Here is a 221,130-nt window from a genome sequence, read left to right as displayed (position 1 = left end):
TGTTTTAATACCATGAAATGCATTTTTCATAATTCTCTGCAGTGCACATATTTTTATCTGACTTTATTTGCAGGAAATTCAAATAGAGGTACAAGTATATGTACAAGTTCAAAATCTCAACCTTTCTATTATTTCTGTTCTTTATATATATATATATATATATATATATATATATATATATATATATATATATAGCATATCCAGTGTAATTAAAGTATGTGATATTTTTCAAATCACATTCTTTCAGAATTTGATAACTTTGCAAATTAGATGTAAATTAAGCAAAGTCACGGCACTATGTCTATTGACATTTAAGCAAATTTACATACTACAGTGACACATTGACGTATGCTGTCATAGTCATCATTCAAAAACATTTCAATAGCATCCTTACACTGAAATCTGTCCAGCGTTAGGAAACAAAAAACATTAAGCACTAGTTTATTTTGATGGAAGGACATCCAAAATGACGTCATTTGAGTTCGATGTCATTTCTATTAAAAAAAAAAAGCGCGCCACATATTCTTACATCATTTGTATATCTAGTAATGGTGGACTGGAATTAAAATTACATACACAGTTTACAAAAACATGTATTAAGCTCGAGATTATCTGATAAAGATATTATTACCCTCGTGTGTTTCGGTATCGTCAATATCATATACATGTATTAGGAATAAAAATAATGTATATTATTCTCGCATAATACAATTTTTATTTCTAATATAAGATACTGATGATACCGAAAAACACTAGTAATAACATATATACATACATATATATATATATATATATATATCACTTTCTACATTATAACCAACAGTTTAAACTAAGGTGTATTTTATGACATTTTTATCAACTGATTACCAAATGACTGATCTAGTCATTAAACTTATTAATCCCAAATCCTGTATAAAAAACTCTTTAATTCCTCACTTTTTTTAGCGCTTATTTTAACAAGTTGTTATGCTTCCTGCTTTATTGTAAGTATCACATTTTCTTAAATGTTGTAATAGATATCATGTTTTCTGAAACGTTTTATTAGACTTATTACCCTTTAATATCTTCAATCTTTGTTTTAATTAAAAATTATATATCTTGTTTATTTCACTGTTACTGGTACTAAAACTGGTTGCATACATGATTTATCCATCTTGTTTTAACATGTTAAATGGTGCTTAGAATGATATCAATGGTCTTGTTTTTGTTAAGATTTGTAGCATGCGTTAAATACTGTTTTCGTCGGTTAATATTACTGTTTTCATTAGTTAATGTTACATCTATGGTGTGAAGGATGAAATACTTTGTGTTTAATATTTGCAGTCATTTTGAATGCAGACTCGTGAAATAGAAGTTTTTTTTGCCCCCAAATGTTAACCCATCATCTGTTTGTTATATGTATAGTGTCAGAGTAATGCGCGTTTCCCGCATGTGTTGATTTATTGTGCTTGTTTTGTTGTATGTATATTTGTGCACAATAATCAAAGTTCACCCATGTGGTCTATAAATCTGGTCAAGTATGTTCATATTGTTGGGTTTTTTGTGTTTATTTTACAAAGTTCAGAAAGCTTATGCTTATGACCTTTTTTCTAAATGTTTACATCGAAAATTGCCATGGGTGAAACCCACCAAAAGCAATTTTTCACCTTTAAAAAAAAAAAAAAGTGATTGTATGTAGACATATTTCAAATGTTATACATTGGCTGATATTGTACACCAGAGGCCTAATTCACTAAACTCTTGTAACTTTGTGATCTTGCAGGGCATTGCTAAAAGACTTGCAAAGAGGATACTTTGTTGTCTAACAGAGCCTAAGAGAGCTTTGTGAATTAGGCCCCTGGGCCCCTTTCCACGAAGCGATCTTAGCCCCAAGATTACCGTAAGCACATAGCTACCCTATGCACTTAAGTTGATCTTAGGGCTAAGATTACCTTAGGTACATAGCTACCCTATGCACTTAAGTAGATCTTAGCCCCAAGATTACCGTAAGCACATAGCTACCCTATGCACTTAAGTTGATCTTAGGGCTAAGATTACCTTAGGTACATAGCTACCCTATGCATTTAAGTTGATCTTAGCCCCAAGATTACCGTAAGCACATAGCTACCCTATGCACTTAAGTTGATCTTAGGGCTAAGATTACCTTAGGTACATAGCTACCCTATGCACTTAAGTTGATCTTAGCCCCAAGATTACCGTAAGCACATAGCTACCCTATGCACTTAAGTTGATCTTAGGGCTAAGATTACCGTAGGTACATAGCTACCCTATGCACTTAAGTAGATCTTAGGGCTAAGATTACCTTAGGTACATAGCTACCCTATGCACTTAAGTTGATCTTAGGGCTAAGATCGCTTCGTGGAACGGGGCCCAGGTGTATAAATTTATATCTCAATGATTCGTTAAGTTAAAGTCCTGGACATCTTATATCACAGGAAGTAGGATATAGTCAAGTGTTAGTGCAATACTGTAGAACTTTATGGATTTTGGGTTGTCCCCTTACCCATCTCCAGTGCCCCATGACTGGTATCAAATATAGTTTGATGTGTTATGTCCCTTCTCTGGGAAGGTGTGAAAAATCTTTTACGGCTTTATTAGTATGAGTAGCTTATGTGGTGGTAGTAGCTTCCTCTCTAAAGATGAAATCATCTGGGTATTTCTTTTGATTAAAGGGTCAAAGTAATCCTTTAATTTTTAAGATTTAAAGAGACGGACCCTAGTTTTTAAACACTACAACATATTTTTTTTTTACTATTAAAGCCATTTATGATCACTGAAATAAAACACTACTTGTATTTTATTCTTTAGATCATCCATTTCTGTAGAACCGAAGTGTTTCTGGTCATCCTGGCGTTTCTAATGCCAAAAAATGCATTTTTTATATTTTTAAAAACGCATGTGCGTCTGAAAAGTAGCAGTTATTGATTAGAGTTCGTCTATTTTTAAGGATATTTCCTGTTTTAACATCACAGACTCTTCTTTCTCTGTACTGTAACTTTATCTAAATGAGTTACAGGTTTGTAAATTAATTAAACTTTTTTTTTTATGGGCTAAAACTAGGGTCTGTACCTTTAAAAGTATTTTTCAGATTCAATTTTCATCTCTAGTTGAGACATCAAATAGCATATAAAGTTTATTTCTGTTTACCACCACCACCATAACACAATTAATTTTATTAATCATCGGCCAATATCAAACATTTGTTAATTCTAGCCAGTGCACCACGACTCAGGACTGATATATCAAAGGACGTGGTATGTACTACCCTGTGTGGGATTGTGCATATAAAAGAACCCGTGCTGCCAATTGAAAAGAGTAGCCCAAGAAGTGGCGACAGTGGGTTTTTTCTCTCAATATCTGTGGGCCTTAACCATATAACCATAAATAAAATGTGTTGAGTGTGTCGTTAAATAAAACATTTCCTTCCTTCCTTGATAATTCTGACATAGTGTTAAGAGACCGGCCTAGGTGGCGTCGTGGTTAGGCCATCAGTCTACAGGCTGGTAGGTACCGAGTTCGGATCCCAGTCGAGGCATGGGTTTTTTCATCCAGATACAGACTCCAAACCCTGAGCGAGTGCTCCGCAAGGCTTAATGGGTAGGTGTAAACCACTTGCACCGACCAGTGATCCATAACTGGTTCAACAAAGGCCATGGTTTGTGCTATCCTGTCTGTGGGAAGCGCAAATAAAAGATCCCTTGCTGCCGGTCATAAAAAGAGTACCAATGTGGTGACAGCGGGTTTCCTCTAAAAAATAGTGTCAGAATGACCATATGTTTGACGTCCAATAGCCGATGATAAGATAAAAAAAATCAATGTGCTCTAGTGGCGTCGTTAAATAAAACAAACTTTTAGTGTTGAGGAAATCGGTTTTATTTTTTCAGCAAGGGATCTTCTAAATATTTTTTGTCCACAGACAGGTCAACCGTTGATATACAAGTTGTGGGGCACCAATTGGGATGGCGAAAAAAAACCCCCAAAAAGAATGGGTCCACCAATAGGGTTTGATCCTATGACCCTACGACCCAAGAATCTTGGGCAAGCACAGATTAAGCTAGATTCCATCCGAATGACAGTTGATGCACCATCGGTTTGGGATCAATTCCCGCCAGTGGGCCCACAGGGCTATTTCTCGCTCCACGACTGGTATATCAAAGGACGTGGTATGTACTACCCTGTGTGGGATGGTGCATATAAAAGAACCCTTGCTGCCAATTGAAAAAGAGTAGCCCAAGAAGTGGCGACAGCGGGTTTCCTCTCAATATCTCTGTGACTGGGCTCAGTGGCGTAGTGGTTAAGCCATCGGTCTACAGGCTGGTAGGTACTGGGGTTCGGATCCCAGTTGAGGCATGGGATTTTTTAATCCAGATACCTGACTCCAAACCCTGAGTGAGTGCTCCGCAAGGCTCAATGGGTAGGTGTAAACCACTTGCACCGACCAGTGATCCATAACTGGTTCAACAAAGGCCATGGTTTGTGCTATCCTGCCTGTGGGAAGTGCAAATAAAAGATCCCTTTCTGCTAATCGGAAAGAGTAGCCCATGTAGTGGCGACAGCAGTTTCCTCTAAAAATCTGTGCGGTCCTCAACCATGTCTGACGCCATATAACCGTAAATAAAATGTGTCCAGTGCGTTGTTAAATAAAACATTTCTGTCTTTCAACATCTGTGTGGTCCATAACCACATAATCGTAAATAAAATGTGTTGAGTGCATCATTAAATAAAACATTTCCTTCCTTGCAAACAACAGTTGGGGGGGGGGGGGGGATTTAGCTCAGTGCTTGCATTGCAGGATCGAACCACCTCGGAGTACCCATTCAGCTGACTGGGTTTCTTCCTGTTCCAACCAGTGCACCATAACTGGATAAAGGCTATGTTCTTTCCTGTCTGTGGGAAAGTGCATATAAAAGATCCATTGCTGCAATAAGAAAAATGTAGCGGGTTTCCTCTGATAACCACGAGTCAGAATTACCAAATGTTTGACATCCAATAGCCGATGATTAATCAATGTGCTCCAGTGGTGTCATTAAACAACAATTGGACACCAAACAACAGGACTGTATTTGAACCGTGTTGAAATATCATTGAAAACTTGGGACATTTCTTGTTCCAGCCAGTGAACCATGACTGGTATATCAAAGGCCATGGTATGTGCTAACTTGTCTGTGAGAAGGGGCATATAAAGAGCTGTTGCTATCAGTGGAAAAATGTAGCCAGTTTCCTCTCTAAAGACTAAATGTTTGACATTTAATAGCTGAAGATAAATATCTCAGTGTGCTCTAGTAGTGTCGTTAAAACAATTTTCCTCCTTTTTAACTTTGCAGCCATTGTGACATCCGTCTGAATTTTCACTCACATTTGGCGAGTGGATTTTCTGCAATGGTAGCTAGAGTTCTGTTTCACTTGGGACCGGCCTCGGTGGCAGGCCATCGGGCTACAGGCTGGTAGGTACTGGGTTCAGATCCCAGTCGAAGCATGGGATTTTTAATCCAGATACCGACTCCAAACCCTGAGAAAGTGCTCCGCAAGGCTCAGTGGGTAGATGTAAACCACTTGCACCGACACCAGTGATCTTAACTGGTTCAACAAAGGCCATGGTTTGTGCTATCCTGCCTGTGGCAAGCGCAAATAAAAGATCTCTTGCTGCTAATTAGAGGAGTAGCCCATGTAGTGGCGACAGCGGGTTTCCTCTCAAAATCTGTGTGGTCCTTAACCATATGTCATAACCATAAATAAAATGCCGAGTGCGTTGTTAAATAAAACACTTCTTTCTTTCTTCGTTTCACTTGGATTGATGAAAAACAAGTATTTCTTGTACATGATGGACTAAACCCCAACCCACCAACCCCAGAAAAGAAAAAAAAACCCAACAGAACACACAAAAGCTTAATTTGCACACGGATGTTTATTCAAACATGACATGTCAGCAAAAAGCTGAACCAAATATGCGTAAAACTAATGGTTTCCATTTGTCACAACAAGTCCCACCCTCCCACTGGACAACACTCCCTCTATCTAGCCTAAGATTTCCCACCCCAACCCCAAAACTTGTCTTTATATTTTAACTTAAAAACCCCCACCCCAGCATTAAAGCAATAAAAAGAAAATAAAACCACAAAACGATGACCCTTCTCTCAATTTAAGTAAGATGTTTGCAGTCCACTGTTTTACCATAATGTCTGTAGAATCGGAATTTGTGGGTCAGCATTCAATGTGTCCATTTCACCACACACCCCACCCCAAACCACCCTATCTCCCTTAAAAACCTGCTGCCCAATATTGAATTGATTCATAACATGTATGAACACGTATGTACAATAATGGATTAATCTGTACAGCTGATGTTTCGTTACATACACAAAGCAGGACAATTTTATGCTCAAGAATTGAACAACGGTTAGAATACATACACATATAAGCACTTCCATTCTGCACATCATACACATACACACTGCCACTTATTATTCAATTATTATACGCCCTGAATGTATAGTGAAGCTACAAGCCGATGTTTGAGGAAAATATCATCATTAGTTTACATTTAACCAGAAAACTCAACTCCTAGTTTATGGATGCAACTTGCCATCCGTCCAAATGACCATCTTATTTATACATGTATTATGTATAGCAAATCTAATAAGGGTTGAGATTTAGCTGAATTCTTTCTTCTTTATTTAATAATAGCGATGGAGGCAACTTTATCACCCATATGATCAATCATCTACCAAATGACTTGTCACATTTATTGAAGCTACAGGAATTTGAAGATAGAAATTTAATATTATGACAAATCTGGAAGTACTCCTTTGAAATGTTACCACAATACTAAACCAATATTGTGCAACTAAGCCACTCCTCTCTAACATTACGTCCTCTGGTAGTCTCAGTAAATTTATTCACACTATTGGAATTTCTTCCATTAACCTTTCTGAAATGGGGGTCAAATATATTGACCAGCGGTAAAAATAGTTTTTTTTCACATTAATATTATCATGTATAACTTTGGATTTTAGATCTATTTCTACCTTCATAATAGATTTTGTCATGTTAATGATTGCTCTAGTCACTACCATTTAAGATAAATATCGGTGATTTTGTCATGTTAATGATTGCTCTAGTCACTGCCATTTAAGATCATTATCGGTATCAGTTGCTAATTTTCAGCAGCACAGATTACTTGCCCATCTTCAGTCAGCTAATATCGGGTCCGTGGTTAATTACCTGACATCATGAACCTAGCTTCAGTTACTCAATTCTAGTTACACAGCATTTCAGCTGCCTTGTTCCGATCAATGTTAACGGCTGCCTTTTTCAATTACGTCAAATGTCTATTAACTTTATTTTAAAATGAAGTTTAATTCTAAAATCGCACTTTAACTCTGGCCCTAACGGACCAAAAAGAAATTTTAAATAAATTTTTTAATCAAACCTTATAAAATATAATTCTAAAATCAGATTAGATCAAAAAGAAATTTAACAACATTTTTATCAATGCTTATAAAACAGTACAACCATATAGATGACCTCTTAGATGTTATAAACGAGTTGAATTTCGTTCTGTATAGTACAACCCTATAGATGGCCTCTTAGATGTTATTATCGAGTTGAATTTCGTTCTGTGCTCACAAACTAACATACAAACCATAACTCTTTCAGCAAGTACACCCTCACTCCACTCTACCCCATTCTCAAAAATTCACGCAAAAATCATGACGACTGTCAATTTCGAAGATCCTTAAAGAATAGAGCAGCACTATTTTCCTAAAGCAAATGATAGCTTCGGTCTTGCATTTTTTTTGTTGAGGATGATTTCTTGTTCTTTCTTTACACGCTTTCTCTCGTCATCCTCTAATCGCTGCTTTGCCTCTAATATTTTTCGCTGTTCTTCGACTAATTTTAATTGTTCTTCAGCCTGTAAAGAATAAAAAAACAAAAAAATTAAGTATCAATTAAAACTAGTGGATTTACCACTTAGTTTGGCAATGGGAGCTAAATGCCAAAATTTAATACTGATGTAAGCATAAAATCAATGGCAACATTTAATAAAAATGTATTTATTTCAGAGAGATGTTGATTTCACTAGTGTGTACATCCACAATATGTACAATACAATACATCAAGGTTTTCCTTTAACATGTGTATGTATGTTACATAGACACACATAAATTTCAATTTTCGGGTAGTAAAGGTATTAACATGTTTTCAACAACATTCAGAGGTACAACAGGCCTGATACAATGATTAAAATAGGCATGGTTTCTGTCATAAATAGATTGTTAATTGCACATAACAAGCAAATTTAATTAATCATTATGTACAATGTTTAATATGAATATGAACCACATTCTTTTCCATGTTTTTAAAATAACAAGCCAGCATCTTTCTCAGTATGGCTCTATGGCATTGAAAAAAGAAAGAAATGTTTTATTTAACGACGCACTCAACACATTTTAATTACGGTTGTATGGCGTCAGACATATGGTTAAGGACCACACAGATATTGAGAGAGGAAACCCGCTGTCGCCACTTCATGGGCTATTCTTTCCGATTAGCAGCAAGGGATCTTTTATATGCACCATCCCACAGACAGGATAGCACATACCACGGCCTTTGATATACCAGTCATGGTGCACTGGCTGTTGACAAGAAATAGCCCAATGGGCCCATCAACGGGGATTGATCCCAGACCAACCGCGAATCGAGCGAGTGCTGTACCACTGAGCTACGTCCTGCCCCCTCTATGGCATTGAATGCAACCACAGTCAACAGGGGGTATGGGTGGCCTAGCCAAGCAAGAAAATGGGTTACGTTCAGGGTTAGGGTTAAGAAAATCACACAGTAATGATAAGAGTAATTAATTTTGTCAAAAGGTTAAAAAAAAACAATCTGTAAAATATTTTGTGTATTGTGCCATACCCATGTTTTACCCTCTGGCAGAAAACCTGCTGCAGCTGAAAACTCCCATGCATGGACACAACAGAATGACAAGTAAAATCATAAAATGACAAGTAAAAGGGAGATTACTTTAACTGTACTCAGATAAATTAAATATTTGTCAGTGAAACCAGACCTCGAAGAATTGAAAATTTGCGTAAACCATTTATGGCTTATGCAGAAAACAATTCAGGTTACCCATTCCTTTTTCGGGTTAACCTGTCATGAACAATAAATTACATCCTAAATTTAATGCACAAATAAACAAGAGTACCGATGAGGTACATGATACACCCATCAGGAGTTTGATGGAAAACCATAATATTATCTATATTAATGAATATTGCAAACTGACTGGGGTGTGTTCTGTATTTTGATTGGTTAATTACATTCTTTTTCTGGGATCAAATAGACAATAACACCCGGAAAGCTAATGATGTCATTAGAAAGTGACGTCATGAGCAATTGGAACAGGCGAAGTTGACGATTCAAGGGTCTACAGTTAGATTGTAGCCAGGTATTTTTTTCAAGAAATGCCAAATATACAGATAGTTCTGTAGAAAAACGATTCAATTACATTTGCGGGATCAAATAGACAATAACACCCACAAATCTAAAAACTCCATATGGTTATCTCCTAACGTTACAGGTATGATGCAATTCTAATTGTGTGAAATTTTTGCAATGGGATGGATGAACAGTTTGTTTTGGACCAACCACCATCCCAAGTTGTTCCTACACGTGGTTTGATGGTCCTATATGCATCTGTATGCAAGATGTGATCTAGACACGGATTTACTGTTATGTGCAGTAGACCGTGAAAAGTAGGTCACAGTGACCTAGTTATAGTATGCGACACACCGCCATCCCAAAATTGCTGCAAACTCGGGAATGTTCCTTTAAAATTTCTGCATTTTTCTTCGTAACCCACGTTCACCTCTACATACAAAAATGGATCAGCCATAAACCACTTACTAATTTTCTTTGAGCTTCCTCAATTTTTCTATTGTTTTCCTCCATTATTTTTTGGAGTGCCTCATGTTTTATCCGTTCTTCCTCCTATAAAAAATACAAAAAAGCGCAGTTAGTAACGTGATAAGAATTGTTAAGACTTAGCATCCTATGTCTGAGGAACACATGCCACAAAACAAACGGGAAGACAACGAAAAAAATGTGCATTAATTCTGTCCCTGCTTCCCAAGCCGTATTTTGCAATGACAATATCAGAACATATACAAGTTATTTTAATAAATATATTGTGGTGATGCAATGCTCAAATAACACATTTAACTAGACAAAAAATGAAACAGGTAGTACTAATCATCGTCTACTATAAAAACATCAACTTCAACTGATTTGAAGTTTTGGCATTATTTCTGTTAATAACGCTTAACAGATCTCATGATTTGTAAACCTGCGTGAAGAAAAATATGTAAAGATATATATATATACATATGCGCACACATAAATAAAACATTACCTGTTGAGGTAAAAGAAATGAGGTTAACAAAAGAAATGCAAATGTACATTTCACAACCTAATAAGCACATATATACATGTATGCACAATAGCTTATTTACCTTTAAAAAATCTACATACCAAACTCATCGGTCAACTGAGTAATCTTGGCAGCACATTCAAACGAGGATCGCCTTCTTCCGTCTCCGGTTTTAGCACATGCCATCATTGATATATATATATTTAGATTTTGTTTTGGTTCAAAAACATTTAAATCAAAAACCAAAATCAAGGATGCTTTCAATTCCAGCTATATCAAGTTTTTGATAACCTGCTCACCAAAGCTGAAATAATCATTTTCCACACTCGCCCAAGGATAAGACAAAATAACATTTAAAAAAATAAAATCTCTACAAGAAATATTTTGTGTGGGTTTTTTTTGTGTTAACATATATACTTGCATTTATCCCGACTAGCAAAATCTTGAATCTGCAATACTCACATGGCTACCTACAAAACTTAGGAAGAAACATAGCCACTGGTTAGGAAAATCTTCCACTTTTTAAAATACTTAAATTCTTTCACTCTTCTGAAAAGCAAGCGTTTGTTATGGCAAATAGTATCTGGGTTTTTAGTGTAGTTTTTTTTCTCCCTTGATGTCGATCACCCGAAGGCCAGGCACCAATCTAGAATAAGATGAAACGACCTGTTTTCATCATTTCTCTATTTACATGCCAAATATTTTTGGGTTTTAATTGTTGTCATCTACAAATCTTTATAAAAGCTTTACTTAATTATCTAACCTAAATTAGTGCCTGGTTTTGTGTTTTTGTATTTTGATATTTTTTTTTAGAAAGGAGTATTGCATGTTGAACATGGTTTACTTTCATTTTTTAGAAACAAATTTTGTTTACAATGGTTCATTGGAAGGAAAAAATTAACTACTTCCAAACTTAAAAAAATAATAAACACTTGATATCAAATTGATACCATGCTACCTCTATTGTTACCAACAATAAGTATAAACAGAATACATATGCTTTATTTTAATATGCAGCTAAACATCATCAAATCATGAAATTATTGAATACAACACATGGTAAAAACTGTTATTGCTTACACCCGTTTGCCAAGGTACGATATTAAGCTTACAGCCTGTTATGCTGAAGGCCCAATATATTTACAAAAAAAAACCAAAAAACCCAAAACAAAACACCTTGGTCTCACAAATAACATTTTGTCCCTCAGTTGTTTGGAATTGCTGTATCTATACCTCACAACGGTAATAAATTCTATTATTTAACCATAGCAATTTCACAATAACCAGATACACCAACATGAACTGAATAGGTGACCTGTAGGCATTCCTAAGAGGCCAAATTAACAGTAAAATGGAGGAATTTTGTAAGCAACGTTACTTTAAAAAAAGAGAGCAAAAAACCCAGCAACTGGTTAAAACTTTAAAGTGAAAAAAAAAATATATATATATATTTTTTTTACAGGTTAGCCAACATTCAATTTGTTAGCTTTTGTAAATCCAATGAAGCTTAATAGCGTCAAAAATTGTATACATCAATACTCCTTTCTTATGAACTCTACAAATGTTAAATGTTAAAAATCAATGGGGCACTTCTGGCATAGCACTTATTTTTAACAAAGTAAATAAAACTGCATCACATACTCTGAAATGTTTTTTTTCGTTTCTTGGTTTAATATCTCTATTGAAAACCACAGTGACTATTAAAAAGATTTAGGTCCACATATTTCTAAATTTGTAATGTTTTTTTGTTGCTTAAAAAAAAAAACATTTAAGAATTATACTAACAAATTTTGTCGCAAATCAGTGTGATTTCCAATATCCAATACATACTGGATTAAAAATCTTTTTAAAAATTATCATTACAAAATGTTCAGATTTCAAGCATTTGATAATTATGGGCCTAGTTCTACAAAAAAAAAAAAAAATTGTTTATTTAAAATGTAAAAGGCTGAGGAAAAATGCCACGATATTTAAGTGTTTGTTTTACATTAAAATGTTTAATGACTAACTTCAGCTACGTATTCGAGCCCAACACGATCAGCACACCAAAAGTACCCCAGTGAAATCATTGAAGTTTTCAATACCTCCTTCAGTTTCTGCGCCTCCAGTTCCGCCTCGCGTTGTTTTTCTAGTTCCTGTAACATCTGCTTCTCCATTATGCGTTTGGCCTCTTCGACGCGACGCAAGACTTCAGCTTCGATCTCATCTTTTCGTTTCTCAAGTTCTTCTTCTACTCGCTTTGCTACCAATTCTTCCACCCTTCGTGCAACTTCCTCCTCAATAAGCTTCTCTTCTAATTCTTTTTGTTTCCTAAAATATATATAGATATATAAATTACCTCATACTGAATGGATATATGCAGTGTTTTGAAGTGAAGTGTAATATCTTTCAAAAGGATGATAACAGCAGAAACTTAAATTACACAATGTCTAACGTAGGACTATTTCGGCACATGGTCAAGAAATAGAGAGTAAACTCCCTGTTGACACAGACAGATTACTCCTACCAAAAATATATACTGAAAAATTACCTCATGCTGAATGGATATATGCAGTGTAACATCTTTTAGCATGATGTTAATCAGGGCTTCTATATTACAGTAGCCTCACTCTCATTGCTAGTGATATTCAATGTTGGGCTAGTAAATAACTACTATTTCCATGCCCGACAGCTAGTGAATTTTTTTTCTCTCAAATGTTGCAGTTAAGTCTGTTTTGTAAATATAAATATTTTGACCCCACCCCAACCCCCAATGTTAGTGTTTTTAGAAGCCCTGAGTTACGAGACATGGTAAATGGTAAAAAAAGAGGAAATCTAGAGGGGTCTCAGAAATTCTTAAAATCCTAGTTAAAAATCTGTGCCATGTGACACATTTTGGAGGAAAGGACGATTAAAATGCGAGGAAACGCAATGTTCCATGAGAGGAAAACTGCTGATCCGAGGAGAATTCCCACCCCTGGACACTACTTGAGAAGGTCCATACAGTGCAATCGATCCTGCAACTCGTCGCACCCCATGCGCGTGCTCTGCCATTGAACAGAAAACTTTACTTGGATGTAACTTTTACACAGCAATGTTGGTCTTACAAGAAACTTGAAAAACTACAAGCACTTCTGAATCTAGTTTACATCCTGATGATGACAAAATCTTTAAGAATCCCAGTCTTTGTCATGAGAAAAATCAAGGCGAGCTGAACATCACATTCTTCTGAAAGGTGTGGTGCTACTAAACATTTGACTGCAAGGTGATCAATATGTCACTCTCCTAAAACTTTTCAGGGCAGTGTGGTGAGGTGTGGGAGCGATTACTCGTCTTTCCTGTTAAAAATTAAATCCTATTCCTTACGCAATCTAAATTAAAAAATAGAAATGCACTCACTGAAGTCTCTGCCTCTCTAACTCTGCTTTCTTTTCTTCTTCTTCTCTTCTTTTTGCCCTGATTATTAAATCCTCATCACTGCTAGAACTGCTTGATGAATACGATCTTTTCCTACAAAAATTAAAACAACCCCAGATGTGGAGGATATTTACCGGTCTAATATACGAAAAAAGAATCAATTGCCTAATAGGAATGTCATAAAAAAAGTACCTTTGAGCACACAATTATTTTATATCATACATGCAATACATTAACTAGTCACTTGCTACTATTAGCACTGTTCACTCACCATTTTTTTTTAAATTTGGACCACTGTAAATGTCATAATGAACATTATAAGCCATTTCCTCAGAATAATTTGAAAAACAGCTTAAGGCTAAGCCACACAATATGAGTGTCTGGAACGAGAATAGCCGATTGTGACAAACATTACAATTTCATCAGTTGCTGAAATATCATATCATGTGGTTTCGCTATCATAAACACTTAAAAGAAGTCTAAGGTGCCCTTTTCAATAATTTTCCTGGTTAAAGAAGTAGGTACTCAGGGTTGCAGAAATGGAATATATTTCTCTAGCCAGCCAGACTAGTACCAACTAAAACTTACTAGCCAGTCAGAATTTGTACTAGTCCACCAGAACTTGCTTGACAAATCATTTCATTCATATAGATTTACAAAATTCAAGTGACATCCCACAAGTATTTAACAGACGAATCTATTCATAACTGACAACATAATTTGAATGTAAAGAATCCATTTCTAAGTAGCATTGACCTTCGACCGACTCTGTTTCCTGACTGTCGTGCATACGCAGTTGATTATTTGGAACTCTAAAGTTCTGTATTGTCTATGCTGTACATGTATTACGTATTTCGGCATTATTCACAACAGTTTGTTTGAATGGTTTTAAATTCTGGTATGGCCGATGCTCTGTCGCGGATTCGATGGAAAATTAGTCAGTCAGAAAAAAACCAGATCGATTTGTTGTTGCATTTTTTAATTCGTCTGTCAGAAGTAGGGGAGTACTTTCTGCACCCCTGGTACAGACAGGTTTCTTGTAGTATGTGTATTACTATTAGTGGTTAATATGTGAAATATTTGTTATCAGCGAACTCAAAAATGATCAATGTAAAGGTATTTAAAGGGACATACTCTAGTTTCAACCTGTGAAAATCAACACTAAGTTTAGTTAATCTACAAACCTATAACACATTTGGATAAAGTTACAATAGAGTGAAACATGAGTCTGTGACTTTGAAATGGTGAAATACCCTCTAAAAATAGACTCCATAAGTGTTACTTCTCAGACGCACGTGTGTTTTTAAAAATATGACAAATGCATTTTGTGATATTAAAAACACCAGGATGACCAATTACACTTCGAATGTACGGAATTGATAATCTAAACAATAAAATCTAAGTAAAGTATGATTTAAGTTATCAAAAACGGTTATAAGTGAAAAATATGCGTTAGTGTTTAAAAACTAGGGTATGTCCCTTTAAAGTCAAACAGAAGACTGTTATTGTATTAGAAAGCACAAATCTTTGACTACCGTTAAGTAGGCACAGACTGCGTTAAGTAGGCACAGACTGCGCAGTTTTCATATACAGTTTTCCTAGGGACAATATTTGAAAATCTTGGTTCATATTAATTCCACTTAACTTCTTAAGTAATTGATTGTTTGATTACACAAATTTATATTTGCATAGTCGATAGTGAATAAAATTCGGATCATGAAGTTTGTAACTTTTAATTTCAGATTAACTGAAAACAAGTTGGTGTGAATTTAATTTTGCCCAGTAAAAACATATCTAGATATTTCGGTGCGCAAAGGACAACACTATTACTGAATCACTTTATCGCCAATTATCGAAAACCGTATTATTTTACTTCCTGGTATTTTGTAATGTCTGTGCATGTTCGTCCGTTGACACGACAACAACTTCTTATTAACCTTCCGGGTACTGCAGGCGAGATATCTCACCCGACGTCAGGTCAGTCGACATACTGTACACTGTATACAGTGCATTCCCCAATTCATATTTCCCGCCGTTTTGCACACGGCACTCACTGGAAACGGAAATATAATAAAAGAAAAAAGATTTTTTTTCAAAATGGTGGCTTTTGTTTTGATTTTTTCAATTGAAAATACCTTGAAATTTTGAGTTCAAAAAGTGGTTATCGGCACGTCACCTTCACAGCTAATTTGATAATAAATTTGATCGTTTTACCAACAACGAAAATTACCAAATACTGCAATATGAATCGTAGTTCAGGTTTAAAAAAAATTCTGGTCAGAAAACCACCGTTATCGGGAATAATGGACATAAATACTGGACAGCTGGCCACAAATGCCCGTAAGTAAAGGAACTTTTCCGATTTTTTGCCTAATTTTAATCACCATTAGCTGATCTAAAAATAATAAAAATTACAAAAACACCCCACGAAAATAATACTTACCGATTAATATATGAACTTTATAAAACATTTAAGTGAATATATGTGAGTCAAAATTATAAACTTGTACCCACTCGACGTGGTTTTTGTTAAAAATTAATCCAGTAGTCTAAAGGATTATTGTTATATACTGAATTTATTTTTTTAAATAACATTTTATGCTAAATTTGCCATACATCAAATTGATCAATAAGAATAATAATGAACATTAAAATGTAATAAAAATTTATAATATATATTTTGTATTATGGGTAAATCATAATTAGCTCACACACACGCACACACAGACACACAGAGATACACACAGAGACATACACACATAGACACACACAGACAGACACAGACAGACACAGACACAGACACACACACACACACAATCTAATAATATATATTTATTTTTATTAACAGTATTAGGCATTTTGTCCTGGCACCTGGACGAGTAGCTACCTTTAGAACATGATTTAGCAAAATGCTCTCATCTGGGGGTCGGGGCACCCACCCACTTCTTATTGTAGCTAACTGTATGTAGTTAGCAAAACAATCTAATAATATATATATCTATATATTTATTTTTATTTTTATAAACAGTATTAGGCATTTTGTCCTGGCACCCAGATGAGTAGCTACCTTTAGAACTTGATTTAGCAAAATGCTCTCATCTGGGGGTCGGGGCACCCGCCCACTTCTTATTGTAGCTAACTGTATGTAGTTAGGAAAACAATCTAATAATATATATATATACTACTCAAAAGAATTTAAGGGTCAAAAATGTATAACCAAATAAGTTTCAGAGTGTATTAGATTGATGATGTAAACTACACAAAAACATTTTATTTATTGTTCCATATTTACAAAAAACCACAAATAAACATCACTGTATACAAGAAAGTCACATGACATGCTGTCAAAGTTGAAGGTTGTCAAACGTGGATTTTACACATTAGAACATTCGTTTAATAGTGTGTGAATCCACCCCTGGCGCGAATACACTCGACACATCGTTGCCTCATGCTGTTGATCAGACATCTGAAGAACTCTTGGGGAATGGCCTGCCACTCTGCCATAAGAAGTTGACCCAGATCATGAAGGTTGGCCGGAAGGGCATGGTTATCCCGAACTCTCCCGCCTAATTCGTCCCAGGCATACTCTATTGGGGCCAAGTCAGGCGAATATGCTGGCCAATCCATCCTGGCGATACCTTGTTGTCTGAGAAAGTCCGTTACCACCCTGGCGTGGTGGGGTCTGGCATTGTCATCCTGCAGAACTGCCCCGCCGCCAATCTGCTGAAGGCCTGGGAGAACCAACCTCATTCAGATAGCGGATTCCATTCAGATTGCCATCCACCACATAGAGGGGGGTCCTGTGGTGGATAGAGATGCCGCCCCACACCATGACGCTGCCACCACCAAACCGGTGACGTTGTCTAACGTTAACGTCAGCGAAGCGCTCCCCAGGACGTCTGTAGACACGAACCCGAACAGAATTCGTTGCTTGGTACCGTTGCCACAGTCGGCCAACAACACTCTGACTGACACCAAGTCTCAGAGCAACATTTCTTTGCGTAGTGCCATCCTGAAGCCAAGCAATAGCCCTTCCTCGATCTTCGATAGTCAGTTGAAGTCGTACCATTGTCGAATTTGGAGTGTGCACCGTACACAAACGCAAGCTCCAATTATATGGAAATTCAGCATTGGGAACATGGAATACACGTGCAAAGCGTGCAAATGAAGCGCTTTGTGAAAAAGCAAGTTAGGGGAACTTAGCAGACCTTTCGCTTTCGCCCTAATTTACGTGCAAATGTAAGCATGTTTTCGCCATTAGAACTAGTCGACAAGTGTCAATGACAGTGGATTTTAATTCATTTATGGGTCGCTTAGACCCAATTTCGTCAAAATGGAACAATACCATGCGTGACATTATGGTCTAGCTAATATAATTGACATTCAGAAAATAATGTCGAAAATATTGTCTGACCCTTAAATTCTTTTGAGTAGTATATATATATTTTATTTTTATTTTTATAAACAGTATTAGGCATTTTGTCCTGGCACCCGGATGAGTAGCTACCTTTAGAACTTGATTTAGCAAAATGCTCTCATCTGGGGGTCGGGGCACCCATCAGGTAGGTAGAGTGGTTGTGTGAATGTGTAATGTATGTATTGTCTCGACAGGTTACTGGTGTTGAGGTCATCTGGCAGTGTCTTCTTTGCCCACCCGACGTCACAGAGCAGTATGTTTTTACTATTTTAGTATTTATTCTTTCTACTACACATTATTCTAAGTTACTACGTAGATTGGAAGAGAGGAAGGTCAGGACTTTAGCCCTGACCATTGCACTTCCTAACTGTAAATATTAGTACTCTTCCACTATATTTGAACTATTTATTATATGCTTTAAATGCCCCTCTTAACGTTTCTTTTATTATTATTAAAATTACAGCTTAAACATTGTAGTGGGCATGCCTGAACCTCTGAACCTTGATAAAGTTTGTTTTATTTCGGTAAAAAAAAAATAAAAAAAATTATTAATTAGGTAATAACTTACACTATGAATTAACAGAAAACTGTACCAAAAGGCTCTATGTTGAATGAACTACCTTCCCTGAAAATTTCATTAGAATCTACCCAATTTTTAAAAAGTTATGACAGTTTGTGTTCAAAGTGAACCGTGATAAAGTTTGTTTTATTTTGGTAAAAAAAATAATTAAAATTATTAATTAGGTAATAACTTAAACTATGAATTAATCGAATACTGCACCAAAAGGCTCTGTGTTTAATGAACTACCTTCCCTGAAAGTTTCAGTAGAATCTATCTAAAATAAAAAAAAATATGACACTTTCTGTATTAAAAGTTACCGGTAATTAATCGAAACGGTCACAACTTTTCTTTTGTTTTAGTAGTAAAACAAAGCCAAAAAATGGGCGTGGCACCACATCTTGAAAAATTCGTAACTTTTTTAATATTGAACCTAGAACAAAAATTAAAACTGCATTTTAAAGCATTTCCTGGGCTCTGTAGAATGACAATTGATTTATCTCTATCTTTGTAGGTTAAATTTTTTTGTCACGTACTTAGTTTTTGATAATGCTTTTAAAATGTTATTTTCTTACCACCTGGTGCAATTCTTGATGACATGTGAGTATGTACTTAACTTTTTATACATTTTATTTCTAAATTGAACACGGTAAACACTAAATTGATAGCCTGACATGACTGAGGGAAAGAGGGATTTTTTGATGGGGCTTATATAGAAAAGAGGGGCATGGTCTTTTGGGGGGAATAACAAGTAAAGAAGAAAGAAATTTTTAGAAAGAAATTTTTGTTAACCTTCCTTTCTTCTGTTTATGTTCTTACCTTCCTTTCTTCTGTTAACCATCCTTTCTACTTTGTAACGTTCAATGTATTCACACATTAATTTAATTAAGTACTATTTTTTAAGTTACACTTACCTTCGTGGGGATTCGAACTCTTGATGACAGCTTGTCTGACCTCTGCGTAACCGACTGAGCTATTGAGGAAGTTAGTGAAAGCGGTCAATATATTGATGTCAATCGTGGAACACACATTTACGGAATGAGCCGAAAGTCACCGAAATAATCCGATTGAAATAAACGAATGAAGTAGGTTATCTACATGCACACTAAATGTTTTTAAAATCATTGTCGTGTGAATTACGGGTGTGTGCAATCAGTGCATGCATCATGCATGGCATGAAAAGTATGAAGCACGGTTTTGCGTAGGAATATAAAGTGAATAAAAGGACACACATTTATTGTTTCCACATCATTCCTTTTATAATGGCGGGAAAACGTAAAGCTTTAGAGACAGAAACTGATAGTAAAAAAAAACGTGGAAAAATAAGAAAATTTTATTTTCATTTGTTATTTCAAAAAATGGACACAGTTCCAAAATTCAATTACTTTTTGTCAGGACTATAATTCATTACCAAAATGTGTCAAGTGTCCAACTTGTGGTGATGAACTATCAAAATTATTTGAAATTAAACGAAAAACAACCAAAAGAATAGATTTTCGGTTCCAATGTAACAAAACTGTATGTAGAAAAGGCAAAAATCAAGTGCAGTTAAGAAGCGACACTTGGTTTGCTGGGTCTAAGATATCTTTTTGTAAAAGTATCTTGTTGACTTACCGCCACGCCATCGAGGAGACGTCGATTTCATCCACTAACGACAGCGACGACGACCTCGAAAGAGACTGTCAGTGACAATTACACCTATTGTCGCGAGGTCTGTTCGTATATAGTGGAACAGGAATCGAGTCGTCAAATCAGTGGTGTCGGCAAAGTAGTGGAAATAGATGAGGCCAAGTTTGGGAAAAGCAAATACAACAAAGGCCGTTTAGTGGAAGGACAGTGGGTTTTGGGTGGGATTTGTCGAGAAACCCGCCAGGTGTTTTTGGTTTGTGTAGACAAGCACGACGTCCCGACTTTGGTAAAACTCATTGAAACTTATGTAGCTCCCGGTACCCACATCGTTACCGATTGCTGGAAGGCTTACAACAAGCTCGAGGAGAGTCTACAAAACTACACTCATGCGACCGTCAACCACTTGCAGAATTTCGTAGGTATGTATAATGGAAATGTATAAGCATTTGCATTGTTTAATAGTAACCATAACAGTACCAGTACCCCCGGCCCGTAATCATATCCCTGACCTTAACCCTAACCCTTTCCCTAACCCTATTTGTAATCCTAAAATTGTTAAAAATAAAAAATAATAATTAAATGAATGATCATTGTTTGTAGATCCTCAGTCACCAACTTAATTGAGAACACCTGGTGGTGTATCAAACGCCAACTACCTAGAACCCACACAAGACGGACTTCTTTCGACCTGCACCTCACAGAATACATGTATCGGTGTTTGCGGAGGAAAGAAGAAAACCTCTTTGAGACGTTTCTGGGCGACATAGGTCGTCTATACCCTTGTTAAGGTGAGTGTTTTGGATAATAGTGTAGTATTCCAAAATGGCCGCTGGTAAGGACTAACGGTATTCACTTATTGTACATTCCTCATATTTCATGATATATGTAAGTACATGATAGTATTATTTTTGTGCACTATATTGAGGTAAAGTATTGTTTTGGTTCAGACAGTTTAAAAATAATATAATCAACTGTTTCATTGTGTTAAATTGCACTGGGGAAAATACGGTACTCTTGCCAGACTAAAAGTTATGCAATTCTTTAACGGGCCCTTCGGTCCTTGACATTTGTTCTACCAATATTTCCGAACGTAGTTTAAAGATATAAAGATTTTTCAACAATATTCAATGTACATAGGATCAAGTAATGTTCTTTATAACAGTATCTAGCCGGGTTTTGTTTACCTGGTGGACCGTTTACGATCTCGAGATCTGGAACGTACTCGACTGTTCGACGTAGTTGAGCGTCTTGTTCGTGAATTCGAACGAGATCTTGTGCGTGATCTACGTTTCTTGTGCTTTACGCGATGTCTTGTCCGTGTAGGAGACCTACTTCTTGATCTACCCATATTTTTAAAGAATATTTATCACGTTACTATGCACAATTCGTAAAATAAAAAACAGAAAACCAAATCTAACATGGCGATCTGCAAATGATTGACTGTTTCTTCCTGGAGTGTTACGCTTAATTTATGTGGGGTTTTTAAAGTATGACTACAGAGCCAGTGGTAGAATATCTCGTTGTGGGTTGGACTATACCAATTCAAATCCCATAGGCGACCATGTTAACGTTTGTGTTTAAAAACACTATATGCAATATATCAACCAAACTGTGACCCATAAATATCAGTACTACAACCCCTACCTCAAAGTATTAACTGCAGAAAATGGTACCTTTCATGGCTCATTTTCGGTATAACCAGATGTTTCTGCAACACCCCTAGTTTCGCACAAAATTTTAGTACTTTTTTTTTACAGGTACCCCATACATGTTCCAAGCACAAGGCTACTTGACACGGTGGTACTACATCAAATAAAATTGCATACATTTTTAGCCCAGATGAAACTAATTTTTTTTACAACCAACACACTCACATTTATAACCAATCACAGGACTTGTGGTGTTAACTTCTCTATACCTCGAACTTCGACCCAGCCGGAAATTAATTGGTATAGTGCAACCTGTGACATGTCAGTGTTGTAATCCTATTCGGAACGCCAAGGCCGATTACGGACTTTTTGTAGAATCAGCCAGAAAGTTCCGAGTGGTAACATCTAGCAGCATAGGCTACATTTCCTTCTATTCCGTAATTTTTACAGAATAAATGGTATTGAGGGGAGGGTGTGTGTGGGTTTATAGCTTGATGGTAGATTGCTTATCACTGATAATATCAGGGCTGCGTTCAGTCAAACCGAGCGAAAAAACGTCCGCTAGACTGGTTTTGTTAGCTTCACGGTAAACCATATGGCCACGTTGGGAACCAGTCAAATAGTTTGCGAACGTTAGCTGAACGTTTGCTGGCTGAACCTCAGATTCCCCCCCATTCCAAGCAGTACTTCACGACGAATGCCAGACAACTCGGCCCACACCGAGACCACTCGACCCAGAGTTCTGAGACAACCCGGCCCACCGCGAGACAAACTCGGCCGGAGTCCAGACACAACTTGTTGGACAAGTGTTGTTTTTTAAATTAAAGTATTCTCACTGAAATAAAAGAATGTGTTTTTGTTAGTATTGAATTAGTCCCACCTTGACCTAAACGTCCCGAAACGATTTTGAGACAGGTAGGGCCTATTTATACACAGATGGTGACGGGTCCACTTCTAGATTCCTGTCGTTCTGTGGATAGCTCTACGCTCCTCTTGCACCATGACTTTTATCTTTTGCTGGACGTTTTATTTCTATGTTCTTTTGGTGATTGGTGTTTTATTTCGTTATTATAACTATTTATGTATATGTGTTCTGTTGGTTTTTTACGTATATATGTGTGTTTAATGTAATAAATGTGAGAATTTGGCAAATGATGTTTTTTGTGTTATTTCTATAGTACAATAAATCTAGAAACCCATCCGACACTACGATATGCGCGTACGACATGCACAATTGTCATTCTTAATGGTGACCATATAGTTAGCGGTATCTATCAGTATAATGCATTATTATTACTATAGTACAATACTACGTCATGGCCAACTATCATACTATCACACGGGGCCGAGTTGTCTCGGACACGGGGCCGAGTTGTCTGGTCCCCCTTCACGACTGGCATATCAAAGGCCTTGTGTGTGCTGTCCAGTCTATGAAGAAGTATCGTCAACGTCCCTAACTGCGTTATGCTTGCAACTCCATTCAGTTTGTTTACTCATGAATGGATAACGCAATCAACATCCGATTTGTTGTCGTCTGCTAGTCGTGCATTTGTGAACGTTTTCTTCACAGTTCAGGAACATTTTCATTACTAATAAAGTTCAGACAAGTAATTTTATAAACACAAATCATTACAAACCCCATAAAATCATTAATTTTACTGTCATTTTTTTAAATTATTCCTTAAAATAACCCATATCAGGTCCACATAACTTGTAGAAATTGACTTAAAATGGAGGAAGATGATTAACATTCGGTGCGTGTCACTAGATCTCACACATGCCATATCAACAAGGACAAATCATTTCTTTTTTATGATTTTTAAGCCCCCTGTTAGAATTTGTTTTCAATGATTATATTCGATCTTCAAAATGTATGCTACATCTGTGTGCCTCTACTGTAGTGTATAGTATTCATAATTGATTCATAACAATTGTAACTAATTTTGAGTGTATAAATTCTGTTAATTAAGAATCAATTCATTAAAAAAATATATTTTACAAACTATTCACTGGTATGAACGTAATGCCTATCAGTATTGACATCAAGTGTTAGCGATGTGTGTTGGTAAAACGTGGACCGGACCAGAATGCTTGACAAACTGAATATTTCCTTTAAAAAACAAAATTGAACAACGTGTTCGTCAACTGTGCATATTTAAGAAACATATTTTTCATGTAGTGTCCTTAAAAATGGAAAATGACGAACCGCACATGCGCGGTACGATACGTTTAGAAAACGCATGCGTCTGAACGCAGTTAGAAACGTTGCACTCTTTCCTGTTTACTGGAGGGTGTTTCACGTTTGTTTACTAAAATGGATTTATTTTATGTCCACATTGTTGATTTTTAACGTTAATTGATTGCAATTTATTTTGTTTCACATACCTTAGCTGAAAAATGTAAAATAGTATTTCCGTAAATATCGTATGCATGTTTTTGTTGTTATGTGAACGCAGTTTGAGATGTCGATGATACACGTTAAAAAGGGCTTGTGCAGAAAATTATGCTGTGGAATGTCTAGACTTTGTTCAGCGAATTAAGTTTCTTGTGGTGTGGTGATGGTGGTGGTGGTGGGGTGTTCAGGTCATGTTACCCCAGTAAATCTGTTTTAAAAAAAAGTTTGCTTTAAAGTTGGGACCTATTAGAAGTGGGGGGGGGGGGGGGGGTGAGACGGGACATAGCCCAGTGGTAAGGCACTTGTTCAATGCGCGGTCGGTGTGGGATCGATCCCAGTCACAGACATACCCATGCATACTTGCCTGAAAAGAATGCTTGCTGCTTTTTAGTAGGACTTGCCTGTGCATGGTAGCAAGTTTCGCTTGTCTGGACCAAGTGACAAAACGTTTCTATATGCTAAGACACCTAAATAGCTGTAGTTTAAAATATGCTAAGGAAGAAGAAGAAATGTTTTATTTAATGACACACTCAACACATAATATTTACGGTTGTATGGCGTCAGACATATGGTTATGGACTACACAGATATTGAGAGGAAACCTGCTGTCGCCACTTCATAGACTGCTCTTTTTGATTAGCAGCAAGGGATCTTTTATATGTACCATCCTACAGATGGGGTAGTACATACCACAGCCTTTGATATATCAGTCGTGGTGCACTGGCGGGAACGAAAAATAGCCCAATGGGCCCACTGACTGGGATCGATCCCACACCGACCACGCATTGAACAATCGCCTTACCACTGGGCTATGTCCCGTCTCCCCCCCCCCCCCCCCCCCCCCCAAAATGTGCTAAGGAGTCGTTATTAAACAAATATTAATTTCCACTGTTTTCTTTTCGCCAGGATCTATATCGGTCGAATTTGGCGAGAGGCAGAGCTAGCCCTGAGAGGGCTCACTTGAGGTGCTTACATCTAGTAGGATCAAACCATCTCGGTGGACTCATTCACTGATTGGGTTTTGCAGTATGACTAGTATATGAAAGGGCATGGTGTGTGCTGTCCAGACCTATCCCCAGGATATGTTTAAAACGTTTACATTTTCAGTGCCAGCTTGGTTGTCTATAACAATTAGTAATCAGCTGTTGTTAAATGAAAGGGTGCTGAGGGCCCTGCACCTAATGAGATATGAAGGACATGTTTCACCTGTTAGAAGTGTGAATACCTGTGTACTGTAAAGTGTACCGAGGGCCCTGCACCTAATGAGGTATGAAGGACATATTTCACCTATTAGAAGTGTGAATACCTGTGTACTGTAAAGGGTGCCGAGGGCCCTGCACCTAATGAGGTATGAAGGACATGTTTCACCTGTTAGAAGTGTGAATACCTGTGTACTGTAAAGGGTGCCGAGGGCCCTGCACCTAATGAGGTATGAAGGACATGTTTCACCTGTTAGAAGTGTGAATACCTGTGTACTGTAAAGGGTGCTAAGGGCCCTGCACCTAATGAGGTATGAAGGACATGTTTCACCTGTTAGAAGTGTGAATACCTGTGTACTGTAAAGGGTGCTAAGGGCCCTGCACCTAATGAGGTATGAAGGACATGTTTCACCTATTAGAAGTGTGAATACCTGTGTACAGTAAAGGGTACCGAGGGCCCTGCACCTAATTAGGTATGAAGGACATGTTTCACCTGTTAGAAGTGTGAATACCTGTGTACTGTAAAGGGTGCCGAGGGCCCTGCACCTAATGAGGTATGAAGGACATGTTTCACCTGTTAAAAGTGTGAATACCTGTGTACAGTAAAGGGTACCGAGGGCCCTGCACCTAATTAGGTATGAAGGACATGTTTCACCTGTTAGAAGTGTGAATACCTGTGTACTGTAAAGGGTGCTAAGGGCCCTGCACCTAATGAGGTATGAAGGACATGTTTCACCTATTAGAAGTGTGAATACCTGTGTACTGTAAAGTTTTAAAAGTTGTTACAGCCGACAGTTGATTGTCATATATAGCCAATTAAATCATAGAGGCAATTGATTTAAGGCCCTTACAGAATACCCCCTACGCTATGTGGCTCTGGGAAATCCCCTGTTGTCTGTGGGAAAGTGCTGCTAATGGAAAAAGGTAGCATGTTTTCTCGGAGACTATGTGTCAACAATTACCAGATATTTTACATCCAATAGCCTATGATTAACAAAACAAATTTTAAAACTGGATCATGATGTTAATTGTCCTTAGTAAACCTGTCGTTTTTACCATTCCAACCAACTGTACTATGACTGGTGTATTAAAAGCTATGGTATGTGTTATCTTGTTACTGTTCAGCAGGATGGGTAGGATTTAGCTCAGTTGGTAGAGCACTTGCCTGAGGTTCTTCGGTCAAAGGATCAATTCTCCAATTGTTTTTTTCCCCCATCCCAATCAATGATACATGACTGGTATATCAAAGGTCATGGTAGGTGCTGTTCTGTCAGATGGAAGTGCACATACAAGATACCTTGCTGCTAATGGAAAAATACATGGTTTTTTTAAGACTCATAATTACCAAATGTTTGACATCCAATTGCCAATGATTAATTAATTAATGTTATCTACTGATGTCATAAAGCAAAACCAACTTTAACTGTTCATTAGTAGTAGCCCATATGATGACAACACGTTTCCTCTATCAGTATGTAGACCAAGTGTCGAATAACCATGTTAGACAGAAAACAATTGCCATTTAAAATTGTGCTGTGTTATTCAACAAATATTCCTTTCTTTATAGAGGCAGGACGTAGCCCAGTGGTAAAGCGTTCGCTTGATGCGCGGTCGGTCTAGGATCGATCCCTGTCAGTGGACCCATTGGGCTATTTCTTGTTCCAGCCAGTGCTCCACAACTGGTGTAACAAAGACCGTTGTATGTACTATCCTGTCTGTGGGATGGTGCATATAAAAGATCCCTTGCTGCTAATCGAAAAGAGTAGCCCATGATGTGGCAACAGCGGGTTCCTCTCTCAGTACCTGTGTGGTCCTTGACCATATGTCCCGACACCATATAACTGTAAATAAAATGTGTTGAGTGCATCGTTAAATAAAATATGTCCTTCCTTTCTTTATAGCTTCAGATTAAACCAGCATTCTGAGTACTGCTGAAAGCAATGTCTCCTACTCGGCCCCACTACATTGTTGTATCTCCTAAGTTCAAGGGCCATAATTCTCTGAAAAACAGGTACCACCATGAATGTTAAACTAGATTCATGACAGTACAAGATAAAGCTATAAACTGAATATCTTGTGGCATTGCAGAAGTAAAAAAAAGTCTGGAAAACTGTATATGGGACAGAGACAAAACATTAGTCCCCTCTGGTTGAACTGGTGAGGGACTAACAATGTGCTGAGGTGTTGATGAACACAGGTTTAGTGTGTAAAATTGAATTGTTTGACCCACAAAACATATATTTAGACATCAAAATCATCTTCATACAAGCAGAAGCTGAAAAACGTTAATTCAGCGATGTCAATCAGTGACGCGGAATGATGTTAGTATCATAGCCATAATCATTGCAAGTTTGCAGGTACTATAGCAACTATGGTTACACCCGAAGTGTGCTATAACAGTTTTCCCATGTATTATTATAGCCTATATGCCATAGAGTGTGAAAATACAATATTTATGTTACAGTTTATTGTAGACCATGTATAGTTGATCATGCTTTAGATTTGGAGTATGTTCATCTGTTCCATGATCATAGAGCTTGGTGCATGTACAGACATTTCCTTTCAGTTTCCTCGCTGATACTGATGCATAGCTTCTGTACTCTGACTTCAGTGGACTTGGTTTGAGTTTGGAGTTTTCCTTCTCCTAGGAGAGTTTCCTTACTAGGATTCTGAGCCTCTCCAGCCTGGTTTTGATTTTAGAGTTTGCTTCTCCTAGACAGTTGTCTTTCTTGACTCATGTCCTCTGTCCGGTCCATATTAGTCTAGTCTCTACCCTTTGACTAGTCCAGCTTGGGTGACCCTACCAGGAGCTGATGCTCCCGCTGGCATAGATCTCCGAGTCATTGAGACATGCAAGCTACCTCATCACATCAAGGAATGGACCATGAGATAGATGTGGGTAATAAATAGAAAATATTACATGAGTGGTCATTAAATACCATTTACTAGTATCTTACAAGTTGTTTTAAAGTGTATCCAACGAGTGAAAGAGAGTTTGATGTTTTTAAACAAGTTGTAAGATAAATGGTATCTAATGGACACTAATGTATTATTCTATTTCATACATATTCTAAAGAAAACAGGTTTTAAGCAAATTTTAACATCTTTTTTGACTAAAAGTTATTTACAGCCCTAGCTAACTTATGTGTCACAGACAAATGATTGTTAGGTTAACAATATGTCACAGTGTAATTGATTTTGATTGTGCTGTTTTGTCATTGTATGTATAACATTGGTGACCAGGGCCCCGTTCCACGAAGCCATCTTAGCCCTAAGATCACCGTAACTGCATACCTAACATATACACTTAAGGTAATCTTAACGCTAAGATCGCTTTGTGGAACGGGGTGCTGGTCATCACCTAGGAGCAGCCAGTCGTATGTCTTGAAATTGTTCAATACACATATATATGTATGTGTTTTCAAAAATAAGGAGTGATGTTTTCACCAATGGGTGTGTAAAAAATGTATAAATTATGACTATAAAATGATCCATGCAAGGAAGATGGTGCTTTCTCAGGACATTGACTATTTCTGCATTATATTTCTTGGTGTAAGTAGTTTTCACAAAACCAAATAAAAACCACAAACTTAAAATCATTAGAGGTTTGTAAATATTTTATAAAATTCAAAATGATGTACATTATATGGAAACGGTACATAAACTGTAACATACAATGCTTTGAAGCAACAACAAATAAATAAATAAATAAATAAATAAATAACTTGTTTAATAATTGTCAAGACTTATCTATTGTACATGGGAACAATGAAATATTTACAATGAAGAATGCTATTCTAGAAGAATTAGTTTCATAGAACACATTAATATTTAACTGTAACAATGTTATGGTACTTCAAAATTTTAATGCCATACATTCTTATGGAACGGTTCAAGCTGGAACGTAAGAAGTGGTCACATGCTTAAATATTATGAAGAAAATTAACTAATAAATAAAAAAATAAAAATTCATTGGACGGAATGTGGAAACCAAGAATAACATTGGAAAGTCAATCTTTAAGTTTAAATAAAAAATATAACATATTGATACGTTATTTGTAAATTTTGGCAACTAGTACAATAGATTATGTTTTTTTTATTACAAATAATATTAATACTGAACCATAATCAACATTATCCAATACTATTTCAACAGTCAAAATATAATTAATCCATGAAAGAATATTAGTTTTGGTATTTGCAACATGGTGACAAACAAAAACAACAATCATTCACACAATATATTCATAATTTATCTTCATATTTTGTTTTCACATTTTGTTTAGTTTTTTTTGTTTTCAATACATTGTTCAATGGAATTCCATTAAGACAGTCACTGACTGAATAATACATCAAACATTGTTTGTTTTTTTAATTAAAAAACCCCCACACAGAAATATGAGAAACTATTCTCATCTTGGCATTTGCAACTTAGTCACAAAAATACATTCACTCACACACACATCTTCATTTTCTTTTTTTCTTTTTAAAAAAAAGTATTTTATTTAGTTGTAAATTTTTTTTTTTTTTTAATATACAAGTCCATCAAGTTGGCCACTGACTTCTTTTATCAAATATAAGATTTTGCACCAACACAAAAAAGCACAGACAAAAATCACAACGTGTTGAACTGGTGGATATGACCACCACACACTGCTACACAAGGACGCTGAGTGTGTTCAGTAGTCCAGACTCATCAAGAGCGCCGTGCCTCGTTTACACCAGTGGTCGGGACTCTTGTCTCCAGTCTTGAGCTCCACGGCGACCACAAACGACTGTCTCCCGCTCGTACCCGCACGGTTCGGGTAGTAGTACACCGGACACGAGTATATTCCTGTGAGAACAAAAAATACGGAAAAGTCAATAAGAGGATTGTTTGTTTGTTTGTTTGTTTGTTTTGTTTAACACCACCACTAAAGCACATTGATTTATTAATCTTCGGCTATTGGATGTCAAACATTTGGTAATTTTTACATATAGTCTTGAGATGAAACCCACTACATTTTTCCATTAGTAGCAAGGGATCTGTTATATGTACCATCCCACAGACAGGATGGCACATACCACAGCCTTTGGTATACCAGTCGTGGTGCAATGGCTGGAAGAAGGAAGGAAGGAAATGTTTTATTTAACGACACACTCAACACATTTTATTTATGGTTATATGACGTCAGACATATGGTTAAGGACCACACAGATATATATAGAGAGGAAACCCGCTGTTGCCACTTCATGGACTACTCTTTTAGATTAGCACCATCCCACAGACAGGATAGTATATACCATGGCCTTTGTACACCAGTCATGGTGCACTGGCTGGAGCGAGAAACAGCCCAACGAGCCCACCGATGGGGATCCATTCCAAACCAACAGCGCATCAAGCAAGTGCTTTACCACTGGGCTACGTGCCACCCCTCAATAAAAGAAATGTTTGTAACAACATCTCAGCACACTGTTTAGGCATGTACAGTGAAGCCTGTTTAAACCAGACACTGACAACATCTCAGCACACTGTTTAGGCATGTACAGTGAAGCCTATTTAAACCAGACACTGACAACATCTCAGCACACTGTTTAGGCATGTACAGTGAAGCCTGTTTAAACCAGACACTGACAACATCTCAGCACACTGTTTAGGCATGTACAGTGAAGCCTATTTAAACCAGACACTGACAACATCTCAGCACACTGTTTAGGCATGTACAGTGAAGCCTGTTTAAACCAGACACTGACAACATCTCAGCACACTGTTTAGGCATGTACAGTGAAGCCTGTTTAAACCAGACACTGACAACATCTCAGCACACTGTTTAGGCATGTACAGTGAAGCCTGTTTAAACCAGACACTGACAACATCTCAGCACACTGTTTAGGCATGTACAGTGAAGCCTGTTTAAACCAGACACTGACAAAAATGGAATCTTGTCAAAACCAGCCAAGTTTGATAGCTCCAAAGCTTGTGAATTCTGAAATACGACCCTCTTAAAAATCTGATCCCGTTTTAATCGAATATATATTAGGTCCGCAGTATGATCAGTTTAGACAGGTTTCACTGTGCATGTTGATGTAGAAACAGGAAAGAAAGGACTGTTTGTAAGGACACCGCAGAACACTGTTTATATGTCAAATAATATTCCTCAAGAAAACACAAAAGAATCTTCATAAAGATATTTCAGCACACATTTTGATTAACCCCAATAGCAGCCATTACCAGGTATTCCATAGAGTTAAAGCCCAATGAACCCACCGACAGGGATCGATCCCAATCTGACCCGCTTGTCAAGTGAGCGCTTTACCACTGGTCTATGTCTTGCCCTCTATCTGAGCATAAAAATAGATGAATCATGAGAGCATGCTGATTTATTAATCATCGGCTATAGGATGTCAGACATTTGGTAATTTTGACTTATGGTCTTAGGCAGGAAACCTGCTACATTTTTCCATTAGTAGCAAGAGTTCTTTTATATGCACCATCCCACAGACAGGATAACACATACTACAGCCTTTGATATACCAGTCTTGATGCAATGACTGGATTGAGAAATAGCCCAATGGGCCCACCAGCTGGGTTTGATCCAAGAGCGGCCATGCATTAGGTGAAATCTTTACCACTGGGCTATGTCTTGCCCCCCCCCCCCCCCCCCCCCCCCACACACACACACCAGGTTTAACACCTGTGTAATATATTGTTTGTATACCTTTGCTTGTTTTCTTTTTGCTCTCGGCTGGTCTGAAGTGGATGGTGGGCATGGCACACACCAGCTGCATCGGGTTCGCTTCTATCAGACAGGCGTTCTTCTTGTCCCAGCCGGCACCTTGCAGGAAGAGTCCCTTGATGTACACACCATCCTGCAAATCAGACAACAATCAGACAAGTTAACAATTGGAGCAAAAGTTTGTTTTGTTTAATGATACCACTAGAGCATGTTGATTTATTAATCATCGGCTACTGGATGTCAAACATTTGGTAATATTGACATATAGTCTTAGAGAGGAAACCTGCTACATTTTTTCATTAGTAGCAAGGGATCTTATACATGCACCATCCCAAAGACAGGATAGCACATACCACAGCCTTTGATATACCGGTCGTGGTGCACTGGCTGGAATGAGATATAGCCCAATAAGCCCACCGACGGGGGATTGATCCCAAACCGATAGCGCATTAAGCGAGTGCTTTAACACTGATCTACGTCCTGCCCTCAGTTTGAGCAATGCCAATAGATGAATCATGTTATCCCCCTTTTTCCACCCCTCTCAAATATTTTAGTTTTTTGTGGTTGAAATATAAAATTTGCATCTTGTGTTGCAGAAGCACCAATTAGATATTTTAATGGTAGAAAATGTTATTTGATGAGATCAGAGAATCCTAATGGAAAGAAAAAGAAAGGAATGTTTAACAACATTTCCAAATATTTTAAAACTATGCCAGATAAATATCTAACATACAGTTATGGTGACACTTGGTTTAGAGAGAGAAAAGAAACCAACTGTTGCCAAATAGGTTATTTCTAATAAATAATAGCAAGAGATCTTTGATATGTACTTTTCCAGACAGAACGGCGCATACCACAATCTTTGATACACTGTTTATGAGGCACTAGTTCAAAATGGGGAAATAAAAATCCATGAGTACACTAAGTGGAATTGATCCCATCTTGGATAAGCTCACTACAATAGGGCTAAGATGGGTTTACAGCCATAGCTAGAAATGTAGTTATGTTTGCCTGGTATTAGTAATAAATTGGTTCGAGTATCATATAGATTCTACACGTGACACATTTGAAGTGACATAATACCTTTGGCGGTCCTGTGATATTGGTGTCATCAACCGTCATCACTGTGAATTCCCAGGAAAGAGAGTCGACTGATACCTGCAAGAGAGAGAAATCAAGACGGTGTACCAAGCTTAGGAAAAGGAGTGTTAAAAATCAGAGCCCATATTTTCGAAGCTATCTTAGCACTGTGATATTGTAAAACCGTTGTAGGCTATGGCATGTGTCAAAATGATGTCATAGTCTTCAATGGTTTCGTGATAAGCAGTGCTAAGATACCTTTGTACATATGTAGTCCGGTTCATAAACAGAGACAGTGATTCAATGTGAAAGCAAAGGTCAATGACATCATAGCTTACAACAGTTTTATCATAACCCTAAACCAGCTTCAAAATATATAGCCAGGTACATAAATAGAGGTGACATAGGCAAACAGTTATTTAATATGAAAAGAAAAAGAAAATTTGTTTCCCCAACACCTCACCACATTTTAAAATTCTACAGCAATCTGGTGTCTAACACCGTTCTTTTGACACTTGGTTTAGAAATTTAGTGAGAAAATATGATGTTGCCAGAAAGGGATATTTAAGATGTGCTTTTTAATAAACAGGACAGCCATTGATGTCTTACGGTAGTCATGGGAAACTGGTTGGGATAGGGGAAAAAACGGTCCCTTGAGGTTGATCAGTCCTACGACGCAATGCATCTCGGATAAGTGTTCCCCATAAACAGGACAGTACATACCACAGCCTTTGTTGTTTTAATTGTGGATAACTGGTTGGGATAGGGGAAAAACGATCCATTGAGGGCGATCAATCCTATGACAAATTGTGAGTGTTCAGGCGATTTATAGATAATCTGCATTGTCACTCCAATCTCACACACCCCAATTCATAACGGCATGAATGATTTGTGTTTGTCCAGCCATTTTTTCCATGATATGTGAAGATTGAGACAGAAAATCCTGGCCCAGTTCACAAGTTGTGTTCACGGATTATTTCGCCAAATGAACGCTCTTCACAACTTGTGACCTGGGAAATAAAATATTCACAATTTCTAATAAAAGTTTGTTAAAGTTGTTTTGTTTAACGGCACCACTAGAGTGCATTGATCCATTAATCATCAGCTACTGGATTTCAAACATTTGGTAATTCTAACACTTAAAGGTAGTCATCAGAGAAAACTTGCTACCTTTTTTCTAATGCAGCAAGGGATCTTTTACATGCATTTTCCCACTAACATGAAAGCACATACCATGGCCTTTGATATACTAGTCGTGATGCACTGGCTGGAATGAAAAATAGCCCACATTTGGTAACTCTGACAGAGTCTTAGAGAGGAAACCTGCAACATTTTTCCATTAGTAGCAAGGGATCTTTTACATGCACTTTCACACAGACAGGAAAGCACATACCATGGCCTTTGATATACCAGTCGTATCAAGTACTTTACCACTGGGCTACATCCTGCCTTGTGAATAGTGAAACAGAAAATCCTACCCCAGTTCACAAGTTGTGTTCACGGAAAATTCTGCCCAAAAACGAAGGCTCGTCACAACTTGTGAATTGGGAAGTACGATACTGACAACTTCTAAGGAACGCAGCATGAGGCCTATGCTACAGATGCCTGACTGAGTTAAAAGTCTTACACTGTTCTGTCTGGAGGACGGCCCTATGCTAGAGATATGTGACTGAGTTAAAAGTCTTACACTGTTCTGTCTGGCCGATGTCTGGAGGACAGCCCTATGCTAGAGATATGTGACTGAGTTAAAAGTCTTACACTGTTCTGTCTGGAAGACAGCCCTATGCTAGAGACACCTGACTGAGTTAAAAGTCTTACACTGTTCTGTCTGGAGGACGGCCCAATGCTAGAGATATGTGACTGAGTTAAAAGTCTTACACTGTTCTGTCTGGCCGATGTCTGGAGGACAGCCCTATGCTAGAGACACCTGACTGAGTTAAAAGTCATACACTGTTCTGTATGGAGGATGGCCCTATGCTATAGACACCTGACTGAGTTAAAAGTCTTACACTGTTCTGTCTGGAGGACAGCCCTATACTAGAGACACCTGACTGAGTTAAAAGTCTTACACTGTTCTGTCTGGAAGACAGCCCTATGCTAGAGACACCTGACTGAGTTAAAAGTCTTACACTGTTCTGTCTGGAGGACGGCCCTATGCTAGAGACACCTGACTGAGTTAAAAGTCTTACACTGTTCTGTCTGGAGGACGGCCCTATGCTAGGGACACCTGACGGAGTTAAACGTCTTACACTGTTCTGTCTGGCCGATGTCTGGAGGATGGTCCTATGCTAGAAACACCTGACTGAGTTAAAATCTTACACTGTTCTGTCTGGAGGACAGTCCTATGCTAGAGACACCTGACTGAGTTAAAAGTCTTACACTGTTCTGTCTGGAGGACGGCCCAATGCTAGAGACACCCGAGTTAAAAGTCTTACACTGTTCTGTCTGGAGGACGACCCTATGCTAGAGACACCCGAGTTAAAAGTCTTACACTGTTCTGTCTGGCCGATGTCTGGAGGACGGCTGTGAGGAAACCTGTGGGGAATGTGAAGCCGGACATCCAGAAGATCTTCGGGGGGTGAGCTTTCTCCGCCCACATGCTGAACTGTTCCACCCGTGTGATGAGGTCGCGGGTCCAGGCTGACAGTGGCTTCATCGATGGGTATGCCTAGGGAAAACACAGCGACACTCGTATTAACAATGTTTGCAAAAATCAAAACAAAAAACCTAAAACCATTATTTATTTCCAGTCATTTTAAATGGAGTTCTTGCTTATAATATACATATTTTAATACTGAGAATTGAAAACCATTTTCAGGCTTGAAATTAAATGAAGTACTCTTAATAAAATAATTTAATTTTTGTTTTATGTAATGTTTATTGCACAATATGTTCAAATATACACAAAACACACACATGCACACACAATGCATGAGCAGAGAGTGTAAACGCACACCCATGTACAAATGTGCACACACACATATATACATACATGAAATTGTTTTTAATGGAGAAATACTTAATTTCAATATCAAAAGTTAGTAACATTTAGTGCTTCCAATATCAAATGACAGTGACATTTAGTAATTCTAATACCTAAAGCAAGTAACGCCTATTTATATATTCTAATAACAAAAACTAGTAACATTTATTAATTCCAATATCAAATACTAATAGCATTTAATCTTTCCAATATCAAATACTTGTAACATTTAGGAATTCTAATATATATATAAAAAAAGTTAGTTTGTTTTGTTTAACGACACCACTAGAGCACATTGATTTATTAATCATCAGTTATTGGAGAGGACACTCACTACATTTTTCCACTCGTAGCAAGGGATCTTTTATATACACCATCCAAGACAAGATAGTACATACCACAGCCATTGATGTACCAGTCATGGTGCACTGGCGGGAATGAGAAATAGCCCAATGGGTCCACCGGCGGGGATCAATCCTAGACCGACCGCGCATCAAGCCAATGCTTTACCGCTGGGCTAAGTCCCGCCCCCTCCAATATCAAATGCTAGTGACATTAAGTAATTCCAATATGAAAAGTTATTAACATATAGTAAGTTCAGTATGCCAGGTGTATAATGTATAGTACGCACTTTTTCCCAGGTGTGCGGCACGTGACCGTCGTAAATACAGTGGAAGATGTCCTCCAGGTCACTACTCATGACGACCAAGCCCTGGATTCCCTTCTCCAAGTCTGCCAGTGAAGCACGGATCTCGACCAACAGCAGGTTATACCGTTGGATCTAAATACAGAAAATAGCAAGTGAAGCAATGAATTAATAAAAAAAAAACCAAATCCAAACAATATTTATAAAATAAAATGAAATGAAATAAATTAAAATAAAATTAAATTAAAAGAAATATATATATAAATAATAATAATAATAATTTTTTTTCTTTGTTTTTTTTTAAACAAATGAAAATAAAATAAAATATTAAAATAAAATAATAAAAATAAAATAATCATTAAATGAATGAATAACAGAAGAAATCAGTTAAAAAGTAAAATAATTATGTTTTAAAAATTAATAAGTAATTAACGTTTGTAATCAACAATTTAATTTAACAAAATATATATTGCAATAATTTGTTTAGCCTTGAATATGTTTATAATATTGTTTGCGTAAACTTCATCAATTGATCTGTGGCATAGGAATGCAAAGTTTCATTGATAAACAGCTAAATGAAAGTGACCGACAACATGATGCCATTTTTTCCCGGTCTTTAATCTGTGCATTTTCGTGTCTTGTTTAGTTATTTTTGAAGTCATTATGTGTTTCTTTTTTTATCATTAATGTATGATGTAATAAATAAAATACTATACTCGTTCCCTTGTGTGAGCATTTATATTACAACTTGTGTTTTTAATCGTACAATTAAAAACACACTCGTAATATAAACGGTCTTAAACGGGAACTAGTTTAGTATCACTATACTCGTTCCCTTGTGTGAGCGTTTATATTACAACTTGTATGTTTTTAATCATACGATTAAAAACACACTCCTCGTAATATAAACGCTCTCACACGGGAACTAGTTTAGTATTCTCTATGTATGCATGTGAAACGTCGATACTGATGAATGGTCCCTAAGTAAGGATCAAGGTAGCTATCTTGAGGACATTACAATGGACCGGTCAACTGTAGGTGACTGGCAATCATCTGGTCGGCATCACACGGCTCATGGGTCTTCTGAACAGAACTGTTCACCGAGAACAGATCCAGTCTATTTGAGCCTACATGTATATTGTATGTGTGTAAGCATGTGAAATGTTGATACTTATGAATGGTCCCTAAGTAAAGGTTAAGACGATATCTTACTTCTTGTAGCAGGACAACATTCAAAGCTGACGGGTCCACGGACAAAATCTTTGCTGTGCCCTCATAGTCAATATTCTCTGGCAGTTGACGGAAAATATTGGCTGCGAGTTCAAGCACCTGAAAAAAATAAAGTTAATTAATTATAAAATGATATATCTTTTTTCTTTCCTTTTTTCAGTGTTTTTTTTTCTTTTTCAGAACAAACATGTCTACTGTAATAAAGTGCCTCAAAAGTCTGAACATATTGCAAAATATAGTCATTGTTTTACTGTGGCAATCATGTAGGAAAACGTTATACAAAGAAAGAAAGCCATGTTTATGTCTTATGTACAAAGTGTTCAGTTATCTGGGCAGTTTATGCAGGGCAGGGGTTAAAGTTAAGTTGTTAAAGAGTGAGTGAATGAATGAAATTTAGAGAGAGAGAGAGAGAGAAAGGGGGGAGGGAGGGAGAGAGAGAGAGAGACAGAGAGAGAGAGACAAACAGACAGACATACAGACAGAGGGAGAGAGACAGACAGACACACAGAGCGAGAGAGACAGACAGGCAGGCAGAGAGACACAGAGAGAGAGAGAGAGAGAGAGAGACAGAGACAGACAGACAGAGAAAAAGTGAGATAAACAGACAGCGAGAGAGAGAGACAGACAGACAGAGACACTGAGAGCAAGAGACAGAGAGAGAGAGACAGACAGACAGAGAGAGAGAGACACACACAGAGAAAGAGAGAGAGAGAGAGAGAGAGAGAGAGAGAGAGAGAGAGAGAGAGAGAGAGAGAGAGAGAGAGAGAGAGAGAGAGAGAGAGAGAGAGACAGAGACAGACAGACAGACAGACAGACAGACAGACACCCAGTCCCAGCACCTATCAGATGATCACATCAAGTAGAGCCCTTGATATGGACTTTTATCTTTCAAACAATCCCCAAAGCAGTTATTTTTTTTACAACAGTAATAAATATTGCTTAAAGCAAATAAGGTGCCATCAAGAAACATCAATTATCTACTCAAAACTTTTTTTTTTCCATCTACTCTTCCCACACCCTCCAAAAATAATTTGAAAAACGTATTTATTCAAGTTGACTAACTTTGTCCTCCCTACTGTCGCCCTGGGTGCTCGAGATCTGTGGCTGCAGTGACAGCAGAGTGTCAAACATCATCTTCGTTTCCTGGATCTGAGAAGTGATGTCCGCGTTCGGGTGCTGGCCAAACGCCTCAGGGTGGTCGATGTTCGGCAGCATGCTCACATACTCCTTGTACGAGGAAAACTGGCCGTCCTTTGGTACGTAGTATGCTGGGAGAATAGACAGTCTGAAAACAAACAGTGTGGTAGTCATTAGCTGGGTACATCCTTTGGTACGCAGTACGATGGAAGAATAGACAGCCTGAAAACAAACAGTGTGGTAGTCATTAGTTGGGTACATCCTTCGGGAGTATGCTGGGAGAATAGACAGCCTGAAAACAAAGTGTGGTAGTCATTAGCTGGGTACATCTTTCGGGAGTATGCTGGGAGAATAGACAGCCTGAAAACAAAGTGTGGTAGTCATTAGCTGGGTACATCCTTCGGGACGTAGTACGCTGGGAGAATAAACAGCCTGAAAACAGTGTGGTAGTCATTAGCTGGGTACATCTTTCGGGACGAAGTACGCTGGGAGAATAGACAGCCTGAAAACAAAGTGTGGTAGTCATTAGCTGGGTACATCTTTCGGGACGAAGTACGCTGGGAGAATAGACAGCCTGAAAACAAAGTGTGGTAATCATTAGCTGGGTACATCTTTCGGGACGAAGTACGCTGGGAGAATAGACAGCCTGAAAACAAAGTGTGGTAGTCATTAGCTGGGTACATCCTTCGGGAGTACGATGACAGAATAGACAGCCTGAAAACAAACAGTGTGTTAGTCATTAGTTGGGTACATCCTTCGGGAGTACGCTGGGAGAATAGACAGCCTGAAAACAAAGTGTGGTAGTCATTAGCTGGGTACATCCTTCGGGAGTACGCTGAGAGAATAGACAGCCTGAAAACAAAGTGTGGTAGTCATTAGCTGGGTACATCCTTCGGGACGTAGTACGCTGGGAGAATAGACAGCCTGAAAACAAACAGTGTGGTAGTCATTAGCTGGGTACATCTTTCGGGATGAAGTACGCTGGGAGAATAGACAGCCTGAAAACAAAGTGTGGTAGTCATTAGCTGGGTACATCCTTCGGGACGTAGTACGCTGGGAGAATAGACAGCCTGAAAACAAAGTGTGGTAGTCATTAGCTGGGTACATCCTTCGGGACGTAGTACGCTGGGAGAATAGACAGCCTGAAAACAAACAGTGTGGTAGTCATTAGCTGGGTACATCTTTCGGGATGAAGTACGCTGGGAGAATAGACAGCCTGAAAACAAAGTGTGGTAGTCATTAGCTGGGTACATCCTTCGGGACGTAGTACGCTGGGAGAATAGACAGCCTGAAAACAAAGTGTGGTAGTCATTAGCTGGGTACATCCTTCGGGACGTAGTACGCTGGGAGAATAGACAGCCTGAAAAAATATAGCTATAGAGTACAAAGGCAACATGAAACAAATTGGTAGTCCGTGGGTGGGTATAGAGACATGGATATTTGAAAGTAACAATGTGATAGCCCTTCAGCAATTTTATGCCTGCCTCCAGCAAGTTCAAACCAGTAATTTTTGTAACAAAAGTAAAATCAAAAATGTATTTCTTCGACCAGTGACAATAACATTTATCAACTGGTAAACCCCAACCTATGGCAGTTCATATCGCAACTATAGCAACTACCATGAGTGCCATATCGTTAGGTTTCATCCCTGGATATATTGTACACGGTGATAGTCCTTAGTTAAGTATATAATTTATGCTGACAGAAATGAAAAGCTGACAATAACAATGTGATAGTCCTTATTTGAGATATCATATACTGGCAAAAATGAAAAGCTGAAAATCACAATGTGAAAGTCTTTAGTTGGAATATTATACATTGGTAGAAATTTAATAAAAAAGCTGAACATAACAAGGTAGTTATCCTTAGTCAAAGCATGGACAACCAATATGAACTTTGGATATGAACAAAGAGATATGCAATATTGGCACAGAGGGAATCACTTACTTGTAAAATGGTGTGTTGAGTGATGCATCGACGAAGTAGTCAGAGATGTACGTCTGCAGCAGTCTCCGGTCCCAGTCGTCGGTGACGTGACCGCCGTAGTTGATGCCGGCGATGAGGTACTTGAGGGCGTCCCACGGCGTCTCCTCATACTCATCCAGGTAAATACTCAACAGATTCTCCGAAACCTGCAGTACAGATGAACACATGAATGGATGGATGGATGGATGGGTGAATGGATGAATGGATGGATGGATAGATGAATGAATCAATGGATGAATGAAGGACAGATAGATGGATAAATAATTGGATGGATGGATGGATGGATGGATGGATGGATGGATGGATGGATGAATAGATGAATGAATCAATGGATGAATGAAGGACAGATAGATGGATAAATAATTGGATGGATGGATTGATGAACGGATGGATGGCTAGATGGATGGCTAGATGAATGAATCAATGGATGAATGAAGGACAGATAGATGGATGAATAATTGGATGGATGGATGGATGGATGGATGAATGAATCAATGGATGAATGAAGGACATATAGATGGATGAATAATTGGATGGATGGATGGATGATCGGATGGATGGATGAACAAATGAACAAAGGAACAAACAAAGGAACAAATGAACGAACAAACTGAACATTTAAATACTAGGATAATTATGTAATAAACACCTGTAAAATTTGTTCCTAATATTTTCTGCCGTTTGCGAATGAGCCTAAACCACACTAAGCAGTGGCGAATACAGAAAATCCATTTGGGGGGGGGGGGGGGGGGGGGGGGGCACCCAGTGACATGAGGCGGAATACCAGTGGAACTTTGCGGGCGGTTTGGAGGGGATCGTAAAAAAAATTAAAATTAATATATAATAAAATTATAACTGTTGCAAACTTTAGGGGGGAGGCCCGGGCCCCTAGGGCCCCCTAGATCCACCTCTGCTAAGCCGGAAACCGAGTGTATACAGGAGCAACCTTGGCTTTATGAAGAGGACGTACCTCGAAGTCTGAGTCGTTGAACTCGTATGCGATGTTCCAGCCGAGCATGAGGAACTTCTTCCTCTCGAGCAGCACAGAGTGGAAGAAACACAGACAGAAGAGAAGTTTCTTGTACTTGTCAGGCTTGTGGCAGCGCTGGAACTGCTGCTCCGTCACCAGGTTGTACAGACGCTTCATGTTCGCTTTCAGTCCCTGAAACACACACACAAACACATCATTTGTGAAATCTCAATAACACATGGTTAGCAAAAAGTCAATTGGTTTTTTTTTCAATGACACCTAACACTCTTATCAGACGCTGAAAGACAAAAACATAATTATGAAATCAGATGCTTCATGTTTGCTTTCAAACCCTGAAACACACACACACACACACACACACACACACACACACACACACACACACACACACACACACAGAAACATATCATTTGTAAAATCCCAATAAAACACTGTTAGCTCTCCTCAAAGAAGTCAAGTTTGTTTTGTTTAATGACACTTAACACTCTTATCAGATGCTGAAAGACAAAAATATAATTGTGAAATCAGATGCTTCTTGTTCACTTTCAAACCCTGAAACACACACACACACACACACATACACACACACACACACAGACACACACAGACACACAGACATAGACACACACACACACACACACACACACACACACACACACTCACACACACTCACACACATTATTTTTAAAAAAAGAAATAGTAAGTACATACCGGTACAAATTGGTGTTGGTAAATGAATACGGAATTAATATAGGAATCGATACATGGTCAAAATATGAATCGATACACAAGCAAGGGTACTGTGTACCATATTGTCAGCAGTAGTAATGTGATGCATCGATGCATCGGTGTATCGTGACACCCCTACAAATTGCATACAACAATTGGACAATAATTATGGCTCATCTCTGCATGATGCCCTTTTACCTTCGGTGGTTCGGTGGTCATCTTTATGCCCTGCTGCAGGATGGAGATGGGGAATTCCGGGTGGGGGCTGCTGCTGAGCCAGAGTCTGAACTCGGGGTGGGGCTCCTCAATCTGCAGCTGCTCTACGAGCTTGTCGAGGTGAGGCATCCAGCTGAGAGACAGGTGACAGTTGGCAAGGAACACCCAGTTACCCTGCAGCGACAAGAACACCACTATATTTTAATCACATCACAAGTGTGGAGCATATATTTAAAGCATTACATAGCATGTAGAGATAAAAGAACACCACTATATTTTAATCACATCACAAGTGTGGAGCATATATTTAAAGCATTACATAGCATGTAGAGATAAAAGAACACCACTATATTTTAATCACATCACAAGTGTGGAGCATATATTTAAAGCATTACATAGCATGTAGCGACAAGAACACCACTATATTTTAATCACATCACAAGTGTGGAGCATATATTTAAAGCATTACATAGCATGTAGAGATAAAAGAACACCACTATATTTAATCACATCACAAGTGTGGAGCATATATTTAAAGCATTACATAGCATGTAGAGATAAAAGAACACCACTATATTTTAATCACATCACAAGTGTGGAGCATATATTTAAAGCATTACATAGCATGTAGCGACAAGAACACCACTATATTTTAATCACATCACAAGTGTGGAGCATATATTTAAAGCATTACATAGCATGTAGAGATAAAAGAACACCACTATATTTTAATCACATCACAAGTGTGGAGCATATATTTAAAGCATTACATAGCATGTAGCGACAAGAACACCACTATATTTTAATCACATCACAAGTGTGGAGCATATATTTAAAGCATTACATAGCATGTAGAGATAAAAGAACACCACTATATTTTAATCACATCACAAGTGTGGAGCATATATTTAAAGCATTACATAGCATGTAGAGATAAAAGAACACCACTATATTTTAATCACATCACAAGTGTGGAGCATATATTTAAAGCATTACATAGCATGTAGAGATAAAAGAACACCACTATATTTTAATCACATCACAAGTGTGGAGCATATATTTAAAGCATTACATAGCATGTAGCGACAAGAACACCACTATATTTTAATCACATCACAAGTGTGGAGCATATATTTAAAACATTACATAGCATGTAGAGATAAAAGAACACCACTATATTTTAATCACATCACAAGTGTGGAGCATATATTTAAAACATTACATAGCATGTAGAGATAAAAGAACACCACTATATTTTAATCACATCACAAGTGTGGAGCATATATTTAAAGCATTACATAGCATGTAGAGATAAAAGAACACCACTATATTTTAATCACATCACAAGTGTGGAGCATATATTTAAAACATTACATAGCATGTAGTGACAAGAACACCACTATATTTTAATCACATCACAAGTGTGGAGCATATGTTTAAAGCATTACATAGCATGTAGCGACAAGAACACCACTATATTTTAATCACATCACAAGTGTGGAGCATATATTTAAAACATTACATAGCATGTAGCGACAAGAACACCACTATATTTTAATCACATCACAAGTGTGGAGCATATATTTAAAACATTACATAGCATGTAGAGATAAAAGAACACCACTATATTTTAATCACATCACAAGTGTGGAGCATATATTTAAAACATTACATAGCATGTAGAGATAAAAGAACACCACTATATTTTAATCACATCACAAGTGTGGAGCATATATTTAAAACATTACATAGCATGTAGAGATAAAAGAACACCACTATATTTTAATCACATCACAAGTGTGGAGCATATATTTAAAACATTACATAGCATGTAGAGATAAAAGAACACAACTATATTTTAATCACATCACAAGTGTGGAGCATATATTTAAAGCATTACATAGCATGTAGAGATAAAAGAACACCACTATATTTTAATCACATCACAAGTGTGGAGCATATATTTAAAACATTACATAGCATGTAGAGATAAAAGAACACCACTATATTTTAATCACATCACAAGTGTGGAGCATATATTTAAAACATTACATAGCATGTAGAGATAAAAGAACACCACTATATTTTAATCACATCACAAGTGTGGAGCATATATTTAAAGCATTACATAGCATGTAGAGATAAAAGAACACCACTATATTTTAATCACATCACAAGTGTGGAGCATATATTTAAAACATTACATAGCATGTAGAGATAAAAGAACACCACTATATTTTAATCACATCACAAGTGTGGAGCATATATTTAAAGCATTACATAGCATGTAGAGATAAAAGAACACCACTATATTTTAATCACATCACAAGTGTGGAGCATATATTTAAAACATTACATAGCATGTAGAGACAAAAGAACACAACTATATTTTAATCACATCACAAGTGTGGAGCATATGTTTAAAGCATTACATAGCATGTAGCGACAAGAACACCACTATATTTTAATCACATCACAAGTGTGGAGCATATATTTAAAGCATTACATAGCATGTAGAGACAAAAGAACACCACTATATTTTAATCACATCACAAGTGTGGAGCATATATTTAAAGCATTACATAGCATGTAAGCTGTTTAAATATACAGACCAGGGGCCTAATTCACAAAGGTCTCTTAGGCTCTGCTAGACAACAAAAAAACCTCTTTGTAAGTCTTTTAGCATTGCACTGCGAGAGTTTAGTGAATTATGCCCCTTGTCTTGTAAGGTGCACGAGTGCTATCTCGCTCGTAGAGTGCATGTAATTTCAATGTGACGAGTATGAAAAACAATGCACGTTACTTCATGAATTTATTATCCTTGGTTTTAACTAGCCTTAGCATTTTGAGGTGTGTGATTTTTCACTCGCCATGGTTTTTCAAAAGCTAAGGACTGAATATAATGAAAAGGTAATAGTCTTATCCACACATTATTAAGGATGCTCTTACAAAGAATCACTTCTCATTGACCCTGTTCAGTTTTTTTACCCCATGGTACTATTTGGCCACTGAATGTCTTTTTGTGTGTGCTTAAGGCATTCATTTACTCCATCAATATGTTTTGCTGTACATTTATATACCAGAAACACAAGGAACAATTTAATAAAAAGTTATGGACAAAACCCAACAAGACAATTTAAATTTTAAGTTTAGAGTTAGTGGTAGGCATCAGAGTTAGTTCTGACAAGATCTGCATCATTCATTGATTGTTAAAATTATTTCACAAATGTTTTCCCAGTTACTAGACATCAGCCATGTATTCAAACCTTGTGTCCTGGTGCAGGGAATGTGTCTTTGAGAGAAAACCGGCTACATTTTTTTCATTAGTAGCAAAGGATCTTTTATATGCACCATCCTACAGACAGGATAGCACATACCACAGCCTTTAACACACCAATCGTGGTGCACTGACTGGAACGAGAAACAGCCCAATGGGCCCACTGACAGGGATCAATCCCAAACCGACCGCTCATCAAGCGAGCACTCTACCACTGGGCTATGTCCTGCCCATGTCCACAGACATGTTCCTGTTGAGAAATCCCATACTACCTCGCATAGTGGTTTGACGAGAACGGCTTCTCAGCCATTCACGCACACAGTTTTGAATACACGTCAATATTATTATTATACTGTCTGGCCTCACCTCTTTAACTCCCTCCTTGATCATCCGAGTGGCAATTGGGGCCTGACCTTGACCCAGAGACAATGCATGGAAACGATCCTCCATTCCACTCACTTCTGACAGTTGGGTGAGGGCACTTGTGGGATCCTGAAAAATATAAGAATCAGACAGTAATTCGATGTTATACAACCTGCATCTATCTACTGTTTCAATCCAATTTTTTATGTTTTTTTTTAAATGAATAAATTTATGTCACTACAAATATACCGAACAAAATATTTAGTGCCTATCTAAACATTGGTGGAACATGTACACATGGAAAGTACCCGCCTCAATAAACTCCTAATTCACACACCAAATACCAATACACTAACTGCAAGTTAACAGAAACAAAACTATTTGCAAAAAAATGCACCAACATAAAGACGAAGATGAAGGCTGACTGTAACAGATGTCATACACTGCAGTCAATGAATTTTCATGAATTTTACAAAGGTTTCTGAAGGATTTATAAAGATTTTTCTGTATTCATCAACTTAATCTAGTACAATAATATTACTATCTATCATAATATTACAATTTTGATGTGAATTGTCTGAATCTTTTTATGTTATTTTATATTGGACAAAATTAATTATAAAAAAAATTCATTTTCTCTAACTTTCTGTAAACCCAATTCAAAACTTCAAGATGTTCGAGGGCTGGAAAATATTTTATAGGAACAAAATTAATTATCAACAAATTTTAATTTTCTACAACTTTCTATGACCCAATTAAATTTTTTACGATGTTCCAGGCCTGGAAAATGGCATTTGTAAATTCCACACTCAAAGGTAATTGAATGAATGAATGGATGAATGGATGTTTAACGACACCCCAGCATGAAAAATACATCGCCTATTGTGTGTCAAACTAAGATGAAAGCAAAGCACAAAGGTAATTGAAAATATAGTCTTAAAGAAATGAGTTAAATCGTGCTTATGTCACGTGACCTATATTTTTGGTCACTGACCGAAAATAACAGAAATGTATCTCGTCATCACATCTTGCCAATGTGTATAATGACTGGAGTATGGAAAAGACAGCGACTGGTACTCACCACGCCGGGTGACAGGACGAAGATGAGCGGTGTCTTTGTGCTCGAATCTTCCACCACCTGCTGCATGTCCAGTACGGGAGGCTCGACAAACTTGGAGCCGAGATTGTTCACGATAAACGAGGTCGCGCAGAAAGACACCCGATCAGGTCGCAGTGACCTCACGATCAACATGCGCTGGAGCTCATTGCAGGCATTGTCCCATTCACCTGATGAAAAAAAAAAAAAAAAAGTTTTAATTTATAAAACAGTGAAATGTGTTAAAAAAAAAGTCCAGATTTGAGAGAATTCCAGTTTGCAGAGGATCTGGTTTTGAAAGGTTTGACTGTAATTAGTATTTAGGATTAGGAATATTAAGGCAATTATACAGGGAGATGGGGAGGAAATCCAATTAATATTATTTTTTATACCTGGTCCCATACTTATAAAACTTTTAAAGTCGAGACAATGTTTTGAGACTTTAAAGGAAGGAAGGAAATGTTTTATTTAATGACAAACCCAACACATTTTATTTACGGTTATATGGCGTCAGACAAATGGTTAAGGACCACACAGATATTGAGGTAGGAAACCCGCTGTCGCCACTTCATGGGCTACTCTTTTCGATTAGCAGCAAGGGATCTTTTATATGCACTATCCCATAGACAGGATAGCACATACCACGACCTTTGATGAGATTTTAATGTCATGGCAATGCATCCAAATTGAATGCATGTGATGACATTAAATATTTCAGTCGAGACTTATTTTGTAACTTAATTTCAACCTTTTTTTCTACAAACATCCTAATCATCACCATCATTAACTACAGGTTTCCCTTTTTCCATCTGTGGCTGGAGGTGGAGTGTTTTCTTGGTCATAAGACATGTACTAGATATAAAAAAAAGTTAAAAGATAGCAGGAGGTTTTAGATAGGTAAAAAAATTAGATGGAAACCAAAAGAGATAGGAAAGGGGATAAAAATTTGTCAATTTTCCATTTGTACCTGGCTGTGAAGTGTTCTCTTGGTTGGAAGACATGTACTAGATGCAAAAATTAAAATTTAAAGACAGGAGGTTTCAGACAGGGAAGAAAGGACCAAAAAATTCAAAGTAAAGAAATGAAAGCGACAATTTGAAAGAAAGAAAAAAATCTTCAAATTCCCATTCGTACCTGGCTGTGAAGTTTTCTCTTGCTTTGAAGATGTGTACTAGATGTAACAAGAAGTTGAAAGACAGGAGGTGGTTTCAAATGGGGGAAAATTTAAATGGAATTCAGTGACGGAATCTAAAGGAAGGAAATGGTTTATTTAACGACACACTATTTTATTTATGGTTATATGGCGTCGGACATATGATTAAGGACCATACAAATATTGAGGGAGGAAACTCTTTTCGATTAGCAGCAAGGATCTTTTATATGCACCATCCCACAGACAGGATAGCACATACCACAGCCTTTGATGTACCAGTCATGGTGCACTGGTTGGAGTGAGAAATAGCCCAATGAACCCACTGATGGGGATCAATCTCAAACTGATCACACATCAAACAAGCACTTTACTACTGATGGAATTCGAAGTAGAGAGCAATGGGATAAACAAAATTCTAAATTCTAATTTCCATTTGTACCTAGTAATGGGGTGTTCTCAGGGTCCAGTGATATATATACCAGATGAAGAAGGAAATGTGTAACATAGAAACAGCTTCTAGACTAGAAAGAAATGAAATGGAATTCTATGGAGAGAAAGGGAAAGGGAGCAATGGGATAAACGTTTTTTTCTTTTTAAATTTCCATTTGTACATAGCAGTGGAGTGTTCTCAATATGAACAAAAAAATAATTGAAACATAGAAACAACTTCTAGACTAGGACGAAATGAAATGGAATTCAAAGGAGAGAAATTAAATAGGGCAATGGGATAAAACAAAACAAATTCCTCAAATATCCATTTGTACCTAGGAGCAGGGTGTTCTCGGGATCAGGTGATATGTACCAGATGAAACAAACATTGTTGGAATATAAAAGCAGCTTCTAGACTAGGAAGAAAGGAAATGGAATTCAAAGGAGAGAAAGAGACATAATGAGATAAATTTTTTTAAATTAAAATATCCGTTTGTACCTGGCAGTGGTGTGTTTTCGGGGTCTGACGAGGTGTACCAGATGTTCCACTCGCGTGGGTACTGCTCGAAGGCCGTGATGATCCCATGGAAGTTGGTCAGCTTCTCCAGCTCCGTGATGTTGTCCCATGCGTTGTCCGACAGCCAACCAGGGCACGGGTTGTCCATCTGGTTCTCTCGGTCAATCACCTGGTCAAACACAACACGCGAAGACGTGTGGATTAATATAATTCCTTATGGTCTCAGCTATAGGCATATGGAGGATGGGGGATGTCAGAAGGAAACTGCACCATAAATTAATGAATGAATGTTTAATGACACCCCAGCACAAAATACATTGGTTATTGGGTGTCATAAAATGCATTTTTTGTCCTAATTATTTTTCCAATTATTGAGTCAAATGCAAAATCTGGGAGCCTCCTAATTCCCTCCTCCTCCTTACCATAATGATGTCTATGATTTTATCCTGCTGTTTGACTCATTTCACGGTACAAAGCTCTGTGACACTCAAGTGACCAAGTTTGGTAAACATAATGTTTACAAACAAAAAAAAACAAATATAGTATAATGAAATCAAGATATTTTGTTGTACAAGGTGGCTAGTGTCACAATACCTGATGAATTGTATCAGTCATCATCATTTCTGCTTAGTACATGTATTAATAGAGTACGGCACAAAAATACATGTGTCTGACAACATCAATAAAATCATAAATTGGATATATTTTTTTGTAAGTCAGTAAGAGGCAAAAATCTATCTACTATACATATACCGTATATATATATATATATATATATATATATATATATATATACATATATATATATATACATGTATATGGTTTTATTATTTAACTTGACATTTCAAATTTCCAAGTCTGTTATAGACCTTTCCATTTACTAGCACTTTGTAACAACTGTATTATAGCTAGATAGGTAATATACTGGGTATATATTACCTAAGGATAAGCAAATTAATCTATACACCTTATGGGTTTAAATTATGAGGGGTCTCTTAAAGAAAAATAAAACAAAATTCAAAGGAAAAAATTCATATAAATAATTTGTTAATGTTCTTATGTTAAGCTGGTATAATTATCATGAGTGATTAACTTTATATCTCATCTAGATAAGAAATCCATGTTGATTAAAAACTCATAATAGCTTAATAACATATTTAGCCAAAACTATATTCAGCGAACGCTGCTTAAAAGAAATATTTAACATACATCGTACATCATTTTTGAATCAGTGGCTAGTCTAACATGGTTTGTTAGTGACTATGACTAACATCATAAGGTGAATACTAGTACTACATTATTTTATCCATTTTAAACATAATTTCACAACACTGGCACTTCTGTTCACTAGAACACTACAATGTTGATTCTTTAAAAGTTAAATCTCTAAACACAACACACTCATGCACACACCTCCACCCCCAAAGTTTTACAACATTCAGTGCTCACACGCTAAACATTGAAATAGATTTTTTTTTGACTAAATAAAGTGTGCAATATACAATAAGTTTGATCTAAAATTCAGATAACAACTAAATATAATAATAGGTAAGTTTAAAAAAAAAAAATATTATATCAAAATTTAATTTACAAAACTGAAAGTAAAAGACAAATCTAAGAAGTAAGATGAAGAAAACAAACAACACAACAAAAAAGTGTGTCATGTTTTTTTTCTGTAGGTCCGCCTTTTTACAACGGATAAGATCGTTTTAAAAGTTGGCTGTATGGTTGCATTTTAAAAAGTTGTCACCTCCAGGTTATAAAATGTTCAGATAAACTAACATCTGAAAATGAACTGACTAATGAAAGCATCCTCAGTTGTCCTATCTGAATTGATAAGGAAGGTATGGTCCAGACAAGGATTTCCTTTAATGTGCATTTTGAAGGTAATGCATGAAAAGTAGGTCATGGTGACCTAGTTATGGTATGCAACACACTGCCATCCTAAGTTGTACTTGCATACCTGGTTTGATGATTCAATATGAATTGATAAAGAGAGATATGCTCAGGAAACGAAAGGTTTACAAATGGCCGGATGGCCAGACGGACAACGCCATACCGTAATACGATTCGTCAGTGACGGGCATATAAAAATTATAAAGTTAAATTAAAACACAGTGTAAAGAGTTGTACAAAAATATAAATACAGGAGGTAAATATATTAAAATTTGGAATAATTAAAATTATTAGTATTGTTTATAAATTAAAAAAATATGTTATCATCTCCAGATTATAAAATGTCAAGATTAACAGACATCTGAAAATGAAATGGTTCCTCAGTCCTCAGATGTACTGTTTTGCTCTATAAAAGTTTGTTTGTTTTGTTTAACAACACAACTAGAGCACAATGATTTATTAATCATCGGCTATTGGATGTCAAACATTTGTTAATTTTGACGTATAGTCTTAGACAGGAAACCCGCTACATTTTTCCAATAATAGCAAGGGATCTTTTATATGCACCATCCCATAAGACAGGATAGCACATACCAGCGCCTTTAATATACCAGTCGTGGTGCACTGGCTGGAACGAAAAATAGACCAATGGACCCACCGACGGGGATCGATCCTAGACCGACCGTGCATCAGACGAGCACTTTACCACTGGGCTACATCTCACCCCTGCTCTATAAAAATGCTAAAGACTGCAGTTATTGAACATGATAATTTACATACAGAAAAGACACTCGTGTCATGCTCTCTATATCTAACAGATACTACAAACACAACACTATACAATAAATACATATCACCATACCACCTGTTTGTGTTGGAATGAAGGAAAAATGAATGAATGAATGAATGAATGGTTTAACGACACCCCAGCTAAAACAATAATGTAAATTAATCATTGAGTGCTATATAAATGTAAACATTCTAAGAGTACTGCTAAAGCAATACATGTCCTTATGAAATTTTATATCTCCTTAGTTCAAGGACCATAACTCTGTCAAAAATGGGTAAATCATCATAAAAGTCAAACTTGTCCACGATAAAACTAAAGACAGACAGTCAGACAGACAGATGGAGACAAAATCTATATTACCCTCCGGTTGGGACTGGTAGGGGACTAATAAATAGGAAAATCCATGTGTTGTGTGCCAACAATAAGGAAGGAAGGACGGAAGGAGATGTTTCATTTAACAACACACTCAACACATTTTATTGACGGTTATTTGGCGTCGGACATCTGGTTAAGGACCACACAGATACTGAGAGGAAACCTACTGTCGCCACTTCATGGGCTACTCTCTTTGATTAGCAGCAAGGGATCTTTTACATGCACCATCCCACAGACAGGACAGTACATACCACAGCCTTTGTTACACCAGTTGTGGAGCACTAGCTGGAATGAAAAATAGCCCAATGGGTCAACCGACGGGGATTGATCCTAGACCAACCTCCCATCAAGCAAAAATGCTTTACCACTGGGCTACGTCCAATGGGTCAACCGACGGGCATTGATCCTAGACCAACCGCCCATCAAGCAAAAATGCTTTACCACTGGGCTGCGTCCTGCCCTCACTAATAATAATATCATCAAAGACTAAACAAGAACGTCTTTTAAAAACAATATTCTTAGTTATCACTGTATGTGCTTTGAGAAATTTTCAGCTATATTTTAGTCTACTACCATCAGACATTATCTTACAACATCAATGCCCAATTATCCCTTCACCAAAATGCGGGCTAACGACAACTGTTACGCTCAGTAAATATTTAACTTTACACTGGAGTCATCATCATCAGATATGTCTGATTCAGAACTTTCCCCGTCAGTGTCTTTGGGAGTTTGTTTTTGTGTGGAACTAATTTTCTGAGACTCACTCTCAGTCTTAATGGGACGGATCACCTAAAACAAAGTCAGTTCATTATCAAAACATCAGAATGTGCAATAATCACTGTCTAAGCATCACCAGATTCGGCTTAATATAACTATTGTGACAAGACTGATCTTTTATTCTATATTGTTTTGTTGCTATTTTAGTTGTTTTTCACTGAATAAAACCAATGACAAAGTCTATCCTGAAGATCCATTACTCCAAAAGTCCACTGGTCCAAAGTCTGAACCCTAATATTGGATAACAATTGCCATAAAATGACATAACATTTATGACCTACATTACAAACGTCTTGACGGAATTTTGAAGCAGCATTTGTTTGGAATACTGGAGTTTTGGAATGATAGGACATCCCCAACAAATTTAGTTTGTCCAATATGATGGTGAAAGTTTTGGATTAATTTATTTTTCTTCTTGTAAAAACAAATGGAAACAAAATTGATATTCCCCTCCAATTGGACCGAGTACAAATAACTGCATTCCACTGTACACTGATTCATTAGTTGTGTCTTTGCACAGACCTAACTCAGCAATCATAACTGAGTCATTCATAATGCTTTTAGTATTGCACTACTACAAATGCTACAATACTAAATATTTACTCTTTTTTTTTTTTTTAAATGAAAATTAAAAACAAATCCAAAACATTTCAAACACATCTGACTCTTTAAAATACGACATGATGTAGCATGACATGTTGTATAGTATAAATCTTACCAAAAATACCAGAAAACTATTTCCTTAATTATTGAAAGCAATGATTGGGAAGTAAACAAAGAACTGCTACTAAGCATCACTCAAGTACAAGAAAATACGTACAACTCCACCGCGGAGGAAGAAATTGTATTCATCCATGTTCAGTTTCCCAGCATGCTCCAGGATCTTGGCACACATTTGGAATGAGAATAGCAGCTTATGCTTCTCAAAGAGGCCACGGCACGTAAATCTGGAAGAAAAGAAGCATTCTGAGAGTAATGCAAAAGCATAACATGTACCTGTCTCCTAAATTCAAGGGCCATAACTCTGTGAAGTCGCCATGAAAGTTAAACTTGATCTGTAACAGTACATAATAAAGCTATATACAAAATTTCATCTCAATATCTTCAGGTATTGCACCAAAAAAAAAGAAGTTTGGAAAACAAAATTTCATATCCCCTGAGTTCAAGGATCATAACTCTGTCAAAAATGAGTATATTGCCATGAAAGTGAAACTTGATCTGTAACAATACATTCGTAAAGCAATACACAAAATTTTAGCTCATTATCTCAAGGCATTGTTAAAACAACATCCGAATAACTATATGTGGACAGACAGAAGGATTGTTATTATCCACATGGTTCAACATAACCGAGTTAATAATAATCATATGAAGCACACGTGTAATAAAAGTGTAATGACATAATTTTGGGAAGCGACATCATAACTTATGACGTTGCTTCCTGTCCTAGCTCAGACTGTGCATGTGAACTATGACGTCATTTTGTCATCTCCTAGTTGTGGTTGAAATATTTTGAGAAAATAATAATATGGATAATAAAGAAATTATTACACTCGTGTGTGTATCGTACTGATTTTACTCTGTCAAGATTTATGTATTACCATCGCTCTCGCTCAGACAATACAAAAATCCTGACACTCGTTTCGTAAAATCAGTACGACACACAAGCTCGTATAATAATCTCTATGTATTACCCCAGCAGGCACTCATAACGGGGAAAATAAAAATCACAATTTCTCACTGAGAAATTATCATGCATTGGTCTAACGAACAATACTATTGGATAATTTGACGCTTACAAACCAATGACCTTGTTGGTACTAAATATGACGTCATCACGATTTGGCAAACACACACAATGACGTCATGTAGTTTAAAGAGTTTGCATTTACGGCTGTCTGATTTTGGTGTTAAATTTATAACAAAATGTCATTTTAATGAAATTCATTATAGATTTTGTACCAGAATAAAGAGAACTTTTGTTTTTGAAAATTATCTATGAACGTGATTAAATTACAAAGTTATAGAAATACTCAGAACAGTGCGTAAAGTGGCGTATATCGTTTCTATACATGTATGTGCATGTGTGTGTCGAAAATAAAGGCTTTTAGAGAAAAAATAGCTCCGGTAATAAATAGAATAACAAACTCGGCACCAGTTATTATCAAATTTATATCCCTCATGAAATAATTTTAATTTGTCACTCGCTAAAGCTCGTGACAACTGATTATTATTTCACTCGGGTCATAAATTTGATAATAACTGGTAACTCGTTTATTATCCTCTATATATGAAAGCTATAGTTACCTCTGGTTGGACCAGTATAGGGACTACTAATGTACATGTTAACTGTTGAATTTCACAAAGTGAGCACCTATGGGTCCAGGAAATTTGAATTGATTTGTGTGCGTGTACCTTTATAGATTACTCCTTTCATTGGAAGCTATTATCTCCAAACATTCTTTCGGAATGTTTGATAACAATGATCATTTAAGATATTAAACAGAAAATCAGTAAAAAAAAAAAAAAAAATTATATATTAACATAATGATTGCTTGCTGGAAGTCATTAAATATTACTATAGGTAATACTAAACCAAATAACATCTGGCTGGGTCAATGTTTGAGGTGCACCTAGCTTTTGATAGAACAGTTAATACCCCAAGTCGTCTGCCATTGGTGTTAAAACGTGAGTGTTTCTTGTGATATGTTGGCTCATATGGCCAGTAAATTCCTGTAGTTTAATTTGAACTAGTGTCAATGTATCAAGTACCATTGTGCTTGAAAGGTCCTACTAAAAATAGCTTAACAATTTTGTTTGCGGAATTAGAGTAGTCACAGACGCTACCTGTTATGTCTGAAATGAGCAGCTTAATCCACATTTGTTTCTGATTCACTTTAAGAGTGAAGGGTGGTAGTATTTATATCCATGGTGTATATGTCGATCGATACGCTGCATGTAGGAGTTTCAGCCACATATGTTACTATTGTCATCTATGGGATTTGATTTAGTGGTATACACCCTTTACCTGTATACAGCATATGTTTTCGAAGTCATTAAATATTACTTTACCTGTAAACAGCATACGTATGGAATTCATTCAGATTAACAATTCTCTCCTCCAGTTTTGAACTTCTCTGACTCCGCTCAATAGATGCAATGAACAGTTCAATGTAAGAGTCCAGTGAGAACTGATACATGGGGTCAATGCGACCCATGTCATTCAACACAAAAAACAAGATGGACGTTCTCTGAGCACATGGACGATAGCCCTGTAAATTAAAGCATAAATGACAATTAAAATCTGAACGACAAAACTGTAATACGTGATCAGGGCCGTATCTCTGCACAATGCAGAGTCGAATGGGCAATTGGCAAAATAGTGGTTGATTTCATGAATCTCTATCTAGTGCCTCGTCTATAGGAGGACAGCCACTCTCAATGAGATCCTTTACTGGATACTTAACCCTTCTTGCACTGCCACAAAGGGCTGCTGCTCACAGACTAGTTTACTAAATCAAAACGAGCACTGGACAGAGCTCACTGGAGTAAGTACAGCTGTTATGACATGCAATCAATTATCGCTGTCATAACAGTGATGATCTCAGGTGTTCACAAAAGGTGAGCATATCCTGTGACAATAAATTGTTTTGTTAAAGAAGCATATTCTTAAAAAGTGAAGGAAAATACTGACAGTTAAAGACGCATATTTCAAAGATGAAAGTGGGCTACAGAAAACAAAATCCTTAAATTTTAATATTGATGGTAGTGTACTGAGATTGTTCCAAGGGCACAAAGATCTAAAATGGCGATCGCCCATTCAGAATGTATGCAGAGTAAGAGCCTAAACTCAGGGGTGGGAATTGGTGAACTGTAAACAAGAGGAAATCTAGAGGGGTCCGGGCGCAAGGACAATTAAAATGTGAGGAAACGCAATGTTCCATGAGAGGAAAACAGATGATCAGAGGAGAATTCCTACCCCTGTAAACTAAATCAGAAGTTTTGGATGGAGAAGATGACAAATTTGGGACAAACAGCGAAAAAAAAGAAAAGAATATTGCACAGACAATTAAAAATCCAGAATGTCTGATAAATCCAGAAAATGTTAAAAGAACAAATGAAGGAAACTGACCTCACGAGCTGCATCGATCTTTGCCTCTGTCTGTTCAGATATTTGCAACTGCTCCGAGACCTCCTGTGATGTCACTTTAGATGTCTGTAGTGTGTTGACCAGCTGTTCGTCGTCTAGAAGCGATCCCTTCGTTTCATAGAGCAATCTGTTAAAAAACAACAATAATAATTATTACAGCACCTGAGATGGAAGTGAAAGTAAATATGCAGCAATATCAGATGGAAAAGTGCTGTCTGTCCAGGACCCTGTTCCACGAAGTGATCTTAGCACTAAGATCGCCTTAGCATAAGGTATCTATGCACTTAAGGTGATCTTAGGGCTAAGATCGCTTTGTGGAACGGGGCCCAGGAGAGTTGTTAGTGGTTAGTGAGAGAGAAGTCGGTGTAGTGCTTTCACACCTTCCCATTGTGTCATTAAACTCGCTCTGGGTGGGAGTCGGTACCAGGATGTGAACTCAGTACCTATTAGCCTCAAGTCTCTGATTACTTAACCACTACACCACCGAAGTCGGTAATCAACCATCATTTGTAGAATATACAGTAGAAGATGAAAACAAATTCAGCAGATCTCAATAAAGCCATCACATCTCTGGTGGAAGCTTCACTCCTGAACTATAGCCTGTCCCATGGAGAACGCTGTATTTCATCTTACGGAATTTACTACAAGTTATTTATTTCTGAGCCGATTGTTTTCTAACTTACACACATAAATAGTATATATAAGGGGCGAAACAAAGCCCAGTGGTAAAGCGCTTGCTTGATGTGCGGTCGGTTTGGGATCGATCCCCGTCAGTGGGCCCATTGGGCTATTTCTCACTCTAGCCAGTGCACCATGACTAGTACATCAAAGGCCGTGGTATGTGCTATCCTATGGGATGGTGCATATAAAAGATCCCTTGCTGCTAACTGAAAAGAGTAGCTCATGAAGTGGCGACAGTGGGTTTCCTCCCTCAATATCTGTCCTTAACCATATGTCCGACGCCATATAAACGTAAATAAAATGTGTTGAGTGCATCGTTAAATAAAACATTTCCTTCCTTGAAAGCCATAAATGCCTCACCTGAGAATCTCGTCCTCGCACTCGACGAGTTTCTTCTTGCCGGCGGCAATACTGCGCACCAGGCTGTCTTTCTGCTCTTCCAGCTCTGGTCGCTCCTTCCTCACCACGATACCCAGCAGCTGGGCCTCAAGACCTTAAAACATGGGAGAAAGCGTTTAGGACCAAAGTTACAGAGTGTATTTCTTTGTCTTACACATATATGTAACTACATAGATTTACAATGCTGAAGTAAACCCTCCCCCTCTACACATGCTTGTTAAGCATTAATCTCTATGAGAATTGAAAATGTGTGTAACACACTGAAGGGTCAGAAAAGACCCCAAAAATCAACTCATTTATAGGGTATGAGAAAATAAAAATTAGGTACCCAATTTCATTTTGCATAAACCATTACCTAAGTTAAATGCACGAACGAAAAATAGGTTGTGCAAAATAAGACTTGTACAAGCAGTGTGTTCATGAAACAATCATTTACATAATTTTCAAAAGCTAACTGTGTTCACACACACATCCATCCCTCAGCCCCACCCCTTGACAACGAAAAATTACAGACAGGTGCCTTTTTTAGTATTAGTGCCCTTTTGACTAGCTGGAAAAGACCCTTTATTACTATATCCTGAATATTTTAGGCTAGGTATGGCCCTGAAGTTATTACATCACAGTTTTACCGTGTTCCTTGACAGCGAAGTTCACAATGGTGGTCTGAATATTTTACGCTAGTATTGACCCTGAAATTATTACATCACAGTGTTACCTTGTTCCTTGACAGCGAAGTTGACAATAGTGGCCTTGGTAGAGATTTCAGGGGCGTAGTGCGGGTTACTCAGCTTTGTGGTGATGTAGAAACTGAAGTCTTTGTTGTACTCAATTTCCTTGTCCCCGAGACGAATCAGGTATGCTCCACCTGTACAGATCAGAAACAACAGAAATAATATGAGATTTCTATACACAGCTTATTACTGGATGGTAAATGTCATTTACAAAAAAATTAAAAACAAACTCTGAACTGTAATGATAAATGTAAATAATACAATTCTTGACAAGTATTACACATTTTGCACAGCAGGCACACATGAAAACAATCACAATTTGCAATGCTGATGTAAAAGCCAACATAAAATGAATGTCAGCATGTTTTTCTTTGCAATGCACCTTTATTGAAAGTCTCAATGACAATTTTTGACATGGGCAGATGATCCACTTAAAAATGTTATACTTTCTGATTATAAAGTTTGTTTTGTTTAACGACACCACTAGAGCACATTGATTTAGTAACTTAATAATCACCTACTTGACATCAAATACTTGGTAATTCTGACATGTAGTCTTCAGATGAAACCCACTACATTTTACCATTAGTAGCAAAGGATCTTTTATATTCCACCACTCCAGACTGGATAGCACATACCATGGCCTTAGATATACCAGTCGTGCTGCACTGGCTAGTACGACAAATAGCCCAATGGGCCCACCGATGGGGATCGATCCTAAACTGACTGTGCATCAGGCGAGCATTTTACCACCGAGCTATGTCAGCCCCTTTAAAGGATCAAATCCCCTTGGCTAGCCCATTCTTCATTTGGGTTTTTTCCCATCCCAACCAGTGCTCCATGACTGGTATATCAAAGGTTGTGGTATGTGTTGTCCTGTCTGTGGAAAAGTGCACATAAAAGATCTCTGGCTTCTAATTGAAAAATGTAGCAGGTTTCTTCTTGAGACAATGTGTCAGAGTTATCAAATATTTAACATCCAGTAGCCAATGATCAATTGATCAAAATACTCTAGTAACATCATTAAACAAAAGAAACTTTAATTTAAAAACAAAAAAAACAAAGGCTAAGTGTATTTTAGCTGAATCAAACTACTTCTAGCACCATGGCCCATGTTATAAAACTATAATGACATTACATGCATAGTTTGTATGGCGTTGTCACGACATTACTGTCTCAGACTCTTGTTAGAGTCTCGAGTATAGGCTCTAAAACTTTTATAAGCACCAGGCTAGATGTCTGCACTACTGACCGACTTTCATCAAGGACTTGTTGAGGATGGGGTCGAGCGATGGGTCGAGTTTCTCCTGCACGTTCTGCAGCAAGACGGGCAAACCGAACTGGATGGCGTTCTCTAGAGTCCGCATGTAGTCCGTCTGCTGCAAGTCAATCACCTTCAGACCCTGCATTACAGAAAAACAAAATACATATATACTGACGTCCAAAAGTAACTATACTAAGACAAATTTATTTAATTTTCTTTATAATTTGAATAATGGACATAAATGGGTGGTTAAATATCTTTCTGCTTTTATGTTATAAAATTGTGTTCCTAACATGGCAAAGCACCAGTCTTGTGGATTTATATATGTTTTAAACATGCAAAATATTTTTGTTTTTCTTCAGTAGTCTCTCAGAGTATTGGTATAGTTTCTGTTGGACGTTAGTATATATATTTTCGAAAAAAAAGTTCCTGCGCACCAAATAAAATGGTCTCAAACCAACTGCAAAGTTTTGTAAATGGTTGAAATTTGACCAAGATTATGACCAAGGATTTATCCACAATTTTTCAGCAGGGTCTCATGTCTGATGAAACTGGGAAAATTAATGCTATTTAATTATAATTGGGATATTTTTTAGGCCACCATGTAACACAATGTACCATTTTAATATGAATCTGTCAGAACACACATAATAACAGAAATATTTACAATCAAATTGGGAATTTTCAGTGCCACTTTCCTTTTGAGAAGGGGCCTATGTTTGGTACTATAAAAAGCCTTGATTAACCCTTGATGACATCAGTATAACTATGATTGACCAAATATAATTTCTTGAAAATGATTTAATTTTTCCTGCATTACTCTTAAACATTATACCTTGTGCAATACACGCACAGGACCTTTTTGCCGTGACTATATATATATATGCCTACTTAACTGTGCAAAGAAACATAAGATAAGAGAATTTATCCATGACTAAACACCGTTTTACCAGCTCATAAATGTGAGTATGGACTACATGACTTGGAACATACGCTGTGTGTTTGTAGTATATATTCAAATGCATTTTATGCAAAACAGACCTATGGTCGGTAAGTTTAATACATTTTTTACAGATTATCATAAGATTATCAAAAATATACCAATGAATATGGTGCCCAATTCACTTAACGTTCGCAGTTTTGTGATCTCATAGTGCAATGCAAAAGACTTGCAAGGACAATGTGATGTTGATTAAGAGAGTTTAAGAGAGCTTTGTGAATTTGCCCCCTGAATGAGAAATTCACTCAAAGGTCATTAACCCTTGCAAATTCCAGATTTTAAATTTTAACAGACATTTTAGACCATCCAGGTATTTGATGTCTTACAAGTCATTTTAAGATTATAAAAAATATACCAGTGAACATGAATAAGAAATTCACTCAAAGCACATTAACTCTTGCAAATTCCATATTTTTTATTTTATTGGAAATTTTACACCATTCATAAATTTGATGTTTTATACGTCATTTTAGATTGTTAAAAATATACAAACGAACTTGAACAAGAAATTCACTCAAAAACACTAACTCTTGCAAATTCCTTCTTTTTTTTTTTTTGGAAATTTTACACCATTCATATATTTGATGTTTTACAAGTCATTTTGAGATTATCGAAAATATACCAATGAACATGAATGAGAAAATCACTCAAAGCACATTGACCCTTGCAAATTCCATATTTTTTATTTTAACAGAAGTTTTAGACCTACATATTTGATGTTTTATAAGTCATTTTAAATTTATAAAAAAATATACCAATGAACACAAATGGGAAATTCACTCAAAAGACAAAAGACACTAACCCTTGCAAATTCCATATTTTTAATCCACTTGATTGCCTGTCCCTGCGGGTCTATCATCAGCGGCCACCTGCGCCCACGGGTTACGATCACACCATTCTCTGTAGAAAACCCGTCGCTGGGCAAACCCTGGATGTTCCAGTCTCGTACAGCCGTCGCCTTGGCCATGAAGAGGCAGAAGTCAAAATCAGGAGCATTTGGGATCCCAAGTTTGGCTATCTGAAGTAAGAACATGTAAAGACATTTTGTTATTTACAAGCTTCTAGTATCAGTATCACATAAAAAAAAAAAAAAAATCAAACTCTATATTATCCTGAAGTACCCCATATCTATCCTAAACCACACAAACCATATAGCTTAAAACACTGGACTCCATCCTAAAACAATCATAATTCAATAGTCTAAAATAATCCACTTTGTTCTAAACCATACCAAAGCATTAAAGCACCCAACTTTCATCTTAAACCATCAAAATTATACAGCCTAAATCAACCCACCTCTACTTTAAACCATCCTAGCCACTAACTAAAAACACCTCAACTCACCTAAAGCAATCCCAATTCAATAGTCTAAATCAACCCACCTCTACTTTAAACCATCCTAGCCACTAACTAAAAACACCTCAACTCACCTAAAGCAATCCCAATTCAATAGTCTAAATCAACCCACCTCTACTTTAAACCATCCTAGCCACTAACTAAAAACACCTCAACTCACCGAAACCAATCCCAATTCAATAGCCTATTTAATTAGCCCACCTCCTCCTGTTCCATCCATCTTAGCACATCCCTATCCCACCAATCAAACCCCGCAGTATCCTATTTCATCCCAGCACAATCAAACCCTTACTGTTTCAGTTTGATCCGTCTGAATCCCTCTCGTTATCCTTATCTCCCAGCCTATGATTATTCTGACAATACTAATGGGAGCGATACCAGCCTCGGTGGTGTCAGGGTTAAGCCATCAGACTACAGGCTGGTACGTACAGGGTTCATAGCCTGGTACCGGCTCCCACCCAGAGCGAGTTTTAACGACTCAGTGAGTAGGTATAAGGTCACTACAACCAATTCTCTCTCACTAACAACTAACCCACTCTCCTGGACAGACAGCCCAGATAGCTGAGGTGTGAGCCAGGACAACGTGCTAGAATCTTAATTGGATATAACCATGAAAATAAGTTGAAATGAAAAAATGGGAGCAATGTTACCTCGGTCATCCAGTTCTTGCGCACCATGTCTTCGCGGTAGTTGGACAGAAAAGGCCCCATGTAGGACATGAAGGCGGCGGCCACCAGACAGTCGCCCAGCAGGTAGCCCATCTTCTCCTCGAGATCCTACAACACAGGGCAGCAGGTTGTAAGGATAGGGACATTTGGTAAACAATATTCAAACACATTACGTAAGAGTCACACACACTACGTGTCAATCAAAAATGGAACATGACACTCAAACATTACACCAGAATACACCACATGGTACAGGGCCCAATTTCACTGAACATCGTAAGCCTAGTTTTGCACGTAAATGTAAATCTATGACTAAACCGCAATTCTTATTACTGTTATAGTCCAACATATATAGTTAGAAGTACACATATTTCATTTCATTTCATCCTTAAAATGTTCCATAATGATGTAATTTTCTTCGTGAAATAGATGCCGAACACTTGTAAATATATGCCTGGTATAACTGCTAGTCACAGATGTAAACTTACGATGTTTTGTGAAATTGGCCCCAGGGAGCATGTTGCAAGGACAGGGACATTTGCTGAACAACACTCAAACACATTACGTAAGACTCACACACACACTGCGTGTAAATCACATATGGAACATGACACTCAAACATTACACCAGAATACACCACATGGTACAGAAACCTTACTGCATAAACATTGATGCTGTATATGAATACAAACACATAGAATGAGAAAATAAACAGTGAATATCACTCAAAAAACACTGCATGACACTCAAACATACTGTGTAACACTAAAACACATTGTAAGACTTCTCAAGCACACTGCATGACACTCAAACACATTATATGACACTCAAGTATACTGCATGATATTCAAACATACTGCATGACATTCAAACACATTACACAACACTCAAACACATTGTACAACACTCAAACACATTGTACAATACTCAAACACATTGTACAACACTCAAACACATTGTACAACACTCAAACACATTGCACAACACTCAAACACATTGCACAACACTCAAACACATTGCACAACACTCAAACACATTGTACAACTCTCAAACACACTGCATGACTTCTCAAACACACTACATGACTTCTCAAATACATTGTAGTACTTCATATAAATGGGGGAAAACCCCCAGTATGAATGGTATACCCTAACTGAATTAGCATCAAGCCTTCCACTCAGTGGCATATCTATGACAAATAGCACCTATGGTAAGCACTGAAATCAAAGACAGATCATACATCTGAAGAAAATTCTTTTTTCACTATCCAAGGATCGCTTGTCTGACTTTAATAGAAACTGCTCAGAGTCGCCCCCCTGCAAGTGGTGCCCAGGGCACGTGCCATACCTGCCATACACTAGATACGCCATTGCTTCCACTGTGTCATCTCTATTTGTAAAGGAAACTATCCCGTAGTCCAAAGAATCTTTTCTCATTTCAAGATATCTTGAACCTTTAAACCCATTACAACAAAGTCCCCGTCCTCAACTTAACCTATATTCCCAACCCAAGTCTCGAGCACTCCCTCTATCGTACAGAGATAATGTAAAGTTCTTACTTTAACAGTTTCCTCCCATCTGATCCTCTCTCCCGCGAGTCCGGACACAAGTTTCGACGCCCGGTCCAGCATCATCTCGGTGTGTTCCGCCTTCCTCTTCAGCTCCTCCTTTTGGGACAGCTTCTCGTCATACTGCTGTTTCAGGTCGGCCATCTTAGCTTCAACCTACAGATATATCAAAGAAAATGTTTTATTTAACGACGCATTCAACTCAAGTGGCGTCAGACATATAGTTAAGGACCACACAGATATTGAGAGAGGAAACCCGGTCGCCACTTCATGGGCTACTCTTTTCGATTAGCAGCAAGGGATCTGTTATATGCACCATCCCACAGACAAGATAGTACATACCATGGCCTTTGTTACACCAGTTGTGGAGCACTGGCTGGAACAAGAAATAGCCCAATGTGTCCACCGACGGGGATCGATCCTAGACCGACCACACATCAAGTGAACGCTTTACCACTTGGCCCCTATAGAGACATATTTCGCTATATGTTTCTATATAGCCTTAGTGGCTATCACATTTTTATTAATATCAGCAGGCCCGTGCATTTTTGTATGTACCTTTGCCTGCCTGGTGGACACATACCCTCAAAAGGACAACACCTGTTGTCCAGTTCTTTCTCCCAGGATACTGGTTTAAATAAACACACCCTCTTGACTTGGCTGGAGTACACCCATTTTACACAAAAAGCATTACTTTTGCATGGGCCGGAATTATCACAAACAAGTCTTCAATGTCAACAAGTTACACATGTTTACAAACTACATGCTCTACCCTGTCACTTCAGTCAAATAGTTGCCACTTCATAGCTGTCTGCCATGAAATAATCATAGTCAAACAGCAGACTACTTGTGCAGAAAAATTTCTGGATTTTGGACAACCAAATGGGAAGATAACTGTAATCTGAGGCCACATTTCAATGAACAGCGATCAAAATGTTATTGAAAGAACTTTGAAGGGTTTTGTAAAGAAGGTGCTTCTTGTGAGTTTTCAGTGTTTTTATTACTGCTATCGAAGTGAGATGTAAATATAATTTATTTAAAAAAATTATTGAAGAGTTTTGTAAAGAAAGGGCTTTTTATGAATTTTTAGTTTTCTGGTACGGCCATCTTGACTTCAACCAACACATATCCGACGCCATATAACTGTCAATAAAATGTGTTCAGTGTGTCGTTAAATAAAACATTTCCTTCCTTTCCTTTTCTTCAACCAACACAGAAACATTCAATAATGACACAAAAACATTTCAGTGGAAAAAAACCTGTTGTGAGACTTCACGGTTTTCAGATAGTGCCATCTTGGCTTCAACGTACATAACAGTGATGAAAATGTAAAGTTTGTTCTGTTCAATGACACCACTAAAGCACACTGATTTATTAATCATCGGCTATTGGATGTCAAACATTTGGTAATTCTGAAATATAGAGGAAACACGCCACTAGTAGCAACAGATCTTTTATATACACCATCCCACAGACAGGATAGCACATACCACGGCCTTTGGTATACCAGCAGTGATGCACTGGCTAAAACAAGAAATAACCCAATGGGCCCCACCAATGGGGATCGATCCTAGAGTGACCATTCCTCAGGCGAGCTCTTTACCACTGGGCTATGTCCCAACCCATGATAAAAATGAGACAAGGAGCAGGAGAGAAACAGGTTTTAGGGTAGCAATAAAATCTGCAATTCAAGAAAAACCTGAATGATTTTTATGTCCACTTTGAGTCCCATCAATGCCTGGGTTTATCAAACTTTTAGAGTCAATCTCTAATTACATCACACACATACAATTTGTATGGCGTTGTCATGACATTAGTGTATCAGACTCCATTAGAGTCTCGAGTCTAGACTCTAAAGTTTTATAAGCACCAAGCCTGATCCCACTACAACTTTACCTCTGCCAACTTGGCCTTGGCGTCTGCTAGAGCCGCCTGCTTGTCTTTGAGCTGTGACATGGCAGCGTTGAGTCTCTGTCTCTTGGGCTCCACCACTCGGTAGATACGGCCGTACATCTCCATGGCACGCACCCACATGCACAGTGATTTGGCGGCGGTGGACACCCGGCCGATGATCTCTGGGTGGAAATCAGACTGTTGGCAGTACGTCCCGATCTTCTTGAGAACTCGGTCCGAGATGTTGTCTTTGTCGAAGTTCATCAGCGACTTGAGGAAATTGCCATCACCTGAGGTTAAGAAAGGAATGTTTGGTTAATGGCAGCTCAGGCTATTTTAGGGTTATTTAGTGTCTAATGTGGTTATTTTAAAACATTTGGTCAAAACAAGAGAAAAACACTGCGGCAAAATAAGATACTCTTATAAAAAAAACCCAGCAAGGGATGTTTTTATGCACTTTTTTCCTCAAAATGTAACATCAGTCACAGTGAAATAAATGTCCATGGTAGCCTGATGATTTATTTTTTAACATTAAGTACCTTATGGTCATTTGATATGAATCTAACAGCAATATTGACCAAAATACGGGTATTTATAAATCAAAAATTGACTTTAATTGTTATGTCAGTCACCATCAAATTACCCACTAGCTACCCACTGATCCAGACGTAGCAATGGAGTTTGTTCATTTCTCGATCAAAATAAAAATTACGTCATCAGGGAATGTCACATCTAATGACGTCATTTTATATGGGCAACTTGTCGTATTGAGCCTTATTGTTTATGGACCAAAAATAATTCAAAATAAAGTATAAAGTTTTAGTGTTATTATTAATAAATTTAATTCAAATTTATTTATAAGTACTGTCTGTTATTTCTTTTACGTTCATCTGGGTATGAAATTTTTTTTTATCAGCAAACTTATGTGAGAACGGCTTTGACAATTCACAGTTTGTGGATGATTTGTTTTTTTCATACCCCTATGAACGTAAAGAAATAACATACAAATACTACTACATAAACATCTCAACTTATTTTGAGCCACAAGAATATTAAGCCTATATTTTCTTCAAACAAATGACTGTAGACTGGAAACTAGTCCTACCAAGCTGTCTCTTCGCTTCAGCCCAGGTCGGTTCACAGCCTCGGAGTATCATGACGGCTTCCATGACTTTCTCGACGAGGACGGGCGGCCGGCCATACGACTTGATCTCAGTCATGTCCTTCTTGTTCAGAGATTCTAGAGCCTACAAAGAGAAAACAAAAACCGTACATCATTATTAATGGTGTTTTCACACAGTTTATTTGGACTTTCACTCAACAACAAGTAATCCCATGCATCATCTTCTTCAAAGTTGGGTATTACGAGAGGCATGTTGGCAAATGGAGAAAACTTGGGAGTGTTTTCTCTTTTATAATAGATACATTACCTGTCCTTAACAAGTGCACCTCCCCAGACCAGCATGGCGGGGAGGTGCACTTGTTGAGGACAGGTAATGTTGAAAAGAAATATTTCCTTTAAAGGAGAGGACAATTAAGGCATTTGGCCTGGTATGCATATTCAATGATATATAATGCACATGATTGCTTAATATCAACAAGTATAATCGTATAGTTAATTAATAAAACGGATAAATGTGACGGCTATTATATATATCGGGCACAGCCATTTTGTACCATCTCAGTGAGTACGCCCTCTGGCGAGCTGGTGATTACGTAATACTTAACGCTTAACGTCAGGAATGAGCCTTAGAACTAGAGAAATACAATCTACCTGGTTTTTGCGGGATGATAAATAGTCGTACATTGCAATGTTCTGTAATAATACACATCCCAGTAAGCCAGCAATAAGTATATCCAGCACTATATATATTATTTTTCAATACAAAAAAAAAGACCATTGTCAAAGTGGCTACACAACAAGTCGAAATAATTAACAATGTTTTGTCCGTGCAGTAACCTACGTACTGAAATAATACACGGAGTGTTTTCTTAGTCAATTGGTCTATGCTGTTAGTTGCTTCTACCTGTGATTCCTGATTGGCAGATATGAATTTGATTGGTAACCAGACGAGCCAATTAATTGATGCTGTCTAGACACAAAATACATACCGGTATTGTGGAATATTACCTGTTGCCCCTAAAATGGTAATGGGCATGGTTTATTACTGTAAATATTTCTGTAAAACTATTGATTAAGTAGACTTTTCCATCTAAAACCACAGAACTGACCAATTACATAGTCCCAAAGAAAAGAAAATTATCACTTTGGTATCGTGGGTTGTTGTTTTTGCTCCAACGTAGCATATCAATAGGCCTAATAGTGTACATTTTTCCTTTGGATTATTTAACAGAGAAAAATACCATAACCCCATTTTGTTCCATTAATGCAACTTGAAATATATTTAGTTAAACAGTTTATTATATTATTACGTCATTTATGCTGTTTTACAAGTCAGGTTGATCAAAGAGAAGCACCTTGTTGAAAATTACTGCTTTTGTTTACACTGTACATACAGGAGATGGTCAGGAGCTGACGTCATATCGCCCCAAGCTATCCCACCGGACGTCACAAAAACGAAACAAAATGGCTTCCCCCAGTTAGCAGGAATAATCATGTTTTTTTATTAACTCTAAAATTACGCATTTTTCATTTGCTAAAGTGTCAGTATGTGTTGGTGGTCCGGGTATGCATCTTTCCAACACATAAGGCTCTTGTTTGAGTTGACCCTACCTTTAAAGGGACATTCCTGAATTTACTGCATTGTAAAATGTTTTCGACTAGTACAATAGTTCTACAATTCAACTTACTTATTAAATATATTTTCTTGTTTAGAATATCAGTGTCTGTACATTCAATGTGTTTCTGGTTGTCTTAATATTTGTAAGAAGCCCAAGCTGGATTTTGTCTTTAAATAGTTTCGTACGTACGAAAAAAAACCATATGTTAGGAAATAAAATGAAATTTAACCTAGTACAAATATTAGAACGATCAGAAACACGTTTAATATACAGCCACTAATATTTTATGCAGAAAAATATATTTGATATGTAATTACAATTGTTAAAAAGTCTCTGTTAGTCAATAACATCTTAAAATGTGCAGCAAACTCAGGAATATTCCCTTTAAAAGATCTTGAACTTTCATTAAATAATTATAATGATCAACATATTGTAAAGGAAATATTTTACAAATATTAAAAAAATGGAACAAGTGTTCACTTTACATCATCAATAAACAGTTCCAAAAATGTAGACTTTAAAAAAAACAATTGATATTGTGTTAACAATTTCAATGGAAAAAAAAAACACAGTAAAAAATGCACTATGTACAATTGTTATACTATTTTCTAGTGACCAATTTCCATATAGTCTGGTGAAATTAACACTGCAGATACTGATTCCTACCAATGACATGCATGTTATTTACAAGCTCAAGTACACTAAATAAGTCAGATTTTTTTTTAAAAACCTATTTATTTTTAATGTAAAAAAACCCTACAAAATACTATACTCATCTCTATAAATACCATGGGCCGAAGTTACAAAGACTGTTTTTGACTTACACATGTGTAACTACATACATCTGCAATGCTTAAACACTGCATTAAAAAAAACCAGGCTTCAATAAATTCGGCCCCATTTGTCTTACAACTTGTTTAAAAATGTATCCAACTTACTTCCACATGTTAAATACATTTTAACACAACGCAGTGTAAGATAAATGGTGTCTAATGACCACCCATGTACTATTCTCCATGGATCACCTACAAGGGATTGCTACAGACCTTGATGCCCTCCTTGAGGCAAACAGAGCCTCGTAAATGTATCCAACTTACTTTCACTTGTTGAATACATTATAACACGGTGTAAGATAAATGGTATCTAATGACCACCCATGTACTATTCTCCATAGATCCCCCACAAGAGATTGCTACAGACATTAATGGCTTCTTTTAGGGCAGGCAGAGCTTCGTAAATGTATCCAACTTACTTTCACTTAAGTACATTATAACACAACACGATGTAAAATAAATGGTATCTAATGACCATTTAAAACAACCCTATGTAAGATAAATGATATCTAATGACCACCCATGTATTATTCTCTATTATCAACCACAAGGGATTGCTACAGACCTTGATGGCCTCCTCCAGGGCAGGCAGGGCTTCATTGAGGTCATTCTGAGCCAGGTCGGCCATGTGCTGACACTTGCCTTCCTCCTCCATTATCCGCTCACTCTTCTGGGCCACTGACTGTAAAACAACATGGGTTAAACACATTATTAATCGTTGTGCCATTGGTATCAAGGCTGGCAGGTACTCAGTTCACATCCCAGTGCTAAACTACAATCCAGGGCACCGTTCCACAAAGCGATCTTAGCGCTAAGATCACCTTAAGTGCTTATGTTAGCTGTGCATTTACGATGATCTTAGGGCCAAGATCACTTTGTGGAACGGGGCCCAGGGTCCCATTTTAGGAAGCAAGCTAAGTGCTTAGATTACCTTAAATGCTTTACTGTAGTCATCAGAGGAAACACACTACATTTTTCCTAATGCAGCAAGGGATCTTTTATATGCACTTTCCCACAGACAGGGAAGCACATACCATGGCCTTTGATCAGTTGTGGTGCACTGGTTGGAACTAGAAAACCCCCAATCAGTTAAATAGATCCATAGAGGTGGTTTGATCAAGCGATACAAGCAACTGAAGCGAGCATTCAACCGAATGAGAACAGAATGGAATAGAACAGATGTTTAACGACTCCCCAGCACGAAAAATACATCGGCTATTGGGTCAACCGACCGAGAACAGAATGGAATAGAACAGATGTTTAATACATCAGCTATTGGGTCAACCGACCGAGAACAGAATGGAATAGAACAGATGTTTAATGACTCCCCAGCACAAAAAATACATCGGCTATTGGGTCAACCGACTGAGAACAGAATGGAATAGAACAGATGTTTAATGACTCCCCAGCACAAAAAATACATCGGCTATTGGGTCAACCGACTGAGCTTAATCCCGCCCTGTACTGAATGAAAGACTTCACCTTCTGCTGCTCGTCGGCCTCGCGTTTCTGCTGCACGATGATGACGAGGTACTCCTCGCACTGCTTCTGGAACTGGGCCACCTTCGTCTTGGCGTCGGACAGCTCCACCGACATCAGCTCCACCTTCTCACGCGTCTCGTCGATCTTACTCAGACCGTTCTTCAACTTGTTGGCCGCATTCCCCAACTCTTGTTTCTTCTCCTTCAGTAGCCTGTGTTAATACATCACAATCAGCATAATGTTCAATATTTAGACATTTATTTTGGAGAAAAACAATGAAGAGAGCACTGAAGGCCTAAGATTAGATTCTTCAACTTGTTGGCCACATTCCATAGCACTTCTTTCTTCTCCTTCAGAAACATGTGTTAATAATACATCAGAAACATTATTTTGGGAGATCAGCCTCTTTTTGTACCAACTTTAAATTAAAATTAAAATTAAAATTAAAATTAAAATTAAAATTAAAATTAAATTAAAATAATCATTATTTTGGGTGACCAGCCTCTGTTTGTACTGAATGTATCACAAAATTAAAATTAAAATTATATGCAATATTTAGTCATTTATTTCACAAAAAATTAAAATAACATGAACGCCCCAACATCAAACTGATTTTTAATGTTTATAAATTTAGATCATTCAGCTGTTTGGTTTACTATTCTTACATTTTTGCCGCCTATTATATTTGGTTTTTTAAAAATGAATATTTTGTCACATCAGTACTTTGAAGGATGCTTTGGCCTGTTTTGAATACAAAAAGACTTCTATGGAATTAAATTGTTAACTAATTTGTTGTCTCTCTTTGTTGCACTTTTTGATGTTAATTTCAATGTACATTAACAAACTTAAACATTTAATTTAATTTTAAATTCATTTTATAAAATAACTTTCTGATTTAAAAATCATGTATAAGCAAGTTTTATATAAAACTATTTATTTTAAAATTAATTACACATTTAATATAACATATACATTTTTTAACATGCATTAAGACATACATGGGTGCAGCAATAACCCATGTTTCATGAGTCTAGAATTTATAGATTATGAGAAATGGAGCTGAATACAAAACTATTTAAGATCAATATAAAAACTTGTTTTTAAAAAGCTAAAGTTATTACTTTAATTAAATTTTATTATTTCTTATTCAAGCTAGTTATAAAATGGCCAGTTTTGAAAACCATGTATTTTAACAAAAAAAAGAGTAAATCATTACAAACTCACTGTTTATAGCCCGACACAAGTTCAAGGTAGTTGGTCGGTGTCACGTAGTTCCGTCGCCGTATCTCCAGTAACATCCGCTTGGAGTACTCGGAAACTGACTTGTGCATCATAGAAAACATCTGAGCTAAAGCTGGCTTCATCTTGTCCTGAAATTAATTTAGAAAAAAAAAAAACTAATTACAACATTTTGATATAACAAGCATTCTGAGAGTATTGTGAAAGCAAATGCACATCCCATACTGCGCCCAACAAATGTTTGTAAATCCTAAGTCATGGAGCCATCACTTTGTCAAAAATGGGTAAATCATCATAAACGCCAAGCTATACACAAAATTTCAGCTCAATATCTTGAGACATATCTTGAAAAAAATCCAAAAACCTATATGTGGGACAGATAGATTGACAGATGAAGACAAAATCTACAGTCCTCTCCGGTTGGACCGGTAGAGAACTAATAAAAACATTAACTGTGAACTGATGGGAGTCAAATCATTGTATCAATTCGCTTGCATTTGACAGCACATAACATAAAGTGCAAAACCAATTGAGATTTATTTTCATGCTTATATTAAAATTCAGTTACATGCATGCTGCATACCCAAATTGTACATGTGCCAACATCAGTTACTCAACATACATATGGTATACATTCAGTGTCATCAAATATCAAATGTATCAGGCACGGATTCAGAATGTTTTGCAGGGTGGGTGGGTGTTCATATAGAAACTAATTAAATGAAAAATAAGAATGCCTATTAATTCATTAAAATAAGTGTGGAAAATAAATTGTTTGTCATGAGTGGGGGGGTCCGGACCCCCCTCTGGATCCACACCTGTGTATGTATACAATGACTGTGACTGAAGTTTGAACCTACTATATTTTATAAGAACAGAACCTGTAACTAAACATGAACTTCATTCTAAAATATTTCAATAAAAGATCGTTTAGAAAACCTGTAACAAAAGTAATTTGTAGTCTAAAAAATGCCAAATAAAATGGCACCAGTCAGAATGGGTTTTTTTTGTTCTACAATTTTTTTATTCAAACACAAACCTCGTCTTCACTTCCGAGACTCTCCTCACTGAGGTATTTATCAGCCACCTCCAGCAGGGCGTCCTGGGGCCACTCACTGAACCAGTCGATTGTCGTGCAGTTCACAAACGCAGGAAACATACGGATGCGGTTCCTACAATAACACACTGCAGTTTAGCGACATCCAGTTCAAACAATATAATTGCTTTGAATGATGAAACAGATTACTTAAAGTAATTCCTACTAGCTGACTTTCTAATAACTGAAATAACATACTAAATATATATTTTTTTTTTTTAGAGTATCAGGGTCTGTACTTACAATGGATTTCTAGTCATCATAATGTGTTTAGTAGCTCAAATTTCATTTTATTTTTAATATATTTGTATAGAGTTTTTTGTACTTTGTACATAGAATCTGAACAACAAAATCATCATACATGATGAGGGCCGTATCTCTGCACAATGCGGAGTCGAATGGGTATTTGGCAAAATAGTACATGTAGCTGATTCCATGAATTTCTATCTAGTGCCTTGTCTATAGGAGGACAGCCACTCCTGAGGAGTTCGTTTACTGGAGACTTCATCCCTCCTGTACCGTCACAAAGAGGACTGCCACTCCTGAGGAGTTCCTTTACTGGAGACTTCATCCCTCCTGTACCGTCACAAAGAGGACTGCCACTCCCAGACTAGTTTACGAAATCAAAACTAGCACCAAACAGAGCTCATTAGAAAAAAAAAAAAAATAATAATAATAATAATAATATGGAGGTAAAATCCAGTTTGGGCTACAACAAACATTTGGTGAACCAGAAACAGCTTGTATATATATACAGACATTGATATTCTAAACAAGAAAAAAATGTATTTAATATGTAATTTCAACATCTTACAATGGCAGCAAACCCAGGAAAGGTTCTTTAATATCATTCCACAGGATGACATTACATTCAGTTACAGTGCAATACAGTGCTTCTAGATTATGGTAGCCCCACTCCCATGACTAGTGATATTCAATGTTGGGCTGGTAAATAACTACTATTGTCCTGCCCGATGGGGCTTCTAGATTATGGTAGCCCCACTCCCATGGCTAGTGATATTCAATGTTGGGCTAGTAAATAACTACTATTGCAATGCCTGACGGGTAGTGAAAAAAACAGTTGTCAAATGCTGCATTTAAGTATATTTTGTAAATTTGAATATCCTGTCCATCCCACACCCCCACTCTTTGTGTTTCTATCTCCCTCTTTAGGTAACATATCCAATTATTACTATTATTAAAATTGTATTAAGTAAAGTAGGGCTAGTGAATTTTTAATCATGGCTAGTAAATGAAAAAAAATCACTGATCCCATGGCAAGTGGATTTTGTCAAAATTCTAGAAGCTCTGCAATACAGTTTCTACAATTGATAATCATAAAAGATGCCACGTTGATCACGTCACTGAAACTAGTTTCCGACATGTGTATCTTTTCTGTCTTTTATAAAATGTGTTCTGAGCAACTACAAACACCAGGATGGCCAGAAAAACACTGAATTGATAATTCAAGGAAGTTGTAAGGAATGTGCAATTTAATTATAGGGGGAAAAACCTGTAATAGCCAACACTATTTTACAATGACTAATTATATACGTAACTAAGTCTAAGGTCAATGCTTTTATTATTAATACTGATATCACAGCTACTGGGTACAATTATTCGAAGTTTGTGTTGTCAGTGTTTCTGCCAGAATTTTTTTTTTGGGTATGGCGCTATGGAATTGAATGCAACCACAGTCAACAGGGGGTATTGGGGGCCTTCTCCAGTAAGAAAATGGGTTAAGTCTAGGATTAGGGTTAAGAAAATCATACAGTCATGATAAGAGTAATTAATTTTGTCAAAAAGTTAACTTAAAAAAATAAAATTTTAACCCTCTGATAGAAACCCTGGTTGTGTATATCAGGTGGTAAAAACATATTCTATATTATACTCTCATTTAGGAATCAAAACCTTGTAATATTACAGTTACAAGGCTTCTGACTCCTGAATATAGATATGTAAGATACATAATTATATAAGTATATTAAAAAGATTAATCAAAACTAATATTTATTTAGATAAAATACATAACCACAAATAATAAGTCAATTTTACAATAAGCCCTTTTAATGACAGAATATGATTATCGAATAGACCAAAATGATATTCTATCAAATGAACAATAAACCATGTCACATGACATATCTATTCACTTTTGACCAGTCTTTAATCACATGCCTTGATTTTTTAAGTATTGTGGTAAATCAGTTGCTCTTTTTAAAATTACGTACTAATTATTCAAGGTGCAATCAAAACTACAAATTAAACTACACTGAATTTAAAAATTATATTTAAACTTATTGCATTCAAAACTATTTCTGAACTGTAAAGATATCTTCACAGTTTAAAAATAGTTTTGAATGCAATAAGTTCAATTTGTAAGTTTATACCATGCGATATACTGACCAAACAGTGAACTGATTTAAAAAACAGTTTTGAATGCAATAAGTTCAATTTGTAACTTTATACCATGCGATATACTGACCAAACAGTGAATTGATTTAAAAAATCAATACAAACACATATGTTATTTAATGCCCAAGGTGACAAACATTTCTAATGTTTAAATTCAAGACTTGTATTGATTTTAAATTGTTAAAATGTCAGTCTTCTGTCATCAGATTTATTGATTAAAATAGATCATATTTTTAAAGAAATTTCCATGCAGTATATACCAACCAAGATTTTTTTTAAATTTTTTTTTATCAAAATCATTCATTAGTTAACATTTCTAAATAAATAACCATGCAGTATTTACCACCTACATGTAGGTGAAATTACAAAAATTATTTCCATATGTGAAATTAAAAAAACAAAATCTACTAAATTAAATACAATTCTTGAACATGCAAAATGTTTGCAAAAACATTTAAAAGTGGAATTGAAAAATCTGCATACAATAAAATGAATGCAGATTTATGTATTTAATACAGTAATCAAAAAGGTGTTTCTGTCAGTTGGTCTTGCACAGTAATTATTGGTGAAAAGTTGTGGATATGCAAAATTTCAGTAACACTTACCTGGTTTGACATCTAGTAAGTGATACAACCAAATTAAAAAGAATATGAGGTTGTATATTCTCAAAATAAACTTTTTCATCTTGCAGTATGCTTAGGTTGTTTTCCCATTGACACAAGTGTGCAGTAAATCTTATCACATCATGCAATATCACTTAGGAGCATGGTACAAGTCAGCTACCATATAAACTTACTTGTGGTATATTGTATGCATGGATATTACATATTTTCAGTGCTACGTCACACTCAGGACTATCGGCTGTCATTCAAAACATCAAAAGCATGCAATAACCATGCATACCCCAAGTAAGTTTATACAGTAACTTTCACTTTGTTAACATGTATCAAGGTTTAAGGCCTGCAAATTTTTTTTTTTTTTGCAAAAATTGGTAGAACAACCATCTACATGCAGTTATAATTTATATCAGAGCCTGTGCTTAAAAAAACTTTATAAATTCCAAACTTGAGCAAACTTTATGGAATTTGTTTTGTCAATGCCATGGTGTTACAGTCTTTAGAAGTCTAAAGTGAGTTTAGACTTTAGAGTTTTATAAGCACAAGACCTTGATCTCTAGCTCAATCTAGCACCATGAAGTCTTCAAAACCCTCTGATAATGATCACAGCAAGCCTGCAAGCTATAAACACACTCAGCCTATTGCATTCTAGGCAATTCTTACCTCATATTTCCATATTCACAAGTGAATTGAAACAAGCAAAAGCCATAACCTTTCTAATAATAGTGCATTAACAACTCAGCTTTTTTGCACCACCAAGCATTTTTATTTTATGATTAATGACCCAAATGCTTCAAAAATAGGAAACCAAATTCATTTATTTTAGAATACTAATTTACTATCAAAGTTCAGGCATATCTTCATGAGCGAACCCATAAATGCCAATGAGCCAAAACTGTGAAATGCCAACAGTTAATTAAGCCAAAACTGTGAAATGCCAACAGTTACTTGAGCCAAAACTGAAATGCCAACAGTTACTTGAGCCAAAACTGTGAAATGCCAACAGTCACTTGAGCCAAAACTGTAAAATGCCAACAGGTCAATTGTGCCAAAACTGTAAAATGCCAACAGGTCACTTGAGCCAAAACTGTAAAATGCCAAGTCACTTGAGCCAAAACTGTAAAATGCCAACAGGTCACTTGAGCCAAAACTGTAAAATGCCAACAGGTCATTTGAGTCAACTGTGAAATGCCAACAGTTACTTGAGCCAAAACTGTAAAATGCCAACAGGTCACTTGAGCCAACTGTGAAATGCCAATAGTTACTTGAGCCAAAACTGTGAAATGCCAACAGGTCACTTAGCCAACACTGATATGCTAACAGGTCACTTGAACCAAAGCTGTGATATGCCAAAAGGTCGCTTGAGCCAATATTGTGAAATGCCAATAGGTCACTTGAGCTAATATAGTGAAATGCCAATAAAATACTTGAGCTAATACTGTGAATTGCTAACAGGTCACTTGAGCCAACACTGTGATATGCCAACAGGTTACTTAGCCGAGACTGTGATATATCAACAGGTCCCATGAGCCAACACTGTGATATGCCAACAGTTCACTTGAGCCAATATTGTGAAATGCCAATAGGTCACTTGAGCTAACACTGTTAAATGCCAATAGGTCATTTAGCCGACACTGCGAAATGCCAACAGGTCATTTGAACCAAACTGTGATATGCCAACAGGTCACTTGAGCCAAACTTGTGATAAGCCAACAGGTCACTTGAGCCAACACTGTGTTATGCCAACAGGTCACTTGAGGCAACACTGTAAAATGCCAACAGGTCACTTGAGGCAACACTGTGTTATGCCAACAGGTCACTTGAGGCGACACTGTGTTATGCCAACAGGTCATTTGAGCCAACACTGTGAAATGCCAAAAGAGCTTTTGAGCTCAAACTGTGAAATGCCAAAAGCTCACTTGGGCCAATTCAGTGCAATGCTGATTTAATGTAATTCTAATGGTCACAATGTCAATGTACAATACTAACTTTATCAGACACTGTGTACTGCCATCATATCAAATGGATTCATGTGGTACAAAGCCAATAGCACATTTAGACCAACACTACAATGCTATCAGCTTTCTTGGATTGTGTATTAACATCAATATGCAATGCTAACTTCATCAGACACTGTGCATTGCCATCATATCGAATAGATTCATGTGGTGCAAAGCCAATACTACACTTAGGCCAACACTACAAGGCTATCAGCTCATTTGGACCTTCTGTTTTACGATATGCTTGCATATGTAACAGCTGCAAAGCAACATCGAGTTTGGCTTGCATTTTAATGCTGTGTTTTTCCACGATAGGTGACCACAACAAACCGAAGACACATTTAACAACAGACCACTGTGTGCGATTGAAGTCCCTTCAAGTGTCGCAGCAGTAAATGAATCAAATTCTCAAACAACACCTGACACAGAGTATATTATTATTTCTTCTTTTTGTTTTTAATTATTTTAAAACAGAATAATAATTTAAAAAAATAATAATAATACAAAAAAACAAATAAATATATAATATATATATATATATATATATATATATATATATATATATATATATATATATATATACATACATACATATATACATACATATATATATATATATATATATATATATATATATATATATATATATATATATATATATATCAATTAAAGAAAGAAAGAAAGAAATGTTTTATTTAACGACGCACTCAACACATTTTATTTACGGTTATATAGCGTCAGACATATGGTTAAGGACCACACAGATTTTGACTGGTTGGTGCAAGTGGTTTACACCTACCCATTGAGCCTTGCAGAGCACTCACTCAGGGTTTGGAGTCGGTATCTGGATTAAAAATACAATGCCTCGACTGGGATCTGAACCCAGTACCTACCAGCTTGTAGACTGATGGCCTAACCACGATGCCACCGAGGCCGGTCAATATATATATCAATTAAACTATGTTTTTTTTTTAGACAAATTCTCTTTACAATCATTATTACCTCCTGTACAAAATAATAATAATTTGTAACTGGTATTATTAACAACATTTTAAAAAGATCCGATTTATTTTTGCCCTGTAATAATTAATACCCGGTACCTACTACAAACCTGGATAGACAACTCTATTACAAAACACAAAATGGATAGACAACCCTATTTCTATAAAAAAAAATCACTGAAAGACAATGACAAACCAGCAACTGGCTTTGGTGGTGCTGTTTTTAAAAACTGTCAAAATTCAGTTTAACATGATAACAACATGTTAAAGATTGTGTCATAGTCATATACAAAATCAATAACCATTTCAGTGAAAATGGGAATAATGACAAATTTTTAACTTCAATAAAATAAAATTAAAGAGTTCTCTAATAACAAAAATCGACTAATAGGCTGTATACTATAATGTATAAGATAAACATATTATTTCTTATTTGTTATTTGCTACAATAAATTTAATGGCTAAAAGTGATGAGAAAACTAATATGAACTAAGGCAAATTTATTATACAATACATTTAATGGCTAAAGAAATTAAGAAAAAACTAATATGGGCTAAGGAAAATGTATTGTTGCTTTTTCTTCTTATTTAAAACTGTTTACAGAACTTTAAAAAAATTGTTTTAATTTTTAACAATGTATACTGGGGTATCACGATATCGCGGTACTTAACTATTTGGAAAAAATAAAGAAATGTAGTTACATATATGAAGGTAAATATACTTGGGTTGCAATTTTTGCTGTATCTGCATCATGTCCATGCCACTGTGTTGATAAATAAATACACTGTGTTATTTTATAACCAAACATTTCTTCAAATTTGTTAACGGGCAAAACAATGTGTTATCAGTCATCACATTTTTAATAATATACGTGCCATCAGGGGGCGTTTCACGTGCTAAACTGCAAAAATGTAAATGATGCGATATCGTGGAACCCGCGATATCGTGAGCAAGGAGTATATGGGTTAAGACAGATTTATTGGGGTTTTTTTTAATTGGTTTTTATTTTTGTTTTTAAAACTGTTTCATTAACTTTTTAAAAACACTGACATACCTGAATGCCTCTCCCACCGGACTCATACAGAGGACAACGTGCAGATTCGCGCGAACTCGCTCAATTAGGTAGGTGAACATTCGCTGGTTCGTTTCCTCAATCCCATCTTTCTTAGCTTCTTCTGCTAGTAGGTTCCGCACCTAACAAGAAAAAAAACCCAATTATTTGTTCAAGTCAGTTGATGATGAACATTATGGTAATTTAAAACACCACTATATTGCTAAACTCATTAAACGAATATTAATTAAAGTTGCACTAACCACTAACAACTAACCCACTGTCCTTGACAGACAGCCCAGATAGCTCAGGTGTGTGCCCAGGACAGCGTGTTTGAAACTTAATTGGATATAAGCACGAAAATAAGTTGAAATTAATGAATGCCTGTTTAATGACAGCCCTGCCCAGAAACATGCATCTGCCATTTCTCAAGGAAAGTGGTTTAACAAAAAAAAAGAGAAGAATTAATAGGTATTAAATGATAATTAAAATCTCAAGGGTATTTGACTTTTTAAACAGTACTACAAGACTGGAAGTTGCCCCAACCAATAAAAAAAATCAAAAAATCAGGGAAAACTAAATAAAACCCTTTAGCAATGGCTTAATTGACAATCAGAATCATAGATAGAAGCACTGAAACATAGAAACAATTAAATGTGTACAGCAGCTCAATAAATGAATTTTAAAAATTTACCTCCTCGAATTCTTCAGTTTTGTAGAGGTTGGGCACCTCGCCGCTGCTGAGGACATTATTGATGTCCTCGAGGAAGCTCTCCTCCACGACCTGCATGTCGTTGAAGAGGAACACCGTCGGCTTGTTCTCCACACCAGACAGTGCGTACAGCTTCTTCAGGTCTGAAAACACACAACAAATAGTAAAGGAAAGGAATGTTTGTTTAATGATATCTTGATTGATCCCTAAAAATGACAAGGATGTGCCGCTATTGAACTCAACTATTTTTTAACTCAAAATTCGAAGATATTTTCCATTAAAAAACAAAAAACAAAAGACACCATATTGTCAAGTAATCTGTTTTCTGTATTATATTTTCATTTCCGGTGAGTGCCGTATGCAAAACGGTGGGAAATATGAATTGGGGAATGCACTTTATACAGTGTACTGTATGTCGACTGGCGTGATGTCGGGTGAGATATCTCACCTGCAGTAGTCAGAAGGTTAAGTTAGCTAATGCAAAATCAGTCCCAGTGATAATCCTCGAATAGAAAGAAATGTATTATTTAATGACGCACTCAACACATTTTATTTACGGTTATTTGACATCAGACATATGGTTAAGGACCACACAGATATTGAGAGAAGAAACCCACTGTCGCCACTTCATGGGCTACTCTTTTGATTAGCAGCAAGGGATCTTTTATATGACCCATCCTATAGACAGGATAGTACATACCACAGCCTTTGTTACACCAGTTGTGGAGCACTGGCTGGAACGAGAAATAGCCAAATGGGTCCACCAACGGGGATCGATCCTAGACCGACCGCACATCAAGCAAACACTTTACCACTGGGCTATATACATCCCACCCCTCCTTGAATAAAGAACTAGATTCTCACCTTCCCTGAACTCGGCCCTCCGGTAGTGCTTGGAGATCTCCACCTGGAATGTAGTGTATTCACAGATGTGTGACGCGAGGCGCGTCAAGCTCTGCCGACCACTGCCGCCGATACCAACCAGCAGCATGTTGCCACGCGGCTGTCGAATCACACGCACCACCTTGGACACTGCAAGAATAATTTACCATCATCAGCTTGTCATTTTGAAAATATGGCAATGTACTGTAATGTAAATGTCAATTAAATTATGTATTATTAAATTACTGTTATGTATTCATTATAATTTTAAGCCATCCCATTGGTCCAGCTGTATAAACATGAGTATGTTCATTTCTTGATGAACATGATAATAATGTTGTCAGGAAACATATCTGATGAATGCTATTGTTTATTTTAAAAAAATCAAAATTCACAATAAAATATGAACTTTTAGGGCCGATTTCATATGTCTAGGTTATCAGTGGGTTTTGGAAACATATGGTTTAAACCTAGGTTAAACCCTGGGTCATGTTTACTGTGCATTTCACATCTGGTTTTCAGTAATACTAGTTTAACACTGGGTTACAATTGTATTGCTTGTTTAAACCTACCCTTGAGGTGGTTTTTCGCTGGGTTTGCTCAAAGTAACTTTTCTTCATGGATAATTTCGGCAGCAAAATTGTGTTTTACGTCAGTATTGCAGAGCCATGAAATGTGAACGTATTTTAGAGATAATTTGAAGCCATTACAGAAACAGTGGCGTAGCCGGAGGGGGGGAGGGGGGAGGGGAGAGACAGGGGGGGCCATGCCCCCCAATCCCGGCAAAATTAGGGGTGATCAGTGGCATACTCAATATCATTGTTTACTTGGCTGCCAGGTGCCCCCCCAATACAAAATCCTGCCTATGCCATTGTACAGAAACGAATACAGGGTGGGGATAGGGGGGTTCGAACCTCCTCTCCCTTTAGACAAGATGCCCTTATGCCTGGGTTTTTTAGCACTACTGTATAATTAGATCCACCCCTTCACCATGAACAACAAAGCACCTGAGATATATAGAGGATAATAAATGAGATACCAGTTATTATCAAAATTATGTTCTGAATCAAATAATTTTTAGCGAGTAAAAAGTATTTCACTCGGGACATACATTGATAATAACTGGTACTGAGTTTGCTATTCTATTTATTACCCCAGCTATGTTTTCTCTAAACACCTTTATTTTAGGTGCACATGCACGTACATGTAGGCTATAGAAACAATGTAAACCACTTTACACACTGTTCTGGGTATTGCTATAACTTTGCATTTTAATCACGTTAATAGATAATTTTCAAAAACAAAAGATATCGTTATTCTGCTAAAAATATAAATAATGAGTTGTGTTAAAATGACATTTTGTTATAAATTTAATATTAAAACAATTGTGAACGCAAATAATGAGTTGTGTTAAAATGACATTTTGTTATAAATTTAATATTAAAACAGTCGTGAACGCAAACTCATTAAAGTACATGACGTCATTTTGTTTGTCTGCCAAATCGCGATGATGTTATAAATTTAATATTAAAACAGTCGTGAAAGCAAACTCATTAAAGTACATAACGTCATGTGTCTGCCAAAAGTACATAAAACAGTCATTTTAAAGTGTGTCTGCCAAATCGCGATGATGTTATAAATTTAATATTAAAACAGTCGTGAACGCAAACTCATTAAAGTACATGACGTCATTTTGTGTGTCTGCCAAATCGCGATGATGTTATAAAGTTAATATTAAAACAGTCGTGAACGCAAACTCATTAAAATACATGACGTCATTTTGTGTGTCTGCCAAATCGCGATGATGTTATAAATTTAATATTAAAACAGTCGTGAACGCAAACTCATTAAAATACATGACGTCATTTTGTGTGTCTGCCAAATCGCGATGATGTTATAAATTTAATATTAAAACAGTCGTGAACGCAAACTCATTAAAATACATGACGTCATTTTGTGTGTCTACCAAATCGCGATGATGTTATAAATTTAATATTAAAACAGTTGTGAATGCAAACTCATTAAAATACATGATGTCATTTTGTGTGTTTGCCAAATCGCGATAATATTATAAATTTAATATTAAAACAGTCGTGAATGCAAACTCATTAAAATACATGATGTCATTTTGTGTGTTTGCCAAATCGCGATATTATAAATTTAATATTAAAACAGTCGTGAATGCAAACTCATTATAATACATGACGTCATTTTGTGTGTCTGCCAAATCGCGATGATGTTATATTTAGTACCGACAAAGTCATTGGTTTGTAAGTGTCAAATCATCCAGTAATATTGTACATCACAACACTGCATAATATTTCTCATTGAGAAAATACAGAAAATATTTTCCCTGTTATAAGTGGTCACTGGGGGTAATAAATATAGTTATTTATTAAATTAGTAAAAATAAACATTTTCTTCATGGTGTATGAACTGCACGAAAACAGGAAGTACTAGTAATGAAAGTTGATCGGTTACCACCGGTATCAAACCAATAAACATCTATCATAGACTGCAGTCTTATAATGACATACTTTTGTGTTTGTCTCGCCTTAATAAAGGGGGAACAAGGCGGTACAGGTCCACAGTTTTGAAAATTTGACCATACGTTATCTCGGTGCCCTCAAGCGTACGCGTCCTATCTTTTGTTTTTTAATATTATGTTAGAATTAAAGGGAAATGCCAGTAACAAAACGTTTATTCATATTTGCATTATTACCAACATCTATGTAGGGTTCTGTAAGCGTTTTTGCATTAGTACCAACAGCTATATAGGGTTCTGTAAGCATTTGACATGGATTATAACTAATATTGTGAGTAAAATTATGGAAATACATGGTGAAACATTTTCAGGCCAGCTCATTTTCCCAAATATGTCCATAATTTTTTACAGAATGTGAAGGTTTGCTCCACATTTGAGTGGGGGGGGGGAGGGGGAGAGGGGAGGAGGTAGCTAATCTTCCATCTCGAACGCGAATGCTAATAATATACCGGTAACGAGTTTCAACTACAAAGTGAAGTGTAAGCTATTCCTCGCTTATGTCCCTTTCCAAATCTGCGGGTAACCCATGTAAAAAGCGTGGTTTTGTAAACACGGGTAAAACACACACATGTGAAATACACCACGGGTGTATGTCTTGGTCAGGTTTTTCAGCGTTTTACGTAAACCAGTGTTAAACCTAGGTTTTGATATAACCCGGTGTTTCGAAACCCAGACATATGAAATCGGCATTTAGTGTTATTATTAGTAAGTATGTTTCAAATATATTTATAAAGATTGTCTTTTATTTCTTTTACCTTTGTCGGAGTATCAACAACAAAAATCATATGCAAATTTATGCGTGAACAGCTTCACCAATTCCCACAGTTTACGGATGATTTTTTTTGTATACCCCGATGAATGTAAGAGAAATAACAGACAATCCTTAAACAGTTCAACTTAAAGTTAACCAAATCAACCAGAGTGATCTACATGGTAATTTTAATGTAAATGATCACCACATCAAATTACAGTTAAATTTGTCTTAATGGCCATTTTAATGTAATAGTTCACCAATAGATTTACCCCCACCCCCCCCCCCCCCTTAAAAAAACCCTCCTTTCACATGAACAATCAAAACTGTGCTGGTATAAATCCAACAGTTTCCAAATTAGTTGTAACAACTTGGAGTAAATTGTTATCGTCAATGACAGGACATTCCCGCACCATAATTTTTCCTTTGATAAGTAATTATAGAAAAAAGAACTATAGATAGTGAATCACAGAATCAATGCCTATGCATATTTGACTCTGCATTGTGCATATAGATACAGCTCTGACAATGTATTACAGTTTTGTTGTTCAGATTACATAATTAAAAAAACCGATACCATGCTCGATGGTGCATCAGGCCACCGACGGGGATTGAACCCACTGGGCTATGTCCCACCACCAGACTGATAATACAACAAACAGTACCATGCTCAATGGCACATTAGGCCACTGGTGGAGATTGGTCCCACTGGTCTACATCCCGTCCTAAGATTTGATAATAAAAAACAAATGATACCATGCTCAATGGCGCATCAGGCCACCGACAGGGATTGATCCCACTGGGCTACATCCCACCTCATGATTTGACAATAAAACAAACCCTACCATGCTCGTTGGTGCATTAGGCCACTGACAGGGATTGACCCCACTGGGCTATGTCCCACTTCAAGATTTGATAATAAAAAGCAAACGATACCATGCTCGATGGTGCATCAGGCCACTGACAGGGATTGATCCCACTGGGCTACATCCCACCTCATGATTTGACAATAAAGCAAACCCTACCATGCTCGATGGCGTCCCTGAAGAGCACGAGGTTCATGCGGATGACGCCGGGCGTGTTGTTGTATTCTTCCAGCATGTCAAGCATGTACTTCTTCAACACATCCAGTTTGGTGATGTCCTCGTACACCTGGTCAGGGTTGATGTAGTCACCTGGTACAACAGACAGAAAAGAAAAGAATGATGATTGTTTAAATGTCAGTATATCTTAAACTATGGTTATTTGTGTTTAGCCATTGGTTATTTTAACACTTGGGAATGAGGTGGAGAGATGAGAGAGGGAGAAACAGAAAGAGAGGAAAGAGAGAAAGAGGGACAGAAAGAGGGTGGAGGGATTGAGGGAGGGAGTGAGGGAGGGAGGGGGAGAGAGAGAGAGAGAGAGAGAGAGAGAGAGAGAGAGAGAGAGAGAGAGAGAGAGAGAGAGAGAGAGAGACAGACAGACAGACAGACAGACAGACAGACAGACAGAGAGGGGAGGGAGCTAAAGAGGGAATCAGACGTAGAGAAAGAGAGTAAAAAAAGAGAGTGTGAAGGAGAGTGAGAAAAAAAGAGAGACAGAAAGAAAGAGAAAAAGAGAAGAGGAAGAGGAATATTTGTTTAACGACACCTCAGCACATTTTAAGCTATGGCTATTTGGTTTAAAAATATAATTATTTCAATACCCAATCAAGACAGACAGAGGTGCAATTTATGATCAGTTTTGAAAGTAAATCAAATGACAAGAACAAATTTGAACCAAATTTACACCACATCCAAAATTCATTCTCAAAGAAATATTCTTCAACTACCGGTATGATTATTTTACCAGAACATTAACAGGGGAACAAAAAAAAAATTACTCACCAAAATTAATATTAGTGACATCTTGTGGGACAGATGTTGTGGAATTCTTCAACTATGATAATTTTACATGTAGTTCATTAATGAAAAAAGAAAGAAAGAAAAATACACTCACCAAATATGGGCGACGTCTTGTTTGGACAGATGTTGTGGAAGGTCTGGTCAAAAAGCAGACCCAGTTTCTCAGACAAGATGGTCACAAAGGCTTCATTGTCAGTAGTGTCAACTAGACGGTCCGAGAACACTCTGTCAGGGAGGAAAAGAATGTTTAACAGCAGCCCGACACATTTTAACATATCACTATTAGGAATCTGTCAGTAAATCACAGGTTCACAGGGTCAAAACCCTTCAGTGGATCCATTCTGTAATTGGTTTTAGACTCATTCTCCAACTGTTTTTTCCTTTCTGATTCCAGCCAGTGTCCCATGACTGGTATATCAAATACTATGGTATGTGCTGTCTTGACATAATGGTACAATTTAAACAGCCAAAGATAACTTGAAAATGGAATGAAAAGATAACAATATTGATCTATCCACAACAGGGGACTGAATCTATAACCCATTACACTTCAAGTGAGCACTGTATTTTTTTCATATTAACAAAATATTTCTTTTGAAAAATAAACTTCAAGTGTAAGTTAAAACTGAAATGTCTCACCTACATGGTCATAGTGTCAAAGGTGAACTTTTGAAGAAAGCCAAGTAAGAACAATGGAGTCTGAGGTAGCAGTATACAGTTAGCTCCCTTGTGTACCCAGTCGCAAAAAGGGTTCGTATGTTGGTTTTGACTGGTGTCGTGGTTAAGCTATCGGATGTAAGGCTACTAGGTACAGGTTTGCAGCCTGGTACTGGTTCCCACCCAAAGTGAGTTTTAATGACTCAATAGGTAGGTGTAAGACCACAACACCCTCTTCGCTCGCAGTAACAACTAACCATTAACCCACTGTCCTGGACATACAGCCCAAACAGCTGAGGTGTGTGTCCAGGACAGCGTGCTTGAACCTTAATTGGATATAAGCATGAAAATAAGTTGAAATGAAATGAAATGTTGGTTTTGTACAGATCCATGTGTGAAGGCTAATTATTTGGAATAGGTAGTAAATTCTTAAGCTTAAGCCAAAATGCTGTTTTTAAAAATGACAATTGTTTTTTTACCAGCAGTGAAAATGGTTTAGCTGTAATGAGTATTGGTATTCATATACCAGGTTTTCCTTTTGATAAGTATGGCATGATCAATTTGGGTGATTTTCAAACAAGCTGATTTTGTGAAAAACTGAAAAGCTAAACCTTTATTCAAATGAGGGTTTTTGTAAGGTTTGATGAGCAAAGTTTCCATAAATATATGTGTCATATCCGCCAACTCCCGCTTGGGCGTGGTTTGTATGGGATTGAACACTGTCAAAAATACACCCAAAATCATGCAGTTTGGGCACATTATAATAAAAGTAACACAAACATTTAAGCAAAAAATATTTAAAATGAGTCCTCTTTATAATTATGACCCTTTTTGTAATTTCCTTGAGACTAAAACTACCTGTATATTTCTCTATTTTTAAAACATAGGTTATCATTTAGGATGCCAGGGGCTGGCATGCAGAAATCTCAACGGAAGATTCACAAATAACAGTGGTCTTCTACCTAAATGAAATGTGATAGTAAGACCAGCTTAGGATGCAGTAACAAGTGAAAACCCCCAACCAACACGATGACGAGTACCTGAAACACTCATGAATCCAGAGTCGCGTCATGGCGTGTCGCGTGTCGTGGAAGTCCTTGTGAGCTCGCAGCAATCCTTGAAACACCTGAAATCAAATATTCAAGTATTTCACAATTACCTGTTAACATTGCTGATGTCGGGACTGGTATTGTGAGAATTTTCCTACAACAATATGGATACCTTGCATCATGACACTTGCAATATTAAAGCAGTATTGTGAGGACAGCTTTGAATTGTTTATTTATGTTTTTTATTAATGTTCATGCTCACACCCATGTAAAATCCAAACACACTGTTTTTAGCACATATCCCCAGCTACCCTTTCTCTCTCTCTTCTTCCCTCCCGTCGTTTCTTAAACTCCCCTCACTCTTCCACTCAATGCTCCCTCCCTCCCTTTTTTTGTCTCCCCTCTCTCTTCATCTCTCCCTCCTTTTCTTTGTCTCCTCTCTCTCTTCATCTCTCTCCTTTCCCTTCCTCCCTTTCTCTCCCCTCTCTCTTCTCTGTCCCTTTCCCCTCCGACCTTTATTCTCTCCCCTCATTTCATCTTTCTCTCCCATTTCTCTTCCTCTCTCTCTCCCCTCCATACCTTTTTTTCTTTCTCCTTCCCAGTCTTTCTCTTTTTTCTCCTCCTCTCTCCCTCTCCCACCATCCATACATCTCTCTCACTCTCTCTGTCTCTCTCTCCAAGCTACAAACACAGACAGTATATTTACCCTGGAGATGTCTCTCAGATTGAATAGGTAGTGTATCTTGGTGGGTGTGGGCAGGAAGCGAGTCACCACGCTGTTGTACATCTCGATGGTGGCCTGGGTCATGATATCACCAATTGGCTTCACTTCTTCTTCAAAGTCCTGCAACTTCTGGTTGATCATGCTGCCAAAGATTCGCTTGATCTGGGATTCCTAAAACAAAGAAAAAAGGAATGCTTTGTTGATTGACCGAAAACTATTTTGTTGTACAAAGAGCAAACGAATCAGGCACACGTTTGACAACTTACAAGGCCTTCTTTATGTTTTGTTTAGTTTGGACTTTATGACATTCCCTAAAATGGGGGAGGGTCAGATCTGCCAATACAAATCATGGAGGCATCAAAATGTAACGGGTCTTGTGTGGGTATGCAATGCTAAAAATAACCTTAAAAATCATCAAACACTCCATGCTTCCAAAGCTTACAAAATTTAACAGATATTTTTAACAACCTAAATCAAATACCATACCAATTAAAATAGTATACATTCTGTAGTTTTGACCTGTTCACCAAAAAGATTTCAAACAACATGCCAACATTATTTTATAATTATTATCTTTATAAATGCATCGGATTCATCAAGTTAAAACAAAGGCTGCCTTGTAAATCATGGCAACCTTTTTTTGTAGAAGTCAGCTTATAGGAGTATTCAGTTGCAGGAAAATATTTAACCTAAAAGAACAAGACGGTAAAAAAAAGATGTATTTTAAACTACAAAAATACTTTCCCCCAAATTTACTGGCGACTATCTGCCCCTCCCTGTATACCACTGGATATAGCCTCCAGGCTAATACCCAGCATCAAAGAGTATCTGAACTGTCCCCAAGTTAACGACAAACCTGTGGGAATGTCATGTTGATGAGGTTGAATCGACTCTGGAGTCGTCGCGAGATCACCATCCTCCCGCCACCTGGGGGACCCATGGCAACCGCCAGAAACATGTCCTACAAGAGAAACACAAACAGTGGCATTGTCATTTTCTTCTAAATTGATAAGTCTGGAAAACACTGGTTAAAACTGAAAAGTACCTTTTCGTCTGAAACACAATTTTTGTTTCAACACCACTACCTAATATTTCAAATCCTTCATAAGTTCATATATATTCTAACTGATTCAGTGATTGTGTTATTGTTACAGGCTTTCAAGCCAGAAAATTATTTGAGTGTACATTATAAAAACAAAACTAGTCATAAGTGCTCCAACTCGGTGGTTACGTCTTTTTAAATTAGACATTGCATTTCACATACTTTGACAAACTTTAAACAGCAGTTGTCTTATGTTTCTAAAAATTATTAAAATGTAACCATTAATTTCCTAGATTTTAGGGTACGTAATTTTACCATTCGTACACTCTGGCAGAAGGTTCATTGGGTAGTCATGTTGCAATTAGCTATTCAAGTTTCAGATCTCTCTACACAATTCCAAATAGTATATGCTAATCAATTTTCAAATTGATCAATAACTGTCACCAATATAAATTCTGAAAACTAAATATTCCCTTTTAGTTTACAGAAAATTCCATTGGCCAACACTAAAATATATCTAGGCAAAAACATTTCATGTTTATGTAATATCTCTTCAGGTGCAGATCCAGAAATGTTTTTAGAGGGAGAGAGAGAGAGAGGATATTTCGTGTTTCGTGTCAAATATGATTTATATCTCATCCAGTGAAGTTTGCAATCATATCTCACGAGTCGCATTTATTATATCATAAATCATATTTGACAAAAACATGAATTTGTTTTTTTAATTATATAACTTTTGGCAATTTCCCTTTATTTTTAAAATGCCAGCAGCAAAATAGTTCCGGCTTTCTTAAAGTGAAGATAACACTTTCTACAGTGATGATAACACATTTTAGAGTGAAATTTTCAGTCTAAAATGTGTTATTATCATTGAGTGACTGATAACACTTTTATATCACTGATATTTTAAGATCTATATTTCACTAAATGTTATATAATAAATATATATATTGGGAATTTTTAGTACCAAAATTGGGAATTTTCAGTGCCACTTTCTTTTGGAAAGGGGCCTATGTTTGGATCTACAAAAAGCCTGGATAAATCCCTAACGTGACTAGTACTCACCCTGATACTCTTGACAGTTTGTTTGGTTCTGTCGTACCAGAACCCATAGTCGAGCCACAGCTTGATGAGCTCAAGCGGTGCCTGCGACCCAAACATATCCTTGGCTGGCATGTTGAAGTCGTCCATGAATGTGATCAGCTTCTTCCCGCCGATCGGCACGTACACGCCTTTTGTCCGCTTCTCCACACGACTCTCAATGATATCCTGTACATTGTTCGAGGTTGTCTGAAAAATAATCAATCATTCATTTTTAAAGTCAGAGTTGTAAAATGTTAAAATTTAAAAAAAATATCAAGAAATCTGTGAACTTTTCATCAAAGTCCAAGAATAGAAACATGAACCCTTAATAATTTTTAAGGCTGATTTTTTTTTAGTGGTCCATGCATCAATCATATTTGTTGTTTCACTAGTTTCAAATTAATGACAATCATTGATCAGTCACAGTAAAGTCATAATCACTGTCAAATCTTTCATTGTGTTTCAATTCATTAGACAACTGCTAAACAAACCAGGCAGGTTCTCGTTATTTTATGGGGTTTTTTTTTTTCACTTGCTGTGTTTATAATTATGCAATTTAGAAAGAAAACAGACTTCTTTTCATTGCATTTACTAAACTATTTTTATTAAAAAAGATTTAGTTGAAGGCACTACGACACATGACATGGTCTACGATGGCTTCAACAATCTGTAGCCTGGGCAGACATGTTGATGTTCAGCATTTTAACCTGTAGACTACAGGATTAATTTTTGACAAAAAGCACATTGAGTGGGTACAAGTTTATAATTTTTACTCACATATATTCACTTAAATGTTTTATGAATACATAAAATAAAGTTCATATGTGAATCAGTAAGTATTATTTTTGTGGGTTTTTCTAATTTTTATGATTTTTAGATCAGTTAATGTTGATTAAAATTAGGCAAAAAAATAAATAAATAATAATTTACTTCCGGGCATTTGTGGCCTGCTGTCCAGTATTTATGTCCATTATTCCCAATAACAATGGTTTTCTAACCAGAACGTTTTTTTAAAAATTAACTACGATTCTTATCCCAATATTTGGTGATTTTCTTTGTTGGTAAAACAATCAAATTTATTATCAAATTAGCTGTCACAATCAGCTATCAATTCCTGAAAATGACCGTGATGTGCCGCAACTGTTGTGAAGTGAAAATACTTGCCGAAAACCACTTTTTCAACTAAAAAATTTCAAGGTATTTTTCACTGATTTTTTTTTTTTAAATCCTAAAGAAACAGGAAGATGAATTGTCTTCCGTTTCCTATTATCTATTTTGTCATGTGTAAAACGGCAGGGAAATATGAACTGGGGAATGCACTGTATACAGTGTACAGTATATCGACTGGTGTGACATCGGGGAGAAATATCTCGCCTGCAGTTGTCAGAAGGTTAATGAATGGACTACAGAGGTACCGTACTAACCTGAGCGGACATATTGATGTGCAGCACACTGTACGTCTTGTCGAGTTTACCGAGCGTGCTCTCGGCAACGGAAGTCTTCCCAGTGCCGACCGGCCCGACCAGCATCACGGGGTTCTTCGATGTGATCAGCGAGCGGGTGAGGAACTGGTAGCGTACCATGTCCACCGTCGGGACAATCAGCTTGAAGAACGGCAGTCTGCAATAACAGGGTTTTATTTCTGAAATAGGACTTCACGCCCATGGCTTGGACTTTTGGGATTTTAGTGGTGTTTTTGTTTTAAATTGGGAATTTTTAGATGTCCATGGCTTGGACTGGGAATTTTTGTGGGTTTTTTTTTTAATTGGGAATTTTTAGTTTCATTTCAAAAACATCTCATTATCAGAAATTAATGTATTAATTAATGTATGTTTTGTGCTGAAGTGTCCTTAAATCATTCATTCAGGAGAAGAAGGAAGGAAGGAAATGTTTTATTTAACGACGCACTCAACACATTTTATTTATACCTGTATGGTGTCAGACATATAGTTAAGGACCACACAGATATTGAGAGAGGAAACCTGCTGTCGCCACTTCATGGTCTACTCTTTTCAATTAGCACCAAGGGATCTTTTATATGCACCATCCCACAGACAGGATAACATATACCACGGCCATTGATATACCAGCCGTGGTGCACTGGCTGGAGCAAGAAATAGCCCAATGGGCCCACTGACAGGGATCGATCCCAGACCGACCGTGCATCAAGCGAGCACTTTACCACTGGGCTATGTCCCGCCCTTATTCATTCATTCAGAAGAAACCTGTTACATTTTTCAAGAAGTCTTTTATATGTACTTTCCCACAGACAGAACAAACAACAGAAAAAGGTACATACCTTAGAAATTAACAACATAAGACTCCACAACATTAGAATTACCATCATACAACTCTTTGGGGGAAATAATTAAAAGATATTAACTGGAGAAAGAAAGAAAGAAAAAAAAGAAGAAAAAACCCCTGTTGTCAGTGACTTTGTCATCACAGAGTAACAGTCATCACCAAGCCCAATCAAAATGGGGGTTTTAAAGGATCTTTTAAAAACAATCATGTTAAAGTTAAAGTTTGTTTTGTTTAATGACACCACTAGAGCACATTGATTTATTAATCAACGGCTAATGGATGTCAAACATTTGGTAATTCTGACTTGCAGAGAGGAAACCTGCTACATTTTATCATTAATAGCAAAGAATCTTTTATATACACCATCCCACAGACAGGATAGCACATACCACAGCCTTTGATATACCAGTCATGGTGCACTGGCTGGAACGAGAAATAGCCCAATGGGCCCATTATAGTCTTAGAGAAGAAACCCGTTACATATTTTCCTTTTGGTCAGGTCGTAGGGTTTAACATTCACATTCAAAGCAAGCTGTTGTAGCTTACGCACATTTCCATTAGTAACAAATAATCTTTTATATGCACAATCCCACAGACAGGACAGTACATACCATGACCTTTGATATACCAGTCATGGTGCACTGAATAAATAAGAAATCACTTATGATGGATTGTATTTCCATTAGTAACAAGGAATCTTTTATATGCACCATCCCACAGACAGGACAGTACATACCATGACCTTTGATATACCAGTCATGGTGTACTGAATAAATAAGAAATCACGTACGATGGATTGTATTTCCATCCTCCTTTCAGTTTCTCTTCCCAGTGCACCCACGTCCTGTTCTTTGGGTCGACAAAATACTCATAGATGGTGTCCTTGTTTGGGAACGTTCCTTCCATCTCACGGAAATAATTGTCTATCTTTTTACGCCCGTCCTCATCTGTCGAGCAACAGAGGGACCAGATCATACAGAACTGGAACCACAGTTCAATCATGTGAACCATGCTGTCCGGATCAGATGGGTCAATCTAAAATGAAAGGAAAAGTGACGTTTGTTTAAAGTACGTCGTTTAGTCTGCAGCCAAGCATGTTCAAGGTGAATAGATAGATAGATGGATGGGATGGATGACTGAATAGAATGGACGAATTGGTGGGTAATTGGGATTGATGGGTTACATGGATGGATAGACAGATGGATGGGTGGGATCAATGAATGGATGGATGGACTGATCAATAGATATTGGGATGGATGAATGAATGTATGGATGGATGGGATGGGTGGATGGGATGGACAAATGGGATGGGTGGATGGAATGAACAAATGGGATGGGATGGGATAAGATGGATGAATGGATGCTTACATGGATGGAGGGATGGATGGATCAATAAATAGTATGGATGGATGGACGGATGGACGGACGGACGGACGGGATGGGATTGATGACATGCACTGGATGGGTGGATGGGTGGAATGGTGGATGGATGGATGACTGGATGGAATGGATGAATTGGTGGGTGCATGGGTTTGATGGGATAGATGGATGGATGGACAGATGGATAGGTGGGATCAATGGATGGATGCATGGATGGACAGATGCATGGATGGACAGATGCATGGATGGATGGATGCATGGATGCATGGATGAATGGATGGATGGATGGATGGATGGATGGATGGATATTGGGATAGATGAATGAATACATGGATGGATGGGATGGGTGGAGGGAATGGACAAATGGGATGGGATGGGATAGGATGGATGAATGGATGCTTGCATGGATGGATAAATAGATAGAATAGATAGAATGGATGAATGGATGAATAGAATGGATGGATGCATGGAAGGAAGGATGGATGGAAGGATGGATGGAAGGATGGATGGAAGGATGGATGGATGGATGGATGGATGGATGGATGGATGGATGGATGGATGGGTGAGTGAGTGAATGGGATGGATGACTGGACTGGTGGGTAAATGGGATTGATGGGATAGATGGATGGAAGGATGGATGGATGGATGGAAGGATGGATAGAAAAAAAACCCCAACCACATGAACAGTAAACACACTTACTGCAAAAAAAATTCAGTGCCATACGGAGCAAAACAATTTGTTGTAACAATATCCTATTATTCACTGACAGTCAAACAATTTGCAGAGGAAGGTGACAAACATACGGACATATAGACAGACACATATGTACATACACATAGACAAACACACAGATAAATAAATAAAATAAATAAATAAATAAGAAACAGTTATACATTTTTAAAAAAGACTGTAATAATACTTTACCCCATTATCAGCTGAACAATAGCAGTCAAACAGTTTGCAGAGGGAGGTAATTGCATTGAGTTCTGCGATGGGGATGAGTTCCTTGCAGTTAGCTTTCTTGAAATCGAGAATCTTCAACACGTATTTATCAAAGAGACGCTTCAGTTCTTCAACCAGTACCTGGAAAGATGAAAAAACTAGAATCAATCTAACTGGAATTTTGATAAAATTTGGAGGAGTTAAATGCATCTAACAGTCACTAATCACTTTTTAACCACAGACAAGACAGCACATACCATGGTTATTGATATACCAGTTGTGGGGCACTGATTGAGAAAAAAACTATTAGAGAATGGGTCCACTGAGATGGTTAGATCCTATGATACAAGAATCTCAGGTGAGCACTCTTATGACTAAGTTAGATTTTACCTCGTCAGAAATGGAGCTAAATTCAAAAACTTAACCTTTCAGCAAAATGTAAAAACTAGGTTATAACCTTTTAGCGAAAAATGCTAAAAATTAACCTTTCAGCAAAATGCAAAAACCTAACCTTTCAGCAAAAATGTAACCTTTTAACAAAATGCAAAAACATATGTCTCACTACACAGTTCACTTCTGGGTTAGAGTTTATCACAATTTGTATTCTTAATGGTAAGCCTTCTGGCTGGATTTTGCCAATGTTATCTTGTACCATTGTGTAGGCCTATTAACTTTTGGGGACATAGGTGTATAGTGGAAGAGGCAGTCGATGTGAATGGGTTGCTGAACAGGTGGTTCAGACCGGTACTACAGCCAGGTGCAGTCATATAGCAAAAATCTGAGACTGAAATGTTCGCAATTTTGGAGTGAAAATAAATGCTTATGTAATGTATGTTCGCAATGGAGTATGTGGTTAGTGATAAAAAGAACCCGTTCTATTGGCAATCTTCATTTGAAGTTGGGCAATTTAACATGGATTTCAATGGCAGATGACATCTGTGTAGTGAGACCTAACCTTTCAGCAAAATGCAAAAACTTAACCTTTTAGCAAAATGTAAAAACCTAACCTTTCAGCAATGCAAAAACTTAACCTTTTAGCAAAATGCAAAAACCTAACCTTACCTAACCTTTTAGCAAAATGCAAAAACCTAACCTTTTAGCAAAATACAAAAAAATTAACTTTCAGCAAAATGCAGAAACTTAACCTTTTAGCACATATCCACAAACCTAACCTTTCAGCAAAATGCAAAAACTTAACCTTACCTAACCTTTCAGCAAAATGCAAAAAAATTAACTGTCAGCAAAATGCAAAAATGTAACCTTTTAGCACATATCCACAAACCTAACCTTTCAGCAAAATGCAAAAACAACCTTTCAGCAAAATGCAAAAAACGAAATCTTTTAGCAACATGCAAAAACTTAACCTTTCAGCAAAATGCACAAAAATTAACTTTCAGCAAAATGCAGAAAGTTAACCTTTTAGCACATATCCACAAACCTAACCTTTCAGCAAAATGCAGAAACTTAACCTTTTAGTACATATCCAAAAACCTAAACATTCAGCAAAATGCAAAAACTTAACCTTTCAGCAAAGTGCAAAAATGTAACCTTTTAGCAAAAATGCACAAATTGATGAACTTGCTTCTGCTGCCCATTGCTCTAAAAAAATTAACATTTATAATATTTTGCCTTCTGACTTTCTCAAGAGAACTTACCTTGTCTGTTTTTCGTTCCAGCCATGAGCTGACATATGGCTGCCAGCCGAGGTCCTTGTAATCAGCATACACCATGCCACAGCGCGATACCGTGGCAGGCGAGGCGACTGCAAGGTCCTCGACTTCAAATAACAGTGACACAGTGTCTGGCATGGAGATACGCTCTCCATTAATCAGAGTGAGTATCTTGTTGTCGTCCATCACAGAGTTCATGCTCTCAATCCACAGGGTGTCCACAGGACCATCAAAGACTATCCACTTGTCATCAGGTTTCTCATCTAAGATAGTCGTCAAATACAAAATATAATGTCTTAATTTTTTATCTTTTTTTTTTATCTTTTTTTTTTAAATGAATCAACAATGAGAAAATGGGAAGGAAGGAAATATTTTATTTAACGATGCACTCAACACATTTTATTTACTGTTATATGGTGTCAGACATATGGAAAATGGGATGATTAAAAATATTATATTTTAATATCTACAATAGTTATCATTGCAAAATACAGTGAAAATCATCTTTGTAAAATTAAAATATTCTTAATGTTAAACTATTAAGATCATGTTCCAAACATGTCTAACATCAAACCATTAAACACATTCAATGCACATTGGGTCAAACTGATGAAGGTATTTATCCCTCAGTTGTGTGTAACTTACCTAGACAGCTTTGCATATTTAATAACTTTATCATAAATGCCACATCAGATAAGTCTTATTTTATCCAAAATAAATTTGTGACAAAATTAAATTTGCAACAGTTACCTTTTGTAAATTCATCAAACATCAAATAACTAAAACATTCGAAGAGCAAACTATTAAAACTGTATTCAATACAAATATTTTTTTTTAAACTGAAATGCTGAAGACAAACAAGTAAAACAGTAATATACAAGTCAATTTATCACCCCATCATGCACACATAACTGAGGAAATGATAATCACAATTTCTTACTGAAAATTTCTCATTGAGAAATTATAATGCATTGATATAACATACAATAACATTGGACAATTTAGCACTTATAAATCAATGACTATATCGGTACTAAATACGACATCATCACAATTTGGCAAACAATTACAATTCATTGCAGATTTTTTTTCACAAAATAAATAGAACTTTTAGTTTTTTTTTAATTATCTGTGATTGGGAATAAAATAAAAATAGCTGAGGTAATAAATAGAATAACAAAGTTGGTTCCAGTTAATTATTATCAAATTTGATAGTAACTGGTAACTTGTTTATTATCCTTTATATAACACATGGTATTCAGTTTAGTAAAAAGGGACTGTAAAAAAATGTCTGGTTTTGAGGGAGGGAATTCTGGTATACAGAGGGTCCAGTTTTGAGAGGTATGGTGTATGGTACATTTTTGAGATATTGCAGTAAACGTATCAACTTGTTGTTGAAAAATTAAATAAGTTCACTGCAGATAGCAGTGGTTTGATAACCCTCTGTCCCAAGCCCAGCCACTAGCCATGCCAAAGATGGGGCTAGGAGTGGACATGCCTGAACCCTACTTGGATATTGGCAAACTGAAAGTGTTTCAGGTTTAGGTTTGATAAATGACAATGATTGTTACTAATTAAATTACAACAAAGCTTTCTTAACGTACTTTGATCTTTCATCTAGAGAGTGAAAGATCATAAGATTGACCTGTAGGGCTTGATGAAAGATGCTAATAGTCATTTATGTTACATTTTAGTTTAAAGAGTAAAGATTTTGAAACTGGAAACAAAACTCAAAAGGTAGCTAAATGAAGAATAAACCATCAAGCAATAACCTTGAAAGTTGAAACAAAAACAAGGAAATAAAAAGAACGAAAATGGAATCTGAACAAAACCATTGCTTGAAGACAAAATATACCAAGGTGCTCTGAAAACAAAATTGATTAATGAATATGAATGAATCATTGAATAAATGAATGAAAAATGAATGAATGAATGAATTTTTAATATACTTCAGCACGAAAATACACTTCAACTATCGTAAATCAAAAATAAAACTTATATAACTTCGTAAAATCCCAAAACAAACAGTATTAAGAGCTACTGGCCTCGGTGGCACAGTGGTTAAGCCATCAGGCTGGTAGGTACAGGGTTCGCAGCCCAGTACTGGCTTCAACCCAGAGCAAGTTCTTAAGGGCTCATTGGATAGGTGTAAGGCCACTACACCCTCTTCTCTCTCACTAACCACTAACCAACTAACAACTTACCCACTGTCCTGGACAGACAGCCCAGATAGCTGAGGTGTGTGCCCAGGACAGCGTGCTTGAACCTTAATTGAATATAAGCACGAAAATAAGTTGAAATGAAATGAAGAGCTGTCTAAAAAAACACCCCACCCAATACAATACAAATAACTAAAATTGTATTCTGGGTGGAATTTAAAACATTCTATTACATTTCTGTTGCATAACATAATATATCTTTTGTATGTGTGTGTGTGTGCATGTGTGTGTGTGTGTGTATGTGAAATGAATGAAAGAATGTTTAACAACAACTCAGCACAAATGAAACATATGAAAGGTATTCGAATGACTTAAAGTCAATATATAGAGATTATTATACGAGCTTGTGTGTTGTACTGATTTTACGAAATGAGTGTCAGGATTTTTGTATTGTCTGAGCGAGAGCGATGGTAATACATAAATCTTGACAGAGTAAAATCAGTACGATACACACACGAGTGTAATAATTTCTTTATTATCCATACTATTATTGTTGTTGTTTACTTTATGAATAACAAAACCCAACTCAAAATGTTTCAGCCACAACTAGAAGGAAACGACTAAATGACGTCATATTTCAAATTCACAGTCTGAGCTAGGACTGGACAAGCAACGTCATGTTATGACATCGCTTCGCAAAATTAGATCATTACACTTGTTATTACACGTGTGCTTTGTATGATTATTATTAACTCGGTTGTGTTGAACTATATGGATAATAAAGACAGTTAAGTTTCATGACATTTAGCATATAACATGATGAAAAACACCTACCTGCACAGGTCTGTCTCATAACGCTGGATAACACCCCATCTGTCCATTCATTGGTGTTGAGATCAAATTCACCATAGAGTTCACCAAGGGACAGCGCTTTTGGATTTAGTGGAAACTCCTACAGTAAATAAATGGCAGGTGTATAAGCAAAATTACAGTGTGAAAATATAATAGCAGCCATTTGAAATGAGTAATATAGCCAACTTGCAGAATAAGACTTAAATTATGGCTATCATATACTCACAGTTAGGAACATATTAGCAACAGTTGGCAACATACTAGCAACAGCTGGGAATATACTAGCAACAGCCGGGAACTTCTGATGCCAGTCAACTGACACCAGTCAGCTGACAGTCGGGAACATTCTGACACCAGTCAACTGACAACAATCAGGAACATTCTGACATCAGAAAACTGACAAGTCAGGAAAATTCTGACATCAGTCAAGAACATTCTGACACCAGTCAATTGACAACAGTCAGGAACATTCTGACACCAGAAAACTGACAACAGTCAGGAAAATTCTGACATCAGTCGAGAACATTCTGACACCAGTCAACTGACAATAGTCAGGAACATTCTGACACCAGAAAACTGACAAGTCAGGAACATTCTGACATCAGTTGAGAACATTCTGATACCAGTCAACTGACAACAGTCAGAAACATTCTGACACATCAGTCAATTGACAACAGTTAGGAACATTCTGACATCAGTCGGGAATATTCTGACACCAGTCAACCAACAACAGTCAAAAACATTCTGACATCAGTCGGGAACATTCTGACACGAGTCAACTGACAACAGTCAGGAACATTTTGACATTAGTCAAACTGAAAGTCAGGAACATTCTGACAGCAGTCGGGAACATTCTGACATCAGTTAACTGACAACAGTCAAAAATATTCTGACATCAGTCGGGAACATTCTAACATTCTAACTGTGAATTGTGAATTGTAAAGTCAGGAACATTCTGACACCAGTCAATTGACAACAGTCAGGAACGTTCTGACATCAGTCAACTGACAACAGTCAGAAACATTTTGACATCAGTTGGGAACATTCTGACATTAGTCAACTGACAACAATCAGGAACATTCTGACATCAGGTGGGAACATTCTGACACCAGTCAACTGACAACAGTCAGGAACATTCCGACATCAGTCAAATGACAACAATCAGGAACATTCCGACATCAGTCAAATGACAACAATCAGGAACATTCTGACATCAGTTGGGAACATTCTGACACCAGTCAACTGACAACAGTCAGGAACATTTCGACATCAGTTGGGAACATTCTGACACCAGTCGACTAACAACAGTTAACTGCCATTACAAGTGTCTTTTATATTAGATTCGACTTCACAGATCCGCTATAATGAACATATCAATTAAAAAAAAATGACCCTCACCTTCACTATCTGGAAGTTTGGGTCGCCAGCCTTGCACAGGCGTGTACACGTTGCCTGGAGCATCTTCCACGCCACGGACTTGCCAGCGAGCGTGGAGCCGACGATCATGACGGCGTGACGCGACGTCTTCGTCTCATACAGCTGGATGACCTTCGCCACGGTCTGCTCGTTCACCTGCAGCATGCTCTCACGCAGCTCCTCGGAAATACCGTTCTTCAGCTGCAGACGAAAAGGAAAGGAATGAATGAATGAATGAATGAATGAATGAATGAATGAATGAATGAATTAATTAATTAATTAATTAATGTTTAATGACACCCCAGTACAATAATAATGAATGAATGAATGAATGAATGAATGAATGAATGAATGAATGAATGAATTAATTAATTAATGAATGAATGTTTAATGACACCCCAGTACAATAATACATATTAGCTATTGGGTATCGTCAAAAGGAATGAATGAATGAATGAATGAATGAATGAATGAATGAATGAATGAATGAATGAATGAATGTTAAAAAAGGTAAGTATATGGAAATATTATTTATACAATTATGTAAAAAAAACAGTGTAAAGAGCTGTCTGGACAATACAATACAATACAAATATTAATGTAAGTATATTTTTTAATTTTGTATACAAATCAAAGTATTTTGAAAACTTAAAAATTAATTCAGGATGGAATTGAAGATTCCAAAAAAATGCCTGTTGCCAAATTTATAATTTCTCGTTGGCTTCAGATGATTACACTCCACCAAAATATGGCGCACGGTCAGTGTACACAAACAAAACAAAAAAGGACAGGAAGGTTTTGTTTAACGGACGTCCTTAACATTGATTACTCAGCTAACATAAAGTGTCTGGAATATGGTAAGATTGGGACAGTTGTTATAGTGAATGAGAAAGGAAATCTTTTATAATTCACGCCTAACTCTTAAATTGCAGACAGGACAGCACATAACACATCCTTTGATATATATATCAGTCATGGTACATTGGTCAAAAGAGTGGCCTTTTTTAATATTTAAAAACACAAAATTGCTCTTAAATTGCAGACTTCGGTAAACAGGACAGCACATAACACGGCTTTTGATATATATATATATCAGTCATGGTTCACTGCATGTTGAAAGAGGGGCCTTTTTTAACATGCAGTGTACCATGACTGATATATATATATATATATATATATATCAGTCATGGTTCACTGCATGTTGAAAGAGGGGCCTTTTTTAACATGCAGTGTACCATGACTGATATATATATATATATATATATATCAGTCATGGTACACTGCATGTTACAAGAGGGGCCTTTTTTAACATGCAGTGTACCATGACTGATATATATATATATATATATATATATCAGTCATGGTACACTGCATGTTACAAGAGGGGCCTTTTTTAACATGCAGTGTACCATGACTGATATATATATATATATATATATATATCAGTCATGGTACACTGCATGTTACAAGAGGGGCCTTTTTTAACATGCAGTGTACCATGACTGATATATATATATATATATATATATCAGTCATGGTACACTGCATGTTAAAAGAGGGGCCTTTTTTAACATTTAAAAACACAAAATGTCAATTTTCTTCCACAAAAAAAATGGAAGCTCAGTTAAGCATAGTTAAGAAAGCGTGCTGACAGACACTCGGTTCGAAATTAATATAACAGTTTGTATTAATCCCATTGCCCCATTTCCTTTTACTTCTTTGAATTCCATCTCATCTCTTCCCGATCTGGCAACTCCTCCTATCTTTCAACTTCTTTCACTGTCTCTCCAGCCACAATAGGTGCTTGTCTCTTGTGGTTATCCGTACCAGTACCACACACCTGTCACTCCCATCAGCTTTTACAAAATGTAGATTCTTAAAAAATCCAGAATGCTTACCTTGGAATAGTCGACAGCTGGAGTCTCGATCCCGGGGAAGAGATCAGACATGATGGCGTTAAACAGAGGCAGATCTGACGATGTAAGCTTGGCAATGTTCATGTCCTTCATCGACAGCAGTAAGATCTGAAAAAACATTTTAAAAGTTTAGCATGTTTTCACACAAAATTTCTGTGGTGTAAAAGAAGATAACAATTAGGACATTTCTCCAGTATATTTTCATTATTTCCTATATGTTTTTTCAATGCACAGTCTCTCATTTGTCAAGATTAAGAACTATTTCCGAATGATTGCTTAACGACATATCAGCATTAAAAAACACATCAGCTATTGTGTGTCAAACTAAGGTAAGTCCACAAATAAAACTTATATAAGTATGTAAAAACACAGTTTAAAGAGGTGTGATCAAAATAATATGAGTGTCACACAATCAGGGTTTCAGCCAGAGGGTATGAATGGTGAGATTATGTATCCTAAAATCTAAGAAATTAATGGATACATTTTTGTAATTTTTTTTAGAAAGATTAAAGTAAAGTAAGAGAAATGCTGGTCAAAATTTGTCAAAGTGCATGAACGAATGAACGAACGAACGAACAAACAAACGAACGAACAAACACATGAACGAACAAACAAATGAATTAGTGTTAAATAACACTCGCAAAAGTCCTTGTCTTAGTATTTAATGTAACAAGCTATCCTCAGGTTAGACAATCATGTAATCTTTTGTTATGGTAATAAAAAATTTCATCTACAACCAAACAACGTATTAAAAAAACACATACAGGAAAGTCTTTAAAGTTAAAATAAGCATTCTGAGAGTACTGCTAAAGCAATACATGTCCCCTACCAGGCCCAACAAATTTGAGTATTTCCTAAATTCAAGGGCCATAACTCTGAAAATGGGTAAATTGCTATGAAAATCAAACTTGATCTGTAACAGAACATGATAAAGCTATATAAAAAATTTCAGCTTGATATCTTAAGACATTGCAAAAAAAATGGTCAGGGAAAACACACTTTGGTATCTCCTTAGTTCAAGGGCCATAACTCTGTCAAAACTTAATAAATAGCCATAAACGTCAAAGGTGATCTGTAACAGTACATGATATAGCTATACACAACATTTCAGCTCAATATATCAAGGCATTGTGAAAAAACCATCCGGAAACTTAGGCCAGTATTCTTTTTTTTATTCAGTTTACGAACCCACCGACGTAAATTTTGCTCAAATAAAAAAAAAAAAAAGTCGTATTTTTCACTTTTATTACATTTTTTTTTGGCTACCGACTTCCACAAATAGCTCTAAAGAAAAAAAAAGGGTGACCATTCTAGTCTATTGTGGCACATTTCGTAAGGTAACAGTGAGAAATAACACTTATTTCGTCAATAAATATACCGTTGTAGATACGAATTGTTAATTCGTCTTCAGTCGCTCTCTTTCGGGTCCGATTCGCTATTTCGCTCCAATTTCTATGCACCGCACGGTTGCGCACAGAGATGCCTTGTCAATCTTATTTTGTTACAAAAAATCCACATCTATCAAAGTGCCATATTAAAAAAAAAAAATTACCCCTACTGATACACCCCAAACAGGGTTTTTTTTCCCTTCCTCCTACCTTTGTACACAAAAGTTCTTGTTCGTAAACCTAATAATTTAAAAATACTGGCCTTATATGTGGGACAGACGAATGGACAGACGAATAGACAGACAGACGGACGGACGGACGGACGGACGGACGGACGGACGGACGGACAGACAGGACAGGCAGGCAGGCAGGCAGACAGACAGACAGACAGACAGACAGACAGACAGACAGACAGACAGACAGACAGACAGACAGACAGACAGACAGACATGAAACCTAACAACTCTTATTTTAGACATTTTATATGCTGAATCATTTGTAAAAACTGGTGCAGGCATTTGGACTTGTTCTCATGAAAGTTCTGCCTACCTCTTCATCGGACAGATTTGGGTTGCTTCTCTTCTTCCGCCCTGCATACCTGAGTACAGACACGAGGGCGCGGAGGCCAAAGTCGTAGTGGTCCTGGTGAGACAGCTGCTGCTCGGCCAGGCAGTACATCGTGTACACCTTCTTCGCCAGTAACTGGGGGTAGAGGAAAGGAAAATAAAATCTTTTTTTAACATCACCTCATCTCAGCATGTTAGACTATGGTATATAACATGGTTATATTGACATACATGCTACACCTAATGCAAAGGAATGAAGGATCTTTTATATAATAGCTCCATAAACAGGACACCTGCTATTGATATATTAGTTGTGACAGTCAATCCTCCCCCCCCCTCCCCCCCACCGACACACTCTCAAGTCCATTTATTGATGGCAATTGATCCTAAGATCCACTGCAAATCAGTTAAGTATTTTACCACTAAAGTATATTCCACCCACAGATGGTATAAAAACAAATGAAGTGAAATTTCTCAAAACCGAACCCTCTGTATACCAGAATTCCCTCAAAACCACACTTTTTACAGTCCCTTTTTACAAATAAGTACAGAATGTAACCTCTCTAAACCAAATACCTCTTACAACAGGACATTTTACTTGGTCCTGGGTGTGTCTGGTATGTTATAGTAAATCAACTACAATGTAGTTGATCTCATTAAAAAAAAATCAAATTAAAAAGCAGTGAAAAAATCCCCCTGAAACATGGTGTATGCCTGCTACTTCTTTGCCAGTAAATGTTATGACATAAATAAATTAACTACGGTAATATATATCACTGAAAAAAAACAACAACAACAACAACAACCTTAAGACATGAAATATTACTTCAGCAGCAATATGTAGATTATGGAATATGATAGAGAGTAAAGTAAATAACAACAAAGGTAAATTTAAACCAAAAAGACAATTAATGTATTCTCAGCAACAGACTAAAACAGGTGTTCACCTTTGTGTTGCCGAATCCTTCAGCGAAGAGAATGATTTCAGCAATGAGGTTGGAATCAGGAACCACCATGGCAATGGGTCGGAACATGGACTTCAGATTGTCGGGCAGTTCAGTTCGGCCAGCATACCCTGTTGGTAACAAATTGTATTTTTCATATTCGTATACTGGATCAATAGATTCAAATACCTGAATTTACCATTAACTTGAACTAATGTTCGCATGCCTACCTTCAGTTTCACATACCTGGATTCAATATTCACATAAATGGATTAATTTTTTGTAATTGGGTTCATTTGTCATATAATTTGATCAATTATTTACATACATGAATTACCTAATTACATAGATAACTGGATGCACATTTCACATAACTGAATTAATTTTTCACATAAATGTTTAAATTTTTCACATAAATGTATCAATTTATTTATTACATATATACATGAATTCAAATTTTCACTTACTTTTATTTACTATTGATACACCTGGCCCCATGCTTAAAACACTAAAATACTAGAGTCAAGGTTTTAATAAAGTCTTGCCCATAGAAACAGCATAGAGTTGATTGAAGTCTGAAACATTTGCTTGTACGTTTTGAGTCTAGACTTTTAAAATTCTTAAACTTTTATAAACACAGGTTTTCAAATGAATGTTTTACCTGGATTCATAGTGATGAACATTCTGCAGGACCAGATGAGGTCAATATATACACAGGACCAGATGAGGTCAATCTATACACAGGACCAGACGAGGTCAATCTATACACAGGACCAGATGAGGTCAATACACAGGATCAGATGAGGTCAATCTATACATACCTGGATTCATAGTAATGAACGTTCCGCAGGACCAGATGAGGTCAATCTATACACAGAACAAGATAAGTCAATCTATACACAGGACCAGATGAGGTTAATCTATACATATCTGGATTCATAGTGATGATCGTTCTACAGAACCAGATGAGGTCAATCTATACACAGGACCGGATGAGGTCAATATATACACAGGACCAGATGAGGTCAATCTATACATATCCAGATTTATTGTGATGAACATTCCGCAGGACCAGATGAGGTCAATCTACACATACCTGGATTCATAGTGATGAACGTTCCGCAGGACCAGATGAGGTCAATCTCGCGGCCCTCAAATATGAACCTCTGTTTGTTGGTGGCCAGTGCGCTCAGTATGGAAAGAATCTGCTGGGCCACCACAGACAGTACCTCAATGTTGATCCGGTTGAACTCATCAAAACAGCCCCATGCTCCAGTCTGAAAAAAACATATTCACAGAACCTTTAAATTAATAGCCATTGAAGATGATCGCAGTCTAGGCTGACCATTCAGAGGGTTTTTTCTGACTACTCGAATGAAAGAAAGAATTAATGAATGAATAACACAGTCCAGAACAAACTAACCAAATCATTTTCAAGACATTAATTGAAAAATTATTAAAACAGGTTATAGAAGTATATAGAAAAAACCCTAATATAATAAATGGTTGAATAATACCCAAATATGGACAAAACACATCATATATTATGTATAAAATAAAAGCGAATGCAAAATAAACAATAAATAAAAAAAAAAAAAAGCCAACAAAAAAAAAAAAAAAATTCCATAACTATGCAATTTTCTTATACCTTTCTTTCCAAATCTAGAAACAAGTGAAATAGAGCTAATTATTTTAAATGAACTATCTTGAGTTTTCAGCCCTAGCAAGACTTCATTTGTTTCCCCAAAAAACTACACACACATCCTGCTTTTTAAAACCGGATCTTACTGTAACATGTTTTAAATATAAACCTTTTTAAAAAGCTACAAACTTGGGATAGACTCTTTAAATTTATCAAGAGCACCAACCTGAGCCAGACCGGAAAACATGCGTCCCATGGACTTGTAATCGAGACCCTCGGAACAATTGACGACGATCACGTACATCCCGAGAGCCTTGCCCAGATCCTTGGTCGTCTCAGTCTTGCCGGTTCCCGCGGGCCCCTTGGGGCTCCCACCACGGTGCAAGTGGAGGGCGGTGGTCAGCGTCATATAGCAGCGATCGGTCAGCGGCGTGATGACCAGGCGGCCGGAGTTACCCAGATACTCGTAGCCGTACTGGAACTGTGTGTTGGTCTGGCGGACAACGCAGTCATCTATCTCCTGAAAATACAAAATATGGTTAGTCAGTCAGTCTCCGACTGGGTAAGTACAGATATACATACCGTATATTCATGGTAAAAAGTTATTTACATGTATTGCACAAGATATTTTAAAATATAACAAGTTCAGCTTCTACTTGTGTCCAGTAGACTTTTTAGTGTGAAGGTTCCATGGCATCTTCCACAGCAGTTTTGCAGTTAATGTGTGAAAGAGGCGTTTCATGTATCTGTAACATAAAAAATTGAAAGTTCCCTGGCAAAATAAATGTCATGGAAAATTTAAAACACTGTGGCAGTCTGCACAGCATTGCTGATTGCCATGGTTAATTGCCAGGGTCAGGGTGGAGAACATGATGACGTTACCTTGTCCCAGTAAACCCGAAGCTGACTGAGCCATTCGAACGCCGTGACATCGGAACATCCCGATTTGATCATCTTCTCCACAATGTCTCTCGCATGAACCTCTATCGTTACCAAGGCGACGATCTTCAGTCGCTGGATCTTTGTGAGATTTCCTCTAATAGCCTCAGACAGTTTGTTCAGCATCGCAACCTATTGAGAAATATTAATTTATGTATAAGTTCATAATGTGGAAGGTAAATAAAGTCATGGCATTTTACAAACCACTGTTATTTTGTTATTTTACTCTAATCAACTCTAATATTAATATATTTTAAGACAATAAAAAACCCAAAGAAAACAAAATTTAAATAAAAAAAAGTAAGATAAAAGATTAAGGAAATATTTTCAAGATTACAAACAAGCAATTCTTGCACAGTACCCAGCTTGCAAGCTAGAATCTTCTACAAAATTTAACAAATACATTAATTAACGGCATTGAACTAACCTGCTTTTTCTTCATGCTCTTTTGTGCACGCTTATCTCCCCTTTCTTTGGAGGTGGCCAGGGCCTTGGTGACATCCTGTGTCCACTGTATCTGACTAGCTGTGATGCACAACTAAAACACAATAAGAAATCTTTCATCTCACAATCATCACACTCACAAACAATATGCCTGGTTCAGAGAAACATGGCTACCTAGGATGAATATTAATTGGGGTCTTATATAGCAAGTGGTTTTTCTGGAGAAGTAAACAGGGATCTTATGTAAGGGATACATCATAATTGTACTGTAAAAATGAACACAAATCTCTATCTAGTGACAGTTAATTTATACTGTTTATTTTGAACCACACATAATATAACAAGCATTCTGAGAGTACTGCTAAAGCAATACATGTTCCCTACAGAGCTCAACAAATTTCGTATCTCCTAAGTTCAAGGGCCAGAACTTTGGCAAAAATGGGTATATCGCCTTGAAATTCAAACATGATTAGTAACAGTACATGATAAAGATATACACAAAATGTCAACACAATATCTCAAGGCCTTGTGAAAAACAAACATCCGGAAAACTATATCTGGGACAGACTGACAGACAGACAGAAGGATGGAGATTAAGCCTATAGTCCCCTCCAGTTGGACCAGCAGGGAACTAACAATAAGCTTACCTGTCCGGGCCACTCTTTGATCCATTTGTCTCTCTTGGTGAGGTTCTTCTTGAGCGCCATTCGACAGTTCTTCAGGACTTCCTTCAACGTCCATCTCATTGTTTTCTCCACATCACACAGCCAGGCCTTAACACAAACACACACACAGTTACTATATCTGTTTTCACTGGTAGCAGGGATTCTAGATTATGGTAGCCCCAATACAATCCCACGACTAGTAATATTCAATGTTGGGCTAATAAATAAATACTATTGCCATGCTCGACAGCTAGTGAATTGTTTTTGTAAAATGTTGCAGTTAAGTCTATTTTGTAAAAATGAATATCCTTTCCCCATGCCAACCCCACTATGTTAGTGTTTTTAAGCTCCATCTCCGTTTAGGTGACATATCTAATTAGTACTATTATTTAGTAAAGTAATATTAACTTAAAAGTAAAGTAGGACTAGTGAATTTTTAATCGTGGCTAGTATTTTTTTTAAATCATTGATCCCATGGCTAGTAGATTTTATAAAAATTCTAGAAGCCCTGCTGTTAGATAAATGAAAAAATATCTGTCATTAAATAAATGCTTTTTTGCTGAAAAAATAATAAAATTCATTGAAAAAAAAAAAAAAGGTTTCCTAAATGCATATAGCACTAAGCAGATCTGTGGATGTAACAATTTTACAATCAGAACTCAGATATTTGCAAAAGAAGGACATGAATTGGTATATATGTTTTTGTTTTCAATAAATGCAGAGTGTGAACTTACCTCCACTGGACCCTCTAAGTAGACTGAATGTCCAAACTCTACATATTCCGCATCTGACGAAAACATGCCAGCAGCCTCCCACTTCTGAGTGAGCCCAGCCTGCAAAAAGTTAAAATGTGTTTTGTTTAACAACACCACTAGAGCACACCGATCAATTAATCATGGATTACTGGATGTCAAACAGTGGTCTTCAGAGGTAACCTACTACATTGTTCATTAGTAGCAAGGGATCTTTTATAAGCACTTTCTTACATACAAGACAGCACATACCATGACCTTTGACATAAACAGTTATGGGGCACTGGTTGGAATAAATCCACTGTATCTGCCAAGGATGTTCAATCCTCCGAAGCACCACAAAGTAACTCAGATCATACTCATAGGATATTAAGCGAGTTTCTATTCCGTATCATGTTTATGCTTTTTATTTAAATTGTCAAAATGTTTAGCAAGTGACACTGAAAATTATTTCACGAGGGACATAAACATGATATGAAATGGTAACAATTTTAATATGCTATTTATTACCCATAATCAATTTTAATTAATCTCACTGAATGTTCCAGTAAGATTGTTATGTGTCAGTTGTATGATGTCATCGTATGACATCAAGTGTTACATCCCACTTGACGTTCTATTGGGACGTAATATTTTTATATTAGCCAAGATATTTTTAACCACATGGGTAATACTCTACTTACCCGACTCATCTTGAGAGACCTGATGTTGTCGAAGCATTTCTTCAGATGTGTCTGGACGGCCTCGGGGTTCTTCGACTGACCGAGGATCTCGAGAAGGTCGTCGTTCGACAGGAAGTAGAACCGTGGGAAGATCTGTCGCTTCGTTTCCAGGTACATGTCAAGAGACTTCTGTATTTCCTCCAGCTTCACATTCATGTCATTCAGCTGTTCCAAAATGCCTGGAAGTAGTGGGGGAACAAAACAAGAGAGATAACTTATGCTGATCCAGTATAAGGCTTGAAAATAATTTTGTGGAGTAGCAAGCACTCTTTGCTTTTCAGATTTCAAAATGGAAGCTCATGGTAAAAATTGAGAAGCAGTTCTAGGAATCAGTCTCAAAATTAGAATTGGAGTGTAACCTAGCTGGTGAGTTCCACGGAGGGCGTTTTTCACTAACCTGGGTGGTGAGTGCCATGGAGAGCGTTTTTCATTAACCTGGGTGGTGAGTTCCACAGAGGGCGTTTTTCACTATCCTGGGTGGTGAGTGCCATGGAGGGCATTTTTCACTAACCTGGGTGGTGAGTGTCATGAAGGGCATTTTTCACTAACCTGGGTGGCGAGTGCCACGGAGGGCGTTTTTCACTAACCTGGGTGGTGAGTGCCACGGAGGGCGTTTTTCACTAACCTGGGTGGTGAGTGCCATGGAGGGCCTTTTTCACTAACCTGGGTGGTGAGTTCTGCAGAGGGAGTTTTTCACTAACCTAGATGGTGAGTGCCATGGAGGGCCTTTTTCACTGACCTGAGGGGTGAGTTCTGTGGAGGGAGTTTTTCACTAACCTAGGTGGCGAGTGCCATGGAGGGCGTTTTTCACTGACCTGGGTGGTGAGTTCCACGGAGGGCATTTTTTACTAACTTTGGCGGTGAGTTCTGCGGAGGGTGTTTTTCACTAACCTGGGTGGTGAGTTCCACAGAGGGCATTTTTCACTAACCTGGGTGGTGAGTTCCGCGGAGGGCATTTTTTACGGCATTCAGTCGAGTCATGATCACCTTCCACCGCACGTTCACGTCATCAAACTCAGCAGACTCTCGGGGAAGCTGCTTCCGGATATCTTCTCCAAGAAAGATGTTCTACATATGGAAAACAGAAATAGTTTATTCACATGTATGAAAATCTGTCATGTGATGTGCTATCAGAATAATGAATAAAACAAATAAAAGACAGAGAAAGGGAGATGGGCAGACAGACAGACAGAGAAACAGAGACACAGAGACAGAGAGACAAAGAGACAAAGAGACAGAGACAGAGACAGACACTCATTCATAGAAAGTGACAGAAAGACAAAGAGAATGAGACAGAGAGGAAATGAGCCCCATCTATCAAAAATGTAGCAAGGGATCTTTAATATGTACTTTCCCATGGGCAGGACAGTGCATACCATAGGAATTTTTTTTTAGCCCGTGACAGTACTCAATCCTTGGCCTTACTGCATACCAGGCAAGTACTAAAGTTTGTTATGTTTAACAGCACCACTAGAGCACATTCATTTATGAATCATCGGCTACTGGATGTCAAACACTGGGTCACTGTAACACTTAGTCAGAGGAAACCTGTTAGCATGGGCTCTTTTATATGCACTTTCCCACAGAAAACAGGACAGCACATACCACAACCTTTGATATATTAGTCAGGCGAGTTCTACTGCAAAAAAAAGGAGAAACGTGTTCACCTCTAAGTACATCCACTGTCGCTGGACAGTCAGCAGCATCTCCACCACCTCAAGAATGTGTGACAGAGTTCTCTCCCATTTGTCGACCTCCGCCTCAAAGGCCTTGACGAAGCGAGAAGCTTTCATCGTGGAAAGTTGGACCTGATTGTCTTCCAGTACAGCAAACACGTCTTCAGTTGATCTGATTAATGAGATAATAATAAAATTAAATTAAAGTTCAATTTGATTAACAACATCCCTAGAGCACGTACACTGACTTAATAAGCATCGACTATAAGATGTCATTCGTTAATTTTGACATATAGTCTTACAGAGGAAACCAGCTACATTTTTTCATGAGCAATGAGATCTTTTATATGCACCATCCCACAGACAGGACAGCACAAACTTCGGCCTTTGATATACCAGTTGTGGTGCAGAACAAACGTGCATCAAATGGAAGGCAACTTTTTATTTATTTATTTAATTTTTTGCTGAAAAACCCTTCTACTTCCTCAACACATTGTTTAACGAGCAGTTATGTCACAATAATTATAACATAATGAAATAAATAGAAAGATTTCTCACCCAAGTTTGAAGTGCCCCTGTGAACTGTGACACACAATGAAACAAAGAAAAATATTTCTCACCTAAGTTTGAAGTGCCCCTTGTCCTTGTACGATGTTATATCCAGATCTGTGATATTCCATACTGCATCAATGGCTTGTAGACCCTGCAAAAACAATTCAGTGAGTTAAAACAGTGTACTGATATGTACATTGATATGTATATAACCAATAATTCAGTTTGCTGTAATGTGACCCACCATTTCACTATTCAAATTATCTTTTATTATAATGCTAAAACAAAAGGAGGAAAGGAGAAACAGAGGTTGATATTTTGACTGAATGAGAAAATGAATGGGGTTGATGTAAGACAGAACAGAAGTCTGAATGGGCCTTCGTTCACCCCCTCCCCAACACACACAAGCTTATAAGATGAGTTTGGGGGAGCTGTCCCCACAACAAATGGGGCAATAAAAAATGACAGTTAAAATGTTATCTTATTTATGGCCAACTCATTGGTATTTAAAGCAGCATTCTCATTATGTAATTAGTCACACTGATTTGTCGCATGTGATTTGTTGACACTACGTTCCGATTTAGGTGTTCTCACAGTCCAATTCAATTGCACGCAACAATTTGGTGTGACTAATCGCATAATGAGAAAGCCGTGTTCCTCCTATGTTTGCACCTGACAGCTAGAACATGCATCAAGCTACACTTGATGGAGAACCTCAAACCAACAACATATCAGAAGGCTGGAACAACAAATTTTCATCTCTTGTTGGCCATCAGCATCCACGTGTTTGTGAGGCCAAAACATCAACCTTGTCAATATATGTTGGCCGAAATGTCTACGGCCGAAACAGCCGGACTGAAACATCTGGGCCGAAACGTCCATGACCGAAATGTCCGTCCACAGTATGTTCAAGTGAAAATGAAAGAAAGAATATAAAATTATTTTTGTATTCATTTTTATTGTTTTTATTCACCTGTTCAATGGCCAACTCCTTGGTGGCCGCGCTGGAAATGTCATGGATCTGCTCGCTGTACTGGTCAAATCCGTACTCAATAATCCGCTCCAGGGTGAAGTCTTCTCCCTTGTGGTCAAACGGTCGCTGCATTTCGTCCTGCAAAATCAAAGCAATATGGCTGTTTTTAAAAGACCAAGCCTACATCTGCAAAGTTGGGTGGTGGTGGGGGGGGGGGGGGGGGGGGAGAGAGAGTGAGAGAGAGAGAGGGGTGTTTCCCTGCACCTCCCAAGCTTCTGACACCTATGCATAGGTATGACTGTCTGACAAGAAATGATTCTCTAGCCACAAAAAGTGAATGTGCTTGTTGTGTTCTTTATATGTCAAGATAATGTATGCAAAGCTACATAGAGCCATTTTTTATTAACAGTGAGTTTGGCATGGGATCACAAATAATGAAAAAAAAAATCAATGGATACAAAGTTAGATATTAGCATCACACAATACAAAGTTATTGCCACATAAATGATTTGTTTTATTCAAGCGCAAGGACAGTGTCCTTGATTGCTCAAAATGAAACTTCACTGAACATTTTTATTTGTCCACCGGATAACCACCAAGGTATACTTTGCTTGTCCGAGCAGATTTTCATTTGTCAGGACAAACGGACAAGTGCTTATTTCGAACACTGTTTGAGACCGCATTTAATTCACTACTAGCATAGGTATGGCTGTATAAAATACAGAGATGTAATGTGGGACTGAATTTCAGAACTGTGGGTTAGCAGCCAGCAACATGTTAACTTCCTAATACTATGGATGAGTGTTTTGGTTGCAGTCAATATTTGCTGTTACGGTTTATCTTTTTATCAGTATATGAAACAAAAACAAGAACAAAGTATCCTGTTGATTACAACAACTGGGATAAATTCAGCCATTTTTCACTCACGCTTGTTAGACTGGTTTTTATACCACATATTAAACCAAATGACCACTTAGGAGACCAGTTTAATAGTTTGCAAATGTTGAGTAAAGAATGATTTGAAACAAAGCTATTAGTTTTATTGTGATTTGACAAACCTCTCTATCGACAGTTTATGTGTATTTTCTGTTAGTTTTGAAACCTAGCTATTAGTTTGACCATGAGCTGATAAACATGTCTGACCAGTGTATCTGTATTTTCTGCCAGTGACAACAAACCTAACTATTAGTTTTACCTGTATTTTCTGCCAGTGAAAACAAACCGAGCTATTAGTTTTACCTGTATTTTCTGCCAGTGGCGTGGTCTGAGTGCGTCGTTCTTCAGATCCTGGATGAGTGGCATCGTCCTCTTGAACTGGTCCACGCGGTTCTTGATCACGTCCACAATCTCCCAGTTCTTGTCCTGTGAACACAGTTTTATAGTTAATGTTGGTTTTGTTTAACGACACCACTAGAGCACATTGCTTTATTAATCATCGTGTAATGGATGTGAAACATTTGGTAATTTTGACATATAGTCTCAGAGAGAAAACCATCTACATTTTTTTATTAGTAGTAAGGGATCTTTTATAAAAAAAATATTTTTAATGACACCACTAGAGCACAATGATTTATTAATCATCGGCTATTTGATGTCAAACGTATTTTGACAGAGAGGAAACCCTCTACATTGTTTCATTAGTAGCAAGGGATCTTTTATATGCACCATCCTGGATCTTTTATAAGCACCATCCTAAAGACAGGATAATACATACTACAGCCTTTGATATACCAGTCATGGTGCACTGGCTGGAACGAGAACTAGCCCAATTGGCCACCTGATGGGGATCAATCCTAGACTGACCGCACTTCACCACTAGATTACCTGTCAAAGATGGTTGTATAAAACACTAACCTTGAGTTCTCTGCTGTACTTGTTGAGTTTCTTGTACAGTGTGATGGACAGAGTCTCCATGTCTGAGGTCTGCAGCTCCGTGAACTGCCCGACCTTCCAGTCCTCCCACAGCCGTTCCCACTCCTTAGACAGTTCCCACACCGCCTCGATCTGCTCCAGTTCCTGGACAAATACAAGAAAGAAAACAGTCAGTATAATTCAACATATATATCACGTGAAATTTGACACCCAGACTGCCTCTATTTGCTCCAGTTCCTGAAATAATATAATTAAACATACTGTTCCTGGGCAAACACAGTGAAAAAACAAAACAATCAGGATTAAAATTCAAAATAATATATTGTCTCTGAACTAGAAAACCTTGTATCTACATTTTCAATATATTTCATGAGGCCAAACAAACTGAGTTTTTTTTTTTTATGAGCTAATCCAGTGAAAATACTCTATTCTTCATGTTATAATTCTTAAATGTCATTTGTTACAATGAACCCGCTTGTAACAAAACATTTCTTTTTATTTCAGCAATGATATACAATTTAAAATGTAAAGCCACTTCTCTTTCACTGGCCATGAACCACTAATCACTACCTTTTCCCCTAGACCGACATACCAGACAGCTAAAGTGGATGTTCAGACACAGTATACTTGAAATATGAAAAAAACATATACCTAGGAAAACATAGACTGAAATAAAATAACCGTTGGCTGAGGCCGGCTCACCTATTCAAGATTGATGACATCCTTCGATGGCTACCGGTCGATTTTAAAAATGGAAATAACTTTACGGATCTACAGTAAACTGAAATGAAATAACCAATGGCTGAGGCCGGCTCACCTTTTCAAGATTGATATCCTTGGACGGCTGCTGGTCGATTTTGAAGATGGAAATAATTTTACAGACCTACAGTAAACTGAAATGAAATTACTGCTGGCTGAGGTCAGCTCACCTTTTCAAGATTGATGACATCCTTGAATAGCTACTGGTCGATTTTGATTTTGAAGATGGAAATAACTTTACCGATCTACAGTAAGCTGAAATGAAATAACCACTAGCCAAGGCTGGCTCACCTTTTCAAGATTGATGATATCCTTGGACGGCTGCTGGTAATTTTTGAAGATAAAAATAACTTTACGGATCTACAGTAAGCTGAAATGAAATACCCGCTGGCCGAGGCTGGTTCACCTTTTCAAGATTTATGATATCCTTCGATGACTGCTGGTCAATTTTAAAAATGGAAATAAACTTTACGGATCTACAGTAAGCTGAAATGAAATAACCGCTGGCCGAGGCTGGTTCATCTTTTCAAGATTTATGATATCCTTCAATAGTTGCCAGTCGATTTTAAAAATGGAAATAATTTTATGGATCTACAGTAAACTAAACTAAAATAACCACTGGCCCAGGCCGGCTCACCTTTTTGAAATTGATGACATCCTTGGATGGCTGCTGGTCGATTTTGAAGATGGAAATAACTACAGATCTACAGTAAGCTGAAATGAAATAACCACTGGCCCAGGCCGGCTCACCTTTTCAAGATTGATGACATCCTTGGATGGCTGCTGGTCAATTTTGAAGATGGACAGACCTTTACGGATCGTCTGCTCCTGAGCCTTGAGGGTAGCCACCGACTGGCGGATCATCTCGATGGTTTCCAGGGCTTCCGGCGTCTTGATGTTGCTTGAGAACGGACCCTTGGTTGCAAACTCATCCAGAAGAGTGGTCACCTGCTTCTTCAGGTCTTCCGACTGGGAAAGCAGACTCGTCTTGAATCTCTCCTGCGTAACAGTGAGAATCACATCATAAGGAATCATGTTTCGCATTGAAAGATGCATTATCAGGCAGTGAACTCGATTTAAACCAGATCCAAGGTTATTGGGGGTAGCAGTGGTAGGGATTATTGGGGGTAGCAGTGGTAGGGATTAAAGGAAGAAGGAAGAAATAAAAAATATAAATATCCACTCAACACATTTTAATGATGTAATATGCCGACTGGATTAGACAGGTTTCTCCAATGCTATCGTCACTGTCAGGATTCTGTAATCATACCAGCTCAGACAGTTTGGACAGAGTTCAATGTATTTTGATTATTTTACCATTTAGAATGGATAATCCATATTATTTTTTCTTAATCACTGCAAGCAATTCTCATTGTTTAAGCCATCATGCACAACACTGCCAAATGCCAATTAAAATTAGCATATACAACATTATTAAATTTCCAAAAAGCAATTCTTCAAAGAGGTTCATTCAGTTATATTTTGTTTGGTCAACAATTTGGATCCAGACTTTCTGACCAATATACCAAATAGCTAATGAAGTCCACTTTTTGCCCTGCATTCTTCAGTATTCTTGGCTATAGAGTCTAACTGTTAATGATTAATCTAGGTCACATAAAAATGCAACTTGTTTCATACATTTTCTTCAGCATTCATGTAAAAGTTCTGTGAGATGGTGCATATAAAAGATCCCTTGCTGCTAATCGAAAAAAGAGTAGTCCATTAAGTGGCGACAGCGGGTTTCCTCTCTCAATATCTGTGTGGTCCTTCACCATATGTCTGATGCAATATAACCATAAATAAAATGTGTTGAGTGCATCGTTAAATAAAACATTTCCTTCCTTCCTTCAAGCAAGAGTAATTCTCTTTAATCGAAAAAGAATTACTATGCACAAAAATAGGTTTATTACCCGTATTATGGCTTGTATAAACTAAAGAAATTTAATAAACAAATCCAATAACATTTTTAAAACAGTTACCGTTATTGGTTATGAATTTGAGAAAAATGTGAAAAATCCTGCTTCCTTGTTGTCAGCAATTACCAGGTATAATATCAAGGCTTCTAGAATTTTTACAAAATCTACTAACCATGGGATCAGCGATTAAATTTTTTTACTAGCCACAATTAAAAATTCTACTTTACTTTAAGTTAATACAATTTTACTAAAAGTAACAATCAGATCATTATGTCACCTAAAGAGGGAGATAGACCTTAAAAAGACTAAGACTGGGGTTTCGGGGTGGGGGCAAGATATTAAAATTTACAAAACAGACTTAAATGCAGTATTTGACAACTTTTCTTCACTAGCCATTGGGCATGGCAATAGTAATTTACTAGCCCAATATTGAATATCACTAGCCATGGGAGCGGGGCTACCTTAATCTAGAAGCTCTGTGTATACAAAGTTCCACATTAAGTTACCTTGTGTTTCTTCAGCATAGTGTCTGACTCTATGAGTGTCGTCTGGAATTTTACCCATTCATTTGGAAGCTCGTTGTTCATAGCTATCACCTGTAAATCAAACACAGAGTACTTAAGTGATGAAGATGAAGATTATGATGATGATAACGATGATGATGATTATGATGACAATGATATAGATTATTTTTGTGATGATCTCTTATTAAGGTTAAAAAACACTAAACTGCCTGTGTTGTTCCGGATGTAAAAATAAATTTAAATGTATTTTCCAACGAAAACTTATTTATGACACTAGTGCCTACAGTTAACTAGTACATCAGAGAGCAATTGGTTTCTGTTTAACTTATACATCACAAAGCAATAAATTTTTGTCCTGCTTATTTCATTGGATGGTTTGGCTGTGGCAACTAAGTCATCACCTAGCAACATCCAATCATATGCCTTTAACTCAATAACACACATATGTGTGTTATTGATATGTGATATCATAAATAACGACTGATGTTCTCTCCAAGGGGTGTGTAAGAAACTCGCCAAATTCAACAGTTGCAAATTTTAGCAACAACTGGCGAATTTTATTTAAATCTTGCAAAAAAATTTCATGTAATAATTGGTATTTTGTTGGAAAATAACTGCTTTTGCATTTTTTAAAATAATTTGGCAACATGTTTTGCTCACCAAGAGCTAGCCCTGATAGCAATATACAGTATATTTTTATGAACTAGGATTACTGTAAGTAATATCGTGTTGTTGTTTTTTTAGTGGTGTTTTTTTAAATTATTTAAGTATTAACAACTGGCTTACCTCATCCGTGATGGGCACCTCGTATTTCTCAAGGATGCTGAACTGTTCGTTGAGTGGTAAAAACTTGGCCTCTATCTCCGACTGACTAGAGTGCAGCTCTTCCCACAGTTTCAAGCTCTCTCCAAGCTCATCCAGTGTCTGTGGGGGCTGACTCACCCTGAAAACAATTTAGAAGAAAATAAATATTCTGAGAGTTCTACTAAAGCAATGTACATGTATGTCTCCTATCGAGCACAACAATCTGTGGGTGCTGACTTACTCTGAAAACAATTTAGAGGAAAACAAACATTCTGAAAGTTCTACTAAAGCAATATATGTCCCCTATTTATGTCCAACAAATTTTCATATCTCCTAAGTTCAAGGGCCATAACTCTGTCAAAAATAGGCCAAACTGAAAGTCCTGACCTGACCTGACCTTCATTCCCTACCTTGGACAGAACTGGGTCACCTCTTCTGATCACAATATACAAGGATGAAAAGAAAAAGTGTGTGCTTCACTCCCTGTATTGGACAGAACTCTCTGGCGAAGTCAGAGATTGTGCCCACGACAGGCGTGCTTGAACAGTTCTCTGAAGAAAGCATGCCAAAAAAATTACCCACACCCACAGACATGTGCTACAACAGCTTGTTCTGAATGTGCACATAAAACCCTAAGACAAGACAAGATAAGGCCTTGCATATTGTATTATATATACACTCACTTCTCTCCGTTTTCCTTGAGGAAGGTGTAGAGTTCTTTAAGCTTGGTGGACGCGATCTCTCGCAGCAGGGTGGTGAACTTGTTCTGCCACTCGTTGCAGTGGGCGAGTATCGACTGTTTCAAGGGAGAGCAGTCCAGCAGAACAAACTGGATGTTTAGAATCGTCTCCTGGGTCTGAACATTGTTCGCCACTTCATCGTACCTGTGAAAAAACACACACTATAGTTATACAAGTTTGTTTCATATTTGATGGAATTGTGTATATTGTACCTGTGAAGAAAAACCACACTATAGTTATACAAGTTTGTTTTATATTTGACAGAAGTGTGTATATTGTACTTGTGAAAATGGCCTTGGTGGTGTCAGCATATTAAAGGGGAAAAAAACACACACCTGGCAATATATCAGCATCAAAGGGAAAACAAACAACACCATTAGCAATATCATTATCAAATGAAAAATCCACACACACCTGCCAACATCAGCATCAAAAGAAAAAAACACACACCTGGCAATACCAAAGGAAAAAAACCCACACCAGACAATACCAAAGGAAAAAACAACCCTTGACAATATCAACTGAAAAACCCACACACCTGGCAATATCAGCATCAAAGGAAGACACCTGTGGGTTGAGTTTTTTGTATCTGCGGATGAATGCATCTTTCTGGATCTCCCAGATCTCTCGATAGTTGTCCCATATGGCCAGGTAGGACTGCAGGTTCTGGGCGTTCGACTTCATGCCTGCGTCAATCACCGACTGAATCTTTGTGATCTCCTCGTCATGTGATATCACTTCGTGAATTGCCTGGAAAGCATTTAATCCAACAATATTAGCCACTGGTTGTCAAACAAAGATTACCAATTTAGAAAAAAATTGAAAGAAATTAACCGTTGATATGATGTAACTCAATGCGTGTTAAAATTTGTCGTGCGGCTAATACAATTACGATCAATTCCAGAAGTTATGATCATAATTAATCAGAAATGTTCCACACACAAACATTAAAATCACAGACTCTAGTTTAGTCCGTGAAAATGGACACCAAGTTTGATTAATATACAAACCTGTAACACATCTGTGTTAAGTTACAATAAAGTAAAACAAAAGTCTATGATGTTGTAACAGGGAAATACTTGCTAAAATAGACAAAAGCTCATCTCCAGAACTATTACTTCTCATTTTTTGAATTACGGAAAATTACTTTTGCGGAATTACAAACATGAGGATGACCAGAAACACTTGAATGTACAAAAATAGATTTAATCTAAACAATAAAATATAAGTAATGTCCGATGTCAATTATCAAAAACTGGCTCTAATAGATAGAGGTTATTATACAAGCTTGTGTGTAATACTGATTTTATGAAACGAGTGTCAGGATTTTTGTATTGCCCGAGCGAGAGCGAGGATAATACATGGATTCTGACACTAGTTTCGTAAAATCAGCACGACACACACGCAAGTGTAATAATTTTTTTATTATCCATATTATTATTGTTGTTTTCTTTATGAATAACGAGACCCAACTCAAAATGTTTCAGCCACAACTCGAAGGAGACGACGAAATGATGTCATATTTCAAATGCGTGGTCTGAGCTAGGACTGGAGAAGCAATGTCATGTTATGAGGTCGCTTCCCAAAATTACATCATTACACTTGTTATTATATGTGTACTTCGTATGATTATTATTAACTTGGTTATGTTGAACCATATGGATAATAATGAAAAAATATGTGGTAGTGTTTAAAAAGTAGTCACTGTAAAAACATAGACAGATGGTGTTGCAGTTCCCATTTGTGAATATACATTGCTTAGTTACAAACTGCAGGACAATTACCATTTAATTCATGCCTTGAATGTAGAAGGCTACAATTTGAAAAAATATTTTTCTCAATATAGTGAGCTCAATGAGTATCTTGATAATGCTTATATGACATCGTAAATTCAATACTCTTCAATCTTATCTATGCAACTTGATTTTCATGGCAACTGGAAGATGGGGTCAAAGTTTTTAATTAACTTCACTGTCAAGATGAGCTAAATATCAATTGAGAGGGTATAATATATCAGTATGGGGAGTGGACACAATCCCTGTCCCCAAACTGCACACCTCGGCCACACTAATGGATAAATATACATGCAAGAAATATAAATAAAAAATACATGATTAATGGGCATCTGTCTAAATAGAGCTCGCCTCTTGGTAGCGCCTTAAATTCACATTAATATTACTGTGGAATACTCACAGCTTTCTTTGACCTCTTCAGTGACATCAACTCATCGGGCAGTCGCCGGATTCCCGAAATGGCTTCCGTCAGTTTCCGTTTCATGTTGCTCATAATTGTCGCTAACTGTTGCAGAGTTGGAGCAAATTCAACCTTGAAGAAAAATATTGTAAATTTGTTTAGAAAATAGACAGAAATATTCACCTGTGATATGTAATCATCTAGCTTGGGGGGGGGGGGGCATTTTCAATAATCCTCTATGTGTTAACTGTATTTGCATTATATATCGGAACTAAACGCAGGTAAAAATCAAACTGTCTCCACATATTCTCATCTTCAGCCTGCTTTCTATTGGTCTAATAATATTAATGTGACCTGTTCTTGTGGTCACCGAGCTTGGCATAAACCATTAGACACTAGATAGACACTATTAAAATGAGCTCAGGTGGGTCTGACCAATGGCACTAGCTAACGACCGCCAAAAGTAGGAGAGCATAGTAGGTGGTTAAAAGTCTCTCTTAACAATTATAGTAAAAAACACAGACCACTCTTTGAAGTGGTCAGACTAAGCCCATAGCTAAATGCTGATCGGAAATGGCAGGTGTGTAGCGTGGATGACTACAAGACACAAGCACATATTGTGGTTGGAGAGACAAGGACTGGGATGTGGAGGTGGACAGTAAAAAACATTGAAAGATAGAAGGAGCTTCTATTGTCCGAACAAAATTGTTAACAACTACGAAAAATTACTCTCCTACCTTTAATTGCCGTTAGATTTCCTCCAAAGTTTGTCCAGACACAAATCGCAAAAAAACACTACAAATATACAGATTCCACACACGAGACTGCAACGATGTCGCCGATATTGTCTTTGCTGAGATTGCATAGGGAAAAATACATGCAGTTTTCTGCCGTCTGCCATGTTGTTTGTTTATGGAATATTCTTTAAGAGGGGTGAAAGCCTCCAAAGTATGTGACACAATTAATATGAAATCGATGATCTCTAGTGGTATCATTAAAATAATAATAATAATAATAATTAAAAAAATTAATAATATGACGTCATCACGTTTGCGTTTATATCATAACATGTTATGACGTTGTTAGATTTAAGTCCTATCCTTTCACCCCTCTTGAAGAATATTCCATAAAAAGTCAAAATGGCAGCTGATACAAAATTACATGCTTTTTTCCCTATGCGCTCTCAGCGAAGTCGATATAGACGACATGGTTAGCATCTGGTATGTGGAATCTGTGTCATTGTAATGGTTTTTTAAAGATTTTTGTCTGGACTAACTTTGGAGGAAATCTAACGGCAATTAAAGGTAGGAGAGTAATTTTTTGTAGCTGTTAACAATTTGGTTTGGACAATAGATCGACAAGAAACAAGATGGAATTCAAAGGAGAGAAAAGAATTAATGCTAATTAATTTCAACACTCAATTAAAACCATCAAATTTAATCACCTTTTCTCTTTCTAAAATGACCCTGACCCTGAAGAGGGGATTTGGCAGAGACTTGCCGTCACCGTTGATGGCCTTGGACAGCTCCTGCAGGGACCATTTGACATTGAGGCGGAATGCTTCCTCCACCATCCGATCCATCTTCTCAGTGTAGCGATGCCACGACTGTTGAACCTGTCGGAAAAACAAAATGAAACCAAAACCGAAACACCTGTTCTGCATTCAATCAGAGCTTTAGATGTCACTAATTTGGATCCTACAGGGTGTATACTACCAAATCAAATCCCACAGACGACAATAGTACCATATGTGGCTAAAACTCCTACCTGCAGCATATCAATCAACATAAACGCCACGGATATAAATACTACCACCCCTCACACTTAAAGTGAATTAGAAAAAATTGGGGGGCAAGCTGCTCGTTTCTGAGATAATGGGTAGCGTCCATGACTACCCTAATTCCGCACAAAATTCGAGTACTTTTTTTTTTACAGGTACCCCATACATGTTTCAAGCACAAGGCTACTTGACAAATGGTACTAGATGAAATAAAATTGCATATTTCTTTTACCCAGATGAAACTATTATTTTTTACAACCAACACACTCACATTTATAACCAATCACAGGACTTGTGGTGTTTACTTCTCTATCAAAAGTTAGGTGCACCTCAAACTTTGACCCAGCCGGAAGTTATTTGGTTTAGTACTACCTACAGGGGTTTTCTGTGTTCTGAGTACAGTGAGGTCCTGTTAGTGCTGTAATGTTACTAACAGCTGTTGAAGGGTTGCAGGTATTAAGAATTGCATTTGGACTTATTTTAATCAAATTAAAGTTTGACATTTTAGTGATTTTGAGGAAGGAAGGAAATGGTTTATTTAATGGCACACTCAACACATTTTATTTACGGTTATAAGACATTAGTGTTTTTGAGATGAAAAATGTTGACGTGAACATGTTCATATACTTAATTTGGGCAGGTTTATTTTTGGCATACTTATTCTGTACAAATTTAAAAGCCTGTCAGTACACACAGGCATCAAAATAAGTTGAGAACAGTTGTTCAGGTTACCGGGAGGTTACCACATGTAAGAAAAGTCGAGAATGGTGTTTCATTCTCGACAAAAATTTCAATGTAGTTTTGTTTCTGAACTTAAACCAGGCAATGCATTCCGGACTTTCGCGTTTCGTTTTCTCATACAAAAGTGCACCAATGTTCGTGTGCACTTGTGCAATTGCAAGCAATTTCGGCAATCCGCATTTAAGCAGCGCCCACTAGATAAATTTACTTCCAGATTTCGTTTCTCGTACCAATATGGTAACCTATAGGTTGCTATATTTTGTGGTAACCTGTAAATGGGTTACCAGACAAAATGCTTATTTCGATACCGGTACACAGGATTTGTTTAGTGAGTATTCACTAATATTTGACTGTATTTGTAGTACAAAGTAACATATACACGTAATTGTTACGTTCTTCAACCGTAAATACTGTTAGATGAATTCTCAGATGTTGTATGTTAGATTTTATATCATTTAAAAACATAGTTTAAAAAAAAATATGGTGGAATGACTATGTACAGTAGTGCTAGATTTTGTTTTGACTGGGAATACCTGATCAAGACGATCGTTTTGGTGCAATGACTATGTACAGTAGTGCTAGATTTTGTTTCGACTGCATCAAGATGACTATGTACAGTAGTGCTAGATTTTGTTTCGACTGGAAATACCTGATCAAGACGATCGTTTTGGTGCAATGACTATGTACAGTAGTGCTAGATTTTGTTTCGACTGGAAATACCTGATCAAGACGATCGTTTTGGTGCAATGACTATGTACAGTAGTGCTAGATTTTGTTTTGACTGGGAATACCTGATCAAGACGGTCCTTTTGGTGGAATGACTATGTACAGTAGTGCTAGATTTTGTTTTGACTGGGAATACCTGATCAAGACGATCGTTTTGGTGCAATGACTATGTACAGTAGTGCTAGATTTTGTTTCGACTGGAAATACCTGATCAAGACGATCGTTTTGGTGTAATGACTATGTACAGTAGTGCTAGATTTTGTTTTGACTGGGAATACCTGATCAAGACGGTCCTTTTGGTGCAATGACTATGTACAGTAGTGCTAGATTTTGTTTCGACTGGGAATACCTGATCAAGACGATCCTTTTGGTGCAATGACTACGTACAGTAGTGCTAGATTTTGTTTTGACTGGGAATACCTGATCAAGACGGTCCTTTTGGTGCAATGACTACGTACAGTAGTGCTAGATTTTGTTTCGACTGGAAATACCTGATCAAGACGATCGTTTTGGTGCAATGACTACGTACAGTAGTGCTAGATTTTGTTTCGACTGGGAATACCTGATCAAGACGATCGTTTTGGTGCAATGACTACGTACAGTAGTGCTAGATTTTGTTTCGACTGGGAATACCTGATCAAGACGATCGTTTTGGTGCAATGACTACGTACAGTAGTGCTAGATTTTGTTTCGACTGGGAATACCTGATCAAGACGATCGTTTTGGTGCAATGACTACGTACAGTAGTGCTAGATTTTGTTTCGACTGGGAATACCTGATCAAGACGATCGTTTTGGTGCAATGACTACGTACAGTTGTGCTAGATTTTGTTTCGACTGGGAATACCTGATCAAGACGATCGTTTTGGTGGAATGACTACGTACAGTAGTGCTAGATTTTGTTTTGACTGGGAATACCTGATCAAGACGATCGTTTTGGTGCAATGACTACGTACAGTAGTGCTAGATTTTGTTTCGACTGGGAATACCTGATCAAGACGATCGTTTTGGTGCAATGACTACGTACAGTAGTGCTAGATTTTGTTTCGACTGGGAATACCTGATCAAGACGATCCTTTTGGTGCAATGACTACGTACAGTAGTGCTAGATTTTGTTTCGACTGGGAATACCTGATCAAGACGATCGTTTTGGTGGAATGACTACGTACAGTTGTGCTAGATTTTGTTTCGACTGGGAATACCTGATCAAGACGATCGTTTTGGTGGAATGACTACATACAGTTGTGCTAGATTTTGTTTCGACTGGGAATACCTGATCAAGACAATCGTTTTGGTGCAATGACTATGTACAGTAGTGCTAAATTTTGTTTCGAATGGGAATACCTGATCAAGACGATCGTTTTGGTGGAATGACTATATACAGTTGTGCTAGATTTTGTTTCGAATGGGAATACCTGATCAAGACGATCGTTTTGGTGGAATGACTATATACAGTTGTGCTAGATTTTGTTTCGAATGGGAATACCTGATCAAGACGATCGTTTTGGTGGAATGACTACTTATGTACAGTAGTGTACGATTTTGTTTCGACTGGGAATACCTGATCAAGACGATCGTTTTGGTGGAATGACTATGTACACGTTTTGGTGGAATGATTATGTACAGTAGTGCTAGATTTTGTTTCGACTAGGAATACCTGATCAAGACGATCGTTTTTGAAGACTTCGTGAGTCTGCTTCATCGTCATGATGATCTCAAAGTGGATGCTCTTCAGTCTCTCGGCAATGTTCTCGCGCCATTTGGCCTGAAATAGTCAACAACTCTGTAAATTATTAGTGTCTCACAGGAATTGAAACAGGTCGAGAACTGTTGTTCTGCACCCCGTTCCATGAAAGAATTGTAGCTAAGGTTAACTGTAGTGACTTAAGGTGTTTTACAACTGGCACCGTAAACTTTACAGCAGTTCCACAAAGCATCCTTACGGTAGTCGTAAGTGCAACTTTAATGATTAAAATCTTCTTTGTGAAGAAGTGCGAATTAGTTAAATAATAAATTGGTAACCAACTTTTCAAAACATCTTAGATGTATTCTATGATATCAGACATCCATAAAGTAATTTTGTCAGTTTATTTGCTAAGCGATAATTGCTGAATGCATAAGACATGAGAGTTATCTCCAGTATTTTTGTGTCATGGTCGTATATGATCTAGAATGTTTTTCAATGAACACAGAGTTTCATAAAAGGTATTTAGTATATATTAGATTAATTTTTACACAAATAGTTTGTATCCTTCTTAGAAAATGATCAAATCACCATCTAACTGCCATTTGACATCTACGTTAGTGGCTTACAACTGCCTCGTATCAATTGTAAATTTTCACCATAATTTACAACGATGGTAAGCTACGCCGTGTCGTGGAATGGTCTGGCGATCATAGAACAAAATAAAGGTCACGATGGTAGATATCTATGAATAAGATCGCTTCTTGGAATGGCACCCAGGTTACTAGAGAGGGGGTTACCACATGCCAAGAAACTTGAGAAAGGTACATCATTCTCCCGCAAAATGTTATTAAACAAAGCATCACAACACAAATGTTAATAAATTGTGTTTTATTTAAATATATCATATTTATACCAGTGTCAATGAAAACAGTGTAACAAAGCATCAATATGTCTGTGAAGGGATTTTAAAAGAATAAAAAAGTTTGATTTGTTTAACACCACCACTAGACTTTGTGTCAGAATTATCAAATGTTTGACATCCAATAATTAATCAATCAGTGTGCTCTAGTGGTGTCATTAAACTAAACATACATTAACTTTAACTTTCCTCTAAATCAGTGTGCTCTAGTGGTGTCATTAAACTAAACATACATTAACTTTAACTTTCCTCTAACTCAGTGTGCTCTAGCTGTGTCTTTAAACTAAACAAACATTAGCTTTCCTCTAAATCAGTGTGCTCTAGTGGTGTCATTAAACTAAACAAACATTAACTTTCCTCTAAATCAATGTGCTCTAGTGGTGTCATTAACTAAACAAACATTAACATTAACTTTCCTCTAAATCGGTGTCCTCTAGTGGTGTCATTAAACTAAACAAACATTAACATTAACTTTATACCACAAACACAGACAAGATGCATAGCCATGCAAACACTGTTTACCTGATCTTCCTCGAATTCAAGATTTTCGTAAATCTTGCGACTGTCGATGTTGACGAGCAGCGTCTCACTGATTTTGACAGAGTGTTTCGATATCTGCATGTTAGCACTCTTGTAGTCGTCCACAATCGCTTGCATTTTGCTGGCGTGCAGTCGGCACTCTGCGATAAAATAGTCCGAAATGTTCTTCGATGCCCAGGTAAGTTTAGTCAAACCGGGGTGAATCTTTTTGTCCAAGAACTTGATTCTTTCAGTGAACAGTCCTCTTTCTTCTATGGACAAAGCAGCAATGATTCTGCAATGAAGGATTTTGAAATAAGATAACAAATTTTGAAGTAGATGATTTTAACACATATATTCATATATGGCAAAAGGTTTTCCAAGATGTTCTTCGATGCAGTCAAACCGGGGTGAATGTTTCCTCTCTAAGACTATATGTCAGAATTACCATATGTTTCACATCCAATAGCCAATGATTAATGAAGCGATGAGCTCTAGTTGTGTTGGTAAACAAAACTGATGATTAATAAATCAATGTGCTCTAGTTGTGTTGGTAAATAAAACAGCATCCCTCACTCTATTGATCATATGTGAAAATAACCATATGATATTACATGATCCAGTTCAGTACATACCACAACCTTTCATATATCCAAAAGTCCATCAAGGACATTCAATCCTACCCTCTTCACCATTAAGCCACATCCCACCCACCACCCCTTCACCATATGTCAGACACTACTAGTTGTGAATGATTGAATGAATGAATGAATGAATGAATGGAATGAATGAATGAATGAATGGAATGAATGGAATGAATGGAATGAATGAATGAATGAATGTTTAACAAAATCCCAGCACAAAAAATTACATCGGCTATTGTGAATGAATGAATGAATGAATGAAATAAAAGAATTGAATGAATGAATGAAATGAAAGAATGGAATGAATAAATGAATGAATGAATGAATGAATGAATGTTTAACAAAATCCCAGCACAAAAAATTACATCGGCCATTGTGAATAATTGAATGAATGAATGAATGAATGAATGAATGAAAGAATGAAATGAAAGAATGGAATGAAATGAATAAATGAAATGAAAGAATGGAATGAACGAATGAATAGAATCCCAGCACAAAAAATGACATCAGCCATTGGGTGTCAAATAATGAGTAAATATATGAATAAATTAATGATTAATATAAAAATTCAAAAGTTGCATTATCCCGCCTGTTGTAGTCACACACCACCAGCAGGATGTGTCATCATCAACAGTCACCATAATGCCTTTGTGTTATTATCAACAGTCACTATAACACTGTCACGCACAACCAGCAGGATGTGTTATTATCAACAGTCACTATAATGCCTATGTGTTATCATCAACAGTCACTATAACGCAATCACAGACCACCAGCAGGATGTGTTATCATCAACAGTTACCACAATGCCTACCTGTTGTAGTCGCGCACCACCAACAGGATGTGTTATCATCAACAGTCACCACAACGCCTACCTGTTGTAGTCGCGCACCACCAACAGGATGTGTTATCATCAACAGTCCACAACGCCTACCTGTTGTAGTCATGCACCACCAACAGGACGTGTTCCCTCAGAGTGTTATCATCAACAGTCACCACAATGCCTACCTGTTGTAGGTTGCATAGTACCAAAGAAGAGAGTACCGTGTCAAAGTTCGACGTGCACCGTCAAATATTTAAGGAGTAAAAGCAGCTGTGGGTGTGATTGGTAGTAATATGTGACATTGATTATTTGTGCAAATACTATTATCCATTGACAATAAATAAATACACTTTTATTTGTTATACAGTTGTTATGCAGTATATACCAGAGGTTGAAACTAATGCGGGGTACCCCCAAAAATGGAACTGCAATTTTCAGCAAAAATGACGGTTGCTATTAAAAACATAAATTAAATCTCTTAAATGATATGTGACCCCCCATTTTCTTGCAGCTAGATTAGATGTGAGGTGCCACACTTTCTATTGCTGTACTTCCTGGGTGTGTTGAAATGCTGCTTATATCAGTTTTATTAGTAAACGTTAACATTATCGGCAATAGGAATTGATTTGGTCTAATGGAACCTGTAGTCGCACACCAGCAGGACGTGTTATCATCAACAGTCACCGCATTGCCTACCTGTTGTAGTCGCACACCAGCAGGACGTGTTATCATCAACAGTCACCGCATTGCCTACCTGTTGTAGTCGCGCACCACCAGCAGGATGTGTGATCATCAACAGTCACCGCAACGCCTACCTGTTGTAGTCGCGTACCACCAGCAGGATGTGTGATCATCAACAGTCACCGCAATGCCTACCTGTTGTAGTCGCGCACCACCAGCAGGACGCGTTATCATCAAGTCACCGCAATGCCTACCTGTTGTAGTCGCGCACCACCAGCAGGATGTGTGATCATCAACAGTCACCGCAACGCCTACCTGTTGTAGTCGCGCACCACCAGCAGGATGTGTGATCATCAACAGTCACCGCAACGCCTACCTGTTGTAGTCGCGCACCACCAGCAGGATGCGTTATCATCAACAGTCACCGCAATGCCTACCTGTTGTAGTCGCGCACCACCAGCAGGACGTGTTCCCTCAGGTTTCTCAGGTCTTCCTTCTTGCCGTACACGTCGGCCGCGTAGTGCGGGATCTCGAACATCAGCCTCTCCCAGTAGTGAATCTCCTGGAACATCTTCATCAGGTTCCTGTCAAAACACAAGCTCACCACAGTCACACACAGCTTGTCCTTTTTATATGATATACTGATGGAAAGAAATAAAGGATCAAACAGATAGCAACAAGAAATAATGTCTGCATCAAAAATCAGTTCATATTGTCAGAAGTTGACGGGGAACATATAGGCAGCACATTCAACACTGCAGACATTCAATCCCACTTTACAACTTGGTATGAAATACAGACATTACTACGCTAGTTGTGAATTACATTTGGTCTACAATTTCGTGTGTTCCCTTATTTCTTTCCATCAGTATAGATAGCTACTTAGAATTTGCAATTTCTTTAAATTTTATTTTTTTTATTTATTTTTTATTATTATTATTTTTAACAAGTTTTTTTTACCCCAGAAACAAATATGATAGTGTCAGGCATGGGGCCCTGATATCATTACCTTACAGTCATGTTATAGAATATGAATAATATTGATATATATGGTAATTATAGCATATTATAACAGTATTAATATATATGGATATACATGTATTAATACATACAAATTCTATAAATGGATGGGTCAGTAATGGAAACATCAAATAAAAGAGTTAAAGAATGGAAGAAAGAAAAAAAAGAGAGAAAAAGAAAGGACGAAACAGAGTAAAGTTAGAGATAGAAGTTAGTGTATTTTGTGTTGTCAGAAATTTATCTAGAACAATATACTGACATGCCTTGTTTCTAGGAATTTGGAGCAAGAATTTGCAATTACAACATACAATTATTCCAATTCTGGGCATGTGCTATAGCGATGTGATAGCCTCCAATGGTTTTACAATTTTTTAGTGCTAAGATCGCTTCAAAAATCCCATGCTTGGTTTCAAAATATACATATTTAAAGGCATATTGTCACAGACCACTGACTAACAAAGTATTACCTGAAGAAAAATAATTTGATTTGTCCCTAAATGTACTTTATTCAAGCATCTTCATAACCACCATACTCCATTAATGACATTTTGTAAAAATAATTGAATTATGGCAATGGTCCATAATTCAAAAACTAAAATTGCCGAGAGGGATGACATGGATTTCACTCCATCATGGTTCAGTTAAGGTGATGCGATACCTGGATTTGGTTTCCAACAATTAATATAATTTTTATTTAGTATCCATTTTTAGAGAAATAAGTTCCTTAAATCCGTGACAGTATGCCGTTAAGAGAAAACAAAACATGAAAAACTTTAAACCCTTCTTCAGTTGAAATGAAGACAAAAAAGTGAAATTGTGTACTTACATTACATAAGTAAAAATATATATGCCCACAAGTTACTTATATTTTTCATTAAATATATAATAAAAAAACTGAAGTGTTTTGAAATTTTTACGTGCCATTCAGATTACAGAAACAAGAATATATGTGTTAGGCTGGCCAGCGAGATGCTAATACCCAGTGGATTCTGTGTAAACTGTATTCAAGTGGAACCGTCAGACTGTGCCAGTATACAGAGTGCCAGTTTAAAACATCACTAAATGTGATGACTGAACTAAAACTGACCTATTGAAGTTGATATCCAGCATGGGTGGTCGTGTTGTACTGCGACACATGAGCGGGGATTCCAGCTGCTTCTGCGACTCCTGTCAATCAATACAAACATGATTACTATATACAACAGTTACAATTGGAAACATCTATAGAAAAACAAAAAACATCTCTTCAAATATTCCAACAAAAACTGAAACCTGCCAAAACTGGTTCAGCCTTTGACCTTACCATTTGTCTGGTATAGACATGATATGGTGTGAAGAGTCTGACTTTTTCAGGTTGATTTTATACAAAAAATATCCAGAATGCAAGTGTTGTTCACTTCACCACAGCCTTTGATATGCAAGTTATGGGGCACTGGTTGGGACGGGGAAATCACTGAGGTAATTCGATCATAGGATGGAAGTATGTTGGCTAAGTGCTCTATTGACTGAGCAAGATCCAGCCCCTGCAGGTTACTTTAGAAATAGAATGGTACCTATATGACCTGTCTGGATACCAGAACTGACAGGTTTTTGTTTATAGAGGGTTTTTGTTTTTGTAAATCAAATAGAAACAAAGTTTGTTTTGTTTAACGACACGTCATAGGGCTGACATCATATATCCGTAATTCTTTTTTTTTCTTTCTCTTTAGGCAGGGCCGTATCAATAAGATAGGGTGGAAAGATGGAAGGAAATGTTTTACTTAACAATGCAATCAACACATTTTATTTACAGTTATATGGCGTCGGATATATGGTTAAGGACCACACATATATTAAGAGGAAACCTGCTGTCGCCGCTTTATGGACTACTCTTTTCGATTAACAACAAGGGATCTTTTATATGCTCCATTCCACAGACAGGACAGCACATACCACGGCCTTTGTTATACCAGTTGCGGTGCACTGGCTGGAACAAAAAATAGCCCAATGGGCCCACCGACAGGGATCGATACCAGACTGACTGCGCATCAAGCGAGAGCACTGTACCACTGGGCTACATTCCCCCTCTAGACAGGGTGGATATGGCAGACAGATGCCTCCCTGTCCCCCAACAAAAATAGGTTTAACAGTACCTTTTTCAGTTTAAAAGAGTTTGTTTTGTTTAATGACACCACTAGGGCACATTGATTAATTAATCATCGGCTACTGGATATCAAACATTTGGTAATTCTGACACATAGTCATTAGAGGAAACCTGCTATATTTTTCCTAATGCAGCCAGGGGTCTTTTATATGCACTTTCCCACAGACAGTAAAGCACATACCACGGCCTTTGACCAGTGGTGGTGCACTGATTGGAATGAGAAAAAATCCAATCAACTGAATGGATCAACCGAGGTGGTTCGATCCTGCGACACAAGCACCTCAAGCGAGCACTCGGAGTCAGCAGACTGAGCTAAATCACGCCCCTTAAATACAAACAATTCCAGGACCGGGAAATTTGCTGGTTTTAACATGAATCCAGTTTATTCAAGGTTTAGTTTTGCTGGGGTTCTTCTTTATTATTATAATTTATTTAATCCCTCCAAACATTTGAATGAGTTACGACAATATGTCATACATTTAATCATATTAGAAATAGAAATAGAAATTTAAGTATTATTGATATTAAGCTAGAGGTTTACTGGCACACAGATCCTGTCATTATTCCCTCACCAAAAAAACCTACAATTGCTTAAACAGACTTAAGCTATATTTCATAAAAGGTTCCACCAGGAGACTGGAAACACACAGGATCCATATGCCAGTAACCCTAGATGTAATCATTGAAGCATATTACAAATAATGAAAAAACAATATCCTTTGGAACATGTTAGTACAAATAAAATATTAGTTGTTAAACATCAATATAGATTATTATACAAGCTTGTTTGTCGTACTGATTTTACAAAATGAGTGTCAGGATTATTGTATTGCCAGAGCGAACGCAAAGGTAATACATGAATACTGACACTCATATTGTAAATCAGTACAATGCACACGCAAGTGTAATAATTTCTTAATTATCCACATTATCCTAAATATTATTTTTACGAATAACAAGCTAGGACCATGTCAAAACTTCTGAAATGTAACTAAAAAGAAACGATAAAACGTCGTCATTTTTGATAAGCGTTTATACTGAGGAAGCCACATTAAGTTATGATGTCGCTTCACAAAATTACGTCATTTGTGATGCACGTGAATCATTACGATACACGTGGGTCATACTGATTATATTTCCCTGAATATCTTGAACATTGTGGATAATAAAACAAATTATGATCCTAACACAATTTCTTTTTTCTCAAAAATTCAAATAACAAATAACAAAAATTAAAATTTATACAAATAACACTACACTCATTCCAAATGCAATGTAATACAACAGAACTTTCTAAACCATGACATTTTAAATTTAATGTTACAAATGTTTTTAGAAAAATTTAATTTTGTGGAATCAACGTGAAATAAAACAGTAAATACAACAAAAGTATAAATAGTATATACAGTCAAACTTCAATATCTGTTACGAATGTTAGTATGCCCTGGAGGTGAACTCCCAATTAACACTTTGTGTTTTTAAATATTACTACCCGGTATAATATAATAGAGAGCGCCAGTCCTACTTATCCAGGTTAAATCATTTAAATTTAAATATCAACACATTAATATATGGTGATCCCAACTTAACAAAGCAATTCAATTTCATTGCTGAAAGCAAACGTTTTGACTGATAAAACCATTCACCATCTCCTTTATTCTTCTTCTCTCCCTGTTCTAATCTATATACAAATATACAATAGTTCTATATTCTTCAACACTAAATGCATATATTGTTCTTTCTATGTTGACCAGTTAATATTTGAATTGTATAATGTAGGGAAAGGTCTTTATATAGGCTATGTCTGTTGACCAATCCCATCTGTTAATATAAATAGAAATAAATATTGTTTAAATCAAGATATACGGTAGCAGGCCCAGAACTATATTCTGGTTTGGTGAATTATTGAAGTTCAACAGTAACCAAAGAAAGCATAATTATAACAGTGAGAACTATAACTTACTTCGGACTGTGTGAAGTAAAGAAAATAAAAAAATAAAAGAGAAAATTGATTTAATGAACTCTGTTTATTACATTTACAGTAATGAGTCTTGAAATTGAAAGAAAATCCACAGACTGCTTATCGAAAATATGAAGTGAGGAATATTTCTAATATTGATGTCGATGCTTTTTATTAACACTATCTAAATAGTAAATACCAAATTTAAAAAAGATTTTAAAACCCCCAAAATACATATATATTATAATTTTATTATTTATAAATAATAATTTTAAAAAAAGAAGAAGAAAGAAACAGAAGCTATCTCTGTGCTGGACCTGCTTCACAAATTCACTCCAATTATTCTTCATTTCACCAAAACATTTTACAAAAGATTATATGTTTTTGTTTTGAGAAATAGTTTTACAGGCCCACTTAACACATTTAAGGAGATAGCCTGTGTCCTGTGGTAAAGTCTGTTATTGGGTGGATAAAATATTTAATATGAAAATATCATTACAAAACCAAACAAAACTTGAAAGATTTTTTTAACTGTAGATGCATTCTGGTTTTTTTTTTACACAAGCATTCTGAGAGTACTGCTAAAGCAATACATATACCCTACCGGGCACAACAAATCGTCAAAAATGGCCAGATCACCATGACAGGGCTTCTAGATTATGGTAGCCCCACTCCTATGGCTAGTGATATTCAATATTAGGCTAATAAATAACTACTATTGCCATGCCCAATGGCTAGTAAAAAGAAAAAGTTGTTAAATGCTGCATTTAAGTCTGTTTTGTAAATATGAATATCCTGCCCCCACCACAATCTCCCAATCTTAATGTTTTTAAGCTCTATCTCCCTTTTTAGGTAACATATCCAATTATTACTGTTAGTAAAATTGTATTAAGTAAAGTAGGACTAGTGAATTTTTAATCATGGCTAGTTAATTTTTTAACTCACTGATCCCATGGCTAGTGGATTTTTTAACTCACTGATCCCATGGCTAGTGGATTTTTTAACTCACTGATCCCATGGCTAGTGGATTTTGTAGTAATTCTAGAATCCCTGCATGAAAGCCAAACTTGACATGCTAAAGCTAGACAAAAACGTTCAGCTCTTGAGGTATTGCAAAAATTGAAGTCTGGATAACTATGTGGCACAGATGGACAGACAGACGGAGACAAAACCTATAGCTCCCCTCCAGTTGGGCCGGCAAACTAATAAATAGCCGATTTGTCACAAGTGTTTTTTAATATAGAATATATCAACCGAGTCTATGTTAATCGGTATTTGTCGAGGCTCTGCCGAGACAAATACCGATTAACTAGATGAGGTCGATATTTTCCATATTGAAAAACACGAGTAGCGAATTCTATTTATCCTATAACACTTCTAACATAACATTTTAATTACATTTTTAGTAAATCACAGTACTAAAGTTGCCGCCATCAGTAATATGGCGTCATCACGATTAGCTCAAATTAGTTTGACATCACGCAGGTATACAGGTCTTGTTGGCTTGTAAGCAAATGACTCATCCACAGCAACACATTACCAAGAGACCTTGCAAATTTGCATACCATTATTAACCGGATTAATACACTAAATTATCACATGGGTTTATGACATGTATGGGTAAGTTATAGAATAAATTATTTCTATCATTTTAATAGTGAAATGGGATATAAGCGTAAGACTGGGAATATAAGCACTTGTCTTAGAACCCTTACCCAAGTGTGATGACCCTGTCATGCAATGTCTGTATAAAATAAAAAATAAAAAATAAAATTAAGTAGAAGCAATTGTAATGTAAGATACTTACTTTTTCCACCGTCTGGTTCCACTCGTAGAATGTTTTGCGAATGTATTCATCCAGTGCAATGCAGAGATGCTGGTACTGTGTGCGAACTTCTTCTCCCAGACCAATTGATGGTAGGAAATGGGCTCGATCGAGAATCTACACCAAGAGAGAACATGAATGTTTTGCCTATATTAGCACCTAAGTACAGAAGGAAATGTTTTATTTAGTGATGCACTGAACACATTTTATTTACGGTTATATGACGTCAGACATACGGTTAAGGACCATACAGATATTTAGAGAGGAAACCCGCTGTCGCCACTTCATGGGCTACTCTTTTCGATTAGCAGCAAGGGATCTTTTATATGCACCATCCCACAGACAGGGTAGTACATACCACAGCCTTTGATATACCAGTCGTGGCGCACTGGCTGGAATGAAAAATAGCGCAACGGGACCACCGACGGGGATTGATCTCACACCGACCATGCATCGAGCGAGTGCTGTACCACTACTACACCAAGAGAAAATATGAATGTTTTACCTATTAACACCCAAGTCAGTGTTTCTGCCAGAAGGAAATTTCTGGGTATGGCGCTATGGAACTGAATGAAACCACAGTCAACAGGGGGTATGGGTGGGCCTCCCCCAAAAAGAAAATGGGTTAAGTTTAGGGTTAGGGGTTAAGAAAATCATACAGTAATGACAAGAGTAATTAATTTTGTCAAAAGGTAAACTTTATAAAAAAAAAAAATCTGCAAAACAATTTGGGTATGGCGCCATACCCATTTTACCCTCTGGCAGAAACCCTGCTGAAGTACACTGCTTAATGAATGTCCAACAGATGTCTTAAATTGCAACAGTAGACTAAAAATTGGGATAAAATATTTGTTGGCACTACACAGGCTACTGTTCTGTTCAATATGACTGTACTAAAACAGTATTATTACATCCTATGCCAAGTTTTGTTTTAAAAAAACATACCACTGCAATTTATTTCACTTAAAATTATTCTCTCTCAAATTTATGAACAAATATTTTTAAAATATACATAAATTTAAGACCACTGCTGATTAAAATATTATGTAATAATTTTCTGATTTCAGATGTTGCCAGAAGTTGGTTTTATTTTTATTTTTATTTTTTTTAAATGCATGTACAGTCAGATTTGTTAATAAGATTACCTTATATAATAACCACTTGTCTATAAAGGACAGCCCAGAAAGATGTTTTCCATAGCAATGTATTTTAGCTCTCTCTTACCATAAAGCCACATTCAAAAGGTCCCATGGGTGGTCTTTATAAATGAGGTTGAGAGGCTAAGCATAGGATCCAGCATTAATCTCTTCTGGAACATGGATGCAAAAGAATAGACAAAATCCAAATATTGCAGGTATGTTCGTAAATTACTGCTATATCATACAATAAGTTTAAAATATCCAGTTTGATACATGACAAAGGACGTAAAAATCCAGATAGTTTGGAAGGTCTTGGTAAGTAGAGCATTCATCAAAGAACATAGACAAAAAACTATTTTTTCAATTAGTCCAAAAAACCTGAGGATTTTTATCCCGTTTCAATTTATTCTAAACTTTTAATTCTCATATATGGTGGGTGCAAATCCCCCTCTCCCACCCCTCTCCAAGCACCGATGTCTCTATATACATACCATCATTCCCCACTCGATTCTCTTTTTGAGCATCCGAGCCCAATGAGCGGTGCCAGAAAACTTGGGGTGGCTGGTAGTGAGAGGAAGACCTTTCTGTGTGAGTTCCTTCTTTACAGCATTGAGCTCTTCATTAAACAGATGGTACACATCCACAGTCTTTTTGTCAATCGTGCGGCGGATAGACTGGAAAAGAAAAGAATATATATATATATACAGTGAAACCCCTCAACACCGGACCCCCTCTAAACCGGAATCCCCTCAAAACCGGACGTTTTCCGCGGTCCCGTGATTTACACATCTTTTAACACTATATTTTACCCCTCTAAACCGGAAACCCCTCTAAACTGAACACCGGACAAACAATTCGGTCCCAATGTGTCAACTTAGTGTAAATCCTACCCCTGAAAACCGGACGATCAAACCGATACCAATCAATATGGCGCCCACCTGTCTGTGAACACCGATGGCTAGTGCAATATGCGCATGCTCGAGATCGCTGTTATCAGTGTAATCACCGCTGCATACAGTACAGGTACCGCTCAGCAGGCAATATTAGCAACTTGACAATAAACAATTAAAAGGACTGATCGCAAGCTTTGGTATGGAGTTAACTACTGTAAACACATTGATTGTGTTGTAATTATGGTTAACATTAGCGGAGTTCGGGTTTGTGTTAGATGTCTTTATTAAGTTACGAGATGTATCTGTTCCGGGAAACGATCTCAGCTATCCTGACGTGTTGAACATGCTTCAGATTTTAAAGGACTTTCCAATACAGAAAGATGAACGTTTCCTATTGCATGTACAGGAATTAGAAAGTTTAACGCAGGCAACCATTGTTAAACACAGATGTGAAAGACAATAGACATCGATGGATACGTTTCTCAACGTAGGCTGATTTATCGATTGATTGACAATTTGTGGACTTTTTAATGTATTTTTTATTCAATATTACTCCCATGGATGTTTTTATTTTTCTAAATGCTCATAAATGCACCATTTTTCAACATATTCTTGTTGTTCTTGTTTTAAAACACTTTAACACTTTCCCTATTTTATGGAGAACGGAAGGTATTTCCGTCCAGGCAGACCCCTGAAAACCGGACACCTCTGAAAACCGGACATTTTACTTGGTCCCATGGATGTCCGGTATTGAGGGGTTTCACTATATATATATATATATATATATATATATATATATATGTTATTACCAGAGTGTTTTTCGGTATCGTCAATATCATATATTAGGAATAAAAATGGTATTATGCGAGCCTCTGGCGAGCATAATACATTATTATTATTCCTAATATATGATATTGACAATACCGAAATACACGAGGGTAATAATCTCTTTATCATATAAGCTCAAGCTTATAGAGAGGAAACCCGCTGTCGCCACTTCATGGGCTACTTTTTCGATTAGCAGCAAGGGATCTTTTATATGCATCATCCTACAGACAGGATAGTACATACCACGGCCTTTCTTACACCAGTTGTGGAGCACAGGCTGGAACGAGAAATAGCCCAATGAGGCCACTGTGGGGATCGATCCTAAACCAACTGCGCATCAAGCAAACACTTTACCACTGGGCTACATCCTGTCACTAGAGAAAAAGAATGTACAGATATATTTCTAAAATGTTCTTGTCACGTACTTCTCTCGACTGAAGATGCATAAAGATGTCCAGCAGTTCAACCCCCTGTTCCACGGTGGTGACTGTGTCGAACGCCGATGAAATCACATTCTGCATCATCACCTCCAGATCCTTGATCCCCGACCGAAACCTGAACAGAGAAATTAATTTTTATTCAGGGGCGGGTGCAGTAAATTATGCAGGGGTGGGGTCTAGACCGAAACAAGCAAAGTTTCCAGTGGGGTTTAGATGATGCTTCAATGAAAAATATACTCTTCAAAACAAGTAGATGAACCTGAAGTATTAATGTTAATATCAACTATTAGACCGAATATATGTTTTGACCATAGACATCCTAGTAAGGAATTGTAAATTCTTATTAGAGTTCCCCTACTTTATTTATTGCACTTTGAGCAGGGGAGAAATAGACCCCTCCCCATCACTTGCACATGTTGTTATCCATATGGGATGAAAGGGGGAAAAAAGGAAAGAAAGACCCACTGAATATTTTTGTAAATTTATTATTAATGTATAAAACAGACAAAGTGCATCATATATCTTTTTATTATTAATTTTGTACTTCATGTCATTCAAAATCATAGCGAATGTATGGTGTGAGAGGTTTTTTTAAATAATGACATTAAGATATAGGATTAATTTTTCAAAACCATAAAGAATGTATTGGTTTTGGGGGTGTGTTTTTTTAAATAATGACATCAAGATCTAGGATTAATTTTTCAAAACCATAAAGAATGTATGGAGTTTTGGGTTTTTTCATTTTTTAATAATAACATCAATGTCTAGGACTGATTTTGTCAGAATTCAAACTCATAATTATGCATTACAGTGTAAGGAAGGAAATGTTTTATTTAACGACGCACTCAACACATTTTATTTATGGTTACATGGCATCAAACATATGGCTAAGGACCACACAGATATTGAGAGAGGAAACCCACTGTTGCCACTTCATGGGCTACTCTTTTTGATTAGCAGCAAGGGATCTTTTATATGCACCATCCCACAGACAGGATCGTACATACCACGACCTTTGTACACCAGTTGTGGAGCACTGGCTGGAACAAGAAATAGCCCAATGGGCCCACCGACAGGAATCGATCCTATATCGATTGTGCATCAGGCGAGCGGTGTACCACTGGAGCTACCCCCCCCCCCCCCCCCCCCCCCCCCCCCCAGTGCAAGATGAAATTTCTACTGAATCACGTATTCACCTGTTGTAGTCGTCATGCCACGTCGTCGCTTTCACGTCAAGAATTGTGCTCTTCACCGAGCGCAGAATGTTGATGTTCTTTTCAAACTGTGCCTCAATCTCCAGAATACCACGCGTGATTTCGGGGCCTTTCTGTCCGGCAAAGTGTGGCATCTCGATCTGCGTTCCCTCACTCTTCCGCGCAAAATGGATCTGAGCTTCACACACCTGACAGATTAAAGAACATAATACATACTGCTCATTATCACCCAAATGGTAAACATATCTTGGTTCATATCAAAATAATTAAATTTCCTTTGCATCTACTTTACGACAAACTGATTGGTCCAAAGGTGCTTACTTTTTTTCATTCATATCTCGATGAACCAAAAAAAGAAGAAAAAGCCACACCTACTCCACCCCCCACACTGACTTGCACTACTCTTTGTGCAACAACCCGGATTATTCAGGCAACAATATTTAGATATTTTGAAGAAAACACATGTGAAAGCTACAAAAGCAATAAAAAATATATATACGATAAATGAATGGAAAATGCTATAGCTGAGTAGACATGTATATGCAATGATTTAAAACACACACACACACACACACACACACAAAATCTTCGCTAATCATGAAATGAGACTTGGTCGGTGGCCCGTAACTTACTTGTATGCGTTTTTCTACAGCTGTTGGCGAAAATTAAATGGTTCCCCCGACAGCATAAATGTTAGACACGTTTCCTTCATTCATATTAAAAAAAAATACAACTAAACACGAATCGGACAATTCCTTCCAATATAACTAAATGATCCGTAAAAATGCACACACCAGCAGCTAGAGGAAATGGCATCACTTATCAAAATGACGTCATTTAAAAAAATGACATCTTTAAAAAAATCATGTGATTCAAATGATAGTGAACGAACGTTTGCATTCTTACGTGACATAAGTATCAATGAAGTTTACACAAACAATACTACAGGCGTATTTAAAGCTGAACAAAATAAGTTCAGTTATGTATTATTAAAGTATGCATACGTGGAGTCATACAGTGCATGAACCAAAAAATAATTGTGGTCAATTCTTAAGTGATACGTTCCACTAGAATGTCAAGTGGGACGTAACATTTCAACGTCATCCGATGACATAAATCGATAGGCACATTACAACCTTAAGGGCACATCAACCAACCAGATCACTGTATATAAATGAAAATCAATTATGGGTCATAAATAGGATATTTATTTTGCTACCATTTCGTGTCATGTTCATGTGAGATATGCATTGCCATAGGTTAATTATAGGTGCTTTACTGATGGCATTTTTTTTTTAGCTGCTGGATAATTTGTTGTTTTTTTGTTTGTTTTTTTTACACTTTGCGATTTTTTTTTTTTGTCTTAACATTGTAGAATATCTCCTATCTTTTTGAGGATCAGATTCACAGGACTTGGAACTCAAATTGTTTTTACCTATGGCAGTATTAAAATGTTTTTGCTATAGGCAAAATGCACACATACAGCAATTTTGAGCCTGCTCACAGCAATTTTAAACCAGTAACTCTGTCAACAAATAAACACAATTCGAAAAGCAAAACATATCCCCACAACTGATGGCAATCATATTTTAAAAAAAAAAAAAAAAATAATAATAAAAAAAAAAAAAAATAATAATAATCACCAGGTGTACAAAAAAAACCTTAAAAAAAAAAATTATTTCACTCGAGACCTAAACATGACATGGAATGGAAGCTTGTTTGATATCCTATAATTAAGTTAACAGAGATTAAAGTCTTGTTACAAAAAAACAAAAAAAGCTAAAATTTTAACGTTGGTGACTAGGTACTGAGATTGGTACTAGGGTTAGCTAGTGTTGGGCAATGGACTAAAATGGTTACCCCATTCAGAATGTATGCAAAATATCAGCCGAAAAACCATATTGTAATTTTTAGATATAGAAGGTGGAAATTTTCAGACAAACAGAAAAACATCTGGAAACACTGTACATATACATATATACTGTAGTTGATTAAAACTCCGGTACTTCCAGATAAATCCAGACACTCTTCATCTCTGTGTTAACTTATTGAGATATTGAGAGAGGAAACCCACTGTTGCCACTTCATGGGCTACTCTTTTTGATTAGCAGCAAGGGATCTTTTATATGCACCATCCCACAGACAGGATAGTAGGCTACATACCACAACCTTTATTACACCAGTTGTGGAGCACTGGCTGGAATGAGAAATTGCTCTAAATAGAGAGAATTGTAGAAAGTGCAACTTGTGGGGAAATAATTCCTTATAGACAATACATATTAATTTGGTGACAACATTAATCAATAAAACAATTTAGAACAAAAGAAGAGATCAGTACACATTTTTACCTCCAGTAAGTCTTTACACCGTTGTATAAAGGCATCAATTTGAGCAAAAATACTACTTCGGTCAAGAACCCAGGCCACGGACGAAAACATGTGATGCATCTTGGAAGTCTGAAAGAAATTGAAGAAAACTTGAAAAAACCCCAGACTACTATCCTTAGGGGAATATGCATTTGTTTGAGGCCAGGTGAAGTAGAAAAGAAAAACAAAAATGTAGTTGGTTTTCTGGTACCGGTATATTAAATAATATAAAAATTCTGCACTTTTAAAAACAAAAATTATCTTTCTTTGGGATTTATGTACTGGTATCTAGAGCTTAGGATTTCTAAATCTATTTGGAGATTGTTTATTGTAAAAACAAATATTTAAAAAAAAAATTGTATTTTATATTTTGTTTACATTTTTAATGCATTTATGCACAATTTCTATATATTTTGTTGAAAAGTAGAGGATATGTAAATAAATAAGCCAAATCATGCAAATAGTTTAACCTTTTCATAACAAAGTCTAACTAAAACATTCCAAGGAATGGGTGCCCCTCCACTGAAATACCCCCCCCCTCCCCTCCCCCATATTTACACCAACAATTAAAGATTACACCAACCTTATCATACACTTCTTTCCATTCTTCACAACACTTGATGCAGTCGTTAAGATTTGTAATTCCGGACTGCACGTATCCATCGAAGATCCGATCGAGATCAATGTTGCTGCAGCATCTTCGAATAATCTCATTGCTCATCTGGAAACAAATTTATCTGATTAATAAAGCGGCGTTCTCATTATACGATTTGTCACATCAACTTGTCGCATGCGATTTGTCGTAGCGACTCAAATCGTGTGTGTGGGAAGACATTACGTCATAAGATTCCATGACATCAAACAAAGCTTGTCAGTTTAAAAATATTTTGCAGGAAATGTTAAGTGCATACAAACTTCCACTGAAATAAAGAAAACATGAATGTAGACAATAATGGTGTTATGTACCAAAACAGTTATTGACCACAGCTGGACAATAATAGGTTTTATAGTCGTTCCGATTCAGGTGTTCTCACAGTACGATTCCATCGCATGCGACAAGTCGGTATGACTAATCGCATAACGAGAATGCCCCTTTATAAATGCAACCATTACCAAGCTAGTATAAAATGTAGAAAACTTGGATTATTTTTTCTTTTCGTAAACACTTAACCTGCCCTCTAACCAATGGCATCCCACTCCAATAATCCAATGGACTGGCCCAAAAATCCCAACAGCCAATCAATGGATAAAAACTTCCAGTGAGTCATGAGCATTATGTTTTGGTCACATGAATGCTACATCTTTCTTTTTTCTTTGCTGCTACAATCTGGATGTGTTTTCTGTTGCTTCTACATAACCAAGCCATCTTGTGTTTGGTGTTGGGGTTTGCCATAGGTTTGAGGTCAGGTTACGTATGAAAAAAGTAGTACTTTCTATACATTAATTTCAATTTCATTTTAACTGATTTTTCATTATTATATCCAAAAAAGGTTCAAGCATGCAGTCCTAGGCACACACCTCAGCTATCTGGGCTGTCTGTCCAGGACTGTGGATTAGTTGTTAGTTGTTAATTGTTAGTGAGAGAGAAGAGGGTGTAGTGGTCTTACACCTACCCACCGAGTTGTTAAAACTCACTCTGGGTGGGAGCCGGTACCAGGCTGTGAACCCTGTACCTACCAGCCTTAAAATTTAAATTTTACTCTATAACTAACATTGCCGTGACACTTAATTCCGACTATATCCATTCTGACAATAATCAAAACTGGGCCAACATACTGATGCTATCTGGATAGAATTTCACATTGATGGTGCAGAGCACAATATTTCAGGCAAATCATTGTTCTGTTCATGTGTCGGTTAAACAACTTTAAATTCACATAAACTGCCAATCGGTTACATGGTACATATTTACACATTCTGAAAATTAAAAGTTCTAAACTTCTTAAGGTAACTAAATATTATGCAAGTTTGACATAACTGATTAGGTTACACAAATATAATTGACATGACCAAACAATTGTTTACACTAAGTAAACATCATGTGCAATGACTTCCTATAACATTAAATTTTGACATACTGGCAACTGTAGATAACAAATCTATTTAGACAGAGTCTACTACAGGTATATTAAAAAAATTCAATGTTTGGTTTTTTAACTCGCACACGGACACACATTTACTCACCAATGACTTTGATGGTACTTGTGACATATACTTAGGTAAAACAGTTCAACAAAATTGTAAAATGAATGAATAGAACTATATTTCACGTTCTTATACCTCAGCACATTGTAAACTATTACCATTTGGTGTCTAACATATATCCACTGTAATCAATTTTAATGAATAAGTAGCAGGATAATTCAGCAATGACCGTATTAACATTGTAGAATATCTCCTATCTTTTTGAGGATCAGATTCACAGGACTTGGAGCTCAAATTGTTTTTACCTATGGCAGTTTTAAAATGTTTTTGCTATAGGCAAAATGCACACATACAGCAATTTTGAGCCTGCTCACAGCAATTTTAAACCAGTAACTCTGTCAACAAATAAACACAATTCAAAAAGCAAAACATATCCCCACAACTGATGGCAATCATATTTATAAAAAAAAAAAAATAATAAAAAAATAAAAAAATAATCACCAGGTGTACAAAAAATACCTTTAAAAAAAAATTCTAATCACAAAGTGTAAAAAAACAAACAAAAAAACAACAAATTATCCAGCAGAAAAAAAAAAAAATGCCATCAGTAAAGCACCTATAATTAACCTATGGCAATGCATATCTCAGCTACGGCAATTGCCATCACTGCTATTGTTAAAACCGAGCCATGGATTCAGTTATAACTGTATTTGACTGTGAACGATCTTCTACCTTTTTGAGGATGCCGGTGAGTCTCTCTCTCGTCTTGTAGAACTCGGAGTTCACCCAGATCATTCTGATGAGATTGAGTATTTTCTGCAACATTGCGGGGATGTCCTTGGGTTTGGCATCTGCCAGGTCGTGGCACGGGTCCTTCAAAACTGCAAGGAACTTGAGGTTGCTCTCAGCCTGTCTGGAACCCTCCTGAAAAAAAAAGCAATTGTTGTTGTTTAAATACAGTCAGTCCGTAGTAATATAATCGTAAATAAAATGTGTTGAGTGCCTCGTTAAATAAATTTTATTTTTTATTTTTAAATGTTAATTGCTAAAAAGAAAACACTTCTGGGGCCTAATTCACAAAGGTCTCTTAGGCTCTGCTTGACAACAAAGCATCCTCTTTTCAAGTCTTTTAGCATTGCACTGCGAGATCGCAAAGTTGCGAGAGTTTAGTGAATTAGGCCCCTGATTTTTAATATTTATTGTGAAATGTAGTCATTGCAGTAACTGATTTAATGTACTGGCTGCCAGATTATTTTAACAAAGGAAAGTAATAAATCTTGAACACCTCAGCACATTATAAACTATTACCATTTGGTGTCTAAGATATATCTACTATTTCAGGGCAGTACATACCTTTGATGTACCAGTAATTGGGACACTGGCTGGGATGGGTAAAATAAATAGAGTCCCTCGTGGGCAACTAAATCAAGCAACCCTGCACATCTCAAGTGAATACTCTATACAACTGAGCTACAGTTTGCTCCATTTTAACCTATTTACAGTCAATCAACACCAACTATGAACTGCCTTTATTTGGCTTGACATGGGGCTGCATATCATATCTATTATTAACACAAAATACAAAATATCTTATTTTTGCCGACAGATTCAGAAATGCAGTCTCATGTCTTATCTGTCATTATCATAAACTCTAGTATGAAATTTCAGAAATGGAGACAGATATCTTATATGTCAATTAACATAAAATATGAATTACCATAATTTGGCCAGCTTAAAAAAAAAGGGGCCATAAATCTCATTTAGCACAAAATATGAATTACCTTAATCTGGCCCGACAGTTTCAGAAACGGGGCCACATACGACGATTTGGCGAGTTCTAGGACATGTGTTATTCTTTTGATGCCGGGTTTGTCCAACTGCGTACTAATTCCTGACAAGTCGACGCACCGCGCCTTCCAGAACTCGATCTCGTCCAGGGGACCCGAGTTTTCCGCCATCTCGTATGCATCCTGTGAGCTGAGCACCTCTTTGATCTGTCGAGCCCAGTGGATCATTGCAGCTGAAAAAACAAGAGTACCGGTCAAAAGTAGTCACAGTGACCTATAGTCTGTCCCACAGGGAATGCCTTTTTTCATACTATGGTATTTACTACAAATTACATATTTTTGAGCCGATTAATTTCTAAATTTCACACAAAAATAGTACTTTTTTGTTGTTTCCAAAACACTTTTACTTTTCTTCTTGCATCAAACCAAACTGAACTGAAATTATTTACAAAAACATTTTAATAGAATGATGGGACAGACAATAGTTATGGTACTTGATACACTGACCTCCCAAGTTGTAGTTGCAAGCAAGGTTTGATAATCCTATATGAATTGACAAGGAAGATACGGCCCAGACAAGGATTTTCTTTAATGTGCAGTACTGCATGTAAAGTAGGTCGCAGTGACCTAGTTATGGTATGCAACAAACTGCCATCCCAAGTTGTACTTGCAAGGAAAGGTTTGATTAACCTATATGAATTGATAAGGAAGATATGGCCTGGACAAATTTTTCATTTAATGTGCAGCAATGCTTTAAAAGTAGGTTGCTGTGACTTAGTTATGGTATATGACACACCACCATCCAATGTTGTACTTGCATGCATGGTCTGATGATCATATATGAATTGATAAGATAGATATGCTCCAGAAGATGGACAATACGACCCACCAAAGACAGGCGTGTGATTATACAGATTATTAGTGAAACCCAATATCAGTGCCACCATACTGAGATGCTGTTACCACAAATCACCACTGTTGTCTGTTGCCTTTCTTTCGTACATGGCTTGAAATAATGGGAAGGGGAAATGTTGGTAAAAAAAAGAACCTAAGTTGAAGTTTGAAGATTCACAAATAACTGTGGTCTTCTAAAATCAATCTCTAAAACTTGCATAGTAAGTCGTGGCACAGTACTGAACAAAATATTCTTTGATCCAGCAACATAACTTATAAAACTCTGTAAAGATTCCTTTTCCTTAGGTCTCACTACACAGATGTCATCTGCCATTGAAATCCATGTTAAATTGCCCAACTTCAAATGAAGATTGCCAATAGAACGGGTTCTCACTGGCATTAACTATATATACACGTACCATTGCGAACATACATTATATAAGCATTTATTTTCACTCCTAAATTGAAAACATTTCCATCTCAGTTTTTTGCTACTGTATCTGACCGCATGCATCTGGCTGTAGTACCAGTCCGAACAGGTGGTTCATTAACCGATTTACTCTGGCTGTCTCTTCCGCTATACACCCATGTCCCAAAAGTCAATGCACAATATTACAAAATAACATGGACAAAATCCAGCCAGAAGGCTTACCATTACAAATACAAATTGTTTTAATTCTTCCCCACTTACCAGAAGTGAATATGTGAACCACAACATATATCAGTTAGGAACTATAGTGCACCGTGATGAATGAACTCTCACCCAGAAGTGAACTGTGTAGTGAGACCTATAGTGTACCGTGATGAATGAACTCTCGCCTGGAAGTGAACTGTGTAGTGAGACCTACAGTGTACCGTGAATGAACTCTCGCCCGGAAGTGAACTGCATAGTGAGACCTATAGTGTACCGTGATGAATGAACTCTCACCCAGAAGTGAACTGTGTAGTGAGACCTATAGTGTACCGTGATGAATGAACTCTCACCCGGAAGTGATCTGTGTAGTGAGACCTATAGTGTACCGTGATAAATGAACTCTCACCCAGAAGTGAACTGTGTAGTGAGACCTCATGTTACAAACTACAAAAGCAAATGGACTCACTCTCCAGTCTCTGGACAAGTTCCTTGTTTTTAGCGGCTTCCTCTGGGGGAATCTTCATCCCCTCCGTGGGAATATACAGCACCGTTTTACCTTCCAGCTTCCACCGTGTGTCCGTCAAATTGGCAAGAAATCGATGCAGCTGGGCGGAGAAGTCATTTTTAATACCTGAACATTGTTACGGAAACACCACAAAAACATCCTATCAAGACTTTTTACTGAAAAAAATTAATTATGTTTTTCTTACTTACATGTACACATGTATTTAAAATTTAAAATAAAAATGAAACTAATACTTTGTTTTCACTACATTTTCTAAATTAAATCTTCAGGCAGTTGAAGAAAAAAAAGTTTTGAAATTAATAGCAATGTTTTGTTGTTTGTTTCGTTTAACAACACCACTAAATCACTTTGATTTATTAATCATTGGCTGCTGGATGTCAAATATTTGGTAATTTTGACATGTAGTCTTTAGAGAGAAAACCTGCTACATTCATTCCATTAGTAGCAAGGGATTTTTATATGCACCATCCCACAGACAGGATAGCACATACCACAGCTTTTGATATACCAGTCGTGGTGCACTGGCTGGAACGAGAAATAGCCCAATGGGCCCACCGATGAGGATCGATCCCAAACCTACCATGCATCAGGCGAACACTTTACCACTGGACTACGTCCCACCCCTTAATTGCAAAGGATCACAAATGTGGAATTCCTTCTGACTACTATCCAACAATGTTATTATAACATTTACATAATATATTACGGATAAAACAAAGGGTATGTGTTGCTGTTTATCTCTAGGAAAAGACAGGTCTATCTTGGCATTGAATTTGGGACTCTTTTTTTTTTTTTTTTTAGGATTTTGTCAAAATCATAAAAGTTATGCAATATAAAAAAAAAATTTGAATTCCATGTCATAATCTTATTCTTTCAATCCGAAATCTGGGATTCACAGCCTGTCTATCTGCTTCACTTGAAATGGGTAGACATATCTATCTGATACACAAGAAAAACTAATAAAAGTCACCCTTATTGTAGCAAAGACTAAAAACATGTCAAACCCAAAACAAGATGGCTTGGATAAGCAGGAGTAACAGAAAAGGTTGTCATCCAAGGAGAAAGAAGGAAGTAGCTATCATGTGACTAGAACAGGGTGAACAGGGTTAAGTTCAGTCAGACCAAGGAGAAAATGTTTTCATTAAACTGGCGTATCAAACCAAATGGCCACATAGTGTCGCTTGCTGTCAATGAACACAGAAGAGCTCTTTTTAATTTTAGGCATTGATTGGCTGTTGGGATGTTTGAGCCAGTCCAAGGAACTGGGTGGGGGTGGGGAGTGGAAGTGGACTGCCATTGGTTTGAGGTCAGGTTATTGCATGAAAAAATAAAAAATAAATACAGGTCACCCTTATTGTAGTGAAGACTAAAGCAAAACAGTGACGGAATCCAGAAAATCGATTTAGGGGGCCCCAATGACGTGAGGCGGAATGCCAATGGAACCTTGGGGGAGGTTTGGAGGGCATAATGGAACTTTTGGGGAGGTTTGGAGGGGATCGTAAAATAAAAGAGAAAATTAATATATAATAAAATTATAACTGCTACAAAATGTATGGGGGGGGGCCCAGGCCACTGCCCCCCCCCCCCCCCCCCAGATCCGCCTCTGCAAAAGGATACTGTCTGGCCATGAGGTATCCTCAAAGAAGATTGGAGCATAAATGCCAATCATTGTCCTCAACAAACTCTCAATGTGAGTCGCCTTGACAGTTCCGTATTGAAAAGACGTGAAAAAGTTCTCTGGAGTGATCTCCTTCGTAGGGTGAGTCTTTATGAAATAGGTCAGCTGGTCCACACTGAACGAAGGGATCTTGTACTCGATGCAGAATCCACGATACTGGTCATTATAGGCAACCATCAGCTTAATCGTGGAATCCTTGGTGAATTCTCTGATGGCACTGTCATGAAGCTCTGTCCACAGTTCTGGTTTCCAGTTTGTCACCGTTATTCTGTCCTTGATCATCTGGTTCTGAAAATATATAGAATAATAATCAATCCATGAAATGGGTTTACAAGTCTCCATATTGTCCTACCAGAATCTAACACCTTTTATAAATGCAGAAAACGTCGAACACTACTGCTATTTTAAAGTAACAATCTTGCCTCACTACTATTCACCATGACATTTGAAGCAAGCATTTCATTTCAACTTATTTTACTGCTTATATCCAATTAAGGTTCAAGCACGCTGTCCTGGGAACACATCTCAGCTATCTGGGCTGTCTGTCCAGGACAGATGGTTACTTGTTAGTTGGTTAGTGAGAGAGAAAGAGGATGTAGTGGCCTTACACCTACCCATTGAGTCCTTAAGAACTCGCTCTGCGTTTGAGCCGGTACCAGGCTGCGAACCCTGTACCTACCAGCCTGTAGTCCGATGGCTTAACCACTATGCCAACAAGGCTAAAGCAATACATGTCCCCATACCAGGCTCAACAATTTTTTCTATCTCCTAAGTTCAAAGGTCATAACTCTGCGATAAATGAGTAAATCACCATGGCTTAATTTGTAACAGTACATGACAAAGTTATAAACAAAATTTCAGCTCAATATCCTGTGGCGTCCAGAAAACATATTTTGGAGTCTTCTAAGTTCAGGGGCCATAACTCAGTCAAAAATGGGTAAATCACTTGATCGGTAACAGTACACAATAAAGCGATATACAAAATGTCAGCTCTATATCTTGATGTCTCACTACACAGATGTCATCTGCTATTGAAACCCATGTTAAATTGCCCAACTTCAAACAAAGATTGCCAATAGAACGGGTTCTCGTTGGCACTAACAACATACACCATTGCGAACATACATTATATAAGCATTTATTTTCACTCCAAAACTGAGGACATTTCCGTATCAGTTTTTTGCTATGTGACCACATCTGGCTGTAGTACCTGTCCGAACAGGTGGTTCATTAACCGATTCACTCCGGCTGTCTCTTGCGCTGTACACCCATGTCCCAAAAGGTTGATGCACAATATTACAAAATAACATGGGTAAAATACAGCCAGAAGGCTTAGCATTAAACATACATATTGTTTTAATTCTTCACCATTTCCTAGAAGTGAATATGTGAACCATAACATGTGTCACAATTAGGAACTATGGTGGACCGTGATGAATGAACTCTCACCCGGAAGTGATCTGTGTAGTGAGACCTGAGGTATTGTTAAAAACAATGTGTGGAAAACTATATGTGGGAGAGATAGACAGGACAGAGATGAAATCTATAGTCCCCTCCGGTTGGACCGGTAGGGACTAAAACAAACTGACATATCAACTGAAAGTGATCAGCCCTACAACTCATTTCATGTTAAGTGAAGGAAGGAAATGTTTTATTTAACAACGCACTCAACACATTTTATTTACGGTTATATAATGGCGTCAGACATATGGTTAAGGACCACACAGATATTGAAGGAGGAAACCCGCTGTCGCCACTTGATGGGCTACTCTTTTCAATTAGCAACAAGGGATCTTTTATATGCACCATCCCATAGACAGGATAGCACATACCACAGCCTTTAATGTACCAGTCATGGTGCACTGGCTGGAGCGAGAAATAGCCCAATGGTTCCACCGATGGGGATCGATCCCAGACCGATCATGCATCGAGCGAGCGCTTTACCACTGAGCTACGTCCCACCCCTTCGTGTCAAGTGAGTGATTTACCACCCTATTCCTTCCCAGCCATATGTAGAAAATATGGAGTTGTTTCTCTTGTTACAAAGTAGCTTTAAAATGACTGGAACTGGGTGAGCTTGGAATTCACTGTTCAGACGATTTTAGCTGTTGCTTGTCTATATGCATGGCAGTCCATAGCACTAAGGGGCAAATGCCATAGGTCAGAGGTCAGGTTTTGTATGAAAATAAATTATGTATACATACCACAACATTGTGAATACTGTCTGGGTCTGAAGCATTCAGTGCACTCTGTTCCTGATTACTTTCACTTGTCAAGTCCCCACTGTCTAGTTCTGTAACCTGTCCCTCTGCTGCAAAACAAAACCCCAAATATCAATGCATTAAACATGTAAACATATTAAATTTATTAAGGATTCTTTTAAAATACAATTATCAACATTTTTATTAGCATACACAACAATCTTTTTTCCAAAAAGGTCCATGCACAATATTATAAAATAACATGGGCAAAATCCAGTCAAAGGGCGGCTTACCATTGAAAAATACAAATTGTTTTTAATTCTTACACAATTACTAGCACCAGTGTAAGATATTGCTCATGTCATAACAATCATTCAATATCTAACTAGTGTAACATTGGCATGACATGAGCATGACATAGATCATTTGCTGAACCAATTCGTAGAAAAATAATGTGTAGTAGGTCTCGACATAAGCCTGCTTTTTGTGTTGCGGCTTGTTTGCAGTTGCTTTGTAATAAATAAAATACTAAACTAGCTTGCCTGTCATACAATGTTTTATGAAACTCGTAAACAGTGTTGATATCCGACTCGCTTTTGCGCATCAGATATCAAAACTGTTCACTCATTTCATAAAAATTATATGACAGGCAAGCTTGTTAAGTATTCTATATATATATATATATATATGTGTGTGTGTCACAATTAGGAACTACTGCATTGGACTATGATGAACGCACTTCCACCTGGAAGTGAACTGTGTAGTGAGACCAATCTGCAAATTTAGAATTCCAGATTTGGGGTTGAAAGCATAAGATTAAGATTAAGAGACGTAATTCCAAAAATATCTATATTAAATCATGTTTATGATTCTGGCGGAATCCTAAAACAAAATCCCCAAATTCAATACTGGAGACCTTGTATTATTTGGTTTTAAGTTTTTATGGGCATATCTAAAATTGAAGATACATTTACATTTTAAAGCACAAGTTAATAAATAAATCTGGTGGGAAGCCACCCTTATGCAACTCTAAGCCTGTATCTTTAAGCTGTTAACTCACTTTAGGCCACAGCCTATAAATTTTATATTAAGGATTCATCACACAGTGGTCAATGCTGTTAGCCAATCCTAAACTACTCTATTTGATTTGAATGCATGAATGCATGAATGAATGAATGAATGAATGAATGAATGAATGAATGAATGGTTTAACAGCACCCCAGCACAAAAATACACATCAGCTATCAGGTGTCACAAATGGTAAGCTATTTGACTTAAAGAAATAAATACTTTAAACCAACTACTACTTACAATAATACCGAATCAGGGCTTGAACGTAACAGCAGCAATTGCCACTGCTGTGATATGAATTGCCGTAGGTTAGGTTCTTTACTAATGACCATTTTTTGCCACTGGATAAAAATTATTGCCATCCATTAAAGGCATATATTTTGGGTTTTATATTTGTTGCAAAGATTACTGATTTAAAACTGCCATAGACAGGCTCAAAATTGCTATCAGTGAGCATTTTGATAATGGCAAAATCAATTCAACATTGCCATCGGAAACAAATCCTTAAGTTAGAGCCCAGGGGCCTAATTCAATTTAGGTCTCTTAGGCTCTGCTAGACAACAAAACATCATATTTGTAAGACTTTTAGCACTGCACTGCGAGATCGCAAAGTTGCAAGAGTTTAGTGAATTCAGCCCGTCGTATTTCAGCATAATAAAGGCATGAATTTCATATTATGCACCTTGCCACCGTTATGTTACTTCCAACACAAATAATTTTCCAGGCACAACCAGTATACTGAGCTGTGAACTCTGCATCCGAGTAAAACCAGTTGTATAATTTGGTAATATTTATGACTTACTTTGTTCAACGTCTTGACTCTGATTTTCCTGGATGGCAGGATCTGGTAGCGGGGTGGTCCGCTTGGATCCCTTTGGTGAGCCTACTTTAGAGGATCGGGCACTTCCTGCTTTTGAACTGGCCCTTGAGCCAGGCTTTGAACCAGCCTTTGACCCGGCCTTTGACCCAGCTTTTGATCCAGCTTTTGATCCAGTTTTGGAGCCAGGACGAGAACCGTCCTTGCTGGACATCTTGATAATTGTATTGGCTTCTGATGATAAAAATAAAGTGAAAAAAAATAAAAATTAGTATAATAACAACTGTCATAATTATTGTTTTAATTACTAAATTAATTGTTATTCCTGACTGTAGTTCCTTTAGTAGCTCGAACATTATAAGGATAAAAAACATGTTTGATGTTTACAAACATTAATAATCTACAGTATGCAAAAACCCCCACATAAATTTAATTGTTAAAAAGCACCATTGACAAAAATTAGCATTTTATAATAGCTGCTAAGTCACTGCAGGGTTTCTGCCAGAGTAAAATGGTTTTGGCGCCATATCCAGTTTTTAACAGATTGTGGGTTTTTTTAAGTTAACTTTTTGACAAAATTAATTACTCTTACCATTACTGTATGATTTTCTAAGCCCTAATCTTAAACGTAACCCATTTTGTTTCTGGGAGAGGTCCCTCCCCATATCCCCTGTTGATTGTGGTTGCATTCAATTCCATAACACCATACCCCAAAATTTCTTTCTGGCAGAAACACTGGTCAGGAATGTCCACTTAATATTTTATTAACACAGAATTGTCCAACACTTAAGACCTTGAATTTGCTTTCGCTAGTTTATGAATAATATTAATTTATTACAATTAGAATGTTCAGTAAAAAATATATCACCTTATAATTTAAAATTAGTATTGTATTGGCTGGCAAGATCATTCACTGTGGCTTGCAAATAGCTATTCAATTTTAATCCATACCTGTGATGTCACACTATTGTTCTAGGTATAAATTATTTTTCAAGAATCAACACCTGTGATACAATGCAATTTTATTTTTTTGTGCATTTCGGTCTGTGATTTGAACCCATCACTGACATAACATATCTAATGTAAACAAGTACAACGTTTTAGCCCATGAGGCCAAACATCTGCACCATCAAATAAACATGTAATTTAAGCCTTATAAACCTGATACTGGTGGTAGTAATATATTCTGATGAAGATTGTCGGAAACTAAATCAGAAATCAGATTACATATTTAAAGGCATACTGTCATGGATTTAAGGACCTTATTTCTCTAAAAATGGATAATAAATAAAAATTACATTAATTGTTGGAAACCAAATCTAGCTATTGCATCACCGTAACTGAACCATGATGGAGTGAAATCCATGTCATCCCTCTTGGCAATTTTAGTTTTTTAATTATGGACCATTGCCATAATTCAATTATTTTTACAAAATGTCATTAATAAATGGAGTATATGGTGATTATGAAGATGGTTGAATAAAGTACATTTAGGGACAAATCAAATTATTTTTGTTCAGGTAATACTTTGTTAGTTGTCTGTGACAATATGCCTTTAATGCCAGCCATCCAGCCACTGCTGAGAATTTCCTGACCGAATCGTTCAGGCTAGGTCCGAAAGGATCCTATTGTTTTGCGTTATTAGTTTTGTAAATATTCTTTGCCATTTTAACCAATATTTTCATAAAAAAATATCAAATAGAAGTTAATTTAGCAATCATGTAATTTGTTTTAATGAATATATATGTAGCCATAAATTTTTATAAAATTAACAATTGGCTAATTGGACTGGGTGATTTTTTATTTCAAAATTTCTGACAAATGGATCATTGGTTTGATGTAGGATGAAAAGTAAAAGTGTTTTTGAAATAGTGAACAGGGCACATTAAGGCAATACTTTTCTTAAAGGAATGCTTAAATAAGGCTTTTGGACTGGTATGCATATTCAAATATATATAATGCACATTACTGTTTAATATCAACAAGTATATTTAACTAATAAAACAGTTAAATGTGATGGCTATTATATATAACGGGTGCAGCCATTTTGTTCCATTTCAGTGAATACACCTTCTGGCAAGCTTGTGGTTACGTAATACTTACCGCGTAATGTCAGGAATGAGTCTTAGAACTAGAGAAACAAATCTACCTGGTTTTTGCGGGATGATAAAATAGGCATGCATTGCAATGTTCTGTAATAGTATACATCCCAGCAAGCCAGCAATAAGTATATATTATGTTTCAATACTAAATAAACCACCATTGTCAAAGTGGCTACACAAGTCAAAATAATTATACCATGTTTTGTCCATGCATTAACCTATGTACTGAAATGATACACAGTATTTTCTTAGTTAATTGTTCTATTCTGTTAGTTGCCTCTACCTGTGATTCCTGACTGGCAGGTGTGTCTTTGATAGGTAACCAGACAAGCCAATTAATTACTGCTGTCTAGACACAAAAATACATACTGGTTACTGGTATTATGTAATATTACCTGTCACCCCTAAAATGGTAATGGACATGGTTTATCACTGTAAATAGTTCTGTAAAACTATTAATTAAGTAGCCTTTCCCATCTAAAATCACAGAGCTGACCAATTATGTAGTCCCAAAGAAAAGAAAATTATCACTTGGGTATAGTGGGTTGTCGTTTTTGTTCCAAAATAGCATACAAATAGGCCTAATAGTGTACATTTTTCCTTTGGATTATTTAACAAAGAAAAATACTATAACCCCATTTCGTTCCATTAATGTAACTTGAAATATATTTATATTTAGATAAATAGTTTATTATATTATCACGTCATTTATGTTGTTTTACAAATCAGGTTGATCAAAGAGAACTGCCATGTCATAAATTACTGCTTTTATTTACACTTTGCATACAGGAGTTGGTCGGAGCTGACATCACTTCACCCCAAGCTATGAGTACCAGACACATTTAAAAGAAAATGGCTGCCCCAGTTAGCAGGAATAATCACGATTTTTTATTAACTCTAAAATTACGCATTTTTCATTTGTTAAAGTGGCAGTATGTTTTGGTGGTCCGGGTATGCGTCTTTTCAACACATAAGGCTCTTGTTTGAGTTTAGAAATATAACTAGTAGTATATTCCATAGTATGAAAAAAAGGCATTCCCTGTGGAAAGGGAAAAAAATAGTTTCTTATAATTAATAGGCCTACATAGTACATCTGATACCACATACATTTTCTTTTATTATTTGTGTATTTAAGACTATAGGACTATCAAAAAATTTACAAACTGTTATATAGAGTTCTTTCTAGCTCTTGTCCAACATAAAAACAGAAGCAGGGCTAGTAGAGGGCATTTTAGTCCATCAAAAGGTCACAGCTATTTAAAAGTATACTATCGAAAATACATTATAGAGTCACATAAAAACAATTTACACCAAAGTGTCATAGCGAATTAAAAAAGACTAAACATACCTGCGTTTGCAGCTATTATAACTAATTCGCAATCACTTATTTCTTAAACTTGAAACATTTCCTTGTTAAAATATAATATTTGTACAATCAAGTGAGTGAACCAAGTTGGAAACCACAGACAGCATTGTTAGCGTTTGCCCTTAACAACGCCTTCGGAGCAATCCGTTAGTTGACCGATTCCTTGTCAGAAATACGACAAATACACGACCACAAATACGGAGGGAAAACGACCAGTCTAGTAACAGGCTGTTCGGGTATCATCGGTTATATGAATCACTCGGATCGGTTGCTAGATGGTTCACGTATCTAACGAGTTGTCAGATAACTGAGGGAAAAAAACAGAGGAAGATTTTTCATTTTAAAAAAACCCACAAAACCCACAAAAACAACCACTTTTTAACGACGCACACAGCATATTTTAATTATGGTCATATAGCGTCGAACATATGGTTAAGAATTACAGAGATAATTAGAGAGGAAACCCGCTATCGCCACTCCATGGGCTGAACTAGAGAAGCTAATCTGTGATGTTTAAACAGGGAAATACCATCTAAAAATAACTAGAGCTTGTCTTGATGACCATTACTTCTCAGACGAACGTGCATTTTTAGAATTATCAAAAATGCATTTTGGGGTAGGTTATTACAAAATCTGGATGGTCAGAACCATTTCAGGTGTACAAAAATTAATAGGCCCTATTTTAAATAATAAAATGTACTTTTAATTTAAATTATCAAAAACGACTTTAAATAATAGTGAAAAATATGTAATGCTGAATACACGATTGACTGCACGTAGCCTAGAACAATTATGTGGCGTCAGAATTGTGGTTTAAATTCAGGTTAGTGTATTTTAGGATGCGGTACGTAACCCATTAGGTGGCCGTTTAAAAAGTTGCTCTTCCTTAGAAAAAATCTGCATCCACATCTCATACTAAAAGCCGATGAAAGTTAAAGTTTTTTTTTGTTTAACGCCACCACTAGAGCACATTGATTTATTAATCATCGGCTATTGGATGTAAAACATTTGATAATTTTGACTAAAAAAAAATAGTCAAAATATATGCACTTTCCCACAGACAGGACAGCAATTACCACGGTATTTCATATACCAGTCTTTAGGATGGGGGAGAAAAAAACTCCAGAGAATGCGTCTAACGAGGAGGTGCAATCTGATTAAAATTAGCTCTACTGGTCTAGTGGAGCTAATTTTAAGTAGATTGCGAGGAGGTGCTACGCCTAAATACCGACTGAAAAAAAAAAAAAAAAAAATGTTTTATTTAACGACTCACTCAACACATTTTATTTACGGTTATATGGCGTCAGACATATGGTTATGGACCACACATATATTGAGAGAGGAAACCCGCTGTCACCACTTCATGGGCTATTCTTTTCAATTAGCAGCAAGGGATCTTTCATATGCACCATCCCACAGACAAGGATAGTACATACCACGGCCTTTGATATACCAGTCGTGGTACACTGGCTGGGACGAGAAATAGCCAAATGGGCCCACTGACGGGGATCGATCCCAAACTGACCGCGCATCGAGCGAGCGCTTTGCTACGTCCTGCCCTCCTGGATACTGACTGAATGCCGCCCCTGAAAAGCCCCGATGATGAATTGTATTGATAAGCTGCTTTCACGTGCACACGGCATGTGGCAGCGGCTACATCGTACGGCATTTTATATTGCTGCTCTTGAAAGGATTTTTACATTGGTGCAGCAGATTTCTGTCCTTTTTTTCATGTAGGCTACCTGCGTTTTCTGTTTATAATATAAAAATTATCTAAAGACTTAAAACAAAAAAAATTATAAAGAGAGAGAGAGAGAGAGAGAGAGAGAGAGAGAGAGAGAGAGAGAGAGAGAGAGAGAGAGAGCCACACAAAGAGACACATGGAGAGACATACACAGAGACACACACACAGAGAGAGAGAGAGAGAGAGAGAGAGAGAGAGAGAGAGAGAGAGAGAGAGAGAGAGAGAGAGAGAGAGATGATTGGTATAGACAGAGAGATACAAAGTAAGTGGTTCTGTGCTCTGAAGATGTTAGATAGTACAACTGTATGAATAATTGAACTGAAAACCAGAGTAACTATATACAATGCTAGTCAAGACTACCAACTGCCATGACAAAGTTGGCCAACTTTCTGAGCGCTCTTACAACTTGATCGTATAACCCATTAGTTGTTAATTTAAGAGCACCCGTCGTTATTCGGGAATCGAGTTCTCTAACTTCATCGTGGCAGTTGACAGTCTGAAACTAGCATTACACAACACAAATGAACCAACCACAAAAGAGTTTTTAAAAAAATGTTTTTTATTACGCAAAATGCAGAATTCGTTACATGTTCAATTTTGAAAGAGGCACAGCATGCCGTAAGAAACAATAACAAAAACGCATGCCGCCTGACACAACCCGGGTGCACGTATATTACATAGCCTATTGAATGGCATTTGAATGATTTAAAGAAAAAAGAAAGAAAGAAAGAAAGAAAGAGAGAAAAAAGACAGAAAGAAAACACATTTTGCGCGTTGCACACCGCACGCCATGTGCATGTGAGAGCAAAGAAAGAAAGAAATGTTTTATTAACGACGTACTCAACACATTTTATTTACGGTTATATGTCGTCAGACATATGGTTAAGAACCACAAATATTGAGAGAGGAAACCCGTTGTCGCCACTTCATGGGCTACTCTTTTCGATTAGCAGCAAAGGAAATTTTATATGCACCATCCCACAGACAGAGTAGTACATACCACGGCCTTTGATATACCAGTCGTGATGCACTGGCTGGAACGAGAAATAGCCCAATGGGCCCATCGACGGGTTTGATCCCACATCGACCGCGCATCGAGCCCCGCATGTGAGAGCGATCACAGAAATAATATAGTCAAAGGCAAAAGTTATTGTGACACAAAAAAGACAAAGATAATTGATGATAAGTTTTTACTGCCGTGTATGAAACGTTATAACATGGAAAGAGAAATGTCCGAAGGTATGGAAACGAGCAATAGTCCATGAAAAGAGCACACCTGCCATATGCAAATGAGCCACATCACTAGACGGGGTCCAGAACGAAGTTCACAGTCAGTAGCGAGTGTGTCCACCTTGAGTATTGATACAGGCCTGGCACCGTCGTCTCATTGAGGCCACTAACCGCTGGAGAAAGTTCCCGGGAATGCCATTCCAGATCTGAGGAAGGATCAGCGTCATTCGGATGTATGTGTCTTGGCGAAGGGTTGTCACGCGTGGTCGGCCGTTACGGGTACGATCCCTGACCTGGGGCCTTATTCACAAAGGTCTCTTAGGCTCTGCTAGACAACAAAGCATCCTCTTTGCAAGTCTTTTATCATTGCACTGCGAGATCGCAAAATTGCGAGACTTTAGTGAATTAGGCCCCAGGTTGTTTTGTTGATATCGTTGCCATAAGTGTCATATGGTGTGGACGTTGAATTGACGTGCGACGTCACGCTGCGAGGTCCCAGATTCAAGCATCCCTATGACTCGCCATCTGTCATTTTTACTGAGGTGTGGCATGACGGAATTGCATCAAACAGTTCACTAATGGTGTTTTTCTGACTTCTGGACTGCACAGAGTGGCAATGATTTGTAACTGAATGTCTGGCCTTTTATGGTGAACACTGGACAGGATTTCTCCCGAATATTCCATGTTTCTTGCACAAAGCATGCAATCGCTGCAACAACTGCTTGGTTGCATTTCTTTGAGCTGTTTCATGCACATTTTCTCTGGTTTACATCCACAAACCCATTCACAAATTTATTACTCCAAACAATCCATGTCACAATAACTTTTGCCATTGAGCATAATTTTGTATCTCATTCTCAATAGATTTTACCGGTTGTTCAAACGTTTTATATACCATTGTTTTGGAGTTGAATAACGACACCTTTACAACATCGGACGTTAGATGTATTTATTGACAAAATCGTGAAAAACCACAGTAATAAAATATTCCGATCAATGTTCACCCAACCGACTACAATACAAATTCTATGTTACCAGGTCGTCTCTAGGAAGTTGCAAAATAACGTTTTGTTTGTAACTACGGGCAGCGTTTATTTCTGTCGTGATAATTATTTAGTTTTCAGTGTTGTGCCCAGATCGATTATCATATTGTGTGCTGATAGATTGTTTTTTCCAAGAAATGAAAGTACGTGGTAATGTTAATATAATACTCATTAATCTGTACTACCACAAACGTTGATCCGTTTCTATTACGTCTTACAACGATTACTGATTATTTCCGAAAATTAAAAACAATTGGATATCACAGGCATCTAGCAGGAAATCCTAACATTCCTAAAGGTAATATTTGTAGATATACATATGTTAAAGGTGAGATTGTTGTGTCATTGTTATTAAATCATCAGCATCATCATCATCATCACCATCATCATCATCATCATCAGCATCACTATCACCACCATCATCATCGTTATCATCACAACTATAATATATAGAGGATATTTCATGTTTTTTGTCAAATACCTTTATTTTTAAAATGCCAGCAGCAAAATAGTTCCGGCTTTCTTACAGTGAAGATAACACTTTCTACAGTGACGATAACACATTTTAGAGTGAAATAGTGAAATTTTCACGCTGAAATGTGTTATCGTCACTGAGTGACTGATAACACTTTTATTTCACTGATATTTTAAGATATTTTACTAAATGTTATATAATAATATTGTTATGTTATTGTCATGATTCATCATCATTATTATATGTATGTATCATCACTATCATCATTGTCATTGTTATATATTTATCTCAAGAGGCGGGATCTATATAGCTCAGTCGGTAGAGCGCGTACCTGAGGTGCATGGGTCGAATGATCGAACCACATCGGTTGACGCATTCTCTGATTTCTTCCCCAGTGCCCCACGTCTGGTATATTCGATAGGAAAGTGAATAACAATTATATGAAAGACAAATGCTGCTAAACTGGAAACCGGCCTCCGTGGCGTAGTGGTTAAGCTATCGGTCTACAGGCTGGTAGGTACTGGGTTCGGATCCCAGTCGAGGCATGGGATTTTTAATCCAGCTACCGACTCCAAACCCTGAGTAGGTGCTCCGCAAGGCTCAATAGGTAGGTGTAAACAACTTGCACCGACCAGTGATCCATAACTGGTTCCACAAAGGCCATGGTTTGTGCTATCCTGCCTGTGGGAAGCGCAAATAAAAGATCCCTTGTTGCTAATCGGAAAGAGTAGCCCATGTAGTGGCGACAGCGAGTTTCCTCTCAAAATCTGTGTGGTCCTTAACCATATGTCTGACGCCATATAACCGTGGATAAAATGTGTTGAGCGCGTCGTTAAATAAAACATTTCTTTTTTTTGCTAAACTGGAAAAAAAGCCTTTGTACATGGGGCATCTGTGTACCATTAGACTATTTCTCGCTCTAGACCGAATATTTGTCTCTATAAAGCTTTATTGCATGTTTTATATTTATGTTTTAATGATTTGTCTATTTTATACTTATATATCTATGTTCTATGGCTTTTACAGAGACAGAACGTAGTCTGTGTTAAAAGTGGGTTGCTCCGCGGACCGTATTTTCGCGGTCGATTTTCTCACCTGTTATTGCGAATTTCACTTTAAAAAACCCCGTACTAATCCATTCGGTAATACTTTTTGCTGTCAATGAATCAATAAAAATCACCACATGTCCCTTGTACGAATGTCAAATACAATCATAACTGTTAATATTGCCGCTGTGGGTGTTATTTTCATTCACAGACTGAAGAATGTCTGAGAACAGCCAGCCTCCACCGAATTACCCACAACCAGGCCAGCAGTACCCACCAGGGCAATACCCGCCACCAGGTCAATATCCGCCTCCTGCAGGCCAATATCCGCCTCCTGCAGGCCAATATCCGCCACCTCAACAACAACAGCAGGTATATAAAACAGTTACTGAACTAAAAAAAAGTAAAGTTTGTTTTATTTAACGACGCCTCTAGAGCACATTGATTTTTTTTATCTTATCATCGGCTATTGGACGTCAAACATATGGTCATTCTGACAGCGTTTTTAGAGGAAACCCGCTGTCGCCACATAGGTTACTCGTTTACGACAGGCAGCAAGGGATCTTTTATTTGCACTTCCCACAGGCAGGATAGCACAAACCATGGCCTTTGTTGAACCAGTTATGGATCACTGGTCGGTGCAAGTGGTTTACACCTACCCATTGAGCCTTGCGGAGCACTCACTCAAGGTTTGGAGTCGGTATCTGGATTAAAAATCCCATGCCTCGACTGGGATCCGTGCCAGTACCTACCAGCCTGTAGACCGATGGCCTAACCACGACGCCACCGAGGCCGGTCAGTTACTAAACTACGAAAGTGCTGTAATGAAAAAAGGCTCGTGTACAAACATTATAGCGGGGATGGGGGTGTCAGTAGTATTAAGGCCTGTTGCGCCTCACGACCTACTTTCCATGACCTTGGCCTACCTTCATCTAACCGTGATGACATCACGGCCTTGTCACGTGACCCGGCCCCGTCCTACTAGCCCCAAGATCAGAAGCGATCAGGCCCTTTCTAAGGGCCCTATGGGCAACCTAGGGACAGCTCATCATCCGCAGGTCTTAACTATGAGCTAATCTCGGCCTACTAAAATCCAAACTCATACGTAGCTCCATACCCTTTATTTTTAGAACGACCATCAAAATTGCGCCAAACTTCCTTCATTATTAAAATGCGCACCATTTCCCTTTGGCTTAATCCTACGGGGCATTCCAAATTACATAGCACCATACCACCTCCTGCCTGTTAGCAACTACGGTTGGACTGCTGGTGCTCCCTTGCACCTGCCAGTGCAGGCGGTCCCTCCTTCACCCCCCCCCCCACTCCTTCCTGTCCTGGACGGAGGAACCGGCCGAGGCCGGTACTTGTACCCAAGACAGGCGTGCGCTACAACAGCTTGCTTTGAATGTACACGTGAAACGTTTTTCCCATTCCCATTACTGGCCCCGACCTACTTAGATCGGCCCCGACCTATTTAGACCGGTCCCGACCTACTTAGACTGGTCCTGACCTACTTACCCGGCCCCGATTCGTCCTATTTAGCAACGCCGGGTCACGTGTCAAGGCCGTGACGTCATCAAAGTCACATGAAAGTAGGTCAAGGTCACGGAAAGTAGTAATAGTATTACTGGTGTCTACACTGTGGCGAGCGAAGTTTATTAGGATGGGTAGGCTTTAGACATGTTTTCCCGAAAAAAAAGAGAAGAAAATTTGCTCAAGTAGGCGGGGTTTCAACCCAAAACCCCCCTCATGCACAAATGTCCGGAAAGTAAGATTGGTAGGTATCGACATCACGTTAATACATGTACCTCTCTAACTATGAATAGTTAATTGTGTGAAAAATTAATTGTAGATCGATTCTGTTCGGTGTTAACTAAGCATAAAACACTCCCAGTTTGCAACTGTTTTATTGTTGTAGTTAAACAGGCGAGAAAGAGGAACAATCACAGTTTTGTTCGGTATAATACTAATAAAACAATGCCGATAAACAAGGGCCCCTAAAACAATTATAATAAAATAAATAAATAACTAAACAAATAAGCAAATTATCCCTTAGGGACCGTTCAGAATTATTTACGAGCGTATTTAACATATATAATCATGGCCGTAGGTAGGATTTTTTGTTTGGGGGGATGGGGGGGGGGGGGGCAACTGAGTAGTTAATAGTCTAAAACTCCTTTTCTTTAAGTTTCTATAATGCCCCCCTTGCCCCCCCCCCCCCCCCCGCTAGCTACGGCCCTGATAATATAATATATACGCTGTCAGTCCAGGTAATCTGTTCCAAAATATATGGCATGCTGCAGTTAGCAGATGAATATAGAGGCATAGAATTAAAATGTTAGTGTTTCCCAGCTTATTTTGACTAGCATATTTTTAACGTTGAATTTAAAATTGTTCCACTAATTATATTGTTCTACATTTTTTATGTTATTTTATACTACACCAGGGCCGTAGCTAAGGTTTTGTTTGTTTGTTGTTGTTTTTTTGTTTTTTTTTTTGGGGGGGGGGGGGCAACTGAGTAGTTAATAGTCTAAAACTCATTAAACGGTTAACAAGAGAATTTTCTTTAAGCTAAGGCCCTGTACATACCGAGCTGAATACAGCTGGAGTGAAAACCTTTGCATTTTGTGATGGGTTTTTCACTATATTGCCCGGACAATATGGAGAAAGGGAGTATAATACAACAAACACCGGCCTCGGTGGTGTCGTGGTTAAGCCGTCGGACATAAGGCTGGTAGGTACAGGCTTCGCAGACTCAATGGGTAGGTGTAAGACCACTACACCCTCTTCTTTCTCACTAACCACTAACAACTAACTCGCTGTCCTAGACAGATAGCCCAGATAGCTGAGGTGTGTGCCCAGGACAGCATGCTTGAACCCTAATTGGATATAAGCACGAACATAAACATGAATGAATGCATGTTTAACGACACCTCGGAACAAAATACATGTCAGCTATTGGGTGTCAAACAAAGGTATGTACATGTTTTTGATTATTTTCATTAAAAATAACATATATATATATATATATATATATATATATATAATTATATAAAACTACAGTAAAGATCTGTGGTGAAAATTCAATATAATAATTAAAAAAAAAAAAAAAAAAAAAATCAAAAAAATCAAGGGCTCCCATTTCGGGGGCGGGTTTTAGCTCAGTTGGTAGAGCGCTCACCTTTAGTTGCTTGGGTCGCAAAATCGAATCTTCTCGGTAGACCAGGCTATTATTGAGCCTTTTTTTCTGTTCCAACCAATGCCCCACAACTGGTTTACCAAAGGCCGTGATATGTACTGTCCTGTCTAGTGAAAAGTGCATATCAACGACCCCGTGCTGCTTTTTCGGTAGGAGTAGCCCAATGAGTTTTGAAAGCAGGTTTACCCTCTCATTATCTTTTAGACTTGCTGAACAACAATTTTAACAGTAATTTGAAAAACAACATCATTGGACTCTTGTATTAACAACTCCACTGCAAAAATAAAAATCTTTCCAATTAAAAAAAAGAAGAAGATTATTCCAAATGAACAATTCACCGACCTACCCACATAATTTAATTTTTTTTGTTGGGATTATTGGAATTTGTTTATAAGTCCCTAATATTTAAAAAAGATTATAAAATGTTTCTGTTGCGAAATATATGGTTTATCGTCGGCTTCAGATGATTACACTTCCAACCAAATGTGGCGCACAGTCAGTGTACACTGACAATGTTCACACTGAGGAGGAAGATCCTTCTTTAAAATAAATGAATGCGTCAAATGTGTGTGTGGCCGATGTGAACACGGCACAATAGAAGACATCCCTGTAAGAAACACCAACACCGACACGACGCAAACTCAAAGCAGACCTGGCAGCAAAATCTGCCTTTACATTGTCCTTAAAGCCAACACGGCTGAGTACCCAACAAACTATAATATCTTTATTAGCAATGGATAATCATAAAGTGACGCACTTTCATATCACCATCCCAACCAAGTGATGCTCCAATTCCATGTACTGTAAAGCTTGGAAAGACGAAAGTAAGACTGTAAAAATAATATATTTGGATTCACACGAATCCTTAATCTGTTCCAGAGCTTTAATGATTGACCAAAATTCAGCAGTAAAGATTGATGCTGAACCCGGTAATCTAATGGAAATTATTGTCAGATGGAAAACTCGAGCAGAAGCCACAGAATTCACACCCCGTGGTCAGTCTATGTAAACTAGAATGTAATCACGGCATCTCTTGATTTCCATGAAGTGTTGTTTATAAATAACTGCATCTGTGCCCATGGGTTGGAATTGCCTTATATAAATACTAATATAATAAAAATTGACGTGAAGTAGACCTAGTAACGAAAGTAATAAAAGCGTCATTGCACTAATTAAACACAAATATCTCTAAACCAAGTTCTTAGCCTATTACTTTTCTTGGTGTCTGTTTTTTTTCTTTCTTTCAAATAGATCATTGTTTTATTAGTCCGTTCACCAGTGCCTCCATATGGCCATTTGGGGCGTGATGTAGCCCAGTGGTAAAGCGTTCGCTTGATGCAAGGTCAGTCTGGGATCGATCCCCGTTGGTGGACCCATTTGGCTATTTCTCGTTCCAGCCAGTGCTCCAAAACTGGTGTAACAAAGGCCATGGTATGTAGTATCCTGTCTGTGGGATGGTGCATATAAAAGATCCCTTGATTGAAACGAGTAGCCCATGAAGTGGTGACAGCAGGCTTCCTGTATATCTGTGTGGTCCTTGACCATATGCCTGACGCCATATAATCGTAAATAAAATGTGTTGAGTGCGTCATTAAATACATCATTTCGTTCCATATGGCCATTTAATCAGGTATTTTTAAAATTTCTTTTCTTTTTGTTAGCAACAGTCAGTGGTGGTGGTCAACAACAGCGCGCCTGGGACTCAGACGATTGTAGTGAAGTATGTCTGATAGACAGGCGCGAGTGCAGGAATTTTAGCAGGGGTGTGTGTCTAGACTGAGGCTAGTGAAGTTAATAGGGAAGGTGGGTGGGGGGGGGGAGGAGAAGTCGAATCATGATTCCCACAGAAATTAGGTTAAACCCCCGAAAACATCCCCTGCACACACGCCTGAATAGACTTCGTAACACTAGACATATTGACAGTAATTGTAGTATAGACAGTAATCCAGGTATAGTATAAAGCCATGTTTAATGTTATTAATAAACTAATTAGCAATACTTTAATTCAAATACATTTTTAAATTTTTTTTTTCCAAATTAATGTTTGAACATGGCACATCACAAGGTTCATTCATTGTTCCTAGGCTTTTAAAATATTTTGTAAATGACTTGACCATGCAATGTCCTATTTAAAATAAGGTGACAACAAAACCAACTCAATCCAACACTAACCAAGGATGTTATGCTGGTGACACTGCCTTATAGAGAGAAGGTATAACATCAAATAATCGGTAACCCCGGTTTCCATAAAAACTTTAATACAACATCGACCATCGCAGACAAAAGACATTTTTTTTTTTTTTATGAGAACGCAGTTACATATGGCGTGCATCGGATCAGCGACAGACCGGGGAAGTTGAAACCTGTTCATCCTTACATATCTGTTCCAGAACGTATATAGTATGCAGTACTGTTAACACGTTTGACACCAAAACGTACTAGTAATGAAACCACCAGAAAAGTACTGATATTTTCAGATCATTATTTCACTAAATGTTATCCATCAATTCATCCATAATTGATCGATAAGTTGATCCATCATCTTTATTAAAAAAAAAAATTCCATTCATTCACAAGGTTTTGACTTGCAATGTCTCATTTGTGACTTATAATGTTTGTGTCCTCCTCAACATTCCCCATACACCACAGATGATGTATGTAAAAAAACATGGAGTTTGATGTTTGAAATCATATATTCGAACATTTGAAAATAACCCCTTTCATATAAAACGGTTTCTTTTTCTCTTTTTTTCAGACGTGGAGTCAATCATTGTTTACACTGCTGTATCACATTCTTCTTCTTTCCCTGGATCATCGTTTGGATTATTCTGGTAAGTTTTTCAGAAAATTTTGAGTCTGGATTATTCTGGTAACTTTCTCAGAACGAGTTGAATTTGTGTTATTCTGGAAAAAAATTGTCAGAAAGATGAATTTATATTTTTCTGGTAAAATTCTCAGAAAGGATTATTCTGGTAATATTCTCAGAAAGAGCTGAAGTAGGATTATTCTGGTAAGAGTCTCAGAAAGATTTTTGTATGGAGTAATCTTGTAAGATTTTCTAAAAAGTTCAATTGGAATTCTTGTAAGTAAAATGATCAAAAAGAGTCGAGTTTAAATTGTTCTGGTAAGATTCCTAGAAAAGTCACGAGTTTAGATAACCCTTCTTATTTTACAATGAAAATATCGATAACAAAAATTCAAAAGATTATATAGATCAAAGGACAAAAAAAAAGGAAAAAAGAAGAGGTTCTGGACATCAAATGAAGGGGCACAGCCCCCCCCCCACCCCCATCCCATAAGCCTTATTGTATATACAGACATAAACGTTTATATGTATTCTTTGTTTCTTAAAGATGACAAGCATTTAATGTCTAAATTATTTTATTTTTCAGTGCATAACCAATTAACGGTTATTGAAGTCAATTCATCGAAAGAATCAACTTTGAAATTTTGTTTTGTGTGTGATTTTTTGTTTCTACACACCAGTACATTTTCGAGAGTATGTATTTTGTTCTAGTTACAAACAAATTAGGAAATAATTGTATTGTATTTTGATTTTACACGTTTGGACGAAAACCCTAGTTGGGTTGATTTTGACTCAAAATTTTATTTCGAATTATTATTTTTCTTTTGGGGGCGGAAAACAGACTGTTATGTCATAGATTCATTAGTGCATGTTATCATAGCTGTACTTATTCTAATGAGCTAGTCCTCTGAGTAGCGATGTAAGTGATGAACTATCCAGTGAAGGATCTCCTCAAGAGTGGCCGTCCTCTATAGACGAGGCACTAGATAGAGATTCATGGAATCAACCACTAGTTTGCTGAATGCCTATTCGACTTTGCATTGTGTAGAGATAAGGCCCTGATCATGTATTGCAATTTTGTCCTTCAGATTGGGTTGTTTTGAAGGATGGATGCGTTTTCGGTATTATGTTTCGTCTTTCTAGACAATTATCTAACAGTCAGTGGGATAGCTACCAGACCAGGATTAGGTGTGTACATTTTCATCTGAAAAATTATGTAATAGCTTAATATCATTATATATGTCCTGTCCTAATAACAAAGTGTTTTGGGGGTTTTCGTTTGGGTTTGAAAAAATAAATTCTTTAAAAAAATGTTTAATAGATGTTATCTAAAAACTTGCTTTTGCCAACTGTTCTGTTCTTTATTGCATTTTTAATTTTTTTTATCCAACATGTAATATTGGCCACAATTGCATTAATTCATTACTGAAATGCACCTCTCTCACAATTTCCCGGCGATGCCCATGCACGCTAATGTTGATTTATTTAATGTACTAGTCTAGACATACATTTAACTAATGGTTCAGCTTCTAGTTTAACATGCTTCAATTATTGTGAAACATTATTTATTACACACCAGTGTAAGATAGTGCTCATGTCATAACAATCACTCAATATCTAACTAGTGTAATATTGGCGTGACATGAGCGTGATGTAGATCACTTTCTGACCCAATTCGTAGAAAAATAACATGTAGCAGGTCTCGACATCTGCTTACTTCTGCGTTGCAGCTTGTTTGCAGTTGGTTTGTAATAAATAAAATACTAAACTAGCTTGCCTGTCATACCATTTTTATGAAACTCGTGAACAGTGTTGGTATCCGACTTGCTTTCGCTCGTCATATACCAAAACTGTTCACTCATTTCATAAAAATGGTATGACAGGCAAATTCGTTTAGTATTCTATATGTATCATACTATAAATGAAACGATATTCATATAGTGACTTAGATGTTGAACTTACTTTTACAGTGACAGCTTTGACACAAAAATCAAAGCACAATGAAAATGTGAATGTTAAACAATAAAACTGATGCACACTATAAAACTCATGTATTTCTTTATTGGTGTGTGAAAGTGGGACTACCGTTACATGTTGCTTGTACCTTTGGATTCGAGAAATAAGTTTTTGTCATTACTACGAAATGCAGTAAAACAAAACGGTTAGTGAAAGTGGTACATGAGGATTTTGTATAAATTAATATCTTACATACCGGTAGATGGAGTGAGCTTGCAAAATGTGCAGCGCCTGTTTGGGCTTACTGACCCCATGGGCGTACATAGGGGGGTTCGATGGGTTCGACCGACCCCCTCCCTGAAATCGCTTTTTTTTATCATTTAATATATTTGACATTGATATCTGACATTATTATATTTACTCAACATAGAAATATATGCCCAATATCTCTGCAATCTATTTTGGAACACCCCCTTTTCAAAATCCTATGTATTGGAACCCCCCTTTTCAAAATCCTATGTACGCCCATGGACCCGGAAATACTTAATCGTAGCCAGCAGTATGTAACATCTCGCGAAATGCGATTTTAAGCTACGCCCTTTTTCGTAAGCCACGCCCCATGTCACAAAGGAGTCTGATGTTTTCGCGGGGAAATAAACATAAATATGAACGAGTAGTAGGGGCCGACCCCGCTTCCTATTTCTTCTTAGAGTGGGGCGGTCAATCTTCCAGTGCTGCTAGCACAGGCTCGGACATGTAGAGACTAAACGCGAACAACCGTGGCGTTCTGCAGAATGGCCGTCATACGAGTCACGAAAAAAACAAGTCCGACAGTCAGACGGAGAAATGACGTGGAGGCAAGGAATCTCGCTAAAAAAGAATCCAACCTGGCCCCGTGCTTATAAACCTTAAAGTCTAGACTTTAATAAAGTCCAGACTTTAATAAAGTCCAGACTTTAACGTCATGGCAACGCCATTCAAATAGCATTACGTTAAAGTCTGGACTTTATTAAAGTCTAGACTTTAAGTTTTATAAGCACGGGCCCAGGTGGTGCAGGCTGTCGAAACGAGAAGCGTTCCAGCGTTCAATCAGTTCCAATGGCCGCATACATCCCAGTAGAAAACTTCATTTCGCTGACAAAAACTACGAAATGAAGGACCCCCAAGTCGAGCACACGAAAGCACGTGCAGTGTGCACAAGCAAAACAAACACGTCTTACCGCGTGGAGCTCCAGACTGGGAATGTATCATGTTGGGGTAGATTTTGCAAAAATGATAAACTTCAGATTTCAATTTTATCAGGGTAGATTTTCCATTTTATATGTAATGTTAATTTCAACTGAATAAATGCCTTCTTATGCAGACACTGAAAATTAAATGTGAATATGATGGATTAATCCATTATATAAATGATCAGGGTATATTTACAATTTGTTATTTGTAATTTTCATTTTCTATTTTTGTAAAAGTGGGGCGGGACATAGCCCAGTGGATTAAGATTCGCATGATATGAGGCCGGTCTGGGGTCAATCCCCGTCGGTGGACCCACTGGGCTATTTCTCGTTCCAGCCAGTGCTCCACAACTGGTGTAACAAAGGCCGTGGTATGTACTATTCTGTCTGTGGGATGGTGCATATAAAAGATCCCTTCCTGCTAATCGAAGAGTAGCCCATCGGGTTTCCTTTCTCTACATCTGTGTGGTCCTTAACCATATGTCTGATGCCATATAGCCAGAAATAAAAATGTGTTGAGTGCATCGTTAAATAAAACATTTCCTTCCTTCCTTTATTTTTGGAACAATATACTGGGTATGTGAATAACCTTACTGTATGTTTCCTATCCATGCTAGGAATAGTTGTAGGAAAATTAGACACTTAAGAATTTAATAGGCTGGATTTTAGAGTACCTAACTACCAAGGGTACATTATCATCCACCAAGTGTACTTTTTCTTTAATATGGTATATTAATTTATGTATTTGTTAGCTATTGATTTATCGTTCCAGCCAGTGCACCACGTCTGGCATATCAAAGGCCGTGGTATGTACTACCCTGTCTATGGGATGGTACATATAAAAGATCCGTTGCTGCTAATCGAAAAGAGTAGCTCATGAAGTGGTGACAGCAGGTTTCTTGTCTATATATGTGTGGTCCTTAACCATATGTCTGATGCCATATATCAATAAATAAAATGTGTTGAGTGTGACGTTAAATAAAACATTTTCTTCCTTTCTTTATTTTTATAAAAATATACCGGGTATGTGAATAACCTTACTGTATGTTTCCTATCCATGCTAGGAATAGTTGTAGGAAAATGAGACACTTAAGAATTTAATAGGCTGGATTTTACCTTAACCACTGCCGGTACAAGATCATCCACTGAGGGTACTTTTTCCTTAATATGGTATATTATTTTTTGTATTTGTTAGCTATTGTATATTTCAGCTAAGTAAACACCTTCTTATGTAGACACTAATAATTAAATATGTATATCCATTATCTAACTAATAAGGGTAGATTTTCAAATTATAAGACATTTTTTTTTCTCAATTTTTTTTAATTATTATTTTTTAATATTTGTGAATAACTGTACTTTATGTTTACTATCAGTACTAGGGATAGTTCTAGGAAAATGAGATACTTAAGATTTCAATAGGGTGGATTTTATGGTACCGAACTACCGAGGGTACAGTATAATCTACCGAGGGTACTTTTCCCAAAATATGGTATATTAATTTACTTATTTGTTAGCTAATATATATTTCAGCTACGTCAACACCTTCTTATATAAACACTAACAATTAAATATGTATATGATGGATTAATCCATTATCTAAATGATCAGCGTAGATTTCCAAATTATAAGAATTTATTATTATTTTTTTTTAATTATTATTGTTTTTAAAAATATATGTAAATAACCTTACTGTATGTTGACTGTCAGTTGTAGGGATAGTTTTAGGAAATTGAGACACTTAAGATTTCAATAGGGTGGATTTTACAATACCTAACTACCGATGGTACAATATCATCCACCGAGTGTACTTTTTCCTTAATATGGTATATTAATTTATGTATTTGTTAGCTATTGATTTCTCGTTCCAGCATGACTGGCATATGACAGGCTGTGGTATGTACTACCCTGTCTGTGGGATGGTGCATATAAAAGATCCCTTCCTGCTAATCAAAAAGAGTAGCCCATGAAGTGGCGACAGTGGGTTTCCTCTCTCTCTATATCTGTGTAGTCCTTAACCATATGTCTGATGCCATATAACTGTAAATAAAATGTGTTGAGTGCATCATTAAATAAAACATTTCCTTTCTTTGTTAGCTATTGTATATTTTATCTAAGTAAACACCTTCTTGTATAGACACTAATAATTAAATATGTATATGGTGGATTAATCCAATACCCAAATGATAAGGGTAGATTTCCAAATTATAAGAATTTTTTTTTTTTTTTTTTTTTTTTACTTTTTTTTTAACAATTTAAAAAAAATATATGTGAATAACCTTACTGTATGTTTACTATCAGTGCTAGGGATAGTTCTAGGAAAATGAGACACTTAAGATTTCAATAGGGTGGATTTTATAGTACCTAACTACAGGGGGTACAAGATCATCCACCGAGGGTACTTTTCCCAAAATATGGTATATTAATTTACTTATTTGTTAGCTAATATCTATTTCAGCTAAGTAAACACCTTCTTATATAAACACTAACAACTAAATAAGTATATGATGGATTAATCCATTATCTAAATGATCAAGGTAGATTTACATATTATAAGAAATTATTATTATTATTATTTGACGATACCGAAAAACACTCTGGTAATAACCTCTATGTATATATATACAGATGCTATGATAGGTACTATATAAAATTAGTGGGCAACGGGTGGAATGGTGACATATTTTTCAAAATGGCCACAAGAAAATTTTGAAATACATATCTTTGGACATAAATCCAAATCTAATCGACATGTTCTGTTGTTTTAAATGTTTGACTATGGTTTATAAAAATAAGGAATTGCTTATAATAAATATTTAATGTGGTTAGATACAAAGTAATTGTTACTGGAAACTCAGACAGTATTTACATACTTAAAAGTTGGTATCCTGACATTAAAAGATGCAAACTCAATGTGCTCAATCAGAATAAAATGTGTTCAGTTATGTTTGTTAATGGTTTGACAATGTAAATTCTAATTTGCTGTCAAAGCGTTGCTTAAACATTTCACTACCTGTAATTCTGGGGGTTTTTTTATATTATATTTATACCATCTTCTATTAATGAGCCATAAATTTGCAAGTGCATTTGAAGAAATCAGTCAGCTCTCATACTGAAGCCATTGATGCCTCTGGGTGCCACTCATGTTTCGTTAGCTTTCCCCATTGTTTATAAGGGCCCACTTGTTTCTGTCAGTTGTGCTATATAAAATACTGAGCTGTCCAACACTACCTTTGTGACAAGATCTTTACCATCACCTAAAATTCCAGTCTCCTTACAGAAAATTCCATTAATTGTGCCTGCACACCTGCTGACTTGTTAGTGGTATGATTCACACTGCTTACCACTCATTTAAGACTTTTGATTTCAGAACCTGCAGCCTGTCTTTATAACAGAACAGGATGACCACTATTATTGCAAGATTTGTCATTTTGATGTATGATCGCACAAGTACCTGTAGTGACAATAGCCGATGATTAATGTTATTATAGGTGTTAAAACTGTATTGATATATTTTATATTTTATGAGATATTGAGAAAAATAGCTTGTGGATGGTAGCCATCTTGGATTTCAAGATGGCAGCCACAATTTGCAAACACTTCTGTCACCACTGGATTCCTAGTCCCCTAAAATGTAGGTATAGGCATTCCTAGTCCCCTAAAATGTAGGTATAGGCATTTCAACTCTCTCGATATGTGTATTAGTTAAGGAGATATTAAACAAAACAGGTCCACAATGGTGGCCATCTTGGATTTCGTTAGTTAGGTACCGTACTGTCAAATCCACCATTTTGAAAATAAAATATACCCTGATCAGTTAAGATAATAGATTAAGCCATCATATTCATATTGAATTGTCATGTCTACATTAGAAGGTGTTTACCTAGCTGAAATATACATTAGCCAACATATGTGTAATGTACTATAACATATTAAAGGAAAACTACCCTCAGTGGATGATATCCATGTACCCTCGGTAGTTAAGTATGGTCAAATCCACACTTTTGAAACTTTAAGAGTCTCCTTTTTTGAAAACTACTCCTGACATGGATAGTAAATATGCTGTAAGATTATTGACATCTTGTTATTAAAAACAAATAATAAAAAATAAAAAAATAAAAATTTCACACATGGAAAGAAAATCTACCCTGATCAGTTATATAATAGATTAAGCCATCACATTCATATTGAATTGTCATGTCTACATTAGAAGGTGTTTACGTAGCTGAAATATACATTAGCCAACATATATGTTATGTAATATAATATATTAAAGGAAAACTACCCTCGGTGGATGATATCCATGTACCCTCAGTAGTTAAGTATGCTAAAATCCATGCTTTTGAAATTTTATGAGTCTCCTTTTCTGAAAACCACTCCTGACATGGACAGTAAATACGCAGTAAGATTATTCACATCTTGTTACTAAAAAAAAAAAAATAATAATAAAAAAAAAATAATAATAATAAACTTTCACACATGGAAAGAAAATCTACCCTGATCAGTTAAATAATAGATTAAGCCATCACATTCATATTGAATTGTCATGTCTACATTAGAAGGTGTTTACGTAGCTGAAATATACATTAGCCAACATATGTGTAATGCAATATACCATATTAAAGGAAAACTACCCTCGGTGGATGATATCCATGTACCCTCAATAGTTAAGTATGGTAAAATCCACCCTTTTGAAATGTTACGTCTGTTTTTCTGAAAACTACCACTGACATCGGTAGTAAACATACAGTAAGATTATTCACATCTACTTAAAAATAATAATATAATTTTAATGGAAATGTAAATGCACATATGTAATAAAATGGAAATCTATCCTGATCAGTTAGATAGTTGATGAATAATTCATATTCATATTTAATTTTCAGTGTCTACCTAAATTAGAGGGGCCGGATGTAGCCCAGTGGTAAAGCATGGTCGGTCTAGGATCGATCCATTTTGATTGGACCATTGTGCTATTTCTTATTACAGCCAGTGCACCACAACTGGTACATGTATATCAAAAGCCGTGGTGTGGTGCATATAAAAGATTACCTGCTACTAATGAAAAAATATAGCGGGTTTCCTCTCTAAGACTATATGTCAGAATTACGAAATGTTTAACATCCAATAAATCAGTGTGCTCTAGTGGTGTCGTTAAACAAAAAACCCAGTGTTTACTTATACATAAGTATTTTCACACACGCACACATTTGTTTCAACTTATTTCCGTGCTTATATCCAATTACGGTTCAAGCACGCTGTGGTACTTTATTCAAATCTATTTAATAAAAATCATACTTTAAAAAATAAAGAAATAGAAATCTACTCTGATCACTTAGATAATTGATTAATTTTGTGTCTACAAAAGTAGATTTTTACTTTTGAGGAAATAGACATTATATCCAAGAAGTGTGTAATTTGTTAACAACTACATCAGTGGATGACTTCATGTGTACTTGGTAGTGAGATAATGTATTTATAATCCAACCTACTGAAATCTTAAATTTATAATTTTCAAAAAAAACTACCGTAACTACTGTTGTGTTGTTGTTGTTGTTGTTGTTATAATTCTTATTTAGGACAATTGTTATTACAAATAATTATAATTAAAAGTAGTGGACAACATTTTTCTAATCGGTTTGACCTGTACTCATTTATACAGTAATTATTTTAAATTATATATTCTGTAGTTGTTGGATGATTTTTGTTGTTGTTTATTTGTTTATGAAATTAAGTTGCACAGACGTGCATTACAATTTTGACGTTTAGATGACCGTAACCACTGGTGTAAAATTCATCAAAATATCAGCGGTATTATCCCACAGAAAAAAAGAGTAGGAAAACAACAAACAACGACATTGATATACGCTACGTAACATTCAATTACACAATTTATTAACCACACTGTATATTATTAAATACTTGTAACATTAATATCTACAGTTGGAATAATTTTATATATATATATGTTACCGAAGGTTCTATATATAGCACAGAAGACTTCAGCTGGGGTTTAAGGTCTTTATTCAGGGATCACCTGGAGGGATGTGAAGATCCCGATGTTTATAAAAACATTCTCACACACATATATATCTCTATAACGACCCTGAAATAACAAAAGGACATAAAATCAGTTACATTTTCCAGGTTCCAACATATATTATTTTACCATACATAACGCTCTTTACCAAGTAAAAATTACTACAATATTATATTACTAATGTACATTTAACACCAACATTTCAATTCAAAGAGACTCAAATCAAATAAAATTATAATTCAAAGGTTAATTTAATTATTACATCATTGCTATAAGCAGGGCCGTACCCTGACCAAAATCCATGGGGGGGGGGGGGGGGGGGGGGGGGGGGGCCGGGGGGGGGGGGGACGGGGCACTAAATTTTATAAATAATTTTTAACATACTATAAAGATTAAACATTTCTATGCTATTACTGGAGATATATATATATAAAAAAGGGACAAGATTCTCAGGGGGGGCAGCTGCCCCCCCCCCCTGCCCCCCCGGAGGGTACAGCCCTGTATAAGCATGTGCTAAGCACGTCATAAAACTATATAAATACCTGTCTGTATATTCTATAACACACAGAATCACGACATCACATATAAGTAAATATTTAACCTACCGACTGTGGGTCGGGTCGTTTGAATAATGATGCTGGTTGTGCTACATCATTGATAACCTGTCAACAAAATACCACTTATAAATAGGAGCACATAAAATATACACATAGAATATATTCATATATACACTCAAGTAGATTAATAACTGATTTAGTTATTTACTTATTTGTGTTATCAAACCTAATCAAATATTTGTCTTAAAAGACAAATATCCCTATATAATTATAAACATTATTAAATACTACTTTAACTCGTTCGCTATAGAATAAGTTCTAATTTAAGGCTTATCATAAAATATGCATACACTAATCTAGTTTACTACTTAAAACACATGGTTATATCTTAAAATATATGTTTGTATTTACCTGTGCTGTTAATAATGGTGATGTGCAGAACTTGATCAACTATAAAACTTGCAATGCAGGAAAAAACCCTCTGTCTAAAACAACAGAAAATCGTATAGAACCTGTTAGTTTGAAAAATGCTTACAAACATTTAGAACGCAGACTAAAACGACAGTACACGTCTCAACAAGGGAACAAGCTGAATTATTTGCGGAAACATAACCCAAAATCATTTTACAAACAGTTCGAGAAACGTAAAACTAATGTTAAATCAGAACTCAGTAATGGCGACTTTTATAATCATTTTCTAAATCTGGCTTTAAACGAACCAACAAGTAACAGTGAAGTAGATAACGTTTTAACCAATTGCGATACTCTTTATACTGATGAATCAGTGGGTAGCTTATTAGATAGTGACATCACCGAGAGTGAAATATCGAATGCTATTCACAAGTTAAAGAAAAACAAAGCATGTGGCTATGATTATCTTTTAAATGAATATTTTATTATTTGTATGAATGTTTTGATGCCATGTTTGTTGATATTGTTTAATATTGTTTTTAAATCCGGTAATTTCCCTCATAGTTGGTCAGTTGGATGTATAGTGCTTGTTTTTAAAAAGGGAAATCCCAACGACACGGATAATTATAGAGGTATTACTCTAGTTAGCTGCCTAGGTAGTGTTCACCAATATACTAAATGAAAGATTATGTATTTTTGACATGGAAAATAATATTATCACTGACGCCCAGTTTGGCTTTAGAAAACATTTGTTCACTGTGGATGCAATTTTCGTTCTACAGTCCCTAATAAACAGAGTGTGTAATGCACGAAAACGGCTTTATTGCTGTTTTGTTGACTACAAAAAAGCATTTGACTTTGTAAATAGACAAAATTTGTGGTATAAATTAATTAAACATGGCGTAAGTGGGAAAATGCTTGCTATAATAAGGTCGTTATATCAAAATGTTAAATGTTGTGTAAAATATAATAATGTAATTTCTTATTTCTTTATATGCAAAAATGGTTTATTGCAAGGAGAAGTGTTGTCGCCAATATTATTTTCCATGTATGTCAATGACTGAGATGCATCTAATATCAGACAACTGTCCTTATATCGATATACAAATGTTAAACATATTCCTGATAATGTACGCCGATGACATGGTTCTGTTAGCTGAAAAGGGTTACACAAAATTATCAATTCTCTGTTTAAATATACCCAAAACTGGGATTTAACTGTCAATACAAATAAAACTAAAATTGTTGTTTTTAGAAACGGAGATAAATTATGAGATAATGAGAAATGGTACTTTAATGGATGTAAACTAGAGGTTGTAAATGCATTTATTTATCTTGGCGTTTTATTTTTCTATAATGGTAAATTTGCACGTACACAGAAACGATTTGCAGAACAAGGACGGAAGGCATTATTCTCAGTATTGAATGTATGTAGGAACAATTTCTTCAATATCAAAACAATGCTTGCTGTTTTTGATACATATATTAACTCTATCCTTAGTTATGGTGCTGAAGTTTGGGGCTTTCACTCGGGTTATGATGTTGAAAAAGTACATATACAATTTTGTAAAAGATTATTGGGTGTAAGAAAAGGAACGTGAAACGAATTTGTTTACAGCGAACTGGGACGGTTTCCATTTCAAATAACAAGAAAACTGAGAATTTTTAAATATTGGATAAAATTACGTAACACTACAAATTGTATTCTAAGGGGTATATATGAAGAAATGGCACACTATAATGATAATTGGTTAATTAACATTAGGCACGAATTGTATTCACTTGGATTGAACTATGTTTGGAATTTGTCGTATATTGACGACATTATTTACATTATAATCAAAGAAAGGATATTAGATACTTTTAAGCAATTATGTTACAATAAAACAATGACAACGTCTAGAGGACTTTTACATCAACATTTATTAAATGAATTTAGATTACAAACGTATTTAAGATTGCCAATGGAAACGCGTTATATAAAAGAAATATGTAAGATTAGAATATGCGATCATAATTTAAATGTAGAATCTGGCAGGTATCGAAACATTGAATGATCAGAAAGAATATGTACTCTGTGTAACGCTAATGCCATAGAAGATGAATATCACTTTATAATAGAGTGTCCACAATACAAAGATTTGCGTTGTAAATATATAAAAATGTATTATTATAAGAGGCCAAGTGTGTATCGTTTTATACAGTTATTAACCACCGGTAACAATAAGGAATTGAATAACCTAGGCAAATATTTAGTGCAAGCGAATACAATTAGAGATCGGTTAATGCAGGATAATAGTTAATGTAATAAATGTAACTTACATCACTTCATTTGTCCATGTTTATATATAAACCACACACATCATTGTTTCGCACGTGTGTATTTTGTATAACTATGTTGTATTATTTATGTTATGTATTCAGCTGATGAGTTGTAAAACTGAAAGCAAAATAAAGAACTTGAACTTGTTTGAATGTTTAAAAGTATCTGACTCCAGAGAACACTAGGTAACAAAAGAAACAATAGATGAGCTTACTATTGAACGATTACCTGGCCTGAACACTGAGTCGAGTGTGAACACAACCCAAGCTGACAATTCCAAAGACACAGGAAAACAATAGAAACAAAATAAGAGACAGCTTTGCACTATTAGAGTTAGAAAGAATGAAATATATGTAAACTGTTTTAAAATTGTAGTGTATGTGAAATGCAATTTAAAACATCCGGTTACAAACTCCCCTCCCAAATAAAATGATGTCCTCATCATGTCAGGGTTCAGTTCCAATAGATTGAGCATAACTCTGCAGACTTTCCTAGGAGCTCTTGAGAAAAAATCACTTTCTGCCAAATCCTGCAGAAAAGTAGCTTTCTCTCTCCAAGTAGATTCCGGAGTACATGCTGTTTGGAGCATACTAAATTCTCCACTTCGAAATCTAGCTGGTTGACGTCTGTCTCTATTGGATCTTCTGGGTATCGGTAGTGTGTCCTCTGCATCTTGAACTTCATGGTCTGATTCTGGTGAAGAATCATGGGAGCTGACACCATCTTGCCCACCATTTGATCCTATGGACTCTGGTATAGAATCCCGTTCATCATCTTGATCCAACTCTTGATCCACTGGTAAGGTTTCTGTTTTGAACGGTTCCTCTTCTGGTTCTTCATCCTGTTCAACACCGTTGCTGATCGCAATGTCAGGTTGGGTGGTATCTCCTGAACCAGTTCCTTCTCCAGCATCTGTGACAGCGATGTTTGGGGCGCTGACCACTGGAGGTTCTTGAACCGAAGGACCAACCACAAACCCATCAGAATCATCCTCCAACAAACTATCATCTCCAGATGGGGTTGCTCCATCGTTGGATTCTGATGACTGTGGTTTTCTCACTGGTGTCTTTGGTAGGTGCGGTTGCAGTCTTGTCATTGTTGGTGGTGTGTCAGGCAGTATCCGTCTTGGCTTTTCATCGGCTAAAATAAAAGGAAGAGAAGTGATTGGCAGGAGAAGGTTGCGTGTAAAGTGCGACTCCTTCCCTGTCCATCCTCTCTCTTCAGCACAAATACTGGGATTTCTGGATTAGGTTGACGATGTACAATGTACACATCTTCCTCCCATTTATCTGCCAGTTGGTGTTTTCCCTCGAAAGCTAACTGCTTGACAAGTACTCTGTCTCCTATGTGGATGATTGCACCTCGCACTTTTGAATCAAAATACTTCTTCTGCTTGTGTTGGCTTTGGTCAATGTGGTCGGATGCCAGCTTGTAAGAATCTTGTAGTCGTTTCCTAAGTCCTGAAACATAACTGGACAGGTTCTTCTTGTCTTGATGCAAATCCATGCCAAGTGCTACATCCACAGGTAATCTAGGATGGCGGCCAAACATCAAGAAGAAAGGCGAATGTCCTGTTGTCATGTCTCGTGCTGTTGTAAGCATGAACAAGAGGTGAGACGTAAGATTTCCAGTCAGTCTTCTTGTTAGGATCTAATGTTCCCAACATACTAAGAAGAGTCCTGTTGAACCTCTCAGTTATGCCATTTTCCATCGGGTGGTATGGGGTTGTTCTTGACTTCATTATCCCTGCCACTGAACAAAGCTGTTTGATGAGCTGGCTCTCAAAGTTGGCTCCTTGATCAGAATGGATTCGAAGAGAAAATCCATAGTGAACAATGAAGCTATTGAAGAGAGCCTCTGCTGTTGTTCTTGCTGTCTGGTTTCTTGTAGAAATAGCCTGGGCATAACGGGTGAAGTGATCTGTGATCACCAAGATGTTCTGGAAACCTCCTTTTGATGTTTCAAGTGTCAGATAGTCCATGCAGACTAACTCCATTGGCTGGCTGGTGGAGATGTTGACTAATGGAGCACGAATATTGATGTTCGATTTCCGTCTAACACATCTGCCACACCCCTTAATCCAGTTATCAACAGCCTTGGACATCCCTGGGAAATAAAATCGTTCTTGCAAAAGTGACAAGGTCCTGTCACGTCCTTGATGTCCTGCATCATTATGGAGTCCCTGGAGAGCATGCTTCCTGTATTCAGTTGGTAAACCCAGCTGTTTCCTCTCTTCTCCATTGATCTTTGTCCTTCGATAAAGTACTCCTTTATCAAGTGACAAATGATCAAGTTCCCTAAACAGCGTTGTTGACTCTGGTGAAACAGGAACTCGATCTCAAGATGGTCTCTCTCCATAAGTTAGAGGTCTTCCAAACTGGCCAATGTTGGGATGTCTCATTTGTGCTGATCGCCAATCTCTGGATGACATGCAGTCAACACTCCTGATATCTACATCATCCAAAGGATGGGTAGATAAGCAAAGAGTTTCCAGATAATTGGGGATCTGACTGGCCGAACAAATGGCTTTCACTGACGTAGTGGGGATGTTGACACTCTCAGCTGACTGGATTCCAGGAAGTCTTGACAGAGCATCTGCATCTGAGTTGAGCTTGCCTGGTCTATACTGGATGTTAAAGTCATATGAAGCGAGAGCGGCTAGCCATCGATGTCCTGTCGTATCCAGCTTGGCAGTTGTCAGGACGTACGTTAATGGATTGTTGTCTGTTATGATGGTGAACTTGTTTCCATAGAGGTAGTCATGGAACTTTTCTGTAACAGCCCACTTCAATGCCAAAAACTCCATCTTGTGCATGGGGTAGTTCTTCTCTGCCTTGTTTAATCCCCGGCTAGCATAGGCAATGACTTGCTTCACTCCATCGTGGTCTTGGTAAAGAACCGCACCAAGTCCCTCCCCACTGGCATCTGTGTGCAGTTCAAATGGCAGATTGTAGTTGGCATAACCCAACACAGGTGGAGTCGAAAGAGCGGTCTTCAAGTTGTCAAAAGCATTCTGCTGTTCTGGACCCCAATACCAAGAAGGAGTGTAATTATGTTTCTTGTTCCTCTTATCCTTCTTTGTGTTAGTAGGTGGAAGCAAGTCTGTTAAAGGCCGAGCTATTCTAGAAAAGTTCATCACATACTTTCTATAGTATCCAGCAAATCTAAGAAAATGACGAACCTGGTCTGGATTTGTCAATGCTGGCCAATTGACAAACTTGTCAATCTTCCCTGAATCTGGTTTGATACCATCTGCAGAAACAATATGTCCCACATACTTGACTTCACTCTGGAAGAATTTACATTTCTTTGGCGAAAGCTTGAGGCCATTCTCCCTAAGTTTCTTAAAGACAAGTTCCATCCTCTCCAAATGTTGTTTATAACTGTTAGAGAAAATGATCAAGTCATCGATGTAGATCATACAGATCTTCAAGTGGAGATCACCAAGACAGTCTTCCATCAGGCGCTGGTATGTTGCTGGTGAATTGGTAAGGCCAAAACCCATCCTGTTATATTCGTAGAAACCCAGAGGACCAACCGTAAAGGCAATTCTGGGTTTATGTTCTTCCTCTATTTCCACCTGGTGATAGCCACTCTTCATATCCAAAACACTGAAGATTGTATTTCCAGCTAAAGAGTCAAAGATTTCTTCAATGCGAGGGAGTGCATATGAATTTTTAACATTTAGAAGCCAATAGTCAATGCACATCCGCAACGAATTATCGGGCTTTCTAGCAATGACAACTGGTGATGCCCAGGGACTATATGATCGCCTGATAACACCACTAGCAAACAACTGATGAAGATGTTGCTTTACCTCGTTGAACATAGAAGGCGGAATGTGTCTGTGCCGCATCTTGAAAGGAATTTCATCCAATAAATCAATGCGGTGCTTCACCCTGGGGCAGAATCCAATATCTAAATCACCTTTAGAAAAAATGTCCTGATATTGGAGAATGAGACTAATGCCTTGCTTCAGCTCCTCTTCAGTAAGTATATCTGAAGACAAAGTCATTTTCTCCAAAATGGACTTCTCATCTTCGGTGATGTCGAATGAAAGATCTTCAATCATGATTGGTTGAAGTTCACACAGAAGACCTCTCGGTGGTATAACCACTGTCTGGGTAGTGATGTTAGCCACTGGAACATCCACCATAGAGCTACCCTGAAAACTGTAACTCAGAATAGCAGACGAGACATCCAGTTCTGAAATAACTGAATGCTGGGTAGGATGGAGTGCAGCACAAACATTCCTATAAGAAACCTTCCTGTCTATGTAACCTCTCACAGTTACAGTTTGGTTTGGTGGAATGATGATGTTGCTGGTAGCAGCACTTCGCACAAGTCCCAACCTAAACTTGTTACGAGTCAACTGAATTTCCTGCAAAACAATTGCCCTGAAAGCCAAATAAAAAGAAGTTTGCAGATTGGCACACTGCAGAAAGCGAGTTCCATACTCTTTGCGGCATTCATCAAGAGCTGGTGTCAATATGTTGGTACCAATCAAAACTGGAACATCACTGTTGTACCTGCTATCTGGAACAACTAGCAATAAAGAATGATAAGGAGTTTCTGAAAGAAGACCCTTAAAAATAAGAGTTGCTTCCACATATCTTCGATATGGTAAACTCTCTCCATCGGCACATTCAATGTCCAACAAAGTTTCCAATGGATGAACTGTCAAATGAGAAAGAAACTGTTTGTAAAATGTCTCACTGATAGTGGAAACAGTTGACCCAGTATCAAGGAGACCTCTACAAACATGTCCATCAATTCTAACAGTCACCTCACTAGTATCACCAACAAGAACATCTGGTAAACCACATCTGACAGACATATTATTGCAAACAGGAAAGTTAACATTTTCCTGTTGAAATCGTCTGGAGTTATCTAGTCGTACCCTGCATGCCATCTGGATGTGACCATACTGTAAACACCTATAGCATTGAGGAAGTCTATCCTCAGACGCATAAACAAAATGGTCTGAAGTGGGTGTTAGGGTGGAGGGTGGTGACTTCGAGGAGAAAAATTTTGTTTCAGCCTCATTCAGTTGCTGTTCAAATCGATCCAATTTGGATGAAAGTTGGAGTACCACCTCTTTTAGTTGTCGAATAACTTCTGAATTGTAGTCCCCCATGATAGATTACTAACAATGGAAGAAAACAACTACCTCCAAACATCAAATAATCTACACTGAATGGCTATCAGGAGAAACAACAACCTCAAGACACATAACTAAAAGTACACTATCTCCCAACAATTTAAACATACCTGCAAATCAATGTACACAAAATAAAAAGAAATGTGAAATGTACAGTGACCAACTAAAACCTACAAATACATTGTAGTTATCTGAGTAGCAAAACCTGAAAACAAAAATTCATTCAAACTTTAGAAACTTGAAAAACAAGCTTCTAAAATATATTTCTGGGTCAAATATAAAATTTGAACCAAATATATTGCTACCCCATGATTGTGTGTGTGTGTGTGTGTGTGTGTGTGTGTGTGTGTGTATTTCAATGTATGATGGAAATAATCTGTATTAGGAAAACAAAAAGTGGAAGTCTTACATATGTAAGCTTTCTAGACTATAGAACAATTTCTGAAAAGAAAGAAGATGGGGGAAAAATCAGAATGAAGAAATATCAGCAAACCACAAAAACCAAATCATCCTGAAACAAAACTAAGTGCAAGTATCTAAACATATTAGTAATGTGCACATATCTCAACAATTTGATTTTTTTTTTTTTTTTTTTAACTAAATACAAACCCTACTTGTAAATTCAGACTTAAATTATAGTTTAGCTATTTATAACTAATTATAACCTATTTATTCAAAGTGACGGTTCCCTAAATTTATAATTGTCTAATTTAAATTTATTAGTTTAAATTCAATAAAATTATTTTATAAATCTTGAAATAACTTTGGCTTAGTATTAAGTATGTTTAAATTTGTATTTATATACTAAATGGTAATTGCCTACATAACAATCACTAAATTACTTAAACTTTATATCAAACTAAGTCAGTCAACTGAATGGATGTAAACTAAGTTGGTACCGGTACCTATAGCTATAAAAACTATAACACAACAACAACCAGCATCATGACATTTTTCAACAAAATATAAATATCAAACACAAATGATTAACCAGTAAACAGACATCAGCAAAATATAAATGATAAGTTCAAGTCTGCAAACACATAATTATTCAAAGATTCATAATGCTTATACTACATTTATATGTGTTGCTATGTACATGTACAGTTACAATTAAAGTGGGTGAGCTAAATTACAAATGGGAGTTGTATACATTAATTAATCTGAAAAAAATCTGGATTTTTTTTTTAAATCAGACTTTAGCCTGTTATTAACAAAGAGTGATTCAAACTGAATGCACTATTTATTAAGCACCGACTGAAGTAATAAACATAACTAGGAATCACATTATCTAAACAGAAAACTAAATATGTCAAACTATTAAATAGCAACCTTAAATCTATTTAAATGGAGAGTTCAAAAACAAAACTAAAGTTTGTCAACGTAAATAAATTAAATTAAAGTGAAAGCAATTAAGAAATGTATTTATACAAGTGTGTATATATCCTTAGAGACAATATCCCTTTAAGAGTTATATTAGTCTATAAAGATAGATACATACTGTTTAACAAAACAAAAATAAACAAAGCTAAACTAAACTAAAAACAAAATTTAAATTTAAATAATTAAACACAAGTTATTCAAATTAAATTTATTTTAATGTTAAACAAAATTATTGTGTTATTAATATTTAAATCTAAACTGTCTTCAAACACTTATTACCAATTCAACTTAAAAAAAAAAAAATTCCACAAAATAATATATTTGTAAATCAATTACACAATAATTTAGCTAAAAAAATATTAAACTACCTTCATTGGTATCAGTGTAACTAACTAAAATTAAGAAAAAAAAATCTAAATTAATTTTCCAAAAATAAAACCAGTAAATAAATAATTAATCAAAACAAAACAAAAAAATAATCAGTTACTACATGTACTTTATGAGTACATCATCAAAACGTTCAGTAAAAAAACGGTTTCTCTGAAGACAACTGTGAGTAACAATAATATAAATAGGATAAGAAAATAAACAAATGAATAAGAAAATATCAACAACAAAATATATATACAGATAATACTCACAGATTAGATACAGATGCAGACATTTTACATCAAACACATGAATAAAACACAACACACAATCAATAAGTCACTTTCGCTGTCACTGAAATGTTTTTAAAATAAAACTGGATAAAAACAAATCAATTCTTCATAAATGTCAATGAATGTCAAAGTTCACAGAATGTCACATCACACAAGGTCACATCGTACAAAAGAAAAAAAATCACAAGCAGTCACATGATCACATGGTGGAACAGTCTCGAATCATAAGAGGCACATTGCACAAAAGTTAAAAGATGAAAATAACCAGTCACAAGTTAGAATACAGTTCCGATCCACAGTAGTCGCATGATTGATCACATGATCCCAAGGGTCCCTACGTCGGCTTCAATGTTACCGAAGGTTCTATATAGCACAGAAGACTTCAGCTGGGGTTTAAGGTCTTTATTCAGGGATCACCTGGAGGGATGTGAAGATCCCGATGTTTATAAAAACATTCTCACACAAATATATATCTCTATAACGACCCTGGAATAAAAGAACATAAAATCAGTTACATTTTCCAGGTTCCAACATATATTATTTTACCATACATAACGCTCTTTACCAAGTACAAATTACTACAATATTATATTACTAATGTACATTTAACACCAACATGGGTGGGGGGGGGGAGGGTTGGTGCAGTAATAAACTCTGGATTGTGTACTACAATAAGTCGATTGTATGGCTATCATGGGCGTCAATCGGTGGGGGACGGGGGACACGTCCCCCTCACTTTTCAGCTTGGGGGGGGGGACAGCATAGGAAATGTCCCCCCCCCCCACTTTTTTCAGACGAAACAAATATTTTCTAGTATATATAGCGTAACTGATCACCATTTGGCATTTCGCCTTGGAGTGCCGGCTCTTATGTTCCTACACTAGACTGGTAGTAAATATACTAATTATTTTACAATCTATTTGTAGTAGTTTTTATTTTAAACCTTGAAAATAGTTGAAGATATCCCCAAATAAATCACAAATATTCATTGTGCCCACTATATAATAAAATTATTAAAATAACTATTTACCGAAATACTTTATTTCCTGATATTTCCTGCCATGCGCAGAGCACCGCAGACCACAGGAAACTACAAGAGAGTAGACTGAGCCAGCTTACTGTATACGAGTATGAATGAACATGTCGAGCTCAGATTAAACATCAAACACCACACTGTCTGACTTAGAACACTTCTCACACCAATCGTAATTGGCTTTAAATAAACGTCTTGTCATCAGTTGTCTCGCCAATAGGATACCGCCTTATCCACTTGCAATTGAGTTTCACGTTATTGCTCCGGCGATTTTAAGCAACTCGAAGCCGGTGTTAAACTTTTAATTAACAACAATAACAAAATTTTCGCAAACCAGATTTGCTAAAACATGAAAATAAAAACACGCCCATTTCAAACTTACCAAACCTCGAAAATGAAAAACCGAGAAATGTTTCCGGTTATACGGTATCTAAATATGCGTTATTGGTTAAGTAAAAATAACTATTAAAACTTAATGGTTCTTTCTTTTATACTGAAATTGACTAATTGGTTTCGAACTTCATATAAATAACAGGTATTGCTGATTTACTCTTAGCATTATGTCACTAAGTGTATATGCTATTTTGAATAATAATATATATGTTCTCTCTCTCTCTCTCTCTCTCTCTCTCTCTCTCTCTCTCTCTCTCTCTCTCTCTCTCCTTTCATCATCATCAATAGAAATATCAATCTATAAACTTAGGTAGTGATGTGTAATTTGAAATAATTATACCCAAGTGTTGGGGCAGAAAGTCTATAAAAATGTAACACCAGAAATGTTCAGTACTGGCGTCTACTTTTTTATAATTTGAAAAACCCAATGAAAGACATTTGAAATTAATAATAAAATAAAACACGTAAAGGAAAGACGGAACGAAAGTTATATAAATAATGGTTACTAGCGATATTTGTTAATTTGTCAAGTAAATAATATTGTTTAATTATTATAATTTTTTATTTATTCTGAAAAAAATGCGTTTATTTTATTTTGAAACAAGGACATCGGATCAAACTACCAATAGCGCATGCGCGCTAGGTAGATGATGGTCACTAGTTTAGTTGTTATAGACCGGCCGTGGTTATATCGTCGGAAAAACAACTACTCCAGTCTCCAGGAATCTAATAACGAATATTTTGCATACAATGTATTCGTCAATTATCATTGTACCCATAGGCTTATATCCGGTTATTTTGACATGCTATTTGATACAACAATTCGAATTTGATGAATTACACGCAGGTTATTTGGCAAACTGCATCGTCCAGGACGAAACGCTAACGGAGATAGTATACCGTAGAAAAACTACCATGGACATTAAAAAGTTCTTCACTGCCATACCACGCCATGCCCAGACTCTGTTGCGAGTAGGGACAACACCGGATTCAAATGTCGAAGTTGTTGGTGAAGATGTTAAAGAAAAAACAGAGAAAAGAGTCACTTCTCAGACACGGTTGCCCATCTTACCGCCAGTGCCGTACCAGCCACGGGACGTCAACTGCATGCCGGTGCAACGGCTCGCTAAACGAACGCTATGTTTTCAGCGCGCGTGGTTCGATAGCTTTCCATGGCTCCACTTTGACGCTAACGTTAGCGGAGTACTCTGCTTTACTTGTGCTAAAGCAGCATGCATGGACTTGGCCGGCATGGCGCGGTATTCAGAGGACACATTTGTTTCCAAGGGATTTTGCAACTGGAAGAAGGCAATTGAGAAATTCAAAATCCACGAAAAGACATCTGCACATATGATTTCTCATAGCAACCTGAAATTCCGGTCTTCCAACAACGACGTTGACGCACAGTTAAGTACGCACCATCTTAAAGAACAAACGAAGGCGCGCAACGCTCTGCTGAAGATTGTGACGACCGTCCAGTATCTAGCGCAGCAGGGACTGGCAATACGCGGCAAAGTGTCAAGCGACGGTAACTTCATGAAGTTGTTAGAGCTGCGGAGCAACGATGACGTCGTGTTACAGAGGTGGTTGACACGCACAACTTCATACACAAGCGTTGCCGTGCAAAACGAACTGTTAAAAATCATGGCACACATGGTGCTGCGAAATATTTGCAAGAACGTGGGCCTTTTTGCAGTCATTGTCGACGGAACCCAAGACATCCAAGGCGTTGAACAGGAGGCAATATGCGTGCGATATATAGACGACGCTTACGACGTTCACGAGGACTTTATCGGTCTGTACAGCGTATCTGAGATGACTGGTGCCAGCCTCAGCAATATGCTGCAAGACGCGTTGCTCAGACTCAACCTCCCAATCACGCATCTGAGAGCGCAAACGTATGACGGAGCCAGCAATATGTCGGGCAAATACCAAGGCTGCCAAGCACTGATCAAGAAAGTACAACCACTGGCAAACTACACGCATTGCGGTGCACACATCACGCACCTCATCTGTGCGAAGGCCATCGAGAGTGCACCGTTCCTTCGCGATGCTCTTAACGTGGTGCAGGAACTGGGCGGCTTCTACAACTCATCAGGAAAATTTAAAAATTTGTATCTCGATCTGCAAGTTATGGATGATAGCCCTTCCCCTTCACGCCTGAAGCCGCTTTGTCCAACCCGCTGGCTGTCACGTGGTATTGCCGTTAGAGCCGTCCTTAGCAACTACGCACACGTGCTGGAGGCACTGAATGAGGCATCATCTACATTTGGCAGCAGCACAGCAGACGTGATGGCCTGTCATGTGCACAGAAATCGTCTTGCCGAGTGCACTGCACGAGATATCGCAATTGAATTTGTCGATGGATCGAGCGATACACGGCGTAGTGTTTTTGGGAAATTTTAGACCATTAAAGACTTGTTGGAATACCATCAGTGGCACCATTGTTTTTATTCATGTTCATTATTTGTACTTGAATTAAGAAATTTGACCAATAAAGTTATATTGTATCTATATACCATTTGTTCAGTTTAGTCACAATAATTAAGGCGAAAAATATTTTGTCAGAAAGCAGCTCGGCTAGCCAGCAGAAAACACCTCAGAACAGCCCTAGAAGGGGTCAATTTTCCAAAATGTTCGGGGGGAGGGCCCCCAGACCCCCACCCACGGGCTTCGCGCCTGCGGCGCTCGCGGTGGCGGGCTTCGCCAGACACCTCGACCCCCCCCACCCCTTGCAAAAAAAAACAAAATTATATGTATATGTATCGGTCCCCCCCACTTTTAAAACCGGATCGACGCCTATGATGGCTATACTATTACGGGTTTTTTTTCCGCCTTGAAACGGAAGGTCAATATTAAAATTTAATATTGAAATTAGTTTCCGGCATACTTCGTAATTTACCCGAATTAGTTCGTATACCCTCGGCATAATTCCGAATGTTTCAAATTCTTTTCAAATCACTGGCATGATTCTGCAAGTAAGGTTTTGATTGGTCGAATAAAAGGTCAACTGGACATGAACTCCAATGGGATACTGTTAGATCCACAGGTAATAGTAATTAACCAGATGAGCTAATTTTAATTAGTTTGTGGGTTTATATGAAGGTCGTTGTAGCTTATTTCATCAAATCAAGGTTGTGTTCGTTTTATCTGTATGACAAGTCAAATGTATTCCAGCTTTGTTTACTATTTTCTTGAAACATCAGGCCCATAGGAATGATGTCGGGGGGGGGGGGGGGGGGGGGGGGGGGGGGGGTTACAATCTGTAATGAGGGGGTACGATCTGTAATGGGGTGTGTGTGTACAATCTGTAATGGGGTACAATCTGTAATGGGGGGGGGGGGGGGTTCATAGCCTCTAGGCGGATGCGTATCACCGCGAATACAACTGGGTTGAGTTAAAAGAAAGAATCGAGTCAAACAAAGTTCAAGTGCTAGACGAACATTTGTACGGTTATGATCGCTTTCTGCCGTCAGCATACGTAGTGATAATAACCTGTTCATAAGCGTACGAGACGGGGGCGAGTCAGTTGCGCCCCCCCCCCCGTGCTGGAGAAAAACCTCAATTTATTAATTCGGGCAAAAATTACCGGCCTCGGTGGCGTCGTGGTTAGGCCATCGGTCAACAGGCTGGTAGGTACTGGGTTTGGATCCCAGTCGAGGCATGGGATTTTTAATATAATAATAATAATACAATACCAGACTAGGCAAGGCTAAGCATTGTATCCGCCTCCATTTTAAATGTGATGTTTTGTTTGTTTGTTGTAGGTTTTTGTTGTTTTGTTCATTTTGAAGGGGGGAGGGGACAGGGGCGGGGGATTGGGGTTGTTGGAGGGGTTAGATTCTCTTTTTTTCTTCATTTTTTTTTTCTTCGTTTTCTTTTGGAAATAACAAAAATGTTCTATATCATTGTTTATGTGTAGTTTGTAAACACAGTGGTCTGTATATAAATCAAACAGCAGTATCCGTCTATAGTGAATAATGTCATCTGCTCAGGGTTTGAAATGATATTTTCCTGATTCTGTTTAATTAATCTTTTGTTAATCTGTCTCTACCTAGTTGGAGATCATTTTTCTATGTACGCTAAACACATTTAAAAAATATAAACTGATAGAATATGACTTCGAAAACTTTGTAAACCGATGACATTTTTTACTATTAGTGTAGGAGATAGGACCCAAATTTTCGAATATTGGTACCAAATTTGGAGAACATGCTGTCGTTGTTCTTTTTTGGAAGCCCATCATCTGAGGATTCTGCTGTAAATATGTGCAGTTTGTGGTGCATTGGTTGGAACGAGAAAAGCCCAAGTAATGAGCGGCACTCGTATGGGTATCACTTGATGACTGCTAGTAAGTGTGCCTGGTTTTGTAGAACTGACCAGCATGACGACAAAACGTGACAGGAACAATGGTAAACATTAAAACACATTCAACCAGAAGACAAAAAGTGGAAGTGACAGGATTTAGTTCAGTCGTTTGAGCGCTCGACTCATGTGCTTACGTCGCAGGATCGAATTACCTATGTGCATCCATTCAACTGATTTGGGTTTTATCTCGTTCCAACCAATGCACCACAACTTGTCAAAGGCCGCAGTATGTGCTTTCTTGTCTGTGGGAAAGTACATATAAAAGATCTCTTGCTGCATTAGGAAAAATGTATTGTGTTTCCTCTGATGACTACGAGTCATAATTACCAAATGTTTGACATTCAATAGCCGATGATTAATTAATCAATGTACTCTGGTGGTGTCGTTAAAAAACCCAACTTTAGCTGTAAGGTAACTAAAAACGACATAATAAATAAAACTCGTATACAAAACAAGGAGACAAATGTTTTGGCCACTGCAACACCCCGGAAACAAACGTTTTAAAAAGGAGAAATAATTTGGAGGAAAGAGACTATATCCGATTTCAATTACTAATATGTACGCTATCGATTTGTTTGTTATTTCCAAGAAAAACTCTACTTTCTGTTTGTGTGCTTTCTGTAACACAAAGTGGAATTTTCCACTGCACGAGTGATGTGACGTGCTGCTCAATAAAGAATAGGTATATAAATTTATAATAAAAGAGCCTGCGTCATTGGTGCCCGGCCATTCCCGTTAACGAAACTAAGAGGACAGAACTAGAAATCTGTATCAAATTACACATCCAGGTCCACGCAAGGTTCGTTTCCCTTTATTATTTGTCTTGCTTTCTTTCTGGGGGTTTTCAGACTAGTTTTTTATGTTGGGGTTTATTAATTATTTTCTTTAGTTTTTATCAGTGTGTTTTTTGTTTTGTTTTGTTTTTGTTTGTTTTTTGTTGATTTTATTATTATTTTCGGGGGGGGGGGATATATAAATGTTGTCATAATATATTGTGTGATTAAAAAAAGTCCAACTATTTTAAATTAGATGGCGGAAAAAGTATTCTCGGAACCGAACATACGGGTACTTCGACCCCTGGCCGTCATTGTTTATCTCGTGACGCGGTGAAGCTTCTCCTTAGTTACGTATGGTTTGATAGTGAAATGAGGCAACTTTGGTCGATCATTTACAACAGTTAACGGTCACGATGCCTAACATATGTTGTGCAGTTGGCTGCATAAATCACAACATGATGTTAAAAAAAATATCGTTTTACAAATTTCCAAAAGAAGAGACTAGGCGCCGCTTGTGGGTAGGGTCATTAAAACGACAAACCTGATGGAATTTCATGGCTTCCCTCACAGAATGCGACTACGTTGACTTTAATGTTGTTGCTTGTTGACACCAACAGAGATTAATTTAGCAAACAAAATGGTTAAAGCATGTGCAGTGATAAAAATCCCACATTATACTGTAAATAAAATACACAATTCCATCGTCTTCCCATGACCCCCCCCCCCCCCCCCCCCCAACAAAACGATGCATCCAGTTCTTGAATAAAGAGTATATTCCTTTATCATTAAATTTGTGTGGTCTTTATTTTTCATTTAATCATAGTTGCTTGGATATTATCTATACTTGTATTTATTTTGCCATACTACAGCTACTACATCTTATTTATTTATTTTTTAATTTTAAAATAAAAGTTTATACTGCTAAATTACACACATATAATAATTATAATATAGGCCTAAATTCTTGTTTAAACTTTAATTATTATTATTTTTTTTTTTTTGCAAATGTGTCTGTAGCAGGCCTGCAGTAAGAAAATATAGGTCGTTCCCCCCCCCCCCCCCCCCCCTTCTCTCCGTGTGTTTAGTATTTACTTTGGTGCAGAGGGTAAATAATGTGTGTGCCTTTGTTTCAGTATATATATAAAGTGTGTGTGTGTGTGTGTGTATATATATATATATATATATATGTATATATATATACACACATACATATACATAAATCTAAAAATACATAAAAATCTGTTCTATTGTGGATCAATATAATTTGGTGGTTGTGGTACATTTTGCTTGTTCAAGTTAGAGGACTTACCTTTTTACATATATATGTAGTTTCATGGTATTCTACAGTTCAGTGTGTGTGTGTTTGTGTGTGTAATCTGCTTTAGCAATTGCCTGCAATAAAATGAATGGTCAACTGCCATATCTGATATTTGTTTTCCATTTTTAAAACACTGTTTGACATGAAGAATATAGCATTTAACCATCTCATTCATATATTTTCCTTGAATATGCTACATAAGTGCATCTACATGAGGTAATTTAACCCGGGTTAAAAGCAACTTGGGTTAAATATGTGTAGTCTAGTAGAAGGCATACCAATATAGATCAGTTTATTAACAACCATATTTGCCTCCTTTCTCCAGCTGTACATTGTATACTATTAAAAATTAGTTTTGTAGATATTACTTAAATTGAACTGCAATAACAATTCCAATACAGCACAAGACTGAACAAGAAAATATCTGCAATATCCATTGTGACTAGATATAAAACAACACCAATATATATATATATATATATATATATATTAACCATTATTTACTCAGGTAAGTTTTTGTGTTTTATTACTAAATATACCAGGTTAAACCCTATTATTAAAACATTTGCATGTTTGTTCGACGAGGTAACACTTATGTTTTATTAGGTTGTAGACCTCGACATGAAAATAACTGAGGGAACTGATTATTTGCTCCCTAATGTAGTTTATGGGGGGCAATTTAAAATATTACCATATTGATACTACATGTATATAAATTCACATGCCAAAGAAAACTAGATATTATTCTCCTTGAACTAATCTCAGGTATGATGGGTAAGTAGAGAGAGATATTGCTCCCCCTAGATGTCAAGGTCTAAGAATGGCTATATTGTATTATTGCTATTTTTTGTTGCCTGCATTCAACCGGTAAGGAAGGGCAACATCATGTGGTAATTTTGCAATCTGTAAAAACAAAAGCATTTTATTATTTCAAGAAACTGTATTTTGTTTTAAGAATAAAAGAATGTATTCAGTGGAACATTATACTATTGCCAATACATCTATATAATAAGATATGACAATAATACTGTTGTAATTTTGAAGTTGTAAAGTAACAACTTTGCCATTGTTTAATTATTACATATTATTTGGAAATAAAATAATTATTAAATCATAAAAATAATTAACTTAATCATGCATACAAATTTTATTATAAATACAAATTATATATTTTGTAGCCCACATCATAATTATTATATTAATAATTATCTTATCATTTCAAAATTGTTAAAATTTATAATTAACATTACCTGAAAATTGCATCAACAAAAATTATATTCTGCCCAACCTGCCCTGTCCCCTCGACATTCAAAGTACACGGAAACACAACGGAACTAAATATAGATTATACTAATTCAGATTCCCGTGATTCGTTTCTCTTATATGGCAACCCAAGCTGTTATAATACACATAAGACGTATTGCAACTAAGTGTTAGCTACAGAAAATAAATGACAATATGTAAGGCATGTAAAAATTTAATATGATAACTTTATTCTATGTAAACCAGTAATCACTAAGGCTTTGCTTCACCCCCAAAGACCCGGATGATCGGTAACTAGGCCGTGTGACGTCACGCCGGTTCCTAGAATACAACACAAAACCGTGAAAGTTTCTACAAAACCAGTATATTATGTTATTTATGCTGCGAGGTTAGTCAGTCAAACTGCTAGCTACATGTAGTACAATAGTCAAATAAAAACCAGTAAAACAGGATAGAATTGAAAATGGCCGTTTTATTAAACGACATAAAATATGTAATATACATGTAATAGCCACCTGACATTATAGGTGTTACTATTTCAAAAGATCACATAACACATCTCTCCTGATAACAGTTGATTATTGTAGGTGGGGGAGAATCCGCCTACCCACCTAACATGTATATATGTACAAACAGTGAACTATGTTCACTTGCAAATAAAAACTGGTGGATACAAGTTGGGGATGGAGGCGGGACCAGAAAATCACATTTCATTTCATTTCAACTTATTTTCGTGCTTATATCCAATTAAGGTTCAAGCACGCTGTCCTGGGCACACACCTCAGCTATCTGGTCTGTCTGTCCAGGACAGTGGGTTAGTTGTTAGTTGGTTAGTTGTTAGTGAGAGAGAAGAGGGTGTAGTGGCCTTACACCTACCCATTGAGCCCTTAAGAACTCGCTCTGGGTTGGAGCCGGTACCGGGCTGCGAACCCTGTACCTACCAGCCTGTAGTCCGATGGCTTAACCACTACGCCACCGAGGCCGGTAGAAAATCACAAAGATTTCTTACCTTCTGCTTCGGCGCCAATTCCAACAAGTGCCCGTCACATGACCATAAAAGACATTCATGCGCAGCATGGTCACCTTAATTACTCCTGCCAAATTGCTTATCGCAACGCCAAATAGTCCCCTAAATAAACATGTCTTAACCCCCGCATAAATGCAATTAAATTCCAAGGAATTTAATATGATGTTATATGTCTGTAGTAAAAGTTTCAATTCCATAAAATGGTATCTATAGTAGCGAACATATTATACAAATAGTACAGCACCGAGAATTTATTGATACTATAAAAGTTTGGGGTTTTAATTGAAATCGAGAAAAAAATTCTTTCTCATCTCCTCAGAACAAAATTAACTCCAGCACTAGTAACAAAATAATTTGGTACATTTAAATCACTAAAAATATATACAGTGTGTATATCTGTGACCGCGTCTGTGCTAACGTGAACTATGCACTATTTTCACACTGCCTAACTCGCTTAGCATACTTCTAACCGGCCTCGATGGCGTTGTGGTTAGGCCATCAGTCTACAGGCTGGTAGGTACTGGGTTCGGATCCCAGTCGAGGCAAGGAATTTTTAATCGAGATACCAACTCCAAACCCTGAGTGAGTGCTCCGCAAGGCTCAATGGATAGCTGTAAACCACTTGCACCGACCAGTGATCCATAACTGGTTCAACAAAGGCCATGGTTTGTGCTATCCTGCCTGTGGGAAGCGCAAATAAAAGATCCCTTGCTGCCTGTCGTAAAAGTAGCCTATGTGGTGACAGCGGGTTTCCTCTAAACAAAAAAGTGTCAGAATGACCATATGTTTGACGTCCAATAGCCAATGATAAGATAAAAAATCAATGTGCTCGAATGGCGTCATTAAATAAAACAAACTTTACCTTTTACTTTACTTCGTTAATGCTTCTCCTTTTTCCTTTTTTTTTCTTTTGTCTTTGGTGGGGGGATCCCTTGGAGGAAGGGAGTATGTTATTGCCCATAAAATAAGGTTAATGTTAGGGAAAAGGTTAGTTTGTATTTGTTTAACAAAATCACTAGAGTACCGATTTATTATTTCATCATCTGCTATTGGATGTCAAACATTTGGTAATTTTTGATACGTCTTAGAGAGGAAGCCCGCTAAATTTGTCCATTGGCAGTAAGGGATCATCACAAATCATGCATGTTATATTGCATTGTTAATAACATGAATATTCAAGATCGAAATCCATTTTGTGAAATGAAGAACAGTCTTTGTGAAATGAAGAAGTCTTTGTGAAATGGAGAGCAGTCTTTGTGAAATGGAAAACAGTCTTTGTGAAATAAATGGAGAACAGTCTTTGTGAAATGGAGAACAGTCTTTGTGAAATAAATGGAGAGCAGTCTTTGTGAAATGGAGAGCAGTCTTTATGGAATTGAGAACAGTCTTTTTGAAATGGAGAGCAGTCTTTGTTTTTCAAATTTTAAGCTGGAAGCAAATTCTAGAAAGTGAAACGCAGTTCTAGAGATTAGTCTCAAAATTACACTAATTAAACTGGCAGTTATAGAGATAAGTATCAAAATTACACTAATTAAACTGGCAGTTCTAGAGATTAGTCTCAAAATTACAGTCTAATTAGAGATTAGTATCAAAATTACACACTAATTAAACTTGCAGTTCTAGAGATTAGTCTCAAAATTACACACTAATTAAACTTGCAGTTCTAGAGATTAGTATCAAAATTACACACTAATTATACTTGCAGTTCTAGAGATTAGTCTCAAATTACACTTTAATTAAACTTGCAGTTAGAGATTAGTATCAAAATTACACTAATTAAACTTGCAATTCTAGAGATTAGTATCAAAATTACACTCTAATTAAACTTGCAGTTCTAGAGATTAGTATCAAAATTACACTCTAACTAAACTGGCAGTTCTAGAGATTAGTATCAAAATTACACTAATTAAACTTGCAGTTCTAGAGATTAGTATCAAAATTACACTCTAATTAAACTGGCAGTTCTAGAGATGAGTATCAAAATTACACTCTAATTAAACTGGCAGTTCTAGAGATGAGTATCAAAATTACACTCTAATTAAACTTGCAGTGTAAAAAAACCTATGAAAAGCAATTGAAAAGACGCGATAAACGTGGATAAAGTTTATGATTTATATGATCGCTTTTTGAAGATGGGGAATTCCTGATATACTAGCATCTGGAATACTGCCACAAATAAGACACAAAGTAAAAGCTACCTGTTGTCTGGAAACAATTAATTTTTAGCGGCATTTACTACCGGCTCTTTGTCAGTTCCGAGACGTGGATATTAATAAATTGCTTACTAAATAAAATACATTAATTTTAATAAATGCATAAATTCATTGATAATAAGCCGATATAATAAATGTATGTTATAAATACAGATGTAGCAAGCTAATTTAAACAATACACGGAAACTATACTGACATCCAAAAGAAATTAATTATATTTACAAGGCTTGAAATTGTTTAATAGAAAACCAACAAACGGTATGGTGAGATGTGAAAGTATCATGAAGTTCAACATCTAAATGCCACAATGCATTTCGTGATACATGCAAAGTGTTTGAAAGGTGTTTTCCCATTTAGACTGGCTTCAGAATGAGCCAAGTGCCACCTGGAGAGGACATGTAGACCTGCTTTTTGTATTCCTCATCATATATGTTAACAAAAAGGTTTTGGTAAACGGGCTTCTGGTGGGTGTGGCAAATATGAGGGTCAAAGTAGGGCCCCCTCCCCAAAACAGAGTCAACTACTAATAGCACTATTGGGAGAGCAGATAATTGGGAAAACCTTTCAAATGATGATAAAAAAAATCAAACTTGGCACAAATTATCTCATTGGGGAGTTCATCAAATCCAATCGATGAACCACTTGAATTTTCAATATGGTGGCCATTTTTCAAGATGGCCACCATACTGTCCTACCATTGTTCATTATTGAGATGTATTTTAATAGAGTCCTCTCCGGGTGGCACTTAGCTCAATCTGAAGCAGGTCCAAATTATTTACATTTTATGTATGTACGTTTCTTTTGAACGTCAATATATTAATTATCTATAGTGTTTTAATACCATAACCTTTACATCCCTTTAATAGTCTGGCTGTTGATTTTATTTGTTCTCAAATCATCAATAACAGCCTCAATACTACTAATAATTAATAATAATAATATAATAATCTAGTTTATATTAATATATTCAATTTTTTAATTATAGTTTGAAAGGTTAATATTTCTAACTTAATTGACAATAATAATAATAGTAATAATAAGAAGTTTGTTTTGTTTAACGACACCACTAGAGCACATTGATTTATTAATCATCGGCTATTAGATGTCAAACATATGGACATTTTGAGTCATGGAGAGGAAACCCGATACATTTTTTTTTCCATTAGTAGCAAGGGAATTTTATATGCACCATCCCACAGACAGGATAGTACATACCACGGCCTTTGATATACCAATTGTGGTGCACTGGCTGCAATGATATATAGCTCAGTGGGTCCACCGATGTGGAATAGTAATAATAATAGTAACAGTAATAGTAATAATAATAATAATAATATGTGCTAAAGGTTTTAGAAAAGATAAACTCGAATTTTTTTTAAATTATAAACATTTATTACAACAAAACAAAAATAAATATTCTACCTCTTTCATACCAACTCGCCATATCACTGAGCACACAATTCACACATACACCACTCACCATATCACTGAGCACACATACACCACTCCCCATATCACTGAGCACACATACACCACTCACCTTATCACTGAGCACACAATTCACACCTACACCACTCACCATATCACTGAGCACACATACACCACTCACCATATCACTGAGCACACAACACATACAACACTCACCGTATCACTGCGCACACAATTCACACATACACCACTCACCGTATCACTGAGCTCACAATTCACACATACACCACTCACCATATCACTGAGCACACAATTCACACATACACCACTCACCGTGTCACTGAGCACACAATTCACACATACACCACTCACCATATCACTGGGCACACAATTCACACATACACCACTCGCCATATCACTGAGCACACAATTCACACATACACCACTCACCTTATCACTGAGCACACAATTCACACATACACCACTCACCATATCACCGAGCACACATACACCACTCACTGTATCACTGAGCACACAATTCACCACTCACCTTATCACTGAGCATACAATTCACACGTACACCACTCACCGTATCACTGAGCACACAATTCACACATACACCACTCACATTATAAAACAACATCCCTACAATATAACAAAGCAACCGCCCAATACAACATTTAAACAAACTCTAAATGTCCATAGTGTTAAAGGAGCTCAATCACGGATTTAGTGGGCCTTGTTTCTCTAAATATGCATTATAAATGAAACTTACATTCATTTGGAATACCAAACCTAGTTATTGTATGATCCAAAATATTTTAATTGAACTATGATCGAGGGAATTCCACGATACGCTTAATTTTTAAAATTTCGAACTCTTCTTGTGATGAGACATGAAAAATATGCAAAAACAGACTCGTAGTGATGACGCTATATATACGACAACCGTATAATGTATTTTTGGATTTTATATAAACGATCGCTGTGTATAGAGACTTCGCAAATGAGGGCCGGCTATATAGGTCTACATGGCAAATAATAATTTAAAAAAAATATTTTCATGACGAAAATAACAGCAAATACGCTGAAATAAAATAATAAACAGTCGGAACATTAACTCACCATTTATTATTATTATTATTATTAGGCACGTGTGCAAATTTTGTTGACTGGTTCGCAAAGTGGTATTTCGGTTTTAATGTATAGCGTAAAAAACCCAGTGTACTGTTGCATGTTTTGTCGTCCAAAGGTTGGCTAATTATTACTTAATCCAGTTGAATCCAGTTCTACGTGCAGAGACAAGTTCAGCCTGCCGTTTGTGCGTGTGTGCACGCACATTAATGTTGCATTTTTATAGCCAAAACTCCTCCAGATAAAACACCGTCCCTCCACCCCAAAAAGGTAGTAGTAGGCTAATAATAATAATAATAATAATAATAATAATAGTAGTAGTAGTAGTAGTAGTAGTAGTAGTAGTAGTAGTAATAATAATAGTAATAGGAATAATAATTGTGTATTATTATTATTATTATTATTATTACATGTATTATAATGTTGGTAAAATCACATCGTGGTGGGGTGGGGTCGGGTGGATGGGGGTGGTTGTTATAGAAACATTACATAAATTTAGAGGGGGACCCAGAAGTGGTCTCAGCTTTACTAGTAGCCTATAAAAAAAATTATTTTGAGTTTTATTGCCCCTTGCAATTTTGAGCATTTGAAATATGACAACAAAATAACCTTTTAGTCATATCTATTTGCAGTAAAATTAACATTTTTTTACAAAATTTACGTAAGCAGCCTCAAAATTGCAATCAGTGAAAAATTATTCAGTTCAAGCCCTGTTAGTTTGTGTACTGTCCGTAGTTAGTTTCTCTTTCAGTTAATCTACCTCAGCCGCTGATAATTTGTAATTGTTATTTTTATTTATTTATTCATCATCATCATCATCATTATTATTATTATTATTATTTATTATAAAATTTTTGTTAGTACTGTAGGGACAATATGACGCTATTCATATATCTGTGGAAAACGTACACAAAAGAGTCCGCTAAATTCGTATATTCCCCCACCCCCTCCCCTGTTCAGAAAATGCACTGTTCGTACAGTACTTAGTATGTATTCCTCCTGTTCCAGATGGTTCGGTAATATGGATCAATCAAATACATGTACTTATTTACCACCTATATACATGTTTGCTGTGAATATAGCCAGCCCTCGTTAGTGGAGGCTATAGACACGGCCTTCGTATATATAGTCATATCGTATATAAACACTGTCTAGTTAAGAGTATTCTTTAAAAATGCAACAATTCCTATCCCAAGTCAGCTGTTATGGCATATGGCATAATGAATTTGACAAGGTGGAAAATGATGGTGTTTGTGATCCAGATGTTTAGAGTTTTTCGCGTACGACTAATGATAAATTTACCTATAGATGCAAAGGCCTAACTAAATATAGTCGGGATTGTCGACATTTAACATGCTTCTGTTACTAAAAGAAATTAATGTATAAGCTTAATATCATTCAGTACAGGTTTTTATTATTTTTTAATAACTTATTTTCATTGTGTGTTCAAGCGTTCTCGTTACACGAGCTTGGTAAATCGTTTTGGCACTGCGGTTATTCGGGGAATGCCCGTCATGTGACTCAAAATAATACGTTACACCTCTGCTCTCCAAATAGCCATTATTTTTTCTCAGAATTATGGACCGTACCCATAATTCAATTATTTTTATAAAATATCAATAATAAGTGTGATATGGTGGTTATGTAGATGGTTCAATAAAGTACTTTTAGGTACAAATCAAATGTATATATTGTCATATACCATTAGGTCAACCATCTGTGAGAGAGCGCGTTTAATGTGCTCATTATGACATGTACATTACAATATTCTATTTCTCATTCAGAAACTAGTGTTGTCTTGTATTTACAAATTTAAATAAAATACACATTTAAATAATCAATTTATCACAATGCAAATACTATAATTGTAAGCATTCACGTCTTACACCGTAAGTACACACAAGCTCCTTCCCATATGAAAACCAGTAACACTGCCAGACCCCCAACAATTCATCCTATTATGAAAACCAGTAACACTGCCAGACCCCAACAATTCATCCTATTATGAAAACCAGTAACACTGCCAGACCTCCCAACAATTCATCCTGTTATGAGCATTCTCTCACCCAACTTTCCTGTGCTTGTTCATACTTCATCCTCTAGTTCACATTCTCCAACACACCCCGCCCGTGCAATACCTTCCATACTAGTCAATATCACATTTACCCTACAACAAAAGTAACGCAAACTACACACTGATATATTTTAAGAAAAATAATATTCGACGACAAAAGTAACACGTACAAAACTATTTTAAATAAATCATATTACCCGGCATGTGCAAAGTAAATTATTTTATAGTTTAGTATTTGTAAATTAAGAAAGAAAATTACATTTATTACAGCTGTTGTTGTCTAATTTCAGACAAAACTATGTCCAGCTGCGGAAAATACGGAGGAACTGGAGACAAGCCGGATGTGGATAACCACTGCAAACAATGCAATCCCAACAACCCCAGTTACCAAGGGCACCAATCGGGATATTCCGGAACCGGAACCAAGCCGGATCTGGATAACCACAGCCAGCAGTTGAACCCGACCAGCGACAAGTACCAGGCGCCTAAAAAATAGCACGGCGTCAGCACTTGGCGCATGCACCGTCGCAGCTGACATGGATATTTTATTGTTTATGAGATCAAACAAAATGTAAACGATAAAATTTAACGTCAGTTGTTGGTTCTAGTTCGTTCTGGTTGAAATTAATAAATCTGCTTCTGTGATAATTTGTGATGTTTGTCAGTCATGTGTTTATGGTTAACAACAGGTCGGGGTCACGTGGTCATGTTCTTGTAGCATTGTGTGCGATGTGCAACCCTGCGATTTAAGCCTGTGCACCACGACTGGTATATCAAAGGCCGTGGTATGTATTATCCTGTCTGTGGAATGGTGCATATGAAAGATCCCTTGCTGCTAATCGAAAAGAGTAGCGCATAAAGTAGCGACAGCGGGTTTCCTCTCTCAATATCTGTGTGGTCCTTAACCATATGTCTGATGCCATATAACCGTAAAATTAAAAAAATGTGTTGTGCGTCGTTAAATAAAACATTTCCTTCCTTCCCTGCGATTTGTAACAAACTAGTTTAAGCCTGTCCTCCACCCGCCATTGTAGTAAGTAGGGAACATTACACGTGTTTTATTTGGATACCATTTATTTTGCTGAAAACAAGTTGGATAGATTTCTAAAGCAGAAGTTGTAAGATAATGTTATCTAAAGGGCAGGGATGGATGTAGTATTCTCTTTGTAAACACCCTCAAAGAATTAGGGTTAGGTTATATAGAAAATAACTATTGACAGTGATACTACTTTCAGTGGTTGGTTTGGATTTGGCGTCAAGGTCATCACCATAGAGTTGCCAATCATGTCTTTAAATAGGTTACCAACATATGTTGGATATCATATGACATCAATAATTTTGTTTTTTCAAATGGGTGAGAAATACCAATCTGGCAGGAAGGGCGTGGGGTGTCATATACTGGATACAGGTTCCCGATGAGAAATTAGCAGTATGGTAGATTCGAACATGGCCTGTTTTTAGTGGAATCTTTACTGGGTGAACCACATGGCCTGTATTTAGTGGAATCTTTCCTGGGTCAACCACCTGGCCTCTTTTTAGTGGAATCTTCCTGGGTGAACCACCTGGCCTATATTTAGTGGAATCTTTTCTAGGAGAATCACATGGCCTGTATTTAGTGGAATCTTTCCTAGGAGAATCACATGGCCTGTATTGAGTGGAATCTTTCCTGGATCAACCATCTGGCCTGTATTTAGTGGAATCTTTCCTAGGAGAATCACATGGCCTGTATTTAGTGGAATCTTTCCTGGGTTAACCACCTGGCCTGTATTGAGTGGAATCTTTCCTGGGTGAACCACCTGGCCTCTTTTTAGTGGAATCTTCCTGGGTGAACCACCTGGCCTGTATTGAGTGGAATCTTTCCTGGGTGAACCACCTGGCCTCTTTTTAGTGGAATCTTCCTGGGTGAACCACCTGGCCTGTATTGAGTGGAATCTTTCCTGGGTGAACCACCTGGCCTGTATTGAGTGGAATCTTTCCTGGGTGAACCACCTGGCCTCTTTTTAGTGGAATCTTCCTGGGTGAACCACCTGGCCTCTTTTTAGTGGAATCTTCCTGGGTGAACCACCTGGCCTGTATTGAGTGGAATCTTTCCTGGGTGAACCACCTGGCCTGTATTGAGTGGAATCTTTCCTGGGTGAACCACCTGGCCTGTATTGAGTGGAATCTTTCCTGGGTGAACCACCTGGCCTGTATTGAGTGGAATCTTTCCTGGGTGAACCACCTGGCCTGTATTGAGTGGAATCTTTCCTAGGAGAACCACCTGGCCTGTATTGAGTGGAATCTTTCCTGGGTGAACCACCTGGCCTGTATTTAGTGGAATCTTTCCTGGGTGAACCACCTGGCCTGTATTTAGTGGAATCTTTTCTAGGAGAATCACATGGCCTGTATTTAGTGGAATCTTTCCTAGGAGAATCACATGGCCTGTATTTAGTGGAATATTTCCTAGGAGAATCACATGGCCTGTATTTAGTGTAATATTTCCTGAGAAAATCACATGACCTGTATTTATTGATGGCGACCAGTCCTGGCTCATCTTTCAGAGTATATCAGTCGATCAACCATCTGATACATACTGGCATACGCAGAAGGTCCAAGCACGTCTGTCACATTGGGTAATGGGATGGCACTGTCCTGTCACAGTGGGGACTGGGATGATGGTACTGCCCTGTCACAGTGGTGAATGGGGTGGTGGTACTGCCCTGTCACAGTGGGGAATGGGGTGGTTGTACTGCCCTGTCACAGTGGGGAATGGGGTGGTGGTACTGCCCTGTCACAGTAGGGACGGGGGTGGTGGTACTGCCCTGTCAGTGGGGAATGGGGTTGTGGTACTGCACTGTCACAGTGGGGAATGGTGTGGTGGTACTAACCTGTCACAGTGGGGAATGGGGTGGTGGTACTGCCCTGTCACAGTGGGGAATGGCATGGTGGTACTGCCCTGTGCATGGTGGTACTGCCCTGTCAGAGCGGGGAATGGGATGATGGTACTGCCCTGTCACAGCAAGGAATGGGGTGATGGTACTGCCCTGCCGCAGCGAGGAATGGGGTAGTGGTACTGCCCTGTCACAGTGGGGAATGGGGTGGTGGTACTGCCCTGTCGCAGTGGGGAATGGGATGGTGGTGCCCTGTTACAGTGGGGAATGGGATAGTGGTACTGCCCTGTCACAGTGAGGAATGGGGTGGTGGTGCTGCCCTGCTATAGTGGGGAATGGGGTGGTGGTGCTGCCCTGCTATAGTGGGGAATGGGGTGGTGGTGCTGGCCTGCTATAGTGGGGAATGTGATCGTGGTATTGCCCTGTTACAGTGGGGAATGGGACACTGCTGCCACATAGGCTACTCTTTTATGACAGGCAGCAAGAGATCTTTTATTTGCGCTTCCCACAGGCAGGATAGCACAAACCATGGCCTTTGTTGAACCAGTTATTGATCACTGGTCGGTGAAAGTGGTTAGCCATCGGTCTACAGGCTGGTAGGTACTGGGTTCGGATCCCAGTCGAGGCATGGTTTTTTTTTAATCCAGATACCGACTCCAAACCCTGAGTGAGTGCTCCACAAGGCTCAATGGGTAGGTGTAACCCACTTGCACCGACCAGTGATCCATAACTGGTTCAACAAAGGCCATGGTTTATGCTATCCTGCCTGTGGGAAGCGCAAATAAAATATCCCTTGCTGCCTGTCATAAAAGAGTAGCCTATGTGGTGACAGCAGGTTTCCTCTCAAAATCTGTGTGGTCCTTAACCATATGTCTGACGCCATATAACCGTAAATAAAATGTGTTGAGTGCGTCGTTAAATAAAACATTTCTTTCTTTCTAATTTCAATATAAAATCTGTTTATACTAGTATACAATCCAGAGTTTATTACTGCACTTTCCCCCATTTTTTCAGTGTTGAAATAGACCAACAAGGTCACCTATTGCATAAATAGTCTCGCCCGATATTTTTAGAATTTGTATGCTCCCAAATAACGCTATAAAAGGCGAAGTGTAATTGGTCGATATTTAAATTGTTATTTATAGATGAAATGTCACCTGGACATGAGAGTCCACGCAATGCTGTTAGATCTACTGGAGAACCCAGTAGAGCTAATGTTAATCAGATTGGCAAAATAGCATGTGGACGGCAACCATCTTTGATTTCAAGATGGCAGCCACAATTTGCAAACACTTCTGTCACCACTGGATTCCTAGTCCCCTAACATGTGGGTATAGGCATTTCAACTCTTTCGATATGTGTATTAGTTAAGGAGATATTAAACAAAAAGGTCCACAATGGTGGCCATCTTGGATTTCAAGATGGCAGCCATACAGGGTGCAATTTCCAGTGGGCCCTGAACTAAATATCCTTGTATTGGGTTACTCTAACCATTTGCCAATGTTCATGCTTTCACAGAAATGTGCACAATTGAACAGCTAAGTCGCTCCACTACTAGCATGGATAGTAGACATACTGTAAGGTTGTTCACATATAAATAAAATAAAAACATTACAAACAATTTAGACATCTACACTGATCATTTAGATAATGGATTAATCTATCACATATAGTGTCTACATAAGGTGTTTACTTAGCTGAAATATACATTAGTTAACAAATATGTAAATTAATATAACATCTTTTGGGAAAAGTACCCTCCGTGGATGATAATGTACCCTTGGTAGTTCGGTACTGTAAAATCCACCATACTGAAATCTTAAGTGTCTCATTTTCCTAGAACTATCCCTAGCACTGACAGTAAACATACATATACCATAAGGTTATTCACATATATTTTTAAATAATAATAATAATTTCTTTTAATTTGGAAATGTACTCCGATCATTTAGATAATGGATTAATCCATCATATACATATTTAATTGTCATGTCTACATTAGAAGGTGTTTACTTAGCTGAAATATACATTGGCCAACATATATGTAATGTAATATACCATGTTAAAGGAAAAGTACCCTCAGTGGATGATATCCATGTACCTTCAGTAGTTAGGTACAGTAAAATCCACCCTTTTGAAATGTTAAGAATCTCCTTTTCTGAAAACTACCCCTGACATAGTAAATATGCAGTAAGGTTATTCATATCTATTTATTAAAAAAAAAAAAAAAAAAAAAAATTAAATTAAATTAAAATTAAAATGTTCATATGAAAAGAAAATCCACCCTAATCAGTTAGATAATGGATTAAGCCATCATATTCATATTAAATTGTCATGTTTACATTATAAGGTGTTTATTCAGCTCAAATATACATTAACCAACATATATGTAATGTAATGTACCATATTAAAAGAAAGGTACCCTTGGTGGATGATATCCATGTACCCTCGGTAGTTTGGTACCATACTGTAAAATCCACCCTTTTAAAATGTTAAGGATCTCCTTTTCTGAAAACTACTTCTGACATATATAGTAAATATGCAGTAAGGTTATTCATATCTATTTATTTTTATTTTCTTACTTTACATATGAAAAGATAACCTACCCTGATCAGTTAGATGATGGATTAAGCCATCATATTCATATTGAATTGTCATGTCTACATTAGAAGGTGTTTATGTAGCTGAAATATACATTAGCCAACATATGTGTAATGTAATATAACATATTAAAGGAAAACTACCCTCGGTGGATGATATCCATGTACCCTCGGTAGTTAAGTATGATAAAATCCACGTTTTTGAAATTTTAAGTCTCCTTTTCTGAAAACCACTCCTGACATGGATAGTAAATATGCAGTAAGATTATTGACATCTTGTTACAAAAAAAATAAAAAAATAAAACTTTCACACATGGAAAGAAAATCTACCCTGATTAGTTAAATAATAGGATTACGCCATCATATTCATATTGAATTGTCATGTCTACATTAGAAGGTGTTTACATAGCTGAAATATACATTAGCCAACATATGTGTAATGTAATATACCATATTAAAGGAAAAGTACCCTTGGTGGATGATATCCATGTACCCTCGGTAGTTAAGTACCATAAAATCCACCCTTTTGAAATGTTAAGTGTCTGTTTTTCTGAAAACTACCACTGACTTCGGTAGTAAACATACAGTAAGATTATTCACATCTACTTCAAAAATAATAATATAATTTTAATGGAAATGTAAATGCACATATGTAATAAAATGGAAATCTACCCTGATCAGTTAAGATAGTTGATGAATAATTCATATTCATATTTAATTTTCAGTGTCTACCTAAATTAGAGGGCCAGATGTAGCCCAGTGGTAAAGCATGGTCGGTCTAGGATCGATCCATTTTGATTGGACCATTGTGCTATTTCTTATTACAGCCAGTGCACCACAACTGGTACATGTATATCAAAAGCCGTGGTATGGTACATATAAAAGATTACCTGCTACTAATGAAAAAATATAGTGGGTTTCCTCTCTAAGACTATATGTCAGAATTACCAAATGTTTGACATCCAATGAATCAATGTGCTCTAGTGGTGTCGTTAAACAAAAACACAACAGTGTTTACTTATACATATGTATTTTCACACATTTATTTCAACTTATTTCTGTGCTTATATCCAATTAAGGTTCAAGCACGATGTCTTGGGCACACACTTCAGCTATCTGGACTGTCTGTCCAGGACAGTGGGTTAGTTGTTAGTTGTTTAGTGGTTAGGGAGAGAGAAGAGGGTGTAGTGGCCTTACATCTATGCATTGAGTCCTTAAGAACTTGTTCTGGGCTGGAGCCGGTACGGGGTTGTGAACCCTGTACCTACCAGTCCGATGGCTTAACCACTGCACCACCGAGGCCGATTACACACACCCACACTCACGTATGTATGTGTGTATGTATATATGTATATGTGTATTAAAGGTAAATGAACCTTCAGTGGTACTTTATTCAAATCTATTTAATAAAAATCATACTTTAAAAAATAAAGAAATAGAAATCTACTCTGATCACTTAGATAATTGATTAATTTTGTGTCTACAAAAGTAGATTTTTACTTTGAGGAAATAGACATTAGCCAAGAAGTGTGTAATTTGTTAAGTACATCAGTGGATGACGTCATGTGTATTTGGTAGTGAGATAATGTATTTATAATCCAACCTACTGAAATCTTAAATTTATAATTTTCCAAAAACCTACCGTAACTACTGTTGTGTTGTTGTTGTTATTATTTTTGTTTAGGACAATTGTTATTACAAATAATTATAATTAAAAGTAGTGGACAACATTTTTCTAATCGGTTGGACCTGTACTCATTTATACGGTAATTATTTTAAATTATATATTCTGTGATTTTTGTTGTTGTTGGTTTATTTGTTTATGAAATTAAGTTGTACAGACATGCATTACAACTTTGACGTTTAGATAACCGTAACCACTGGTGTAAAATTCATTAAAATATCGGCGGGATTATCCCACAGAAGAAGAGTAGGAAAACAACAAACGACATTGATATAGGCTACGTAACATTCAATTACACAATTTATTAACCACACTGTATATTATTAAATACTTGTTACATTAATATCTACAGTTGGAATAATTTATATATATATACACCAGGACATTACTCGATGTCGTAAAATCTCGATGTCGATCAACCGTGTGCTCATGAATATTCAGTAGACTCTCACTGGCTGACGACTCTCAGTGTCTACGATTTAGTCTCTCCCTTACCGACCTGGGGCCTAATTGACAACGGTCTCTTATGCTCTGCTAGACAATGAAGCATCCTATTTGCAAGTCTTTTAGCATTGCACTGCGAGATCGCCAAGTTGCGAGAGTTTAGTGAATTAGGCCCCAAATCTCTTCACATCTTAAACATTTGATAAAAATTAATTTTAGTCAATTCCACTCATTTAAAGGCACCATTGCTAGCACACTATCCCTACCTTAAAACGGAACCTCAAGGTGGGAATGTCTTATTGACATATGACACTGTTGGTAGTGAGGTCATTTGAAAGGTGTGTTCTGGTGCAGTAATGCACCTTGCAGGTGGCACTACAGGAGACATTATTTAAAAATCTTAGGTAACTGGAAGTCAATTCATACGAGTTTTACTTAGGTAACCGATTGTTCAGTTACGTGAATATAATTCTCGTAACCAATGAGTTAGGCCTATCTACGGTTCTATGCTACATTGGTGGTTTCAAAAACAAACTGATTTTCACTTTCATTACTGATATATGGTACTTTTAATTTTAGAATGTAATTGTACACCACGTAACCGAGTGCCGGTTCTCATGATTTTAAAGTTGCATAACCGACACGCGAACAGAACAACGGTTTTCGTGAAATATTGTGCCATGCACTATAAAGTATGCAGTTTGAAAACTGTCCAATCACAGCCATGCATCCATTGATTATGTGGGGAACAGACGGAAAACGTCGTCCCCTGTACGTTGGTTGTATTAGTGAATATGATTCTCTATCCAAACAGTAAAGGACAGACTGACTTTTAACAGCATCAGGTATCCTGCTATACCAATCATATAATGGAAGAGAGGATTCTATTCCAGTATATACACTTGGATAAGGACAGTCTCTTTAATGGTTTGGTTTTTACAGTAGGCAACTGTGTTAGAAAATGGAAAAGTTAAAACAGTTTTCCATTAGCAGCAAGAGATCTTTTATATGCACCATCCCACAGACAGGATAGCACATACAATCACCTTTGATATAGCAGTGCACTGGCTCGAACACGAAATAGCCCAATGGGCTTAAAGGACGGGAATAGATCCTAGACTGACCACGCATCAAATTAAAACTTTACTGCCGGGCTACGTCCCAAGTGTACAATGGAACTGAAATTTCAAATGAATTCACCTCAAAATGACATTTGTCAGAGTCCCACTTATTCTCAAGTTGTGATAGACCAATTTGATTAAAGGGACAGACCCTAGTTTTTAAAAACTACAGAATATTTTTCACTATTAGAATCGGTTATGATCACTGAAATCAAACATTATTTATATTTTATTATTTAGATTATCAATTTCCATAGA

The 221,130-nt window shown here is 37.0% G+C and overlaps 4 protein-coding genes and 2 long non-coding RNA genes across 11 annotated transcripts; 3 read left to right on the top strand and 3 right to left on the bottom strand.

The window, feature by feature from the left end:
* Positions 1-5,890: 5,890 nt before the first annotated feature.
* LOC121371910 (arginine and glutamate-rich protein 1-like) lies at positions 5,891-21,889 on the bottom strand. Its single transcript, XM_041498155.1, has 5 exons — positions 21,618-21,889; positions 13,811-13,921; positions 12,517-12,742; positions 9,910-9,993; positions 5,891-7,912 (listed from the first exon to the last, which is right to left on the bottom strand). Exons 1-5 carry the CDS (start codon positions 21,779-21,781, stop codon positions 7,754-7,756), a joined length of 744 nt encoding a protein of 247 aa, XP_041354089.1. The 5' UTR covers positions 21,782-21,889; the 3' UTR covers positions 5,891-7,753.
* A 7,389-nt stretch (positions 21,890-29,278) lies between these two features.
* Positions 29,279-163,970, bottom strand: LOC121371891 (dynein heavy chain 2, axonemal-like). Of its 4 annotated transcripts, XM_041498118.1 has the most exons (85): positions 163,841-163,970; positions 160,376-160,624; positions 158,506-158,612; positions 156,241-156,589; positions 154,564-154,728; positions 152,564-152,802; positions 151,515-151,706; positions 149,221-149,358; positions 148,620-148,727; positions 146,254-146,459; positions 145,043-145,172; positions 143,388-143,570; positions 141,740-141,874; positions 139,936-139,941; positions 136,917-136,996; positions 135,247-135,393; positions 132,665-132,956; positions 131,194-131,301; positions 127,735-127,905; positions 126,291-126,422; positions 124,636-124,847; positions 124,041-124,241; positions 123,340-123,496; positions 122,536-122,625; positions 120,864-121,112; positions 119,337-119,498; positions 118,722-118,844; positions 117,483-117,620; positions 116,578-116,660; positions 115,949-116,129; positions 115,211-115,349; positions 114,243-114,460; positions 113,542-113,640; positions 112,790-112,915; positions 112,126-112,236; positions 111,642-111,830; positions 110,986-111,279; positions 110,214-110,394; positions 109,121-109,248; positions 108,157-108,309; positions 106,202-106,327; positions 104,286-104,504; positions 102,870-102,987; positions 101,732-101,740; positions 99,862-100,139; positions 98,189-98,347; positions 96,674-96,918; positions 95,004-95,199; positions 93,562-93,786; positions 92,311-92,415; positions 91,437-91,625; positions 90,722-90,807; positions 89,119-89,249; positions 88,167-88,316; positions 83,828-83,995; positions 82,946-83,106; positions 82,255-82,394; positions 75,111-75,243; positions 74,057-74,202; positions 72,833-73,043; positions 71,916-72,032; positions 68,881-69,022; positions 67,779-68,065; positions 65,874-66,038; positions 64,298-64,423; positions 63,094-63,309; positions 61,280-61,430; positions 60,012-60,161; positions 59,258-59,390; positions 58,199-58,343; positions 57,139-57,338; positions 54,887-55,013; positions 50,208-50,394; positions 48,112-48,317; positions 47,034-47,159; positions 43,373-43,564; positions 42,425-42,616; positions 41,416-41,600; positions 39,394-39,616; positions 38,314-38,430; positions 37,087-37,236; positions 35,964-36,140; positions 33,476-33,550; positions 32,375-32,525; positions 29,279-30,510 (listed from the first exon to the last, which is right to left on the bottom strand). In XM_041498118.1, the coding sequence occupies exons 2-85, from the start codon at positions 160,602-160,604 to the stop codon at positions 30,356-30,358; spliced, it is 13,641 nt and encodes a 4,546-aa protein (XP_041354052.1). In that variant the 5' UTR covers positions 160,605-160,624; positions 163,841-163,970; the 3' UTR covers positions 29,279-30,355. The 4 variants fall into 4 exon arrangements, with proteins under 4 accessions (XP_041354052.1, XP_041354068.1, XP_041354061.1 ...); XM_041498134.1 differs by lacking the exon at positions 101,732-101,740; XM_041498127.1 differs by lacking the exon at positions 139,936-139,941.
* Positions 163,971-168,004: 4,034 nt separating this feature from the next.
* Positions 168,005-177,193, top strand: LOC121371870 (cAMP-binding protein 1-like). 3 transcript variants are annotated; one of them, XM_041498100.1, is made up of 5 exons: positions 168,005-168,173; positions 169,608-169,768; positions 174,257-174,315; positions 175,351-175,426; positions 175,988-177,193. In XM_041498100.1, exons 2-5 carry the CDS (start codon positions 169,616-169,618, stop codon positions 176,000-176,002), a joined length of 303 nt encoding a protein of 100 aa, XP_041354034.1. In that variant the 5' UTR covers positions 168,005-168,173; positions 169,608-169,615; the 3' UTR covers positions 176,003-177,193. The 3 variants fall into 3 exon arrangements, with proteins under 3 accessions (XP_041354034.1, XP_041354017.1, XP_041354025.1); XM_041498083.1 differs by lacking the exon at positions 174,257-174,315; XM_041498091.1 differs by lacking the exon at positions 175,988-177,193 and having other exon boundaries at positions 175,351-175,495.
* A 7,177-nt stretch (positions 177,194-184,370) lies between these two features.
* On the bottom strand, positions 184,371-186,587 carry LOC121371885. The gene is made up of 3 exons (XR_005957841.1): positions 185,598-186,587; positions 185,235-185,291; positions 184,371-184,695 (listed from the first exon to the last, which is right to left on the bottom strand). It is a non-coding gene; the product is annotated as an uncharacterized LOC121371885 (long non-coding RNA).
* A 10,880-nt stretch (positions 186,588-197,467) lies between these two features.
* Positions 197,468-198,958, top strand: LOC121370694 (zinc finger MYM-type protein 1-like). The gene has a single exon (XM_041496144.1). It carries the CDS (start codon positions 197,468-197,470, stop codon positions 198,956-198,958), a length of 1,491 nt encoding a protein of 496 aa, XP_041352078.1.
* Positions 198,959-201,280: 2,322 nt separating this feature from the next.
* Positions 201,281-212,801, top strand: LOC121392457. The gene is made up of 2 exons (XR_005960505.1): positions 201,281-201,719; positions 212,444-212,801. It is a non-coding gene; the product is annotated as an uncharacterized LOC121392457 (long non-coding RNA).
* The last annotated feature ends 8,329 nt before the right edge of the window (positions 212,802-221,130 follow it).

The sequence above is a fragment of the Gigantopelta aegis genome, chromosome 1 (genome assembly GCF_016097555.1).
Source record: "Gigantopelta aegis isolate Gae_Host chromosome 1, Gae_host_genome, whole genome shotgun sequence".
Lineage (NCBI taxonomy): Eukaryota > Metazoa > Mollusca > Gastropoda > Neomphalida > Peltospiridae > Gigantopelta > Gigantopelta aegis.
Note: the sequence above shows the minus strand (reverse complement) of the source record. Positions and strands in the feature narration are given on the sequence as shown.

Excerpts from the sequence above, each read along its gene's own strand:
- LOC121371910 (XM_041498155.1), bottom strand. The coding sequence starts at position 21,781 with ATGGGTAGATCAAGAAGTAGGTCTCCTACACGGACAAGACATCGCGTA. Across the intron at positions 12,743-13,810 it reads TTAGAGAGGCAGAGACTTCA|GAAACAAAAAGAATTAGAAG; the intron begins GTGAGTGCATTT and ends TATATATTTTAG. Across the intron at positions 7,913-9,909 it reads AGGAAGCTCAAAGAAAATTA|GCTGAAGAACAATTAAAATT; the intron begins GTAAGTGGTTTA and ends TATTCTTTACAG.
- LOC121371870 (XM_041498083.1), top strand. The coding sequence starts at position 169,616 with ATGTCTGAGAACAGCCAGCCTCCACCGAATTACCCACAACCAGGCCAG. Across the intron at positions 169,769-175,350 it reads CACCTCAACAACAACAGCAG|ACGTGGAGTCAATCATTGTT; the intron begins GTATATAAAACA and ends TCTTTTTTTCAG. Across the intron at positions 175,427-175,987 it reads TCATCGTTTGGATTATTCTG|TGCATAACCAATTAACGGTT; the intron begins GTAAGTTTTTCA and ends TTTATTTTTCAG.
- LOC121371891 (XM_041498118.1), bottom strand. The coding sequence starts at position 160,604 with ATGTCCAGCAAGGACGGTTCTCGTCCTGGCTCCAAAACTGGATCAAAA. Across the intron at positions 60,162-61,279 it reads CAAGTCCTTGATGAAAGTCG|GTGGAGCATACCTGATTCGT; the intron begins GTCAGTAGTGCA and ends TGATCTGTACAG. Across the intron at positions 33,551-35,963 it reads CATCGGCCAGACAGAACAGT|GTATCAGTCGACTCTCTTTC; the intron begins GTAAGACTTTTA and ends TCTCTCTTGCAG.
- LOC121370694 (XM_041496144.1), top strand. The coding sequence starts at position 197,468 with ATGGACATTAAAAAGTTCTTCACTGCCATACCACGCCATGCCCAGACT.